Here is a 252,275-nt window from a genome sequence, read left to right on the forward strand (position 1 = left end):
CTGGAAAAATAGAGTAAAGGTGAAGTATCTTCTATTGTGAGTGGGTGAATAATTTTCTGGTTCAGCTGCAGTGAGGTTTTCCTGATCAAAGGAGAACAGCAATACGCATCTAATACAACAGCCAGAATACAGAGGGTGTTTCATTCACTAGCAGAGGGACAGCACTGGCTAGCAAGGACAATAGGAACCAAATACCCATCTCAAAGATTTGGCATAGCCAGTTTTTTAGGTGGTGTGGCTTCAATGACTTTGCAGAAGCTGGCATTGCGTGTGGGCTGCCAAGCAAACCTGGAGGTGCCTCCCGTCATCTGCTAGCCCCCCTGCAGGAGAAGCTTGTCGTTGCCAACTCCCTCTCTCTTGGTAGGAGCGACTCTCAGCAGAACGCTGTGCTTCTGGCTTTTTACTATCTGCCAGACAATACAGCAGCAACCAGGATCTCTCTGTCACCAGCTGGAAGCTGTTGTCTATCTAATTTTTTTATTCTAGTGCTCTTCCTCAAAATGTCTTTTACACAACTTGTGGGACTGTGTCGTTTTCAGTATGTATCTTTCCCTTTGATACAATCTGCTGCTGAAGGCTCACATTTCTCTGGGCTAACAATGGTAGGGGGTCTCTACCGTACTGTGATGATGAATCTGTAGGATGGTTTTCCTGGATACTGATGCTTTTTTTTTTTCTTCCTCCACATATTGAAAATATTTGGTCAAAGCTGATTCATATTCTGGAAAAGTATAACATGAACAAGAAATCTTTGGGCAATGTATTTTCATGTCTCCAGAGTATCCTTTTTTTTTCCGCCTTCTCCCTTTTTAGTTCAGTTCATGGCTATGCTGATGGATTAAATCCCTTCCTTCTTCACTCGTTTACACTCTTCCAGTCTCCTTTCAAATCTTGTTCTTAGACACACAAAGCCACTGTGGATACAGTAGACAGAGAACTATTCCTGTAATTTCCTCACTTATTAATCTGCCATGTGTCTGTATTTCCATAACTAAAAGCATCTTTTTAAAATAGCTTGGAAAAAAATCCACAATAAAACTTGAAAATATAGGTGAGAGACAAACATACATATTGATGTGATACAAAAACTGAATTGCAAACTGAGTTTAGGGAAACAACCATGAATAACTTTCTCTACTGTTTGTTCAGCTTTGTATATTTTTATAGTCTGATGATCATTTGAGATTAATTGCAGAGGATAGAATGATAATACGCTGTAAAGGAGAAAAGTAAGAGAGAAGCAAGAGGTCTAGACCAACCTTCAGAAAGAAACTAGCTGTACACTATTGTGTATTTGAGATCTTAGATAAATTGCCACAAACGTGTGAATAAGTGAACACATTGAAATTACTTTGGACTTTCTTACAACCACCTTTTTCTGCATTATGATTATTGCTACCCACTTGCTGGAACAAAAATAAAAATCAAATTATTTTGAGACAGCTACATCATGGTAATTTCTCCACAAGTGAATGAAATAACCATAATCCTTGTTTTCCTGAATGACAGCACTGTTGCACAGAGTACATAACCACTGCAGAGGACACACTGATATAATGGCTGTTTGCAAAGAAAAACCACTACTTAATGTCCTTCGGAGAAGTTTGTCTGCCACAGCTCCTGCCCCCAAATCTCAGATTCACTAGCTGCATGGACTAAAGACAAGTCACTTTGTTTTCTGTTTATAGAAGGAACACAACTGTATACACTTCACAGATGCATCATGAAGAGATGGCAATTTAAGCAGATGCGAAGCAGCATTATTTCAAGGCTTAGCAGTGTGATTACTAGCTAATAAAGTGCAATCAATTAAACCAGAAGAAGAGGCTGAATTGGGATGTCTTTGCTGGAAGTAATCTTGGAGACTGTAAATATAATAATTAGGATACCTTTGAAAGCTTTTAGATGCCCTTTTGGAGTACATTAGCTGGTAAATCTGACTAGTTACTCTAGTAACTGGCAATTGCTAGGGATAATTGAAAATGCACAAGGCTGCAATTTTTTTTTTCCAAAATATTCATGTGAATCGAGGTGGAATAAATCCTATTTATGAACATTTTGCAAAAAATGCAGACTATTTTCAAGCATCTTCAAGTCTTGCATGTCCTTATGCAGCCACTGACCGAGCATCTTTATCATTTCTGAGCAGCCCAGATGGCACACTGGGATTCAGAACCCAATCTAAATCCTTGGAAGACTCCACTTCATTTTGGCTTGTTTAGATTAATCACAAAACTGTTCTCTCTCGTTATGTTTTCCGAACCTAAGCAGTCCAAAGTTTGAGCAGGCTTTATATTTTGATTTCGTTTGTCTGTTGTTGGCATCCTAATATGAGAGACACCCTTCTTATCAGGGTAAGTGATATCATTAATGTTTCCAGCAATGATTGGAGAAGGATTTTTGAAATATCAGATATTCCTGATGGCAGCTGAGGAAATTCCATGTTTTTCATATTGTCACTGAAAACATATCCAAGTGTGTCTATTGTCCTGATAAGGGATTGCCTCTGGGACAACGGCTTGCTGCTTATCGTAGAACTGAATAGATTTGATGGATTCGGATGGAAGAAGACCACAAGTTTATTTTAGGGCCAACACACCTTATTAACTGCAATAAAATTATGTCTCTCTAGGGAATTACTGGTCTGTGATGAGGATAGGGTGTAATGCAAGTGAATGCAAACTTCACATTCAGGATTAGTATAAATTTTAAATGGTTTCCTAAGTATCTATGAACTGTATCATCCTAATGTAGAAATCATCTTTTTAGGACATTTCATATACTGGGGACACTTAAGTACTACATCTTTTCCACTTATTTCATACAGTTCTTCTATTCTTCATTAATAAATTAACATGCCTAAATAACTCTGTACTGCTTTTATTAGAATTAGTCTATAAACAGTTTCCCGATTCAACTAACCATCTAATTTTGTGTCCAGTTTTAACACCTTCATTGGGTCTCAGGTGAAAATTTGATCCTTCTGAATTTAATGATACAGCTTTCACTGGTAGTGATGCATGATCAAGCTTGGGCTCACGTGACTTATTTATTCAAGGTCAATGTTCTGGCATCATTAAAACCAATGCACAGAGTGTAATTTCTGTGCCACAACTGGAACACAATACATTTTGGGTAATATCATTCCTCTTTCAGTATGAGCAGATATTCTTAGTTTTCATTAATATGCCAGTAAGTTTAAAGGAAAAAGAAATAAATGAGCAGAATACTAAAGCAAAACAAAACACGCAGAATTAAAGTGTACATGCAAATGGAAGTATGTGATAGTGGCAGGAAGTGATTGCATCCTAAGTCCTCTGCCTTTTTTTTAGGTTTTGCGTTATTCTCTGAACTCTAAAATTATAGAGATGGAGCAGATAATTTTCATAAATCCAAAACAAACCCCAGCGTTATTAGGTTGAGCAGATATACCATGTGGAGTTTGTTACCATTTGCTAATTTTCAATTCATTTATTAAGATCAGCTGTCATTTTTTAATTTTCAGTAATCAGTGTCACTCTGTTATGAAAGCACCTCTGCAGTCTAGACAGTACATACTCATTTATGTGATAAATAATGGATAAACACTGAGTGTGCCATTAGCCGTTAATGCAGTGGATTGATTCCCTGCAGCACATACTCTCCATCCTTGTTTTAGCACTTATGCCACCTGTCTCTTGCACTTACTGTATGATGCTTCAATAACACGGATGGGGTTCCCTGATCATTCTTAATTTAGCTCATTTTTATCATCTCATAAGTAGGTTGGCACTGCTGTGACAGATGTGCAAATCAAAAGGTGCCTCACTACTACCTTTATGATTGCTGTCACTATTCAATGTTTTTAGCACAATACAGATTACTTGTGGATAACCAGATAGAATGAGTGGGCCTATTTTCTTCCCACAGATTTCCATTTTAACATATCACTACTGCTTAGGCCAAGTGGCTGGGACAAAGACGAGTTATTTCAAGTCTCTGTTCCCATTCCCTTCTAGCTGTAGGAACACGGATTCAAACTGAATTAAACCAAATAATAGACAAATTAGATATCGGTAAGTCATCAGAGCAGGTTGGCATTCAACCAAGATTTTGAAGGAACTCAAATGTGAAATTGCAGAACTGCTGGCCAAGTTGTCTCACAAATTATAGAAGCAGCCACTGTGCAAGACTGTTAATGAAACTTCCACCTACAAAAATGGCTCTAAAAGAGATCTAGGGAACAACAGACCAATAAATGACTCCATTCCCGATTAGATAGTAGAGTGTATCTTACAGAGTAAGATACTTGTTCACATGGATAAACATTCCCTGTTAGGAAGAAGTCAGCATGGCTTCTGTAAAAGGAAAGCCCACCCCAATCACCTGCTGAAGTTCTGTGAGGGCAGTCAATAAGCACATAGATAAAGGGTATTCATGGGACTTATTATTTTTGGTTTTCAAAAGAACTTTGACACAATTCCACACCAGTGGTAATGACAAAGGTAATTTTCCATGGGGATGGGGGAGATGTTCTTTTATGGACTGAAATCTGGTGAAAGGATTGGGCAAATGAAAGAGTTTGATCATCACTACTAAGGGTGGAGTGAGTCACCAGTGTTCAGTGATTTGAACATTCAACACCTTCATCAGTGACATGGAGTAGGATGTATGCAGTGAAATCTCCAGGACTTCTTTTTGGGAAGTGAAATGCAATGCTATTAGGAACACCAGAAACAATTTGCCAAGTTGCATGAGCAGGCAAGCAGGTGTCATACTAGCTTCAGTGCAGAATCCATGGAAAAATAATGTAAACTACTTGTTGGCACAATGTGAACCAAAAAGTTATAACTCAGGGGAGAGATCCTGGGGTTACCATTGACACTTCCTTGAAGTCATCAGTTCAATGTGGGCTAGCAGCTAGAAAAGCCAATAAAATGTTGTACATCATCAGGAGGGGTATTGAGAACAAGACAGGAAACACAGTGCCGATTTATAAGATGTCAGTGCACCCACAGTGTAGGTACTGTGCGCTGCTCCAGCCGCCACAGCTCAAGAAGACATGGTGGAATCAGAGAAGATATAGAGAAAGCAGATGAAATGGTTAAGGAGATAGAGCAGCTGACTCCTAAGAGACTAAAAAACCTTGGAATTTTCACTGAGGAAAAAAAGAGGGCTGAGGGATATATGTTCTAAATCATTAAAATGACATATTCTAAAACTAAGAGACCCTCAATGAAACCAGAACATTAGTTTAAAATGTATTCTTAAAGTACTACTTTACCAGGAGGTAGTAGATTACTGGAAAATGCTGCCTCCCCCAAAATTGTATCTCCTTCTGACACAGTTGGAGAGAGAATGTTTGGCTAAATGCCAAACTGCTCTGAAATGAGCGGCCATTTTTATTCTTACATTTTTGTGCAGCATTTGAGGCTAACCGAGGAAAGGAGGCATCTCACTTGCACACCTTTGTCACAGTTTTCAGTCAAAACCAGAAAAATACAGAAAAAAAGTATGCTGCTTCACACACACAATGCAAAGGTAGATCAGCAAAGTAGAGGTGCTGCAGAAGTCGAATGTATGTCCCACAAATAAAAAAGTCAAAGGCCCAGAGCAGGAGATAAAGTGCACAGGAGATGAGGAACACATGTTTTTTAGCCTCACTGAGGTCTATGGATGTTATAGCTATGAATATGTTTTCTGCATGACACAGCAGTGTGCCTCAGTATTGTCGATGCACAGTAGTTGCCTGATGTGAGTATTGTTATTCTATGTGCTTCAGATGTTTTTGACCCAGGACAGCGTGTGAAGTATGGCACAATGACAGATCAGGGCAAGAACATCCGTGACAGATGCATGATTACGTGTAAGTAGGTAGAAATTTGTTATTGCAATGCAGTTCTTTATGTACTAATCAGCAGTGTTTACATATAGATTTGTTACAGATACATGTATATGGTTTAGTGAAATAAAATTCTTCCACTGTAGATCCTAGCAGTCTAATTAATGATTGATTTGTTCCTTACATAGTGCCTTTGTGTTTACTGAATGATGTTCCGAAGATGCATCTTACTTTTGATAGCCCACTGCACTTCATCTTTTTATGGGTATTACAACTCAAGTCCTGATATCCTGTATTGCATGGTTTCCCGTTTCCTAGTGTTCAAAGTGTTCAAAGCCTGTGGCTGCAGGTGGATAGCAAATTATCATTTATCTGTTGGTCTGTAAGGGGATATGTAAATAACTTAAATACGAAAAACCTTTTTGTTTGATCTGAAACATTAGACTGTAGGAAAGATGGGTGAGGGAGAGCAGAGGAAAGGATGGACGCAAGCAATTGAAAGATGAACTCTTTTCTCCAAATAATCCAGGGGTTAAAGCAATCACCTTGTATATGAAAAAGCTTGGTTCAGTTCTTCTCAGTAGCAGAACAGACTAGGATCTGCAACTCCCACTTCTTACTCTCTCCAACGTGCTAGAGGATATGTTTGGGTGGGGAAGAGTTCTTTTAATTTTTTTTGGTGACTGCATATTTTGTATAAATAATAAAATATTCTCTATTTTGGAGATTAGTGTTCAGGTTTCATCTCTGAAGCAGGACTGAGGGCTTATTGTTTTATGCAAAGGAAAAAGTGTCGTCAGTAGAAAATTCAACTACCCTATAGCTTAGCCATTAAGGTAAGGTGCTCATGTAAAGATAGTGGGACAACTAGTTTGAATCTACTCTCTGTCTAATTAATGTATAGCCATGACTTTTTAGCCTTGTAGTTAGGTTTCTCTCTCAGGCAAAGAACTGAATTTGTGTTGCTCATATCTTGGGTAAGCATTTTAACCCTTAAGTTATTAACTAAAAAAGGGGGAAAAAAAGAGGCAAGGAAATTCTCCATTATTCCTGTTGCAGTTCTGTGAATACAGTCCTCCCCACTTTCCAAAAGCTCCTTGCAGTCAAAAGTATTCAAGTGTTTGAACAAATATTTGCCAATAATTTCAAGATTATTAAAAGTGCAATTTTCTGAATTCAATACTCCCTTTTTACTCACTTAATTCTACATAGGCACAGCTAACTAATTTTCCCCCTGGATGGGCACATGTGACTTTCCTGAGCACATGAAAGATTGTTAGCAGATAAAACAGTCTTTTAAAGGTAGCTCTACTGAGAGCACAGTAAAAGCTCATTTGTGTCTTAGTATGCCACAGACAAGAACAATACAATATGGCCAGAGCCTTCAGGAGGTCTCCAGCGCTTATAGTTGTAGTCCAAAGGAGGTAAGCATGTGAACCAGTCAGGTTAGTGTAAATGTGTAAGAGAAATTCAGGGATCCAATTTGATACATCTTTTGAGTTCCACATACTCTCAGAGAGTTTTTCCGGATTCAATTCCTTGCAGGGAAAATTGCTACTAGAAGGTATTTATTCAGGAAGAATTACTGCATCTTCTTCCCAAGTCCATTTGTCTTTTCTATGGACACAGTTGAAAATTAAAGGTTTTGAAAGGCTTTTAGTCAGAAAACTGCCTTTTTTTTTTTTTTTTTTTTTTTTTTTTTTGCCAGCATTTGCATCTTGCAGAACTATTAATATAAGAATATTAGATTTTAAAACTGAAATTAATGAGGAAGATTTCAAAGTGGTACCACTGGAACTAAACCAAACATTGGGATGAATGTTGTTATTGAAAATTAGGCAGTTACTGCTTGACAGAAGAACATAATTCACCAGCAGTATCAGAAAAATTCCCACTCTCTATGGATAAAGCTTGACTGGCAGGGCTTAAACAGAATTTCAGTAAGAATTAAAAAAACTTGCTAATGCCGTGGAGATACAAGGAAGCTACCTTTTTCTACCTATATTTCACACTACTTTTTTATGCAAAACAAAGGCTGCCTTGGTTGAAGATACAGGTCATGTTAGTCACACTGGTCACTTGCATTAAGCCATGTAAGCAAAGATTTGGTTCCCATTAATAATAATAATAATGTTCTTCCTTGGTTAAGAGGAGTCCCCAGACATGGCCAGTGGAACTGATACTTGACACTGCCTCCTCCCTTGGTAACAAAAGCCTCCCTGTCCAGAGAGAGTTTTCCTTCCCATGAAAATGTAGACTCAAATAACTGGAAAATATGCCCCCTCAGGGCTGTTGACAGTACCAAGAGCAAAATTTCTGCTTGTTCAGATGAGCCAGAAGGTTCCTGCTCTGGTTGCAGCAAAGATCTCCTGCAAGAGATGTTTCCTCACCAGCAGGTCAGGCCTGTGACCAGCTGGGTAGGTCTGCCCCAGCTGACACTCCTAATTTGTCAGCCATGGTCCTGAATGCCTGGCTGTGAGCGTGGCTGGAGCTGGCCCTGAGAGCGTGTCAGTGCCCAGAGAGCACCTGAGCACCACGCAGCCGTTCAATCGTCCCTTCCCCCCCAGCGCCGGGAAGGAGAAAATGAAGCAAAAGGCCCAGGAACCGAGATGAGGACAGAGAGGGAAGACTCACCCATTATGGTCACAGGCAAAAGACAAACTTACACTTAACAGACAGAATGGGACAGTGAGAAATGCCACCAGATCCAAAAAAAACACCTTCCCCCACCCTTCTTCCCAGATTCATCTCTACTGCCAATCTCTTTACCTCCTCCCCCCTAGTGGCTCAGGGGTGAGGGCCTGGGGGTTACAGTCAGTTTGTCTCTTCTTCCTCCTCAGGAGGAGGTGGGGAGAAACACTACACATTCTTCCCCTGCTCCATGTGGCTTCTTTCTCATGGGAGACAGTCCTCCATGAACTTTCTCCAGCATGTATCCTCCCAATGGGAGACAGCTGTTCTGATGCTCATCCAGTGTGGGTCACCCCCACGTGTTGCAGTCCTCCCAGTGCCGAACCACAACAGCGGGGGCTGCTTCTCCTCTCAGAGTCCTGGCCTTCTTTAGGCACAGATGCCTGTCCTGGTATGGGCTTCTCCACAGGCTTCAGGTCAGCCTCTGCTCCACTGTGGACCTCCATGGGTGGCAGGAGAGTGGCCCTGCCATCTCACCACGGGATACAGGGGTCTCTGCTGCAGTGGGCCTCTCCCGCTTCCTCCTCCTTCCATCCACTGACCTCAGTGTTCGCATAGGTGTTCTCTTTGCAACTTCTCCTTACAAGTCCCAATCCCCTCCCAGGTCCCTTCTTAAATACGTTATTGCAGAGGCACAGCCACCATTGATAACTGTTGGCCTTGGCCAGAGGTGGGTATGACTTGGAGCTGGGGGAGCTTTCATGAAGCTTCTCACAGGAGCCAGCACTGTAGCCCCCTCCCCTGCTACCAAAAACCCCACCACAGAAACCCAGCACAGAACACCTGGTGCTCCGCCTGCCAGGGGATGACAAACAGGCTTGTGCAGGCCGCCGGCCATCCGTCTGCAGGCTGCCTGGGCAGCAGCTGTGCAGAGAGAAAGCTGGTGGGGCTGGGAGCACACACTGGTCGTGTCTGCTCCAAGGGCCGCTCTGCTGCTGGGGTATGGGCACTGACTCCCCCAGAGCAGCTTCTCTTTCTGAGGAGTTTGGGCCTGGAGGTGTGCCTCGGAGTAAATCACAGGAGTTGAAATCCTGCTTGCAGCAAACCTGGAGAGGGACCGGTGTTCCCACTGCCCCTTCAACTTTCCTCCTCCTGTTCAGGGTGGAATGAAATGCAGGACCACACTGTGAGCCACGGCTTACAGGGCTCCTGCTTAACCCCAGAGCAATCTCACTGGGGGGAGACCAGGGAATGTATCTTTGCTGCATAGGTCATAAAGTATATTTAAATAATGTAATTCAGTTCATCACTGAATGTGCTTTTGCTTTAAAAGAGAACTCAGATGTGAAACAGTAAATGAAGTAGGCACATCTCTGTCTCTATAGATGCACAAACTGATTTGACTGTAGTATAAACAGCCAAAGAGATTAGAATGGAAGTCCATTCAGTTTAACCAACAAAAACTATTTCCTCAAAGGACTGTCAGAAAAGTATTCACTTTTATTTAATCTATTCATTTAGTGAGAGAAAGCTACATCTCATCTTCAAATTAAATTTATTTACCCACACATAAGGAAAAGAAGTGAGCCTGAGAGATGCCCTGAGATTTAAAATTAAGTAGATTTTGCTTTTGGTTCCATTAGATTCTTTCCTCCTTGAATTTCAAAGACTTTAATCAACTGAGTCATGCTACATAGGAAAATTACACAAAACAGGAGAATGATTGTTATGGTTGAACCTTGAAAAGAGCAGTAAGAGACCAGCTTAAAGTAATAGGTGTATCTTATTGTCAATCTTATAACACTGAGATACATTCAGCTATGATAGCCTACTTTTCTTGGCAGGTTTTCATATTGCATTCAGGAGAGCAAAGTTATTTCAGGCTGAACAACAGCAACAACTATTCATGTCCTTCAAACAACACATTCCATGTATCTTTACTGTCAACTGGTCTGATTCGTGTATATAAGTTATTACCCTGTCAGTTTATCGGACAGAACCCAGTCATATATCCTCTTACATCAGGTGAAAAGCACAACAGCCGTAAGAAGAAACTTGCACTGAATACCAAGATGCAGCTGATACCAGAAAAATGGGAGCAGTTGGCAAATGAAAGCAATGCAGTTGCTTCCTTCCCATGCCAGCCCATCAGTGCTGCAACTTAGTTTATCCCAGTGGACTCTCGGTGTCCTGGGGCCTTGGGTATTTGTTCTGGTTCCTTGCCTGTAATCCCACCTATGGAGTAAGATACTGGACTGAGACTGGGGGCCAGTTAAACTTAATGCTGATCCTACCACATTCGTCCCCAATGTTATGAGGAAAGTCCAAGGCAGTGATAGAAATCTCCTCTCTCTGAGATTCAAACATCATACTCCATCTTTCTCCCTGTGAAAGCCTAGCTCTACTGCCCCAGGAAAGAGCACTGGGAAATAATTTTTTATATGTGTATACATACATACATACATATATATATAAATATATATGTGGGAGGCAATTCCTGACAATGACAGCAATTTTTTGACATCCAACAGCTGATAAATAGAATCACGTTCTTGATTCCACTTGCCACCCTCTATACAAACCCCATCAAAACATGTGTGGTGGAAATGCACCAAAAAGGAAGACATTGCATCCACTCTGTAAGAAAGGTCACAGAAAGCATCAGGGAGGTCTGCTCCTCCTGTGTGCCAGCACAAAGTGACGTTATAAACTTTTAGCTTCAGCTTCCCATCTGTAGAAAAAGCCTATTTTCTTGCTTATACAGAAGGCTTGGGAGAATAATCTTTTTAGAGGCAGTCACACACTATAGCAAGAGTAGCCACAATAGAGACAGCCTCCACTGGCAAAATCTTTGGGGGAGCCTAGAGTTGACTTTTAACTGAACCCCACATTTTACCATGCATTACATATACATATATACAATACTTAGCATATGAAGCCCTTACAAGAAATAGCAGGCTTTTAAAATAGTCGATTAACTGATAAAAAAATATACTTCTGTCCTTAGAAAGATAAAAATACACGTTTCTGTTGAATAGTTAGAAAACCTACCTTTTTTTCTTAAAAATCCCCTTAGTAAGTGTCTGAGTTTATTCTGTGCCTTCTAAATATCTAAAGTCTTTTTTGAGAAGCAGTCTGAATCCCATTCTATCCCAACAGCCTAGCACACCCATGTTCAGTCAGCACTAGCTGACTCTGTGGGAACAATGACCACACAATAGTCTTGTCATCTGGAATATCCATTTAGCATCCATTTAACATCTTATTTTTGAAATATTTTATGTTTGGTCTTCATTGCTGTTTTCTTTAACCTAAGTCCTGTAAAACCTGAAGGCAAAAATATGCCTTAAAGTTTCACAGTGATCAAAGATTATCTGACTGATAGAACTGTGATATGTTAGACAATATCTTGTAGCCCCTAAAAAGCAAAAAAAAATCAATCACAGAACCTATGAAAACATTCTAACTACTCTTTCATAAAATGTTTAGCTGTTTTAAATGTTACAGAAGTCAGTATATCAGAGCCATAAATAAGAGTACAGCACAGCACACTAAAAGTCAGATTAATGTGTACCAATGCAAAATGTATTCCATCAAGCAGTACAGTCATTCATGTGGATAGCTTTAGTCAGTTTATTACCAACCTGATTGGATGCTCAGGATACTTATAACAGATTTAATTTGGTAATAATAAAGTGTTGCTTATGCTAATGGTGCTATCCAGATTAATAGCTTTTAAATCGTTAGTGCTATTTTATTGTCTATTCCTGACTAATGAACTAGTCTATATATGCACTGTACATTGAATGATGGAGACCAATAATTTAAGCAATATCATTACAGTGGTATCAATATAGGACATCCAAAAGGCTTTTTTCTTATACGTTACAAGGTAAGGTTGAAGTTTATGAAGAAGTGCTCTTGATGTTTAATGTGCGCAACAGAAACTGTAAATAGCTGACAGAACACTAGGAAATTGGTAATGTTTGAGTGCCACACCACTCCTCACTCAAACCATCTGTCAGGCACTTCTTCAGGAAAAAAAAAATCCACAATTTTTAGAAATGTTTGTTCTGAAAATGCAAATTAATATTTTTTAATTTATTTCCAGTCATGTAGATGGATCTGTTTCTTACACCATGTCTGCACAGAGATACAGTGCTTATTTAACTACTTCAGAAAAAGGTTGTGAAGGCTCAGGCAGCCCATCCAAGACAGGTTTGAAATCTCCATTTAGCTTTGCTAGAGGAGAAGGAGTGGAGTGGCTGAGGACACACAAAGTGTGACTTGACAAGTGTCTTCAGCTTGTGTCCAGCTCAGTTGCAGATGCTGAAAAAGCCAGTTTTGCCCTCGCCTCTCCTGGCCGCGCCCTCCAGCCCCCATTCCAAGCGCCTTGCTGGGGCCGCTGACAGTGCAGCTTGCACAAGTACTAATGCCAGCAGAGGAGAGGTGGTGGAACAACAGGGCTAGGGACATTGGGAAGGGGAAGCTCATCTCTCTCAGGGAGACCGTGGACTTGTATCACTTTAAGCAGCTTGTGAAACTTCACTGCAGAGCCCCAGCTCGACAAGCTGCTCAAATATGTGTCTAACTTGAGGCACACAGACTATCAGTAAGAAAGTATTGAAGCATATGCTTTAACTTAAAACACATTATTGATTCCTGAATTGAGATTATTTCCTTTTCAGTATTTCTTCTCTTCCCATCCACCATAACTTTTTTTTTTTTTTCACTCCCTGCCAATATGTACTTCATTTCCCTCTTTGCATATTGCCAGGTATCCCTCGACTTTCCGATTGTGCATCTTTCCATTCTCTTAGGCTGCTTCTGTCTCCGTGTGTAACACCGGGCCAGGGCATGGCTTTAGCTCTCTGCTTGTTAGCCCATTGCTCCGCAGTGAACGCCTTCCCTGACAGGGTTTTGGCTTGTGCCGAACAGCAGTCTGCCGACACACCTGGGCACAGCCGAGGGAATAGCACGGGCTCAGGGCTGTTCCTGCCAGGTAGTGTGTGTGCGTGATGCTGCTCTATTTTGAGAAGCCGTTAAAGATGCAAGGCAATAAAGACACAAGTCCTCAGGGACTGAGAAGGGGCCCCAGCCTGGTTCATTGACTCGCATCACTATAGCTTTGTTGTCTTCTGTGTTGTATGAGTCTGGTCGAAAAGTAGTAAGAACCAAATTAAAAAGTCCAAATACCTTTAAGTGAGTTTGGATTCAGATTCCCATACCAGCCTGTTCTGGCATCAGAGCCTATGGTATGGAGGGAAAATCTTCTTCTGCACCATTTCTAATAGCTGCACTGTCTCCCGTGGCCTTGGAGAGGCAGATAAGGGAAATAAAAAACTTGTAAGTACTGCACTGTCAGTCCGCTAGTCAGTCTGAGACAGTGTAATTAAAGATCCTAAACTGTAGATGAGTTTAGGTCACCAGCTACCTGATTTGTTGGCCTAAGTACTTCTTTAAGAAGAAAAAGGTTTTGTTCTTGATTGCACTAACAGCACTTCACTGAAACCAAAACAGATTTCTGTTTTCTATGGACTTGGATGTATTTTAGGCTTTCCACAAATGTTCTCCTTTAGTTGTGGTAGCTTAAATGGTACAGAGCATGCAGGCAATATCTTGTTATATTCAACTAACTGGGTAATGCCTATGCAGTCTCTGAAGTCCTGTTGGGATGATAATGGATGACTAGCATTGAAGAGGACTAACAAATCTGTCAGGCTGGTTTACTGTCAGCACAGCCACCTATTTTGATCTGTGTATTATCTCCTCTAATAGACTATTCTACTCTTATTTCTTTTAGTTTGTCTGAAGCAATATCTGACCTCATGGATTCGGTGATTTTCCCCGCTCCCCAACGTCTCCCACTTTCTTACTATATCTGCTAGAATACTTTTTACATTTTATTCTTTTGACCAAAATCCATGTTAATTTACACTTCAGGAACATTTGTTGCCTACATTAATTAGCTGTCTTTAGCCATATTTTGGTTTTTGCTCTGAAACCAAAGATGCAAGTTTGGTTCTTTTGAAAGAAAAACATTTCACCTAAGCCATTTAACAGACCTTTACACCTATCTAGGACAGAGAAAATATGATGAAAATATGGCCTTTAATTTATTATATGTCTGTGAGTGAGGCATCCATGCCCATTGCTCATAGCACACAGGGTTAGCTGCTGCCAACTTTTCCATAGTTTCAAAAATTTCTGTTGCAATACAATTACACTTAAACTAAAGATGCCACAGAACTTTTAGTATGTTTTTTTAGTAAATTCTACAATACAGGCACATTGAGCCAGGAACACTGATGGCCATGCTGTCAGCCCAGGAGTGAATCTCTATTTATACATATTGGTATCTACCAACTGACCTTCCCCAGGTGAACAGGCTTCTTGCCTGTTTTGGCTTCTTTCCAAAACATTGTTATTACACTGGCAATTTCAATTTTTAGCTTTAGAATAAAAATGCTTTTTAAACAGTCTGTCAATGTCCTTACTGACTGTCCTTATTTTTTCCCATGTCTAGTGATTCCTCATAATTGTACTGAGACAGCAACTAAAATTGTTAATGAACAACATTCAATGAATGCAACCTCTTTGAATCTAGTAGAGTCCACTCATGTGAAAAATCCAATAATTCTCAAAAAGTAAGAAAACAATGTACGTGCATACTAATAGTCACTGGAGATGGAAAAGCGTTTTATAAGTGTACTGATTTGGGCCAAATTGTACTTTTCCTCCTAGAGGTGTGTTAGAAATGTCACCGTCTGTGAGAAAGGATGAAGGGCACGGAACTGTAAAATCTGGGACACTTAAGCATTTGTTTAACTTTAAGCCCAAGAGAACGTCACTGAAATCACTAGCTTTATTCTTGCACTTAACAGTAAGTATACCTTTACACACCAGTTTGACTTCAGACTTGACTGTACTCTACCGGCTCTGTGCAATTTTACCCAGCTCCCATTGATGTATGAATCATTGTGCAGTCCTTAGTGGGTCTTAAGTGATATTAAATATTCCATTAGAGAAATGTTGTTTCCATTACAGTTTACAATTTTAACATTTAAAGACTATCATTAAAATATGTAGCTTCATAACATATTTTTTTCGTATATGTAGCAGATTGCTACTTACTGGCAATTGGTCATGTATTAATTTTTCAGAAACATGTTTCCTGAATATGACTAATGACTCACATCCTTTTCATATCTCTTTATTACAGATGAATGGTATATGGATTCTGAAATTCAAAACATATGCTGAACACCTAATTGGGCTGACAATGGCTCGAAAATATTAGAAGTTCAAAAAATCAGTTAATACAAAGTTTGCTGTCTGGGTGTTTCACATTTATAAACTTGTGGTATTCAGAAAATAGAGTTTATATTGATCTTTTAGCTATTAGAATTGGTTACATCATGACAAATCAGTATCCTGCTGGACATCTTTTAATGCATTTCTGTTTTCAAAGCAGAAAACATCATGCTCTGCAATGTCTCTTTCATTATGAAGAAGAAAAATAGTTCAAGGATGAACTGAAATTTTCATCGAATGCTTCTCCATATAATCTTTGAAACTGAAAATTGTGAAAAAGCCCTGAAGTAGTGACACATTTGCAGAAAGAGAGGCTATTTGTGACTGAAAAAAAAACTCGATGAATTGGTAGGAAGATAAGAGCTGCCACTACTGCAGCCAGATGAAAGCTCCATGCAATTTACTGTCCTCAAAGTGTGGCCAGTTACATGGCTTAAGGAAGGAACTTCCTCTTTTTGTCTCCTATATTTTTTCCAAGATATACCCACTTCTGCCAGTCAGCGAGTGGTTTAGGGACTGACCCCCTGAGCATCTGCATGCATATGGACCGTTGTTTTAATAGCCAATAATGGACTATCTCACAGCTAATGAGGAGAATTTTGTTTTGAAGACAGTCATACTTTGGCACCCACAGCATTCTTCTGCCCCAGGTCCACACTTTAACCACGTGCTGTGTCAAGAAGTGGTTCTTTTTGCTTGTTTTAAATCTGTTACACCTGGTAGTTTTCTTGGAGGGAGGGAATTAGGGACAGCACCCTCATATTTTTTATGCTTTGAGAATATCAAAGCGAGTGTTCACTTCTGGCTCACCGTCTTGTCATGATTAATAATTCAATAGCTACTACCAAAGGGACAGCCACTCTTCGTAATCCACAAAACCCTTCCTGCATGTGAGAGCCCCAGTGGGTGGCATGCGTGCCTCGGGAGTGGAAGGGCAGGGAGCTCGAGGAGCGGTTCTCAGCCAGGGAAAACCTGCTCCCAAAGGGCTGCCAGGGTGGCAGCCACCGCTGCCTCGCAGCCTGCCTGCTCGAGGACGTGGCCAGCCGAGCGGTCCCACAGGGAGCGCAGCGGGCAGAAAATGGCCAGAACCAGGTTTGGTATGTGCCACCCTAGGTCTGTACAGCTCGATAGCCTTTTTGTCCCTTTCGTTTCTGAATAACTCCCAATAATTGCTCTGTCTTGTCCACTGCTGAACGCTAAGCTGATAGTTTTGCAGAACTATCCGCAATGACTTCCAGACCTTCTTTTTCTCAGTGATAGCTAGTATGGACCCCGTGGCTGGGATGGCGAGTCTAGGGTTAGATCTCTCCCTGTTTGGTGGTTGCTGACAATTAATTTTTTTTCCCTTCTATCTCCTACATATGTGAAATCTTGAATGGTACAGTTTCAGGTATTACAGAGATTTTAACGTACTGCATGACAGGTTGGTTAAAACTGTGACAAAACTGGTAGAAATACTTCAAACTTTTATTATATATATTTTCAAACTGTAAAAATGTTAAGATGCTTATTCTAAACATATGATTTTATTTCTTTAATTCTCAGCTGAATTATTTTATTTCTTTATTTCTTTACTTTCTGGCTGAAGTTTTGATGAAATTCTTCATGAGAATTTTTGAGAACAATATTTCTTAGGAACAAGTAAGTCCGATACAGAAGTGTGATAAGCTTTAAAGACATATATTATCTGTTAATTTCAGTTAATCAAAATTTTAGATGATTTGACTATCTACTGTAATGTACTCGAGCAGAATTTAAATCAGATTCCAAAGTGAAAGGCTCCGATGAGCCCCAAAACCGAAAGTTTTTCAGATACCCAGTTCCACAGACTTTAATAAAAGCAGTCTTGTTAAAATTTATGATCCACTATTACAACAGCTGAAACAACATTGACATATGTTTCAACTTTTTTTGTTAGAAAAATGATGCATTACTATGCATGAATAACTCAGTGGCATGAGACACAGGTAAGCAGAGGACACTCTCTAGGTGTGTCAAACAAGTTATGACAACAACTATGTAAAGTTTCCTTTGAGCTTGTTCAACCGAATGATTAATTGAACAAAGTTCACTACCAAAGGTAACTACTATCTGTCAGTAAAGGAAGTTGTTCACTCATTTGTTAAAAAAGCCTACCTAATACCTAAACTGCAAATACTGTGCATGTCAGTATTGCCAACACATCCATGTGTTGTACTGATTATCCCCAAACCTAATCTTCTCTTACAGTTATGGAGATAATCCTTGATATTTATCCCACTTCTGGCAAAAGTGGTGATGTAGGGGTAACATTTACACTTGCTTTCAGACAGAGGACTTATTTTAATCTCAAATTACACTGCTTACACATGAATTAGATGCAACTAGCCTGGATTGCATTTGCTCATGTCCATCTTCATGACCTTCTGATTGCTGAGTTTACAAACTTTGATAAGCCAAAGACTAGTTTCTAATTCAAATCAGTAGTGTGAAGGCCTGGAAAGTTCAGGAATGGGAAAGAACTTAAGTCCAAGATGTATACAAAGTGGCTGAGGTCCTTCAGTAGGTGGCACACTTCCCTCTGAATCAGCTGTGAAGGAAGGTATTTGCAGGATGCTCAGGGCGCTGGCCTGTGGGAAGATTCCTGAGATGCAAAACCAGAAGGGCAACCAATGTGGTTAGGATGGTTCCCATGGCATGTGCCAGAAAAGTAAAAGAGATGGGATAATATGGCCAAATTCTAGGTAGCTTCAACTCAGTTACTGTCATTTTTCTTATCCAAAGTGCCCTTTGCCGTTTTGAGATGCCAAGATATTCTCCTGTACTCTGTTTTAAAGTTGTCACTACTCATTACTAAGAGTGGTCTGCCCCTCTGTCTCTTTCCAGCCTGTACATGAAATTCTGTACACATGAAGCACTTGAGGTTTCTTTGAATTGGAAGATGATGCAAAATTGAAAGTTGCCTATTGGAGAAGAATGCTAAACGAAAGGCTATCATATCAGGTCTAACGGGAACATAAATAGGTAAGATTTTAGAAAATTAAGTTGCTTAATTGTTCAGGTTATATATAACTCAGAAGTTGCTAAATCATGCTGTGTCTTTGGCAGGATCTTACTTCAGATGTTCATAGAAAAAGTGGAGCAAGGTGGGGGGAGAGAACCGAGTACAGTATTCAAAATACATAGGAGCTATTACTTTTTATGTAAAGAGAAATAACCAGTGCCTGATAACGTGGCCCACTTGTTAGCAAAGCAAAAGATTTTTTCAAAAATCCTAAAAGTAAGGGTCTTTCAAAAACTTAATTAGGTTGTGATATTTAAAAGGATGATCAAAGAGCATCTGGCTATAGCACTTACAGGGTTCGTCTATCTCACATGAGAAGTGCACGTAATCACTTGGCTGCATTTCTGGTCAGCATTGTAGATTTTCCTATTCAGCTTGCTGATTAGCTGTGAAAAAATGGAAATGAGTAAAAATAATCAAATTTTATTTTAAAATCTTTTCCCAGAATTCATGGGCTTTAAAAAATGTTCCCATGAAAGGGCGTAATTTCAGAAAATTCTGCCATCTTCATTTTTTCCCTCCTTCTAAGGTCAAGTGTTGACATGTTATTATCAAGCTGTTGATACACACAGTGTGTTAGTTCTGCATCTGGAAATACTTTATGTGGAAAAAATCACTTTTTTTTTTTTTTTTTTTTGAGGGAAAGCTCAGTATAGCAGAAAAATATTTTTCCTTCAGGAAATAGAGCCATTTGTTCATTACCAGGCAAGTAGTACTCCCCTTCCTTTGGGCCCTCTGCCAGAGTTATTTACACACAGTCTTGTTCAAGCTAACCAGCTTGGCTTCTTGCTCCTTCGTACCATTTGATACCGTATGAGCTTGAAGCTGTTGTGGATAAAGAAGTGCTTCACTGTGACTTCTTTGTGTTCTCTGAAGGAGTCACCAGCACACTCCCCTGTGATGAAAGATTACCCTTGTTTACGTAGGAGAGTAGAAAAACAAGCTACAGCAGCCTGGATTCAAGGAATGCACAGGGAGAGGTGTCGGGAGGGTGAACCGGCAATGTCTTCTTCTCTTCTCTCATAAGACGGCACTCGAGCAAAATGAAAGCAATGTGTACAAATGGGAAAGTGGGATGCTGTGGCTGGAGATACATTTTATGGTATTAAATGATCAAATGATAAGTGAAACTCATAGCTGCTAGTTATCTCTGAGAAGAAGGGCAGTAGAAGATAGGTATCTCTCAAAAATCCCCTCAGTTACCCAAATTAATACTGCTCTACACACTAATTTTGTGATGCCTTCGGCATCCAAAGCAAAGCAGGAGACAAATGCAGCCCTTTCAGGACTCTCGCCAAGTCTTCTGATCTAGCTTAGTCTCCCTTCTTCACCCTCCTCCCCAGCTCCAGAGCGGCTGGGGGTGCCACCTCAGGCTCTCTGGGAGTCCCCAAGGAGGGGCTGGTGGCAGGGACCCTCACCCTTGCTGGCCGTTCATCGCCCCAGCACCCAGCTCAGGGTCCCTCTCTCGGTCATGAGGGGAGAAGGAACAGGCCCTCCAAAGAGGAAGAGGACAGAAGAGGGAGTGCACCCTGCTTCCAGCATTGAAAAGCCAGCTCCAAGTATCTTGACATTTTACTAGTAAGTGCAAGGAGCACTGAGTGTAACCAGGGAGTTAGAAAAGGCAGTAGTGGGGGGGCAGAAGGGGAAGGGCAGCAAGAGGCATTGCAGTCCCAGCAGTTGGGAAGAGGAGTGAAGGAAAATGGAAGGCAGCTCCTACACAAATAAGTAAGATATATTTTAAACAACATTGATAGGAAACTATTAGTATCTGTTTATTTACAAGGAAAGCAATTCCCAGACAGTTTCCCATAGCTTTTCTCACTTAATCAAACCTTAAGAAAGAGGATGCTGAATAACAATATAACACCACTAATTGTAATTCACGTCCCTACCCTCCGAGATTTTCAGAAAATTGGATACATTTGGACCGTTTTGCTTTACACTACTCATACTGAAATCAAGAGGTAGTACCAATCCCTTTATGTAAAGGAATTTTCTCTTTTGGTGCGGCTCTATCTGTGACAACTGTGTGAAGAAATAGTAAAGAGGTTTTGGGTACAGGCTTAGGGACCAAGTAATTCCACCCCAAGAAAGAAAGAAAGAAAGGACAAATTGCTTTGAAATTGTTAGCTGTTTTAGGAATTGTTATTTCACATTTCTACTCAACTGTACTATTATAGAAAAATTATGTATTGCTTTCTATTATCTACTTTGGGAGCAGCACAGTTTACAAAACTGATGGATTCTGTATGTTCTGAGATCAAACCAAGATTTCAGAATAATTTATAGCATTTAATAAACTGTGAACATCATTGCTGAATATTATTCTGTATTGTGCTTGCTACTAGCGGCAGCTGTGATGGCCAAGATGCTTCCCAAGCAGCAAGAACGACTTTCTTTCTGATGAAACTGCAAAATCTGTACTTAAAAAACAGCTGTAAATCTCACACCTGAAAGCTCCCTTAGTTCTCTTCTCAGTTTAGTTGGAGTGATACTTTTATTAAATGCTGGATCTAAACATAAAGAAAAAAAATCTAGAGGGAAATGATGGGATGCTATGGCACAAGGAGATTATGATAATGTTGTCACAAGTAGGTGAGGAAAAGTGATTCAGATGTCTGCTGCCTCTCTGTGGAGTTACTGGCAGGAGTTTGTGAGGAGAACTACTCGGGCATCCCAGCCGCAGTCCCGTCGCGGGACTGTGCTCCTGCCTCATGCTCCCGGGGGAGGGCAAAGGGGCATTGGTCAGGGGTGAAGGTAAGTTTGTGCTCAGTTACACCTATGCCCTACGATGGTGCTCAAAGGGGGAGTGGGCTGAAGGAGCCATGCAAAGACCTCCCTGGCTCTTTGGCTGCCGGGGAGGGGAGGGAGGGGGGTCTCCTCCAAGCTAAGGACTCCTGCAGCTGCAAGTTGTGCAGCCCATCAAAACCGGCTCCCGGGCTCGAGCCAAACAATCGACGTACAGCAGTCGAGGTCTCTGAGCACTCGTGTAGCTTCAGTCTTCCCTGGGAACCCTAAGGTGCCCAGGAGCTGTAACTCCAGCACGCACCTTGTAGAGCCACAGCGAAGGAAGTGGCAGTGGCTCAGGTGCTGCAATACTAAGAGAAGGAGGATGTGGAAAAGGACACAAAGTAAAACTTACTGAGATAACCAAAACAATTGGAAAAAGACCCTTATTTTGAAAAGCATTATGGAGAAACATTTTTCTACTTTGCTTGGAGAATAACTGTCAATAAACACTTTCTTTTAAATTATTTTGAATACTGAACCTTGTTGCAGTAGCTTCTCTGGGCTGGTCTCTGTGACAATAAAAGTGAACTTCTGAAGTCTTGTGTGAGAGGCAGGAGAGAAGCAGACAATGCTCGGCAGACCGCAAGAAGTCAAATGTGCTGGTCAGGAGTCTGCAGCTTCCCAGAGGGGAGGATACTGGCAGCCGTCATTTGGGGGCAGAGGTAAACGCAGCCGCTGTGGAAAGCGGCAGGATGGGAAAACTTCAATTTAAAACAGATCCTAAGCACTCCTGTCTCCCACTGACTTATTCTGACACAGCATCAAATAAAGATCACAAGCTCAAGGTCAATACGTTTACTCAGACAGAATAATTCCAGTGAAACAATACTCAGTGTCAGGAATGACAGTATCACAGTGAAAACCATGAAAAAAAAAGACAGACACGCTCACAGACTTAGCAAGGAGCAAGCGACTCTGCTGTGGTTCAGCCCTCTTAGTACCAGACGTGCTGGCAGGAGCAAGTCTTTTATGTAACAGAAGTAGTCAGTCGTTGTAAAATTATGATCGTGTGAGATGCTTGTTGCATGATTTGAGGTGAGTCCCAAGAAATCTGGAGACTCTCCTGCACCTCCTGGACCGAGCACAAGGAAGCTCCATGAACCTGACTCGGAGGCCACCAAAGTCAACAGGGGCCAAGGACCGTATTAGGATGACAGGATATTTATTAATAGATTCTGTGCCCAGAGCACTGAATTGTTACTAGTCCCTAAAAAGCTGCAGGAATGACTTAAAATTCTTCACTAGTTAAACCATGAAATAATGCTTTTATTTGCTCCAGCACCTGCCGTAAGAACGACCGCTTTCTGGATTTATGTGTACACCCTTCCCTTTTAATCCATGACGTTTTTTGTTTTGTTTTGGCTTTTTTTTTTTTTTTTTGGGGGGGGGGGGGGGGGGGGGGGGATGTGAATCAAAGCAATAATCTCAGGTGCTGGTACGACTTCCCACGTCATGGTGACAGCGCTGCGAGCCGGCATCCCTTCCAGTCACCTCACGGCAGCCTCCGCATGCGGTCGCATGGCTTCCCCAGCAGAAAACTATTTTGCTCTGACGACGAAATGCAGACCCGCTTCCCCAGACCCAGCGCGGCAGCGAAGCCGAGCCCGGCGAAGCCAGCGGGGAGGGCCCGAACCGCGGGAACCACCCGAGGGCAACCTTCCGTGGCAAACCTAAGACAGACAAAGGCCGCTCCCGCACCCTCGCCCGGGTCGAGCGAACTCAAAGCCGAGCTTAGCAGCGGGACCTAGGGCCGGCTGTCGACGCCGGACACGGGCCGGGTTCCGTGACAGCCGCCGGCGGTGGGGCTGGCGGCCGCGGGAGAGCGCCGGGACGCTCCCGGGGAGCGCAGGCACCGCCTCGCCGGGAGGGTGTCCCGTGTGTCCCCCCCCGCGGCGCCCCTGCCCCCGGGGCGGGCCGGCTCCGGGGCCGACGGGGGCTGCTGAGGGAGACCGGCCCCTCCGCCGAGCCCGCCCCGCCACCGGACGTTGCGGACGCTCATTGGCTGCGGGCGGATCCGTCAGCGGCGGGGGGAAGCGGGGGCGTGAGCCCCGGGCGGCCGTTAGCCGGCGTGAGGTGTCTGCGCCGGCCGCTCCGCAGCTCCGGCCGGCACCGTCCGTTTGTCTGTCCTCCCGGTGGCGCGGGCCGCTCTCGGGGAAGGCGCTTCGCCGCGGCGCCGGGTGGGCGAGAGGCCGTTGAAATAAATGCGTGTAGTCTGTGGCAGAGCCCGGGGCGTCTGGCGTGCGTGCCGGGGGCGGCCTCCCTGCCCCCCGGGGCGGCGGCGAGCCCCGCCGTGCCGGTGCGCGGCGCGGCCCCTTCTAAAGGAGATCGGGGCCGCGGGCAGAGCCGTGCCCGGCTGCCGAGGCGCCTGCTGTGAAGCTGCTGGGGCCGGCAGCCGGGCCGGGGAGCCCCGGTGCTATATTGTTCTGCCTGACAGATAATGTGATCTCCAGCAGGCAAGAGCGAGGGGGCGGAGGGGCCGGGGGCGGGAGCGAGGAAGCGGCGGGAGGGGAGGAGGAGGATCCCGCGGCCGCGGAGGAAATTCTGGGGCCGGGAGGGCGCGCGGCGAGCCGGGACTGGCTCTCCTGGGAGTTCCCTCAGCGGGGGGGGGTGGGGGGGGGCGGGGAGCGGCGATCTCTCTCCGCCGGCGGGGAGAGGCCGCGGCTTCGCCCGCCGAAGCCCTGCCTCCGCCCTCCCCTCCCGGCGGCGCGGCGCACCTCTCCCCCGCCGCCGCCTCCCCGCACCCCCCCCCCCCCCCCACACCCCAACACCGAGAGGGGCGGGCAGCGCCCATCACCCCGCGGCCGGGCGCTGCCGGTCGCGCCTCGCTCGCTCCCCGCCGGCGCGCGGGGGGACCCGGTGACGTCACAGGCGGCGCGCTCCCCGGCGCTCGCTCCGCGCTCGCCGCCCCGTAACTTGTGTTCTGGGAAGTGGTGCCAGGAATAGCCCGGCGGAGCTGCCTGCAGCGCGCGGCGCTCCCGCGCCTCCCGGGCCGCACCGGCCCCGCCGCCGCTGGCAGCGTGATGGGGATGAGCCTTCCCCCCCCCCCAAAAAAAAAAAAGAGGGAGAGGAATGACCTGCCTTAAGAGAAATGCGTGAAACGGGCGCCCCTCGGCCGCTGGAATATCGCTGTCTGTCTTTATATATATAAAGAAGCACCGCCAGCCACCTCACTCCGGGCGAGCCCTTAGCCAAGGAGCGACACGAGCGCCCGGCGGGATCAGCAGCAGCAGCAGCAGCCGCCGCACCAAGGGCACCGGGAGGGCTTCCCCTCCTTCCTCCGCGGTGACTTTCCAGGTGAGCGGCAGCGGCTGCTGCGGGCAGCCCCCCTCCTCCCCGCCCGCCGCCCGCCCGCCGCCGGTCCCCTGTCACCGGCACCAGCTGACAGCCGCGCCGAGCCGCCGGCGGGGGGCGGCCGGCGGCGGGGCGGCGGGTCTCGGGCCGCGGCGGAGAGGGCGCCCGGCCGAGCGGTTGGGGGTGGGGGGGCCGCCGAGTGCCGCCCGAACAGCCGGCCCTGGGGTTGCAGGGGTAAATGGAGGGCGGGCGGCGGGAGGCGCGGGGGAGGGCGCCGGCGGGGCTGTAAAACCGCCAGACCGGTAAGTCACCTCTGTGGCGGCGGCTCCGGGCGCCGGCGGTCCCCGGGGCACCGCGGGCCGGCGGCCCTTCCTTCCCCCCGGCCCGGCCCGGCGCTCCGCTGAGCCGGCGCAGGAGGGGGCCGGGGCAGGGGACAGGCCTTTGTCGGTGACACGCCGTTAGGAAATGTGGGGAATACCCAGCTTGTAAGTGTATGCAGATGAGGAGCAGGCTGCCTTGCGTAATCCCCTCCTGTGGCGGGGAATGGGCATGGTCACCGCCGGGGAGAGGCGCCCGCGGGGGGGCCGCCCCGGCAGGGTTCTCTCCGCGGCCTCCGGCGCCCTGCGGCGGGGGGGGGGGGGGAAGCGGGGGAGGCACCCTGCAGGGAGGGCGCCCGGGGCCACCCGGCGCGGCGGGGAGGGCGCCGGGGTGTGTGTGTGTGGGGGGAGGTGGCTCCGGTTCTGGCAGCGCGTCCCCGCGGGGGGCGCCGGGGGGGTCGGCGCGCTCGTAGGGGGGGTGCGCGCGCGGGGGTACCCGCCGCTTTGCCGGGAGGGGGCCGGGGGGGGCGCGCGCGGGGTGCGGGCGCGCGCGCTGCGCCGCGGTGACTGTTCCCTGAAGTGGGTGGGACGTTGGCCCGTTCCGGGAATGTTCCATGACGTGTAAACGCCACAGGAAGGGGGTTAACGAAGGGCTCGGCCGGGGCCGCCGGGGCCGGGGCCCTCCTTCCCCCCGCTCCCTCCTGCCCCGCGCCGGCGGGGGTGCCGCGGGGGCGGCGCAGGCAGGGGCCGGCGGGGGCCCGGTCCCTTATGTAACGCGGGGTGCGTGTGCGGCCGGCGGCGATTATGTAAGCGGCACGTCCGCGCCTGTCGCATAGGATACCTCACGCCGGCACCGCGCGGCGCGGCGGGGACGCGGCGCGGCGGGTGGGGGGGGGGGTGGGGAAGCCCCGGTTCAGCCCGGGCGATGCCCCCGCTGCCCGCTCCGGGCGGCGCGGCCTTGCCCCCTGCGGGGGAGCGGGGCGGGCCCGCGGCAGGTGGTGCCCCGGAGGGCCCCGGCCGCGGGCGGGGGAGGCGGCGGGAGGCCGCGGCGCTGCAGCCCGCCTGCCCGGGGGCTCGGCCGGCCGGCGGCCAGCGCGCCTTGTCTCCGCGGGCAGGCGGCCGGGGCTCGCCCCGGGGCAACGATAAAAGTCCTCCGGGCTTCATTTCCCAGAAAGGGAGTTCACTGTTCTTATTATTAGTTGGCAGCGATGGTCAAACGTTATTCTGAGGTGTTTTTTTTTTATTTTCCTTCCCTGCGTGTGGTGGTTGCAGAAATGAAACATTAAAGGTATTTTTATGACAGTGATTCTTAAATTCCCTTTTAAATTAAACTAAGAGAAATACCAACGAGTTCCAGCAGAAATATTTCTCTAAATAATTTCCCGCCTTCCATTTTAAAATGAAGTAAACTTGAATATAAAACTTGTCTTTTTTTTTTTTACATGATTAAATAATACAGAAAACATTTTATGCCTACTTAGTCAAGGGTGGTTTTGTTTTGTTTTGTTTTTTTTTTTTTTTTTTTCCCTGCCTTCCCCCCTTCTAATAAATCTATACTGTGAATTACTGTGACAGAAGTAAATGAGGTGGTCGGGGTGGCAAAAGCAAAGTGTGAACGGGTCGGTCTGTGTTCCGCTCCCGGCAGCGGTACCTCTCTTGGCGTTTGTGCAGCTCCGAGCACAAGGGGGCTCCGGTCATCAGCAGGAGATCTGGGGACACCGGGTAATTACAGTAATTACTAAATTAAAAGAGCAACTGGTCTAACAAGGTACAAATTCAGTGGGCCCAGCTTTCGGGTTCTGTTGTTGTTGTTACTGTGAATTACCACTGACTACCAGAGGAATTTGATACTCAGGTTATGACGACGCAGTGCAGAATCCTCAGTATTTTGATAGTGAAAATGATACGCAGACATGCTAAAGAAGTGTGTCTGTTTTTAAAGATAGGAGAGTTTCTGCCTGTTAGGTTTGCAGCATGTGGACGTATTTAGATAGATGCACTGTAACCTGGGGTTACATTTATTTGCAGTTAGAGGTTAAATCTTTCCTTATCCTTCCAGTCAGGGGATACTCCTAAAGCTTCAGGTATGGATTATCTGAAACCTTCTTCACAATCTTTTTTTGCTTTGCCTCATTTTTCAAAAAAGGTGTTAATGTTGTAGGTTAGTCTGAGAGAGTTTTTTCCGTGTGAGTTTTGGAAAGTTACTACTATCATCTGTAAATGCAGTTAAGGTTACTGTGGTTTTCAGCTGTTCAAAGGCAGCAGTGATATGGTACAAAGTCAAGGTGTCATTACTTTCGTTGATAGAACAACCCAAATTTTTAATGTTGCATAGGCTATTGTGTTGCCATTATTTTCCAGTGGCTATTTGGCATAGCAGTTACATATGTCCTGGCTGAGGTGGCACGTTAAAACATTGCTGCTATGGATAAGAATAAAATTGAGCAGCACTTGTCCCAGAGCACAAAGATAGAGGACTTTTAATTGTGTATCTAAGTCCAATTGTGTGGCAACAGTGCAGAACACTTCTTTACAAAGGCAGATTTTTAGATTCTCAAGTGACTAGATTGCCTCATATGTGAGATCTGTTTACAAACCTTCTTGTTACTATGAAGACAAAACAGAGAGCCATATGCATTCATGTGGTCCTTGCTGAATAATGGTACATGTGTCTGCTTGAGTGTTTGGCAGTATATCATGTTTAGTTTATGTGGTGGCACCCTACAAGGCCATTCTTTTTTGACTTTTAACTATTTCTAATACCATTGGCTGGACTCAGTTACATGAGTAAACTTACGACACTGGTCAGCATGTTTGTAACTATGCTGGAAGTTTTTAAGGCTGGACATTTATTTTTCAGCGTTTTGCCAGACTTGTTTGTTTATTAATTCATTTATGTGCTTGTTTTAAAAAGAATTAAGGTGAATTATATTTAAACAAAAGTGAAAGTACTAAGTACCATGTTGCATGTCCCTCTCCTCATCCTTCACAAGCCATCAGCAGGGGCAGTAACTACTTTTGAAATTTAACTGTATCAGGTAAGGTGATGGGAATATAGGAGCTGGGTGCCTGGCAGAAGTGATTTACTTAGTGAAATACTGCAATACTTACCCATCAGAGAGAAAAATGCTTGTTGTTTAAGGGTATTGCTGTAGAGTATACAAGTCACATAACTGTGACTTACTGTATTATGAAATATGGCAAGCTGTCTTTCAAATTTGAGAGTAGTGGGGCTTTGTAATAAGCTGTCGTGGGTTATATTGGCAGTTATCCATCCAGCTCTGTAAGCAGAGCTCAACAAGTACTACTTCCATGTTAGTTCTCACTTGATTCTGCATAGGAATTCCAGGTAAATTGCCAGAGCTGAGTACTAACTTCCTCTGCCTGTCTTGGGTCCTAACATGTATCAGGCCCATCTGGTTCTTCACATCAATGGTCTTCACACAGGGTAAAGAGAGGAAAATGTTTTATCCATCTTATCTCAGTCATTGAGAAGAGGTGAACCTGACAGTGCGTGGTTTTAAATTATTGGTCCTCCTAGCAGGAGAAATGCGTAATTATTATTAGATCTGATGGGTTAAAGTCTTCAGCAAGAGTTAATTGCTAATACTCTTGGGAGCTCCACAGAAGTGTTGAGTGCAGAGGCTGCATACCTTTGTTATTTGAAAAAGGTCTGATAAGTTATGAGGAAACTACTTTAAAAATTCTTTTATTTAAAGAGGCAGTTTATTTTTTCTTAGCAGATTTCTTAAACATCTCTGAAGTAGTATGTTACAGATTGAAAGAACTATTTTAATTTAACTGCTTTTGGTGTTCCTTCAGTAGAGGAACTATCTAGCAGATCGCGGAGAAGTGAAGAAACAGCAAGGGGAAGCATAAGCTAGATGGAAAATGGAGAATAGTATTTTTCACATTTCAATCAGTAATTTTGGATGCCACATTTAATTAAAGTAGCAGAGGAGAATTAAAGTTTCAAGCTGGCTGTGCCATTTTAATAGGAAATAGCAGCTTTGTACAGTTTTGTTTCTCTTTTTGGAGCTTAAACAGTTTTATACGACTTTGTAACAACTGTTCTATTTCAGCAGGAAATACTAAAAAGCAATTCATTCGGGCCACGTTTTTCATTCTCAAGTGAGATAAGGATTTGTAAAAGTGCTGGTCGGACAACCTGAGAGCAAAAATCCATTTTAAATAGAAGTATTAGAAGTTTTTTCATGATAACCAACTAGTGAGCCCCGAGTTGGACCTTAAGAAATCATCGGTGAATTTAAATAATATGTTCATCTCTGGAAATACCTGATTGTTGTTGTTGTTTTTACTGAAATATCATGTGGGAGGCACCACATACCTCTTAGTTTAGCATTCTGAACTTTTGTTCATAAATTAAACAATTGACTTTGCCCCAACTACTTGTTTGATTTGTCCCCTCTCTCAAATTCTCTCTCTCTCTCAAAGCTATGAGCCTGGAAAAGGGGTGAGAGGGTATGGGTATGGGCAGGGGAAACAATCTGCTGAGGTGTTTCCAAATCCCCAATGTGAAATAATCAGAAGACGTACAAGTATCATATGCAACTTTGCCTGTCAAATTAAAAGTCTCTTGCCTTTTTTTTTTTTTTTTTTTTTTTTTTATTGTCTTGTGATTAATTTCTCACCATGTGGTGAGAAATGTGGTCTAAACATCAGAGTTTCTTCTTGCTCTGATAAAGTTCCATGGATTCTGGGCACTTATTTTCATTTGTCTTTCAGGCACATTTTGTACACCTGCAAAATGGTCACTCTGTTCTCTGTATGCCAGGGTAATAGCAGCAGAGCGTGGACCACATCTGTTTATGGTCACAACGTTGCTTGTGTTTCTGTATTTCCTTGTTCTGCCCTGGGCATGTCTATTTTACTGTTTCTTGAAACTGAATATTGCCTTTTAGTTTTCATAGTTTTATATATGAGTAAGCAAAAACCTACACAATGGTGTGGGGTTTTTTTTTGGTTGGTTGGTTGTTTTTTTTTTTTTTCCCCTCCTCTTTCTCTGGATGGAGGTCTCAAAGCATACCTACCAGAAATGGACCACTTAGATGGTAGTATTCTTAAAGTAATACATTGTACCAACGTGGATGTAATTATCTGATACAAATTTCCCTGCTACATGGTTACGATCTGACTAGTTTGTATAATGATTATATCCATTTTTCTGAGTTTGTTTATGCACGTTCTACCTCTGTCAGGGTAGACTTGGTCTCAACAGAAAAGTTCTAAAAATGACACAGAAACCATGAGTAATGTAATAATGAAGTTAGTAATGGGTTTATGGCCACTTCATGCACACATGGGTTTGTTTTGTTGCACCTCAATTTGTTTAGCAGGAAATTATTTTATTGTTTTGTTCTTGTGATTGACAGTTCTATCCTAATATGTTTACAGAGTCTGAAAAATGCAACTTCAGTACACAAGAAATTTTAGCCTGCACAGAAAAAATCGTAGAGAATATCTCCATTCTTAAAAATACAAGTTCACTTCATTGCAACTTAAGTAAATTGTAATAAGCTGCTGCAGCTCTGACTAAAATCTCTGACTTATGTAAGCTGCTAAAGTGTGAAAAAAAGGATATACAGTATTTTTGAAAGGCATGCTTTAATTGCTATTGTGTCATACAGGAGGAACTCAAGATTTGATTGCCACAGGAAGTTTCTTTTTTAGATAGCGGTTTATTGGAAATTCCATACAAAGAAAAGCAGTTAAATAATTTACATGTATAGTTTGGTTTGATAGAAAAGTGAAAACTAGAGGACCTAAAGGGAATTGAAATAACGTCAGGTGACATTTTAAAGGTAATGGAGTAAAGCAGGGTTTGACCCCCTTTGTAAGAAAACACTCATAAAAAAACAAAGCAAAAAAACCCCAGATTATTTTCTGTGATTTATGCTGAAGGTTTAGACTTTTTTGGGTACGGAGGTTAGTGTTGCTGCTGGACTGAGTGGGCTAACTTAATCCTCCCCACCTCCCCAGCACCTAAGTGGTGTGCCTGGAATTTTCCTCATCTGTGCTTGGTGATAGACTGTTAGAGCTTGGGTACACTCCTTATCAAGTGATTTATGAATATGAAGTAATACTGGATGTTTTCTAAGAAGCAATTTAAAAGCTGAAATAAATACCTAATTACACATAGTAGGATGTAATATAAGCTCAGAGAATTTAGCAGAGCAGAATGTTTAATTTTGTTGAAATAATATTATTTAATGAGCAGTTTTCCCATTGAGTAATATCTGCACTTAGGCAAAAAGGAGCTTTATGTTTAAAAAAGTCTAACAGGACAGGGTCAGGATTATCTGAATTAGTTTTATTAGGCAGTGTGTTTTTCTTGCATATTGTTTCTTTAGTTTAAATAAATGGCACAATCTCTGTATTTTTGGATTTTGTATTTGCGGTTTGCATTAAAACAAAATACTTGTAGTGTGTCAGGGAAGAAGAGCATGAAATAATAACTGGGGTTACCCTTCCTTGACAACAAGATGTGACACGACTTCGAGCAAAAGCTGTTTAGTTTAGACAAAAGTCAGTATTCAACAGAGACGTAAGTTGCTGGCATCTATTAACAGTCTTCATAGCTCAGTGTAGTTCGAGTGTAGTCTGTTCACAAAAATCCTAAAAGTATGTGGAGTTTCATATTCCTTGTTTTTCAAAGACAGCTAAAATAGTTCAGTTAGCTGGAAAATATATCTTCATTTGCTCTAACTGTTCTCAATTTATGTGGGGTTTGAAAGTGATTTTGTTCTACTGTACAAGCATTAGCAACGAAAAAGAGATGCTTTAGAGAGTAATGCAGGCCCCTGGTTAACTGACACCTGTGCGTGCTGGCAGTGTTTAACTGAGTCCTCTGTGACACCTGTGAACACTGATTCGTCTTGAGAGTTGGATTTCTAAACTATTTTGTTAACAGTGTAGAAGAGAGAATTGGTTACAGTTCATGGTCTTCTGCAACAATAGGGATAGACTAATTTTGACTTTTTTCCCATTTAAAATCAGTTATGTTTATGAACACAGTTTCTGAAGCTGCTTATGAAAGGTTTTTTTCCCTGCGTTTGTCTAAGACAAAATAGTTCTCTAGTGAAAAAGGTACTGATCTCTGGCTTCACATTCATAGACTCCTACAACCAAATTCTGTATCTTGTTTAAATCATTAGAAGCTTCTACACTTTGGTAAAGGTAGGATTTAACTATGAACTTTGAAACCATAAAGTTGGACGTCTCGATGCTGTGTGATATGATAGTCTAGTTTGATCACCAGGAGACATAGTGATACTAGGCTCTTAAAGAGATTTTGCCTTAAAATCTCTGCAAATTTATATGAATATCATTTCTTCCAATGTTCTCAGTAAAATTATGTCAAACAGAATTTGCAGCCTGTTTGATTATTTTGTGTTTGGTCCTACAATACTAGCAAAATTCCTCTAAAAGTTGGTGGATATTTCCATCGTGCTGATTGGCTAGAATCTCTGTTTTCTTAAGGCTTAAATAATGCATAAGCTACATGTATTTAATTTTACGAGGTCCAGTTGAATTTTGATACAGGCTTAGCAAGATGTTACTAATACATCTGAAGAAATTTGTGGTAAGTGTAAGCATAGGAGTCCTTTATATAACATGCTTGAGTAGGAAATGATGTTAGTGATGTTAGCGTGTTAGTGAAATACAAACTCCCAGGAAGGTGTTTCTTTTAGAGCTAGAGTGATGCCAAATATAGTGTCGCTACCTCTGCAGTAGGTTGGTATGGTGGCAAAACATTGTGATGGAGAGAGCAATAAAGTTCGTCTAGCAGGTTATCTGTCACATTTGATACGTGTCATATCTTTTTTAGCTTTTTAATCTCTCCTTTAGTAAATTACTAATTAAAAAAATACACAAATTGTACTCATGTTTGACCTACTTTATCACAGTGGGTGATGTTAATTATTGGTAAAAAATTTCAGAATCAGCTATGCATTAGTAAAATTACTACATAATTTGGAGTAATTAGTAGGGTAGTTTTGAGTCAGCTGTGTTTTTGTAAAGGAGTGAGGTTGGAAGTCAGAACTGATACGCAGTACTACGAAGGTTCCTATATCACCTTTCTTTGGTGTGATTTGTTATTGACAAGACTTTGGTCTGTGGAATGTCAGGAGACAAAAAGATGACATACAGTACCTTAATTTCCTCACTTTGTTTTTAGCTCAGCTCACTAATAGTTGAAAACTGTTACCATATAGCTGTTCAGTGATTCCATTAAATTACTTGGTGATCTCTTTGTGGACAAAGATTCATCACTCTGTGTGTTGCTCTTATGAACGGGCTTGGCAGAGAGGTGAGAAAGTAACAGACAAGGAAATGGAAGCATATCAGATCCTCCAAAACTTCTCCTTTGGAGCAAGGACAAGTTGTGATTATACAGCACCTTGGAAATGCTTGTTTTGTTTCTGAGTTGTACAGACTTCCACATCCAGAGTTGATAAACCTGAACCTTCCATGATGGGAGGTTGGCCCAGACACATTCACTTGTAAAAGCTAAGTATACATGGAGAAGAACCTCTGCTTTAGTTTTGGTCTGTGTCCTCTTACGTGACGCTTTCCAGTGGTGTGTCTGGGGTCTTTGTTTGTTTTTCTGTAGTAATGGCAAAGCAGCTTTCAGCAGACATGCCTTGACTTTCCTTCCCTTGCTCCCCAGATAACCCTCTGCATGGCAGGAAAGAGAAAGACACATGGGATGATGGAGTTCCTTTACGCTCACCTCTCCAAACCTTCAGTGCAGCGTATTTTCCACAAATGGAGTCACTATGAGAGAAGCCTTTTAATTTTCTTTCTCTTTCTCTCTCACAGACTTAGTAATTAAAGAAGAAAACAAGGATGCTAAATAAACATTTTTGGATGTATGCTGGTTTAGAATGAGGCCTAGAGGGGAAGATAAATAAGATGGAGAGGGGAGGTTTGAGTGTGACTGACAGTGGATTATAATTGCCTACAAGAAGTTATTTTTATCAGATCAAGTCTCCCTCTGATGTTAAGTCCTCAAGCTAAAGAGTTGTAGTACTACAGCCTTTAAAACCCCTGTCCAGTTGGAAGTTGTACAAGCATGTCTTGATGAGTAACTAAGATCTGATAGAAGGTACCATCTTGAATGCGGTGGTAGCATCCTCTAACTTACATTGTTTGACATCTCCATAGGTAATTTACACACAGAATGCAATGCCTCCTTATCTTTCTCAATGCTTGCAGGTTATTTCTCTTTACATTTGCTTATGCACTGTTTTGATTTAATTTAGTTTCAGTATCATTTGGTCCTGGTCAATAGTTCAACCCACTTAACTAGCAAGCAGGGGAATAAATGAAACCAATTTTGACAAACTCTGTCTCAGTCAAGTGGGTTGTCTAGCAAGCCAAGAGTGTAATAAATAGATTTTGTGGCTATTTACAGACTCTCAGAAAACAAGAGAGCTGTGCTTCCCAGTTTCATTACATAATTTAGACAGAGTCACATTCAGATGATTGGATTGCACCTGTGTTTTAATCTCAGCCAAAAATGCATTTTTTTCGCTCCTGCTTTGATGTATTCCCATAAAATTAAACAGATTCCACCAGAAAATTGAAGGGTTTTGCTATATTGTGTGAAGAAATATTTAAGTATGCATGTATGAGTATATACATATACGCTTATGTACATTTATGTGATTGTAGCTTTTGCCTTCAGTCATGTTCTGTCTCCTTCACAGTACAGTATACCTGGAATAACTTCAAGAGGGCCCATGGTTGCAGGTCTGGCTTGTTTGTCACTGAGAGGAAGATTTGTCCTAGATTCAATGTATGTTCAACTTCTGCTATTATTTAAATATCAAAAGAAAATATTTTAAATAACTAAACTTGTTTGCATTATTTATGTGTGAGTATTAGCATTTATTTCACAGGTGCGTATATAGATGCATATACACAGCTACATTTTGTTAAACAGGTAAAAAAATCATATCAGTTCTCTGTGATGAACTGCTGTGGCTTCACTTTGGTGCAACCGGTATCAGAATCTGCCCAGCTGATCTTTCTAAAGTGTTACTCACTGTTCCTGGTACATTGCTGATGCGATGATGCCAGCAGGGTCAGTAACTGAGCATGGCCCGTTTTATTGCCTGTGAGTGATTTAGCCAAGGTCCGTGTCTCGTTGGATCCTGAAGATGTTTGCCTTCTAAGTTGAAGCACTGTGAACTCCTTTTATATCCGCTTGTTCCTGAAGGACATAATCGTATCATTCTTTGTCTAGTCAGAAGGCTAAAGGATCATTTCTGAGGCCCTGTCACTGGTGGTGCATGACAGTCAGCTGGTGTGTGGTGTTCATTAACCCTCACTGCTCTGGTAGGATGCCCACGTCAGTGCCATGGCTGAACTAGTGGTGCCAGGTCTCATGGCTGTAGAAATGTGACCGCAAAGTCAATCCATGAACAGACTACCCGCATAAAAAGATGATGTAAATGAAAGATACCATAAAAACCACTTGAATCATGCCAACAGTTGTTACCTTGTTGCTTGAGTTTCTCTGGTGTCAAGCGAAAAACTGTCCTGCTCTCATCTCACAGTTTTCTAGTCAGTGCCCCACAGCTGAGAAGATGACACCAAACTGTGCTCGGCACAGCTTGTGTTACTGTGTGAACTGCCTCGTCTCTTGTGAATAAAACGAAAACTCTGTCATTTTGAATCAAATCCTGACTTCAATAAAAGTGTAGAATGGGAAGTTGTTACTGATTTTTTTCATGAGTCCAGGATTTTGCCATCAGCTGTAGACAGGACTTGTACTGCTGAAATAGCGCTCCTCGTGACTGTCTCAGCCTATAAATGGAAACTTTCAGCATGCGACGTTTGCTTTTCATTGGACATAGTAACGCTAGGTGAGAATATTAGAAAAACTGTCTACATGGAAACAGCCTCAGGATACTTCAGGCAGAGAAGATATAAACCAAAATGCACTCTCAACAGAAATGATTGTTACATTGCCAGATGGTATAAGGTAATTTGGAAAGAAAGAGTAAAGATATATTATCTACCCCAAGGTGCTTTCATTGTGATTTGAATATAAAATGCGTGAAGTCTTAGGTACAAGTGTTGGAACTGACAGTGGCTTAGAGCTGCGGTTTTAGCTTTTTTTTTGTTTGTTTTGTTTTGTAGTCATAACCCATCTGAGAAAGGAACTTGATCGGTTCCTAAGGGCATCATAGTTCCAGCAGAGTTTGAGAGCTTGAAGCCTGGACTGTAACTTACCAGTCCTGCATGCTTGTTTCCCCAGTGAAATCCCATTATTTGGGTTTGGAACTGCTTGTTAAGATGTGAGAAACTTGCATTTAATTTCAGTTTGTACATGATACCATTTTGTTGTTCGGTTTTTGTTTTTGTTTTTTTTTTTTTTTTTTAATGAGGTCTGATACCTTCTTGTTTCAAGTGGCATAATTTCAGAGATTTTTTTTTTTTTTTTTTTTGTCATGGTTCTGGTATGGTTCAGCATAAAAAAGAGACTAAACCCCCAATATTTACAATAGGTTTGCAAGGTTCTAGTGTGATGTTTCATTCCAGTGTATACCCCTAGTGTATGTATCTATCTAGTACTCCATCTGAAGCCCAATGACACTGAACTGAATTGGCTTGTTACTGATAACCGGGTTTCTCTTTGCACTTTCCCATTTTTAGATGTAATTTTGAAAGAATCTTTAGCCTGATGGGTTTATTAGAAGGGAGATGAGCTATTTTCTTAAATACTACAAAGAAAAACAGGAAGAGGAAAAAGCCCAAATCAACGAAAGCTTATGACATGATTTTAGAATGCATAACCTTGGGCAAAAAGGGCCAGTTATTGGAGTAGTTCTTGAGTAACCTAATTGTTTGATAAGGATCCTTGCCTGTTTAAGTTGTTGTTGGTTGTTGGAAACATTCCATTTCTAAATTTGTGCCTTACTGCATACCCTGAGGTATGTGTACAATTCACTGTAATTGCACAGTTTATTTTATTAATGAGAGCTATGATAATGTGTTGGCTCATGAATTCCCTCCAGTCCAGGTATGGTCTCCTAATCGCCTAGGGTTCTGTGTTTCCATCGTTTGTTCCGGCGATGGTGACGGAGAGCAAAAGCAAAGCCTTTACAAGCATGGTTTAAAGAACTCAGACCTTGCCCTAAAGCCTGTATTTGATGTGATATTACAACCAAAGGCTGGAAAGGTAGGATACCTTTTTAACACGCACATAATGAATAATAATAGAAGCGGCAGAAGTAAATTCTTACTACATAATCCCGAGCACCTGAGACTTTGCCAGCTGGAAGGAGAGGGACGCACACCTTAATTGGCCTTCCTAACCATAACAGAGCACCCCTTAGTACTTCTTTGATCTGGGAATCTCCTGCCTGCCTCTCTGCCCGAGTGGCTGGAAGACTCGCACTTCATTTGCTCTAAGGCACACAACAGTGAGCAAGCATCTGGCATGCAACAGCAGCTCCTATTTTTAATGAGCCTCAGGGGTAGCAGGCATACTAGGGTGCCCATTCCCACGTTCTGGAAACTATTTCTGTGTGCAGATACTAGACTCGTAGTACATGAGCAGGGATCAGCACTGGTGGAGGTGTCGTCTGTGGAGGAGTTGGGGAAATCCAGTTTACTGTGTCTGTAACTCTGGAGACAAAACTTTCCCGTAAAAAGCCATGGCAAAACACCACAACCTCAAACAAACTAGCACTTGCTCCTCAGCGCTGCCCAGCTTTACTGGTAGGCTGTAAACCTCTGACCCTGGGTTTGCAAGATCCGGGGAGCTCTCTGAGGACATCGTGGCAGCCCGGGTCACCCCAGCCTGCGGGACGGGGGGACGGTGAGTTGCAAGCTGCCTCCTTACTGTGGTGGCTGGTACGGTTTTCCAGTTTTCCACAGCTTCTGAAACTGCTCATTACAGCACTTGGCTCTTCTACAAGGGCTTTTCGTAGCTGTAGCCCCTGTGGCTTGCTGCAGCATGGTTTTCTGGTGGAACAGATGGTATATTACGTAGAAAGTTACTGTATTTTTGTATCACTGATTTTTATTTATTTATTTCCCTGTTTGTCTCCTTTTTTTTTTTTAACTTTGAAGTGGACATATAGCGTAAGTGCAGAACTTGGAATCAGTGTTGGATTTGCCTTTGATACATTAATCTTTGTGTATGTGTGCAGTATTTTACACTGAGTACTGTGTACTTTCTGAAGTTTTAGTGAATATATTTTTATCATTTGAATTGAAATTACTTCAAACTACTGTAAAGGAAAAAACCTATGAAAGAAGATCTTTGAAAGGAGAAGTAAATGTCTTAAACAAGCTCTGTACTCACTTGAGTACAGTTTTAAGTCAGTAGATGTGTTTTCTGTATCTAATCTTTGTTTTTTTAATTGATATCATCTGGTCAATTTGAGTGAAAATGCTATTCCCATAAGAAAAATATTTATTCTAAATATTATTGTTGCCTAGGATCTTGTTGAATTCACAAGATACAGAAGCAGTCAAGTTGATTTAATATTTTTAACATTTTCACAGTGTTTTCTCATTGTTTCCATGAAAGCAATTTCAATAAATATTTCAGCAATTGCTTTTGGTTTCTTGAAATTAGGTTACCTATTGTTGAAAACTGCAGGTTCTTAAACATGGGTTTCAGATCTGCTTTGTCTTGATTAGGCATCCAAAATAAAATACAAATACTTGAGCAAGCCCCAAAATAAGGGCTTGCCTTTTCCCAGGACTTAATGTGTTTTGTCCAAAGAATCTCTGTAAGTCATTACTTGTAAAAGATAGTTACAGTCACCGGGTTTTGGTTCCACTTAGCCATACCACTTTCATGTATTAATTTTTATTATTTATGTGTATATATATTATTATATATACACATATACACACATACACACATTTTATCTATATACACACGCATACAGGAATGTCTGTGTGTACACATGTATACACAGAAAACACACACATATATACTCCTGCACTATATGTCTACAGACACTCACACACCCCTGAAACGCATGGGATCATCCCATTTGAAACATAAAGTTTATGTTTTCCTCCTAAACCTGATCATTACCACATAATCGTAGTGGTGTTTTTCTCTTTGCAATGTAGCGTTTTCCCAGTAGCTTCTGAACGGGGAGGCTGCGCGTCCTCGTGTCTGGAGACCCCCTGAGGTACGTGGGAGGAGAGAGCAGCGCCGGTGGCAGGGTCCTCCAGGGCAGGAGAGCAGGGCACGGGGCAGCTGGGTGCAGCAGGGGAGAAGACAGGTGATGGGGGGACACTGCAGGAATTTCTGCTTGCTGCCCCTTTACTGGTGGCTGGATTGTGTCCTTCAGCGGTGGGCAGTCGCCCGTGCTGCATCCCGCCTACTGCCACGTTTAGGCTGGGTGCCAGGTTCACAGTGAGAAACAAGTCCCCTACTTCTGTTTTCTGCCACATGTATTTTGAAGATAAATAATTACCTGCTATCAGGTGTTTGGCAGCTTGGACCTTGTCATCTTTATTTGCTTTGTTTTCTTCATAAAAATGGCACATATATGTTAATTATCTGTTTATAGGATTGCTGGAAAGAATTCCCTTAGTGATTAGACAATTCAACAAAAAATTTCAAGATAATGGCTTTTCCACTTACACATGTCAAACGTTCCTTTAAGTGGAAATGAAAGAATTATAAAGACCTTGTACGTAGTTTATATTTCTGAGTGATACAATATAGTGGCTTTGTTCTAAGTATTACACAGATGGGTCATAAAAGGTAAAAGTATAACTGAGTTTGTGGGAATCTGTAAAGGCGTTAAATATTCTGTAGGTAGCCAACTTTAAGAGCTGTTTTTCATATGTATTTGTACTTACTGGAACCAACTTCTATTTCGGGGTGGGAAAGCACATGTTTTCATCAGCATACCAAGGGCACTGACAGTGAGGCCGGTTCACAGTTTGCATCTGTCCCTTTGCTTTAAGTTTCAAACTTCAAATGAAAAAACCAACACAATAGATACAGGTCTTTTTAAAATACTAGGGTCATATTTGGATGCAAAGTATACTGTTAAGAGCATATCGCACTTTCTCACCTCAAACCATGGTAGAGTTTAATACCATTTTTCAGCAAATGGAAACAGCAAGATGTAATTACCCAAAGAGAACATGTATGGGTCTGTGAAAACACTGCTGTTCCTTGTGTTCTCTGTTCTTTAACAGGCAGCGTATTGCAACAGGCAGCCATGTATGTATGAAAAATTATGACTCCAAGATACGGACTGGTGGTTCCCTAGTTTCATCTCCAATACTCTGAATTACTAGGGCTGAAAGGCTGGCTTCAGTTCCTGGTGTGACCACAGGGTGGTTATTGCAGAAACACGGCAAAAGTACTCCTCTTCAGCTAGTGATGGTAGTACGAGATGAGAATCTGGAAAAGCATTTTCCAAACTCCTTGTAACGTTTTTCATTGAGGTTTGTTGAATTAAGTGCCTCTACTTGAAAATCAGCTTCTTCAGTGGAGCGGCGCTACCCAGTCTGTCTCATTCAGTGTACAGAGGGAAAATCTAGTGTCCCGGACACCAGAGGTTGTTCCTGGAACATGCTTCTTGTGGAATGACTGTATTTATCACTGTATTTTGACATGTTGTTCAGAGACTAACAAAAACGGGTGGAGAATGTATCTCATGAGTGAGAGGGTACTGTAAGCCTGTGCATCCCCCTACCCCAGGGGAGGATCAGCTATCACCAAACCGCTTCCTAAGCTACGGGTAGTTGTTCAGACTGCCCTTTGAAACTTCCAGTGCTGGAGACTCTGAAACCTCCCAGATGGTCTCATGTGGATTCTTAATAATGCTTTCCATTAAAAAAGTCTTACTAATGTTTAGCTTAAGGTAGTAATGGTGGGTAGGACTGCAATCCAGGTTCTTCTAATGCTTGCCAGGTAAATATACAAATCATTTACTTCGGGTCAGATGGACAGCCTGCGAGACAATCAGTTACCAAATGCTGAACTCCCACATGTCACTACCCAGCTCCTGTGCCTTCGCCCTTCTCCTGAAGCTGGGACCTTATCTGCTTCAGAAGGGCAGGGGCAAAATTGAAAAGAAGCAGCTGTATTCACTTTGCTGGGTTGTCTGCCATATCTGACAAGGGAATCCTGTAGTTTTACATTCTAGTTGTGCCCCAAATGCATTCACAAAACAAGTTTTTCTCCATGGGATCCAAAAATATGTAAGGCTTGATTTCCAGATGCTTGTAGAAGTATGGGCTGTAGAGAGAGTTTAGTGCATTTCTATATTGTAGTAATATTCTTACACAAGCTGTACAAGAAAAACAAGAGCAGCACGGCTCCTGAGCAAATATTGTTTCTAGTCACATACGATACTTTGCAGCTGAGCTTGGTAACACGCTGCTTAGCTGTTTTGCTATGCAAGTGCAGGGAACGCTGTTAGCAATAAAGCCACTGCTGGTTTCTCCTCCAAAACCTCCCTTCTTGCAGTGCATTGGAAATGACTGAACTTTGGCCCTCAATCTGCTGACACCCTGAGGGAGTGTAAATGTAATGACGTCTTTGCTTGTTTCAGCTGCACAACAGGAAACGCTCATGGCCTCCCCTTCTTCCTGCTCTGAGAAAGTGCTGCCTTTTTTTTTTTTCTTTTTTTTTTTTTTTTTCTCTTCTCCCTTCCCTCCCTTCCCCTGCAGTTGAGCAGGCTGAGACCTAATTTCAGGTCTGGGCTCGGCAGCCAGCCGGTGCTCGCACAGGGCCCCCGTTGCTGCTGCCTCCTTGCCAGGGCAGCCAGTTGCCTCCCCGTTGCTCTGCTGTGGTGGTGATGCCAGAAATACGAGCATTTTAATTTTTTTTTTTTTATTATTTTTTTTTCTTCCCCTGGAGAAGTGACTGAGAAGAGAATACAGTTATGTGGCAATGGCTTGCTCCAGGGAGCATGTCACTGGATACAGCTCAACTGCAAAGACCAGGATGGTCAGGTGATGATTTGCCTTGGGGAGATCACATCACTTGCATAATATAGAAGACACACTGTCAGGTGGGCATTGAGGGATCCTGGAATATGGTCCCAATAGTGCTGAATAATTCTGAATATACAGGGCCTGAACAGATTTCTTTGCCTTGCCGGAATACAGAGGTTTGCTTCTTGCAGAGCATTGACAGGAAACCTGTTTAATCCTCTCCAGCTGCTCCTTTTACACTTTGTAACCAAAACAGGGATATGAATACGAATGGTTGTTTGAGAAACACAAGCGTTTTGCAGCTAACTCAGGGAGGAGGATTTCGTCTCATCAAAGTCAGCCAAAACATTAAAGCAATGCAGAGTTCTTGCGAATGAAATTGATTCAATATTCAGCTGTTATTTTTTAATGATTGGGGGGATGGGTCACTTTTAAAAATAAAATGCATAGGCACTAGGGAGTTTGCATATTGTGGCATGAGAAGAGGTACTGAATACTCTGGAGTACAGTATCCTGAATTTGAAAGATGTAATTAACTTTGAATGTAAACAGTGCTGGTGAAGTTGCTTATTCATTTGTTTAATGTTGTATAGGCATAATATTTGAGGAGCAACTTTTGACGGGGTTCTGGAATAAGCAAGTTTTGGCTTTTACCTCATTAATCTATTGCACTACCTAGCTAAATAACTGTTGTTTTTAGCGAGCTGGAGTTACATAACGTGAATCATGCCTGGTGAGATGCTTGCAAGCAGGGAAAAGCAAGATAAGCAAAGAAATAACGGCACTCAACCTTTTGTGGAATGGGATATGACTCGGTTTTGAAATGAAAGGCCGTGTGTTGGTACTCTCAGCCGTACGGAATTCGTTATGAGGATGTGTCTTGAAACAGTGTCTTGGGATGGGAATGTTTAACAGACAGAGGAGTGAATTTGCTCAGGCATGTGCTGTCCTTGGAGGGTTTTGTACATGTGCATGCCAAATTCTGCCCTCCCCCCTACCCCCTCTCTCTGGAAAAGCACTGTAGAATAATAAATTGGAAAAGTCTTTTAAATGGGGCTGATTTCACATGTAAAAGAAAATAACTTGATGAGCTGTGATTGCCCCTATAAAGTGTTATACAAATCTCTTTTCTTCTTTTAAATATGCCCCCATAGGGTCATTAGGCATGTATACAATACAATAGTCCTCTGTCTCAAGAGATTTTACAACCAGTTTATGGAAAGGGGAAGCAAGTGATTATATGAATGCATTAGAATAAAAGCAATTGATTTTAAGTTAAATCTTCCTTTAGTAATATTTCCTTGACAATTTTTTCTGCTGTTATTCAGTTTTGATCTTCAGTCATGCTGAGTTGTTAAGCCTGGGATGACCTTTTGCTTTAGTGGCATGGGTACAAATATTAAATAATAATGTTAGGAAATAAAGATGTGAGAATAACCGGTCTTTGGGAAAGGAGTGGGAATAATGACTTTTTAGGAAAGAAATGGTTTGGCGTTCCTGAATTCTTTTTCAAACTGTCCTGCTCCCTCTCATTTTGACCAAATGATTCTGCATTGTTCCTTCCTTTCATCTATAAATTAAATAGCTGTAAACTGTGGTGTAGGCTTATTAACTACTGTATTTTGAGATTTTACTGTTATTAACAAATATTCAAAAATGAGTGCTGATATTTACGGTCTTCTCATATATTACCATACGTGCATACGTACACAGTGTCTGATAATGTGTTAGTACGGACAACAGCTGAGATGTTATAATGAAAAACAGTTACATTTGTAAGCTGCTTCTGTAGCTAGCACCGTTGCTGATAATCTCTGCACTGAGAGAAGAAGATGAACAAGCACGGACGGAAACATGTATTTTCTCATGCAGGAGGCCATTCAGGTCATGGCCAAGGGATGGCGAAAAGGCACTATAAGGAAGTGGACCGTGCTGCTCTCTCATTATGTCCTTATTTTCCAAACAAATGCAGGATTTCTCTTGGACTGTCAGTACAACATCCTTCAGAAGGAACTTGCTCTTTTATGAAAACATACGAGAAATGTCAGTCTGCAGGAGAATTTTCATTTATTGTACGGAATTGATTTAGTTTTGTCTAGTCATGTGTTACTGTTGCAGCAGCAGAAGTTTAGAGCTGGGGATCTAAGTAGTGGCACATAAGGACATCAAGATCTTGTAGGTGGAGAAAGACCTTTTCCTGAATCTGCATGATGATGACCAAATATAGAGTTCACCAAATGCTTTCTATTCATATTGACTCCAATACTCTTTACTTTTGACTCTGTAGTGGGTTTTGGCTAATAGTTATGTCCTTTCTGCAACACCATGATTTTTCTTGATGCAGATGAATATTATGTAGGGCCGTCATATAAAATTGTTGAAATTTTTGTGCACACTATCAATAGTAGCAGCATGGGCGCAATTTTCCGATGTGGTTAATTAGGAGGGTTTGAGCGTCCTTTACTTGAATTTCCCTTACTCTTTTAGATGAGAAGTCCATGTGGTTTTGTTAAGAGCCAAGACTTGTAAGGCCAGGAATGTAGGAGGGACCACCGTGGGGCCCCACAGGAGTTTTCTCCCCACATTTCGGTAGAGTCTGAGATGAGCATAGCTGCCAAAGGGGGGTGGTTGTGGCTGCCTGCTGCCTTACAGTGTGGGGTGGGAGCCTGTGCCTGCGGGCCTTTGCTGGGGGGTGCCGAGGGGTGGGCTGAGGGCTGCTGGGGTGTGGGCCGCGGCGGCGCGGGCACGAGCCGGAGCCACGGCCAGCGGGCACTGCCAGGCTCGGCGCCCGGGAGGAGTAGGGGTGGTTCACCGACCGCCGTGGGAGCTGTGGGCTGGCCTTGATTTCTGGTGGAATTTCTGTTGAAATCAGTGTGATGTGAGTGAGCAGAGCAGGGTGAGTGCGTGGCTGCCACGTGAGAGACGGTAATTGCCACGTGTGGCAGTGATTCACGGGAAGGGAGGGGGTGTATCTGTGTGTGTGCAGGCAGTGGTTTGCTCAGGAGTAAACTCGGACATCCTGATGTCCTTGAATAGATCTTCAGAGGTTAATAGTCCTGGTCATAAGGCTCTGCAGAGCGGGATTTCTTGCCCTGCAAGTTGCTATACGCAGTTGTTCCATTTTCCCTGCTTTTGTTAAAAGCCTGTGTATCTTGCCTGTTCAAACCCTGAAATGTATTCATGTTATCAGGTCCTTCCCATATCGCAGCAAAACAAAATCATTGCCAACTCAGTTTCACCATTTTCGCCAGTTAAAAAGAGGTGAATTTTGATTTACACTATTTAATTTCATTAGATGCTCAGCATGAAAATGACTAGGTGCAAATTAAGAATAAAAAAGTAAAGGAGTTATGTTGTGCATTACATTTTTCATATTTAATGTTCTTTTTGTATTTCATTACCAGTCCATCTGCAAGAAGACTTCTCTTAGCAGATTGAATCATTTTTTCAAGAAAAAAAAAACAAATGCACAGTTAGGCTGATAAAAACAAAGTTTTAGTCTGAATAGATTAAGATGGGAGAGTTTTAATAAAATCTCATTGTTGCAGGCTTACTTTCTGTTAACTCTGGTTACACTATGTCTCTTAGTATGATCTCTGGAGCCATGCAATGCCCACAATTGCTCCAGGTCGTCTTGCTGAAACACAAACATTTTGTAGCCTCCCCAATGCTACAGTGTGGGTGAAATCAGCCCGTAGGTAATACTGAAATTTGTATAACACATAACCCGAGTGGGTACATGGTCTCAGCTCCTTGTCACAGGAATAGATTTTGGATCGTTTGCCTGATGCCTGTAGTTGTGCTTGTTGCAGTCCTTTTGCCCCACAACCTGTCCCATGAGAACGTGCTGCTGCTTTGGGAGAGATGATCACAAGCCAGTGATGGCTGCACTGTTTGTGGGGATGAGAAGCAAAAGCTTTTTTGCAGCTGTAGACAAGACCAGCTGTGGGGGTGGGTTGAATGCACCATCACTTTTACCGAGGTGAGTTCAACAGGGTAGTGGTGTTGCCATGGTACACGTTTCTTTAGAAGCACCGATACAACACACTTCTGTATTGTAGAGAATGCATTTCACCATCCAAGAATATGCATGCTGTCTTTCTTTACCTCAGCTGACCCTGACTTTGAGCCTTCCCAAACTTTGGGGACGTTTGTAGTGAGACTTTGTGAATGGAATTTGTAAGTGCGTTGTGAAAGATTTGGTTTATCTGCATGGAACATGCTTGCTTGAGCAGTTGCTTTCCACAGTGCAGCGCTTGTAGATTAAAGTCCTTTCTGTTGTGGTCGTGCCAGTTCGGTTCCTTGTGCAGCAAGTCAGTTTTGCTGGTGTACTGCAGTAAGGTGCCTGTTTGCATTAGTGAGAAAGGAAATTTTTCATTTCTGCTGATGTGTCATTCTTGTAGATTCAAAATGATAATGACAATTTTTTATAATCCTTTTTGAAAGACACTCTGAAAACTAGAATAACACTCCTGACTTCAATGTATATTTTATTTCACCTATAAAACTGCATTTAATTCATGCATTTACACTTGGAATTTGAATGCTTTGCATCAAAACTAGAAATGAGTGTCATATGCATGGAGTATACCTTTTAGTTTATTGTGGCATGTTTTACTGTCTGTGATGTGTGTGATCACACAAGCTCAACAGTACACAGCTGACTTGATGTATTTACTGTAATTCTGTACCTAAGGAAATATGGTCTATTGACTAGCAGGCTAGGTGGGGACTCATTGATTCAGTTCCTGGTTCTGCTACACAGTTTGAGTTTGGGGTAAGATTCACAACACCTTACACTGATTTTCATGTGAATTATGTTAATAAATATAAATTAGGCACAAAAATACCATAGCTGTGCAGTATTCTCTTTATGTCAATTCCACTTCCTTATCTTACAGAGATGTCCTGTAGACAGATGCTGTATTCTGCTATCGATCCATAGGGAGCCAGTAGAGGTTTTGTGCTAAAACTGACTGCAGGATTTGAACCTTAATTTTGTGTGTGTTTGTCTGTTTTTAAGTGACTGTTCTCAGAGCGATCAATATTTGCGCTATTTATTATGAGCACCTCTGCTCATAGTATTTATGGTAGTAAAGATCATTCAAGTCATCGCAGAACTCAGGCTACGCACTGCTTTGGAGCCCAGTTCTGTCTCCTTTACTTAAGAGCGAAAATTGCCCCACTAAGGTCCAGTTAAAGCATTAGAGAAGGGCAGCATGTGTAGACCTGGATCCGGATGAAAGGATAAACTTTCCTCCCAAGCAAACTGGTAACATTCAAAGTGGAAATTTGAAATGTAAGACATTGTATTGCAGTGAGTGTTAGAGTGAGTAGCAGCTTTGCAGAGTGGAGGGAAGAGATACTTCTGCTGTTGAGCAGGTGCATGTGGGCAGTGCAGAACCTGCCAGTCTTATGCTGGCTTTGTGCAACTTTGTGAAATTTGCATTATGAAGTACCTGGGCAATTCAGAGGGTAACTGCCTGAGCAAAGTCTTGCTTAAGATAGCTGTTGGGAACGCTACAAAACGTTTTGGGGTCTGTAGGGCACACCAGCACTTCCTAAACCAGCAGAGTGCCCTGAGGGATACTCTCAGCCTTGTCTGCACTAAACCTTTGGGAGGCATGAATCAGCTCGGTGCCACAGGCAGCCCCAAAGCCCCCTTGGTTTATGCCAGGTGGTGTCTGTCCCTCTGTGTCTGAAAAGAGTGTAGGTGCTCTGATCTCCCTCCTGATCTGGGATGTTGTGACAGAGCTATGTAAATGTCCGTGGGGGAATCCGAGGCGGTGGTGGGAGTGGTGAGGAGACCTGCGGATGGGGCTGATTTTACCCTGGACACGTAACCTTTACAACGTTCACTCATTAACAGCATGCACTTCTCACTAATGGATGTTTCTGAGAAAAGTGTTAATCATCACTGCTACAAGCACAGAGCTTGTAGTCTTTCACAACCGTACTCTGGTGGCTGAGGGCGGGCGATGCGGTGGGACCATGGTGCCCCACCACTCCCAGCTGCCCTAGTCACCGTGGTCAGGCTTGGACCTCACCAGCGAGAGAAGGCAGACCATGAACAGCCTTGCCTTCTCTCTCCCACAGGTTTTATTCCCTCTGTTTGCTAGTTTAAGACTTAAACAGGAAGAATTTAAGTAATTAAAGTGATTAAACTTATGCTTTTGATACTGCTTGTCTTGTTTTCCTCTGCATTGTCAGTGATGCTTGTGGTGTACTTGGGAGGTTGTTCTGCACGTTCACAGTCCTTTCTGCTTGTCCTGTCCTTTGTTGCTTGGATGCCTCCTACATGCAGCCAGGCCTGTCTTGGCCAGTTTGGCGAGCATATTGATGAGCAAATGAAAATGCTGTGGCAGGTGGAAAATGTAGCATACAGACCCAGTGAAAAGTGAAGCCCGTGAATGTCTGCCAGCTGTATCTGGTGTTTGATTAGCAAAACCCCTATGTGAAACTTTAATTTTGGGCAGATTCCTAAATCACAGTGAAATCACTGGGTCCTACATGTGCTCCGGAATTAAGTATATGCTTACATACTTTGTGAATAGAAGTGGCTTACTGAGCTGGAGCCAGCGTGAGGAATTTTGGGACTCCTGCTGTTATGCTTACAGTATTTTACAGGACAGTTTAAGGCTGTAGAACGACACCAACTGGATCCACAGAACAATCTGCTCCTGTTCCCGTGAACTCCAAATTATTTTCCTTCTCACATGCAAAGTTGTACCAAGAGCTGCATTTAAAAACCCATCTGTTGTCCATATTATATCAATAGGAAGAAAAATTTTAGACTTCTAAAATATTCTGGTTACGTGTTCCATTCTGTTGTCATCTGTTTTTCAACTACAAGTCGTTTCTTGTAGTTTCACTTACTTCTAGCTGCTCAAAGCTTTTCCCTTACACCAAAAATGAAACTCTGAGTTGCCTAAACTGCAAAAGTAGAAGCAGGATGCTACAAGCTGTAGTGGAAAGAAATGACTGCTTTACAAAATGAGATGCTTTTGATAGTATAAAATACATAAATTGATATAATAGCTTTTTCTTACCAAGTGTAGCAATAAGTAACAAATTACTTTAAAAATTGTTTTGTCATATTTTTCATTACACAGATAGTACATCTGAAGTATCATCAATGTCTATATGTGTTTTAATATAATTTGTGAAAGATGTGATTCATAACAAAATATATCCTTTTTTTTTTAATTTTTACAGAAAAATAAGATTATAATTCCAGTGCTGCTGATTATAATTCACCTGCTGCTTATCCTACTTTTGTGTGTTGCAGTGGCAGTAGCACAAGCATATTTCTTGGCAGATACACTGCTTTTCCACAGGGCAGCAGTGGAGTTCATCTGTCTTGTTTATTTTAGTTTTGTTGTTACATTTTGGTAAAACAGCCAGTTGTGACAGAACTAGAGAGACAATATCATGTTAGTTCAGGCTTGCAAGGTTTTCTTTGCAACTGTAATTAATGAGTACTCAGGGGTGTGTGTATGTGTATGTGTGTATTTACATCTGTTGCAGCTTCGTGGCTTTTCTCCCACCAGTAGCTTTTCAATGAAGGCTTCAGGATTTTTCAGATACTACACTGCCTCCTCCCTGGAAAACTCCATGGGGGACATTCAGGTGATGGAAGCTTTGTAGCCTTTTCCCAGTGAGATACAGATCACAGACTCAAACTGTCCATCTCATGATGGTTGGATAGCTAGGCCACAGACCTTATGAGAGGTTCATGAGAAATTCAGCGCTGGCACCTGTGTCTATTCCTCATCAATCCCCTGTAAGGATTCATGCTCAATATTAGAGCAGCATCTGTTACCAATTGACCAGTCTTGTTCAGTTGTTCCCCAGTATGAAGAACACAAAAGCCTTCACCACATGTGGTTAATTATCTGATAAACAGCTCATTTTACCAGCACTTCTGTTACCATTACCTATACCTAGACGTTTATCCCAGTCTCTCTCCAACAATTTAGTATTTCCAAAGATTCATTTGAATCTATCCCTTTGGAACCTGAAGGTCCCTGGTATGGCAGGAGCATTCCTTAACAGATTAGTGTGTAGGCCAAGAGGATCCCATAGATGTTCGTTCACAGATTCCCAGTTTTACAGATGCCTCTTTCTGAGATTAGGTAATGGAGGTGAATCACTCAGAGGAAAGTCCTGATATGGAAGGTTTCTCCCCATACAGAAAGATTTTGAGGACAAGATTTGGGCTAGGGATAACACCACAGAGAACAACTGACAAATTTCAAACTTCAGCAAGGGAATAACTAGCTCCTGAATTTAAATGCTTGGATCAGGTGGCAACACTGGTTTCCTGTTTATCAGGATGTTAAATAAGAGTAGTTCAGTTTTAGACAAGCAGTGGGTAAGACCGCTCTTGTGATGCTGCTGGAATGTGGGAGGAAGGTCTCAGGATAAAGCATTGGTTGAAACAGTGGATGAAAAGGACTTAAGGCAGACCACTAAAAAGAAGATATAATTAATACAGCCATGGAGTTCTTGTACAATAGTATGTTGTCCAGTATTTACCTGATACTTTCAAAGAAGCCTATAGGTGTCATGGACCTTGCTGTTACTGGATTTCAGTCTTAAACCTCTGTGGGTAAAGAACTGTAAAGCAGCAAGCATTTTCATTACTCTTTCTGGATGATATATATTTCTATAAAATAAGCTGTATGTGCAGTTTATTGGTTTGTCCCCTGAATGTAAAGGCTCTAAAGTTTGGAAGCATGGACGGGTTACTGTTTTTAAATGTATAATGGATACTGGGTATAGTATCTGTAGGAAGCAAACCGATGTCTGCCAGTAGTAGATTTTTGCGGTAATAATATGAGACTCGGAAGAGACTATCTGGGAGTGCCTGGTGTGGAGGGCTGTGGTGGGAGGCAGGGGGCCGTGGTGAGGACTGGGCACTTGGTCTGAAGCAGCTGCACACCCGGCAGCAAAGCTTAACTCCAGAAACAGCTCTAGCGGGGAAATCATCCAGTTGGTGCTTATATACGTCTTGACTAACAGCACCAAGATTCAAAATCAGGTCAAAAATGGAAGAGTGGTGGGACAGGAGGTCAGCAAAGAGTCACTGTGAGGCAATGGTACGTGTGTGTGTTTGAGAACCTTCCCACTCCCCTGGTTTTCTGTGCCTTCAGTAGTCTACCCACCAGATGCACTAGAAAATGCCTCCAGTTTTTCAGTATGCAGCAGAAATCATGAACCCCAGCTTCCTCTAAGTGCCTGTCTTTTGGATGCAGGCCCTGGCTGAGTTTGGGCTGCTGTGTACAAGGAGGCAAAGGGCTGGTCCTTGAACTGATGGCCAGGTTGCACTGGCTAGGTCACATCCACACCATCTCCTGATGTCAGACTTGTCTCATGAGGAGGTGGTTGGAGTGGTCCAAAACCATGCAGAATGCAAGCTATCAAGCAGTGTGCTGCACTGCTCAAACTTCATTCGTTTTCCTTTTTCATTTAGCCATATGGATGCACCTATAGTTGTGAACTTCATTCTTCAGCATAGTTTTGCATCTCCATACTTCTGTTTTGTCTGTTGATTCTGCATCTGCCTTATGAGTCAACATGGAAGGTTTTCCCTTAACGTGAACACTGACCTTCTCTCACTTGTCTCTTTAAGCACATGTTGGAATTGGAAGGAGCTTCTGTCAACTGAGCAATTCTAAGATTGTTACATCTTTGTTAAATGTCTTTAGAAGAATTATTAGGGGAAAACAGACACAGGCGTGACATTACACACAGTGTGTGATTGCAGGTTTGTTTGTTTTTTTTTTTTTTACGTAGGAAACAAGGCTACAAAATAGATCTTGGGAGGAAGGCAGAATTTATTCCTTTGAGAATACTTTCCGGATAGGAAGCTGTGTGAAAATGATAAAATGTTGGAATTGTGTGATATAAGTGATTTTTTATTATGGTGACTAGTATTTTCCCTGTGGTAACATCTAAAGGCTTCTATGAGGATGTAGGCTTCCTTGTCTTTACGTCTTCAGACACACTGAATTTACAATGTAAGTATCTGATAGATGAAGAGAGGAAAGAAATGTTATCGCAGGGATCAAAGACAGAGACAGATTGTGAGATGCCCTCCATGGTCAGATATGAAATCTGTGTCAGGCAAAAGCTCAGTCTATTTCTCAAGTCCCATGAGCTGGTAGCACTCCCAGCACCGTACATCGCTTAGCAGTGCAGAGGTCAGTCTTGCGATACTGTGTGAACCTTTAGCTCCATGTTAAACCTTCAGCAAACCTTTTTCTAGTGAAGCTTTTGACATATTCAAACTTTATTACATGTATCTTTGTGTTGTGATTCAGACCTGGATTTAATTTATTCTGAAGTTTAAAGGTCCCATCTGACATAAAGCACATTGATTTGGGGGAAGATTTACGGAATAATGTCAGATGCTGTTATTTTTAAAAGTGTTACTGACTTGCAAAAGTGAATTTCTTGTTTCTTTGTCTAGTAATGTATTCACAGCAATTGGAAGGAAGTTTTGGAATAAGGAGATTTCTACACTGGGGGAGTAGTATCCTGTGCTTTCGTTAGGTCATGTCAGGCCATTGTTTTGCTTTTCTTATCATAAAGATCTTGTGTCTTTATTCATGCTCAGCTGTGGACTTGAGTTTCCTGGAAGAGAGTGAAATAATTAAGAATTAATACTACAAAATCATCTGCTCTATGTTTGTAGCTATGTTTGTTTATTTGAAAACAGTTCTTATCTGTAGTTATGTATAGTGATAGGTAGTGTAGATACATACCAGTAATAAGTAATATCTTGTATCTGTGGTCCTCAGTATAGCTGAAAAGAAATACCATTATTCTCTATAACTGTGAGAAAACATAGACTAAGAGATTCAAGGTCACCCAGCAAATGGCTAGTAAAACTCGGGTCTCTTGTTCCCTGCTGGTTTTCACCCCTAACTGCCAGCTGATGTTCTCAGTGGCTTTGTCTCTGCTAGTGGATTACACAGTGGCAGGGTATGGGACAGGGCATGTTTAATTTATTGCTCTAGATGCAGCCGCTGGGGAGGACAGTTAGGTACACAGGGTGGTTTATCAGTAGAAGTCATTAAAGTAGGGTGATTAATGCAGTGCTAGAGAAGGGCACGTGGTGTGTTGTGCTTGCTCTTAAAATCTGTGAACTGCTACACAAGGTCATGCAGCCTGAATAGAGTCCTGGTGAGAGGAGTCTGGGGAGGAAGAAGGGCACTGCCAGCCAAAATTGAGAGTGTATATTGCTGTGCAGTTGTGTCAGGGGATGGAGGAACACCACCCTAATGACTTGCTAAGGGGATGGCCAAAGCCTCTCTGTCTTGCCTGGGAAATCTGGCTTGGTTCTGGTGTGACAGAGCTGAGACATTAATATAAGTAATGTGAATGTAAGTGATGTGAGCAATAGTTTCTGTGGTCATGCCCAGGGATGCATGTGCCTGCTTTGCAAATAAGCAGGATTTCTATCACTAGCAGTGAGGTGCCTTTCCCCAGAACTAAATTTATCATTAAACAGAAAAAGGCATGAGAAGGTGGGGCTTGTTAAGTCTCATATGCATGGGACTCTTGCTTTGAAATGTGTTATTCCATTTCCTCCAAGTCTTCCTTGGGGAAACACTTAATTTGGATTTCCTATGTAGTTTACTGTCAATTTTTCAGTTGTCGCTATCTGCCTCTAGATTATGGTCATAGTTTCTGTCTACTTTATTCTCCATCAATCACTGCTACTCTGCTTGCAGGCTGCACCATGACACGTAGGTTGCTCGCCAGGTAGATAGGAAGGCAGAGACCTTGGTAGATGCTGGGAGCAAAGCAGGGGTGCCGTGGGTGACCCCATAAAACATGATAGGTGTACAGCAGCCGGGAGATCTGGCTGCCTGCCAGGTTAGCACAGAAACTGCCTCCCGCACAGACCTCATTTTTCCAAGTACAGACCAACACGCTGTCATACAAACAAAAATAAAGAAATTGCATCTAGGGTATTGCAATTTTTCCAGGGGATGGCTCTGACAGAGAAGCTGGAGAAAAAAATCTTGACAGAGGTTATACTGAGGCTCTCTTTTGCACGTAAGTGGCAACACCAGAAAGAGATGAAGCTGCACAGGAGTATGAATAAATGTGCAGAATCTGAAACTCGCACTTCTGGCTCATCTATCACATACCATCCTTTTATAGTGTGAGATGAAATGTCCAGCACCAACTTTAAGCTGCCCGCAGTGGATATGCTGTTACCTTCTGTCTCAGTGCACGGCCGTAATCTCATCCTGAAAAATAAGATTTTACTTTCCACTTACCCTTCTGGAGACAGATTGTCAGAGCAACATGGTACTGCAAACTTATCCTGCTTAATGTCAGCTAATTAAATTCATTTTTGACTATAGTACTAAGTCAATTTAATTCTGTCTTTCAGAGCCTGCAGAGACAGTTGTGACTCTCAGATGGGTTTCTGTCTCTGATTAGTGATCAAATCTCTTTGTGCTTTTTTAGACTGACTATCTGTCTGTCTTTTTCTCTGTGTCTCTCACTTGTACCTGTGATGTTAGGAAGCGGAGTGTTTTTTCCAGTGCTTTCATAGCCCCAGAATCTACTGTTGCGTTTGACAACATAATCTGTTTACTAACTTTTGTTCTTTGAAGTGAAAGTTTCATTACTGTGGCTGGAATAGAAATAGAAATTACTATGAAATACTCTTGGTGTTAGATCTTGATTTTGGAGGTTGCTTTTCAAAAGTGTTGGTCTTTGGAGGGATGGGTATTTGAGTGAGCTTCTAATGGAGCTTGTATGCCAGCCTCCAGATGATCATCCACATCGCAGTCCAAGTGCAACAGCCTCCAGTAATGTTTACTGTCTGTCACTCTCAATGTATTTTGTGATCACTAACATTCATGAAAATGAGGGGCGGAATTAAAAAAAAAACATAAATTAGTCAAAAAAAGAGAAAGGTCAAAGCAAGCCATAGTGTGGAAAAGAACAATACACTTGATCAATTGCGTAGTGCTGGTGGAGTATATCATGCTGGAGACAATTACGAGTATTTTTTGACTTTAAATGGCCTCTGTGCAGGTTCTAAAAGTCAAAGAAAAAAATATTGTTTGTCTGGGTTTTTTCATGCATTATTTTTTGTATACCTCTGGCATGTCCCTCACTCCTTTTGTGCATCTTTGTTCCACTTAGTGCCTCTGATCTGCTGTTTCTAAGTCCCCTAACACTGTTGGACAGCAGATTGATGTGTGTCATTGCGGAACCTCCTGCTGCAGTTTACCCTGTTTGCAGCTGCATTTTCTTTCTCTCATTTTCTTCCCACCTCCCCTCCCACTTGTTGATGTGGTTTATTTGTGTTCAGACATTACAAGCACAGAACTGAATTGACATTGTCAGCAACGTTAATTCCCAGTTACTGAGAAACTGCTGTTCTTGTTCCTTCCAGAGCATAGCTGGAGTGTAGTGGGGAGACATGGTTTGAGAAGAAGCTTGTATTGTTGTCATGCACTATGCTTGTTCTGTATGGAGAAGAGGGCTTCACTCTGTGTGGATGTCAGTCTGACATATTTTACAGGCAGTTGATTCATCCATCCATTTTTTGTGTTGCATAGTGAAGTGTACAAGTGCTGTCATGTCTGTAATGTAGCTTCTGATGTCGGAGAGAACTAAATACCAGCTTTCTCACCTTTATTGAAATAATGCTCAAGTTCTGAAACAGAAAGACAGACGCCAGGAAAGTAAGGCTTGAGACTGTAATTTTTTTCTTAATTCTTTAAATTTATTGGAAGGAAAGGAGAGGAAAGTTTGTTCAGATCATTAATTAAATTTTTTCTTTTATTTAGAAATATATTTTTCTGAAAGGTCATTCACAGATACATATTTTTGAAATTAGAAGCTATTGTATTTTAAAATTCATAATAAAATATATGTATTTGGGGAGTTTTTTATGCTTAATGCTTAGACCTGGTTTTAGTAAACAATTCAGTGTCTGTATCTAATCAATCTAAGCATTTGGTTTAGATACTTTGTCCATTTTGTAAGTCCTTGTTCACTTTTCAAATGAGCAGATAGTGTTGTTTGAAGGTGGAGAAAGAATTGCCATAACCCTGCTAAGTCTTAGAGCACAGCAGTGGTTTTACAGGCACTTTATAAATACACGTGTTTGTAAGGCGTTTTCAGCTCTGTTGATGTGAATATGCTGTGTGTGTTAATATGAGTATAATGCAAAAGATTGCATATTTGCTTCTTCACTGCTGTACTTTGTTGTAAGAAAGGAGTTCTTTGGGGTGAGAGAGTAACTTATCTGTAGTTTAATATGTATAAATACAGTTTTAGGATTGTTATAAGAGCAATAGACTCAGTTTTGAGAAGTGATGGCACACTTATGTGCAAGTAAGTTGGTAGCAAAAATTACCTTTCGGCTTCCATTAATTTTTCTAATAGTGCCTGATGTTTGTATTTCCTTAAAACATTGCTTGTGAAAATGGAGGTCTTCATTGATGGCACTGCACTGGAAATTGCCACTGTCTTGCCATAGAAAATACAGTTTGGACAAGAACTGTGTGTATTTTCTTACAATTCTCTTTCTGTAGAGACTATATTGGTTTGGATGTTTAATTCCCAATCCTTCTCTCACTAAGACTTTAAGTACTGGATCCTCAGTGTATTCCTGTCAACGCTAGCTACTTCCATAATTGCCAGAACCACGTACTTAAATGCCTCCCATATAATTTCCATTTTCACATTTCAGTGAAGCTTCTTCACCTAGAAAGAATTTGCCTTTGCTTTAAAGAGGCTCTTCTAGGACTTGCTAAGTGCATTTTTGGGATGTTGGTGTTTCTTTCTCACCAAAGGAAAGGCACAATGAGGTCTCTGCCAGAAAGATCTTTGTGAAGGGTCTTGAAAGTTCACAAGTAGTCCAGTTGACCCTTAGCAGCTGCTTCTTAGTTCCTCCTGCTCTGTTAGAAGTGGTTTGTTTTGAGCAATTTGGCTTTGTTCTACTTGGTCTCTGAGATCCCTTCATCTCAACTGTGAGCAGGGAGGCAGTAAGCACCGAAAGTGGGGCATGACTTGTGGCCTTGAAAATCTGGATCATGGCTTTGACCTAGTGAAGGAATAATCTGAGCAAAAGTGAATCAAATGGAGAATTACAAACTAGTTTCCTACAGGACACTGAACAGCAGGAAGCCAATGGTAGCTGGTGATGGCTACCAACCAGAATTAGGTTTGAAGTGATTCACTGGAGATGAAAGACTACATTTCACTTGGTTCCATGTGTTGTGATATATTTCTGTTCATGATGTAGCTACTCTGTGGTCATTTTTTTCAATTCGTGTGGTGATTTAGGACTTTTGGTTTAGAGTGTTCATTTTCTAAGAGTACCGTTAAGAGGCAGAAAGGAAAAAAAAAAAAAAAAAAGGAAAAATGGTTAAATAAATTATTCACCTGAAAAGTTCTAGTAGTTTTTTAAAAGGTAAATGAAGTGATGCAATGTAAATGTTGAGGTGCAGTCATTAGAGACAGATTGATTAAATGACTCCAAATAAATCTGCAAGCAGAAGAAAAACAAGTTGCATGTCTTACTGTATTCTCCTGTTGAAGACAGCTGGCCATGTTTAGCAGCGTCCTTTTGGGGGGATGATGCTACAACTGATTTCTCTGGGAGTGAAGATTCTTTTAAGGCTTCAGTGGGTTGAGAAATAATTGCTTCTGGGTAAACCAGAATTATTAGGAAGCAAAACTTAAGCAGTTCAGTAGGATGGATTAAAAAGTCAGAAAAATGTCTGTTTTAGAGAAACTATAACATGAAGCCTGGATGTGAAGAGTTAGGGATGTATGTTCCTTAAAAAAAAAAATCTAAGTGTACTTTGTAAGTTAAAGCTGTCCACCAAATCTAGATGATGCTTTCTTATTCTTTTGTTACCCGTGCGTATCTGGGAATGCGGATACCTGGTCATCTGTTGGCATTTCTGAAAACAAGGGACGGGTGAGCCCTCGGCATGTGCTTTCTGGCCGAACTCCCCGGGCAGGCGAGTGTTTTTCACACGTTTGTGCCCCGTTAAGTCAGAGGCGGCTGCCAGTTTTGTGGCATTTCAGCCGTACGGCGAGGGCCTGCGGCCGGCCGGCTCGGCTCGCGCCAGGTGCCCGGGCCTGCCCGCCTTTGCCTGGCCCTCAGCTACCGGCAGCCCCAGGCTGGCTTCGCGGGCGTCAGGCCTCGGCGAGTGCCCCGCTGAACCGCCTGTTCCTTGAGCAGGCGGCGGGGGCTGTGAGGGAGCGGGAAGGAGCCGCTGCTGGGGTCACGGAGGGGAGGCGGCTGAGCGAGTGAGGTGGTGCCTCAGCCCCAAGCCAGCATCCTGCTTTTGGGCAGCCCGGGAACCCCTCCGGCCCCAGCGCTGAGCTGGAGGTGCTGCCTGCCTGCCGGGAGGGACGGGACGGGGCGGCGGGGCACGGCGGAGCACCGCGCCTTCCACCAGCCGGGGCTGCCTCTGCGTGCTGGTAGCCGTCCCTGCTCCGCCGCCATCCTCGCTGCTGCCGGATCCCGTGTTCTGGCTCAGCAACCCACCTTGGTGTCCGGCATTTAAGTACGTGTATACTGAAATACAGACGGCCACCACTCTGTGCCGACTCCGTTTGCCAACTTGTATTTATACTGTCTCAGAGCCGGCAAACATTAGATATTACATATTAGCATCATGCCTATGGGAAGTGCACCCTTTACCAATATTTTTTTTTTTTATTATTTTGGACCACGGAGTATGTTCTTCATAACTTAATATTTACACTTGTTATTGAAGACCAAATATAGAGTACAGGAGACACCGACTTGCTTAGGTAGCAGAAAATGCAGACATATATGGTGCTAGTGAACTCTGTAATCTTGTGGCTGGCCATTGAAGTGTAGTAAAGGCAAGAGCCAAGCCACTTTGGAGGTATGAAGAGTCAGAGAAGCATTAGAGTAATTTAAAAAATGTAAACTGTGGCTAAAATCTAAAAAGGTCATTTCTTTAAAATTCTTTGTTATTTACCAGACTTTCCTCCTAAAAACCTCACACCCTAGGATGAGATGCAGCTTGTAGAGCTGAAGGAAGATCAGCTTCTGTTTAGAGAGGCTTGGTTTAAAAAGATAGGACCCCAGCTTTATCTCTGATGTGACTTCTCATTGCTGTGGGTGTATCTGTATGCGTGGGTGTGTCTGGCTATATTTCTGAATATCCCATAAGTCACAGTATTCACATTTTCAAAATAAAGAGAACCCAATTAATCTGCCGTTTATATCAATAACTGTGTTTTATAGCTTTATCCACATCTTCATGCATCGCATGATGAGTCAATACAATTAACAAGCAAGAGTTTCTTAATTCTTGTTTCAGATGCTTATTTACAGGGATACACAGTCCAAGTGAGTTTTCTTTATTAATACTGCAGACTTTTAGGTTGCCTGAACCTACATTTGTTTCAGTGACTTGTGAATTTTACCATTAGTTTTAGTAAGAAAAAAACTTTTTCAGGTCTTAAATTGGAAAGTTTGTTTGCTGCCATGTGTCTTGCCATGGGAGACAATGATGCTAGTACAAGATCATTTACCATATCTGCATTAGTTACCTATAATATATATAAAAATATTTTAAAACAGACTTGCATATCCAGTGATTTAAAATGATCAAATGATTATATATAAGGTGATTGTAATCACCAATAGGAAATAAAAGCTTTCTTAAGACCCCCTGATCTCAAGAGAATAGTTCATGAGGGAGCTCCAATGTTGTGTCTTATTCTAAACCAGTGATTTTCAATGTTAAAAAAGGAAAAAAAGAAAGGTAGATCCAAACTGACAGTGCACCAGTGAAAGGAATTATGTACTTGTCAAGGACCTGACAAATGGGAAATCTGAAATTTTGTATCTGTCCACCAGACAGTTACAGCTTCTGCATTAACATTGAAAACTAGTTTTCGTTGTGTTGATAGCATGCCTGAAATCTGGTCTGGAGCAGCGAGCCAAAACAGTTTGGCTACAGCGGGACACACTTGCCATTGTGAACAACAAAATGTTTTCTATAAACCTGGGAAGAGGACAGACCCTCTTAACACAGAGGAGGAATATGTGAAAACACACAAATGTATTAGCAGAGCTTGTTGTAAACATCTGAATATGATGAACTTACTCTCTGGATTTGTTATGTTTTCAGGTGGGACCCTCTTCTGATATGTGATCTACAGCGAGCTACTTTGAATCGTACGATGACAATGTTATCACTGCCACATCTCTGGGAACAGGTTATTCATAAGTATACGGTATGTGAACGTCTGCATCTTACATTAACCATTGGTTTTTGGAACAACGCAGCAACAATAACATGAAGGTGCTAAAAGTTATTGAAGTAAATGTTAAGCCACATGTACAATCAATTACGGCGAGCCATTTTAGCAGATGTTCATCTGCTAGGTGTGGTCTGTATGCAGAATAGTGAGCTGTTTTAACTTGAAAATGTATTTATTTACAGAATTTGATAGAAACATTCTACCAATGTTACCTTTGGATGAAATTATACTGGTACAGTGGTGATACACAGATATACAGACTATTCTCTTCTGCAGGCAGGAGGGGGTCGTAGCAGTAGCGTGAAGGGTTCTGTACTTCAACTGTATTGCTGCACTTGAAGCAGTACTATTTTTGCATTTAGGGAAGGTCTTTAATTGCTTTTCTCTTTCATTCCATTTTCAATTTCTGCTCAATCTAAATTAGATTAATTTCACACACCAGTGAATCCATAAAGAAGTGTAAATTAACTCCATTTTACCAAACTCAGCCAGATGATGGCAGTTATTCCCTTGATGTTTAGCTTTACATCACCCACCCTCTTTGACCAAGATTTCAGTAGAAATTAAATCTATATATTAAGCCTTTTTTCCTCACCCTGTATAGGGAATTGGAGACTGAAACCAACATCTAGTGAAGGGAGGCTATTTAATTTATGGCCGACGAGGCCAAAAATGTAAGTTCACTGATAGCTAGCATGTTTTTCTTTTTTACTGTTCTGGCTTGAAATTGTTAATACACACTCAGGTCCTGTAAAACCATGAGCAAATTGGTATTATGAGAATGGTTACATCATTGTTTTATGTTCTGAAGCAGTTCATAGCACACCACATAACCGTTAGCATGAAGCATCTTCATCTGATTTATGGCTGCGATGCAACTCCCGTTGAAGCTGGTGGAAAAACATTTCTACACGCTGATAGGAGTTTGAATTACATTGCACATAACACCTGAGACTTTTGTTTCAGTAATGTTCCCTGCATGAAATTTTTTTTACTGATTGATTAGCCACTTTTTAGAGATTTAAGTATTAAAGATATAAGAATAAAACAGAATTACAAGGAAATGGATTGCCAGAATAACCTAGAAGAGAGCTCAGTTATTGAAAATGCTTGTCTAGCTTCAGAAGGTGTAAAGTGATGAGGAGGCATGACTGTTTGCTCTAAAAGTATATATCTAGGTTTGATGTGCTGTATTTTTATATATAATTTTGAAGACAGTGTTTATCAGAAATGTGAATGATTTGCTACTATATCGGTGGGGTGAGAGAAGGAAAGCAAAATAGAATTCTTACAGGGAGTGAGGAGAGAAAGGTCATGCTTCATCTATCAGTTTAGTGTGTTTTTGGGAGAGCAGTTCACAACTCGTGTGACTTGTGTTGCTGAATGGTGAAGAGGTTTCCAAATCTGGCTAGACTGCGGGTCAGTTGGAAGAGAATCTCCGGGAGGCAACATCTCCCACTGAAGTGAGAGAATGTTGATCCTGCTTGCGCCGTGGAAGGGCTCCTAGCACACCTGTGTAACCACCCTCTGTAATCTCTGCTGGCCAGATACCATTAACACGACCCTTTGCAGATTTTTTCTGTGCATTTTTTCAGATGCCTTCTCTATCATCCATATCTAAGCACATTTTCAGGAGGGATATAGGAATAATAATTTCTGTTACTCTTGTTTCTTTTGAGTTGATTCATTTTTAAATGCTCAGAATTTTTTGGTGGTATTTGTTTTTGTAAATAAGTTGTTTTGGTCTGTGTGGGAACATTGGTAATGGGAAGCTGGTTTGAAGTTGAGCTTCACGTTCCGCGGCAGCAGAGGTCTGGAAAGGACCCAGCAGGCCATCTGGTCTGCCTTCCTGCCGTCACAGGTATCTTGTCATGAAAAGCATGAATGTGTCTTGGTTGACATTTTCACTTTTTTTTGTGGAATGCTGCTCTTTGCCAATGGAAGGGACCTCTCAGAGAGCCGAGGGCAGGTGGCAGGGAGAGGTGGTTGGAGTGGTGACTGCTTGCAGATCTCCGTGTTCCCTGGGCACAAAGAGCAAGCAGCCGTCTCGCTGCCATGCTTTTAATGAGCTGCAGAGCAAGGGATGCCGTGTCTCGCAACTTGTGAGGTTTCTTCTGTTGTGTGGTAATAACCTTCATGGATTTTCCATCTACCCAAATCAAAATGAAATTTCCTTTGACTGGTAAATGCAGGAGCCAGAAGGAAGTGAAGGTTTTCGTGTTTGTTTTTCCTTTGCAAACATTTCAGGAAACTAATCTACAGGAGCACTGCTCATAAAAGATCGGCCTGCTGGAGGACGGGGCTCTGCTTATTACAGAAAAGCTTCTGAGACAGTCGCAGCTGAAAAGATTATACACTTCCACAGGAAATTAATTTTGATGTAATATAGTGAAAGAATGACAAAATGGAAGGGCATATATAACGTATTTGTGATTATTAAGTGGTAGAAAATAAAACCTGAGATCCAATAAAGTGCATGTAATTTAGATAGGGATACAAAATTCCCAATAGTTTTTTTAAAATTAGGCCCTCCATTTTCCTTTGCCCTTTCTTGGTGGTGTTATCTCTATGTGGAAAATTATTAACACCTTGTAAAATTATGTCAACTTTTGGGCATGCTAGACTATAAAGTGTTCCAAACAAGTTTCAGAGCAGTCCTATGGAGTCCAGTTAGGTTGCATTCTTCAGCAAAAGGTGCATACATGACACCGTACTGGGAATGAGAGGCAAAAGCTTCCCTCCTTTGCTTTGTCTTTCTCCCATGTGGACGTGCAGTGCTGACAGAGGAGGGAAGCTTTCCTTCCCCATCTGCTTGTGCCCCGTGCCGAGACACAGTGCCGGTGCTCGATGGTGGGTGGAAGCCGCAGCCCCGTCGCAGCCAGTGTCGCAGGTGTGGTCAGGCTGCAGAACCGCTGGGGACCGTTCAGGTTACACACGTGCTGAAGAGATCTGTTAGTACCAAGGCCCTTGCTGCTCGCCCAAGGCACGGGCAGGTAAGAAGTCCCTTCTTCCTCTCCTCCTTGGGGCCAGCGTAGGCGCTGTGGTGAGCCGGGCTCTCTCCTGGCCAGGTGCTTCACAGCAAAACGAGGGTTTCCTTTCAAAAGGGACAGTAATAACTTGCAACATTTTAATAATTTTTCCTATAAGATCTGGTTACCTGCAATTGGAAAGAAAAAGCAGGACTCTGGCAGATTTAACTTTATTAACCACCATAAATCCTTTCCCTTTTGACTCTAATCAGTCCCTGGAGTCCTTTTAATGCTCTTGACATTGCACTGGCCTTTCATCACAGCACAATATACATTTTCCTGTAACTAGAAAACTGACAGGGAGAGCCTTACGTAAACCCGAGGTAATGGATGCAGCAATGGGGACGTGCAACTGTCAGATGCTTGCTGACGGTGAAAGGAGAGGGAACTTATTCTGCCAGCACAGCTCTTCCCTTGGCGGAGGGCAGGAGAGGGGTCCTGAAGGTGCAGGCGCTCGCGGGGTCTGGCGTGTACCCACAGGCACCCAGGAACAGGGGACCAGCCGCTTCGCTCTGGCCCAGACAGACAGAGAGACAGCGGTGCTTTTGTGTCGTCTGCTGGCAAGCATGGGGATGCCGGAGGCCAAACCCTGCCTCAGAAAGCCCCGCGAGGAGCAGTGCCCGGGGCAGGCGGCTGCCAGAGCTCGCTAGCGGCCGGCAGGCTGGCCCAGCCCCGGGAGGTGCTGCCCGGGAGGAGGTCGCTTGCGGCACAGGGACTGGGCAGAGCTGCTCGGATGGAGGTGTGCTGGGTGAATGGACCTTTTCTGTGCCGGGGACAACGCTAAAAGGAAGGAGTGTTACCAGGTGGTCGAGGGGCAGCCACCTAAGCAACAAACGCCTTCTTCATAAAATAACTACCTGGGTTATTGCCTTTCTGTCCTGCCTGCGCACAAAATCCTCTGGAAAGCGAGAGGGGAATTCCCCGGTCGGTAGTCTGTCTGTCTCTCTGCTGTCCAGGAATTCATGGGATGGAGAAGGCATCCCAAGAATCTGCCCCCACGTGCAGGGAAGCTAAATTCCCTCTTGTTTATCCGTATACAGAAGTCAGCAAGTTTCTTCAGAAAATGCGTTAATTTTAAGCTTAATACTATGCAAATATTTAACTTTGGACGAAAAAACCTTAAGCTGGCTTCAGACCATGGACTGGCTTCCAGCTGTTTGTGCAGGTACAGATCCAATGTTTATGTACACCAATGGTTATTTGTTTATTTATTTATTTATGTGTTATGGTAATCTTTTTATAATGAACTTGGATATATGTGTACCCTGGTTTTGCTTTGAACATAAAAATCTATGTATTTGCAATGTGTGTACAGCCATTTTCAGAAGCTTTGGCAAAAAGCTCAGTTTTGCTGAAGATAGTCACTGTAGGCTGAATCTTTAGATGACACAGAATTGTACTGACTAATGTTTTCTCTAATTGAAGTGCCCAAAGCTGTGCTCACCATTCAAAGCTCACCAGCCCAGGTTATGAAAAAAGGTGTGGAAAGATCTGGTGCTTGCTGCAGGAGCTTTATACTGTAATTTGGTTGTCCGGACAAATGGGTACAAAAGAATATTCAGAAGGAGTGTCAAGAGTGTTAGCAATAAATATGTTAGCTAGGTTTCCAAAGTCTGCTTTAAATGCTACCTTGATATATAATACTTTGCTGTATCCACATATATTTCATATACATATGCTTTCTCCACCGCTTGTTTCAAGTGCTGCATGCCTGCAGTCTCTTATTAATAAAGGGAAAGTCCGAAGTCTTGTGGACCTTCTACACTGTGCTCAGCATGTGAGCTATTGACTTCACGAAGACGAGAATAGCTATGTCAAATGTGTTTCATTTGCATGTGGCAAGATAGAAAAAGAAAACTCTGTGTGAAGACAAGCAGAACAGAAAGACACCGAATGCCTTAAATACTAAGGGAGTTAATGCTATGCAGTGATTTTGCTTCTGTTATATGAAGTGTAAGAACAGTATGCTTCCTGGCGTACATCACCATCTAAACTGCAAAGCTTTCAGTTCCATGGCAACACGAAGAACCGGATTGTGCTGAAGGTGTATGTATTAATGCATTCAGAGTGAGGGGTTGGGAGTGAGCTGGGGAAAAATAAAACATGCCGAATGTTTCCCATTTATTTACATACAAAGTAAAGCCTTTGTTCTTAGAAAATCAGAACTGACATGAATACACCCCCCCCCCTTCCCCCCAGTTCTCTTCAATTCTTTTTTACATGTGGTTTTCTCAGGCAAAAAGCAAATGAAGAGGCTATTTTGTTGTGTTGGATTTTTTTTTTTTTTTTAATAAGACTGTAAGTGCAGCAGCACTTGAATGTTGTAAGAAGATGTTGTTAATTCCTGAGACTGCTGTATATCCCTGGAGAGAGACTTAGTGGGGAGGGGAGTATTTTTTCCAAGATGTACTACTTTACCGAACAGAGCGAAGCAGTGTTTGGGTTTTAAAATACTAATACTACTACTTATTATTATTATTATTACTACTGTTATTATTATTTTCCTTTATCTTTTTGATCTGCTCGCTTTTTGCCTTTCTCTACATCCACGTCTAGTTTCCCCCACCTCCCCTGGCTGAGGAGCAGGAAACAAGATTGAGCTCTGTTTCCTGACATCCAAAGAAATGTAAAAGTATGAGGAAACGGCATATTTTGTTTTGCTAGCCAACTCGGATTTGCAGACCCGCACTAGGAAGGCACCTGCTCCCAGACAGGGTCAAGAGTCACCCTCTGGAGCAACTGGGCAATCAGTCAGGGAATAACGGAGACCTGATCATTATGTGAATTATGTTTGATCTGCTCGGTCGGCTGTGTGAATGTAGGATGGGGGATTGTCACAAATGTGTTTTGCTCAGGGTGCAGAATTGCCTAAGGCTGGTCCTGCCAGCTGTGCTGATGAGTGGATGAATTGCAGATTTCCAAGATTTAAAGTCAGACTGGGTGGTGAGGAAACCTCCAGATGTTGGTATTTCTGAAACGAACAGCAGTGCTAATCTGGCATGGTAAATCTGACAGAAACTGGCAAGTTAAACTGGATTTACAGCTGCTTTGCATTGCTAAAACAGGCAAAGCAGCCAGAACATATCAGTGGATCTGGCCTATAGATTTCAGTGAGGTTTCTCTGTTTAACTGGGGAGAGAGTATAGCTCTGTAGTTGGAAGTTGGTCAACCGCTCTCCCTTTGCTGTGCCAGGAGGAATAAAATTTGTCTCTCTCTTATCTTTTTTTTTTTTTTTTTTCTTCCTACTAGCAACAGGAGTATTTTTTTTGTTAAAAACAAGGCTTATTTTCATTGAAGTGGGAAACTTGTCTTTGAGGTTCTATTTGGGAGAAGTTTGTCCCTGTTCAGGAGACGAGTGCAACATGGGAATAAATAGAATCGAAATTATTAAATGACCTTGTCTCAGCATTCTACAAAGGGGTAGATTTCACTCTCAAGGCAGCAGAACTGCAGAGTAAGAAGGTGTCATTTTTAAACAGACACTTTCTGAGGGAGAGAAGCACTGGTAAGCCAGAGCCATGTGCTAATACTGCATTTGACACTCTCCCAAATTTGTTGTTGTTGTTTCTAGTTTCTGCACAGTCCTCCAAAACAAAAAAATAGATGTAGCTCATTAAATACTAGCATATGCTTCCGAAGTTATGTGGCACCATCATTTTCCTGACTTTTGACCAAGGGGCTCTGCAACCCTGAATAAAGAGGATGAGTCACTTCAGCCAACCGTGAAGTAAGGGAGGTGAAGGATTTCTGTGTAGGTGTCCCGACCTGGCATAACCCTCCAAACAGGCTAGCTGCTGTTTGCAAGCACCTTCCCAGTGGAGCACCTCATTCAGCTTGGCAGGAAGGATGAAGAGAAAGCACCAAGAGGAACATCAAAGAAAGAAGAAAAGGAGGAGAGAAATCAAGGACAGGAAGAGTCAGGAAACAGCAAAGGCAGAAGGGCGAGCAGAAAAACAACAGGAGGCTGGGAAGAGCACAACACAGGAAAGAGATGATGCTCTGGTGCATATGAGGGAAAAGTTGTTTTTCAGATGTAATGTAGCCAAGAAAAAGAAAAAAAAGAGCAAGAAAATTAAAATACATGAAGTGGGAGAGGTTATCAGAGTGATGAGGGAGGAGGATTCAGACTGACATGAACAGAAAAAAATACAGAAGGCACAAGGATTAATTTCATACACTGGTCCAGCCAATTATAAATAGTAGCTACTATGTTTGTAGCATCAAGAGCTTATGACATTCTCCGTGTGGAGGTTTTGGGGGCTGGTGGGGAGCAGCAGGGCTACATTGGGAGGCTGCTACAGGCACCATATTGATGGTTGGAGACAGATCTCTTCTGTGCACCTTGGCTGGAAGCCTAAAGCAAGTATGAGTATTCCCAAGGAAAATTGCCCATCCTGCATTTGAAGACTGGCAGTCAGAAAAATGTGGGGTTTTCTCAGAAGGTATCTGAGGAAGGGCTGTTGCCATGCAGGCAGGGATAGGGCTCCCTCTAGATCCCTCTTCTTCCACTTGTTCAAGCTATCTAGGCTACCAGAAATAAACAGCTGAATGGAAATTTTAGTTCTGGCTGTGAAAAGAAGCTTTTGAATGAATTCTACATCAAATAATGAATGTCTTCTTTCCTCCTCCTCTCCACCTACCTTGTTCCTAAACATTAACATTTCATGTCACTTGAGCTAAGTTCAATGTCAGACTCACCAGATCCTGTTGAAAAATACACCCCTCTTTTGTGGCAAGCCGGAGAAGATGAGAGGCTTGTGGTGTTTTTCCTTCTCAGTCTTTGCTCCACTGGGAGAAGCAGCTAAGGCTGTGTGAAGCAGTTTCCTTCCCACTTGCCTAAACTTTGCTCCTAAAAATGCTTCTCCCTCAACAGCTTTGCTGCTTCTCTGAAGCAGGCATGGCTTGGCCCGCTTAGTGCCATTGTTTGCCAGGGGATGTTTTCTCAGATTGTGGTGATTTTTGTCATGATAGGAGGCTGAAGAAGAAGATTGCTGTGGAATAAGTCATGGGCACCGCTAGCTGTGCTATTTGAAAATTGTTACTTAGCATGAAAGGGAAGAAACAGGTAAGGAATGATGAGATTTAAACCCTGCCCAGGGCCCCAAACTTTCAAATCATTTCTGCCATTTCTGCTTCCTCTTTTTTAAAGGCTTGGGCTGTACTTGCGTCGTATTTTTAAACTTTCCTCCCGAACCACAAAGGTGGGAAATACCCTTTCTCTGGAAGTGGTTGTTTTGTAGGTAGCAGTGCCGGTATGTGTTCTCCCATGGTCCTTTCCCCCCACCCCAGCCTTCTCACCCACCTCCTCGCTGTCGCTGCCAGCAGCGGGGAGGCTGCAGCCTGCCGGGCCGGGCTGAAGCCGCGCACCCCTGCTCGCAACCAGAGTGGCCGTGCAACGCCTGAGGGCTGGCCTCCGGGCATCCGTCTGGCTTTCCTCCACAGAACCAGCTCCCAATTTTCTCAAGACATGTGAGAATGTAATTACTGAAATTTAGTGAAATTTGTTGTCCAGGAGAGAAGATACAAATGTCCGCAGAGGTGGAGAAATGTGCATTCACATAGTGGGTTTGTTGTACAAGAGGGGGCACGGTTCTCACTGGGCAGTCGTAGCTGAAATACTCTGTGGTATGTGGTAGTATTTACAATAAAGGTGAATGCTTTTATGGTAAAAGCATGGAGACCTGAGCTTACCTGAAGACCTCAGTAATTTTTCCTACTATAGAGAAAGCAAGTTGTGAAGAGGCACAAGAAGGAAATGCTGGTGAAAACAGACCTGTTGACAGTGAGCACAGTCTCGCTGCATTTGATGGAGTGGGTAGGGAAGTTCCTGTATCACACTGTAGTTATGCAGAGATGTGCTGATATTTGCTTATTTTGATCAGTGCTGCAAAACAAGTAAAAAATTGAATGTGACTGTGGGGTGCTGTAACACAAGGCCGAATCACCTGAAGACAAAGCCAATTTGAGGTGAAAATACGATGGCTGATATTTGTGTAACCCCAAATCTCCAACCCTGTACCTGAACTTACTTCTCAGATGTTGGATAAAAATCACCCTTGCCACAGATGCCGTGTGAGCAGGGCAGCCATTTCCGCACGACAGGAGGAGGTTTTTGCCCTTCCCTCACCTTGGTGTCCAGTCCATCAATTAGGAATCAGATTTAACCCTCACTGTGTGTTTCAGGTCCTGTGAGTCTAATTCTTTTCCAGCAGAAAACCAATTATTTTTGATAGACACACTAGTTGTTTGTTAATTTGTTTATAATCAGTTTCCCAAGAGGTTGCTTTGATGTGGGAGGAACTGAATTCTTTGGGTGCAAATGCTCGCTGCTGACTCTCTTCTTAGTCATTAAGAGATGTTTTTCACATTAAGGCGCCTTTACTTTTAAGAGAAAATGTCAAGCATCTTCTCATACCAGACATGAAAAGTGTGGTTGTCTAAACAGAAGCCATTTGCTGAGCTGCAGCACATGAGGGCAGGAACAGCCATGGGCAGGAACAGCCAAGAGCCGCCGAGGACTTTGTCAGCCTCTCGGGGAGAGGCCAAACAGCCCACCCGTCCCCTCTGGCTGATCTTGCTGCTGCAGCTGCCTGCACCAGCCCCCAGGACCTGAGACCCCACCAATGCTGGTTCCAGCTACCTATCTACATCCCTGCCAATAGGCCTCCACACTAGAAGATGTCACTGTTCTTTTCCAAACAGGATGTAGGGTTTTTTCTTTTTTCCAATTCCCTTGACACCTTTTTGTATTTTCCAACTGCAGCTCTAGGTTATTTTTGGAAACTGGGGAACCAGGAGCCATGAAATTTAGTGGAGTTAACTGCAGTAGGAGTAGGAAGCTCTTTCCCTTGGTGTGCCCGTTCTTCCCTCTCCTTTCTTCTCGTGACCTCCGTGGTCTGACCCCCATCACATGGCTTGTTCCAGGGCAAGCCGTAGCCGACGCTCTTTGTGCCCAGCAAGTGACTTCTTCCCGCGCGGAGGTGTGCCAGTTTGCAAGCTGTGCTCGCTGCTTCCTCCCTGCAGCGGTCATCATTTCTCTTCTGCTTTTCTGGGTCAGACAGTTGGCCAAAAAGTGGTAGGTGGTCGAGCAGAGTTTTGAGTTTTTAACCCTCCAAACAGCTAGCCTGTTTGGAGGGTTATGCCAGGTCGGCTATGAAATACTGGTAGCGCTTGGAAGGTTATGTGCCTTAGAGTAAATTGTATGCAGAGAAGAATGCGTTTCCTTTGTTATTTCTTCAGTGGGGCAGCCCCATCAAGGTGGTTGGCTTTTTCTTGAAATGTCAGCATGTTTTTACATCAGAAGTGTTACATGACAATTGTCAAACTTTGCAAGAAAAATACAATTTTTTGTGAAGACTGGGAAATAGCAGCTGAAACCTGATCTGGTGGGGAGACCAGGAGCCCCCATGCTATGGGGCATGGGGAAGGTGGTGGTGAGCCCGGACTCCCAAACGGTCTGAGCTCATCTGCACAGGTGCGATCCCTTCATATCTTGCATTTTAAATGCAAAAATGCAAGGAGAACTTTTCTATGAAGGAGCACCCAAGGACTCTCATTTTTCTGTGTAGGTTTTCTAAAATCACTAGCACACAGAAAGACATTGACTATACGGTAGGTCAGGGTGTCCTTTTGGTAACTGAGACAGTGTTTGGATAATTGAGGTGCCTGTGATTGCCCGTGAAAATTTGCTGATGTTTACACTGCTGTCAGGTATTGAAGTCCCACCATAATATTTATTGTGGGATCTTGCAATGGATTTTAAAATAGATCAATATCACAGCACAAAGTAGGAATTTTTCTAATTTTTTCTGCAGTTATGAAAATGCTTAAATAACAGTACAGTGCAGTAAATGTTAAACATTAAAAGCTTGTTTTTTGTGTACTGATAAGAGTAAATTGGTAGAGGAGGAAGTAACTTGAGTTTGGTTGGTAAAGCTGGTGGAAGTATGGTGGAAATCAAAGCAATCTTTGGAGGATCAGTTTGGGTCAGCGACATAACAAGAAGTGATAGAGGAGGATTCTACCCCTAAATTAAAAATAAAAGATGCAGATGATTCTATACAAGCAGCTGCACAACTGATGCAAAGAGTCAGCCAAATATAGAGAGAATTAAATCAACAGAACACGAAGTACTCTCTTAAACTACACAGAAAGGGGGGGGGTTTACTACTCTACTATGGCAGAGATCAATTAAACTGTGCAGAATGGTTATGCAAAATGTTTGCTGTAGGGAAATCACCATTTTCCGTAGATTCTAGGAAGGAGTGCTGGCACGCCGCCGGCAGTGATTTATTTTCACTCAGCCCCAGTGCTTGTGGCTGGCACTCAATGAAACCTTCCAGGGTAAATTATTTATTTAATTAAGAACGGCCACAGTTGCACTGAGAGACTGGCAGCACAGCAGCAGGAAGTCTGTTAGAGATTAAGTCTAACTTCTTACAGATAGGCTGCTTATGTATACTATAAATAATTAAAATCATAAATAAGTTGTATGCTGGCATTTTTGTTTAAGCTTATTAACAACAGCTCATAATATTGAATGCAGTGTATGTATCGCCATGCGTTGATTAGCTAACCCAGGGACTTGTGCAACAAGCTAAGACATCAGACTGTTGCTAACTGAACTTTTGAACTTTTCATAAGAAAAGGAGATGTCAGTAAGAGAAGAGTCAAATTTGTGAGTGTGTAAGCATGAGCAACCCAAAACCTTCCATTTCAGTAGACATTGCCATAAGAGCAAAGAGAGAAGTGCCCCTCTTCTTTTGCCAAATAAGCAAGATAATGATTTCTTCTTAGTTTAACATATTCCAGAGATAAGTTATAGCTGGTGATTTGAGGGAATCCCAGGAAGAGAGAAATTTAAATACAACTGATGAGAGAAACTGTTGTTTGAGGAGAAATCCCTGGAGAGTCTCTACAAGATTTCACATTGTTATCTGTGTTGTTTAACAAAAAAAAAAAAAAAAAAAAGGTGAAGCAATGTAATTTTGTAATTGCGCTTTTATCAATAAATACGAATTTTGAAGAATACATTCTGAGTTTGATCCTTGCTTTCTTTCCCTGATTGTTGAGTAATAAGAAAAAATCTTGTGAGAGGAAAAGAAGCCACCTCTTTCAGAGGAAACCACACATGGATTTCAGCTGCGTACTTTGGCATGAAGGAAAAAAATGGACAAACATTTTGAAAAAGTATCAAAACCCGACATTTTTGAAACATTGGACACACTTGGTTTTGGACGGGCCTAATAAACAAATCAACGCAGAGCTAAATTCACCTTCCGGGGGCAAGTTCCCCTTTCAGCGGGTGCTGGTGGAGGGGGTGAGCAGGCAGCGGAGCGGGGGCTCTCTCCTTTGCATGGGGTGGTTTAGGCTTTCCCCTCTCTTCCCCCTGCACTTCCTCCCTGGTGCTGCTGGCTGCCTGATGGTCCTTTCTGATGCTGTCGGCAGCAACGCCTGAAACACCCCTCAACTTTGAGAGGCTGGCTTTTCTCTCCACACCCTGGGCTCTCCAGTGCTGCTGAAACTTGGAGCGAGCTGGCAGTTGGGGTTTAAGGAAGGGGTTCCCACTGTCCTGGCTGTGGTTTCATATCCTGGAGGGGCTGCTCCTGCTACCTGTCCTCTTCAGCCGCCCTCCTGAGCCCACGCTGGGCTGGTTTGGGCAGCTGGACCCCCAGTGGGTGGCCAGGGGTTTCTGATGGGTTAGTGCCTTGGACTGGCTCCCCATGGGCACAGGCAAACTGGAGCTGGCAGGAGCACATGGCTGGGGTCGGGGGAGAGAAGCAAAGCGGCATCTCCCCTCCTTGGGTGGCAGCTCATCGTTGGACCGACCTCACCAAAGCATGAAACTGCATCCTCCATGTGCAGATCAGATCTCGTATGTGCAAGGTTGTTCACACTCGAGCGCTGTGTTACATCATCATGGTAATCAGGAACGGATACTGAGAAGGTGATGGTGAAGGACAGCGGTGTTTTCTGTGCTGCCGTTTTCCACACCCCACTTTTGTTGACTCCAAGTCACACTCTGTTTCCCTCTCCAGTTGGAGTTAGAAATGGGTACACATTCAGAATTGTCTTTTTATTGGCAGCACCTGTGAACAGTCAAAGATTGTGCAGATTTGCAGTCAAACTTCAAACTGAAATGAATGTGATTTCAGAATAGTTTGCAGTCATATTTTTTGCAAAGAAAGAAAAGGCTTTATAGTATCTCCTAGGTACTCCTAGTTACTGTGCACTGGAATCATAGAACCACAGAATGGTTTGAGTTGGAAGGCATGTGTAAAGATCATCTAGTTCGAACTCCCGTGCCAAAGGCAGGTTCACCTTCCACTAGACCAGGTTGCTCAGAGCCCCGTCCAACCTGGCCTTGGACACTTCCAGGGAGGGGGCAGCCACAGCTTCTTTGGGCAACCTGTGCCAGTGTCTCACCACCTTTGTTGCAAAAATTTCTTCCCTATCTTCAGTCTAAACCTACACTCATCCAGTTCAAAACCGTTGCCCCTTGTCCTGTCACTACAAATCTTGGTAAAAATTCTCTCTCCATCTTTCTTATAAATCCCCTTCATATATTGAAAGGCTACGATAAGGTGTTCCTGGAGCCTTCTCTTCTCCAGGCTGAACAACTCCAACTCTCTCAGCTTTTCTCCATAGCAGGGGTATTCCATCCCTCTGATCATTTTTGTCGCCCTCCTCTGGACCTGCTCCAACAGGTCCCTCTTTGTCTTGTGCTGGGGACCCCAGAACTGGATGCGGTATCCAGGTGGGGTCTCACAGGAGAATCACCTCCCTCAACGTGCTGGCCATGCTTCTTTTGATACAGCCCAGGATACAGTTGGCTTTCTGGGCTGCAAGCACACATTGCCAGCTCATACCCAATTTTTCATCTACTAATATCCCCAAGTCCTTCTCTGCAGGGCTGCTCTCAATCCATTCATCTCCCAGTCTGTACTGATACTGGTGCCCTGACCCAGGTGCAGGACCTTGCACTTGGCCTTGTTGAATTTCATGAGGTTCACATTGGCCCACTTCTCTCAAGACTGTCAAAGTCTCTCTGATGTCATCCCTTCCCTCGAGTATATCAGGGGCACCACTCAGCTTGGTATCATCCACAATCTTGCGGAGGGTGTACTCAAGCCCACTGTCATCAGTAAAGATGTTGAACAGTATCAGTCCCGGTAGGGACCACTGAGGGACACCGCTGGTACTGATCTCCATTTGGACATTGTGCTGTTGACTGCAAGCCTCGGGATGCAGCTATCCATCCAGTTCCATATCCATTGAACAGTCTATCCATTAAATCAGTATCTCTTCAATGTAGAGAGACAGGGATGTTGTGTGAGACTGTGTCAAAGACCTTACAGAAGTCAAGATAGACGACATTAGCTTCTCTTCCCTTATCCACCAGCTGTCACTGTAGAATAATGTATATAGAATAAACCCGTCATGATTTGATGGTTAACTTTAATTGGTCCCTTCAAGTCAAGTGGCATACATATGATGTGAACAGTTGCTGAGACTACTGTTATTTTTCATCACCATACTGTAAAAATACTTTTAAAGAATGTTGTTAAAGAATAGATCTCAAAGGTATTTTTAATTAATATTTTGGAATAGGAAAGTACACTTTCCTCAACTGTAAACACGCTAGGTATTTAACAGACCCAAACTGAGTACAGTGAAATGAAGAACCCTCAGATCCTTTCTCTGCAGCTGCAGAGGCTATTGCTATCAAATGCTAATTTCTTATTTCAACAAAACCTGGTTCCAGGTGTTCAGGCAACAGCTTTCCTTTGTTTTGTGGTTTGATTTACTCTAAAACTTTGGCATAAACCTTGTAATTTTCTGTTAAGTATGCTACCAAATGTAGCCAGTTTAGACGATATAATAGGTAGTGATAATTTGAAGTTTAAGTATACATATTTCCAAAAATAAAAATGTTGATTTTCATGCTAAATATCTAAAATGAGCACAACTCCCACCGCCACCATCCATTGTTAGATTTTGTCTTAGATTTCTTCAGATGTGTTAGCATGCAAAGGGAAGTAGCAGATTCCTGCTTCCAAACAGAGAAAAATCATTACGTAGTTTCAGAATCCTCTACTTCTATAATATTTTAATTTTGCTTTTCAATTATAATCAATATTAATGTTTTAATTAATATCAATGTTTTGCCAGTGCTAGCACTGGGAGAAACACCGTAAGAGATTGATGTACAGGCAGAATGAGAATAGCATGACTATTTTTATATTTCTGACATCAGTGTCCTGGTTTATCTAATGTTGTATGACACAATGACTACATGATCCATACTATTCCATCCTCAGTGAGCCAGACATCTTTTCTGATATTGTCCCTTGTTTCAGAAGTTGTAGAAACTTTTAAAACATAATTTGCTAGCTTGGGGTGTTCTCTTTACTGTCTGTTTGGAAAGCGAATAGTCTCTTTAATTTTCATAAACAATATTCCTATGCCACATTAATGTATATTCCTAATTGGATACTCATGAGTTATTAAGAGAGAATTCATCTGCTTCCTACTTCAAATACAGCATTTTTAGAACTATTGTGAAACTTTGTTACAACAGAACTTCTCTGCACTCTTTTATGCTTATGTAGATGGGTACATTTAGTTACCATGATGATTCCTATTCTGTCCTTTACCTGTTTCCATTATTTTTTCTCTATATTGAAAAAGAAGTACATTTTTACTACTGGGAACAGTAAAAGCCTCTCCTACCAGATCTTCATTTTTCCACATCTCCTTTTACCCCATAGATACCAACTTCATTGCCCATCTCTTACATTCCTACATCTGTACCTGTTCTGTACGAGGGTTTGCTGGGTTCCTTTATGTTTCAAAAAAGCAGGCTTTTGAAAAGTCTGTTGGTTTCCAGAAGTAGTTGCACAAATCAGCCTTGTGCTAGGTTTCCTATATGAGAACTGACAGAACTGACAGCTGGTTGTAAAAAAACAAAAAAAAAAAAAGAAGAAAAGGGAACTGTGCCAAATATTTCACTTTCCAAATGGAGCAAAATGCCTGTTTTATGTGAACAAAGGGTTCTGACTATTCCTTACTCAAACAACCCCTTGGTCTTTTAATGATGTAGCAATTTGGATTGCGTCCCCTTAATAAGTATTGACTGAGTGGTGTCCTTTTCCTGGGGGTGTGTGTGAAAGTAGTGCTAGCTGTAATGTTGTAGTAAGATGCGAGAGAAACCGGGCCCTAGGACCCTTCCAAAATGCCTGGCCACTGTGATTAACCCATTGTGCGTTTCAACAGGCAAATGGCACGTGGGAAGTTAACTTTCCAAGCCCAGCTGGATGTTGCAGGAGCAGCCTGGTGCTTCCCAAACATTTGAGCAGTTAGTGCTTCACAGCTCCTGCTCAGACACAGAAATAAGAGAGTGTATGCTGCGGCTTTCTTTTTCCCAGTCAAGGTATAAACAGACCTTTTGAGAATTATGAATGCAGCTCTAAAAGTTAGTCAATCTCACAGTATTTATGTTGAGCTTCAGATCCTTGTCTCTCTTCTACGTTTACTTTTCTTGATGTGGTGCTACGGACGTCTCTGTGGATTTAACTAAATGCGCAGAGGCAGCCAGCTCCAGTCAGCATCTGCCTCGTGCAGCTGGGCAAGGAGGAAGACGACAGAGCTTCAGCCCTGCTTTCCACGCAGCCTCCCCACCTCTCGTGTCCTTTGAGTGGCCAGTGGCCGCGGGTGTGACTCAGAGCAGATGCACCCGCTGGTGGAGTTGCCAAAGAGCTGTCCTGGCAGCCTGTGCTCGGCCGGCACCTCGGCTCCTCCCTTGGGGCCGGGGCTGGGGACACCACAGGCACGGCGTCTCCTGGGGCAGCTCTTCCTCAGCGGGGATTTCCCTCCAGCTGGGGGATCTCCTGGTTGGGATTTGGACACTGTTTCGTTTGCCTCACCCGTGACAGTAGAGGTGGTGTCCGGGGTATGCGTCGGTATCCCTGCCTCGCAGCTTTTACACCTTTGAGGATGCAGCAGTGCTCCAGGCACATTCCCCCCCAGCCAGGCAGCGGTGTGGTGGTGGGGCCGTGTACCTCAGCCATACCAGAAAAGGCCCTCATGGAGAGGGGGCTGGAAGGAGAGGGGAGGGGAACACAGCGTGTGGAGTGGGGTGCGTGCCCCTTTGACAGATGTTGGAGTGAAAGATGAGGCAAGCTCTCTGCACTCGCTCACGCTTGTGCGACAGCAAAAGGGAGGTCCCGGGCTGTGAGTTGTGAACCTGTCTGATCTAACTAACGTTACGTGCATTTCAGAATGGGTGGCAAAACATCGTCTATGGCTTAGAAGCTGTTTAAAGGCTCCTGACAGAATGGGGGATTATAATACTTGCCTCTGAACAGGTGAGGGGCTTCGTGTGTTTCACATGAAACACTGCAGGTTGTATTTTCCCATGGAATTTGCAAACTTGCCACAAAGTATATTTAGGTACTGCACAGGTTCTTGGTGACATCATATTGTACACTACATCCCTCCTATTTTTCATGACGCTTGTGTTATTTTTTGTAAGAGCTCCTACAATTGAGAGCAGTAGGGGATTTCAGTATTTTGACTCTCACATTTTCTGTAGGAACCAAATTGTTTTATTCCAGGGTGTTGCATTGAGAGGGCACCAGTGAAAGACCTAGGAATATCAGGAGGAGAAAAGAGAGACCAGTGCTAGGTGTCTGCAGCAAATTCGTTAAGATAATCAGCTAGAGGGCACCAATGAATATTTCTTCTTAGGGCTGTTAAATTAGGACATGTGGACTGCTAGCATATAGATGCTTGAGGGAAACGTGAGGGCTTTGCGCAACAGTTATGCTAAAAATAATTTTTGGTGCTATTTTTAACAATGTTATCACGCTATCAATGAAGAAAGTGAGGTAGAAGTTTGTGGACTGGAACATTTATTTTTTCTGCTTTACAGGGTAAACACTATAAATCCCTGTTTGTTTGGCTAGGTAATGCTTTCCAAAAGTATGTCAATGAAGTAGGCATCAGTCATAAAATACTTTCCTACATTTAGATTTTAAGTATGCAATAGAAAGTCATTAACTTTTGGACTCCTAAGCACCAAAATTATTTCTGAAAAGGGGGCTTGGATGTTAAAATCAGTTAATTGAAAAAATAAAGATTTTCATATTGCCAGAAATGCACAGTCAGTGTTTCGCCATCAGCAGGGTTAGTAGTCTCAGTTATCTCCCAGTAAGTTTGGTTGCTGTGAGGGCATGAGAAGGATCCTGAAACTGTTGAAGGGGGCAGGAGTATTGTGGGATTACCAGCTGATTGGTTAATTTAAAGGTTTATGTTTTTAACTTAGTATTAATGCCAAAAAGGAATCCAGTTGCACATAATCATAGAGTAATTTAGGCTAGAAGGGATCTCTGGGGGTCATCTTTCTAGCCCCTGCTCAGAGCAGGTGCGTGGTACATGGTTTTGCATGTTGTCAGGAACTTAGCTTTACTTGGTTTTGATTTGTGTGAGAAAAATTAACTATGCAGGTCTATTTTTTTTTTGAGCAGTAGAGAGGCAAATGTCAAAGAGGGGTGAAAATGAAGCCAAAAGTATTTTACAAAGAAGCTGATCCAGATAGCATTGAAGTATCACCAAAATATCCCACACCATTTCATGTATATTGATTTTGGTTTTTAGAACAAACATTGCTCTTGGGTAGCACAAGGAACTTAATTTGAGCATTTGTGAATTAATTTTAAATTGTTCTTTTCATTGCTGGCTAATATACAGAAGGGATTGGTAAATAGTAAGAGCAAAGGCTATACAGCATTTTATAGCCAGTTGTTCTGTTTAGACTTAATCCCTATAATGCAGTGTTAAAATTTACAAAACAGCCTGTAATTGCAGTAGCTTATTTAAACCAGCTATTTGTGGTTATGTCTGCTGAGGAAACTTAAACTTCAACGTTCCCCAGCCATCTAATAGCAGCAAATTGACTGCGGGTCTCTTGTAAGAATATCTAAATGTAGGCTGTTGAATAATCCCTTTGGGGGCCCTGTAACTATTTTTGTGCCTGGATATGCGTCATCAGTGGGTATTTTCTCTGGTGACTAGCTTACATCAGTAGGTCTCCTACCATACACTCTATCAGCAAGTGACTTATGATTGATGGGAGTCACGGCTGCTGTTTAGCTTTTATCTGTGACCTCAAATAATGGACAACAGGAATTTCCAGGCTGTTAAATTCCTTGAATGACCGAAGACACGGGATGGCTCTGCTGATAAACACAGGTATTACCCAGATACTGGGTTTTCACCGGGAGCTGAGGCGGGGAGGAAGGAGAGGGGGGTTCCTCGGCTGCAAGGCGGTGAATCCGGCTCCGACGCGCAGCTGAACCGAACGCTCCCCCGGACACCGGGGAAGTGGCCGCGCCAGGGGACTGCCGAGTGACCGCGGTGCTGTGACTAACTCTCCCGAGCTCTCCAGCCGCACATCTCCGCCGGTGGCAGTGGCGTCTCAATGTGTTTAATTGGCTGATCTTTAGGGCAGTTCGTCAGTCTGTTTTGTCCCGAGGAGACGTGCAGTTTGCAGCTCTGTGAAGGGAAGTGCTGTGGAATTTTCAGCTGCAGCCCGATTGTTTTCTTAACCCTTTTTGTTACTGCCCATGAGCAGTGAGCAGGCTTATTGGAGTGCTTAACCCAGGTGCTATCTGGGCTAAATCTGAAGGTGCAGTAGGCTACGTGGTTTTAAGGTTAAGTTGCACCTGCCACAGTGACCCACTGAGCATGTGGCTGTAGTTCATTTCCTGGTGTTTAGTACTTCATATTATGAAAATAACGACTGCAGATACTGAATTATTCCTTCTTTCTCCTTCCACTTTGCCTTTCTGCCAGAAGCTGATGTGTGAAATGGGGCTGCAAGACAGCTATGAGATTTTTTAAGTGTTACCTGTGATGAATTTAGCAGCTTGAGTCAGCCCTACGGCAAGGCACTTTGTCATTTCTTCTTCTTTCCCCCCTGTTCTTCCCGTCTCTCCCGGGCTCAGTCCCTTTGATACAGCTGTGATAGGAAACAGGAGATCAGCTTTATCTGAACTCGATCTCAGAAGTCTCTTGAGCCCTTCTCCTGGAAACCAGGGAGTAAAAATGACAGACATGGATGCTCTTGGTGTGATTGATGATTAAAAAAAAAAGTCCTTAATGCTGTTTATCGTGCGGCATTGTTTGGCTGAGGGAGGATAGCAGCTGGATCCAAATTCCTCCTCACCACTTCTTCCTGTTGGCAGGTGTCCCTCGGCATGGGCTGGCCTGGCAAACTCTCATGCGGGTCTTACTTATTTGAGTGCCTACTATTGTTTTTCACTCAGGTGACAGCAGATTGGATTTTGTGTAGGATTTTGAGACTTGAAAACTTTCAGAGGGAAAACAGGAGCTTCGTTTTAACTTGCCCATGTACCTCCTCCTCCGCATGTACTAGCCCAGAGGTCGTAGTTAATGAATGAAACCAGGCTTCCTGCAGGAGCCAGTTAACCCATGTCTGTGCATCTCCTGACACCGTGCTTACATAAAGCTGCCTTCGGTAGTGGTGCGTGTGCTGGCATAGTGTGGCTGCCCTCGCTCTGAGCCATACAGGTTATGTATACCTTTCCATTCCTGCAGACAGGTGCCTGATACAGCACACATGCTGGGTCTGAAGCTGGTTTCCTTATCTGCTCCCTGGCTAGTTGAGTGCTGCTTAAGAGCTGCATCCGACAGAAGTAGTAGGAAGAGAAGCGGCAATTAAAAAGAGGCTTGGAAGATCAGGGGAGAGGAGGGAATGAAAAGGTTTTCATTGAACTGTGATTTATGAGTATACTCTTCCTTTGTTTTTATAGCTTTTGGGGTTTTTTTTGCAGTCACTTCAATAAGACTTTGTGATTCATGACAAACTGGTTATATAATTCAAAATCTGTAAAAGGTTAAGCACAAAAAGCTTGATGAATCTTGAGTAATTTGCATTAAAATTCAGTGAATTTTCCTGGGGTACTGTCCTTAGAAAATGTAAAGCTTGCTAGCTGGTTAGTGTTGCTATATGTATTATTTGCCACAGCTTTCTAGGAATCATTATGCCCAGCTCCACGTTAATATCTTTCAACTAATATTGACCTCCTTTCCCCCTGTTTTTAGGGGGATTGTATTTTAGCGTAGTGATAGTGTTTTAGAGTAGCTTTCACTTACAGTGTTTGTGCGAAAGCTCAGCATCACCAACTTCCCAGAAAGACTCCGCAGGCCTTCAAAACATTTCAGAAAGAGTCGTTGTTTGCTAGGAAAAAGTGTTAGCAAGTTGCCTGCCATTTCCTGATGCTTGGCACTGGGGCTGTCTGCAAGGCGGAGGGATGAAGTGCAAACTGACATGTGGCACTGTCTGTAGGTACCTCCCTGCATGGTGTGACAGAGGTGTTGTGTTGGGGACAAACTAATTTAGGTGCTGACCCTGCAGTGAAGTCACGCCAGGGGGATGCCTGGGTCAGTATGCCTTCCCCCCTGCTGACTTCAGTGACTAAGCGCAGGCACCAAGTGCTGCTTGCACAGCTTGAATTGTAAAACGATGACCATGGTGGCTAAAGCCTTGTTTTTCCAAAAGAGCCTTTGCCTGTTCAATGGCCACCTTTAAGATCCTGTCAGTAGCCCTGGACAACAGCTAACCAGATATTTAATCTTGGTAGTTAAAATAATTAGGTGTTGTGAGCAAGGAATACTGCACATTCACTGGAAGTCAAAGCATCCACTGCTGCATCTTGTGATAACTCCAACAGTAAACCTCTCCCTCCTCCACCGAAGTGTGTTGGTGTTTCAGTGTGCAACTAGTTCCCAGGGGGCACGGGACTGTAATTACCATACCTGGGAGGCAAAAATGGAGACTGAATCTGACACGGGAATATCAGGGGCTTCATTCTGAAATTTTTTTAAAGATTAAATACAGTTAATTTCTCTCCTACCTGTTAAATCTATGATGGCAGACTCTGTACAGCTGCTGTAGTGTCGGGGTATTTGTTGAGGATCATAACAATGAATTGGTGTTTAATAGTTTTGTATCATTTTGACGAAGGACTCTCCATGCTTGAATACTCTTGAGAATAAAGAGGTGCCCTGGGATGGGAAGAACAGCAAAGGTATTACAAAGCTCACCTTGCCCATGGCCCTCCCATCTGACGGCACTGTTTTGTTTGAAGAGTGACTGTATAGAGCAGGCAGTGCTGCTCCGTCATTAACAAAATCATTAATGCAAGTAGAGGTATATTGCTACTGTGAGCCAGCTATACGTTATAAAAGTATTCTGAAATATGAGGCAAAGTAGTGATTTCACTACTTCAGGGCACCTTTTGATTGTGTTAGTTCAAAATCATCTTATGGTCATAAATAACTTGATCTCTCAAGGTCATCTTTGTGTTTCCATAAAGTCCCACTGAAATTGATGAACCAGTTCCTAGATACTAGGAAACTCCAATTCTGGACAGCTTGTGTGAGGAAGAAGGGCTTGGATAGTTTCATTGGTTTGTTTGGGGTTTTGTTTCTTCAGGTGCCATGGAAGAAATATGGGTTAGCCATCGCCTCATTTAGACATTATTTTGCTGCTGGGAAAAATAAGGAATTACTCATAAACATTGTTGATGATTGTAGTGAGTGGAGTAATAAAGAGCAAAGAGGAAGAAAAGCAATGCAGTGAAATAGTATAAGTAAAATACAGCATAAAGAAGAGTTGGAAAAGTGAAAAAAGGTATTGGTATTTGATTCTTGTGGTATTTCATTTTTCAAATCCAATTGGTAAGATAAATGTAGAGCCTTCCATCTTTTTTGATGTTACCATGTACAATAATGGGAATGAATGAGTCAGATAACACTTCAGCTCCTCCTGCATGCTCTGTGCCTGATGACCTTGGTCAGCTCAGTCCTTCCTGCAAGTAGCCAGTGACTTTCGTAAGACTGTTGGAGATCCAAGACCATGCTGCCACTCTGTTAGTAGATTTGTAAATGTTACCCTGGCATCAAGTTAGTTTGAAAGGAATCCACCCATTTGTTTGCACATGGGGAAGAGGAGAGAAGGGAGATATTGCAGGTGAAGCCTGTATACTGTGGCAGACAGGAAGGTACCTCCTTTACGTCAGTAGCCTGGCACCAACTCCTGTCAACTGTGGCAAAGTCTTTTTTTCGTCTCCTTTTTTGTGTCCTGTATATACACAGCACAGTAATTCCTGCAGGGATTTTTGCTCTTGGCAGTATTTCTCTTTAGTGCCACAAAGTGAGCATTTTTCCTGCAGGACCTCAAACAGCTCAACAAGTGGTGGTGTGCTGCCAGTGACTCAGCGCAGAGTCCTTGTCCATCTGCTTGCAGCCAGGAGCACTCCCTACCAGCCTCCTATTTTCAGATGCAAAGCTGTACATAACTCCTGAGATAGGAGTGGGGAAGGAACAAGACTATCCTGGGTTAAGAGGTCTCATGCCCCAAGGAGACAGCTAGAGAAGAAGCTCCCTTCCAACCTAGGTTAAAGTCTTCCCAAGGCAGATCCTGCCCTTCGCAAGGTGTTCAGATTGGCTTGGAAACTTGGTGTAAAGGAGGCAATAAAGAAATGCTGTGCAGTGACATCCCCAGGAGCCTTGGTAATGTCAGGACACCTGACAATACAGCAGAACTTCAAAAATATCACTGTCATGAAGGATTTACATGATACTGCAATAGCTAATAACGTGTGCAGTACAAGCCACTAATTCAAGATTGCTGTGGAGTTTGCCAAGTGTCTGTAGTTTCATGTCATGACTTTGTCCCTTTTCAGACAGGCCTTTAGCATTGAGAAGTTTTCCAGAAACTCATCCAGCCTTTCTTTTTCTCAAGCACAATTGCCAGTTGCTACCCTGCTAGTTAGAAATAATAGCAACTAAGTTAAAAAATTAGATTCCTTATCAGGTAGTCATTGTGTTTTCACAGATCTATTCCAACATGCTCAAGGACGGACTCTCTGCAGATTTCCTTCTCACACACTTATTATAGGCAGTGAAATGAATACACATTTGGGGATTGCTCTGCATGCTTTTTGTGAGCGTCTCTGTTCAGGGACAGAGGAGACACAAAGTCAGTCTATGAGGTCCTGACATCTGCTGTCCCTTGCTTGGGAAGTAGGATATCAATCTGCGGTGTGAAACTCCTTTCCCCCTCCAGGGAATTCCATTTCCACATACAAAGGCCAGCCAGAAACCTAATCAGGAAGTCTGTAATTTGGGAATGAGAAAGGAATAGGGTTATGACAACTAGGAGACACAAAACTCTTTAAACTCTTTCACTAATGTGCAGGGAGAAGTAATAGTAACCAGATTTTTGTAGTGTAACCAAATCACGAGGCATCACATTGAGTGAAGAGAACAGGAACCTCTGAGGTTGCTTTGCTAGTAGATCTCTGTTCTCTGTAAAGCTCAGGGCCATGTGTCGATGAAATACAGCCTGTCTTTAAATGCAAACAGTGGTGATTTTTCACCCTCTTGACTCTTGTCCAGGGGCTGAGGTCTCATTCCACCAGAAGCTTGCTCTGGTTACAGAGGGAGACAGGTTGCAAATCAGAAGATCAGTTGCTCTTTTTAGCTTAACATTTTCTACCCTGATTGCTATTAAATTAGATAGCATAGTGGTAAAAGCATCAAAGCCAAGATCATCTAGAAGGGAATAGCAGTCTCAAATTGGTGTAAAGGAGAAAAACGGTGCAAATGAGCAAAAGGAGTATTAGGTTAACTACCAGGAAAAATTCATTACGGTGAAGGTCTGTTCTCCTGATGGAAACCAGAAGAGCTGATGAGTTTGTGTAACTCAAAAGTGACCTGGACAAAACACTGTAGATTTTTCTTATTTGGGTACGAGATGATCTAATAGACTTCGGCCATTTCCTTTTTGATCTAATTTCTGGGATTTTATGATCACTTAAAAAAATGTCATTTTCTTGCCTGTCTCACTGCAAGCCTTATTCCTGAAAGTTTTTGGCACTTTTTACCACAAAGGGAGGCATTTGCAGAAATCCAACATGGTGGTATTTTGAAGACTCCAAAATGATTTTTCATGGCCATGTCTTGCCGTTCCCCGTTGCAGAATTCCCAGAATACTTGATGGGAGTTTTGCATTAAAATTGTATGGTATTTATATCTAGCTACTCTTTAGAGGCCCAAGTCATATCCATGCTGTATTCCCAGAGTAGCCTTCTTCCAGTTGTTTAAAGCTACAATTTGGCTTTACAGGAAATAATAATCATGCCTACCATACTGTAACTAAAATATTCAGACACATGAATCTTTTTCTTGACTTCCTATAAAAATGTCATTTGAAGCTTTATTTTGTTTGTTCTGGTTTGACTATAATATAAACAAGAATTTATTAAAGCGTTAGCTCCAAGTTGCTTTCTCTTTCTTGAGACTGGAAGATCTTACAAAAAATATTATTGAAACTGCAGGGCAAAAACACATATTAACAAAAAAATGAAAAATGAGTCTGTTTTCATATGGATTTTTTAAAAAGTACATCTTGTAGTTGAACTAAATGTACTGTTTCTTCCACTGCAGCCAGGAAGCCCTCATAGACTTTTGACAGCGCCGCCAAAAAATTAATGCTTCAGCTGTTTAAAAGATATCAAAAGCTGGTTTGACAATTGTAATCTCTTCCAGGAATTTCCTCTCCCATTTTCCCTCCCTATAAAAACTGATAACAAGATGCTTATATAGTAGAATCAGAAAGTCAGAGGTATGTTACAAAGCATTGTGCATTCCTTCCAGCCTCACGAGATGAAGCACAACATCTCCATGACGGGCTAGGAAATGCAGGCGCTCCATTGTGTGAGCAGCATTTGCTTCAAGGATTAACCGCTCGCCAAGATAACACAGATTTAAATGTTTCCTAAGCCATTTTTGAGTTTTTACATAACGTAGCAGCCAACAGGAGGGCTGTCGGAGATGTCGGGGTAGGAACTCAAATCATTGACCAAGGAAAGACAAAAACAAAGGAAGTAGAGAAATACGCTGCATGTGCCAGCACCAGTTGACACAGCAGAACTGAGGGCAAGGGGAAACAGCACCAGCCCTGCTTCTCTTGAATTTCTGTCATCACTTTTATACGCAACAAGATGTGACAAACTGAAATGAGACGCAGCTTGAACTTTTGTTCTGAAGCATATCAAAAAGGCACTGAAACACAGACTCAAAGGCCAGAATTGCTCCCTTTTCTGTAACAAATTCCCAGGACGGCTGTTAATACTACTTTGTCTTTTAAGGCTAATCTTTAATAGTGTTCACAGGTACGTAATATGAAATATATAGCATTACTGTGGCTGTGGTGAGGAGCGGTTTGTTCTTCTCTAATGATAGAAAAGAGATTCTGTGTTAGGAAGAGTGGGATAATTAGAGAGGTTGCCAATAAAAAAGCCACTGTGTTTGCAGAGAGTGCCCTTGCGTTCAGCAAATGCCAATTAGAGAAATGTCACTTTACATGTACAGTGGGTTATTATTGCAAACACTTGTACAATTATACGCTGGGTCAGAAGGGCAACTTACCTTCCCCTCACAGCCATTATTTTAAAGCAAACACAACTATCAGGCGCACAAATATCAGGCGTTGGTGAATGGGAACAGTAAAGTAATGACTGAAAATGCAGACTAAAGAGAAAAAGAGTCAATGTAACAAGCCTTGGCATTGTGGGAGGTAATTTTTACCATGTCTGCACTACATGGATTAGAAACATCATCTTTATATAAAGGAGAAGCAAACACTTGCTTCTACCCCTTAAATACAGTTAATATACTGTTATGTTGTTCTGATGCTTGGAAATGGGAAGAGTATATACATTTCTTTCAGTTAGCTTCTTTGATATTGAAATATTTGTAGTTCACATGCCTTTGCAAAGGAGTTTGTGTAGTTCCTTCTGTTGTGCTACCAATGGTCTAGTATCACCGTCTTCCTGATTGATATACCCCGCTCTCAGCTCTCGTGTGGCTCTGACTGACTTCAGGAAATTAAATAAAGGGCAGTTCTGCAAGTGACCTGATGCAAGGCACAGCCTTGGGTGTTTATTACTTGCAGCTGTTTGTAGGTGTTCCACTTGGTATTTTATTTTGCATGTTTTGCCTGAAGCTTCATTTGATTCAAGTTCAAAGAAGCAGAAGGCTCTGTGGATGCTGCGGCCATCTCGGGTGCGTACAGGATAGCTGCGCTATGTGTGGATGTGTGAGTTTTGCTCTAAGGCTGTCAGGTTTATCTTCCTTTCTAATGTGGTTGCCATCTGTGCTTGTGCTGACTTCTCTCCGGGTCATAAGAAAGAACACACTTCAGCAGGGACTGTGTTATCATCGGTGGCCTGAACCTTTGTACTCGCTTGACCTCATACCTCTAGGAAGCTCAGCCAGCAAACGTAGTGCAGAGCTTTGTGGCAGCACCCTCTGGGGCGCGTGGGCTGCCCGTTAGGTTGTTCTGCTTCCATATATGCCGAGGTATTTCCATTGACATGCTCTTCTCACAGGTTTGAAATCGCTGTGACTTTGAAGTACCGGCTTTCCCTAAAGAGGAAGCGCTGCACTTGCCCAAGGACCTGCTCAAACCCAGCGTCTGCTGGGGCAGGATGGGGTGGCAGAAGTTAAACGGAGAGCATTAGTTTGAAAAATTTTATGAGGTCACCATCCTTTTAAATTGGTTTACACAGATGTCTGTCGGGTTTGTTGCTTTGTCCTTGCTAAATAGTTACTGTTTATGGAAAAATGAATTGCTTTGCAGAAGGAGGTCCAAAAGCTCATGCTGTTGTTTCCCTCACTGGAGATCTTCATGTTATTATGGGCATACAAATATTTGGCCTGAAATGGAGATTAATTATGAAGCACGCAGTGAATAACTAACTGTTTGACTTGTTCCTAAGATCTGTAGTCACTGGGTTAGAAATGATTTCCCAAACTGCAAGAGATAAGGGAAGGTTATTCCTGATTTCACAATGTCCATATTGTTAGGGCTTTGTGCTGTGTGTACTCTGACATCAGCTGATACCTACGCAAGTCGGGTCCAGCTTCTCATCCAAACCACTTCCTGGGGTTTTCTCGGGTAATGGCAGTGATTCAGAAGACACCACAGTGCCTCAGAAAGCTGTTTCTTACATGTTGCATCCTGGCTGTGTGACTGGGAAGACTGGGTTCTTGGGAAAGAGTTTTGATCTTAAAAATACCCACTTTTTTTGTTTGTTCTGCATTCAGATTTAGATGTGCATTGCTTGGTTTGTGTCCTACTGACCTTTTTGTAGACTTGTGGTATGTATTGTGGAAGATGTAGGAATATGATGTACACATATGCATGAGGCAGGAGCCTGAGCCAGCCTCCAATCAGAGATGCTGATTTTGTGCATCCACAATTGTTCCTACCGGGAAAAAAAAAAAAAAAACCTAGAAATGATTAAAATTTTTTAAAGGAAATAAAATCCGAATAATGGTACTCTGCACTTTTGCAGGACTGTCTACTTAAGAAGCTGAGAGTGAGTTAGAAACATTGATGAAGCCTCTGTTCTGTAAGGTGGGTATGTGTTTTTATTACTATTTTGAAAAAGCATAGAAAATTAAAACCATTTTCCCAAGTCCAGACACATAGCTATTTAAGAGATGTGAATAAAGTCCAGAAGTTTTCTGCCATGACACGTGTTCTGATCAATACCTACAAATAAGGTCTTTTGCCCCGCTCTGGATGGAAGTGATGGGTTTTTGCATTCTGTTAGCATTTGAAGTGGCTTTTTAAAATTTCAATTTCTGACTAATGGAACAAATGACTCTCACAGATACTTTTGCTCTGCTGTCCTCTCGCTCTTATTGTATGGTGGCCTTAGATCACAGTTTGTGGAGATAACAATCTGTGATAGGGGAGTCAGTGGAAATCAAATGTGTCCACTGGATCCAGGCCAAACATATTCTGGTGTTTAGAAATATTCAATGTGTTTCATTACTTTTTTATTTTAGCATTTTGTCACGATCAGATGCACCAGCAGTCTTTTAATAAATCCCCTTCCACGTTGAGACTTGAAGCTCAGGTTCATGGACCCATGAGGGCTGGATAATTTGAATAAGTCTGAGAAGTGAAACTGAGCATCTGTAGGTACAGTGGCTACAGGCAGCAAAACTACTGAATCCTTGTAATTTTGACAGCCTTTGTCATGACAAGATAACTGCATGTGAACCTATCAGCTCCACTTGCCCTCTGCATGAGCAGCTCAGATGTGGACCCTCAGTGCTTCTGTGCGCCGGGCTGGTTGCCCACCCCTGCTCGAGCAGCCTGGCTCCTGGGGCACTTGTTTTGGGCAGCAGCCTGGAGAAACTCTCTCTTGGGTTCTTGGTTATTTGCAGCGGTTTCTTTTTTGGCTTTGGGAGATAAACCGAGCCAGTGGGCTTCTGCCTCCTGCTTCTCACCATCAGGATCCTGGACTTGCTGTGGCAAGGGATAAGTAAGGATTGGAATGTGCCTCTCTAAGGATCTGGGTTTTTATTTAAACCGGTGTTTGCATTTAAAAGCCTTTTTTGAATAAATTACTCTGACAGTAAGTACCAGAATAGATATTGATAAGATATGAATTTATGCATGCCAGCATTTATCTCTTTTGTGTCTATTCACAAATACATACTGAAAATTGACTCTAGCTCCATATGGCTCCCAATCTCTTCCCTCCCCCGGCTGTCAGCTTCTCCTTACCTGGATGAATAAAAGGGAGCAGAGCGCTGGGCCATGAGCTGAAGGTGGGTGTAGCAGAAGAATTATATTCAAAATGTTTTTCTCTGGGACATCACTGTGGCTCCTCAAGTGCCTCTCAGTTCAGATGCAAAACACATTAAAAATACGACGCAGTTTGATGCCAATCTTAGCTTCACACTCTGAAAAAGGAATGAAAATACCCAGAGGGTGAGTAACCTATGTGCATATTTGCTTTCTGGGTGATAGAAGCTGTGCAAAAGCTTTTATTGCTTTAGAAGCTTTTCAGTACACATTATGACTATTAATTAAAATTACTTATTTTTTAATCGGAAATTTACACTTGGTTGAATTAGAGGTGACAGGCCTGCTTGTAGTCTGCTCAGCAGGGCTATAAGAAAGTTGAGATACCTCCAACCTGAGACCATTTTCTGAACATTTATTTTGCTCAGTTCTGAAGCGTTTAAGTTCAAAATCAATGGTAAGATTTGTAATACATTGTTTGATCGAAATTATGCAAATCCACTGCTGTAGCATAAAATGCTGTAAGATCTTTGAGAGGGAAACCACCCGTTTCTTCTGCCGTGGGGCACCCGGAGGCGGAAGGTGCAGGTTTCCCGTGTCGCTGCAACGCGCGCGGTGGGACGGCGCAGCTTGCTGCCTCGCTGCCGGCACCGTGCTGCCAGAAAACCTGCTCCAGTAGCTTCAATGCTTTCATGGGAACGGATTCCTCAGAGTCTCCAAAATGGGAAAGTTATGAGCCAGTATTAGGTGCCGTGGCCATTAATGATTCCCGTATTACAGCGTTACCTTGGCTTCTGGGGTCGTGTGGGTGGGCAGCAAAGTGGTCGTCTTCTGTTGCTGAAGCTCTAGTCAGCTGGTAAGGGAGCTGAAATGGTCACAGCTGATTCGGAGGTTTTTTTGGAGATTCCTTTCTGATGCAGCCTTTAGAAACCAAACATGAGGCCACAGCTTTCTGTCTTGTTACAGTGTTAGGTTACATTGTCAAATTCAGAGCAGTTAGATCAAGTTTGAAAGATATCCAGGGGGATAAACAGAGAGCAGCAGCTAAGGAGGAACAGAAGACAAAACTGCTTGGAAGAACATTTAAGTGGCAGAAGGTTCTGAAGTACTTTACCTCCGCTCTAAACTGGGACAAACCCTTGACAACTCTTATACAGCAAGATATCTTATTTCAGAACATTTAAAATACTGCTTCAGTCTTATTTTGCATAAAGTTATTTTGATGGTGTGAAGGTATTCCAACTCATCTCGTATATCTTGTTAAATTATAATTCACTGGGTAGCGCAGCAATACTGTTCAACTGTTATTATTGAAGTATCTTGTTATATCACAAGGCCTATTACTTTTATTAATCTTAATTTAAACCAGGGACAAAATTTATATTTTTTTTATGGAACTTTTCACTTCTATAAAATCAGTATGTTTTTCTTTCAGGAAACCCTTTCAGTATGAAAAGTTTGGATGACTTACACAGTTTTACAAATTTTTTCAATTCTTATTATGCAGTTTCAATTTTTAAAATGAGTGAAACGTGCCTTCTTTTATTGTCTATAAACACCATAAATCCCTAGAAGTACATATTTATGGCTGCATAGGATTTCAGTACAGATAGGGCTGACTTTTAATTTCTGTGAGAATGTTTACAATTGAATGGTCTCAGGAATAAAAACACAGCTTTTTTACGCTTATGTTTTGTGACTATAAAACTTGTACACACTCTGAGCTGTGAACCAAAAGCTTCAGATTTAGCCAGCAGAGAGGAAGGAATTTGTCTGCTCTACAGCAAAAGGAAGTATTTGCAGTGTTATTGTAGTACATGGCCTTTTGCCATCTTTGATAAAGTATTTAAGGGTTGTGCACCCAAAGTCTGCTGCCCTCTTGACCCATCATCCATCACCGGCTGTAGATGAGGTAGATGAGACGCAGCTCCATAGGAGAGCCATTGTTTCAGCCCCGTGCAGCTCCTCCGAGAACGGAAGCTGCAGACAAAGCAGCTCCCTGTGATTTACCGCGCCGCTCAGCCTCCCGGCATTTTCTCTTTTACCTATACCTTTCCTGGCCCTGCTCTGTGCCCGCCGAGGTGGACAGACGCATGAGGAAGCTGTGGGATTGATCTGCTTTCCACTCAGCTTCACTGGGCGTGACGAGCGTCTGCGTTTTGTTTTTTTTTTTTTCCTGTATTAAAAAGGAAAACCAGAGACAATTATCATGGCACTGTGCCTTGGCGATACGTTTAAATTTTTTTTCCCTTTTGGCTATTCAACACTGTTGATGGATGATGCTTAAAACACTGAATTGCCCATCATTTTTCTAGTGTGCTGTGAATTGCCCAGTCTTTTTTTTACCCTCTCTGAAAGCAGTTCTGGTTACAGAGATGCCAGCATCCCCAGTAAGTATGCCAAGAATGTACAGTTATACTTTATACTGCTAAATTAACAGACAGGAATAGTCACACCAAACCAGATTCAGCTCCCAGATGGGAAAGTGTCTCCTCTAGCCCAAATTTTAATGACTCTTTTACATGAGAAAGTTTCACCAATATAGCACACAGTGTGATTTAAAACAAATGCTGTCGTCTCTCTATGTTGGCGACAGGTAACTTGCAGAAAATAGTGATGATTTCTTTGTTTTCAATGACCGATCAAGGGTTGGAAATGTCTGGACATTTAGATAGGTTAACTTTTCTCTTAGTATCTTAAACTATTTCAATTTAAAAATAGTATTTTTAGTTTATCAATTGTACTTTTCTGAGAACTGGTTTGAAGTGAATACCAGGGTCTGATTCTTAATCAGTTTGTTATATATGCAATTCTCTTAGCTTTGTGAATTTGGTTATAATTTACATTCCTGTAAGTGACAAGGGAATGAGTCCTAGATGACATAACAACAATATTAGAAGAGCTAACTTCAGTTGTTGCAGTATGTGGTGATGATAGTGTGAAATATTCCCAGACAGACATTTCTGTCTCCTGACCAGGAAAGGTCTGTTCATGAGATGATGAAATCTGTGATCTTTCATGATTTGCCTGTGCCAGATGGAATACTGTGGCAGATTTTGGCCCCCTGCAAATTTTAACAATGACTGTGTTATGATGAAACGAGGCAGAAGTTTTATGATTTGTTTAAAAGAAAGGTCTTCAACTTTTTACGCACACTTTACCTAAGAGATGCTGAAGTCCATAGCCTGAATTCTCCTTGGAACTGCTTTAGGTTCCTGCCATGAAGCCAAGTGAGATAATGCAAGTGGTAAAAGAAGATCAAAGGGGCATACACGCGTGTTTGGATAGAAATACACAGTTCTCTATGTTTCTACCAGACACTGTAAATACCATATCTCCCAGTCACTGTAAATACCATATCTCCCAGTCATTGCAGGTACTCAGACATTGGAGAGATACTTTAAGTGGGATTACTTTGTGCTGTTCTCCAGTTCACGGTATTTCTAGTTTTCAGTGCACTGTACTACTCTATTCCTGTTTATAAATCTTTTAAGTGTGCACATTAAAAAAGTAATTAAATTGTCATCATAATTTATAGTATGCCTGAAGTCAATCACCTAATTAAACGGAAAGAGCAGAGAGGTAGTAGGTTCATAAGCATTTATTAAGTACTACAGTATTAATTATGCAGGGCTTTTGAACCAAGCAAAAGAAGAAAGAATGGAAACACCAATCTAAAAAGGTTTTCCATTGCTGCCCTTCTCAATTTAATAATATGAGACACACCCCCGCTCCCAGTTGGCAGGACAACACTAATGCTTTCTTTTTGTTAATTTTTAATGGAATTATGATGGAAGTTTTTTTATGACAATCACTTGCAGCATTTTCCTGTAATATTTTTGAAAGAATAATATGTCCCCATGCAGGGGCCTATAAATACGTGAGTAGAATTGGAAGATACATTTAGAGTTATGGTGTGGGGTGGAGTGTGCAGGAACAGACGCTTGGCCGTCACTCCTCAGTGTCTCAGTCAGGGAGCAGAGTCCCAGGAGGGCTCAGGGGGCAGTGGAGGTGGGGGCTGAGCCCAAAAGAGGAGGCTCTGGGTGACACTGGAAGAGTCGGGTGTGGTATGGTGGGAATGGGTAGGGACACCATTCTCCCGAGGAATTTTGCTTTTTCTTTGCAACCTTTTTCTCACCTCTAGCTGTAAACCTGTGTCGCTTGGCTGGAGCTGGAAGTGGCGGGTACGAGCTGCTGGCTCGCCCCGCAGGGACCAGGGTCGGGAGGAGGCTCTGTACAAAGTGGCCAGCTGTGGGCTGGCACCAAGAAATGGAAGCCCATTATATTAGTGAACTTGTGAATCAGGGCTATCTTACCATCTCTGGTTTGCATTTTGCTGCATCAGATGAACTGCGTCAACGCAAGAAGGTGATGAGGATGTAGCAGAAGCCTTACATTTATAATTTCTTCTTTTTTCCTAGTCTGTTAAAAAATTAAAACCACTGATAACACACTGAAATAGACTTACCTGCTTCCCCTGTCGTTTCATTGCAGCCTCAGTGGCCTTTACAGAGGTGTCTGATCCTGCAGCCTGGGCCTCGAGCCCTGGCTGTGCTGAAGAAGCCCGTGGGCTTTAGGGGGGAGCGGGAGTGAGCAGGCAAACAGGCAGCTGCTGGGAGCAGTCCAGAGGTCTCTGATCTTGGACTGATTTGCCAGCCGGCTGTGAGCAGGACCTTGCTGGTGCTTGGGGATACAAATGTGGCCAGTAGGCAAACAAACAACGGTAATAAACCAGGATAAAGACCAGTAAGGGTTTTGAACAGAATTCAGTGTATGCTTCACTACTCGGTCGGTTGTTGATGTAAGGGCTAAACTGAAATCCTGGGAAAGGAACCTCTTTGCTTTTTTCCTACAAGAACTTGGGCAACAAAAGCCCCTCTCTCAGTTCACCAGAGGTGAGGCCTTTTAAAAGACCTCTAGATCAGCAGTCTTTTAAAAAAACAGATGACCAAAAAACCTTCCGTATAAATGGATAGGAAGGCATTAGAGACTTACCTACTTGTACTGTCATTATCAAATTGATGTAACATATTTGGAACCTAACAGCACAGGTATCAGTTTATCTTACAGTATATTAAATAGGAATTCACTGGAAATACATAATCACAACATAAGGGCAAAATCTAAAAGTTGGATATAACTTATCTGAAAACTGGAGAACCAGTTCAGTAGCTCTTTTTCTGGAAGAAACTGAGATTGTGTGATTGGAATATCAATCCCTGCTGAAGGCCATTTCTTTTCACAGTCTTTAATAAGCTGCACTGAAATGACAGAAAAAATGACAAAACAGAAAAGCTACACTGAACAATCAAGAAAATTTACTGTGCATAGGTTTTTCATTTATGCAGAAAACATTGAATCTATTTGGCCATGAGCACTGAAGTATTCTGTACCATCTTCTTGCGCTCAGGGATGCAGAGGATTGTATGCTAAGGCCTGATGCAGCAGTTTAGTTAGCAGCACCTTGTCTCCTTGTCCCACATACCTGCTGAGACATGGGCTTGTGTGCCTTGCTGGAGGGAGACCTGTGGTTACCACTCTTAATCTGTTTATTACTGTAATTACTGTTTCAAAAAGATATAATTGGGATTCCCTTTACAACAAAGACAATGTTTTACCTTATATGGAGCAAATAAAATTCTTGACAGCTCTTCATCTCAGAACTCATAATAACCCTAAAATAAGCACAGTCATTATGTTTCAGGTTAGCACTGCAGCAGCATTATATAAGGAATCTAACTTGACAGTTGTCTGGGGAAAAAAATTATATATATATTCATATATATATGTATATGTAAAAAAGGTAGTGGCCTAAACAAAGACTCAGATGACATAATACAGGTTGGGTTAGATAATTCATTTTATGGTCAATAAGCCTGTCTTCTGAGCTACCTACTAGAAAACGTAATGCTTGTCTGTTTGTATCAGACTTTACATCTACCTCTAATATAGAAATTGCTCGTGCTATGCTACTGTTAAGTGTGTTTTCAGCTTTCCATACTGGCAGTAGACAGAGGCAGTCCCGGCAGTGGTGTCCTCTCTTTGTTGAAACAGTGAAAAACTAGAAAGTCCAAACCTTTCTCATATTGATTCTGAAAACAAGTTGGATGAGTATTATGTTGCAGCTATTTGAAGCAACTGTGGAGTGAGCCATTTGAGTACCTTCTGCCATTTTTTTTAATCAAAACAGAGAATAAAAGTCCGCTCTTATCGTGTGAGAGCCCTTTCTTTACCACTTTCTTTAGGCATATATTTTCACTGGGAAAATTGGCTTGTTTTGTTACAGGCAAATAACTGATTTAAAGTTCTAGAATCTACTTCAGTACATGCACATTATGATACAATGATACACCAAATGAATATTGTATTTTAAATCCATAACTGGAAATATTTGTGAATCCTTAGGTGTTGAAAATGGCACAGGTGTTCTCTCGTGGATGGAGTACTTGACCACCCAAGTCTGTCTTTATGGGTTGCTCAGAAATCACTCAGACAGGTCTGTGTTAGACGCTGGCAGAGTTAGGACGGGTGGGTGTTTGGTAGCACATGCCTTGCATGCACAGTGTGTGACTCCAGGCAGCTCAGCTAAAGACTCTCTCTGTAAGTGTGAGGAGGCCACCAGCTTCTCCTGTGCTCCTAGACCTCTTTGGTGTTGGGAGCACAGGGGTGTCACAGTCATTCATATGTGTAAGGTGATGGCCGTTATTTAAAAATCAAAGTATGTGGTGCACTTGCTATGACTGCAGCCTGACCAGGCATATCAGAAGGAGCTTTTAAGTTCCTGCTACTGGAACTTAGAGTGTCCTTCAGAGCCTTCAGATGCTCTGTGTAAATGCTCAGGTAATCCTGGTGCTGGCATGGCTTCATTCCTGGCAATGCCTAATGGAGGTGACATATGCTTATATAAGGAGGTAACGCTCCTTGTTCAAGTTTGGGTGGAAGTTCCCTGGAATTACAGAGCACATCCTGAAGAACAGCAGTATTAAATTTCAGCTATCATCTCATTAATGTGTGTATTGATCCTGTATGTGTGATTTTCTCAAGGTGTTTCTTGGGAGAACAATATTAAATTTGAAAGAACAAATGCCACTATAAAGCATGGAGATGTGTGATGACATATTTATAACTTCAAACCTCAGAATAAATTCCTAACTAGACTTGGTGCAAACATTTCAAATCTTCTTCAGCCAACAAGATCAAGAGCCAAAAGGTAACCTCAATTCACAGGACTCTTCAGGAAGATGGAAAAACCCAAAGTCAAGATGAGAGTATTTGAGACAAGACAACTAGGTACATTGAGTCTGGAGAAAGTGTAAATCAGAGCTTTAACTGCATATATGCAAAAGGACTGGATGATTTACTGAAGAGAAATGTTATTGAAGAGAAATGGGGGAAAAATACTGTGGTTAAGCTGCATCAGGGAATACTTTGCTACACTGTTCAATATTGGAAAGGGGTTACTACTGCACAACATTTAGGTCAGTGGAGCAAACTGCCATGGGAGGGTGTGGAGTCAGTCATGGCTAGACTAGGTAAGTGTCTATTATAGATGAACTAGGATGACCCATTTAGAGGCGGCTTCCAACCCAAATGTGTCTGTGATTTTTTTCTCTTCGGGTACAACTCTTGTCAGATTGACTTGTTCTTCCATTTAGTATGTGAATTATTACAGCTCTATTGACAAAAAAGCCCTATGCACCAAGAACAGCATGTAAGGCTAGAATGATTACCAATTTTACTTTGCATGTTGTAGCAGATGTAAAATGCCAAATAATTATTACATAAACTCAATAGTGTGTTCATGTTTATGTTGAAATCTGTGTTGAAATTAAAATATCTTATAAATTTTTAGACTATACTTAAAATATTTTGCTTTCTTCCTTAGATTAAAACTTTTTTTTTCCCACAGAAATGTCTCCATATTTTAAAGATGGGAAACATATAAAATTGTAGAGAATAATATTACACAGGAGGTGAGATACACTCTGTGTCCCCATGACCACACAAACTATATCTCTCTTCCTACAAATGTTTGTCATAGTGCTAGTTCCCAGGGAAGGGTTTAGAGGATCTACAGATCAGTAAGCCAATGCAGATGTGTGTACATACATATGTGCATACCTATAGGTAATAGTGTGATAGTCTTACTCAATAGTTACTGTAGTCAGTGGAATCTTGAATTGATCCTAGGGCACGGAAGACATGTTTTCTCTATCTCAGGTTATGATTTCTTTCATGACTCTATATTGTTCAAAAGCAGGCTCTATTGTTAAGTAATTAAAATCAGTGCACGGGGAAAGATTCACTTTTATCAACAGAAGAAGCATAATGTATAGCTAACCACCCATATCAGGGAAAATAATTTCTCCTTGGGCTCAATCCAGGTTCCACTGACTTTTACGATACTTGGATCAAGGTTTCTAATCATTATGCTGTGATGATCTGCAAACCCTCTGGGGATTTTTTTTATCATTGCCAGGACTAGTTGTAATGAAATGATACGAAAAACACTGAAACGTAGGTGCTGAAACCTAGATCTGCAGTTCAAGTTAAGGCTTGTCAGAGTGAAAGAAAAGGAGTAGCCCCAGCAAAGGTAATTCTGACTCCATTTACTTACCCTCTTTAAATCCCATTTGAAACTACTGTAGGATTGGTGTATTAGTAAGCAATCCCTAAAGAAGTGGTGAGAAGTACTCTACCGTATCCTAAGGGCATGGTAGGTAGATCAGGTATAGTGAGACTGCCTGGAGCCTTTTCCTGGGGTCTCCTAATTCTGCTTGTCTCCTGTGAAGCAGTCCTGTTAGAAAAATAGCTTGTTTTCTTTGAGCACTTGCTCTTTTATCATTTAAGTGATTTCTGGTGGTCACAAAGGTTCTGGAACAGCACAATAATGGTTTGGGATATAAATGACTGAATTTTAATATATCTGTTGTAACCTCCTGAATGAGAATCGGTGGTATTCATCTCTGGAAACACTCAGGTGGGAATCTGAATACTCTTTGGAGATGTAGAATTCAGTAGGGATCTTTCTTGTCCTATTTTCTCTAACTTGCCACCTTCTTAGTCTTCGATTTTGTCTGACTTCCTGAATGATTACTATTGCTGTGCCTTTTATTACTCATGAGAAGTCATTAACTTGATTTCTTATGTTTCTTAGCAGTGGCATTGTTTTCCTGGCAGAAATATTTTTGCTGCCTAGCATGTTGACTGTGTTATCTGAAAGTGTTTTTAGGTCCCATGCACTTTCTTGGCTCCTTTCCTAGGGCAGCTTTTCCTCAGTTGGATTTTCTACAGCCAGTGTGGCCTCTCACCATTTTCCTGTTTTTATTAATTTTTGAGCAGAAGCCGTAACATAGAATCAAAGCTTGAGGTTTTAAGAGGACAAGTCTCAATGAAATTGCCACCTTGCAGTCCTTAGTCTTTTGCTTGCAGCTGCACTAAAGCTCTGCTGAACACAGCAGAGAGAGCAAATGTGGCTTAAAACCAGTTTTTCCCTTTGTCTGGTTCCTGGGGTAACGAGGCCTTAAAGGCACTCCGTGTTAATAGGAAACAACCTTAGAAACCAGGTTTAACTAATCCCTGCCAGTCTCTAAGTCAGCCATAAGGTCTCTTTATGTCATTTAGTGGTAGTGTATCCATGTGAGCTAGCACCTGACTTTTGGACACAGGCATGAATAAATTCAGTGGAGGTTCTGCTCATCTGCATTTCCATTTGTTTTTCAAAGGTCAACATTTTTCTTCTTTCAAATACACTGCTTTTTAGTGACCTTTCTGGGCATAGTAAATAAAGGTAGATTAGCGAGGGATTGGTTTAGTACACTGTTTCAGAGTCTTTATTTTATTCTGACTGTGTTGTCTTGGCCATCACAAAAGGATATCAGGGTGGTACTATGCCCATAACAACATTCACGAGTTCTGAAAATTTATGATAAAACCTCTGTGTTTCCCCTAAAGTAATGAGTCCTCTGTCAAGTACCGCATCATGGATAATTGTTACTTAGGGCTTTTAAGTTCAGTTTCTTCATCTAGTACTGTAGTGATACAGAAATCGAAACTTTCCATCTTGCCTTTTCTATAACTTCATTTATGCTGCGGATCTCAGAGAGTGGACAGGTGCTGCCTTTGCAAGGGTCTGCAGAGGTTGAAGATGACACTCTATCCATGGATCATCATTGTTTACTAGCTGGAAATTACTACTCCACCACTCGTTGAAAAACCAGTGGAAGTGCTCTGTTTCCTACACCAGGCAAATCCATCTGGGTTAACTTTGGTTGAAGGTCAGTGAAGAGCTTACACTCACTGAGGTAGGAAAATGTGAGCCTCCAGCTAGCAAAGAGCAAGTGGGGACAGGAGCACCTTCAGCTTCCACAACTAGAGGAAGAGGGCTTCTGTCATAGGTCTTAGCTAGCAGCAGTTTTCCTTTAAATGAGACATGCTGGGGTGGATTGGATAGCTTCAAGCTTTTGTGTTTTGTGTGTTCCTACATGATGCAGTGGAGAACTGGTTGAAATTCAAATGCAAAAGTAAGCCAGAACCTGACTTGTAACTGTACTTGCAGGAGTTTTCCACTGTCCTCCAAAACCTAGTCTTTTATCTCAGATTATTCTCCAAGCTGTTGATTACATTTTTCAGAGATGCAGTGTTCTTGGTGATGATTGTGTCAGGTCCATCAGTTGTTATTACCAGGTCCTCAATTTTCTTTTCAACCTCCTGCTGTTTCAATCCCAAACCTTCAAGCTTCCTGCCCATGGAAACCATTGTAGTCTGGTTTAGGCCCAAACTTCCAGAAATGTGTACTGCATGTCTGGTAAAGAAATTAGATAATATTGGGTGTCCAAGGACCACAGCTCTAGTACGTTGCCAAACCAAAGGCAGGTAAGCAGGTAAGCCCTTTTAACAGGCTGAAAACCATGTATGAATATGCTGCCAGGTCCCTCACTGATCTTAATTTCCTTGAGGGCATGTTAAAGTTACCTCCTGTTCTCTTATGAAAATCATAGACAAAAGTGTTAAAATCTTAAATCACTTGGGTGATTGTGACCAGTAGATCATACCATATAGCACACCTGGAAAATATCTTTTCACACAGCTCCTGAAAGCAGATCCACAAATTTCTTTTTAAATACATACTAAATCAGCTGTGATTTTCATGATCTTAGTGAATGGGGTTGTTCTCTTAAAGCTGCCCACCTAGTCAGAGGCACTTGGTTTGGCATAATTTTTCCCATGTTGCTCTACATCGTGGTCCCCCCTTCTCCACCCAGGGAGAAGGCTGTGCCTGCAGAAGGCAGTGGCACCAAGCTCGCTGTCTGCTTCCCCCTTCCTGTGGCTCCAGGGAAGGGTGCTCATCCCGGGCTGAGCCTCGCTGGCAGGGCCGGGTGGGTGAGTTTTCTCCTCCAAAATGGTGGTGGAGCAGCAGTTGGGGTCAGTAGTAGGTGTGCTGGGGACTTCCTTTGTGTGTGGAAATACCATAACCTTTCAGATCAGGGCATGCATGGTGAGACATTTTATCTCTGCATTTCTGCAAAAGTGAATGAGACAGTAGGATTCCCGTTAGTGGCAGAAGCCATTATTGAAGTCTTTGCAAAGGACTTCTCACTCTAGTTGAAGGAAGAACATGCTTCTTTTACATATTTTTGCTGTCATTGCTGTCTTGGCCAAAGGTGTAAAGAGGCTTGATCCTTGATTTGATCCCTGACTGACACAAAAGCTCTCACTATGGATACATTTAGGACAAACCTTTACTTTTACTGAAACACTTTTTGCTTGCTGGATGAGGGAAGAGGGACCTCGGGAAAAAAAGCTGTGCCAGCAGATAACATGATTTTATTGGTATGAGTGAAGACTGTGCTGGGAACACACTATCGGTACAGTTTGCTAGGACAGCTGTGCCAGCAGAGCTATCCTATTCTGGATACAGCCATGTCTTCTACTCCAGTTTGTCATGCATGATTTATCTTTCTGTCACCTCTTCAGGTCCCTAAGCACCTCTCAGCGTAAAAAGAAATTAAAACACAATACAGATGAGTCTGCTCTGTATTGGAGTCTTGACCTTTAATATATCAGGTTTTCTTATTGCAACTTTCCCAGCAAATAGGCTGCCCTACAAGAACTGATGTTGCTTTAGTGATCTGCAGAGGTCCCACCTCAGCCACGCTTCAGTTTTATTTGTTTTCACCTACAAACTCTCAAGCTGCCTGAAATGCCTTTGAAAGGAGATAAAGTGTTCAGATTGCCTGGGAGATCATAACCATGAGCTCCAGTGGTCCAATGAGGAAAAAAAATTACCATCAAAAATCAGAGAAAACAGCCTGGCAACCCAAGTGTCAGAAGAATTGTTTAATGTTTTGTCCTGTTATACCAGTTTAATTTTTATCAGACTTTGGGATTTGTTTTTTAACCCCTTGGTGCTCTCATTATATTTTCCTTCCTTTTTTAAAGAAAGTGTATGCATCTTGCCCTGTGCTTTTGTGGCAGCATTTCTCCTGAGCAACCTGGTTTGTCAGTCCAATGGCAGGTTCGCAGTCAGACTCCTTAGATCAATAAACCATCTTAGTTAGTTGTTGAGTATACCAGATTTGAATTTTAAAAATCCAGTCACACTTAAAATATCACAGAGGCCAAAACGTGATGTAAATTTTAAGAGGCATCTGAAGAATTGCTCTATATTTCAGTCATAACACTTTGCCAGCATTACCTTTTGACCAGATCACTGTTTGATTGGGTTTCAGTCTCATGTTTTTTCTCTGCAACTATTGAAGGTGTTGTGTTTTTTTTCCCCAAGAGACAGACAACTGTGTCTTTAAAGAAACAGAACAACTGTGTCAACAGATGGCAGAGAAAATGCTGTGTCTGAAATAGTGCTAGGAATAAACCGTGTTAAAAATAGGTAGTCTTGCCACAACTGTTTCTTTGGCCAATGTGGAAATCCTACTTTCCCATACTAGTGTGTTATCAAAACTATGCTAAAACCATGCTAGAAACACTGCCAAATTAGTCTATAAAAATCTTGCTAGAACAATAACTGCCTAATTGTAATACTCATGCTACTAAAGGAGAAAGGCTAAGGAAGCTGTGCTGCCACAGGAGAGCTCTTCACAATTCCTGTGGCTGACCCCTGGCCAGCAGCAGCTAAAACACAGCTCTTGCACTTGTGGGTATAAATTTTAATTATGTGACCCCCTCTCTCCATCCCCAACAGTACTAGGATAAGTAGGACACAAGAGGGTGTCATAATTTTGACCTTTCTTAGAAGTATTGTTTCACTCCTAGGTATGGAGAGAAATAATTTTCCTGTCCCATAAACTATCTGGGGAGAACCTACGACAGTTTTGCTAACAAGTTGGGGTTTTTTAAAAGGAAACTCTTGCCCTCTCCAAAATAGGAGTGCAAGCCAAACTATTCTTAAACATGCTCGTTACTAGCAGAATTACAGCTGCAGTTTAGACATTGCATTTCTGTTTTCCATCTGTTGTCTCACTTATTTTTGCTGTCTGTCTCCCTTCTTTCAATTGTCTCTTCTGTGTCTCAGTTTATCCAATTTTCAGGGCTGGCCAGCCATTTCAGCATTATCGCTGTCCTAATGGCTGTAAGGAGAGCAGAGGAGCTCTTTGCTAAATGATTTTATTTCCACAATGCCTCCGTGCTTTGTTTGGTTGGTTTTTGTTTGTGCTTGGTGCTCCATGTTGTGTCATCTGGGAAGAGGAGATGTTTGCATAATGTGTATTTTGCTGGAGTTGTTTAATTTCTGCAAGTATTTATATTCTGCAGCTCACAGTGCCTTCACGGCAGGGACAGATTGTAATCCCAGAGAACAAATCAGAGGGTTGATCCCACGCTGGCCATCTCCAGCAGCCTGGAGGATCTGGAGAACAGGTAGGGCCTGGCCCTCCCCTCCCCACACTTCCCCCCCAGCCCTCGGCTGGGGGACCCACTTGGGAGGAAGCAGCCTCGGGCAGCTGAGCATAATTGAGGGCAGCCCCACAGCATCCGTAATTGATTCCTGATCTCTGAGATGAAATGTAAAGGTAGGCAAGGCCTCTTCATCTGGAGAGAAGGGCAGAGTCAGACAAGCGGTGTGGTCTGCTGCTGAGCGTAAATTCCCTGTGACCGGTTACAGCCCTGCTGTTTGCAACAGGCTTTTCCTTTCCCACTTGTCTGCAGTCAAGGAATGCTCCTGGGGAATCTGTGCTTGCCTGGAAGTTGTCTCTGTTAGATTAATGTAGCAGACTAAAGGAAATTTAAAGGAAAAGAAAAGGTTTCAGACATCTGTAGAGGCTGCCCGGTTACTTCCGTGCATCAAGGAAGGAGCCACATTCCTTATCAAAGTGGTATGTTCATTGCCTCTATTTTCCTCATTCCATGGGAGAGAAATGGAAACAGAGGAGGTGAAACGCCTAGTATTTTCCACTCTTCTCCCAGTGGGTAAGAAAGCTCCCAGTTCACTATGTGAAAAGGCTCAGAGAGGCTCATCAGCAATTCTGGATGCATGGGATTTCTGATGGTAGCTTCTTACCTCATCTTTTCTGTGTTACCTTCTTCTACCTCTGCAGTTCTTTGCAATCCATAGGTAGTATGTATGTACATATGTATGTGTCCGTTCCAAAGACATGTCCCATGGCTTCTTTTGAATTTGTTTTCTCTTAACCAATCTATGAATGAATTCAAAATACTAGTATTTTACATGCATGAGTGACAGTTTGATTAACAGCTGAATTCTACCTTCCTTCAGCATGATGAGCTCTAAAGGAAATCGAGGGAAGTTTTGTGCAACATTCTCAGTCTGTGAAAAACCCACATTCAGAAGGATGCACACCATCTATTCACTTTAGACTTGAGCACATGCTTTGCTGAATTGGCTTTACTGATTAGAGATGGAATTAAGCATATGCTTAAGTGACTTGCTTAGCTGTGACTGAGGTTGCATAATTTGTCTGCTAGAGCTTTCCCACTGAATTCAGTGAGAGTAGACTCAGGCCACAGTGACAGAGGTGATGCAGCCAATTGGCAGGATATTCCAATTAAAACGTATTCCCTTTGTATTGTAAAATGAGGTTTTGCTTTCTCATTACTGCCAGATTCAAATTATGGTTGTGAATTGTGGTCAAGTCAATATGGTTTCATGGGACAAGTATAGAAAAATATTTTTGCTTTAGCTACAGGAATATATAGCTAAAAGCTGTCCTACAGTTGTATTCAGTCTAACTGCTTGCTATTGCACTGCCCATTTTTCAGACTGTTTCATTCTTGTGTTGGACACCAAAATCATTAGAAAACATTCACTGGCAGCATATCTTTAGAATGTGAAATAAAGAAACCAGACATTTGTGATGCACCAGTAATCTGTTATTATTTTTTTTAACTCCACTCCTTCACATATGCAAGAGTATAAAATAGAGGTTATTAAAATAAAAGTGATTTTTACAAAATCTTCATATTTATGCCCATTTGGGTTTTTTCTTTAACATACCAGCTTGTTTTCTTTTTCTGAAAGTCAGTGGTGATTGCAGAAGGTGAAAAATTGCAAACAAAACTAAGGAGAAGTGCAAGTTAACTGTGGAGCCAAAAGTGTGATTCAGGAGCTGAAAATATCTCTCCGCTTCATGCATCAAACTCAAACACTGCGCTTTAGCAACGCCCCCTGGATTAGAAGCGGAGTTTGAGGTCATTCCTCCCCCAGCCTGCCATGTATGGATAGGGCCCACGCTCATGACAAATTACTGACTTACTGAGCACACACCAAGAGTGGAGTGACATCAGTGCAGAGGGATCTTGCCCCACTGAGGAGGACCAAAGACTCCACTGCTGCTTTTCTCTTGTCTGTCTTTAGACCTGGAGGACCAGCATGGAGGTACTGGGAAGGAGGACATTTTAAACATTCCCTTTCTAGATGTGGCAATAACAAGGGATAGTGAGATAGAGCACTCATCTCCTTGTAAAGAAGTCACACAGCGTCCTGCAGAAGTGCTAACAAAGTATGTGGTCAGAGGTGTTTTGGTGGCCCATACAAATTTTTAAGACAAATGACCACCGCCAGTGATGATGCTTCATTGTGGCTGCCAACCTGAAACCACAGTAACATATCCTGTGCTGTACAAGCTGTCATTGCAAACCAGGAGCATAGTGTCAGAGACTGATCTCGGATTACCTGGTGTAAATCCAGAACACCTTGAAAGAAGTCTGTGCTTTGACTTCAAACCAGTCTCACTGAGGTCTTAGTTTTATTTTATAGCCAACATTGGCTTAGATTTGGAAGGTAACAACAACCAGAACTCTAAACAGACCCCAAGTCCTTAGATCATTTTCCCCGCTGTCAAATCTCTGTTGTTCCCAGGCATCACACTTCCAGTATCCTGCACACCTGACTAGTTGCCAACTTCTATGGGGCAAGTTAGCTTTCATTTACTGCTGAGATTGTCCGCTGCCATCACTCTGCCATGGACTTGAACTTGTGATGGTCTTTCTGTGGAGGTGGAGATAATTTTGACAGCTCAAGTGATTGTCATGGGCTTGTAGGACACCTGCCATGTTGCAGCCTGCCTCCTTGGTGGTCACGAGTGGCTCTGCCTTGGTTTCTTCATTGTGTGCCCATCCGTATTGTTTTTTCCCAACGCATAGATGTCATAGCAGGGTAGCCATTCAAAGAGGGAAGGAAAGCCAAGGCACCCGGTGTAGGAGGTTCCTCGTGGTGATTTTGGTGAAGCCTGTGTGGATTGCATAGAGCATGAGCTTTACCTGGAATACTATCTTGGGCTCTGTTGAGACCTGATGTTTTTGCTTTCTCTGCCCACTCTCAGAGGATCACCAGATGTACTTGCATCTTGCTGCCAGCTGCCTGCAGAAACAGCCTGCTTCTGGCAACAGCAGTCTAGGCAAATGGGTTGAGCAATGTGTGTATATGGACACTGTGTCAATTGTCAGCCTGACCATTGTCTAAAAGCATCAGACCTGGTTAGTGAGGGCACTGATCTCAGCTGACAGTGTCTAAACTGTTATTTGCAGTGAGGTTATGGACCTATACTTAGGGAGATGTGCTTTTGCTAATTTAGCTCCCGGCTGAAGTGAAAAAAAGTAACCCAAAATCATAGTTCCAGCAGTGGCAGCAAAATAAGATCCTGCGCAGACTGGGCTCTGGGGATAGAGGAGATAATGTAGGGAGGATCCAAAGAAGGAATTATGTGCTTGATTTTAATAAAGTGAATCACCTATGTGAAAAGTAAACAAATAAAGTTCATAGGTGATGTTCCAAAACTCATTTGGCATGATACATCTTTTAGGTAAATTTTGTTCTGATTGCTAACTTTCTGCAGAGCCTGAGAGACAATAAAACCAGCTCCACTAACACACGCATGTTAATAAATATGGCTATTTTAATTTATATAATATGTATACATGCACACATATGCATGTATACATACATATATTTATGCATATACACACATGTATGCATGCATATAAATTCATGAATGTGTAAATTTCAACAAATTAAAATCTTTAAAAGATTTCTTGGTGCTCTTTGCATCCAGCTCTGCAACATGGTGCTATGATGCAGGATACCAAAATGAAGAAAAGCTATCAATAAACAAAATTTAAATGGGCTATCACACTCCTGTTCAGAAAAATGTGGAAAACGAAAAAGCATATATACTGAAAAATAGATTAGGCTTCAAATGTTTTTCTGTTTTAGTAATGAAGACGAAAATGTTTACAGCATAGAGACATTTAATTCAAAAAATAAATTATATCCCTTTAACTTCGGAGGTATTTCAAGATTTGATGTATTAATTTCATCAAACTGCTTGTAGCAAAACATACTTCTGCAGTATTGAGAGCTGCTAGAATGACCTGGAATTAAGAGGGCAAAGGTAGAGACACTAAGTATTTTAGTTCATCTATTCTCAGATGATTTGTGTGAACACATTAAGAACACCCGTGAAGTAATGGGAATCATTTTCTTCTACTTTTTCCAAATTCAATTGCATACCATATGACTGCATTTGATCAGGACATGCACATCATTTCTCAGATGATTGTGTTCTGCCATTGATCATATGAAGTCAATTTAAAGTATGACATTGCTTTTACCTTCCTCAAGTAGGAAGACATTTCTGCTTCTAGTCTTAGCTGCTGTAGCTATCAAATTGTGTGTATAATAAATTGTGCTTTGTTTAGAGAGTGATAACTGTAAAATATTGCCCTTTCAGAGAAAAAGTACTGAGATTGAGATTGATGCCTGGAGCTTAATGCATCATAGCTGCAATCAAGCAAATTTTAGACTTCTTACTTCTTCCATTACAGACCATAATTCACAAAGTTCCCTGGACTTTATGTGTTTGAAAAGGAGAAAGGGGGCAAAGAGGGCATTAGAAAATCCACAGATTGGGTTCACAGTCTCTACATACTACAGTACGGAAGCTTGCATGGACAGTTAATTGTATTTAGTAAGAAAACATCTATAAATGGGGATTTGAACCCATGGAGAAGAAGTGGGAGATTTGCATATAGCCTCACTGCTTTGAATTACTAGCCATGAATTCAAGCTCTTGGGTGGTGTGCTGCAGAAGTGCACACATTTTTCTACCTGTGTTGCCTGGCTCTTCTTTGGTACAAATTGTCCATATAATCCTGGAACCTGGCTGCAAATTAAATGGCACCTGGCTTTCTTATAGACCTGGTCAAACTGAGGCTTTAGGTAAATTCCCAAACCATGGTAAGGTGCAGTCTGTGCTGGAATGCTATCTGCTGCAAGCCAGTTAAGGAGTAACATGCGCATGGCTTTATTTGTCCTTTGCATTCTTGAGGCAATTTCACTCATTTATTGTGATATTTCAGAACCTTTGAATAATTAGCAGTAAAAAAAATATTACCCAGTTGCTTTCCGTAAACTTTAGTTTTTGATTAAAATACACATGAGATTTCTGATATTTTTTACCTTGTAAAGTGCACAGGAATCTCCCTGTCACTCCCCTAACCCCAACTGACCTTACAGTGTCAGTGTAACAGATATATAAGAAGTAATATGAGACAAAGTCCTTCTTGTTAATCGATGAAACGAATTAATCTTTACGGTCAGATGATGCTGATGCCTATTGCTACATTTTTGTTTCCATGACTGAAGGTGTAGTTTTACAATTACTAAATGATTATGGGAGCTGCCAAGGGAGAAGCTAGCAGCCTTTCAAAAGCAGATGGTGTAAGAGTCATTATCAGAGCGCTTCTGCCTGTGTGTTTCCAGGTCCCATGTAAAAGGCTAATCCCTGAGTGTCTGAGATACAAAGTTCAAATTGAAAAAAACTCTTCCAAGCAGTAAGACACACCATGCTTCTCATACGCTCGTTTCCCTTCTGATGTGCTTGTTTAATCTTAGTCGCCGTGGCTGTCAAACAACGGCAGCAGATTAGGAGAGTCATGACCAGATACGACCAAGCACTAGCAAATGCTCAGCAGTCGTAGCTGCGTTGCTGTCTGTCTTTGGTGGGCAGTCGTTAAAGGCACACTCGTTTACGTTTGCTGCCAAAGAACCAAGGATTGCACAAATTTTTACTAATCCAGTGATAAAAACAAATTAAAAGTTCCTGGTTTTAGTATCACGACGATGCCTCTGGGAGCCTTAATTGGGCAGTAAAATCCTGTTTGATGACACATGCATTATCTGGGATTGTTAGAGGTTCTGCAGGTTGGCTGTTTGTTCAGACTGTGTCCTGTTTTGATCAGACTGTGGCTGTTTGATCAGAGTGTGTCAGTGCTGCTGTAAAATGGCAGGTTAGTAGGGAGATGCAGTAGCACTGCCTAGACAAAATCTTACTGTCCTTAACCAGATATTGCTCTGGATAATATTTTGCCTAACTGTATGTAACAATTATGCTTCTTAAAGACTCAGAAACTGATCCAGCCTTCACTGAAATCAGGGGGAGTTTTCCACACTTGGATTGGATGCTAAGATATCCTTTGAGGAATGCTGTGGAAGACAGTGAGGTTACCACAGTGAGAAGGAAGACACTGATTCCCATCAGTTAAGAGCTAAAAAAGAAGTGAGGGAAAAGGGAATGACAGTGTTCCTCATGGATTTCAATTTAAATACTCTTTATGAAGCTGGAGCAGCAACAATGTGACTGTGTTTTATAAATGGCAACTTTCACTTATGGAGTCATTCTCTTTTCATGAAAGTCTCCTCTGCTCCTGCCAGGGTGCTATAGAGAGGATTTAGTATAAATGAGAATAAAGACCTTTGTCTTTAGGTTGTGGATTAGATAAACCAATTTGCAATGCACATTAATTAAAAACAACTGTGTGCAAGTGTAGCCACAATCACTAAAGCCAGTTAGGCCTGTGAAAGCACATGGTGACCTGCTTGGGGGCTGGAAGGTATCCATGCTACACCATTCAGAGGACACTACAGTCCAGAGCACGCCTAGGTCCTGCTGAAGGAGGGGAGAGTAAAGACTTATGACTGCTTTATTGCTTTGCTTTGTTTTTTTGACTAGAACTTTTCTCAGGCCAATTGGAAAAGTAGCAAGTGAAATACTGCCCCTACTAAAAACAGAGTTTTGCCCTTGAGACCAGCTGTGCCAAGGCTTCACCCACAGATTAAAACCATATTGGGCCCTGCCTGTTCAAAGGTTCGAAAGTGGTTCCTGGCTCCACATCCAGATAATTTCCTAGAAAGCTGTACATTGATGTGATAAAGCATCAGGGTCTGGAGCCAGAGCATATGTTATTTTATATACTCAGATGCCTGTATAGACCACTGTTGACATTGCCGGCCGGTAACACATTATCATTTGCTATTTGTTTTTGTTGCTGATAGCAAACATTACAAGGGGGGGGGAAAAGCGTAAGCATATGCCTTTTACTGCTAACCTGTTTCAGTCCTGCTTTACCCTTCAGCTTTTGGCACCCCATTTCCACCCGCTGACATCCACACCCTGCTACCAGTGGAAGTGCCATATGTCGCCCACCTCACGGTGGAGAGGCCTTGCCCTGCGTATAGAGCAGCGTGGGCAGCTGTTGCACTCGCTGGAGGCAGAGGGAGGTTTGCTGTTGGCTTCGGTGCCAGTGTGGTCAGGCCATGGGCACAGATCTGCAAGTCCAGTGTGCTATGTTTGAGATTTTCCTGTCCCAAGTCCTCTGGCGTGCTCCTTTGCCAGGGCATTTCTAAGCCCTTGGTACCTTCTCCTGCTGCAATGACCTGACTGCCCCGAGACGGTGACCAGACCGGGCCCAACATCATGGCCAGGGCAGAGAGCAGGAGGAGGGATGACACAAGCTGCACATCTCGTTGGGACTCTGTGCTCCCCTGGCATGCTGCCCTGTCCAGGAAGCTCATCCACCCAGGGATCGCCCATCCCTGTCACGTCAGCTGGGGTGGCATCTCACATGTGGGCATTCAAGGACGCAGGGAAGCCTGAAAGAAAGTGCCCTGGGCAAAATGCACGCTGTGGCTGGCTGTGTGTTCAGGCCAGTCTTCAACAAAATCAGAATAGCAGGCCTGTTGGATCACTAGGAGATTACTGAAGGTTTGTTGTCTCAGTATTGAGGTAGGCATTGCAGTCAGCTCTATTATGTGCAAAGTAGATACGAGTCTCCAGTTCCTGGTGCATCATCTGTATGCCCTGATTAAGGGTAGCCTCCATGTATTCAATAAACCCCTCCCTGCAGGTGTAAATAGGGCAGCCTGCAGCTGTCTAACGCGTCTAACACATTAACAAACACATCTCCTGCTGCTCTGTGCCATGGATGCACAGACGTACACTTCTGCATACATGCCTACAGAAGGTCTTTTGTACCTTTTTGTGGTCTTTTCCAGCATACCATCACATGTAAAGAGAGATGTAAGATTTCTGAGTGATTTTCATGGTGTACACTAGTAACTTATTTTCTAAAGCAGACTAGCATCATATGGAAAGGGAATTTTTAGAGGTGATCTCACTTTTAAAGCACAGTGCTAGACAGGAAAGAAACAGAAAGACAATTGCACTGCTCTGATCTAATAACAGGAAAGTATTTGCATTTAATTAAAAAATATGTGCTCCTAAATTCTGATTTGAGCAAGATCTTTTCAAAATCAGGCAGAAATTAGGCAGAAAACCTGGAACTGCAAGCCCTAAAGGTAAATAGACTACAAAGGCACTTCCATGCTTTGTGTGTTTACACTGCTTGTTGTATGCATTGTGTTTGAAAATACATCATTGTATGAACCTTTTGGTCTTGTATGTCTATTGTTTCTACCTCGGAATATATTAGTTGACATGTATTCTAGCCCACAGCAAGCTGGAAACCACAGGACAGCTGCTGGTTGCTGGTGCCACATTGCTCTGAGGCAAAAAGACCTGATTAGCAAGAAGGACTGTGACTGAATATCTGAAGTTCTACGTGTATTGATGTAGCCAATGCCATAATGTCAACTAGGTCATAAAGTCAAACAGCGGGCTGGCCACAATCCTTAAAAGCCTTTCATGTTTGTTTTCCAGATAGGTGGAGGAGAGAGTCAACAGCCATATTTGCTGGAGCAGTGAACCAAATTGCCTTGACTGGAACCATTACTCACTTGCACCTTTGATGGCAGCAGCCAGGTAAGAGAGCAAAGAATGGATGGGTTTGAGTGAACTGAGGGAGCAGACCCGAGTTAATAGTTTTTCATTCTCAGAAGGTTTCACGTGGAAGTCATTCACATTTAAATACTGATTACATGTTCTTTTGTTATAACTGAATTCAGCTCTTGCTGAAATTAGAGGCATTTCTCTTTTGGGTCAGGTTTTGGTTTTGTTCATTTGGAAGTATTGTCTTTGCTTTGTCCACATACGTGGTTTGCCACTTTCCCTTCTCTATCCAGTTCTTGCATCAGGCTTCCAGAGAGCACACTTTTTGAACCAAATAGAAAAATGTACTTCTAAAATACACAAAGAAATGGTGGGTGGGGTTTTGACATCTGAAACATGTGGGGTTTTTTATTTTTAAAGTGTCCTAAAGTATAAATTGTTGATTTCTGCTTGACCATCTTGCTGTTTCAAGTGCTCCACTGACAACACTGTTCAAGGTTTATTTTTTTCTCTGGGTCTCGAACACTTGAGCACATAACTGCAGTTATGAAAGTACAGACATTGTAGTATAATGACACCCAAGCTAGCTTAAAGTTAGTGGATCCCCAATAGCAGTCTTACTATGTCATCAGATAGTTCAGAAGCCAGTTTACCTTGTCAAGAAAAGGTCCATTTTCAGCTACTCATTGCAGCTCCATGTATATTTGAGTTGGTAGTCACAGGTTGAACAGGTTTCACATTGAGTTTGTCTCAAAATCTGTGCCTGCGAGCAGTACAGACAGAGTTACTTTTGTTGCTGTAGGAGATCTGAGGCACAGAGAAGCTCCTCTTCTCCAGTCTTCTCTGTGGGGGCACATCCTTGATGGTCAGAGAACTGTTAGCCCTCAGAATTTAATGAGACCGGCTTGAAATAGTGAAAAGTGAAGAAAAAGTTTGATCCTTCTCACTGGCCTTCTTTTTTTTTTTTTTTTTTTTTTTTTTAATCTAAATTAACCAATATTTATCTGCCACCATAGGAGCTAGGCATATAAGGGAGACACCAGAGATTCTCATGTGATACCATGACTACAGGGAAGGTGTTCAAAGAAAACACAGAACATATTTTGAGATGAAACCCTCAGGCTTTTCAGAACTGTGTAAATGGTGTTTGACCCGTGTTTCATTCTCTATATGAATTGAAGGAAAGAATGGAGGGGTTTAAATTGAGGTGGGCTATTCCTTGAACTTTTGCTCAAAGCTGGAACTAGTCCCAAATATTCTGCAGTTCAGGGTGGTGCTATATGGGAAATCCATCCCCAAGTCCCTGCAGTGGAAGTTGTGTGTATCTGCATCATGCTCTTTCCCCGCTGCAGTCTCTGAGAGCTAACTGAGATTTTTCCGTGCAGCCTGGGATCACCAGGCTGGGTGCGAGGGGTGCAAACTCATGGCTGGCAGCAGGGGTGTTACCAACTAACGTGTCGGCAAAAAAGAAGGCATCATCCCTGCCAGAGGTCCAGTGGAATTTGTGTTGAAAGTTCAGCAGGAAAATCAAACTGTCCTCATGCACCCCTGAGCTCTGTTGCCAGTTTGGGAAGCATTAACAGCGTGTGAAGTTTATAAGCAGGAGTAATGGAATACTCCTGCAGTACAGAAACCTAACCATGTCCTGACTCACCAGGCAGGATTTAAGTGGAAAACTGAGAACTTTGGTACACAATAGCATGGCAGCCATTCTCTGAAATGGGGTTTTGGCATAATTTTTTTAGGTTTCATTAGCGTATAACTTAATGGTACTTCTGTGCATTGGGCCCTTATTGGTGTGGTGCTCCTGTACGCTGAGAATGCTCCCTGATAATGTGTCAGCCGAGTAATGGCATGCTTTGCTTTTTTGTTTGGAACAATTGAATTTTAGACTAGATGCTCTCAATTAATGTAGTTCAGACCAATGATATTGTAACGATGATAATATGTACCACTACCTTGTGTGCTAAGGATAATAAGGCAAGCACTAAATATTGATATTTACTGATAGTAAATTCGCTGTGTGAGCTAATAAAAGGTTCCCATTAAGAAACTGAACCCTATTACTGCCTACTTTGCCGGTGAAAGCTTGCAGTCTGATTCCACCACTAGATATGGGGTGATAGGAAGGCACATTTTCTCTGAAGGCTGGAGCGTGCAATGCTGCCAAACCAGCCGTCCCAGGCGCCCTGCAGGGAACGATTCTTGCAGCAAAGCGGGATTGCACAAGCTGTGGTGTGGAGGACTAGCTGCTTTATTTTGGCTCTGAGAATCCTTCAAAGATACTGGTCCAGATTCTCTATTGCCTGAAACCTTCTGCTATTTATACGTGGGTAAAGTGAATGCCGAGTGAGCATATAATGCCACTACCCTAGTGCTAAAGGAGCTGTTATCCACTTTGCCCAAATATAAATGACTATGCAAAGGGTGAAGCAAGTTCAAGGTCTCTCTTTTTGTTACGACGCTGTCCCTAGATCCTGCTGCTCATTGCTGACGGTGTGAACAGGAGGTGGCTGTGTCTTCCTGGCAGTTTGAGCTCAAGGTGTGCAAACTCGGGGGGAAGCGAGAGCTGTCATTTCTTGTCCCGCTGTTAGTCAGAGAGAGTTCAAACGGGCTGCTTCTTCCACGACCCGGAGGCTGCCGAGCAGGGTGGCGGGACAACACATGCCGGTGCCTGTCTTCCCCCAGCCTGGGCTGGGAGGGAGGAGGGAGGCTGCACAACATCCAGAGAAGGCAGAAACGGGCGCTGCCCCTCCCAGGCTCCCAGTGCCCGGGCACGGAACTGCTGCCGGCGGCGCCCATCGCCGCCGTGCCGGGGCGGCAGCGGCCAGAGCTGCGGCACCCCTTCGGCTTTTGGGGTGGGGGGGGTGGGGGGGGCAGGTTGGGGTGTGCGCTTGTGGTGCGGTATTTATCCTGTGTTCAGAGCCCCCCCCCCGCCCCAAAAATAAAAATCAGGGCTTGTTGAGTGAAATCTAACAACTTAGCTTCATGTTTTCCCCGCACACAAGACGTGCTTTGTGCATCTCCTGGGCAGCCACAGGTGGCTATAGGATAGCCGGCAGCGTGTTAACGTGCCGTGTATCAGAAGGCCATGCTCCTTGGAATCCTCTGGTGCTGCACAATGCCGCTTTCAAAATAGAACAGAGACAGATAAGGGTATCGTGAAGGAGAAATTCGGCATTGCATATTATAAAACTGAATCCTTAAAAAGCCTGGATACTTTTGGCAGTATTTTATATCTTGTAAATAGAAGCCATATATATTCATGCGTATTTTAAGTAGAATATAGCGTACTGCAGTTTATGCTATCTGAGCAAATACCTCGGTAGAGTGATTTAAAAACAGATCTTTTTTTTTCGTAGCTGGCACTGCACCAGTGAAATAGCAGTGCTGGCCTATGTTCGGCCTTGCGGGCCAGGACCTGCCAGTGGTCAGCGTGGCTGCTGAGGGCAGTAGAGATGCTCGGGACCTGGCCTAGCACAGCATGAGGTCATCAGCGTGAGGTCATCAGCGGCTGGCTCCTCCTCAGCAGAGTTGCAAGCAGGCTCTGTGCTGCAGAGCACGCTGCTGTGGAAGAGACCCATTTAAAAAACAAGAAATGTAAATTTGTTTGAATTACAGGCAGCAGGAAGGATTCTTTCTGTGTAATACCCAGATAAAGCCCTGTTTATGTGGCTGTATCACTTCCACAGGTAACCTGCCTTTTGTTAGGGGTAGGATACGATAACAGCATCAACACTGAACCACACTTGATGGGATTCATTTTATGTAACTTCCAATACATATATATAGCTATTTACATCTGTATTTCCCTCTGTCTAAAAATATCCTAAGGTTACATGTTCAAGGCTTACAGCTTCAATGAAGACATAGAATGAACACTTGCAATTTTAAATCTGCCAGTGACAGAGTTGCAGAATTATTGTAATGTGCAATGCTGTTGTGGTGCTAAATTAAATATTTCAAAATAGGAACGAGAAACTCCAGCATTTGTCAGTCTTTAAAAGTAATCCTGTGAACCTTGCTGTGTGTTGCTGCACTCTTATCAAAAATTCAAAGAATTTACATATTTTAAAAATTACATAATGTCCATGTGAGCGGAGTCTCTTACTCACTGACGCTTCGCTAAAAAGTTCTGGGACTGCAAAGTTTCAGCCAGCTGGGAATCTCAGATCCATGCTAGCAGTTATCTCCAGATGGCTGCACTCTTACTTTGTACCAAGCCTTCTAGCATCTCAGTGGTTGCATGTTTGGAATGATGATGTATACTGTTCCACTTGTTTTTGCCAGAAAATGTACAGGGCATTGTATGATCAGCTTTGACACATGTATAGCTCAAAAAAGAAGTGAGAGAGTGTGGGGAGAGAAAAGGGGAGAGGAAAGGAGTAGGACAGGAGAAGAAAAGAGTAAGAAAATGAAGCAAGAAGAGTTTATGTCAGTGTAATGAATTCAGTCTGACTGGCAAATACAATTTGACTGGAAGTTGTGAATTTCATTGAATTTGATCCAAGAAAGACACAGCTGAGCAATCTGCAGGAAGCAATCTTTTCCTAGAAGTATGCAGCTCCAAACTGTACAAATTCTTCCACTGGTCATAAAATGTCTGTGTGCCACTGAACCTGTGTAATCAGATACTTTTGAAGAGAAAGTAGTGTATTGAGACAGTCAACTAAATAAGAAAAATCATCACTGAATGTACAGTTTTGAGGGATGAAAACCTATATAATTTGAAATTGGCCAATGAAGCCCTAGTGATAAGGAGAGTTAAGTATTTCTGGTGCAGCTGTTTCCTGACATTTCTGCAAAATGTTGTGGAAAAATTAATGAAGGTTCGTTCAGTAATGGTTTCAAGCTTGGCTAGTGGAAAATATGACAGTATTTCCATCGTCAATTAAGAACAAGCAAGGCTTTTTTTTTCCGCAGGGGAAGTGGTATGCAGTTTGTACTGCACAGGAAACTGTAGACTTGAGAGCAGCTGTGTGATAGTAACAGGTATGCAGAGAATATGGAGAAGAGCCTGGGCCCTCTTCTCTTATCACATGTGTTTCAGTGTAGTAGAACTATCTCTGTTATATACTGGAAAAGACAGCTTATGCCATCCAGCACATGGGGAATTCCTTCGAGTGTCCGACTGAAAATAAATGCCCTTCAGTAACAAAGCTTGTATTAATAAGGTTTTCACTGCGATTGTATTTTATTACTGTGATGTCCCAAAAGAGGGTGGAGAGACACAGGATTTTTTAAACTAATCTCTGAAATCCATGTTGCTTGCCGTTTGATCTCGGTGTGTATGATTTTCACAGCCATGCGGCACGCCTTGGTGAGCACGTGTGGTTGCTGCGCTCCCTGGGCGTGGAGCAGCGGTAGTCCTGCTGTAACTGGGTAGCCACTTCGTGGCTAGGGGTGGAGGTGGGCTGGTCAGCCTCCTGTGCTGTACGGACATAGGCTGTGCCTGTGTGCCAGCTTGGTATCGTACGTGTGTACATAGTGTCGTGGAGAGCGGGGAAAGCATGCGGTTTAGAAACACGAGCATGGCCAGGGGGTGCATTCCGGCGGCAGATCAGCATAGCTGAAGGTCACTGTAGCAGCTGAGCAGTGGCCTTTGTCCACTCCTTCACCTCCTGGCCTGCAGCGCCTGGCCGGCAGCCAGCTGCTGACAGCCCCCTCAGTGGCACCACGGGGCTCCCGCGCCGGCCGCAGCTCCGCTGTGCCTGAGCTCCTCCACCTCGGGTTGGCCTGGGGGATGCTGGATCCCCTCTGCTGTTGGATAGGCTGTATGGGGCAGAAGGCACTCGGGAAAGAGGCAGCATCTGCTCTTGAGAGTAAGTGGTGAAGAGCTGTCCCACGAAGTCAGTAGAATTAACTTTTTTACTCACAGGGATGTACGTTTCATTTTGTGTGAAAAATGCTTTAGTGCGGAAATATTGTAAATCACTGCAAATGTTCAGGTGAACGATTTAGGTGCTCAGTACCTTTCTGGACTGTGAGGGGTTGTACAAGCCTGCCCACTCTAACAGCTTTTTTCTTCCTCTGACTTTCTGAGGTACTTTGAGCCCTGCCATAAATATGATTTCTAGCCTGTTTACACCATACTATGATTCATGCTAAAGTGGTTGATAGAAAGAAGATGCATTATAATGAATGGTTTATGCTTTTCTAACATCACTCTGTAAAGGAGAATCTTACTCACTGTTCCTGCAAATTTAGAAGACCCTTAGGAAGCTCACTAAAAGTGTTTGTCTTACTCTCTGTGATGTTAGCTGTGGAGAGTGTAGTTCTTATTGATGGGTTTAAGCCACTGTAAAAAAATTAATAACAATAGAGCTAAATCCATGATTTGTGACCATTCACATAATCACATAAAAGTCAGCCCCAAGTTCTCTCTCCCTGGTGCAGTCTACTATGAGGAGCTTCCTTTAAGACTCTCCCAAGCCTGCAGTCCCTAGTGCAGGTAAACCTGTTGCTGAAGTCAGTGACAGCTTTAGCAGTATCAGAGCATTAGGGACAGCTTATATGTAAGAGCCTGTAATTAATCTTGATTTGGGACATTAAAAGTTTAATCCTTCAAGCATCCCATCTGTAGCCACGTGTGTACTGCCGCTGCAGTCAGTATACTGTCGTGCCTGTGGAGGGACCGCTTGTGTGCTGCTGGGTATGCATGGGAGCAAGGGAAAGATGAGGGCTCTGCTCTTGCAGTTTATCTGATGTGGGAAATCTGAGGGCACTGGGTCAGACATGAGCTGCTTTTAAACTTCTCAGCATGAGGGCTGTGCCTACAGCTGCTTAGGAATTTCCCATAAAAACAATTTGTCAATTGAAAGCGGAATTTCCACAAGAACAAGTTTTCCACTGGAAAATCTCCATATTGCTATTTTTTTGTTTTGTTTTGTTTTGTTTTTTTCCCATGGAAATCTCTGAATGAAATACTTCCCTTTAAGTCACTTTACTCCATGAAGAAGATCTTCAGTTAGCTGTACTGAGCTAAAATGGTTTCAGTTGCCATTAAGTTGCATCTGCCTAGTACTCCCTCTTGTCTCATGGCAAATGGCAGTGCAAAAACTATATGCTTAAGAATTTCCTGTGAGCAGGTCACCTTGACAGTCCTCCATGTCCCGTGCTGTATTGTAGTCATCCTTGTGAAAAAGTCTACTAGCTACTGAAAAAACAACATCATAGCGAAACAGATTCTAAAATAGAGGCCCCAAACCCTGGGAAACCAGAGGAGCCTTGGCTGCCTGTGAGCTTATATATCTGCTATACAAACTCAGTTTCCCAAATTTTTGTGTATTTTTTATTTGTTATTTAAAACGTCTGTGGGGGTTGTAAAACTCTTGGATTCCATTGAGATTAATGGGGAATAAAAAGTAAGTACCTTTAAGTGACTGTAAAATTGGCTAAGTCACAGGATCAAAGTGAAGGACTCCCATGCATGTCTTGCTTTATCGCCTGCCCTGGCTGTCCCCTGGGGAGGCAGCTGGAAAGCGGCTGAGACGTTGCAGTAGGTGACTGGACACCTGGTGCTGAGCATGTGGGAAGGGAGAGGAATGCTGCTGACATCAAGGTGTTCATTGTATCACACAGTGACCTCTTATGGATGAACGTTAAAAAAGAATGAGTGCGCCTGCCACTTTTACTTTTTAAAGTAACAGTTTCAAGAGTTCACCAAGATTTGTAGGAGATGGTGTGTTCACCTTATAGTACCGTGTCTCCAGACTTTTACAAATCTTTGTCTTGCTATCCCTCATCGGTTCTTCATCCCGTTCTCATTTAGACATGCAGCCAGTTCTACTTAAAGCACTAAACCTGTGGTCGTGTTGCGTGGTGACCCGCTGGCAGATTTGATGATCAGGGCTGGTGGCATGCACAGAGCACTAGCCTCTGCTGTCCCTGGGGGCAGCGTCCCCCAGGAGGAAATGGGCTGTACCAGAAGGCACGCTGCATGACAGCCACTGCACCAGAGGAAGCTCACTATCTACATGAGGCTGACGCAGATTTCTTCACCTCGTGCACACAGGAAGCAGCATGGCAGATGTCTGACTCTCCTTCAGGCAGCCTCCTCTGTGCTTTTCAGAAAGACACGGGAATTGTGGTTAAATATTACAGTCTAACCTTTTACTTACTTGCTCACAGACCGAACAGGAGCTAAGTATCTTTAAACCACTAGCTCCATTTTAAGTATCTTTTTCTGTGGGACAAAGGGCAGTTGACTCTCAATCATGTTATTTCTTTCAAATTAATGACTCAGAATGAAAATCCCAGGCTACCCTTACCTGCAGCAGAGCACGCTGCCACTGCATCTAATGAAGCAGATAAGTGTGAAAGTCTTCCTCTGCCCCTTGTTCTGCCCCTCTCACTGGATTCTCTCTATTTCTCTCTTACACTGTGTCTGGTTTGTTTTGGCCGTTATAATTTTTACTGTGTAGCCTGAATCAGATTTCTGAACACTGACTGTTGGATCTGAACCTTCTCACTTCTGGGAGCATGGGAGCAACACCTTACGAAGAACTCGCCTGGCTGTGAAATCAGGAGGGCTTTTTGAGAGCTGCCTTAGTCATTAATCCTGCCACCATCCCCAGTCTCACCAGAGGGTACTGGGAGCCCCTGGGCCCCAAACCCTTCTGCTTCCCCACTGCTCAGCTGCCCTGGTGGTGCTGCGGATGAAGAGATGACAGATCTGAATTGAAAGAAGAGAGGGTACATAAGGACTGGTCATCTATTCTTTATTTAAATATGTCAAAAATTACCTTTAGAAGATACCAATATAACTCACTGGCATCCAGTGGAAAGGCAAATAGTCTTTCCATGCTAACAGCCAAGATTTAATTGTAAGTGAAAAGCTGAACACAGTTTCAAAAATGACACAATGTGACACTGCCATTTCCACCTGTGTACTGTCCTACGGTGATAAAAATAAAGCCCGCCTCAATTTTAATCGCCTATACTAAAAGAGGTGGTGTCTTCCAGTTATAATTGAAACTGGAGATTTCATTCACCTGTTATAACTTAAAGGCTAAGTGAAGGAGGGATCATAGCAATTATTCAGACCATTTGGCAAGAAAAAAATTAGCAAAACACACATTGGTGACAATCAGTTGTATTTTACAGTTTCATCGCAAAAGCTATGAATGGCCTCAGTTCTAAATTTAAGATAGGCAGAAATTGTTCTGTTTAGCATGTCCTAAAATTATCCAGCACAGAAATACTTTGGGGAAGTGTAAAAATTAATTCTCAATTTTTCAAAAGGCAGCTTAAAGGGGAAGGAATGCTGATGTGGAAGTATGAAATAAATGCCATCTTGGTGACAATTTTACCAAATGTAGGGAAGAATCATACACTTCATGTCCTTGTTGTAGGATTCTTGGAGAAAATACTCCCACTCAGATAGAAACTCACTGTAAACAGCTCTCTTGCTGTTGGAGTTTGATGTACTTTGAGGATGCAGTGGCTCTTAGAAGGAGCAGAGTGCGTTGTGCAATAACGTGACCTTATGTTGCATAGACACTTCCAGTTTTGGAATGTGAAATGTCTGAAACTGGGAGTGGGTGGACAAGAGGTGGAGCCAGGCAGGAGCCTGGGTGGCTGCGTTTCTGAGAAACTCTCTTCTGCTGGTGAGTGCTGCTAATTTGCCAAGCGTATGGCTAAAGCCCTGAATAGTGCCGAGCCGAACCACTAAGCGACATCGAGTCGCAAACGGACATGGAGCTATAGGGTGATATTTTGGAAGTAAAACATGTAAGACTTAGTCAAAAACAAGGCTGAATTCTTTCAGACTCGAAACCACAGCCTCCCAAAATGCGTCAGAGTCTCTTGATGCTGCAGCGAGGTCAGCTTCCCTTCCCCCCCCACCTGTGAGTCAGGACAACTCTATTAAAGGAAGCTTTTATTGGAAGCTGTCAATAGAGAGGTAGACAACATGCATATAGTAAGGACGCAGTGGGAAAGAGTTTGGATCCTGTGCCTGCATAAATGGTCACCAACAGGGAGAAGACCATTTTTCTGGAGAACACCATTTTTCTGGAGAACAGAGGGATACTGAGGAAAGAATAGTATTTGAGTCAGAGGTAGGTTCGCCTGATTTCACCTTCTCTCTAATTAAAACTAGGATTCAGAGTCCACTCAAGCTGGCATTGTATCCATTTCTCAAGGGGGACAAAGGCTAAGTCTCTTGTGGGCTCTGTGCCCTCAGTGCTTGTCCACAGTTCCTTCTGTATCTACTTTTGCTGAAAATCACAGAAAAAGAATATTAGAGCAGCTCAGTTCACTGCAGAGAGAAAAAAAAAACAAGGAGGAAACGTAAAGTATTGGACGGGTGGGAATTTCAGTGGTGTGATCTTGATTTTCAGGAAACGCAGACACTTTTTGAAATAGAAACTTTCTGTAGGGTAGTCACTCACTTTCCTTTGCTATAAATCCAGACCTGCTCATGGGTGGATCAACGCTACTGGGACTTAAAAATGTCAGTGAACTGCTGTCCCGTTTATATTAGTGCTCCTTTAACTTTTTCCTTGTTCTTTATTATTGTTGTTATTACCTGGACTGCTCTAGCAGAGCGTTAGCATAGATTAAATTCCTGTAACAAGCAGCATTTTAACAACTGGGACCTGTGGTTTTAGATATACTCTTCTTTTAATGCCGGCAAGTGATCTGTGCTTCCTGAACTGCTACCAGAGAAGAAAGATCTTGAAGCAGCTTTGTGATTAAAAAGATACTCCTAGAACTAATTTATAGTGTCGGTACTTTTATTGTTCCTATGTGAGATTGCTAGCAGAAGGAAAGAGATCCTGGAAACCAGCTGTAGTTATTTAATTCATGACCTGCCAGGAAATAAGGTTTTGGTTTCCAATCCTGATGACCACCTTGGGTGAAAAGCAGAGCATGGTTCTTGCTGAGCAAAGAGCTGACCTACCCGCGCCCTCAGCACCCTGGGTAGCACTGCATTTGAGTGATTTTCCTGAGAGCATCCCATGTGGAGTTTTCCACTATATTGAAGGCTTATTTTGTACTGGTTTGATCCACTTGCCATTTCACTGGTGGAACATTTCTGTTAACTTTCCCACAAGCTGATCCAATCTGTACAAAAAGGGGAGGGAAAAAAAGTTACTCTTCTTTGCACCTTTAATTTTCATGTCAATGTTAAGATTTGGATTTGAATCCATGGGTGGTACGTTTTATAAGCAACCTCAGCAATGCCTTGTTCCAAGAGGTGTAAGTAACCTTTTCTTTAAAAAATTAAAAACAACTTGATGCACTTGTGGTGTCCCTCTGACTGCCAGTCATTCATAATCAAACTCTCGTGCAAATGGCCCTCTTTATGCAGATATGTCTGAGCTCGTATGCAGATGTATTCATGTGTGGGGTTTGAGTTGGGGAAAATAAGTTGCTCTTGCTAGACTTGCTGAGGCAGGTATCTGCCTGAAGTTAGATTTATGTTCTCCATTCAGAAAGTGTTCAGTCTAAAGATGGTTGCGAAGGAAGAAGAAACAGGAATACATGTTCTTAAAGAGTAAAGCAAGGCAATGGTTTATCCAAGCTGTATGATAAGGGAAGGAGTGAACGGACAGATAAAAGCAGCGTGAGCTCCAACAGGGGCGCAGAACTGCACCTGGGGGCCACTGCCACAGGCAAATGGAGCTCCTGGATGTCTTGGCAGGACTAGCTGCCACGTTCCCCTTTAGTGTGATTCAGCAAATAGTTTCCCCATCAGACAAGATGGAAGTATGCTTCCTCTGCCATCCGCCTGCTCGCCTGGCATCCAACCTGCTCTGAGCAGCCAGCAGGAAGCATGGCTGCCTTTGACCTCTGCTGGCCTTTTTCTGGCCTTCCTCTGCCCTTTGCACTTTCTGGCAAGGTCCCGGTGCAGTCAGGCTGCAGCATAGCAACGTAACTGCCAGCGTCTTTCAGATGTCATGTGAAACTACAATTTGATTCACATCAGTTCTGTTCTTGCTACTTTTTTTTTGCTAAGCAGGTTTATATAGAATATAAAGTCCAAATCCTTTCTTAAGATTAGATTTGACATTCTTGAGCAGATCAAGGAGAAAAATTAATTGTTACCCTGAAGAAGGCTATGAAGAGAAATATCAGACTGATAGCTTCTTTGCTTCTAAAGTTCTGATCAGAACTCAGAGGCTGAATTTTGGATCAAACATCCATAGCGGTTTTGCGATCAAATACTCCCAGCTTGTGGAGATGCTCACAGCAGCTCCTTCAGCTTGCTCTAATGAACCCGCTGCTCTTTGTTGGTGCTAGCAGAGCAATTAGGCTTCCTGCTAGAAGAGCGGTGTTTGTTACGCAGTTGCAACCAAGTGATTGGGCTTATTTTACGCAAGCAGACCTCACTGATCCACAATTAAAATGGTATTTTCATCTCACACTTAGAGGTTGAGAAAAAGCTTTTGAAGATCTTAGTTGCTCTGATGAGCTTGGTAGAGGAACAAAAACAAACAAGGGACTTTTGTTACAGTGGTTGGGTCATGACTGAGACAGTTGGCTACTTCATTATAGCAAACACGTAGGTGGCCTTTCTCATGTTTTGAGATCCAAGAGAGGAGCTGTGACTTGACTAACACCTTTGAGGGGAGAAGAGTCAATCCTTTGCAGAAGCAGGGTCACGTCAGCTGTGCCGCATGCAGCACGGGCTGGCAGTGAGCCCTTTCTTCTCAGCTGCTTTGAAGTTACAGGCTCTGTCTTTCTGGCAGAATCAGATCCGAGTAGTGAGATCACCCTGGGTTCAGGCAACTTACAATCTGTCTAATTTTTTGCACCTGTTCAATTGTGATATTTATAGCTCATTTTTACCTGTCCTTTCTCTTTGGTATAATAGTTACCAACCTTCATTGCTGGTACTGCTTCAACTCTGAGGGAAACGCTGGATGTAATTTGAAGGATGATTAGGGTGAGATCTGCTCTTGAAACCCGAGTTGAGTTAATGATGAAACCTGAGTTTTGTTAATAATACATTGTAATTATTACTGCTGGCAGAGCAGATATCTCCTATTTCTCATCTTTTAGCGTGAGGATCCTAGTTACAGTGATCTGTTTGACTTCTCAGCCATTCCGCCCCTTGCTCGGCTCTGCAAAAGGAAAGTGTCCCGGCTCTTCCACCAGATTTCTGCTTGAGCTTTCCCAGGTAGAGCAGTGCCCTCGCAGATGTCGGTGTGTTACACAAGCAGAGAGGCTGAGAGGAGGATACGTGGTCAACAGATGAAGCAGCAGAACGTTAATAATACAAGACACCTAATTGGACCTGCCCTTTTGCCCAGCAGCGAGGACATATGTCAGCGTGCAGCAGGAGCCAGGCCCGTGGCAACCTGTTTCCATTTCCTACAGGTCTTCATGAGGAAAAAACTGCATTATGAGCTGAGCCACTTGCCTGCTGTAATTGCCAATAAAGCATTAATCCTAACCTTTCATAGACTGCATCTATTGCTCGCACCTCAGAGATGCCGGGCCAGATTGGAGAGGTGACATAAATCATGGTGCACGTTACACATTGGCGAGTGGGAGGGGAGTGCACGCTGGTGAAAGTGACACCGCGCCGGGGCGGGAGGGAGAAGGCTGCGGCAGGAAGAGCGACCTGCGGCAGGATGTAGGAAGATGTGAGATAGCACAGCCCCTCGTTACTTCACACCGTCTCTTCTTACTGTCTCCCGTGGCTCCCATTGCAGCCTCGCCTCCTAGCCTGTGCTGGCACCCGCTGCTTCTGTTCGCCCGCGGTGGGGTGCCCCCACCCAGAGTGTGAAATCAGTGGTGCTGTCGCCAACTGTAGACTTTCGTTTTGTGGAAAGAGCCATCGTGGAACCACTGTCCCACACGAGGTGCAGGCAACCACCGCGTCCCGTCTCCCACCCCACCTGTGCCACATGCTTGTGGAGGTGCAATTTTTTGTACCCTTGAACCCCCCATGGATGGGCTTTGTACCGGTCCAGCTGGCTGTGCCACCGCACAGCAAGCCCACCAGCTGAAAAGTTGCCGTTTCCTTCCCTCCAACTCTTCTTGAGTCAGCCCCTTTCTTGGTTTTAAATTTAATCTGTGCCCGGTTAAACCTGTCTCTTGTGGGGGCACTGAAAGCCCAGAGGCCCCCGTGGGCGTAGGGGGGCCGAGGTGGCACCGTGCCATTGCGGCCCTCCCAGGACGGTGCGGCAGCACCGCCGGTGCCCCCAGCCCGCGGGCAGCCGGGGGGCAGCTGCCGGGCTCTGCCCGCTGCGTGTGACTGGCCCTGGCGTGCAGAACTTCAGGGAAAAGGCACTAATCTATTCTATGCAGTTTTGGAAAATACCATGTAATAGCAAATATTTTCTTAAATATACAGTGAAGGTAATTTTTCATTTTGCTAATATGGTTTCCTGCTGGTTTTTTAATTTCATCTTTTCTTCGTATGATTTTCTTTAAATAGGTGAAATCTTAAAAAGATAGGAAATGTACTACTATTACTTAAACAGAATTTCTGCTCCAGATCTGCATGGGGGAATAGGCTGAAGCTCTGATCACTATGTTTTTGGCTTTATAACTTAAGAACCCCACAGTGGTTTAGGGTATGTGGTCCTGACTCCTATTAGCTATATGTAAATGTACTGCCAGAGTATGTTCTTCAGTATTTAAACCTACTAATAGTTATTTTTACATTCATATTTCCTCTAATATAATAACATTTAGTCTTCATTCTGGAAGAAAATTAAATTGTCCGAAGAATAATATCATCAGCTGATTTGTCTTGCATCGCAATGTTTATCTATTCTAGCAAAAAAATCAGTGACTATTAAATTTACTACCAGGGTATAGGATAACAAAGAATGGTTGCATCAATGGTTGCATCAATGGGAATTAATCACAGCATATCAAGAAAAGAGCATGCTCTCAGTTTCCCACTGGATTTAATGTTAAAAATATAATCTTATTAGCTTCAATTACTTTTTTAAAAATTTTAAAACCAGAAAAAAAAAATTATAATGCCAGAGTAATCATTTTCACTGAATCTTGCATGTGAAATTGGCAATATCTTACAGTGGACTTTTTTTCCTGCTGTAAATGAGAGAAAAAGTCTGGTATAAACCTGTGTGTTTTTGTTTAACCCCAGCCCCAGAATGGTTGATGTGAGGTATTTGGAGCCACACAGGAAGGCTGCATAATAATGGAACAAACTTCTGTAAGCATCAGCCAAATGAGTCATGATATTAAATAGAAAAACCATAATTGTAGAAAAGATCATTTCCTTGCGCAGCTCATGCAGAGCACTAGAAAGTCGACATGTGTATTACATCCAGTAGTAATATTGCAGTAATATACTTTAAACGGTTGCAGACATTCTTAAGAGAGTCCATGGGACCTGGCTTGCCTTCCCTTTGGATTAGGGGGTGCAAAACTCACACCGTGCAGAAGCACAAATTTGCCCTGGAAAGACATGTTGCTGAACCTCTCTGAACATCTATGCTGAACATACCGGTGGCTCGTCCTGTTGCAGTTAAACCCATGGAAGTTTCAGGACTCCTGACACAGTAAGGTGGGATGAGCAGTGAGCTCCATGTGGGGTTGGCGTGGCACCACGAGCAAGGCTGGCAAGTGCCAGTGGTGCGGAGGTGAGCCAGGACGCGGCGTGAATCCTCCTGTTCCTGGGTGTGAGACAACCCCTTGGCTGCAGCCTAGTGGAACAGACAGACAGACAGATAGATAGATAGTTGGATGGATAGATAGAGAGAGAGAGAGAGAGAGAGATAGCATGTTTCTGAGCACCGATCTCCACTCACTGCAGTGTGTGTGCCAGCTGACATACACAGGTACAGCGACAGCACTTTAAAGTCGCTCATCATTAATTCCTGTAAGTACAGGTGTTTGTGATTCAGGAATTCAGATGCGCTATCGGAAGCGCTTCTCATTGCTCATAAGATGCTAAACTGTATCACTTGGCCAGAGAGTTGTTTATACTTGTGCCACTTTATTAGGCAGCATAGGAGTGCCTTAAATGGGAGTAAGTTATATTTACGCCCTTCCTAAAAGCTCCTTTGTACAGGTAAAGTGATATAAACTGGGCTCAGAGTAGATGAGACTTGCAGAATAGGGCTGTAGAAGTGTAACCGCCTCTCATCAGTCTTTAGTCCTATGGGTCTGCTTCTGGCAGGGCAGATCCTTCTCTCGAGATCGGTTCTGGCTCAGGCAGCCAAGCTGGCATAGAACATGTCCCTCTTCCTTCAGCTCTCAGTCGCATTTCTGGTGCCCAGAAAAGTTTGCTGGTACAGCTCTGTTTTTGCTTCTGAATCTATTTCCTAGTCTGATGGGCTTTATTAGGATATCTTCATAGCAAACTCTCATCTATTCATTAGGGGATGTCAGGATGCAAAACCCACATGGAAGATCTACTTCATCTTTTCGTATTTAATCTTTTTGTAATCTCAGTGAAAAAGGGACAATTTCAAAATCTGAATTTTCCCCCCCCTCATGTTCTCAAGTTTCTCAAGTTATGTTTAGAAACAGGAAGCTGTTTTGCATAAAGGTAAGATTGTGTTTTTAACAAGAAAAGTTGGTGTTAGACCATCTAAATATACCCACACAGTCATACTCAGTGGGTAGTCGTGGCTATTTTTAGGCTTTATTTTTGCCTCTCTTTATTTATTTTTTTTTTTTTTTTAGTGACACCTCCACTGTACCTTCAGCTCGTAGTGAGGCACCGCTTCCTGCACCGGTATGAAACTTGCAATTACAGGAGGAGTCAATCTTGTCAGGTGTCATTTATCAGGCGTTGCAGAGGGCTGGTTTCAGGGAAGGAAGAACAAAGCTTAATAAAAAGAGAGAGAGGGAGAAGCATTCTCTTAATAATTTGCCCTTTGGAAGAACAGACCCTTATCTGATCACCCACGCTCATCTGGCTGCTGACGCTGTACTTGCTTCATTAGTACAAGCTATTTTTACACCTTTTGTGTCTTTTGAGGAACCGAGTGGGCCTGCTGGCTTGTAGTGATTCACCATCTCCAGGCGAACAGGGTGTCCTCAAATCCTGCGAGGAGGGGAGGAAGAGAGAAGTAGGGGGAAGAGTTCAATTGAATAAGCAAGTTGATTAATTGTCTTAGGTGGTCTGAGTGCTAAAACATGACACTTCAGTCTTAAGGAAAATATCCTACTTGTTTTTGGTTTGCAGTGCAGTTTTTCAGATTGTTAGGAGCTATACCAAGGAACATTTAGTAATCAATTAGTTTACCTTAGCAAACATGAAGCCCTATATGCTTGTGTGAATACTCTGTGTGTTTGTTTCCCTGTTTGTAAAGGAGATGTTGGGGGCTGGACAAAGGCATGTTTGGGGGTTGAACTTGATTAAAGGACCCTTCCAACCCAAATCATTCTATGATTGTTGGTAATGCTTTCTTTTGTTTGTAGTGTGTAAGTGTCATTAGTGTATCACAAGCACCCAAGAGACTTTTGGGCCAGATTGTTAGCTGATTTCACTTCCACTTCCGACAATGGAAAGAAAACTAAACTGGTGGAATGTGCCAAGCATGATGCAGGAGGAAGAGAACCCTGTATGAAGTTATCTGGGGTTTTCTAGATCTGAGCAGTGGTTGCTTTCCCCTTGATAGACCATCAGCCCTGAAAATGTCCTCTTAGAGCTTGTTGAGCTCTCACCTGGTGGCTGAAATTAAGATTTTTGTTGTCCTTACTTCGACTTTTCCTGGGTAGGAATGATTTGGCATCCAGTTGTGCCACTTATTAAGTACAGGATAATGGTTTCGTATTGCAGGTTTCCTTGGAGTAGTTTCAAAAGTTGGTGTGATATGGGATACATGTATAAAACTTTAAATTGCTGTTTGTACTAGGAATGCCCTGTAGTATTGCACCCTGGTCTAACCTCATCTGTTATAAAGTCATCATGAAACGCGAGCAGTGTCTTTCCCAATAACTGTTTTGGGTGTTATTGTGTTTCACTTGTTGAGAATCTGTAACTGAGCTGTCAGCTTGGCTTGTCCCTCAAATATCAACATAGCCCTGTGGAATAACAGAGTTTTTCTATGTGGATTCAGGCATTTTGGTAGACCTTCGTCTTTTCAGAGCCATTTGCTCAGGAGAGTGATGCTCATTAATAAACACAGTTGATTTGTGTTTTGTAGAAAGCTAACTGCAAAGAGTGAAATTTCATGTATACCTACAAAATGTGGCAGGAAGCATATGCATATTTTACTGAATTCTTTAAGAGGTGTTCTGATGCAATTGAATATTATACATACTGACTTCCAGTGCTTCATGCAATAAAAAGAAGGAAGTACTGTAAAATGTGGCCAGAGTAATTTTAAATAAGGGTGGGGGTTTTTTTGCTTTTTTTCCCCTGCTAGGCATCCTCAGGGTTGTAGAGAAAACAGCATCCTTAAATGTGCAGTCTAATTAATGTATCTTACATTACCACTCTAGTGGTCAGAATCTTTAGGTAATGCTAAGTGGCTAGATTTGCTACAGCAAAATGCCTGTAGTCACCAGCCAAAACAAAACACTTTGACTGCAGAAGAGTGACTGTTGTGACATCTGTGTGATATATAGGATTTGGGGTCTTATAGCTGATCTCAGCTGAACTTTAACAAAGTATTCAGAATGATTGAAATAAAACTGCCATGAAGGCTCGGACTACTTTGGGTGCAAAAAGTTGAAAAAAAAATGGTAAGAACATGCTACTGATGTTTAGCAGGCATCTGTTTTTGTTTTGACATGTGGTGACCACAGGGCTTAGTAAACAATGACAGGTTTTAAAATAAGCTTGTATAATAGTTGGTGTGAGTGAAAAACAAATGCAAGCTCAGATACTATAAATGTCTTCCTATGTAATTCTTCCAGGGGTGAGGGCGTCCATCAGAGGCAGTGCATTTGCTCATTCAAGAATGTATTTGAAAGACACTGATATTTTCATAGGAAACGCAAGTGGCTTCTTCTGACAGTGTGAAAGGAGGCATAGCTGTTCACAAAATCTGGTGTGGTTGCATAATTATAATTGCGTAACTTTTAAACTAAAAAAGCCTCACTTCCCAGAAAATTCAGCAATATTTTCCCTCTAAGATGAAAATGCTAGGCAAAGGCCTGATATTTGCCTAATATTTCCATTTGGCAACAAAATAATATTTACTTCGTACCTAAAAATGATGCAATATTTACACAAATTTTGATTTTTTTTTTTCCTTGGGAAAACTTGGGGAAAAGCTGTGTAGTATCTTAGCAGGGACTTAACCAGCACAGGTCTGTTCTCCCCAGCGGCTGCCCAAGGTTGCAGTTCTTGTGTGAAAACGGAGAGGCATTTCAGCCTTTACATGTCATTTCAGTTAGGAAAATTGCTATATCTGACAACTTAAGCAGTTTGACCTCTCCAGTGACACTTTCTTACCCTCCTTACTGTAGATGATGTTTCATAAATCTGGAGATAACCATGAGCCACGTCCACACAGGAATCTTGCTCTTTGCATATACTTTATCTTTCACAAGTTCTTCTAAATTCATAGTTTAGTTAATCTGACCTTTATAAGGTAAGAAATTTCCCTTTGTGATTGACACATTTCTTTGTGTTGAATTTGGAATAAATTCTTTAATTTCAGTAATTTTCACCAGATCTTGCAAATGCAAAACTTTCATTGCAATCCCAATGGCATCACATGGTGTCATGGGTTAGTGTCTGAGATTTCATATTTCACAGCGTTTATGTATTTAGCCTCCTAGGGGCTACATAATGCCTATTTGTTTACATGATAATAGTTCAGGGCCAACAGCAGAGCCAAAACTCCATTTCTTTTCTACACTACAGTCTGGAAAAAAAAAAAAAAGTAATCCTACAAATAGTGATCAGAAACTAATTCACACTTATTTTTTGGCATGGTATCCTTATGTTCAATTGCTGTGGCTCAGAAGAAACTGACACAGAGTTGAGTTTCTGGTGATAAAGAGAGCAGCCCACGAATTAAGAACTCATTTGTATCTTAGCACTGCTTTGGATACTACTACACATTGTTAATGTGTATTTACTAAATACTGTTTACTTCCTACTTAACTCACCCTTGAGAGAAATTAATTCTTCTGTAGGTTAGAACTAATGAAATTAGGCATCATATAAACATAAATTCAGCCATGAAAAAAGTGTTTAAAGAGGACTTTACTGGTGGGCATCTCTTTCTGACTGTTCTCTGCACAGGAGCTGCTCTCACTCTCGTAAGTCACTGCACACTATGATTCAAAAGAAAAAGAGGGTGTCACGAAACAACTGATATATTTGTTGACCTCTGAAATTTTAATAACACTAGAAGTGCAGTCTGTCAGATCTGCCATTGCTCTGCCATCACATTTTAAGGTCCACGTGGGAAATTATTGTTATTTTACTCATCTGTTTTCATTTTTTAACTTGTTCCCCAAGGAAATAAGTAGCAGTGTGAAAAGATTAGCAGTTTACATAGTTCACTTCTTTAGTTTCATATCTGAATAATCCCAATCCTTTGCTTTTGTATAGAGATAGATTCAGGATGTCCACATTGGAAGACAGTCAGTGAGAACAGGTAGATTTTGTATTATCTGACATGCTTAAGCACCTCTGACAGACTCTTATGTGCACAGCAAGGTTAGGCAGCCAGAAACAAAATATTTACCTGATCCTTTAAAAGCAGTGGGAACAGAGAGATCAATTAGCTGCTAATTGACTGGCAAGATTGTTTGTCCTGTTGGCTGTTTTGGCATCTCTTTGATAGCAGGTTTTTGTTTAATTCAAGGAGAAGAACTGTGATTTGTTTGCAAATTTCTACCTATAAAGGAAGTGTTTAAGATTAATTTGGCTCCTGTGTGGGTTTTTTCCCCTCTCTCTCTTTTTTTTTTTTTTTTTTTTTTTTTAATATAGTCATCCTGTGGAAATAAGTCTGTGTTCACTTGGACTTTGGCAACATGAAACCTTTTTTTTATACATTTTTTCCATCTGGTAGTAATGTGTACATTGTGTATGATGCTGAAACAGGAAATAGTGATGTACTTTAAGTGAGCAATCCTTGTCATTATAGTGAAAAGGTCAGTGTTAAAGCATTTCTGTTATAGACTTCTTCTATGGCTTCTTAAAATACACTCAACTTGAATTTAAGTTTTTTGGGGGTGCTATTTTTCTATAGAGAGTGGCAATTTAAAATTATATTTGAGACACTTAACATAGCAAAAACTGAGTGTTTTGCTGCAGCTGTGCTCTAAGCATTTATGATGCAAGCCAGCATCTCTTAAAGAAAATCGCCCATGTTTTCCTACTACTGTGTAATTGAACATTTATTGCAATATACCTTATGAATTTCTTTGTAGACATCTTAGAGGTGTTGGATTAATTCATTTTCACCTTGTAACAAATAACCTCAGATATTTAGTATGGAGGATGTAAGAGCCTAAACCTAAGTCTTGTCTGATTTTGTTTGTTTTTATGGGGAATAAATCAGGAATTATGTCCTTGGATTTGCGACTCATTGATTCAGATTCATACCAGCAAAATGTAGAGCAGAATTTGGCTCCTACTTTTACTTGCTGTTGGAATAATTTGTCTCCTTTTAGTCACCCTGAGTCAAACCTCATATCTGTTCAAAGCTCCTTGAAGTCAAATGAGACACTCTTGTTTCATACCTGATTTTTCTGTAAGGTCGCCACAGAAGATTTAGAGTGTGCCTGACCTCTGGCTTGGTAGGATCACATTCAGAGGAGGGAAGGAGAGTCTTGTTCTTCTTCACAGCAGGTACTCATTGACATTTATATTAAATGACAGAGACAGATATAAGTTCCTACAGTTAAGGTTAACAGGTGTTAGGATACAACAGATTTTATTATTTATTTATTTTCTTAGTTGGCTTCAGCGTGCTTTTAAGCAAACAGATTCCAGTTATTTTCTTCAACATACTTAGATAATGGTCTCAGGTAATAGTTTGAATTATCTGAATTAACAAGATCAAGGTGAGTTTGGTAAAGCATTAAAATGAATGAAATAATCAATACTACTACAGTTAAGTAAAATGTGCTGTTATATGCCATCTCTCAGTGCTTGAGATTCTAGAATATTTCTCAAAATATGAGCCAGATTTAGTGCAAGCACCGAAATCATAATTGCACAAATCAGGATACCAGGTTTTATACCACTTCAAGTTTTACATGCACAGATTCTGTCCCTTGAAACCAGCAACTACCAGGAACACAAACGTGTGTTCATAGAAACCCAAGAGTAAAAGCCTGAAGTTGGTGTTTGGTCACAGCAAGCTTGCAGTCTACCCTTGATGCATCTGTAACTGGATCCTCTCAGTCAGTCCTCTCAGCTCCTGGCTTCCTGGGGAATCCGTGCGAGCACAAGTGTTTACCCAACATAGCGATGGAGAACAGATCCTGCCCTGTAGCTTCTCCTCAAGTAAGCTTAGTACAGTTTGATCATTTAACAGTAAATTCACAGTGTACTTACTATGTGTACTTGCTGAGCGGTATTTGGGTTTGTGTCACCTAGTACTTTTAAATAACATTTTAAAAAAATACATTGTAATGATTAATTCAGTTGCCCAATTGAAAAAAAAGAAACGTGTGCTACTCTAAATGTTTCAGGGTATTTTCAAAACTGTGATTCTCTGGATGATTTTGGAGAATGGCAGTGCATTCAATAAAGCACTGAAGTCCAGAGGGCAGGCAGAACATCTAGGGTGGAATTAAACAAATAAATTAGAGTAGTGTCTTCAAATGTGAAGAGGTAACAACAGCAATTACAATATAGAAGGCAGTATATTAAAATAAATATACCTGACCTGTTTTAAAAGGGCTGCCTTCTTGGAATTGTGTGTGTAAAAGGGTGTCTTACCACTCCTGCCAAACTGCAGCAAAAGCATAGGCATCCTTGCATTCCCCAGTAATTCAAGACTTTGCCAAGTGCCAATGGTTGACATAGGAGTTTACAGTAATTCCTGGAGGTGTTCAAATAGACAGGTAGAAGGCCAGCTGCAAAACCAGAGTCAGATGGGACCCCTAACCAGGGGCTGTTGGAAATGCAAAGAGAATCTCTCTAGTCATGAATGGAAAAAAAATTTACAAAACTGGGAAGTTTAAGAACTTTTCCTTATCTTTTTAGTAAGTGCAGTTCAAAGACCTCAAGTGTGGTGTCAATTAGTATAAAAAAGATTGCAGTTGGTCATCTTTTTTTTCGTTTGTATAAAATGCCAAAAATATATACCCCAAGGACTGCATTCCTTTTGTTATGTTGCTACATAAGATCCTATATGAATAAATATATAGCCTTGCAAAGAAGGATGAACAAATACTTATTTATCTTCATGCCAGTTAAATCCTTTAGTTCAGAGATGCACACTGAATGCTGGTCAAGAGCTATTCAGGCTTAGCCCACCTACAACTTTGCCTAGGTAGAATAAACTGTAAATCCATGTTTTATTAGGGTTCCAAATCTGGGGGTTTGTTTTTTGTTTGGGGTTTTTTTGTTGTTGTTTTTTGTTTTTTCACTGGGATGTCAACACCAAACAGTTCTTTGGGGAATATCATTAGCAGGGCAGAGGGAAATGTCGAGTAGGACAGCAAGCCAAAGGTGTGCTGTCTTTCTTCCCAAATGGCCAAGGCAATTTTCTTCCCAGCTGCAGGTGGGGAAGAGCTCAGAGGTGGCCTCTCTTTCTTGTGAGGCTGCTTGGCTGCTGGGCTTATCCCAGACATGAACTAGACTTGCCTAATAAGGGTCTTGGCAGAGGTCTGTGCATGAGTGTAAGGATTTCATAGGAGCCACTGCAGCTTGTCTGTGCTAATGCTCGCCCTATAGAATACGAATTCTTCAGGGGCCAGTTACTGTGGTTTTAGGCCGGCTTTGTGCTGGCAGAGCTGGACAGAAAAGATTTAAAACAGGGCTGGATCTGACCCTTAGTCCTTACGCTAGAGTCAATATTTATTCTGTATGGTGCACTCAGGATTTAGCCTGGAAGACATAAGCTTCCAATTTGTTCACTTGCAAGAGCTGTAATATGAGCTACAAATTGAGAAGTAGTAAAAGTTGTATTTTGCCAAATTTTATTTTAAAGCTGTTGAGTGTAACCATTTTAATGGTCTGAAAAAAAGAGGGAAAGAAAAAAAAAGGAAGGAAGGAATAATCTTGGATCTCTGCAGTCAAGCAGATATACATTCCCTGCATGCAGCTCACAAAGGCACCTTAGCAAAAGGAGCAACAGGATAATGCTCCTTTCTAGAAAGTTTTAAAGGTCTTGATTTAGTAGGTGCATCTGACATAAATACAGCTCCTGGTTTCCCAGTAATCTTCTCATGCTCAGGGTTTTCACAGAAGTAAAATGTCCTGGTTAGAAGCGGGCAGATAGTGCAGTTAGTGTGGCTGGGGGAGCTGGCTCCCGGGCCACATTCCTACCAGGAAACCTGGTTTGGCCCCCGGCCAGGCAGGACTTTGCAGCTCCTGTAAAATGTTGTGCTCAGCGCAAGTCCCGTACGGCTTCTGATCCGTGTAGGTGGCCTCCTCTTAGTCACTCCTGTGGAACTGAACCATGCCAAAGGTATTAAAGAAAACGTGCATTTTTATCATCCTTAGTTCCTTAGCTTGAAATATGCAGTACTTGAAATATAGGGAGTTTCTGTCTATTGAATAGTATATGTTTGATGAAGAGCAATATTGAAAAGTATATTTACAGTGTTTTCTAAAGGAGAAACATTAATCAATTGAATAATAGAAGTCAGTTGTTGGCTTAAGCTAGGCTGCGGATGCAGGCAGATGAGATAGAGTCTTGACTGGAAAAAATAGACAGAAAGAAAACTAGCTTTGCAGTGTCTTAGATTTCTCCAGTTAGACCAGTGCTCCATTAGGGAGGGGGGAAAAAAAAACGGCAAAAAAAACTAATCAGAAAGAAATAATATTAAAGCCATCTTTGACACAGGATGGATGGCAGCTCAAACCAAACCAGAAATTATGATGTTGGTTCTGGAAAGGGATTTATTTTCCCCAGGAGAGTGACTCTGACCAAACTTAAGCCATCAATAATCCCTGTAATTAGTCTATACCTGTTTCATAGTGTAGGTTGAAAAATTATATAGAACGTTCTGAAAATAGCAGGACTACAGAATGGCTTGAACTCCTTAACAGAGGTCTTGGTCCAGAACAGAAAATTGTTGGAAGTATATTAGCATCATCTTCTACTCAAGTAAAACCATTGCTGTCATGTTGCTGCGACTGGCAAATTTCTTCTCTAAAGGTGCTCTCAGTAAACGTAGTATAGGACAGAAAGGATACTCCCATCTTCTAGAAATTTCTTCACCATTTGCAAAATTACCTAATAAGGAGAAAAGTATTTTTCTTTGAAGATGGCTAACTTTGTGCTCTCTCAGTGAGGAACATTCCCTCTCGTCCCTGTTTCTGCTTCTTAAGCTGCATATTTTCCTTTACATCTGTGCTCATATACTGGCATCATTACTGACCTGCAATTCATTTTAGCTCAGCTGCTGAAAATGGTTTGCCACTTACCTGCCATTTCCTCATAAGGCACTGCAGAGCTGCTGTGTAGTAACTATTCCTGAAATCCTCACGTGCGAGGATTTTTTTTTTTTCCATTTGTAGTGACAGTTTTTATTTGAGGAAGCAGATTAAGAAAAATTTAAAAAGCTTTACTTGGATTACTTTTTTTCTATTAAAGAATCAGGCAAGAGAGTTATTTAAGAAGCCATTAGTGCATCAAAGCTGAATGACATTATGACCTAAAATATTCTGGTTTGTATTTGATAGCTTGCTATTATTTTGAACTATAGGGGATGTCTCTACAGTTACAATTTAAAAATATGTTAGCCATATTTGACTAAACCAACAATCCATTAGCTATTGCTGTCTTATCTACTGATATGTGATTTGTACTATTAAATAAATAATTGATAATGGGTGGCACAGTAGTGATTCCACTTACATCAAGTCATGGGGCTTTACTAATGTCTATTTGTTCTTTGAAAGTGTTACCAATTACAAAGAATTAAAAATTAATTTTCATCTTCTTATGATTTTTTCTTTTAAAACTTACTATTTTATCATTTGTTGGGTTTATTCCGTGAAGAAAACGAGTGCTCTGTTTTTCTGACAGTTTCTAATTGGGGATCATTATAGTAGCCTATATCCCATACTCTGAAGCTAATACTCCAGCAACTTCTAAAGATCTGTTCTTTAGAGATGCCATGATTTTTGTCCTAAATAAAAAACATAAAGAAAAGTCATAATTGTTGCTTTTGTTACCACAATTGAAAAAAATGTCTTTTTTAATGAAACAAAAGCCGAAATCTGTTTTCAAGGTAAGATTTTTTGAAAACTGGAAGAGTCTTCCTTTGATAGGAGAAATGCTCTTTAGGACACTGAGACCATGTTCAGACTCCCTCTTCTCTGTGCCCGTCTTTTTGGCAACACAAAGAATAGCCTGCAGTCTAGTGACAGTCAGACAGGTGGCAAATCATGGCAGTCATAGAAGCCTTTTAACCATATATTTGGTCTGTAGGTTCCTTCTTTGAGATGGCAGCCGTATATTCTTAAACAGTATCCCACTGGTGTTAACTGATTTGGAAACCTTCTCACGTTTTGCTAGGTTTTCTTGCAATTTAGTGGTGACACCCTGACCAGGATTTTGATCTGGTCCCAGAAACATTTAATGAAGGCCTGGAGTCTAAAAGTATTAGCTGGAGAGAGGCATTGAAAGGGTATTTGTCAATCGGATTCAGGGATAATCCAGGTTTAACAAAGGCGGAAGAGTGAAGAGGGGCACTAGCAGCTCTCTTTTTACTGATTCAAGAAGGTGAGAGTGCATTAGTTTAGTCTTGTAGTTATTTCTCTACACACTAGAAACCTAAGTACTTTAAAAAGACTCAGGTTCATATTCTTCAAAATGTGGTTGCTCAGAGCTCTAAGACACAACCGAAAATTTTTCCAGTGGATTGATAAATGAAATCTTCAGGCCTCTACTGTAAAGAATAGAAAACTTTCTTCGGTACCTATACTTAATATCAGGAATTTCTTATGACTGTATTTTTTTTTTTTCTACAGGAAATTTGAAGACAGTCATGCCTATTAGAAGCCTAGAGGATGCAGGTAATTGTTTTATACTGAAAAAAAAAATGAATATATTCCCATTACCTGTGTATTTTCCTGCACTTTGTTAATGTTTCTTCAAGCCAAATTCAGTTTTTCCACTGTCAGAATGAAAAACATTCCAGTATCTCCAATACTGCTTTTTTTACCCTTTTCCTTCCTATTGTAAAATCATGACTGTCTTTATAATTCTTGCTGTTTCGTCCAGAAATTGTCCTGTGTTTAAATAATATAGAAGCAGGAAGCCCACATTGTTCTTCAAATTAAAATGCTGTACTTGTCTATGAAAATCATACCTCCAAGCTTTTCTTCTTTATAATAGAACTGTGGAAACCTATTGCATTTAAGCGTAAAAAGTGCGTGTATAGCTGGATGGAAATGTTTCAACACTGAAATCTAAAATACTAAAGTCACATAAACACAGTCATAGCTCATTTCTCTAATACATGTTTTACCTCTAGCAAGACATTCTCACTAAAATTTAATGTAGTGATTGAAAGATGGAAATGTGGAAAGGCACCATTAATGCTGTGACTGGAATGTTTATTTGATGGCTCTTTTTTGACTGTTTAAGAGTAGTTTAGGGTGATCAACACCTTGTAAAACTAGGTAGATGATCTAAGGTAAGAAGTACCTCACTAGCTATCTTAAAATTGGGTATTTACTCCAAGGTAGTCATCTGGGATTTCTGCCTAGCTGAGAGTGAGAAATGGGCATCTCCATAGTGAATGGCCATGTGCATAGACATCCCCTGTGTCTGAAGCACCCATCACAATATGGAAAGATTTCTCCTCTGGAAGTACTGATCACCCTCCTCTGATGTTAGAGGAGGACCAGGTGACTAAAGTGCATGTCTGACCTGTAGGGGAGTAATACTGGGTAAGGTAATTCCCACCCACCGTGTTAGGACTCTATTTTCAGCAGTGATTTGCTGAAAGAGCTTTGAAAGTAGGTGGTGGACTTTCTGAGAATCCAGCCTTTAAACTATCCCCAGAAAGCCTTCCAAAGCTGCTGTTTAACTTGGAAAGCGTAGATCTCTGTTTTCTATTTCTAGGTCTTTTATTGAGTAGTGATTATGCTTGTGTGCAATCTCTGGAGCCAGTCTTTACTGTGTCTGCTCGAAAAGGGAGTTTTGTGAAATGAAGTTACCTTTGCTTAAGTCCTCCAATACTTTTCATGTAAGGATCAATAAAAGTGCAACTGATTGTGTCAATGTAATTTAGCATGGCTGTATTAATTGGTGTGTGGGATTTCTTTGTTTTTTATTTTTCTGTACAGATAGAAGCGTCACCATGGAAGAGATGAAGAGAACTTTGCTCTAGTAGATCACAAATATCTCTGGGTCATTCTGCATCTCAGTATTTAATAACAATGGAAAATGTCCAAATGCTATAACAAGTCTTTGCAAATGTATAATAAACTGTTTAGGAAAGATCCTGCCATGAACAGAACTGTATAATACTCACATTAGTGTACAGACACAAATCTAATGCCTATAGACTACTGCGTGGAAAGTTCCAAAGAGAAAGAAAAGTCTGTGAACTTGCAACAGCCCTGGAAAAATGGGAGCAACAAAACTTTAAAAAGCACAGCTTTGGACACACTCCATGTGTCTGCACAGCTTTCAAGTGAACTAGCACTTAAGACCTTGTGTAACAAAATGGACTCTGGGGATACAGCTATAGGGCAAAAAGCTACCTCAAGGTCTGGAGAAACTACTAAAGTACCAAGTAGATGGAGGCAAGAACATTCAGCTGTTATTAAGATGAGCACTTTTGGAAATCAAGAAGTACAGAGGCAACCACAAATAGATCACGAGCAAATAGGAAACACAGCATCAGCACAACTTTTTAGTTCTGGGAAACTGGTATCATCGAACGAAGCTGCACAGCAAGTCACAGAGAAGCAATATCCACAGCATCGTCCAAGTCCTTACGCATGTCAACATTCACTTTCTTTCCCACAGCATTCATTGCCACAAGGCTTCTTGCACAACATAAAGCCACATCAGAGCTTGGAAGGCCCTCCGTGGCAGTTTCCTAGCCACTTGCAATCAGTTGCCTCAGAGGACTTGTTTCCTTTTCATATGCATAGCCATAGTGGAGGTTTCTCCAGGAAGAAGATTTCAAGTTTGAACCCTGCATACAGCCAATATTCACAGAAATCTTTAGAACAATCAGAAGATGCTCACAAAAAGGAGCACAAACCCAAAAAGCCTGGCAAGTACATTTGTCCTTACTGTAATCGGGCTTGTGCCAAACCTAGTGTACTTAAAAAGCATATTAGGTCTCATACTGGGGAGCGACCATACCCATGTGTTCCTTGTGGTTTCTCCTTCAAGACGAAGAGCAACCTTTACAAGCACAGGAAGTCACATGCCCATGCAATTAAAGCAGGGTTGGTACCTTTCACAGAGTCAGCAGTCTCTAAGTTGGACCTAGATGCCAGTTACATTGATGTGGAAGCCGAAATACATTCAGATGGCGAGCAGAGCACGGACACTGATGAGGAGACCCCACTCCTAGTGGAAGGGTCTGACAAACTGAGCCCTGTTCCACAGCTCCCCTTGGACATTACTAGCAGAAGCAGTTTTCACTCCTCCATGGAAGAGTCCTTGGTGGGGCCAATGAAAGTGCCCATTTTGATTATCCCTAAAAGTGGAATTCAATTACCCAGTGAGAGTTCACCATATATTGGCTCTGATATGTTGCAAAACCCATCCTTCAGTACCAAGTCTGATGACTCTCATACAGTTAAACAGCGACTTGCACTAAGACTGTCAGAGAAAAAGGGGCAAGATTCTGAGCAGTCATTAAACCTCCTGAGCCCACACAGTAAAGGAAGCACTGACTCTGGTTATTTTTCCCGCTCAGAAAGTGCTGAGCAGCAAATTAGCCCACCAAATACTAATGCAAAGTCTTACGAAGAGATCATCTTTGGAAAGTTCTATAGGATTAATCAAAGGACAGCACTAACAGTAGCCACAACAAATCAGGAACACAATTTAATGGGTAGAAAGGGCAAAGGAGAGCCATTACCTCTTTTAAATAACAGATTAGATATCAAGATGCTTGAGGAACATATTTCTCAGCTGACTCCAAATAAAGAAGAACTCATTGACTCCAGTAATTTGAGCACTATTAAATCTACACAAGTCTATCCAGGCAGCAATACAGAATCCAGACAATCCCAGACCACCACATCACCCATCAAAAGTGAATCCAGCCTGTACCAAGCCAGTCAGCAGGGTGACATGCCCATCCTTCTAGAACCCCCAGTAGATTCCTCTCCTCTTATAAGAAGTAACTCCATGCCAACCTCTTCTGCAAACAACCTAAGTATTCCCCCATCTCTGAGAGGAAGCCATTCGTTTGATGAGAAGATGACTGGCTCAGATGATGTATTTTACCCTGGGACAGTGGGAATATCCCACCAAAGGATGTTGAGAAGACAGGCTGCCTTTGAACTGCCCTCTGTGCAGGAGGGGCACTCAGAATCAGACTATCATGGAAGACCAGGGAAAAATATCATTATTGCTTCCAGCAGACAGACAGCAGGTGACAAAGGATCATTACTAAAAGAGAAGAAAGGCGACAAGACCTTTTATGACTATGATGCCAGTGGAAAGCACTACAGAAAGTGGGAAGAATTTGAAGCTCAGAAGCAGAACTATAGGGATTCGCCATCCTTAGGTGGGATGAGCAAGGGGGGAGAGTACTTTGTTGATCCATTTGGACAGCCTCAGGCAGTGCCATCCATGCTTGGAACAACTTTTGAAAACAGAAAGCGCAGAAAAGAGGAGAGTGTTGGAGATGAGGAAGACAGTCCCATGCTTTGCAGCAGTACAACTGGCACCACTGGGGGAATTCAGCCTTTGGACTTTGATCCCAAATCCCAAATTCAGGAAGTGCCAAGGAGTGGATTTGCCCTTCAAGGCCTGGACAATGCTGCCCATTGCCATGCTGAGCGTTTTGAAATCTGCAGGCCTTACTTGCAGTCTGGAAGCCCAGCAGCTTCTCTGGAAGACTCATCCTTAACTGCAGAGCAAGAAAAGACTGCAGAATCACTGGCTAGAAAGCCCCCTGGAAATGTCATCTCTGTTATTCAGCACACAAATTCACTGAGCAGGCCAAACTCATTTGAAAGATCTGAATCTACAGAACATATTGCATGCCAGCAGGAAAAGATCTATTCACCATCTGAAACATGTGAGAGTGAGATTTGTGAGTCCCCAATGAGCCCAGACCGAGCTCCACAAATGGAAAATGCTGACACCAGTAAGCTGTCTCCATCCCAGCAGCCTCAGCCGTATCATATGCAGCCCAGGTTGGTTCGCCAGCACAACATACAGGTACCTGAAATTCGCGTCACAGAGGAGCCAGATAAGCCTGAGAAAGATAAAGAAGTGCAGAGCAAAGAGCAGGAGAGACCCGCTGAAGAATTCCAGTGGCCCCAGAGAAGTGAAACCCTTTCTCAACTTCCAGCCGAAAAGTTGCCACCCAAAAAGAAGCGTTTACGACTGGCTGACATGGAACACTCCTCTGGAGAATCCAGCTTTGAGTCCACAGGTACAAGCCTTTCTCGCAGCCCTAGCCAAGAAAGTAATTTGTCTCACAGTTCTAGTTTTTCAATGTCCTTTGAAAGAGAAGAGAATATGAAGTTCATCACGCCTCCCAAACAAGATGAGTTTGGAAAACAGTCTGAGTTTTTAACAGTTCCAGCTGGTGCTTACTCACTTTCTGTCCCTGGGCATCACCATCAGAGGGAAATGAGACGCTGCTCATCTGAACAGATGCCCTGTCCTCATGCTGCTGAAATCCCAGAGATCCGGAGTAAATCCTTTGATTACGGGAACCTGTCTCATGCCTCTTCGGCTGGGACACCTACTACGGCACTGTCTCCATCCCGAGAAAGGAAGAAATGCTTCTTGGTTCGCCAGGCTTCCTTCAGTGGTTTTCCAGAGATTTCTCAGACTGATCAGGGCACAGAACAAAGTATAAAGCAGGAGCAGATGGAACATGCACAGGCTGGTCTGCGCTCCTCCCAGCTTGCCTGGCATCACTCTCCGTCCTCTGTTCTTCAGCCCATTCAGGTAGATGATTCTGGAAAACAGGCTATTGGCTCCTGTGCTCAGCTTAGTAATAGCTCATCCCATCTTGCCCAGCAACAGGCTCTTCTTGCAGACAGCCCAGAAATGTTAAGGACTCCCTTGATCCAACAAGCACCTTATATTCCTAACAAACATCCGTCAGAGCAGCAGCAGCAGCTATTTGCACATCAGGAAAAAGTCCCATTTCCCCCTGTTCATAGCACCTTGTTTCAGTTCCCCTATCCAGCTGTCTGCATGGTTCACTTACCACCATCTCAGCAGCCTGTCCTGTGGCAGTCATGCACAGAACCTCTACACTTCCAGCATCATTTTGTACAACAGCTGCAGAAATCTTATGTCAAACAGCCTTTCCAAACAGATGTTCCTCCAAGTTACCACCTGGAACATGCACCAGAGCTTATTGGAAAGAAACCAGCTGATTATGTGCATGCTAAAGAGCAAGCATACCAGCATTACTCAGGAACATCTGGACAGTATTCAAAAAATACTCTTGCTAAGTACCAGTCAGACCACAGCATTAAACCAACAGATACCTCCTCTGAGCAGCATCTTCAGACAGATTTTGACTCCCCAAGTGATGGAGCTGTACAGTCTTTGCCAGGAACAGTCGTTCCCGTCAGGATTCAAACCCATGTGCCATCTTACGGTAGTGTCATGTACACAAGCATTTCCCAGATCCTTGGACAGAGCAACAGTCCAGCAATTGTAATTTGTAAAGTTGATGAGACTGTTTCTCAAAGAACATTGGCAACTAATGCAACCATGCAAGGAATTGGGTTTAACATAGCTCAGATGTTGGGTCAGCATGGAGGGCTAGAAAAATATCCTTTGTGGAAAGTGCCACAGACACTACCACTTGGACTGGAGCCACCAATTCCCCTGTGTTTGCCTTCCAGTTCTGACATGGCTTCTACCTTGGGGGGAAGCAAACGAATGCTTTCACCTGCCAGCAGCTTGGAGCTCTTCATGGAGACCAAGCAGCAGAAACGAGTCAAAGAAGAAAAGATGTATGGGCAGATAGTGGAGGAGCTGAGTGCAGTTGAGTTAACTAACTCAGATATAAAGAAAGATTTTCCAAGAATGCAGAAGCCTCAACTAGTAAGGCAGAGCTGTGCTACCGAGCCAAAAGAAAGTCTGCCATCCATGTCAACCTCTTCATCATTGTCATCCTCATCATCTCAAGATTTCCCACCTGTCAGCATGCCAACAGCTGATGCTTTCCCACTGAGCAGGGAGAAACTTTCCCGTTTTGATTCCACGTCACCAGGGCAGAAGTCCAGTGGCCCTTCTGAAGGAAGAGACTCGCCAGAAGAACTGGATGTGGATGAAACAGCCTCGGATATGAGCATGAGTCCACAGAGGTCCTCATTGCCACCAGGAGAAATTCAGCCAGAAGACCAGCTGAAGCATCAAAAATTGCCTCTTGGGATGTTAGTCCAGATGACATCCAATACCAGTGGAAAAGTCACAGGTTCAACCATTCTCCTGACAGACGTAGCAGATTTTCAGCAGATCCTTCAGTTCCCAAGTCTGCGCACTACTACTACCGTGAGCTGGTGTTTCTTAAACTATGCGAAACCCAATTACATTCAGCAACCAACCCTCAAATCTTCTGTTTATGCTTCATGGTGTATAAGTTCATGCAACCCAAACCCATCTGGGCTAAGTACAAAGACCACTTTAGCACTTTTAAGGTCCAAGCAAAAAAACACCACAGAAATCTACACTCTGGCTGCTATGCATAGACCCGGAGCTGGTAAACTGACATCATCAAGTGCATGGAAGCAGTTTGCTCAGGTAAATAAGAGGTTTTAATAAAATCAATTTGTATATCTTTATCTGAGAAAGTATTAGTAAGCTATGAAATGTAAGTTAATGATTTAAAAAAAAAAAAAAAAAAGATTCCCCACTGGGAAATCAGAAATTGGCATCTTCCCATGACAACTTTTTAGCTTCAATTTACCCTTCTGCAAGCTCTGCTACTTCTGCTGTCTCTGTCTCCGTTTTCAAAATCAGATGTAAAAAGTGAGGCTTTTAAAGCCCTCCCCTCATGTGTGCCAGAGCCTGATACATTATCTCCTTTTATTTTGTCCTTTGGTTTTGCCATGTCCTGATTCAAACAATATCAGACATGTGCATGCATAAGTAAAGATTAAGTTAAAATTGACTAAGGTTCTTCAGATCTATTTAATGTCTTTTACATACTGACTCTTCCTCATGGACTAAGCATTAGATAATGATGCCAGGGAAAATTCTGTAATGGCAATAAATTACCTTCTAAGGCCTTTCCGTCTCTATTTTCCATTATTTTTTTTTTTCTGAGGAAAGATATGGTGCTGTCTTTTCTGTCAAGACTCTTGTAAAAATTTGTCCATGCTGCCCCCTTCTCTTATACTCCATCAAATTAAATGAGACAAATTAATTCATCTTATAGAGTTGCACCAAAATTAGAGTTTGGCTTTGACCTGGAATGTTAAAAGTACTTGAAATGAAGTGTGCGTTTATTGTGTGCTCCAGCAGTAACACCCTTCCTTGACTTTGTTCTGCAGATGAAACACGAGCCATTCTTCTTGTTTGGCAGCAAGCTTGAAAAGAAAGTAGTGGGGAATATTATAAAAGAAAGAGTAAAAGGAGACGTTCATGGAGATAAAGACATTACATCCAAACAAACTGAGCCGATACGAATTAAAATCTTTGAAGGAGGGTAAGAAAATGCAACTGGAAATTTCAAGCTCAGCCTGTCATTTTAAAGAGATTTGGAAATGAATATGAATGAATTAGGATGTGAACAGTCTCCTGTATTCCTGCCATGTCTTGTAGCTCCCAAGCCTCTTCTTTTTTATGTATGTCAAGTCTTAAAACAAACTGCAGCGCACCTGTATACTTACTCTTGGCTCTACTTTGCTATTAGGACAGTTATATTTTCTTTCTGTGTGAGAACACTCATTTGAATTTGTTACTTTCATTCCTTAGGTCATAAAGAAATGGATAAATGGTTAACATTTTGATATTTTCTTTACCATTTCTTTGTATTTAATGGCTTCCATAAAGGTATCTTTCAATTTTTAGACTGTGTGTGCCTCCACTCACTTTATCTGGGCATACTTACTCTTATTATTGTAATTTTTTATTATTTACTGAAGTTGGATTTTGGAAATAAAATGTAAGGTGACAATGAAATCTATGGTAACTAAGTCTAATCCATAGACCTGTTCTGTATGGCTGATAAAATAATGTTTAATTTTACCATGGCCATTTATCACTCAAGTGATAACAGAAACAAATAACAGGGAGGGAAAAAGAAGACCTGAAAGCTCTTTAACATTGTTTTGAGGCTTATGAAGCTTGTTATAAAAAGCAAATGAAATGGACAGTTGTTTTCCTCTGCTGTATACTCTAAAATGGAAGATACTGTTTAATTTCTCTTACAGAATTCTGACGCGATGCAATTAATTTGCCTGTTGTTAGTAGTGAATAGTCAGGTGGCTGAACAAGATGCGTTTCTCAGTCTTACCAAAGTCAGATGGCCTCACAGCACTGTTTTATTGGGGTAACTAAACAGGTCAGGATGGAGTTGTGAGAAGTTCATACATCCATTGCCTTCTCTCATTAGTTTGTACCCTTTGAAATCCCAGTTGTCCTTCATTAACATTATGTGTTTTGGCTCCGCTTGAATAGTCTCCACGAAATGAACGTTGGCATTTCTGTGTCGTCTGCAACACTGAAGGAGTATAGCCTACATCTTGCCTGAAAGACTGAAAATGTTATTTTGGGGATTGTTATAGGTATGCCGGCCCAGACACCCTGATCTTGGCTGTTCTCTGTAGATGTACATTGTCCTAGTACCCAAGCCACTAGGCTGGCTACACAAGAGTGACCCAAATTCAGGGGTGAGCCCAAGTTTACAAGAAATTTAAAGAGCTGTTGCTTCAACTCACACTCACTTTGAAGTATAAAATTTGCCTGCTTCTCACTATGTATCATTTCTGAATTTGGATCACCCAGCTGAAGATAGTCTGCACTGATGTAAGATGTGTGATGAGAGGTCAGAAGAGTAGAAGTGTGTTAAAAAAAACAACTTAAAGGAGGATTCAGATGAGTGTGAGCTGCAGCAGATCACTCATAAAATCCCTCTACCATCTAATACCTTTTTCAATAAACTTTGTATGTTACTTACACCATCTAAAGTTTCCTTCTGCACCAATAAGGTCAATGAAACTAATTGTGTAAACTCACATAATTCACGTTACCTATTAATGTCTCCTGGTATTATGTTTAGATTTCCTTTGAGTAAAACAAAACATAAGAAACCTTGATGTGCACATTGATTTCTAGAGTAGGGGCAACAAATAATCTGTACAATAGACTGGGACTTGCGCAATAGGAATGTATAATCTGCAAAGCTACAGTGAATGAGATGATGTTAATGGGTCCACTCTTTCCCTGTACATCATAATTTGATTGTACATTTTATAGGAATTATTTGTGGAAGGGTAGTTTAATTCTTTTCATTACTTCAGCTGTTTTTCAGATGGATTGAATATTCTTTAGTTATTATAACCACATCTTTCATTGTTTTCTGTCCTGACTATTGAATTTGTCCTTCTCTTCAGGTTTTTGTTTATGACTTTTGAAAGCTAGTTTTTAACATGGGTTGATTTCTTTGCTTGCTTGCTCTTGGCTGTTTGTAGGCCTGCTCTGTTCTCCTCTATTCTGCTCTCTCATCAGGCTCATCTTTGTATCATCTCAGCACGTGCAAGTAGTGCACTGAACTATGCAGCAAATGTCTGTCATCTTTGTTTCAAATTTTCTCCCCTGGACAGACAAGCGTGCGTGGTGATATCTTGTTTCAGCAGGATATTTTCATTTTGGTTTTCATTTGTCTTGGGGACCAGATTTGCTTAGGCTTCTTGATTGCTTTTTTTTTGTAAATACAAAGAAGGCAATTCAGAATCCATAGTTGAGAAGGATCTGCGGTTGTCAGTTTTCGGTTTGCAGGAAGGCCTGTGCTCTGGGCAGGGAGGTGCAGTTGTGCAGCTGCCGTGTGCTGGCGGAGTGGAGCACTCGTATGGCCTGTGGGCAAAAAGCAAATAGACGGGGCTGGGGATGAACAAGGAGCTGAAGGAACAGAATGAATGGAGTTCAGGCGAAAAGTAGATGTCACAGCACATCACCACCTCACTGCACCAAAGCCCGTCAAGAGCAGTTTGTAAGCATTGCAGCAGAGGGGATTTTGAAGGAAGAAGCTAACAACTGTATTATGACCTCTGGCAGGTGGCTTGATTCAGATGAAATGATCTGAATCACAAAATCTGTTTTCCATCATTTGTGACTTCAGAACCCTGGTGGGATATGAAGCAGTGTTCCTCAAAGAAAAGCAGCAATTTGAAGTTCAGTGTTTGCTGCAGTACAGTTAGTTAGTTACTAACGGCGTGAAGTGAAGAGAAGGGAGGGAGAGGGCAAACATGCCTGCTCATCTGACATCTGACTTAATGACATTATCAGCTCACAGCAAGAATTCACAGTTTGCTTGTGTTTGCTCTTTTATAGCTATCAGTAATAGAATCTAATTGAAAATCCTCAATAAAATAACATTTTGGATATAAATTATAGGACTCTGAGGCCTGATAATGTGTTTTAACTCTAGAGTCCCATTCAAATCAAGCTCAGAGCAGCAGTGACCATAGTTCTTATGAAAGTTGTGTAATGGGAAGAGAGAAATTACTGAAAGCTTTGAAAGAGACATGACATAATAGAAAGTTCTAATATTCCTGAGGGCTAGAAAGATAATCACCATAGGCTCAGTCTTCTGGTGTTTCAATTTTTGGACCAAGCCTTCTTTAAATGTCAAATTTGTGCATGTCATTTCTCTTACAGTCGTTATGGTGAAGCACGCTTAGAGAGAGTCAAGGTCAGTTATGGCCAAGAACTGTCCACATGAATGGTGAAGAGACAGATCTTGTCTAATTGTCTTTGTGCCCAATGGGATCTGACAGGTGACAGAAGCCGGTGGAATGAGGTCAGGCAGGGGAACAGCAGAGATGGAGCAGCAGAAAAGCACATGTTATAACACAGCATTTATCTTACCAATATGGTAGAATCCATCCCAGCAAAATCAGACTGTAAGGAGAGATGAAAAGAAGATAAAATGGCAGTCTTTCAAACAATAATGGACATTTTTTCTGTCTGTGGGAGAAAGCCTGGAGGTAGTTGATGAAGCAGTGGATAGAGAGATGACTAAGTGTCATTAGCATGTATATATGAAGGAGAACCTGGGAAATGGGGCAGACAGAAAAGCAGAACTCCGGAAATGTTATACAAAAAAACCTACTAGAGAGATGGCTAAATAGTAAGTGGCATTAGAATATGCCAGTTTTGCCTGTAGTGCCAGGCACAATGAAGGAAAAGGGAGAGGGCCAACTTCATTGGAAAGAAGATGAAAAAAAATTAATTTAGGCGTCCACATTTGAAAGAGGAGCTGATGTGTTTAACAGATAACAAGATGGACATGAGAACAGGACAATGTTTTATGTATTTCTAAGATATTGGCTTCAGTATTTATATTGCCAGTGATATAGCTGAACATATGGAAGAAGTGTTCATCTAAGGAAAGCACACTTGAAAATTGTTTCAGCTTTGTAACCGAAAAATTGCCACTTGCTTCTTGTAGAGTTATCATCACATTAACAGAATCTTTCACACAGTCCCTTATTTATTTAAAGAGCTGACTGTCAGCACCAACGATATTTTGTGGGCTGCACATCCACAGGGTGACTGTAAGTACTTTGTGCCGCTTAGGGAGAGGGCACTGGAGGACAGAGGGCAGAAAAAATATTATTTCTCAGTTCTTGCAATTCTGGATTTTACTTTGGATGAATGAAGCTGAAATTCTGCCCCTAGGGAATGCCCAGTGCTCTTCAAACCTCAAAACAGCCTGAGCAGATCCCTTGAGCACTTTTAGATTTCAGTATCAACAATTTATCATGAGAGTAAAGGCGATGAACAGCTTTACATAGATTTGCATATCTTATTTATTATCTGACTACACACTATGTGATCAGCAAAAATAGCATGGAACACTTATGCCTGTGCTAAGAAAAATTCCTTTAACAGCATTCTGCTAAGTATTCAGGTTGGAAGTTTCCCATTTTACTTCTAAAGCAGCACATACCTGAGTGAACTCAACTTGGTGTCCCTTAGGGGGGGATCCATCTTCAGGAACTTCAGGCATCTGTAGTGTAAATGTGTGCATCCTTGCTAGTCCTCTGCATTCCCTTTATGCTCAGTGGGGAGACATGGGCATTTCCAGGATATGATTTATCTGATCCCAAGGGATAAATACACTAAAATAGTTAAATGAGTTGCAAAACAATGCTGTTTTCAGTGGTGGTAGATGCCTGTGCTGTACAAGACTACAGTTAGTTGAAATAACTCCATCCTGCAGACTTATATTTGGAGTTGCACTGTGTCTATAGGAATGGTATGTAATCTGTTTCCTTACAAGGCGTTTATACTACTCTCATACTGCACCTCATATTTTTAACAATATGAGGTCTCCTATTGTTAAGAGACATTGGGAGCAGTGCATTCTCAGAAAGGCAAATACTTTGTGAGTTCCAGACTGAAAATTCAGTAGTTCCTATGGACCATTGTGGATTTCTTGTGATATATGCAGGATCGGGATCAGGTGCATAGAGGTGATGTTTATGCAGGTATGTGACCTCGAGTCTGTATGATTTAAATGCTTGCTCTCTTTCAACAGGTATAAATCAAATGAGGATTATGTATATGTCAGAGGTCGTGGCCGAGGAAAGTACATTTGTGAAGAATGTGGAATTCGCTGCAAAAAGCCAAGCATGCTCAAAAAACATATCCGCACTCATACTGATGTCCGGCCTTATGTATGCAAGTTGTGCAATTTTGCCTTCAAAACTAAAGGTACTTGACCCTTTTTGCTGAACTCTTGCCACTTACCAAACAAATCTTGAGCTATTTTGCCATCTGGGATCCAAGCACCCTTTGCAATCAAGAGAATTTTCTTCAGAATAGAATTACTGTGCTTATGTATACAGGACTTCATGAGAGAGGCTTTTATCTTCTGTTTAATTGATCCAGGGATTTTGTGAGACTCCAGGACTCCTTGGATAGCTTCATTAAGAGCTATAGGCTCTTGGCTGGTCCATCTGTCTGCAGAGAAAAATGTAGTAGCATAAGAACCGCCCTTACAAATAATACTTTCTGCCAAAATTGTTACATGGTGCAAATTTTAATTGCAGCAATACTTAAATGCTACCAGGAGAGTACACTTGTTATGACATAATGTAGAAGCAAAGCATCAGCTGCTGAGGAAAACATGCCTTCACGGGCTTTACAGTGGGTCAGTTTCAAGTTTATAAATAATGTATGTCTCCCAGATGGGCCACTCCATCCACTGAGGCATTAATTATGAATAGAGATCTGATAGCTTGTGTTCACATGTATTTATCAGCACAGAAAAAAGCTTCCATTTGTCACCCTGAGGCCACAGATAATGATATTCTTTGGAATTCAGATTTGTGTTGCAACTATCTCCTTAAAAGAAAAAAAATTCTTTTCTTTGGTAGTATTTCTTTGTAGCACAGCCCAAATGAGCCCTATATTCTCAGTTTCTTAGCTTCTCTTTGGCAGACAAGGGAAATGGATTCTGGTCCCAGTGCGGTGAACTTACATGAAGGGGGAGAGAGGAGGCTGAAGGAAATTTCTCGCAAGATCCCAGTGCAGCTTCATGGCTGTTTTGAGGATTGAGAGTTGTAATAGTTTCCATGACTCCAGCACTTCTTCCTCTGCCAAAGATGGGAATAGCTGATGGATGGTAGTAGACCCATCAACCTAATTTAAGATGAGAACTTTCATGGGGGTGTAGAGACAAAGACAAGGAGCTGCTCATTTGTAGTCCCAGTAGACCATCTGGTGGGCTGTTCTCGGATCACTGTTTACATTTGACATTGTTGGAGGAACGGGTCTTGAGGAGGGACTTGAAGGAGGATTGTGGTTTTGCAGCTGTGTTCAGGGAGAACATTCCAGGCAGAAGAGACGGCATGGAAAGAAATGTGAAATTGCTTGCTGAGGCTGGCATTTCTGGCAGAGAAGAAGAAACAGTGAGGAGGTGGTATGCTATTGCACAAGAAGGGCATGAGTAGTAAGGGACTAAGTTAGCCTTCGAAGTACAAGACGTGTTTAACTGGTATATTACTGCTTATGAGCAGTTGTCAGCCTCATAACTATTGTTGCTATTTTGCTGAGAACAGTAGAGAACAGACCTTCAGAGGTACTTAGGTTTTTAGTGCACACCCTGAGCTTTTAGCCACCTAGAGGCATCAGTGGCCAAGGTGGATTTTTCATGCAGTGCACAGGCACAGTAAGAAACTCTTGTTGAGAAGTGAATTATTTGAACTAGCTGGGACTGAAAGTCAGAGAAGAGCCTGGCTTGTGATCTTATCACACCTCCACTATCCAACAGTGGTGCAGCATTCTTGCCCCCAGGTTGCGTGTACCACATGCACCATCTGGAGACGCTGGTTGCGGTCCTAAAAGCAGCATAGGTACATTCACTTGACCTAAGAAGCAGCATGTCTTGGTATTGGGTTGGGTTTGCTTGTGCCATCCTTCCCTCTTTGGGTGTTGCAAATGTGACTGAAATGGATTAGAGCGATATTCTTGCTTCTCTAGATTGTGCTTTGTGCTCAAGATTCTTTGCCATGAAACGTCTCTTGGGGCCAGTCTCAACCCAGTTTTCTTATCTGTGAAAAAACAGACCAAGACAGGCACTCCAGAAAGTCAGTAGTCTTGTGTTAGATTGCTCCCTCAGGGGAATGAGAAGTCTGATTTCAAATCCCTGCTGTGTCTGGTTCAGATCTGTACTCCAAAGCAGGGAGCTGAGCCTGGATTTCCCACATCCCAGGTGAACACTGTAAGTACAGCTCCTCTCAGTTCAGAGATTGCAGCTAGACAGTAAACTTGCACAGAGAAGTCTCCCATAAATTTCTTTTTTGTGGGGTACTTCTTCAAAATGCTTTGAATACACAAAGTTTGGAACCTCCATGTGAAGTAAATGGGAGAGCCCTTAGCTGGGAAGTGCCACTGTGAATGTAGGAGTCTGAGCCCTGAATGACTGGTGTGCATTGGACTTACTTTGATGTCCAGGCCATCTGTATGTATCATGGACACTTAGCCCAGGGACAGACAACATCCAAAAGTGATTTTTTTAGCTTGCTGGGTTACCTAAATGTCATGTGGAAAATTGGAGAGATGCCTATGTACATCTGAGGCCCTAAGTTTAAGTTTATTTGAAAATTTATTTTATTTTTGAAGATGTGAAAACCCACTCTCATTAAAACAGACTCTGAGGGCAATGGGCTGAATGAGTCAGCCCACTCTGTTGTGGAGTTCTTTAAACTCAAAACCCCCATCTGCAGGATAACAGAGTTAAGATACACCAAAACCTGACTTGAAGAGTGATCTTTGCTGTTGTCTGTTAATTAGATTAATCTCTGATCCATAGGAAATCTGACAAAACATATGAAGTCTAAAGCACACATGAAAAAATGCCTGGAGCTTGGAGTATCAATGACATCCGTAGATGATGCTGAAACTGAAGAAGCAGGTATGTCAGAATGATTGAATTTAGCTGGAATGGCCTCTGGAGTATGCAAATGACTCATTGCACTTCAGCACAGTGGCTGGCATGGGAAAATATATTAAAAGTATTTGGGGCATTCTTTAATTAAGAGGCATCTTTTTAATAAACAGGAAGTATAAAAAATAAATCCAATCCATTTGTCTGAGTTACATTTTTTTATTAAGATACATGAGAAGGATCTAGAAATAAAAGTATGACCTGTTGTAATCTGTCTCATACAAAGTTCCCAGTCTTTTCAATTTAGATGTGAGAGATGGCGACATTTAGCGAAGTTGTAAGGTGAGATAGGGTGAATTTTCTTTTTATACTTCCTTTCAAGTATAGATTATGAAGGTATTATTATGAAAAGTGATGGTTTGAGACTATGAAGGTGGTCGTCCCAGATGAAGAGCGTGCAGTGATGGCAGTGGGTGTGCTGGGTGGGGAGTGAATGTGGCGGAAGGTGTAAGAGGTGGGGTGTGCGCTCACCATCTTGACTTGCCGTGGCTGTTTCAGAAAACATGGAGGACATGCAGCAGGAGTCAGAGAAGAGTAGCAGCCTGGCAGGCCTGTCAGCAGAGCACCAGTTTTCTGACGCGGAGGAGTCAGATGGCGAGGATGGCGATGACAATGATGATGACGATGAAGATGAGGATGATTTTGATGATACTCAGGGAGACTCGACACCAAAAACCAGATCAAGAAGCACCAGCCCACAGCCCCCTCGGTTCTCCTCCCTGTCGGTGAACTCAGCTGGGGCGTCGCAGGGGGCTTCCCCCGAGGGCTCCCTTTCTGTGGGACACTCCTCCCTCATCAGTTACTTGGTCACCTTACCTAGCATTCAGGTTACTCAGCTTATAACACCAAGCGACTCCTGTGAGGACTCACAGATGACAGAATATCAGAGGTTCTTCCAGAGTAAGAGTACTGATTCAGAGCCCGATAAAGACAGGTTGGACATACCTAGCTGCATGGATGAGGATTACGTGCTTTCGTTAGACCCCAGTTCATCTCCGAGGGACCTCTCACCTTCCAGTCGACAGTCGTCACCCGGCTACGATTCTTCACCCTATAGAGATAACTCACCAAAGAGGTATTTAATGCCAAAAGGGGATTTGTCACCCAGAAGGCATCTGTCACCCCGAAGAGATATTTCACCCATGAGGCACCTTTCCCCACGAAAGGAGGCTGTGCTGAGGAGAGAGCTATCACCCAGACGGGATGTGTCACCGAGACGCCACCTATCACCAAGGAGACCAATGTCACCAGGGAAAGATGCGTCTGTTCGAAGAGATTTGTCTCCTAGGCGAGAGAGGAGATATATGGCCTCCGTTAGAGCAGCGTCTCCCCGGAGGGGCTTATACCATAATCCAGCATTGTCCATGGGTCAATATTTACAGTCTGAATCTATTCCAGTGGGGCATTCAGTAAGTATGAAAGAATACTTTTCATTCTTGTTGTCAAAAACGTTGTTCTTCCTTACTTAATTTGTGCATAGTATTTTAAAAAACGTTGCAGCTTTGTAGAAGAAGAAAGCATAAGCTTTGAGCCTTGGTGGAAGTCCTGGAACAATTGCAAGAAAGTTGGAATAGACAGGAACCAAGTTGAGATGTTAATTCAGTTAGATGCAAGAGAGTTAACCTAAGGGTCAAATCTTCACTTGGTACAAGCCTGAGCAACTCCATTAACTTAAATGAAATTAGTCTGGCTTACATTAACTGCCTGCATCTTTATTATATTGATTATACATATATATAATATTATATCATATTATTTTAAAACAGCACAGGAAGCTTAGATGGTGTGTGGGGCTTGTTTCTGCACCGTAAAACCTTTTACCTCCCAGACTGCCAGATGGGATCAAGCCCAGATCAGAGCTTAAGGCCCTGATACTGCAGTGAGGTGCCCATCACTGCAGTATTGTTTAATGGAATAAAAACACTAAAATAAATGGAACCTTTTGGAATAGCAGGGTGCCCATCGAAACCACGATCTGTGCCTGGAGTTTAAAGGATATTACCGTGTCACAGGAGCAGGCAGCTGCCTGCCCTGCAGAAAGCGCCATCACAACTGGCTGTTTCGGCAGTGACACAACTGTCTGGGTGGAAATGGAAATATGCAAAACTTGCACAGCTGCTGTCTGTGCTGTTCCCTTTCAGAAAAACAGCTCTCAGAAGCTGCCGACTTGGCACTTTTGACTGGCCCTAGCATTCACAAAGCACTCTCTCCGCAAATAGATTCGGTCTTTAGCATTAAGGAACGGCCTCAGTATGTATGCATTTATTTATTGAGTATGCTTCCCTCTCCATGTTTGATGCTGGTGCTGCCCTCTCACTGCCTGCCTTATCAGCCCCTACGTGTGGGTTCAACCCGGGCGATCTGCAACAGGCTCACTCTGCCGCGAGGCTCCTGCCTCCCTGCCCTCCTCCCAGCAGGGCTCTCCTCCCCGCTGCCCCATTGCTGGTCTTCTCAGCACTTTGTGTAGTCCTTGTGGTGCTTCTTTATAGAGGAGAAAAATTGAACCCTGGGCTCATAAAATCAGCATTTCCAGAGTTCGGGGGTGAATTTCTCTGTGGAGCCAGGCTGATGTGTTACCTGTGCCTGAGAATGGAGAAAGAGATGCAGCTGGGCAAAGGTGGCTGGAGCAGAGATGGACCAAACAGAGCCAAGATGTTGCCACCCTGGCAGATCCAGAAAAGCTCTTCAGGGGGATAAGGGAAACCTGCAATGTGAGCAGCCATCTGTGTAGGAGAAAGCAACACGGGTATTTCTCCCACATCTTAGCCCTGGCTCCATGGCCTGGTAAGTTGTTGGAGAGAGCAGTGGAGAGGGGTGGCTGACTAAGCGGCGCTTGAGGAAGGGCATGCTGACACCCTGCTGCACTCATGGGGGCGATCACTGTGTAGCTGAGAGGATACAAATACCACCGGCAGTTCTACCGACAAAGTAAGGAAGCACAACATGAGGATGAAGAGCCACCAGTTTGACAGTCATGATGTCTTAATATCAAATGGAAGGGATTATATGAGACGCTACAGCTGACATTGTGCAGGGAGCCCCAGTCCCTAATGTTCCACATGAGAAACTTCCACTGGCATCCTGTAGTAGAGATTTTGGATGTGTGATGATGCTGGCAAAAGGGCATGTATCAGTCACCCTTGGACACCTGACAGTTCTTGCTGTAATGTTTGCCTTGTGTGTTCTGCATACCTTCCAGCAAGGCATTTAGCACATTGTAAGGGCTCTTTTAGCACTCTTAGCTCCTTCTTTTGGAAAGTCCACCATGCCAGATGGGCTTTTAACACTTACCTTATTTTTGAGGTAGGATTAGGCAGGTGGCAGTGAAAAACCCAATATAAAAGATCATTTGTCCTACAGAAAGCATCCTACCTCGGTGGCATGTTGAGTGTTTTGAGAGAGAAGCCCAGACCTCAGTACAGTCACTGGAACTTGAATACAGGTATCACTGGAAGGGGAGCCCAGCCAAATTTAAATGAGGAAATGACAAGTGGGGATGATTGCCCATCTCAACAAACAGCTGCAGGGAAGGAAAGATGGATTCCTCATCTCTTGATGCCTTTCTGGAAAACATACAATAAATACTGCCATAAGTTTGACATAGCCAAACAGTAGTTGAGTTTAGGTGAAACACAAGTTATTATACTCAGTGTGCGGGAAGGCAAATAACACCTGAACTTGCTATTAATGAAAGCTCTCAGAGAAGAAAAACGAATAAAGGGTTCACTTTCAGAGAAGTGAAATCCAGCAAATCAGAACAGGATTAGCAACTGCATCAGTGATGCGCATGCCAGTTTACAACCCTGCTTCCTCTTCCACAGCTGCATTGGATTCAGAGTGGTTTTGTGCTTCTGGTGCCTGCAGTTCCCAGAAGAGGACAGTTTTCTTTCTTCTCTGTTGAAATGGATGTATCTGCTCTAGTCTCTTTGGCCAGTGCTGGTCTAGTTCCCCTTCATGTTGCTTCCCCTTGAATGTTCATGCGCTTTGGTGGTCTTGTGCAAAGAGCTTGTAAAGTGCTCTGGCATTGAAAGCACCACATAGAAAGCAATTGAAATTATTTCTTTAGGAAGTGGAAAAGAGTGTGGGGAAAGTAGCTATTTTTGTAGATTGTACAAAAATACAGAAAAATATACTTTTTTACTTTGGCTGTTAATAACAGGATACACTCTTGCAACAGGATACTCTCCAAAGTAGCCTAAGGCTCTGGTTGATGCTGGTGCACGTTTGACTTTGGCAAGTTAAATTTGCCTCTTTAAATTCAAAGGCAGATCCCCATTTCTCTCTAAATACATTCAAGATCTTCTCTTCTGTCAATGCCAGAGGTTTCTTTCCTTTCTGAGGAGGGTGGTGCCACTATTGAAAGGTTCTCACTCTTCTCCCCAGTCATTTTATGCCAGTCCCGAGAGAAAGAGGAGAGGTGGTAAGGCTGCTTCTGTTCATCCTGAGTCCATCTCTGTTAGCATTTTAGTTTGGATCAGGCATATGTCTCTGCTGTCACATTTATTGTGCTTTGACTCACATTGCAGACCAGTCTTGGAGTAAGTGACCTGGATTGTTTTCAGATGAAATTAAACTGAAAAAACGTGCTCCAAGAGTGCAGCAGGTGCACTCAAACTGCGTGGGCATTCAAGTGAGTGAGAAGAGACCACACAGGGTTAGTCCAAAGCAACCTTCCCCGGCAACCCCACTACACTGATACTGTGAACACAGGATCTGGCACCAACTGCTTCACTCTGTTCCTGCTTGTCCCTACTCCTAGTGCACCCCTCCACTTCCTAGTGTGGACTAGAGCTTTTGCTTCTTCTTCTTCCAGTCCCAGGTCTAGACACCATGAGACTGTGAAGATGTCTCGCTGTGATTGCTACAAACTTGTCCCTAGCAACTGTTTTAGCTTTTAGGAGCTAGTAGGTTTTGCTTTTGTTGCTGTTTTGTGGCACCTCTCATTCATTTTGAAGTCTGAAGCCTGTCTCTATATATTCAGAATGGCTGAAGGGAGTTAGGCACTTCTATATCCACTTGAAAGTCGATAGGACTTAAGATCCTTTCATCACCTCAGACATATGGATATTAAATCCCTTCCCAATCACTCAATAATTTATCATCTTGAGTGAAATGCATTATGGTACAGAGAGCCAGCATGAAACTTCTGAAATCCAGGTAAACTGTAAATAGGTCCACTGGTGGGTGTGGGCTGCTATGGTGCATTCTCAGTAGGACTGCAAATTGAGATGATCCTGAAACTGAAGTCCACACAGATTTATAGTCACTTATATTAAGCATCATGTCTTTTCGAAAGCACACTGGTAATATGCTCTGTTGCTGAATTTCACAGCTGAGTTCAACATCTTCTGGTTTTTAACTTTAAAAAGCCTTAAGTACATTATGATATGGTAATCAAAGAGATTGTTTTCCACCTGCCAACTTTTTGCATTGGAGGATGATCGCATTTCAAAACGCAGCACCCTTCACAGACATCCTCTTAATCCCCCACAGCCTGTTCTGGGTGATATATAAGATTCAGGGTAAACCCTACCTCATTCCTGAGGCATTCTGGGGTACCTGTAAAGCTGGATATGGCTTTCCCCAGGGGTGTGGTGTGACATTGTAGCTTTATGACCAGGTCAGAGAGTTTAGTGAAAAGCTCCTACAGAATACTGTGGCTTGGGAAATAATATGTCACCTGGAGTTGGAGGGAAATACGCTAAACTGCAACACATGAGAATTAACAGGAAACAAACTGGATTCCCATCACCTGACAAAGAGAGGAGCTCATCTCACTCTGCTGGCAGCAACCCATTCTGACAGCATTGCAAAAAGATACTGTGACTTTCTGCACTGTGCTCAGTGATGGGATCCAATACTCACCCTGTCAACAGAATAAAATCATCGGATTTTCAAGACATTTGTTAAAAGAAGACAGCCCCTCTAATATTCAGTCTTTCCTTGTAAATATGTATATGTGTGTCTGCTTGTAGGTATGGAAATGCTAGGTATTGGTAAAGGAAATAGAAGCAGGCTAAGAAGTGTGAACAGCTATTAATGCCTGTAACCATTTATGTTGGCCATTTCCAAACTGACCTGCCAGAGCTAGAGAAGGATAATCCCGTATGTGCTCAGCCAGGCTTGGAAGGCATCCAGTGGACATGCACACACTGTCACTGTCTATGTAAAAATTAGGCATGCGAGACATACGTTGGATGGTACTGCTGATTCTGAAGCATGTAGCAGTTTCTATCATGTTAGCCACCTCTGTCCGACAAGGACAGACTTTTGCTCTATTCCCTTTCGAAACTGTGGCAGGTACAACAGGAAGCCAGTGTCTTTCTCAATTGGAGATCTGTGTGTGACTAGGTTTGTTCTTCGATGAGTTTTACTCCTTTTTTTTGGTTGCTTTTACTCTGTTTCCCTTAGCCCAGGTTCACATCAGATTCAATAGTGATCAATGTCATGGTTTAGGAAACAGCCAAGAGGACAGTGTAACTGAGAAATGGGTTGACAAATCAAAGATGGAATAAAAAAGGGGGAAAGCAGCTGTACAGAGGTGAGGTTAGCGATAGGAAGGACTGACAGGGTAGGTGAACTATGTCTTGTGGCTTGGCAACTGCAGTTTATTCTGTAATTTTTTCCCCATTCAGCAGTGTAACGTGCTGTCACTGTGCTTTCTTATGACAGTTTCTCTTTTATGAGACTCAAGTGTCTTGCTTTCTGAATAGGAAAATTCCCAGCATAGATTAGTCTCTGAATAATGTCTCTTAAGTTTGAGTCTGATGATTATGGGTCACCCTTCTTGTCTCGATGTTGATTTATATTGAATGGGACAAAGCATCTGAGCGCAGTGAGATGGAGCCCCTGGGTAGCACAGAAACTGAATCTTTAATTGCCCCCCTAAACCAGTTCCCCAGGATGGGATCAAGAGGTTGCTTAATGCCTTGAGAGCTAGGATTTCCCAGCAGTGAAGTTCTGCCACTTTAGTGCATTGGCATTTAGCAGCGCAGTCCTTGGGCTGCCACACCAAGACTGTGGTAGCAGTACAGCTCTGGGGCAATTGATAGGTGTTTAGTCAATTTGCAGAGCAGAGATGAGCATTTCCATTCATTTAATTTCCTATGGGAGTCCCCAAGAGTTGTGTGGCCAAATCCCACACACAATTATGAAAATGTCATCCTGCTCTTCTGTCATCATTATTTCTCTGGTCAGCAGTAAATGGTACTTAATCATCAGATGGAAAACAAATTTTAAAAGTTAAGAATGAAAAAAAGAGAAACCCAAAAGCCCAGGGCATATTTAATACTGAGTGGAGATGGAACTATTCATTCTTCCAAGGCAGGAGCTAATGGAAAGGCACTGAAAATGTCAATATTGCGAGATTGGTTTTTATTAGCTGTTACAAAATCCCTCATTCTTCTCAATCCCATTACGAGTGGGTGAGTCTCCCTGTGACAGAATCATCACTTGCACTCACAGCCACTGACTGTGTTTTTGTTATTATTTGTTGTTTACACTACAGATAGGCCAGAGTGGTGCTCCATTGTCTTAATGACTATAAAAATTTGGGTCTCCATTGCACAGAGGCACTTGAGCTTCCATGGAAATACCCGTCCCCGTGCATCAAGGATTGGGTAAAGCTCACAGGGAGCAAGTGCCTTCTCTGGGGCATCCAGAGCAGGATCTTTCAACAGGCAGAAATACATATATGCAGTCAGATTTTTCCCATACTGCCGAGCAGTGGTGGCGAGCAGGGAGTGCTCGGATGTGTATTTCTCTGCAACAAAGTCTTGACACCCAGTGTGGACTGCCAATACCATCACAGTTTGCACCGTTTGCCAAAAGAGAGGGTAAAATTTCTCCTGGGGAATGAAACTCTATCTACCCCAAATTCTCTCCACAGTTTCAGTTGAATATAAAACTCTTTGCTTCCTGACCTAAATTGCTGCATTGTGTTGCTGAAGACTCTTAAATAGCTGCTGCCTTTCACCTCAGAGGCATGAGCCCTGTAGGGCTGAGCTAAGCAAAACCTCCTCTGTTGTTTGGATAAGTAATTAGTGGAGTTTTCCAAATGTTTTGGGATCCATCTGGATGAAAGGTGCTTCGTGAATGGGAGGTTGTGTTAGACAGGAAAGCAGATAGGTGGTTTGGCAGCCAGACAAGAATTTTGCTAGTAGCAGCACTGACATTTCTTTTGTTTTGTTTTGTTTTGTTTTGTTTTTTTCTGGTTACAGAGAAGGGGGTTGTCTCAGGGGCCTTACTTCAATGTGTATGGAGAAAAAGGAGGTATGGAGCACCGTGGGTCTAGCCCGTTCCCCGAAGGTCCGAGCGACTATGTCTTCAGTCATCTTCCACTACACTCCCAGCAACAGATCCGAGCACCCATCCCCATGATGCCTATCGGGGGGATCCAGATGGTCCATTCAGTACCGGCGGCCCTTTCAGGTTTACATTCTCCGTCCACTCTGGCCCTGCAGAAGGAGGGCTCTGAGGAGCAGCAAAGAGGAACTGCGGAAATCCTTACGAAAGAAACGTATAGTATTTCTAAGCACCACGAGAAACGTACCTCTCCGCACAGCTTGCACCCCACCGCTCCCCCCAGCGCGCCCTCCTCTCCGTTGCTGTTGCTGACACAGAGCACGTCGGAGGACAGTGTCGTAGCTACCGAGAGGGAGCAGGAGGAGAACATACAGACTTGTACAAAAGCCATAGCCTCTCTGCGAATCGCCACAGAAGAAGCCGTTCTGCACGGGGCGGAGCAGCTGCAGAGGCCTTCTGAGCCTCACCAGAAACCCTTAGAAAGTGCACATTTTAGCATTAAACACTTTAGTGGATCTGAGCCGGGCCAGACCTGTGCCTCAGCCACCCATCCTGACTTGCACGGTGGTGAACAGGACAGTTTTGGTACATCACAGACTGCGTTAGGCCATCCCACCTTTTACAGCAAGAGCTTTGTGGACGTCCGGCAGTTGGGCTTTCACAGCAGGAGCGACCCCCCATCAAGCACACAGGAAAGAAAAGATCCGTCATCTGAGAAGAGCAAGCCACATTGATCTGAGATGCATGGAGACTTTCACCCATACATTTACCCCACTTTTTTTTTTTTTTTCTAGAGATAGAAGTATTCAACTTTACAGCATGCCTGTTCTAAGTTACAGTAGTTTGCTATTATATATACTTTTGTTATATCAAAAGAATTAGATAAAAATAACAAGTCAACATGAGCCTGACCAAAACTAAATTTGAAATTCTTATTGGGTCTGGTACTTTTAAATTGTACAGATGTTTGTGCCTTTTCTTTACTTTGCTTATATTCTTATAAGCATTTTTTTAGCAGTAATTTGTACATATTTTAGAATTTGTGTATCTGCTTTGTAATAAATGTAATTTCTTTCCTTTTTTGGACACTTGGATCTAAATGATGTAAAGCAAAACAGCATCAATATATGTGAGGTTGCACTAAAACATATTTTTATATGATTAAAACTGAACAGCTTTTATGTACAGCTCTGATTCTGTAATACTAATATTTATTTACTTTGTTTCATAAATTGTAAATTTTTTTCTTAATGTTGTGGATTGCTTTTCTATGTGAAGCATGGGATTTACTGTTGCGTAATTAGAACAAAATGTATATTGTAAAACAAGATATTTAAACTAGAGTATCTTATCTTATTCTGCACTTATGCATTAGTTAAAAAAAAAAAAAAAAAAAGATAAAGGATGTATCAGTCAGTTCTTAACTCTTGTAATTTTTTTTTGTCTCTTGTTTGCCGGATTGACTATAACTTAAGTGCTGATTGTGATTTTAAACTGATAGTACCGTAAAGCATTAAAGTAAAACAATGTGCTATTGTGAGTTTTTTCAAAGCTTTATAAAACAGTTATAAATATATTAAAAGTATTTGGTCTTACGTGAACACGTTGATCTATATACTCCTTTAAAAAGCTAGAGGAAAGCATTCCGCCCCACGGAACCGTGCGGGCGCGTCCCCGGGGCCGCCTGTGCGGCGCACGGGGACCGGCGAGGCGTGTGCGGGGCCGCCCGGGCGCGGGGCCGGGGCGCCGGGGGCAGAGCCGGGCGGCGGCGGGGCGAGGCCCCTACGGCCGCCCGGGGCTGGGCGAGCAGCCGGCCCCGCCGAGCCCCGTCGGTCCCCTGCTCGCCAGGGCTGACCCTGGGGCGCAGGTGTCGGGCAGAGGTTGCCCCGGCGTGTCAGAGCGGGGCGTGGAGCGGGAGGAAAAGGTGTTTCCGTGCCCTTGCACAGCACGGCCGGTCGCTCCCTGCTGCGGTGCCCGGGTCAGCTTCAGGGGCGGCTCCAGTCCCGTCCCGTCCCGTCCCGTCCCGTCCCGCGGGCGGAGGAGCGTGGTCCTGCCGGCGAGGCAGCGAGCACCGCCACCCCGGCCTCTTCAAGGAGCGGGATTCACGGGCACGAAGGGCGCAGTCTTCCAGAGCAGGGGCTCCATCTGGGTGAGGTTTGCTCCAGAAGAAAGTCAGGAGGAGCCCGGGCTTGTGTTTGAACACGTGTGGTGGGTTACCACTACCACCAGCAGCATGCGCGCGGGCACACACACACATGCTCAAACACACGCACGCACACACACAGATGAAAGAAACCAACGACCTGGATTATACTTTGTGCTATTTAGTGGATTATAAATATGTGAAAGCAAGTTTGTATATTGACTTACAATACATTTAAGGAGTGTTCTTTAAAAAGAAATAAATATACAGTTACATGCTTGAGGTGTCTAGTTTTCATGTGTTCTTTAATTTTCCAAGTTGACTGGCATCCCAGGATAGCTCCAGAACCTTGTATTCCCAAGAACTACTTTCCCCTTAAGAATGTGAAGGGCAGTGAAAAATGTGGATCATCTTTTGGCTTCCTCAGATATTATCAAACTAAAGCAGTTTATTTCTCCAATAATACCATGTGAGGGCAGAACCACAGCTGGATACAGTGTCGTAATTCTAGCATGACGGCATGTGACGAGCGTCATGCCATAACGGACGGTGACCGCATCTAACCATTAAAGGTTAGTTTCTCACAGCCATTGCAGTGCTCCTACCTTTATTGCAGAACATTATGGTAACCTTGCCAAGATAAGCGCGTGCCAGAAAACTGGCTCATCTCAGACTGGAGAGAAGAGAAACAGTATATGTAGTTGGAGGCGAGCAGCTTGTTGGATCATGCTTCCATAAAAAACAAGCAGAAGTCAATTATACATTTTAAATAAACAAGCCTTATCTGATAAAAACCTCTCTCTCCTCCTCCTTGGCTGCATGGCTGTGTTGAGAACAAATGCTCTGCACAATGATCAGCTAATCAGGTAATCACAGATATTTTATTAAAAGGCAACCCCCCATGGTAAATGCTCTATTAGCACTGCCTTTATAAGCAACCCCCTTACTGTGGGAGTTACTGCTGGCTTGTTTGATTATTTTAATTAATTTGCAGCTGCAATTTACCATCCAGATTTTCAGCCTTGGGGCATTTCTTTTTTTTTATTAATCAGTGAGCAAGTATCACTGAAATCACATGTGATATTTTTGGGTTCCAATGGAGCAACCCTAAAGAGGTTTCAGGTACTTATAATCTTAATTGTATTTTTTAAATGAGTTAATGTTTATCCTGTGCTTTGAAAAAACCATATCCTCATACAAGGCCTAGGTATCGATGCCGACCACTTTCCATGCTTTGGAAGTGGTGTGGAGGAGGAAGACAAACACGTCCCACAAAATTTTCCCAGGCATGAGCAATTTTTGGAACCGACATAGCGGGTGCACCAACCAGGATGGGGAGGGGAGGTGGAGGGAGCAGAGAACTTCGTGAGCGCTCTGCCTGCTCCCCCCGGTGCCACCCGCTCCGAGCCGGTGGTGTGGGGGCCTGTGTGTGCTGACAGCCCCTCTGAGGTTGATGGGGAGGGGGTTCCTCCTAAATGCTTGCTGTGGTACATGCACATAGACCTGATGGGACCAAGAAGAGGAACTCTGAGGTCTCTGGTGTAAAAGTTCTGTGTTTTTAAAAGGGATGAAGAGATTTAACAGGGCCCTCTAGAACACTGCAGAGCCGAATGAGGATTTTTATATGCAGCGTGCTATAGAATTTCTAAGTCAGGAATATAATTACCTATTATATTGTTCAAGGAGGTTATAATTTTCTATGAAGATCCATATGTCTCTGCTGTAAAGCACAAGGGAAATACAGATGCTCTGGCAAGCTCTCTTTATTCCCTTCTTGCGGAATACTGTCACCAGAGTCACTTCAGGATTTATTTGCGTCAGCAAAACAGAGAGCATATTGGTCTCATATAACTGCCTGCACAATCCGCTTATGAAGCTTTAGATTCTGACTCAGGGTAGTAACTCCATCGCATGTTAAATACCTTTATGTGGACTTCCCTGCTGCAGGACATATTGCCAGCAGTGGAGAAGAATTAGCACCAATAAAGGACATCATTAGCTATAACAGACCCAAATGGAGTCAAGCAACCTAAGTACAAAAATTTTGATCCAAAAATGCTGCAGTCAGATCCTGTTTAACCCTGGCAGAACTTAGATTTAAAAGATGCCTTCTTGTTTGAGGCTGTTGTCCTGGTTGGGGCTGGCCTAGAGCTCCCGTTGGTCTGGCAGCGGGAGGAGCTGCAGCACCCTGAGACCCCAGGGGCTCCCCAGGGCCCAGTGCCCTCACCTGTGTGCGGGGGCGGGGGGAGCACAGCTGGAGGGCTGGGCCCCGATTGGTCGATATCCCCTGTCATGTGACATTGCGCTCACTATATAAAGGCAGGAGAGGGCTGGGAGGGGCCCTCACTTGTGAGACTGTTGCTGTGGTGCATTTGTGTTGGGGATCGCCGGCCCGGAACAGGCGGGTGGTGAGCAGCTGTATGGTACGCTACCTGTTGATAGTGCTATCGCCGTATTATTCTGTTACTAAACTGTTTTTATCTCAACCTGTGAGTCTCCTTTTGCCCCTCCTATTCCCTCCCCGTTCCCAAGTGGAGGGAGCGTGGGTGAGGGACTGTGGGGCGTTTAGTTGCCCACCAGGCTCAAACCACCGCAGCTGTTTCTTGGTTTTGGGCATGAGCTGAACTTCTCTCCTCAGAACTGCTTCGTGCCTCTTCCCCTCCCAAACTGTCCTGGATACCAGAAACTACGCGTTTCTCAGACTAGATCCTCCAAGGGCCCTGCCCTACTGAGTGGGTCTTTGAAAATATCTGATACATGATGACATGTGCCTCCCTATTGAATTATACTTCTGGCAAGTGCTGTCACCTCTTACAGATTAGCCTAATGACTTGAACCCCCTTCCTGGATGTCTAAAAATACCCTAAAATCTGTGCTCAAACTAGCTAGATCAACATCTCCAGTCTCCTAGGAGAGTGCCCTAAGTACCCCATGAGGAGTAGAAGAGTCTTTTCTTTCATGCTGAAGTTCTGCTACTGCGAAGCAAAAAATATGAGATTCATTAGATCATTGAGACTGTAGTCTATTATTCCCAAGAAGAAAAGCTGGTTGGATGTGCCCTGCTCAGTAGGGAGAGAGCCATCAGGAAGGCCAGTGAGTAGAGTAGTGTGACAGAGACTTTGAAAGGCAAGGACTGAGCTCAAGCAGCTCCTTGCCTGCAGCCTTCTAGACAGCTCAGAGAGCCTGGTTTCAAACATACTTCCTACTTAGCATCCAGCTCTTTTCTGGGGTGGCTGACTTTCTCATATTCAGTGGAGGGGGGTCAGGTGACAGACTTAAAAGTTTGGGGCTTCAGGGTGAGGATCAATACCCAGAAGTTAGGTGTTGCAATGCCTGAATCTTTTATTTGGTTTTGCCCTAAATAGCTCAGGGAGAACAAGCGTTATTGAGTTATTCCATTGCACAGTGGAACAAGTCAATGGGAGTTATCCTTTTAAGTCATTTAGTTACCCCTGAAAATCCTGATCAATATTCTCTAAAGAATGTCTTTAAAGTAAATCCAGGATATTCAATGCAAAAGCTGCACGACACATCATACATTTTAGTTTAGCCACAATTTTGGGTTTGGTATGTTTTTTTTTTCAGTTAAATTGACCGCATGAAAAAAATCAACAGTCTATGTACTAATTGAGTTTATTACTGTGACGATGTCCCTGTGCCCTTTTCTCATACACAGATTACATATACTAAACACAGACCCTGAACATATGCTTACTGTAGGCTCAATTTAAGATGAAAGTGCTGGATAGTTTGACTTGTTTTGCAATTATTCTTGGGGGCTTTCCATATGCTACATCTGTCACGTGTGTTTGCGCTATCTTTAATATGCCTGCTTTTAATTGGATTCGGTACCACTGATGGCACCATGAATGTGGGAAACAGCTTTCACTGTGAAGCACTTGGCTTTTGCCCCTACATGATGCCTGCATGAGCTATGATTTGTTGTGTGTACGTAAGTCTTTTCCAAATGATTTTACTTGGTGAGGCAAACTGTGTTTAAGAGTTTCTTTAATTTGTGAGTATAGAGGTGCCCTGTACATACAGTTCATATGGGGAGGGCTTTATTAGGCATGTGATTGAAGGTAAGCAAAAGAGAAATGTCTCTGTCTTTTTATGCAAGATAATCTTGAGCTGAACCACTGATGGCAGAGCTGGATTAAACTCATCCCTGGGAGCAGACCCCTGCAAGGACCATGAACCGCTGGAAGCCCCTTAAAGGATGAAACGGCTGGCTCTCCGTGCTGGCAACAGGCTGCACGTGGTGCCTTGGTGTCCTTCTCCCTACAGCTTTAAGAAACAGGGATGGCCTCCTATTGTGCTGTGCATTGCTGTATGTTGTAAAATCATCTCCTATAGGCAAGCTCCTTGCCCAACCCGCATCAAGCTAGCTCCAGTGGTGCCGGTGCACCTCTGCTGTAGAGCAGCCAGGGGACTCTGGGAGCCTAACGCCTGTGAGGTCTGTTCAAGCATACAAATAGCCTGCAAAATCTTGACTGCTTGCGGGCTGGACTGCAGGCTGCTGGGAGCAGCGGTAGAAGAAAAGAACAGTTTTTTGAAAAACAGTAAAAATTTCTGCTCTAGTGAGTTTCCCTGCTTTTTCTGCATTGTATGAATATTCATTCTGAAGCTGGCATGATGAGGGGAGCTCGATCAGCAGCAGGCTTAATCAAAACCAAAACCAATATTACTACATAAACTGCCTTTTCACATTTTTTCCTGATGAGTGACATGTCTTAACTGACAGGAGTATTGCTAAGCAAAGCAGCCAGGATGAATATGCATGGCGGCGCACAGCCCCATGAACGCCCAGCAAGGTGGAGAAAGCCAGTGGAGGCAGATCCGGCTCCATGCTGGAGAACAGCACTTCCTTTCCCACTCCCCTGCCAAAAAATAAGAGGCTGACACCATGCCATAGAAACTAATGGAGTTTCCACATTCATTTTAACAGCAGGAGATGCAGTCTCCAAAGGCTTGTTTCCATGAGGTGATGAGAAATTTCACTGCTAAAGTTACAGGGATGTCAGAGTACCTGGCATTCTGCCGTCTCAACTTTTCTCATTCCCATCTGCTCCTAGAGAAGTGAAGGTCTTTGCTTGGTTCAGCTGTGCTCTGCCAGGACAGGGGGGGCTGTGGGTGGCAGCTCCAGGCCATGGAAGGAGCTGGTCCCTAAATGTCCTTGATGTTGGTGTAAATGTCGTGAATCCTCTAGGCGTGTATTAGCATTGGCTCTCCAAGCAATGGCATTGTGTAGTCTGCAAGGCAAATGAAGGCTTGGGAGAGGACCTGTGTGCTTATTCTTCTTAAATATATATATACTCATAATCACCAAAAGGTTACTTCAAAAGAGTGACTGTTTGAAAAGCCAGGTTTTCTGAAGAGCTGGACTCTTTGACTGAGACACTTAGATGGAACAGTCAGAGTTTTCAAAGGAGCAAAGCACTTGTTCTCGGCAGAAACTGCTGGATTCTGGGCGCATGTGAAAATCTGGCCCTTAAAAACTTCTTAATGACTAACTCGATGTCTGGCACTTCAGTTTCACTTGTTATTTCTCACTGTCTTTCTTCCCTCTGCAACATCCATATTTAGTCAGAAAGAAAGAAGGAAAAAAATAAATGAATGAAACAACAAGCAACAACAAGCAAACATCCATGGCTGAAATAGCCTATTCCTTTTTACTGCCAGGAAAAATGAAAATGATAAAGCGGAGGCTTTGACCAGTTTTGTGACAAAGTTTTTCCTCTCTGCTTCAGATTTCTTGATGACATTTTAACTCATGGGACTGGCACAGAGAGACATGTTGGACTCATAACTTTCAGAGGTTTTCTTTGGACACATAGTAGAGAAGGGGGCTTTTAACTTAAAAAAAAAAAAAAGGCAAAGGCATGGTGTACTGCAGGGAGCAGTCTTTCTCTGGCAGAAGATGAGCTAAATAGTCTAATAGGTTTTTTCCATCTGTATTTCCTCTGGCCCTACTGTGAGCAGAAGGGATTCAGATCCCGCTGATCTCAGGGCGGGGGGTGAAGGGGCCTGGGTGATACTATAAACTGAGCCTTGCCGCCTGCTCCATCTATTAACACGGGCAGTGGGAAGCAGCCGAGGGAGACGACACCCCTGTGGTGTTGCCCCTGCTCTGCCGGATCCCGTGAAACGTTTTTGCTGGCTCTCTGCAGAGCTGGATCCCTGCCAGGCTGCGAGAGCAAAGGCTCAGCCGCTGTCTAGAGCATTGCCCTGCGCTAACCCGCTGGATTTCCATGCAGAAATCCAAGTGAGAGTTAATGCTGCTTTAAGCAGCCTAAACTTTGGCTGGGCTTGCTCTCTAGCTGCCGCGGCGCAGCCGTGAGCTGCCTCGGCCACTGCCAGGAAAGCCACTGGTGGGGCAGAGCTGGCAGGGGGGCTCAGCCTGGCAGGGCAGGGGGGCTGGCGGGGGGCTCCAGGGTGGCCTTTCCTGAGGGATGCTCTGCTCGAGGTTTCTCTGGTCGGTCAGTGTCCCGTGAGCTCCGGAAAAGTCCTTGGAAATTCTGTATCCTGGAGCTTGCAAAGTTTCCTGGCTCCTGTAGTCTGATTTTCCAGGAAAGGGGACAAGCTAAACCCTCCAACGGTTTGGTTTGCTGTTTTTCTTAAAATTAAAGTATTGAAAATAATGCCGGTGGTGTCAAGTGTTACCCCTCCCTGGGGGAATGCGAGACAGGAGCCAAAAATATGTTGTCACGCTGAGCATTATCTGTGAATTTAATTAAATTAAAAAGGACACTGAAGAAGAAAGCCTCTGACTGTTTTAAACAGGTAGGATAGAGTCTCTTCCTCCCCTCTCAAGTTTGGCCAGTTAGTTTCAGAAACATCAGCAGTGACGATGATTTAGTCATCTGTATTCTGCGGGTTTTAATGGGATGCCAGCTCCTGATTTTATACACAAGTTTCTTGATAGACTGCCTATTTCAGCAGAAATTACTGTTGTCAGCTCGGTGTTCGGGGTGTTAAAATCATCAATGTCACAGTGTTCTAAATAGGTGATGCAAAATGTGACATCCAAAGAGAGGAGCTCAGAGGGTGTAACATTTTCCAAAAATTTGCCATCAGTCAAATGCTACAGGATCTGCAGTGGAATGAAGGCTGGGGTGGGGGGAGGAGAGGAAACCTTTCTGTGTTATAACGAATAAAATGCTACAATGGAGTTTTGAAGGTGCAAATCAGGCTATAACAAAACATGAGTGTGCATGCTTTCAACACCAAAATGACTTACTGGGTGCTAATTAAATCTCACTGCAAATGGGATTTCATTTTTATTTTTTGATGGAAAAAGTGGTTTTATTACATTTACTTGGCTGACAGCCAGGAATACAGCTCAATACGAATCAAGCAAAGTTAAAGGCCTTCTGCAGCAACATATGGCTTGTTTGGGAAGTATGAGTCATAAATGGAACCAGATGCAAAAGAAAAAATGGTTATAAGAAGGTAGCAACTATCTTCAGGCAGATGCCGATACTGTTATTTCTGATGTTTCCACCTCATTGTGAAAAATTTACACGTGCATACTAGTGAACACTTTTTTCCAGCACGGACTGTCTGTTTCAAAGCCCTTCAGTGGCATAGGCTCACTCTCTCTGTTCATATAGCTAGTTCATGCCTTACCCAAACTATCTACTTGCGACTTATGAAAACATGATTCCCAGTGCTGCTTGTTTCCCTCTTGGTTTTAGGGGCTTTCTTACCATATACAGGGTTGGCCTTTAGTTTGTTCTTGAAGTCCTATGTAAATATAGGCTAATAGAAGTATGTCCTTGCCTAGGAATAAACCCTAGGGATGCTTCATAACCCCACCCAGCACGTATCTGAGAGGAAGGCATGCATGCATATGCCTGTACACACACAGGCCAACCCAAGTGCCAAGAAAATGACAACCGAGATGGGGAGGGGAGCCATCAGGGCCCATCTTCTGCCAAGAGCATCGACTGCCTGTAGCGAGGCAATGGGTAAACAGGAGAGGACCAGAGCGGTGAAGTGCAGGGGCTGTGGGCAGACTGGGGGCATTTCGGCACCATTAATAGGGTCCCCGGCTCTTTGCCTGATGACTGCTGGCATTGCTGCATGTCAAGGGCTCTCTGCAACCACATGAAGAGCTACATGCCTGTGCACTCATTACTGTGTTTTGCATCCACAGCATAGATATACTTTTAGCACAGAGGCCCATAAATTTGTAAGAGTTTGACTCTTGAGCCCTAGATACCATTTTCTTTTTGCCAGAGTCTCATGTCTGTATTCCACTCTGTTCTTGTTGTTGTTCTCCTTCAGCCCTTCACTCCCTGTTTGTCACGTGAGATGTAAAGAACTGTCAGAATTTAAGTCAGCCAGATCTCCTTCCTTCCCATGTAAAATCCCCTCTTACTTCAGGTAAGACAGATCCTCTGTGGCTCCTTGCTGGGCAAAGCCTAACTAGCCTTAGTCTGAAAGGAAATAATATCTTACACACTGAAGTCCTGTAGAGGAAAATGGTCACGTACCCTTGAACAGTGATACAATCTACCCAGTGCAAGTAGTGCAGGCCCAAACACCAGTTGATGGGGTAGGCTATAAAACAACCTCCTTCACCCAGTGGTGGACACCAGGTGATGAGCAAACAGTGACCACTGCACTGGAACATGGTGCCCTGTGGCACATGTCTCCCAGCCTCAGCTCTCCCTGCACCCCACTGCCAAGGTTCCTCCAGTGTAGGTCTGCTTGCACAGCCCAAGGCTGTCCTGTGGCTCTGCCTTGCCGTATCTTCTTACAGATGGAGCCCTGCTTAGTGGTGGGCAAGGTCCTTGGAGAACTTGTGAGGCATCTGCTTTGTGCTGTTCCCTCTTCCATCAGGATGTACAAGAGCTTCCCAGAGCCTTGTTCACATCCCCCACCTGGAAGACTCAGTGCTTAAACCACAGCTTGAACCACTGCCCTTTTCTTGGCAGGCTTTTTTTATACTTAGAAAAAGGCTATTGTATCAACTAAGTGGTTATCTGATTCCACAGCATCTCACCTTGTTTGATCTGCAGAGCTTAGTAAATCATCTGCTTCTCTCAGTGGAAATGTATCTGGAGTCAGTGCGTGTGGCTATAGCCAGACCAAAATGTCCAGCAAAGTCATATCAGCTCCAGCCTTTCTCAATGCCTTTTAAGCTACTGCCCAGCTACGAGCTACTCTGACATATGAGCAGCCTGGCTGAGCTGAAGAGGGGGGAACCAGCTCAGCTCATAACTTGGGTGTATGCTTACTCCCTCATTACCTTAGTGAAAAGTCAAACTACAGGCAAACATTACCTCCCAGGGTTTGCATTACAGCACACGTGCAATCCTTTGCACTTTAGGAATTCAGATTGGGTGTCTGAGTTGGAAATGTTGTTTCCTTCTTTTTCGCATGGTTTCTGCTGGTGTCTGGGATCTTAATGATAGAGGAGAGTTGGCTGTCAGTAATTTTGAAAGTGACACCAGGGACTGAAGCTAAGGAAAGAGTTGCTATTAAAGCTGTTGCTCTGTATCCACAGAAATCCTCTGGGAAGGTAGAAGGAAGCTCATGAGACTGCATGACATCTGGGATGAGCAAGAATCTGTCACCTTGGTGGGGAACCTAGTGCTCAGTTGGATGATGAGGCAGGTTGTGTAAGCTGAATGGATAAAAATTCATATCTGCACTAAAACCAACCCTATAACAAACGATGCTACTTAAAAGCAGCTAGATTTTGCAATTCTTGCTCATCCTGATGACATCAGTGGGATTACTTAAGTGAGCGCATGTTTATTAACATGAATAAGGGCTGTGCTATGTAGCATTAAATGCACCCCAGTTGGGCTGGGGGGTTGGGGAGTTCATGTTCATGACTAATGCTTGGTGCTTGCTAAGAAGAGCTGGGAGTGCCAGCAAAGGAGCTTCCAGTTCCTGGGGGGGAAGGCTTTACTTTCTGTGCATTAATTGTACTTGCCTTGCTCGTTGTTAAGGAAAAACTGAGCTCTCCAGCATACCTTCCAAAGACTTCCTACCTCAGGAAGAGCTGTGGGAGGTTTTGTGTGCAAGTGCTCCATAAGAAGAAAAGACCAGGAGGATGGAAAAACTGTGTCTCTATAACAAACTCCCACAGAGAAATTTCAGGGGGGTTGGTCCTACAAAACTGGAGGTATGTGCTTAACTTTACACACCCAGAGAGGCCCCATTGACTAAATATACTTAAAATCATTGTATGGTCTGTGCCTTAACTTGTAAGCTCTTTTAGTCACAGGTTTTGTCTGCCTCTTTGGCCAAGATTTTGTTTCAGACAGTGCATCCTTCCAAGCACAACACTTGTGGCAGTGTAATGGGTAACCCTATTTCTATAGCACAGGAAACCCAGCAGTTGTTTCCATGCTCCCAGCTTAGATAACCCTCTACCATATGCTGGAGGCCAAATTTCCTTGCAGAGCATGCTTTCTGGCCCTGGGGGAGATGTGAGCCTGTCCCTAGTACATGGGGAGGGCTTGAGAGAGCTCCACTCCTGCACAGCCCTCAAGAACACCTCATCTCTGCTGGTGTAGATCCTATAACAGAACTATCATGATTTAATTCAACGGAGGATTTGGCTTTTACTTTTGCATGGTTTTGATGAGCAGCTGGCTGTAAAAATCTTCCTGGAGCTGAGTTTTGCTTTGACTTTTTGAGTTTTCCAGGTGGCTACAAGCAATATTAACAGCTACCAAAACCAGAGCTGTACTTTTGTGGACCAAATATATTTGTCATTAGACTATACATGGCTTCAACAAACCATACACAGTTGTATTTAAAAATCTATTTGTTTCCACATCACTGAATATAACATTGTGGTGATGGTTGTTATTATAACCCTTGGTGCTGCAAACTCACAGTGTCACAGCAAGATTACATTTTTTAAACATTTTCCTATTGTCCCAGTGGTACAGTTTTTTGTGGTTGTCCTTCATCACTAGCCTAGTGACAGTTTACTGACAGCTGACAATAAGGTACAAGGAAAAACTGCAAGCTTTGGAGCGTTTGTTCCTATCAGCACAGAAATCTGGAGGCCATTCAGGGAAGTCTGGACTCCAGGCTACAAATGCCCAGGCCAGAGGAAGGGTCTGAAAAGAGGGCAAAGCTCACAGTTTCCCAAGAGCTAGGGATGGGACACTGATCTTTTTAAAGTGCAAACTGACAACCAGAAGAGGGGTAGATAGCAATAAAAATAAAAAAAAAAAAATCAGCGAGAAACCCTTAGAAATGCTGGAAGGATCTCTTCTTATACCAGGTTCTATTTGCTATTACATGACCTTTTTATGATGTGCCCATTCAGATATCAGTCTCTCAGAGGAACAATGAAATTACAGCAGGTCTATGTGTGAGTTCAAATATCCAAACCTGTGAAGAGATACTCTAACAAAGAGCTGTATGAGAGGAGCTGGCTGCTGCTGATAATGGGGCCAGGTAATATATTGTAAAACCAACTTCTAACTTGTAGTGAAGTGTTTTTTGTAAGTTTTGGGTTATCGAACATTCCTGATAGACAGAGAAGTCAACTGCTCAAAAGCAAGCAAACATCCAAGACTTTGCTTAGAGTATTTCATTTAAGACTCTAACTCATGAGGGGAAGAACTCAAATTTCAAGTATAGAATATGTGGAACAGGACTAAATTAGAAAATTCTGCCTTTATTTTTCTGTATTCTGAGTGAGAAGATACATTGATTTAGAACAATATCCTAAACTACCAGTGTCATGGGTAACAGATATAAGTCACTGCTCTCCTATTAAGTACTCCTTGATATCGTGAGAGGATAGGTTGCTTCCATGGTACTGACCATTCATTTTGCTGGATTCCTCTCTGCACTGTACTTGTGGGACATTAATATCCAGTGCACTCTAGTGTGCCAAGTCAGGTATATTAGTCAAGACTTACAAGAGAATAAGTACTGTAATATTTTGTTATGCTGGAGGCAGCTAGTGTCTAGAGCAGGTGTGATGATTTGGGGAATCTAAGAACAGTTTATGGGTTATAGAGCTGGTACATTTGTGTGATATGGAAAACTCCATTTTATCAGAAGGTTGATCTTTGTGTTGCTACTACCTTTCACCCTCTCATTTGGACTAACGTTCCTAGGAGGACCTGGCACAGGGCTCATGATGATAATTAGCGATAGCATTGCAATGCACTCGTTCTGAGCAACAAGCTCTCTCTTGTCAGGTCAAACTGGTTCATCGGTGCATAACTTAGTTTGGCAATGCTGTCACCTGGTGAGGTACTGTCGTCATCAGATGGAGTGAATCAGAAACTGATCTGACAGAGGCTGGAGAATGTACCCTCTTGAATCACTTTAAAGCTCGATCAGCTTAAACAGCTGAGGAACAGCCTGCAGGAGGAAATCCTTAAGACAGGGAAATCCCAGCACTATTGAATGCACATGAATTACCAAGGACACCCAAGAGGGTGGATGAGCCAAGGGGCTAGAGGCAAAAGCTGCTCAGTGAGGATGTTTGTTCTTAGAATTCAATTAAAGCTTGAAAAAAAAGGTAAAGAAAAACTCAGAACAACTACGCACATGTATCTAATCCTTTTCACATGTTTGGTTAGATACTGCATTTGTTTTCTTGAAGAATTAATACATAAACCAGAAGGTTTGCTTCCCTCCGAAAGCTCTGGGAAAGAGAAACTCTGGGAGCTCTGTCTGGACCCTTGGAATTGGTAGTTTTCTTGTGGGTCTCGCTCCACAGGAGACAGTACTAGGTGAGGGATCTACCCCTCAGGAATTTGTTTACTGAACCGCAAGACAGGTAGAACGTCTGGACTCTTGCTCGCCCCAATGGCTCAAGACACGCAAGGATTCAGTGTTGCAACAGAGTCAATCTATTGTGTAGCTGACAAGGTGCACTCAGCCAGATGTTGCAACAGCATCTCCAGACACAGCGAGACTGATATGCATGCTAGATATACTCAACTTAAAACAATTATGAGAAGCTACCAATCTCCTCTGGGGTGCAAGATCCTTGTCATCCTAGGAAATCCTCTTCCAAGGGACTAGATCTCACCTAACCCTTTCAGCCTTCAGAGAGTGAAGGAGCACAAGTGTGAGTGCACGAGAGAAAGCACAGTTTTAGCATGGATTTGCAGGATAAATAGACTCTGGGCAGCTGTTAGGTATTGATCTAGATTTTGTCTTTCAGAGCAAAGGCAGTGAGAAGAGGGTGGAAGGAGGTGCCAGGGGTATGTGTAATGCACCGATGAATCCCTGCAGTAGCCCAGTGGAAGGAGCCCCTGGTCTGACGGCAGCCCATCCTTGCAAGCTTGTCAAGGGCAACTTTATGTTGAATAAACATGACGGAAAGGAGGATGTAAAACTGGTCTGTGATATTTTTGAAGACTTTCGAAAAGTGCTATATTTGATCAGTAAACCCATGGAAATTGGCAATGAAACAGAAACTTGAGATGAGTGGATCAGTTTGGTGCAGTGAGAGAAAAAAAGGTCATGAGAGGACTTCCATAAGGTTGAGGATGTTTGTAACAGAACATCCCAAAAGCTTAGTGAAGACCACTCAGACACTTGAGGCAATTGTACCCTAATACACTGGGCAAAGAAGGAAGACATGAGACACTCCAAAATGAGAATGATAATTTAAGGATGAAGATGCACAGGAATATGGGTGCCAACTCACACATGACATGACTGTAATGAGAAGAGTCATGCAGGGCAATGCTAGAGAATAAGGGACCCAAAATTAAGCCTTAGTCTCAGGTGCAGAAGGTGATGTGAAGTTATGCAGCTGTTCAGATCTGGGGAAATTATAGAAATTTGGAAAATGGACTTCAGAAGTTTGAGCAATAATCTCTGGATAGCTGGGACAATGTATTTTTTTGCTGTTATGTCATAAATGCCAGAAAAGATGACTTTTTCATGAACACGTCAAGCAAATAATTTGTAGGCAAATCATTTGCTGTGGTAAAGTGGCCCTGCCTCAGAAGGTAGAAGATGTAATAAATTTTGAATTACAATAGTGTTCTAGCAAAGAGTGGAGAGAAAAAAAAAAAAAAAAGAAAAAATCAGCCATCAGCTAAGTCTGGTTTTGAAGTCCAGGTCTACAGGTGAATTTTAAATTTTAGCTATCAGAGGTCTCACAGGTTATGGATTCTTGCCTGTTCGTGCAGTACTTCTGATCCATGCAAACATTTTATTTTATAAAAGGGAACTATGACAAACCCAAAAGAAAAAGTGAGCCAGTAGATTTCATAAATGATCATTTATAAGAAAGATGCAAAGTTCAAAGAGATGAAAATGTCTTCCTTCAAAATAGGAAGTGGCCTAACATCACCCTGTCCTTCAGCTTCCATCAGCATCCTGGTTAAAAAATCCCCAGTGACAGCAAACTCAATGCAGTCACTTAGTGATTTCTCGTCACATAAAGAACTGGATAAAATGCAGGCAGACTAAAGAGCATTGGCACAGGAGAGGTGATGTTTGTGTTACAGAAAAGGATCCGTGTAAGACAAGAGCAGCCCTTGTGTAGCCGTATCTCATGGGATCATCAATGGATCATGTTTTTTCTTTGTTTTGTTTTAGTTTTGATGTGTGTAAGCCTTTGCTTGAGGCAGAAGCAGGCAATCAATATTTGCTGTCAGCAGCCAACTACTTTACAAAATGGTTGGAAGTTTCTCCAGGAAAGAGGCAAGAGACTCTCAGAGTAATAGAATTCTTGACCAAATCTGATAAAGTCACCTACAGAGATGGTTTTGAACCTACAGTCATTCAGTGAGTTTACAAGGGATTGTCAGTCCACCCACCTCATCATCCCAGAGGATGGGGGAAGAGTTCATTGAGGCTTGGCTGTCTTCACAGTGAAGCACCATGCCTCTGGGACTGGGCATATCCCACTTCTTCTCATTAGTTACAAGGATCTCGTGATTGTTTCCTCCCCATTAAGGGAAACTGGTCTTTGCACTTTCTTTGTGAATAAAACAGTCAATGCCCAATAAACACTCGACTTGTGCCAGCCAGTCATCCTAATGGAAGTACTCTGCATGGCCCAAACTACTAACTGCTCAGGTCAAAGCAGGGCCCAGGATGGTAGCAGTCAGGTTGATGATAAAGCCTGCTCAGTAGGTGTGCTGTTCAAAGTGATGCATTTCCTTGAGTGCAGTGCCCTGAGGTCACTTCTCTAGGAGGAAAAGATTTTCCCCAGCCACATAAATACCCCCTGAAATAAAAGTACATGATGTTCCCAGATCAACAGTGCAGCCTACTGGCCATTTCACTCTAATTAGCTTATCAAGTCTACAGGAAAATTCAGTCTTCATCAGGAACCAGATCAGGTCCTCACAGACATGTTTGGATTACATACATCATGTCTTTACCAGCAGAGTCACAATACCCACCAAGGGTGGCTTAAATACGTTTGACTTGGGGCAGATCCCGTATCTCTTCATGGAGAATTTGCAGTTACTATAGCAAAATAAGTCATTTAAGCTGCCTTAGTTATTTCTTGGAATTTCCTTTGATTTATTCATGGTTGGAGAATTTGCAATTCAGAGTTTTGGCAGCTTGTCAACAGTTGCGTTGTTGAAGGGAGAGATGCATTCCACAACATTTAAATAGGCTGGGATTGTCTTGTCGGATGTGTTTCTAACATCTGACCAAATTCCTTATGCCTATAGTTATCTTAACAAAATTTTCTTGCAATTATTTCCACTTTCTAGGCCTTACTCTTACTTGAAGTTTTTTCTTACAACTTGGATTAAAAAAAAAGTAATTTATATTGTAATTGGTATGAATACAGGAGTATATGTGACAGGTTGTAGAAAAAAATGATAATTCTTAGTATGCAAACAATAAAATTACTCTCTGACATATTCATTATCTCTTGTTGTGTCTTGGGCTCAGCACACCTTCTCTAGGTAAAATATTGTTCTCTTGTAGTCCATCAACAGTGTATTTATCAAATATTTGCATAATCATAAAAAAATAATGTGAAACACAGTGTTATTTTCAATTGAAATTATCACATTCCTGACATTTGTCTCAGGTTAAACATAGCTGCTCATCCTGATCAGAAAACATACATCAAAAACGTTTCAGCAGTGCTTATATTCATAACTCTCCCCGCTCCATTAATCTAGAATTTCATTACATTGCTTATCATTAATTGTTGTGTAAATAAGAATGTGAATGTCTCCGTTCCTTTGCTTGCTTATTGAAATATAATTTCACCTTGATTTATTTTTTGGAAGAAAAAAAAAAGAACCTAACAAGAGTATTTTGAGAGATTAGGAAGAAACTTGGTTAAGACAGCATCCTAAATATCTTAAAACACCCCTTGCAAAAGCATGTTTTCCCAAACTAGGAGGGCTCTGACCCAGCCAAGCACTTAGCTGCATATTTAACTTTAAGCACTTGCCTAAGAGGCTCACTGAGCTAGCTTCTCCCTCAGCTGAAGTGTGCAGGATGGATCTGAGGCAGTAGCAGGCAACATTTTTTGAGTCAGGAAGGCTTAACACACCGTGGTGGTGGAGGAGGAGAAATGTAGGAGGAATCTGAACTGATTTCAACTCATCAGCCTCACAGAAATGAGGAATGAAGTCTGAAATTGTGCCGCTCCTTTCCCCTCCTAATGAAAGAGAGACCAGCCAGTTGCTCAAGAGTTTGCCTCGCTTGCCGAGAGCACACTCTGCTCCCGCCTCAGCCAGCCCCCATCTCCTCTTGTCCTGTGTTGAGCACAGGCACAGGCGGTCCAGTTTATTTATTCATAATATATATTCTTTCCAATAATTTATCCATTTATTAAAGGATATTTTTTCCCTGTGTAGGCACACAGAAATAGAAATAGGGAGGCAACCTTTGGCCTTGAAAATGTATGGAGACAAAATAGGCAGTTGGTATCATTGGAAATCACCCTGTAATTACAATCTGAGACACTTATTATGATTGGGCTTTGGCTTGCAGGAGCTAGCATAATCCCTCAGGCTGAAAGATAAAGGTCTGCTGACGTTAAATGAGGGTTGCAAATTAATGTAATGAATGACTTTTAATAATAACCTTTTGGAGGTGGCTCGGTGTTGTTAGCAATAAGTCCTGACGAGGATTTGCTGTATGGGCCTGAAAGACCAGGGCAGGCACCATCACGGAAAGTAAGTGGGAGTGGGGGTGTCCGTGTTTTTTCAGAAAATCTCCATATTCTGTGTGTGGCTGCAGTCAGTCCCTTCACTAGTCATAACTTCAAGAAGGTCAGAACTTCACAACTTTATCTCCAGAGATGTGAACAGAGTGACTTTAACTGTTGTGATGTTGTAAGGTCAGGCCTTATTAAGACATATTTCTGAATCCTGAGGGTGATCCTGTCATCTCTTCACAGCCAGGGATAAAGCCATGATGGTCAGCAGCTGTGACTATTCTTCAGGGCCAAATGTAGGAACCATATCTCCTTTAAGGGTCTTCTTCAGAAGGGGTGTCTTCCTCTGCTTGAATCCCAAAAGGCTGCAAAGGTAAAATGATGACAGAAAACAAAGAAAACAGTATCAGAGAGCAAAAAAGAGGGAAGAGTATGGAAAGGCAGAAAATAGTCTCTTCTGGGTGTGCTCAGGGCCACTTTTAATAATTTGGCACTTGGTTTAAATTTAAATATTCCTGAGGCAGTCTGAACAAGAAGTGGCTGGATGCCTTCCTATGCAACGTGAGCGCAGTGTTTGTGGCTGCAGTAGTGGGGGAAGGAAAAGAATAGCCCAGACTGAAGTAGTGGATGGAAAAACCCTCAGACATCCTCATTGCACTGATTAGTATCTTGAGTCATTGCCTTTGAGGGAGGTGAGAGTTTCCTCAGTAAAGCAGAGTTAGATGAGTTCCTTTAATGAGGTTAGATACCAGAGGCATTTCGCAGTACCATGGAGTTCCCTGGGGGGAAAAAAAAAAAGAAAAAAAAAAAAATCTTTTCACTGATGAAAGTCAAGGTCTAACTGGGGATCACCAGTGTTAAAACACTAGGCTCTGAGAGCTACTGAAGCTGTCCTACCTATGGCAGCTGGAAGTGGCGGCTGGTGATGGGAAGAGCAGCGACACTGCGTCGCTGCTTGGCTCCCCAGCAGATCTGCCTCTAGACCCTTTCCTGCCCCTTGGGCTCAGGGCCTGCCACCGCAGAGAGGTCCCTGTCCCCGCACCAGCTGCCAGGCAGCCAGCGGCGAAGCCTCTGTGATGGCCAGCTGGCCGAGGCTCGGGCGGTAACGCTAATGCAATGTGAAACCTCCCCCAGACAGCAAGGCGGGCGGGCAGAGGGGAATGAGGACACGGGCAAGCAAAAAGAAAAAAAAAAAAGGAAAGAGATCAGACTGTCTCTTTATCTCCTCTCAACAGACATTTGTTACACAATTCGTGTCTTTCTGCTGCTTTATATAGCACGCGTTAAGTTTTCCTGCTTCCTGCGTGCACAGGTCGGGACAGGGCGTTGAGACGAAGTATGCATCTGCTGTGCTCGAGGAGTTAAAGTCGCTGAAGGAAAGGTTAAGGTCTAACCTATGTGAGCCTCATGACTGCTGATCTCTGCCCTGTGGCTAATGTAAAAACCCCCAAATCTGGCAGTTCTAGTTTGGAAGCCGCTTGTTCCCTGGGTTGGGTCCCAGGGGCCTTTGTGAGTTTCAACACCAGAGACCTGGCGGGTTGCTCTGAATAACACAATCAGAGCTAAGAAAGCAGAGCTGTCACCTTTGCAGTTAAACCTGCTGAACACCTTCGGATACCAACTGGGCAAACAGGTTGTTGTCAGCTTCAGGTGGCCAACACGGAGGGCTGACCTGTGATTTAAAGCATTGTTTGTCAAGCTGCCTCACTGAAAATCTGTTACCTTTTTAAAATAATCAACAAAAGCAATGGAGGAGGGAAAGATCAGAGATACCACTTTGCATAGAGTGACCTGACAGTACTGAGGTTGCATTTTGCTTTTTGATTTTTTTCTTTAATTCTGTCCCAAGAATTTGTAACTCTCAATAATTTTTTCTAATAGTTTGGGCTGAGTTTAGGAGCTTGAGAGTCTCTTCATTACCACCTTTTCCTTCTTGAAAGTGCCAGACTGTTTTTTGCACAAAAGACATATTAATAGACTGAGAGGAGTTGTAGTGATAATAAAACCAAAATGAGTTGCAGCTATCACCCTGTTGCAGGGGAGCAGTGAATCCATTCCCCAAATCTGTTTTACCCAAACCAACAGGGCTCTTAGGAGCCCCTCTCCTGCTCCTGCTCCTGCCTGGAGCAGAGCTCAAACCAGTAGCAAGATGTCCCAGTGGTAACTGATCTGGGTGAAGCTGCAAAGCAACTTAGCCAAAGGGCCCTAGCCAAAGAGCTGAGATCCAAATTTAGTTTTGGACCTTTTGGGAGCACAGGGTGAAGTGTCTGGTTTCAGGGTTCTTACTAGCTGTAAAGCTCAGGTGAAGTTCAAATCTACAACAAAGTTTTTGATAACAGGAGCAGAAGCTGGTCCTGGGGTAGCAAGTATGGAGGCACCTCAACTTCCAGTAAAAACACCCTTAAGCTGTTTCAACATTTTTTTGGTGAAGTGAACATTTCTCTGGTCTCTTTAATGCATGTATCGCCCCTACTACCTTTCAAGATAACAGCTATGAATGCCTCCTTTGTTATAAGATGCACGCTGCCCTGTGTGTGTGGGAGGTGGGTGTTACGATAGGCATCATATGGCAGTATTCTGGTATTTTAATAAATGAGCTTCTGCTGGAGGTGACATTACTTGAGTGTAAAACCAGGCATATCTGTCTCCTTAGTAAGATACAGGGTATTTTGTGGGGGTGTGAAGTAATTTTCTTTGAATAATTGAATTAAGTAATTACGAGTTATATAAATGTATAAGGCTCCAATTGCCCATAGTATCTGTGTACCATTCACAGAACTCAATGCAATATTTTCTTCTGATTACATGAACATTCTATTCTGAATATGCCAAACAGTCTTCCTCTCTCCTTTTTTATAGTTCCCTGAGAACTACTTCTGTAACACCCAAGAGTTGTGAAGAACAACCAGAGACCTCCTACAGGGAACAATCTGCCACCCGAAGAGCTGTGCATTTAACTGATTTTTTTTGGCTCAAAAGCCAACTCACGCCCTCATTCTAGGACCAAAAAAAAAACTTAAAAATTTGAAAAATTTGGTTTCTTGGTGAGGCAAAACTCTCAGAACATCTAGTGTGTTCAAAAGATTTTGATTTGGGTCCTTGCAGACCAAAGAAGTAAATGTTAGATTCACAAAAGCTGCTGTGGGAGGATATATTACCCAGTAGCCTGGAGCATGCATCAAGCCTTAGGAGAACTAGTTCAGTTTCCATCTCTGAAGAAATCTGAGAGCATGTGCCACACAGGACAATGCTTGTACTAATCGCCTGCAAGGTGACTGTGCTCATGCAAGGCTTGGAGCATTGCTCCTTCGTCTCTCCTGATGAGACATCCACTCTGTGTGTGGCATTTTACATTCACTGCAACATGCTCTAGGAGCCAAACATCCTCTTCCCAGACCTGTGAATCATTTTCACATTTGTCTTCTCCTTCAGTGCCCATTAAAAGTATTTTATTCCAAGTAGACTGGCTTTAAATGGAGTATTTAAGGAGACGCAGCTAAATTTAGAGTAACCGGACAGGAATATGTAGGACACTCATCTGCAAGGTAGAAGAGCTAGATTCAGATCTGCCTCTAATGGATGCACCAGAGCTTTGAGTGGGCAGCCAGTGCTCCCCAGTATGGGGTCTGAGCCCCTAAGCACCTGTGTGCCTCAGGCAGCTCCTTGCAAGCCCTCCTCTCAAAGATGCTGCGAGCAAGAGTGAGAACGATGACTGGGGGGCTGGAGCTCTCGTCTGGGAAGTGCAGGGCTGCAGTGGTGTGTGCAGGGCTGAAGCATGATGTCCTTGTACTCCCCGGACTTTCAGTCACCAGAATAACCGTGAGGTATGAATTTGACAGCACAGAGCACCTGGTCAAAACAGTCCATGATGATGGACGTGTGTGTCTGAGGTGGGAGCTGGGATGCCACCACACCTTTCTCTTTCCTGCTGTTTCTTCCAAAGGCTTACTACAGGATCGTATCTGGGTTAAGCAAAGCTGGCTACTTTTGTTTGAGGGGTCTTCAGATGAGCTCTGGGAAACGGGACAAGAATAGTATTCAGGTTTATTGAGAAAAGTGAAGAATTGCCAGACATTAGCACGTTGATGATGGGAAGCCCTATACTCTTCCTGTCTTCTGTTCCTCAGATGTGCACAATAAGTGCAGTAAGCAGGAAGTTCAGGTTTGCAATACCAAGCTGTATATCAATCAATAGTTACTGCTTTCTGGACTGTAGAAATAATAAAGATTTAGCTTTAACTACTCTATTTTTTTTTCATCCTCAAGTTCTCTTTTTAACATTCTTTTCATTTTGCTGCTCTTTGTCTAAAAGCATTGAATTTTTCGAAGATCCCCTGGAAATTTCCAAGACATAGAGTTTTGCTTTGGCCTTCGGTGATTGCACTTGTAGCAATGTTTAGATTTTTATTTCAGTTGTACCTCTGAGTCACAGAACTGCATTTCTTCTTTCATCTTTTCTTCCCTTTTTTTTTTTTTTTTTTTTTTTTTTTTTTTCAGAATAACAGAAAAATGTTTCATTTCTCTCCTGCTAAAAATGCTTTGTCAACCTTAAGAACTGGAATCTTAAAAATTAACGGAGCTGTTTCATTGTCTCTACTAGGAAGATTATATTCATTGGGTTTGTTTATGATTTTGAAGTAAGAAAGTTCTGATTTGCAATGCTGTTTGCTCGTGGCTTTGTCTTCTGGCAAAATGTTTTAAAATCATAATGTCCCTGGTGCTGGCTGTCTGAGAACAGTGCAATTTCATCCCTTCAGGTGGCTCTGCTGAAACCAAATGTCACTTGACTGCCTTATAAAGTTAGTGAAATGTGGAATAAACCAGTCAGTAGCCTGGGGAAGTACCCCTTTCTGGGTGGCTTTGTGTTCCTTGGCAATTTTATATGCCTGCATACATTATCCTTGTAAGTGTGATCTGATGTGTAGGTGGTCCCTATTTCTGACACATTACATTTATCTGAATCTCTGGAGCAGCTTAAAAAGTCAAGCCTTTTTTACAGTCAGAATATTACCATGAATATGATGTATTCTGAGGACTGCATTCTGCATCTCGAGCATTCAGTTAATCAGAGCTGCAACTCCAGCTGGCCATATTTTGCCAGTGAAATAAAATGGAGCTATATAGGGAGAACACGTGAAGGCATGCAGTAAATTTTTATGAGTCTGAGGATGGAATGACCACATTGCTCAAGACTCACCAACAGAGAGCTATGAAGGGCTTAAGCAAATAAGCAGCAATTAAAACTTTATAGTGTTTCACATTGTCATGTGTTTGTGTTCTATGTGTAATTTTCAGCTCTTGTTTACGCCTGCATTGGTAAAACTGAGGACGGCACGTGTTGCCATATGGTCACCCAAGAGGTACAATTTAATTTAGCTTGTTCCCAGGTCTTCCGTGAAGTTTCTCAGAGTTTTTTCACACTGTTTTCGAACCCAGGCTGGTATGCAGCCGGGAGGGAGCTGTGCAGGGAACTGCCTTCTTCCTTCTGTGCTGCACAGTGGGCTGCCCCGTGCCGAGTGGTGACAGTGCCCTAGTATATAGCTCCTCATAGGAACAGTAGGTACCATGGAAACTGAAATGTACTAGTGGTGCTTATCACTGTATAACAAGCAATGAAATACAGGCATTTAAAATGGCCACAGAGCACATTCACTAGACGTCTCCTTGAACCAAAACTAGGATTAAACATACTCAAGATTTTTGCCCGATTCTAGCCTTCCTTGGCTTCAGTCTGCTTCCAGGTGTTTTTTTTTTTATGTTTTCTTTTTCTACCCCTGGTACAGGTGGTCTCTCTGGTTCTCCTCATACCCTGGCCAGGGCCATAGAGGATCGGGATAGGAGAAGGTGACAGCTCAGTACAGCAGGGAGGAAGAGGGATGGAAAATCACCTCAGTAAGGATAAGAGAGCAGAAAGTAGGACAAGACAGAGTTAAATAGCTGGGACTGCAGGATCAGATTAAAAATACAGTAAATGGTCTTGAGACATTTCTTCTCCTGAACCTCCAGCTGACAAAACCTGAATGACTCAGCCCTGTTCACATGATGAGAAAATCTTCCACTTTGAAAAGTCAGGCCTCTGCCATTAATGCTAAACATCCCCCTCCCTGTTTCTGGCCTTAACACGTTCACCAGTGTAACCCTGGAGTCCTGCAAGATGTTACCTCAGAGATAAGCCTGTCCCCAGGGAATCATAGAAAACAGGGATGGAAAGCACCTCAAGAGATAATCCAACCCCTGTTGTTCCCCCAGGCAGAGGAAGGCAGATTACATATACAGGCTGGGTGGGGGGGTGCAGGGGTAGGGTTTATTTGCTGGAAAGCTGTTAAGTACCATGTTGGGAGAACAGTGAGGTAATGAGAATGGCGTTGCATGCACACAGTATTGGAAACCGCCAGGTAGAAATGAGGTGTTTTGTGGTGACAGTGGAGAGGCAATAATACAAGGTAATAACTATGCTCTAAGTTTTCTCATGCAAATAGTGTAGGGCCAAGTGGACATCCTGACTGACTGTGATGATCATTACACATCCGTATCTGCTGTGGGGTTGGGGTAAGGACTAGGAGGGCTGCAGCAGGGCTGTAGCAGTGAACATGCTGTGCTGTTAGTGTAATCGCAGTATTGAGCAATGCTGCCCTTCCTAATGACAGCACTGATGGGTTCAGCTTGATTGCTTTGTAGGGTCAATAACTTGCAGTAATCAGCTTAGTAGTTGAGCAAGGTAAGAAGCAAACTGGCCTCTTCAAGAAGTCTATCTGAGACATCAAAAGTGGTGTGATTCCGAGGAGCTGAAAGTATTTTCAGACACAGGATTCCAAGTTCCTGCTCTGTGAATTGTAAAAGTTAAGATGTCAGTGCTGTTTCTTCATCTATATAAATGTAGAGTAATGGGGAAATGAGGAAGACTAATGGGAAACCTGAAACATAACTGGGTAAGGTACAGAGTTAGGGTATATAGTGTCTGGCTGCTGAAGGCTAGAGTTGGAGAGCCAAGAAGGAAAGTCACCAGGGTCAATGAAGAGCTCACCACTCAGTTGGAATGGAAAAGTCACAAGGGTACCCCTCAAAGAAGAGCTTCATCATTTATCCCAATAAAATTCTGCCAGATGATAAAATTAAAAAAAATAATGTTTCTGCAGAATGCAAACAAAAGAGGTTGTAAGACACAGAACAGCAGCATTGTTTGCCATTGGACAGTGGTGGGGGCGGTAAAATTTAGTCCTTCCATGCCACCTAGTGTGGGAAGCTAAGCAGTTCTCTGGCTCCTGACAACTAAACTGGGACCTGCGCAGCCTGTGAGACTGGACTCTGCAAGCAAGGGTGATTAAGCAGGAAATTAAGTGGAGGTCTGAAGCCTGCCACTATATGAACCATCTTACCAGTGCAGATAAAAACCTGCCTCCAGCACCATGGCAGTCGTTGACGCTTGTTGCTGGCTGTGTTTCCAATGTGGCACACTAAAAGGTCTTAGAGAAGTGTGTGGCCTGTTTTTATATATTTTAACTGAAAAAGAATAAAGTTACCTAACTTGCATCTGTCAATACACTGGCAGAAAAAGATAGCATGGGATATTTGCATTCTTACACTTAGTAACATGGTTTGGGTCTTCATTTCTGGGAAATAAAAGTGGACTGTGGCTAAATGGATATAGTGTTTAGTTGGTTGGTTGTTGCTGGGTTTTTTTGACGGGATGGGAGAAATTTCTGTTTTGTGGCTGATTCATGTAAGGTGAAAAAATAAGCTATGGTAGTTGCTCCAAAACACACCAATAGATAAAAAGGGCCCAAAGTTGTGGTGTGCTGTCTAATTGCTAAACATACATATGCTTCAGCTGAGTGGTTAGGAATACTTTTCTTTAGCATCAATTACTGCTGTAACTAGCTAAACCAGGGACTTTTGACCTTACTTTGAAACATTTAGTGTTAGTTTGTCTTTGACACTGAAGTGCAGATTAGGTGGGAGAGAATTCTGATAGCCCTTTGTATTCCCAGAAAATCTATACCATCTCATTAGACTTGTTCAAAACTGCTTCTTAACAGATTGCAGTGTCAGTCCAGGATGTTACCAATCCCAGAATAACCAGATAGCTATATATATTTCACCCAGAACACCCATGGACAAGGACACCTGCATGCTGTCAGATTGTCCTATGCATAAAATATGAACTGTGTTTATAAGCAACTTTTGAGAGTCATAATTGCTAGCCTTGATATATAAAGAATAAACAATCTCAGCAAAATTTAAAAATCAGACACCCTGAATACTGTGCTGGACAGCCTTCCTCAAACATCGAAAGAGGCAATTCGTGTTTAATTTCTGACAATAAATATCTCATTTATTTTCCTTTGCTTTCTAAATTTTCTTCTACCACTTTGTTTATTCCCTCTAGAAATCTGCTGTTTGCATTGTCCAGCTACTGCCATCCTTTTGGGGCTGATACACAGTATTGCCTTCAAACAGAAACAATGCATGCTTGTATCAGGCTTAAAAGCAGACCTGTGCCCTTCCTCCACCCTGCCTGCTGATAGACACCCTCACCTGTGTACAGGCTTCTGTACTCCCACACGCCTTTATCGTGGTGCAAGTAAGGTTTTATGTGATGTGTAAACAAGGAAATCCCTAGAAGCAAAAGAACACTTCAAAAGTTTGGCTTGCATGATGGCAAAATGATGACATGTAACTACAGCTCTAATAAAGGCCGTATGTCTGCGTTGTGTGTTGAGAAATGGGTGAAACACAGCACAAGGGAGGAAGAGATGGAATGTCATCATATGCTTTCCATTTGCACCCACGTATAAAAAAATGAGTGTTTCTACTCTTTCCAAGGCAATGTGATGTATGTGTCTGGTTCCATTATTAAAAAGAGATTAAAATGATTTAAAATATGTTTCAGTATTAAAAAAAAAAAAAAGTGGATGTTGGCCATTTTGAGTCATCAGCCAAACTCTTGGCCTTCCTGTTTTTTCCTCTGCTTGGAACTCCCATGTATTTCTAGTTAACAGAACCCCCCAAAGATGACTGATGTTTAAATATTTAAACTCCTCCTTTTTCGACATTTTTCTAGTCTAATTATTGATCCCACAATGTTTAGTATCCAGGAAGCAATCCCAAGTTCCTGAAATGAAAACCATCTTCCAAAAGCCAGGCTTTTAAAAGATGAGTCAGTGTCTGGCACTTGAGCATTTTTTGGCACTTAGCTTAAAAGTAAGAGGTTTTGAGGAGAATCTCTGTGTGTGAGAAAGTAAAAAAAAAAAAAAAAAAAAAAAAAAAAAGAATACTTGGCATGCAGCCTGTCAACTTTCAGAGAAGAGTGCAATAAAATCACAGTGTCCTGGGTGAAAGTAGGGGCAATCTTGTATTTGGTGTTTAACTCCTTCCTGAACAGTCTGTAATTTCTCAAAGTCCATTCTGTATTTCTGTACAGCCGGAAGGGCACAAACGGAACAAAATAGCCCAAAGGGCTGTATTTCTCCCTCTTTGGGAATGCATCTTTTCCCTGCTGGAACTGTTGGGGTCTACCAGGGCTTTGGTTTGCTCAGGGGGGATTGCAGAGGCCAGGATCTCTGCTTCCTCACTAGATCCTGGTCCCTCTTCCTCACTCCTTCGGGATTGTTGTCCCTGCAGCAAATGCCAGATTGCTGGAAGATATTTCATAACTGATTCACTGGGGACTTGCCCTGTCTTTTTGTCCCGTTAGGCAAGACCTGGAGCAAGGAAAGAGAGGGTAGGCATTTGACCATGTCAGCTAAAGTGGTCTTAACATCTGTCTGTAGATTATAACATTTTCCTTATTGTTTTTATCATGTTCCTCCTGAAAACTCTAGTCCAGTTTCAGGAAGCTCGGCTCGTTCAGGTCAGCAAAGATTAACAAAAAATAGAGAGGGAACAGAAAAGGCAGGCATTGACAAACATACTTCCCTGTACCGAACAGTCCCAACAAAAATGAGCATGCTACCAGCAACTCTTGGAGAGGGAAGACCTGTAGGTCATACGCGTACAGTACCCATAGCAGAGAGGGCAGCGCTGCAAATTCCTGGGTCTCTTGCCAGGCCCATAGCACACTTGCATGCTCCATGGTGTCTGCCAAGAGAAGGCTCACGCTGCATGACTGATTTCCAACTCACTACGCGGGAGTAAATGGGGAATGATTCCAGTGAATCAAGAGAATTGTGGTTGATAATCATGCTGTTTTTTAACGTTTTTACACTTTTAATCATGCTATTCTAAACTTGTAACTTCCCATCTTCAGCTAATCATGCTTGTCCCTGTGCAGTGGTCTGCAGTGGCTAAGCATGATTTGATTTGTTTCAGGCTTTATAATTAAATCTATAACACCTTTATTGCAGTGTTTATGGAAGATGATGATGAGGAACCTCTTACAATTTCATTCTAGGTATCTCCTTGATAAACTGCAAACTGATAAGGACAGGGGCTACGTACATGCTTGGACACTTGAACAGATGAAACCATGTAGCAGGAGACAGGTTGGTAGAGTTCCCTTAGACTCAGGCGACCTTTTGCAAGCAGAAAGTATAACTGACCAAACTGGAATGGGTTATCAATAGCATCACCTACTGTTACATGACGCTCTCATCAGTAACTCCTAACCTGTCACACTCTGCCTATTCCCAATGCCAAGTAAAACCCCCCACAAAAATCAGTGAAGTTACAAAATTTTGGAGAAGAATAATTCTGTACACCTGCTCATTACAGACTTTTCAAATTCAAGCAAGTGCTTTGAAAACTGCAGCTGCAGGGAGCAGGTCGGAGCCTCTCAGTGCCGGTGGCTGATCACACCGCGGCTGCAGAGAGCAGTTGGGGAAGGCCTCGCCTGTAGTCGAGCAAAAGAGCTGAGCTTTCCTTGCTAAGACAGCTTCCCACTGTGTCGTGCCAAGGAGGGTGGGACGCAGAACCCCGAGCGTTTGCCCTTTGCCCCCGTATTCCCCTGCTGCAGTCAGCCTGGGCAGTAGGACAGGAGGGAGCCGTGTGATTTGAGTTGAGAGGAAAGGGGCAGATAAGGACACGGAGAGTAATGAAATGAGTAGCTGGAGTCAGGGGAAGTGGGAAGCTGACCTAAGGAGGGAGGAATGTCATTGGGGACGTCCGGGTGGGGACATGAAAGCTTGGCAAAGAAACCGGGAGGGGAAGCCAGGGAGGGAGGGTGTGGAAAGGCTGAGATTAGATGGGGACAAGAGAGAAAGTCTTGTTGTGGGGCTGGGCTTGTCTCCAATTTGAGAAGAGGACTGGGTCCAGAAACCCAGTGAGTGGACCATGGCACTGGTGAGGGAAGGAGTTAGGAAACAGAATGCAGGAGGAAAAAGTTGGAGGGCACTGGGCTGAAGGGGTTGTGTTGAGATGGAAAAGAGCCAGAAGAGCATGAACCCACCCAAGCATGCTCCAGCCTCCAGAGCTGGAACGGAACCTGCAAATACCTTGCAGACCTGCTCTTCAAGACAAGATGCAAGACCATGATTTCAGCTTCTTTCACATTTGAGAATTTGGCTGAATTGGAGTAGGATAACTTTGATAGGTAGGGTGAAAAGTGAAGTCAGGAAGGTGAGCTATGATATGTACGCCTGAACAAATCCTTGTAATTTTTTTTCTGCTTTGACATGATGTATTTTTAAGTAAGAATCACAGTTTGTGGCTGAAGAATTTGTCATCAATTCCTTACTTTGCCATGTAGTGAGTCCACTAGGTCATAAATTTCAGCAAATACTGGAGTAGACTAGTTTTAGAATAGTATCATAAAAAATATCACATAATGAAAGAAATAAATATAAACATGTTCTCTTGTTTTATCTTTTCAATTTTTACTGTTCTTAAAGAATTCAAAAATTGTAGCAGAGATGTTTCTATTAAGGTAATTTCTAACAGCTGGCACAGATGAAAACAGCTAATCAAGACATGCTTCAATATTTCCATGCATTTCAGGCTGACGAAATGCGGTAGCTCCTGTGATTCTTAAAACCTTTTGTGAGGGAAAGTAAGAAAAGGTGATTAAAGGCTGTTTTACCATGAGTATGTTTAGCTGTATAATGTAGTATATGATCTTAGTAATCGTGTGGAAGCAAATATATCTCCTCAGTTTCTAGTTAATTTGCAGAAAGAAGAGAGTTTAGGTGGAGGAATGGTGTGACACAATTAACATTGATAGTAAGAAGTTTGCATGTATTGGCAAAACTAAAACCATTTTACTACAGAACACTTTTTACACTTTTTCAAATAGTCATGATGCAGTTTCAGTGAAGTCAAAAAATAATCACGGGCCAATTAATTATTTCCCCTTGATTTTATTTCAGGAGTGTAACTAAGTACAGTCTTTGGGAGAGATAAGTAGGATAGCACTTTTTAGTCTGATTGATTGTTAGATTTTTTTTTTTTTCAGTTTGGTGTTAGTGTAAATTCTTCACTGGAATCAAGTACGACCAACACTGCACATCATTCCCCTGCTGAGGTTGGGTTGGTGCACTCAGCCTTCCTTGCAGTTATGTGACAAATACATGAAAAGTGCTGTCTCTTAGAATGGGATGTATGAGCATTTTGCTTCTGTCACGTGGGGTGAAGCCCTGCACAGTCACCCCCTGAGCAGCTCCGTTCCCTGCACTGAGGGAAGAGGAAGGTGTATGTGTCCCATGCAATGCAGCACTAATCCGTGGTATTTCAGCTGGCTTCAAAACTGAAAGCAATGTAGATGTGCCTGGACCATGCTAACACAACTGTATTGGTTGGTGGGACTCCAGTAAGATCTTTGGTACTGACTTACCTGGAAATTGCTTCAGTATTTGTAACATTACCCAGTGCAGAGAAATTGAAAATATGATGGGATCTGTTAATCGAATCTACCTTGAAATGCAAGCACGTGAGGGGACTCAGCATGGTCAGCACCTGGTGAGAGTGCACAGAATACTGATACACTTGCTCCTTTCTGATGGTCCATTACAGATAGCCTTTAGAATATAGCATATAGCCTTGATTCTTTTTCATTTCTCCTTTTTTTATTTTTTTTTAGTACAATGTGATGTTGCTAAAAACTATTTAACGAAAATAAAATCTTTTCCAGAACAAGTATCGCATGAACAGCCCAGCTTTCCTTTCTGCTCTTCTGCTTTTCATATTTTTACCACATGTATTAGCAGTACAGCTTTCAAGGTTCTCATCCAGCAAAGTATTTGAGCAGGTGCTTAATTTTAAGCATATGCTTAAATGTTTTTCTCTCTTAAACCCTTATTCTTGGCTTCCACCAAGATCGCTGAAAAGGGTGATAAATGTATGGAAGTTTCTGTGATGTAGAAAACTGTCTATTAGTAACTCCAGAGAAACCACCAAGTGATTCCACATGGACCACCAAAACGTCTTCAGAGTCTAATGATTTTCATTTGCACTGTCAGTCCAGGGTAGACTCAAGATGAAAAGTTATGTAATATTTTTCCAGCTCCCCGAGCTATTCAATCCTCCCTCCATCATTTGTTTAATACATTCCTCATATGTTGCTCTGGTCTCCTGACACCCAGGCTGTTCCTGGGAACAGCTGAATTCCCATATGAGGGAAAACACATTTCCATATGTTTTTAGTATTTCAAAAGTGTTATTTTATTTAATAGTTTTAAAATATTTAAGCCCCCCCTTCCACCACCATCCCCCTTTTCCCCTTCCCCCTGGCTTTGGCATGCTTTTACTGGGTGTACCAAGAGACTGCAGAGAAAAAACAAGAAAAACTACAATAGTACAGAAAAGAATGCTTTTCATATGAGTTCAAGGTGACATATAGTCAAGAAATACATGAGAAATAAACTGAACTTAGTCTCCTCTCAGTTTTATTAAGACCTCTTCACCTCTCTGTCTCTTTTCAAAACTACTTTTACTGTTCTAGTTTTAAGAGCTAAAAAAATATACAGAACCTGATTCTCCTCTTGCATCAATTCTAGATTGTTAATGTCAGGTTTATATTACTCCATTAGCTGCAGGACTCCATTAAAATGTCGGCACTACATCAAGAAGGAGAACCATGTCCACATTATCTGAAAAATTTTGTCCTAATAGTGTTTTGGAGACTCTTAATTTGTAGATTAGAGTTATCTCTTTAACATAGGAGTGTTAATCCTATGTAAAACTGTAGTGGGAACAGAAGACAATGGGATAAATTCTTTAATTATATGGAGAAAATATGAGAAGAAATGAAGGTAAACTCCTGAAGGCAGTTTGTGTTCTTAGTCATACCTTGCTGAGGGCTCTGAAATTGCAGAGGACAAAGATTACCCTAGGGAGCTCTAAAAAATAAAGTTTACAGGGTGAAATACTGGCACAGAAAGAGCCAGGGGGAGTTTTCTTGCCTTTCACTTGGGAGGATTTTACACAAAGTATAGATGTTATGGTCATGTGTCATCTGAAGAGTAATGTTTTTGCCCACCCCAGTCAGGAGAAATGACTGCAGACTAGTAACTGGCTTGTAGATCCCTGGAAGGCCAGTGTTGCTCAGCAGCCTCAGCGTTCCATAGCTGTGAAACTTCATGGTATAGGAGACAGCAAGTAATCCAGCAAGCATTGTGGGGAACAAAAGTAACACAGACCATTGAAATAAATGATCTTTTTAATAGAAACAACATTAAATAGCATGGTGTTCACTAACTTATGCTCTTTGGGATTTTAGTGTTTTGCATATCCAGGGAATACAGTGTGGTGACCCCCAGCATCTATGGTTTCCAAAAAGAGTAGAAAACTCCACAAATTAGAGAAAATGTGACAGAGTCAGAACTCTGCTTTGCATTTTTCCTCCCCTTCTGCTCCTATCTATGTCACCAAGCGTTTTCTGCTAACGTTTCTCCCTTATCCTACGCGGTGCCAGAACCTGAATGAGTCACTGCTAGAGAAGGGTTTGTTGGATGGCAAAGGCAAAGAAGCGGTGTAACTAATGGTTTCAAAACAATAGGGAATGCTTGAATGTCCAAAAAAGGAAGCACTAAACTTTTGCCATGCTAGCCTGTCACTGGCTTACTGTCAACTTATTAGGCAGCATCCCGAGCAATGACGAAGTAATGTATTTGAAAATACATTTGGGACTTGTTTGCAAGGATCAGAATGTTTGCACTCGTTGTGAGATTTCCCCTTCTTTTGCATAGGGTTATTGTGCTAAAAGTATTGGTAGTTAAGATTGCTGATTACCCCTGGCCAGGGATCAGCAGTTTCTTTTGGTGAGTATTTATGAGGTTTTGAAATTTGGTTTTGGTCCACATGTGGTGCAATGAAAATGGGAATTTTAGAGTCTTTTAGCATTAGCAAACATTAAAGAATCAGGAGAGAGAAAATAGACAAAAGATGAACCTGGCATTAACATGGTATATGGGAAAGCAACAGCTGCTCCTGCTAAGGTGAAAACCTTATAAATAACACTTTCATCTTTTCTGCATTCTTCTATGATAGGCTATAGGAAACCTTTTTGATTAACAAAACATTCTAGGTTTGGCAGAATGGCAGTTCTGGAAATAAAAAATATCACTGAAAATATTTAGATTAGCTTTACTGAGAACCCAAGAGCCAGTTTTACCTTAAGAGATTATACCTGGAGGCATGGAAATTGAAGAGATCTGCAAATCCTAATCGTGCATTGCCTTTAGAGGAAGCAGCCTCTAAATTACATTGGTTTAACAATATACAGTTCCATGAGAAAGTGTTAGTGGTACCTACATATTACTCTTGGAAACATGAACAATATCCTAAGACTGTGCCTGAAATGACAAATGTGGACCTAGTGTCTACATAACGTCTTTCATTACCAAATTGGTATTTTTTTCCTCTGAACAGTCATGTGTTTTTTTAAAAAAAGCCATAGGCTCATCATAGTCAATAGCTATTACAAAAAGTTTCATATGTTGCAGAACAAAAGGGAAGCAGGTCAAATTGAAAAACATACTTTGAGGGTTTGATACCAGATCCTGCTTTCCCTTTTCAGGTGAGACTTCCACTACTGTGGCCACACCTAAAATTTATAAATCGTTCCAAAAAGTTACAATGTTATAATGTTGAATGTTATAATTCAAAAATTTCAGTTGACATTTGGAATAAATTACCAAGAAAGGAAATTGAAGCAAGGATCATAAATAAGCTTGAGTCACCTAGGTTTATTTCTAGATAAAAGATGAGGTGAGGGTTATGGTAAAAAGCAAGGAAGTGTAATTAAAATTTAAGTGAAAGAAGGGTAGACATAGCAAGATAGCTGGACTTTTCCCTGTTCTTAAACTGTTTTGTGCTTTAATCGCAACCTAGAAACAACTTAGGACTCACTCAAGATCATAAAAAGCCTTTCCTATATGACTTAATTCTACAAATCCTGTAGTTTTGCACCATATCCTCTAACTGCAAGCAGTTGTGGTACCAATACTGGGTCAGCAAGATACCGTATCTGGAGAAAAAACAATATATTCAGGAATTTTAAGAAACATTACAGGTATAGCGATCCAAAAGTGGCCCAAACAATGGGATTGTTTCTGCATCCTTTGCATCCTTTGCATCCTTTTCACCCTGATCCTGTCCCGAGGCGGTGGGGTCAGTGTCAAACTGCATCTGGAAGCTTCAGTGCTAGCGCAGCACTGCACTGTCAGTGGGGGAATGGGGCTGGCCACCCCAAGTACATTGCTCTGCTTCTGTTGTGGACTCAGTTGGCATCAGTTCAGGGCTCTATATACTGCGTATTATTGTGCTGTGTAGACTTGAATAGCCCTATGGGACTTTGTCTGCTGGTTTAATTTAAAGCGAAACTTGGATTGTCAATGCATCCCAGAGGTGCAACTCTTAGTGTCTTCTGGCATTCACTTCTGGTCCTGGAAGACAGAAGTATTTCTGGCCCCAGTTATAGAGAACAGTATTAAAAATTGGCTTTGCTGCATACAAGGAGACTTAGCTGTTGAAACAGGCTTTTGGAAAAGCCTCTTTGTGCTTGTGTGTAAGTGTAGGGTTTCTATGGCAGGAAAAGGCCAGAAGGGTAATCCTGTGGCTCTCATCTTCAGGCTTCTCATGTCGGAAGCACGCAAGAAGGAGGCAGTGGCTGTCACCATGGCTCTGTGGCATTTGGGACAGAGAGGCTGGTGCAGATGAGGATGTGCCTAGCTGACAGAGATTGCCAAGCCCCCTTTCTTTCCCAAGGTGGCTGCACATCTGGAAAGGTCTAACAACAGTGTAAAGATACTTATTCCTTCTCCTTGGCTCTGAGTGACACTCAGAGAAGTGTGTCACATCATCTCTAGTTTAGATAATTTTATAAGCTTATATAATTTATTAATCGAACTTTTACTCAGTGCTTTAAAGGTCATAATAACTGTCAGAGAGTTTTTTTGCTGTTATATCCTGTGTGTTACTACCATCATAAATCCGTTCTACACACAAGCCCCTTAATTCGACCAGGGTGGCATTTTTAACTCAAATTAGTGGACTCACAAGGGAACATTAGCTACAGTTTATTAGCTCAGCTCCCCAGCTGCTAATCCAATCTCTCTGCATGTCAAGCCAGTTGCTGTGTGTAGTACAGGTGTTATTTCACAGTGTGCTCTCACTCCATCCAGGCTAGCCCGGAAGGCATTAACTGCAAGGCAAATGGCTTGATTCTGAAATGAAGATATGGTCATGGCAGCAGAGGCAACAGAATCACCAGCAGATAGTTGCAAGTGATAGGATTAAGATGCTACCTTCTGTGTAAAGTATTCAACCAAAATTATCCTTTCACAAACAGGAGATGCTCAGGGGATAGCCTTCTCCAAAGGTTTGAGATATTTTGCTTCAGTCACTTCTGAATCACCCCTTTATGGGTTTATACAGTTGTGTTTAAAAATCTCTTAAACACCACACCAATCTACCTGTGTTTTTGTTGTCTCCAAAATGCACGTGCATTACACTAGCAGTAGTCCCACTGGGGACAGACCCACCTGCCTGCTAGATCTTCTGCACAGCTAGAGAGCAGATGTGGAGTGTTCTTTCTTTAAATGACTATTTAAGGTACATCAATATAAATGAAACTGTTATTAGGTCTTTTATGACATTAATGTATATCCTGGACACTTATTTTAATGACCAGCATTGTGTAATAGGTTTCCCTGGCTTAATAAAATGTCTCATCATACCCAAGAGCCTGGATAGATGACTTGCAAGCAACCAAGTTACCACAGGTCTGAGCTTTCAGCTTATATTGTCTGAAGATATACACTTTGTTCATTTTGGTCTCTCCCAGCTCCCTGTAATGAAGGACAAGCAAAAGCAATTTGTGTACATCTAGTTTTGAAAACAATTTTGATAGCAAGATGGAAATTTTATAGTAATGCAATTACGGGGTTTGAGTCCTTTTACTCTAGCATAGACAGATGATGGGAGTGACTATGTGGGTAACAGAAGTTTCACTAGTCCCAGCTCTCAAAGGCTAAGAGTCTGTTTGTGCCACAAAATTCAGATAAGCAAGCTGATCTGTGAATTTTATAGCGTTCAGGTCTTCCTTGTTTATTCCCTTTGAAAGTCAAGTAGGCAACTTCTAGCTTGATGTTCCTAAAGGCCACATTCAGATATCCTAAATTCTACCAGCAGGCTTGCTGATCCTAGGTTTCTCCTGTTATGGTGCTTGTGTGGTTTCTTTGACACATACCTGTGTGGTTCTTGGCCTCCTCCACAGAACGGAGATATATAATTAGGTGGTATTTAATTCATCCTGGAATGGGTTTGAGAGTGGTGACATTGGGAAGGAGTAGAGAGTCTTTATTGTAGTGTAAATTCCCCTCAGTTCACTCTCTTGTATTTAGGTATCATTTTCTGCCCTGAAATTTAAAGGCACAGTCCTGAAAACCAGGGTAAATATTCCCAGTAGAGAGCAAAAAGAAAGACTTGTTGACTGGTGGCTCTATGGAAGTTGAAATAATAGGTAACATTCTGACTGCCCTGACACAGTGTATGTCTTTGCTTAGGTTGCAGGATCAGGATTTCACCTGTTCTCTGTAAGTTGCTTGTGGTCAATGTAAGGGTTCTTAATCCAAGTTCTGTTCTGGAGAAATGAGCAATATGGTGTTTTATGTGTGGAAAATCAAACAGGTTGATGGTCATAGCATAATGAGTTCCCCAGATTTTTCATCAAGAAAGATTTTTCCCAATTACATGCTTTAACTAAACACCATAAAAATCCTTGAAATGGAGTATGGTTTCAATATAGGTAGGTATGCAAAGATTAAGTAAAACTAGTTTTTCATCAGAGTATGCAGTGCAGTGCAGAGAAGGGCATTGCTGGGTCAGAAGGCCATGAGCTGAGTAGCAAGATGTCTTGTGTCCACCTACTGAGGAATTTGTATTGTCTCCCTTGAGGAAAATTAATCACAAGTTTGTGCTTAAATATGAAGATTTAATGAACAGTGCATCGGACAGAGGCCTATCACCATACATGGATCTACAAGGAGCCTGCAAACGTGTCACCAGCTGATACCTTACATAAACTTGCTCCAGCATCAACCCTGTGAGCATCAGCAACAGTCACCTCAGCCTGGCCTTGGGTCCAGTGCCTAGCCCAGCTCTGCTGCCCAAAGGTGGCCCCTTTGCACTCCAATTCCAGGACCGGTACAAGACAATGCTTCAGCTGTTTCTTATCTCAGCACCAAGGGAAACCTCACTCCCCCACGTGAAGTCATTCTATCTCTGACATTCTTGCTTCCAGCCAGTTTAACCCATTCTGCAGTTGGGCCTTCTTCCCCTCCATGCCAAATGATACCTTGGTCACAAATTACTACTGCTGAGCAGTTACAGTTTGAATTTCCCCTTCACCTGTTTTTAATAAGACCATAGAATCTCGGGCCAAGAAGCCTGACAGAGGATACTTACATATAGCTGTTGCTAGAGGAACTTTCTTTCCAAGTCTACAACAGGTGATTCATATCCTGAAGCATGAGAGAATGTCAGCTCCCATTTTGACATGTAAGTTGTATGTGAAAAAGGAAGAAAAAGGAAGAAGTACATGAACGCTTCAGAGTTCCAAAGTATTTTATTTTCCCTCCTAGTAATTATTGAGAAATGCAGGATATGTTATTTTCCTTTGACCCATATCTTGCCATCAGATTCCTGAATATCTGAGTATATCTCATTGAAGATGAGCTATATTCAGAGTGCTGCCCAGACTGGGTTAAAAGAGCCGAGTACCTAGAAGCTGATCCAAAGAATACAATCAGCTCAGCCAGATTTTCAGAAATGCCAAGATGTTTAACAGATGTATAATTTTTCAGAGTTAAGCTTTTTTGAGCTACAGTCTATTGCTGAGGTATGAGAGGTTGATCGCTTGTTTCTGTCATTGTGAACCCCAGTCTGAGGTGCATTTAATTGAAAAAAGTCAGTTATGGGCACTAGAAAATCAAGCCCTTGGTCACTGGTTACTCCCAACTACTTGGCAAAAGCATCACATCCATGTTTACCGATGCCAGAGTTCATTTTTAGAGGCATTTGGATGCCAAATGGTGTTTTCTAAAAAATCTTTTGATCTGTAAATGCCTAAAGTATCTTAAAAGTCTGGTCCCCCGTGACTATATAATTATATTAGAGAATATAAATTTGGTGTTTGAATGACCTGAGTTAGATGTTTTAAACACATACTTCCCCTCTAGATGAGTTTTCCATGTTGAACTTTATTTCAGATAATTGCAGGTGTAGACAGAAATATTGGAGTTGTTCCTAAGAAGAAGGAAAAGATTCTGGGTATGGGAAAGCATTTCAGACTGAAAGGGCCTGACTATAGGATTTCAAAGGTCTTTGGAGCAAGGCCTAGATCAGGGTTTTCATTTATCTGGGTTGATTTTAAAGGACATGTGAATCTTCCTGCAAGAGGATTCTGTAACAAACCATTTTAACTAGAGAAGATCTTTGTGGAATTGATTGCTACTTTTGACTTCATTTTCCAGATACTGCAGCCATGCTACATAACTGGAAGCAATTACTAGAAAGGTACAGAAGATAAATCTGGCAAGTTTTCTCTACATATATCAGAACTGTTCTTACGTTAATTGTCTGAATAGAGAGTGGGAGTTCTGTGTCTTTTGGAAGCATTGAGGTTTTTTCCCCCAAGTGGAAAGCAAGGTCAGAAAACAGCAACTGCCTCTTCTCCTTGCCTTGCACTCTTTTCCTGCACTGATTTGGGAATTTGAATACTGTCTCCTGGCTGCATTTGTAAATCTGTACTAAAGTAAAGCATTTACATTTGAGTTTTTGCCCAATGAATCATTTCACTAGCTCTCCTCAAAATCCTGGACTAGCTCAGTGTGAGAAAAGCTTGAAAGTATTTTCACTGTTGGGGCAGGGTTGAGGAAAAGGGGTGAAAATGTGCTTTATGTGCCTGCTCAAAAATGTTAAAGCCAGTCATTGGGGTGGTAAGTTCAGCTAGGCTCCTTTCTAAAATCTGCTAGATTTCAGATAGCAGGTCTTACTCCTTATTCTAGTAAAGCTTCACAGTGGTGGTCTTCAACTGTTTAAACCCAACATAAATACAATTTTCTGCTTAAAGATTTACCTCTCTGCCTCTGTGAAGCTGATTTAGGGGAATAAGAAGCAAAGAAAGATGAGAACTGCTGATTTGTACTTACCAAGTTATTCAGGATCTTTTGTATCTGAAATGAACTATCCTGAGTTACCTATTTTTCCATTGAGTGCTTCATGCTGTCACTATATAAATCAAATGCTCACAATAAAGAGGAACTGGTTGCCACATGACAAGCAGCATTGAAAACAAAAGGTTTCCTTTCTTCATTAAATATTTTGAAATCTTAAGTGATCTTGTTACTAGCAAGGGTAACAAACTGCTTGGGAAAGAAAAACGGCTAATATGATTCAAGAGGGTCTGACTGAGATTTTTCTTCAGACAAGCTTTGACCTTGGAAAGAGGCAGAATACCTTCCTCTTTGCTGAGTGCTCACAACTGCAATGACTGTGAAAGTGTTTTTTTTTTTTTTTTGTTTTTTTTTTTTCTCTCAAGCCCATCTGCAGCTCCATGAGGAGGTTTCTTAAAGCCATTGTCCAAGCTCTGATGCTTGTGGGGTCTTTGGGGCCAGTGCACTCCCACAGCAAGCTGCCAAGTGTGACTGGTCTCCACCCTGGCAGATCCTGCAGTTTCAGGCTCTCCACACATTCTTGTCCTTTCTGCCCATAGTGAAGTGATGGAGAGATTTCCGTGGAAAAACCTGGGTTCCTGGCAGGGTAGACTTAGGACATCTCTGCTCTGCTCCACCATCCTGAGCAGAACTGCTCTGGCTTCACTGCTAGTGCTGCCCCCTTGGTCATCAAATCTGCCTGTAAAACTCATTCCTCAGCACTGGCACAGTTCTGGTTCCATGTGTAAAGAGTATTTTTTTTAAGCATTTCTCCAGTCGATGAAGACAGATCTCTCCATAGTGTCTTTGTTTCCGCTCCCTACACAGATCTCCTGTAGATATAACATATGCTCATAAAACCAGCTGGAAGTGGGACACGTAAACAGCAGTCACTCAGCAGTGGCTGCTCATGCCAGCTTCAGTGGAACAAAGTGTGAGGATTAAATTTATATTCTCCTGCTTCCCTACAGAAAATAACCCTGCTCTTGGCACCGGTTCCTCAGCTTGTGTAAAAAGTCAGAGAAGCCACACCAGTTTGCACTAGCTGAAGGTCTTTATCTACCTCTGAATGTTTAAAAATCTCTCCTTCTTGGGGAGAAGGGGATGGGGGGAAAGAAAGAGCACTTAGCTATACCAGGACAGCCTGTTCTGGGCTGGTGAGAATGCCAACACTCAGTATTAGTGGTTATGTTACTTTTCCTACCGCAGGTGTTAATCTTGGCATTGGCAAGAGCTAGCAGAACAGTATTGGGCTCCTGCAATGCAATGACGTTTCTTTAAATGGTCTGTTTACTTAGGTTGACAAATGACAAACTGGTAAATCTGGAAACAGGCTTTCCATTGATCCACAAAACAGCTATAGCAAGGAATGAGGAAGAGCAGACCTCTCCACTAATCTCCTTTCCCAGTTCCCTCCAGCCAACTACTCACCTCTAAAAGGGTCTCTCCTGTGGGCCATTAAACTGGCTTTTCATCTGGCAATGCCTCTCTTGCATAGGCTGTGTCCGCAATGATCAGTTGAGCTCATTTTAAAGCTCTCTCAAAATCCATCAAGAACTTGACACTTGGTCTATCACTACTTACCTGGCTTGGATTGGACACTGATTTTTTTAACAAAAAATCATCCATCCTCCTCTTTCTTTAGTGAAAGAAATATTGTGGAAATGTCTTATCATACCACAGACACATCAGCTTCTTTTTCTGGTCCAGTTACTCCTAGCACAGGAACAAGACATTTTTCCCTCACCATGCTTAACATACCTGCAAACAAACAGAAAAGGCAAAAAATACCTTTATTTTGGGAACATGGATACTTTAGGACTTAAATAATATGTAATTTGGATCACTTTGTTGTGCAAATTGGACCTGTGGAAGAGAACACCAGTTTGAATCAGCTTCACAGAGACTTTCTGTGAAAAGAAATAAAATGAGCTCATTTACATGTTTGTCACCTTTGGGAAGTTTTCTGGCAGTTTTAGGATGTGCTAAGGTGAATAGCACATTTTTAATGTAGGCATGTTATTTAAACACTTAGCATCAAGTTCCAGGGATTCTTTACCATTGTGTACTGCAGCCAGCATGTTGGGGTGCTGAAGAATAAAGATGCCTTTGAATTCTATACATTTATTGTTATTATTTTGAGTATGGCAATAGAGGTGTGCATATATGGTTGTGTAGAGTCGGTTATATTCATAGAACTTTAGCTGTTAGATTAGGTTAGAGTTCTTGTATCCCAATCTGTCCTTTTACACAGCATGATGCAAAAATTGCTGAAGTCTGTGGCTTTGGGTTAGGCTTACAGATAATAACTGTGACACCTAGACTCATCTAGTGGCTACTTTTAAGTTCCTGCAATACTTTTTAAGAAGTGAAAAACATTTGAAGAAAATCAAATTTCTAATGGAAACATGAAATCCCTTTGGATAGTCTAACTGTAAAGAAACAGGGAAAATACATTAAATACGTTTTAAACCAACAGTTTTTAATTAACTACAATAATAATAGATTTAGGTCTGCTTGAGTTAGTATTGGTTTTAGTCAACCAGCCAAGCGGTACCAATTCCAGTCAGAAAATCAAAACGAAGATGACCTCAGATCTGCAAGCTAGAATTACTTTAGAGCAAGGTTTTTTCCTTCTATTACACCAATAAATAGCACTCTTTTATTTTGTTCTTCTTCAGGTAATTCAATTAATGTACAGAATACAAAGAATTTCTAAATTTTATTTCCTTTTCAAGGCTTCCTGCAAACTTTTAAAGTTCTCCATAAAGTTTTCACTCTTGGTGACAGAGGAGAGAAAAATGTTATGCAGATTGCTGTGTTTTTTGTTTTTATTTTTGTTTTTTTTTTTTTTTTTTTCCTGTTCCTTGGAAGTATTGGTAGAGAAGGACAGTGTGATAGTTTATATTTGTGTGGAACAAATTCTTTGTCTTCTGTCATAAAGAGTTCACTGATGCCAGGACTGAGGTGAGGACTTTATAGATGAAAGCATCATTGGTAATGTGAATGTAATTGCCAGTTCTGTAGCAATCATCATGTGTCCATAAACTGCACAATATTTGTGGCTTCAATGTAGCTGAGATTTTCTTGATTTATTTCTTCCTTCCCTCTTTGGGATCCTCATTCATTCTGCAAGCTATTCGTGCTTGCAGAAGCACGAAGTATTCTCCCTTACCAGCACTGAAAGTACATAATTTTTTTATTTAATGCATCTTTTCAGAGATGTTTCTGTAGAGTCTTACTAAGATTATCTAGCATATCTGTGAATCTTTCAGAAAATCATCAAATTAGAAGTTTTTAATTGGTGCAAGGAAGATTTCTTCATCTCTTTGACCAGTTTTCTATGAACAAATGGATTTGTTTTTCTGTATTATAAAATACAAAGTCCAGTCTCAGAAAAAGCTACTCAGGCTGTTCTGCCTGTTAAAACAAGAGAGAGTTAATCTCGGAGTGGATTTAACAATTGTTTGACTCTCCTGTATCAGATGATGGGGGATGGATTACAGGGAATGGGTGTCAAGATCATTTGATTTTCATGTGCCCTTACAGTTCAATGGCAGTTGAGTCTGCTTATCTGAGGGTAAAACTGGAACCAAAGACTTTTAAATGAATAACTGCTTCAATGTGTCATAAAATGGATACAACATGGATTTTTCTCAAATAAATCATCCTGTAGAACTTAAACACAGACAGCAAAGTCCAGTTTAGCAGCCAGGAACCCCATTCCATACTATAACTGAATAAAGAATATACTGAAAATATTATTTATATAGAGAAATCATAATTTACATAGAGGCAAAATTACACCATCAAGTTTTTAGCATATAGTTCTGTGGGAATCAAAGAAGTGTGCTCCCCAGAAAATGGATGGCAGGCTGTACTTCATGGGGAAGTGTTCCAGGGACTGGGCTATCATAAAAATAGGCATTGCCCCAGGCTCGATGGGGAAACTTGTATGGCACTTTCTGCCCCTTGCCCCTGCTTCCACCCACCCTGCACCTGTAGTCTTTGCTAAAAATGTAAGTTACTCTTCCTTAGCTGATTTACTCTCCTTTATGATCTGAAAGCACTCTTTGAGCCTGGAGCAGGTGTGGAAACTTAGAACAGCAGATGTAGAATTTTGTGCTTCCAAAGGAATTGGCATTGGTGCAACGAGCATGTTTGATACTTGCTTGTCCCTTGCAAATCACCTAGACTTTTTATCTAAATTAAACCATATGATCCTTAGGAACTGTGAAGTGAACGCCTCGAAGGTGGTTTTCTGTTCAGCATCATATAAGAAAAGATGGGAGAATTGAATGGGAGAGAATCAAAATTCAGAGTGACAAGGGACAGACCCATTCATTCCCAGTGTCAGATGAAGAAACATACATCTAATGGGTTGATCTGCCTTGCTAAAATATATCTTATTTTCAAAAGGTCTAAAACTCTCTGTGACTTACCTAGATATGAGTCTCTATTACAGTTCCAGTGTTGGTTCTGGTCTGCCTGTTTTCCAGAAACTTGTGTTGCTTTTACCGAACTGTGTGACTTCCTTTAGTGGTACCTGTGTTTGGGCAGTCATTTCTCTTACCTGGGAAAATGTCTCAGCTAATGCTACATGTACAATCTTTGGTTTAGCAGCTGATTTACAATACTGTCTCTCCCTCCATTTAGATCTCTCAAGTGCACATCTGGGTTTATCTAGCAGCCTGCTAGCTCATTCCACAGCTCCTCAGAAAGGGAAACACTGCACAAAATCTATTTTTCAACAGGTAAGTGGAAGCAAAACAAGCTGCCCACAATCACACTTCAGGATGATGTGGAAGGGAACATAGTCCCCTCCCAGAAGAGAGCAGAGCCCACCTCTGAGAGAAGGGGGAAGAGTAATGTTTACCTCAATCCTTAGATGAATGTGGATGGAAGCTGTCATGTCATCACTGTGCAGGGTGGTACATCAAGCTTTCGATGTCTCAATGACTGCAACTAAACTCTGGGTTTTACAGCTAATTCCACTTACTCCTTTGTTTATCATCATGTTAGCTATTCAGGCCTTTTCTTCCTCATGTTACACAGGCACCAGTTATCATTTCCTGCTCTCTCTTCAAGCAGGTCTTTTGAATGAATGTTGCCAACTTTCCTTTGGTGTCCAGTATATTTATCAAATGTGTTAAAAGACAAGTCCAGCAGAGAAAAGGAATGAGACACTCCAAATTAAATGATAAAATGATGCTGCCAAACTAGTTTTTGAATACAGCTCAAAGTACAACCTGCAAAAGAATTAGTTCAGGTACCAGCAGCCCGGAGTGCAGTGTTTTGCATTGGTTGGATTTTGTACTATGTGCTACTATTAGACAAATACTGTAACAAATCAAGGAACAATTTTCTGCCAGAAAATTGTGAAGTCTAAAGACATGCAGTGACTTCTTCAGACATAAGATTTCTTTTTGTTGTATCTTTCCATACGTTTGTGTGTATGTGAGTATATGTGCATGTGCTTTACGCTTTTAATGTTAGGCTTTGGGGGCAAAATATATGCTGATGTTGACACATACAGTGGGACTGGGGACTAAATAAAGGGGATGGGAAAATGAAGTGTAATGGACTGAAAGCACAGGGCTGGGAACTCAAAATGGTAGAAGAGAAGAGGGATTGAAGGGAATCTGTAAATAATGAAATAATACATATTCTTAGTTTTGTTGTTCCTATTCACAGTATGTATATATGAAACGCAACTGGCACAAAAACACACAGGAAGGGCATTTGAAACTCCCTGCACCATTAAAGAAACAAGGTGTAGCACTGGTGGGGAGCTGCAGGCAGTGTCCCAGCTGTGGCTGTCATACTGCAGTTGGGATGAACATGCTCCCCTTGCAGGGGAAGCAGCTTGGGGTCAAGGAATGGCATCCAGGTCCTTACGCCCACTGTTATTGTATTGTCCAAATGGGACATGGAGCAAAATGCAAAATGCTTTTTATGCACTGAGCATAAACTGCTCTGTGTGCCTCCTCCCCTGGCTTTCTCCCCCCTGGCATCCAGAAGCACTCAGGACTGGAGCATGTGGCTGAAGGGCTGTGCTGTTGGGCCAGTGCTCAAGATACCTCATGGGAAGAGGAACAGGATCTGATTGCCATCAGATGGCCTTCGGGAGAGCTGGTGCTTTAAATGAGTTTATTCATAGTTAAACATTTCACTTGAGTTACTCAAGAGAACTTGTTTGTTAGAGGCAGGTGGTGACTAATCATCTCTTAGCCCACCTTTACCACATTCAAAAGTTGTCAGACAGCTGACAAGTAGAAAAACCTCTTAGTAACTCTTTTATTATAACAAGCTGACATAGGAGGCACCGACCCCCGCTGCTGTTGGATCAAAATGGGAAAAATAGGGCTTCCAAGTTCCTTTTTCTTATCCTTGGAGCTTCATTACTTAGGTAATGGCAAAAATATGTTCCTCACATGGTGAAACTAATACATGTATAATTCTGCTTCCCCACACAGAAATTAATCATAACTTCCAAATTCAGAACTTAAATTTTTTTAACTTGTTTTTGCTGTTGTGGCTGAGGTTAGAGATTTAGAGGGTCGTCATTCATGGACCCATGAAGTGCCTTATGTACTGTCTGTCAGCAGAACAAGTAAGCCAAACTCCAGTATTATGGGTCAAATTGCAAGTAGGGAGGGATGGCTAGGTGTCAGCATATTCTTCAGCCTGGAGCAGATGTTGAGGTTCCCTATACTCCATAGCTGCCAGGCAATGAGTAGGGCAGCTCTGAGACCGCTGGGATATAGCCTGGGGGGGGTGACACAGCCATTTTCTTTGTCCTCAAGGTGAGGAGAGGCCAGAAGGCAGAGTAAAGCTGCTTTCATATCCATTCTGTTGGGACTGGGACTAACGGTAGCTTCGGTGAGCCTAGAGAACCAACTTAAAATGTGGCAGATGCTTCTTTTTAACCCAGGGAAAAAAAAAAAAAAAAAGTATTAGCAGTGCAATGAGAAAAAATATCCTGCAGCTGGAATAGAGAACACTGTCAGGATGAAAGGAAGCTAGGTATCCTTTGAGATGGCAGATGTACTACCAAATATTTATTTCTTTTAAATATTTTCTTAAGTCTTTAAAGTAAAGTAGTAGCTTCTATTGTTTCCTTTGGCAGCTTATTCTAGCCATGAGTTTCTCTGTGTAATGAAATTCCACCTACAGTAAATCTTTTGAGTGCCTGGTTGTTCCTGAGGTTTAACTCCTCCAAGTCTGGATCTCTGCTCATCTGCCTGCCCTGCACTGAGCTAATTCCAACTCATTATGAGATTGAAATCAACAGTTCTGTATTGGATATCCTGGGCTGTCAGTCGGATGAACTAGGTGACCCAGCCAGCTCTACTTTTCTATTATTCCCTTATTTATCCACCTAATTTGGTCACTGGAAATCTCAGTCTTTCTTCCTGCCTAAGAATTCATTATTTTGATCTGGAGAATCACTCTTTGTGAATTCAGTGTACTTATTTGTCACAGCTAGAATCTGTGCAGTTGGAGCCCTGGAAGACTCCAACCATACCAGCTGGCCTACTGTCCTGGTCAGTGATCTTCAGACCGGGCTGTTCTGGCCATGTGCCTTCATTTGGTGAGAGAACAGCACTGTGGTGCCCGTATGCATGGAAAATATTCATCACAACTGGGAAAAGGCACAAGGGCCTGGAGCAGGCTGTTGTCCTTTCCAGGGTGACTCCTCTGACTTCCTTGCTATCAGAGGCCAGCTAGTGTCTGGTGACTTATTCTTCAGGTCAGTCACAAGTTCTGAGCAGTTGGTCCCCATTTCATGTTGTCTACAGGTTTGGAGCCATAGCTGCAATAACCCCAAGCCGTGCTCTAGTTATTCCTCCTTGACTGCACCAAACCTGCACCAAGCAAGAAGCAACTGTTTGACATTATGTGTCTACCCAAGCAACACAGAGCAGTCAGAGCCAAACACCAGCAGAGAGATGATGAGTCCAGTAAAAACATAACCAACTGAGGGATACTGGAAGCCAACAGACCCTCCCTGCCAGCCTTGGTCAAATAACAACCACACAGCCACAGTTCAACCCCAGAGAGCTTCTTCTTGGGACTCCTGGCTGCCAGCCTCATGGGAAGCAAGAGAGCTTCCTCTGCATCTTAAAGTCTTTTCCACATTTCAGACTTTTCTGATTTAAGAATACTTATCAGCTATTTGGTAAATTTATATTATTTCTGGAAATAGAAAAAAATGCTAATTTATCAAGCAAAGAAGGGCACACGGTCTCCTGAACAAACTCCCCAGCCTCAAGCTGGTGCCACTATGCTTGAAGTGACAGAATTTTCTGTGTGATGCTGAATCCATGTCTGCTCCAGGCAGAAATAGCCCAAAAGGTTAAAAGTAATGATTCTGAAGTCACCAGCTGCAATCATCTGAATCACATATGCCTGTATGTCTTGTAGGCATTTTACCTTTGTGAAATCAAACATAATTCCAAGCAGACAAATTCAGTTCAAATAGTTGGCTTGCCTGAATAAAGCCTATGGGAACATACCAAAGAGTTTCTAATTTTCTACTTAATACATTAGAGTATTTCTGATTACCCAGTGCTGTTTTTATTCCTCTAACAGTGCTGTGTTTTAATGATCACTTTTACACCATATTCTGAATGTGACTTCAGTAGCCCAAACAACAGGCTGAGCTCCTTCTTTTTTTCTCTGGCTTCAGGAAAAGAAATAGGAGAATGGTTTTCAGGAGCCATTGTCATGTTGCAGATTTCAGAGTATCTCCTCTCTTTACATACAGAATTACTTTCTTAATTATTTCTCACTATTTCATGGTAAATACTGTCTTGATATTTATTTAGAAGCTTGACACTTCATCCAAGAGAGAGATGAAATCCACATTAAGTAAACTGAAGGGTAGAAGACGAAATTAGTGCAGAACTGAGGTGACTCAGTGTCCATGCTAAAGTCAGAAATGAGAAACAAACTGGAGCTTAAGGGGAGCATTTTATCATATGGAGAAAGCATCTTTTGAGAGCATAGTGTTTTCATCTATTAATTCTTAACTTGCATTTCACCAGCAGGAACTGCTGAGCTTTTATTAACCAACATCCCTCTGATTCATTTAAACTGCTCTTCAGAATTCCTCCTCTATTGCAATTGACTATAAAAGTAAAAGAGAGCTACTCTCATGGACCAAAAAAGTATGTGTGGATTCTGGTACCTGTGCCAAAGCTTTGGTCTGTATCTGCAAGTAGTGGAAGGCATTTATTTCACTAAGAGTCAGATGCTTCAATGCCTTTGAGAATCAGAGCTTTATTGGGGAGTTATGTAAGCTTACTACTTTTTATTATCCTTGCCTTTTATGATCCATTTAATTCAGATGGTAAACATGTTGTGGAAGGAAGCAACCTTACTGTTTAAACATTCTGACTCCTTAATAGAAGAACAGTTTCCCTAAATAAATAATTAGTCCAGGTCACTGCATATGGTACTGCCTTGCTGACTGGCTGAAAGGGAGAGGCTAGAAATGACAGAGAAGAGGCTGTGTGTATAATTTTTCTTTCCTACAATAGACTAGGAAACAGACACCAACTCATTTATATTGACAGAATCTGAATATTGGCTTATTTTATGTGTACAAGAACTTCTCCTTCTGTGTGATATCCTAGTCTTTCCCTTAGGAGCTGTGAACATTACATAACTATTGAGCAAGAGTCTACACACGATGTTAAATTTCCAAAACTTGCAAGGAGGAATGTGTCACCTGTCAGAGAGATGTCATTTTGGCTGACTGTTGAGTGCTTTGAAATAGGCTCTACTCCCCTTTGCGCATATTCACTGTGAAATGGTTTAACAGGATGAAGTTATTTATTTCAGTTGACAAAGCTTTTCAAGTAAATGAAAAAAAAAAATTCTCTCCAGTAGATTTATTAAGCCACAATTAAATTATGGCTATACACGAGACCTGAGCTGTATCTACCTGGGAGCATCTAACACTGTGTACCCAGGCACCAACAGGCTGTGGTTTGATATGGGTCTATCCTACTGCAGGCCAAGTCAATTCTGTAAGTCTTCTGCCTAAAGAGTTTGTTTTGTGTTCAGTATTTCAGCTTGCACAGTTATCATACAAAATTTTGTGCCAGAATGATGCACCCTCAGTAGTAAACATAGTTGTTCTCCTGACTTTTCCCCTCTTCTCCCTTAATTTAAATGACTGTTTTTATTGTGGCTTTACATAACTAATGTTCCATAGTGGGTCTCCCCTTTACAGATCATGATTAGTCGGAAAATTATTTCTCTATTTTACAGGCAGAAAAATGAAGCACAGAAGGTGACTGAGTTCTAGACTCTGGATCTCTGTACATCTTCATCCTGTTCTTGACTTCATTCCATCACCGAATTGAAGCCATGGGTGACAACATATTTCTTTGCATGGAAACTGGAAAAGAATTATTATGACACAGTGTTGAGCAGTTTTGGAACCCTATTGACATGGAAAACTGATCTGAGTTTGGGAGATGGATGAGTTTTCTTTGGGATTCACTGTCACCATTAATTGACAGTGACACACAAACAGCATCTTCCAAACAAAACATTAAGGGTTAAAAATATGTGAAGCAGAAGATTATACTAATATGTAAAACTCTGTATCTTTCCCCTTACCTAACCTCAACCTTTTTTTTTGTAAACATCTATAAATGCTTCTCGGTCCTGCTCCTGTTGGGTGCTCCATTGTTTTGCATCCCTCTGACATGCTTGTACAGTTGTCATGTACAGGACCCTGCCATGGCTTGGTACCTGAGAGAAGCAACAGTAAGTGGGGCAATCTCCCAGGATCCGCTGCTGGTCAAATGGTAGGTTATAGGTAGAGTATTTTATTCAGTTCAAGATGTTCACCATTTAAAAAATGTTGTAGACATATTGTAGAGAGCTGAAAAATGATATGGCGCTGGAAGACCAAGCCTGGATTCCAGTAGTAAAGGAACTTGCCCACTTGTACTGCTGACCTACCTGTTACATCTAGATCTCCAAATGCAGACTGCACAAAGATAACTTACTACATGCTTTCATCTGGACTAGTGAGATGAGTTGCAAAGATGTGGCTAGATTTGTGTGAGCTTGTGCTGTTACCTCCATGAAGCCTGCATGCCATGCAGGTGACCATAATGGTCATTGGTTAGGGGTCTCTGCACTGTGCCCTTTTGCATGGTGTAAATATTTCTTCAGACTCATCAATATATTGAAGAGAAGGATGGGAGATTATCTTAATAACACACTGTAGTTACTTACATCCAGACAGTATATGTCAAAGGGTAGATGTTTTCAGTGTTTTGTTAAACATACGTAGCAGTGTGGAAAGAGGTAGCATAAATGTGGCTTAGATCCATGAGAGGGCTCTGGAGACAGAAACATTTAGTCTTGAAATAAGATATGTGTCCCATCAGTGGAGAAGATTAGATCTTTGGATGGTTTAGCAAGGCAGGTGAGGAGTTTGCCACCTATTACAATAATCTTTAAAGTATTTTTTATTTTAGGAAGACAGCTCAGTCCATCAATGGGAAAACCTTTTACAGCCTGGTTATGCTCGGGTCAGATGATCACCATAACATGGGCTGTCATTTCTAGTATGAAGAAAACCCCAGAAAATTAACCTTGTGCAGTTCAAATGCCTTATTGTTTCTGAAGTCCATAAACCATTAAGTATGTATTGACAAGTCTTGCTCTGGATTTACCGATTGTCAGTAACTGAAACTGAGCAAGCTCAGTATATACATGCGTATGTGTGCATGCGTATATACATATATATGTTTATATCCATGCTTGTCTATAGCATGTTATAAGAAGGAGCTAATCTCATCTACTTATCTTATTTGAAGAAGTACTGATGTACCAGACACACAAATCTCCATAACTGGTATTTGTCTGGCAAATTTTAAAAGCAGACATGCAAAAGTGCAAAATACATAAATCATCTCTGACAAGTCCAAAGGAAGACTGCTAAATTTTTTTTAAAATACTTTACAAGCTCAAAGGTCATGTAAAGGTTATGTTAAGCCAGTTAACATAAGTTCTCAAGCATCGTGGGAGTCTCGTTCATAAATTAATGTGACCCAGAAAAAGACTTTGATCAAATAAACATGCTAGCTAAAAGAAATACATACATGTTTTGTTTAATACAATTCAAATTAAAGAAGAAATATTTTAGCTAACTATATCTTTTCTGACCTATATCAGTGAATCAGTACAAAGGTTGGGAAGAATAAACCAGTTTTTACCCTATATGGAACACGTTATGCTTCAATAGTTTCCTTAGTGCTCCCTCCAGCACCCCTGTTGGTTTTATTTTCCATCCACATTCCCTTAGTAATTCTTTTGGTCTATATTTACTGCATTTTGCTCAGTAACAAAGTCCCTGACCATATTCACACCAGATAATATTGTTAGTTCTGTTATGTTGCAGAGGTTTTGAATTTGCAGTGTATATAATTTTTTTTCCTGACCAGAAAAGAAGCAATAATCACCTAATCAATCAGTAGTGACTATTAACATATGGATTTTGCTGTCCTTATACATCATGTGAACAGTCTCTTACTGACTTGACTTTTGTGAATCTTATTGTTGTTCCAGAAACAGCAGAAAATTTTGAAATATACAGAACTGTAAGTGCCTTGAGCCCTCCACCTTTGAAGCTGACATTTGTTTGAACTTAATATTTCTTATTTACTGTGGAATTGAAGGAATTGTAGCTACAAAAATTATTTCAAAAACCAGCAGGATATTTCTGCGTTATTCTCTGCTCAGAATTTGCAATGACATCATCGCCTAGAATATACTCATAAAAAAAAAAAAGTAAAAAAATTCTAAGCCCAAGATTACTCCTTTTGAAAGATGAAGAAAATGCCAGAAGCATAATAGCTGATGTTTTAAACCTCTCTCTGGACTACAGCATCCATGTCACTGGATCACACGCAGACAGTCCAATAAAAAAAAAAAGTCTGTGTTTATGTTGGCAGGAATCCTGATCACTGTCAAGGGAAACAGTCTTAAAAAAAATGTTTTAGATGAAAATTCCCAAAAGACTGCCTCTCAGTTTTGACATCACTATGGATTCAGAAACGAAGTCATTAAAAAAATAACTCAGGTATCACAAAGACTCATACGGTAATGCCAGATATTTTAGTACTCCATAAAGATTCTTGCTTTGTGCTGAGTTGTACTGCAGCTTTCTGTCTAGAGACAAGAGCTGTGTATCCTGCACAGGGAAAGGACATGTGGTTTTATGAGAAGATGCAAAGTACAGAGCAATGGGGGATGAGATACAGGCTCTTTCTTCATCCCGTGCTTTGTTTCCCATGATTTTGCAGGAACTCCCTGGAGGGATACATGGTTAATGCCCTGTGGGACATTGCAGGACAGCTCAGGAGAAAAGTTCCTTATAGGTAGGTAGATGAGGATTTTTTTCCTCCCAATCTCAGATATTACAAAAGTGTATTACACAAAGAATAAAAAAAAAAAAAAAAACCAAACAAACAACCAAACAAACAAACAAAAAAAAACAAAACCTGGAGATAGGTAATAGAAGGGCTGGACAGGAAGAAGGGAGATCAGCAGGATACTTGGATTTGGCATGATGACGTCCAAAGGCCCATCTGGCATCTATACAGAGGAGAGAAAGAAGATGTCTGGTAATCAGGGTTTTGAGGTATACTCAGAGAGTAGGAAGGAGGTTCTGAGTAGACAAATGGAACACATCAAAATCACTTATGGATGGGAAAAAGTTGTGGCCAGAGACTTGTCTATCAGGACAAGCTTTAACAAAACAGTCTTCATGATGCAAAGTCTGTTTGCTGTCAGAGAAGAAGAGGAAAAAACCAGCAAAAAGCCCAGTCTCAATATTGCTGCTGTTTGGTCGTTTTTTTTTTTTTTTTTCACATTTTGATATGTAATGCATAAATCAATGAAGCCATGGCCATGTACCCAGAGTAAGACTACAGCTCTTAAACACAGGACCATTAAACTTCCGTCACCACTTTTTCCAAACCTGTCTTCCCCAGGGATGGTTGCTGGGTGGGAGACCAGCAGAATCTCCGCACTTCTTTTCTCCCATCATCAGTGGCTCAGTGATCCATCGAGACCGAGGAATGTCTGATGTCATAAATATCGGCCTGATCCTGTAATCATTAGTCATGCTGAAATACATCTCACTTCACCAGTAGCATCTTCTCATCAGCAAGGCATGAAACACATGATGTTTGCTCTGTGAATTTGTGCAGTGTACTACTACCACTGACAGACTCCTGCAGCCAAGTATGGAAGGATTTTTTTCCAGAATTTTAAATGTATATTTTAATACCAGATTCTCTAATTCATTATCCAATCTCTCCTGTTGCACATAATGTTAGAAAAAGAGAAGTACACATGTCCAAAATAGAGTAAGAAAGCAGTGTTAGGGATTTCTCATGAAAAATGACCTTGCCTGTTATGAAACTAAACTGCAGTAGGTTAGCCACTAAACCTTAATCTAAGTAAAAAAATTACTTTCATGACTTGGACTTAATCTGTGATAAACCTAATTTACTGATGGCGTGCACTGGTACCTTACAATTCAAATATTTTTTTTTAAGGCTTGATGAAGCTCCAGTTTGGAAAGCCAAGGGGGAAAATATTATATTCATGACTTAATATAATAAGAGACTAAAGTTTTCTCATATGTATTTTATCTTCTTTATATGAGGAAAGGTGGAAAATATTCTCTGTGGGGAAAATGGAATCCCACAGCTGCTAGGTCTTGGGACTTTATCCTTCTCCCTTTCCCCTCCTGTAAGCTCTTTAGCTGATTTATTGGAAACACTAAGACGATCCTGCATGTAGAGCATCCTAGTGCCCTAGGAGAGTGCCAGTACAGCAGCCTATATGACTCTGCTTTTATCACACAGAAAAAGCAGCTCTGAAAGCTAAACAGTTGTTAAAAAACAGATTTCTTTTGCTTTTTTAAAAAACCTTTTCCTTGCTATCTGCAAGTTTCTTCTTGATTTCAGTTTGTATCACATTTGAAAATGGACTATGTTACTATGCAATGCCACAACTTTGTACTTCTTTTCTAGACTCGTTGACATCTCCCAACAAGACAGTATGTTACTTGATAGAGAAATAGGAGGAAAATTGAGTTGCTGAAGGAATTTGTTAGAGAGTTTTAAAACACTTCCTTCTTTGTTTTTCCATTTTATCAGTCTACTCTGTTTTTTTATACCCAAATTGTCTTTTGCCTTTTTTTTGGCCATTTTCCTATTGTCTGATCTATTTTGAGCATTGCCCTAACACCTGGTTTGGATCCAGATCAGGCATGGGTACGGAGTGGAATTTCTGTGGGTGTTTTTTCAGCAGGTTCAGGCTACTTTCATGAGGACAAATAATGCTCAGAATGAAGAGAGTGCTATACCAAAGCACTAAGATGAATAACCAGACTGTTTTGATGAATGAGTTCATAGCAGATACAATTTTATGTCATGTGGCCATAGTGTTTTTAACCTGCTATTAAAGTCCCAAACCAGGTTCTCTTTTATTATTGAACTACAACTACTGTAGAAAAAGCTTTTTTTTCTCTTTCCTTTTTTCAACTTTTCACATATACAGTCTTTTCTGATGATTGTGCCCACATTTATGTGTGTCTTCAACACTGAAAATGGATTCATTCATTTGAACTAATTACAGAAAAAGTAAAGAAAGACAATATATATATTCTAACATATTTGACATGGATTTTTTTTCCTCCAGTTCTCCTTTTAAGAGCAGAATCAGAAGTGGCAGAAATCTTAGAGAAGGGTTATCTTTGTGAAATTTCCAATGACTTTTTCTCTTTTTTCAAGAAATGAAAGATGCAGAAAGATTGGATAATCTTTCAGATGTTTGGATGGTTGCTTGAATCAAATCCAACCCCCAAACCTTTCAAGGCTTCTTTGCTGCAAATGCATATTGACAAACAGACAGCCAAATACCACAGAAATAGTCTCTTGTAATGGATGTTATTGAATTATGCTACCAGAAGAGTGCTGAAACAGAGGGCCGCAATAGTTATTATAATCAGGCTGAAATTTATAATCTGTTTTGTAATCAAAATTACTCTATAGGCAAAGCCTAATCCTTCATTCTGGTGTCAACCCCTACTAGTATTGAACTTCTACTCTTACATATACAAGAAAAGTGATAGTTTTTATAGGACTTCAAACTTTTAGAGCTCTTGTTTAATAACTTAAAACCCTTTCTTCTTGCTTCTATAGGACTCTTAATTTCTTTTCCACTGACCTATATGTTTTCCTTTCTCCTCTTCAGTCTCTCTTCTGAAAAAGCCTGGGGTGTTAGGGCTGAGCAGTGTAATTCTTGGACACCTTCCTCCCAGCATGCTCTGCGTTCTCCAGCTCCAGAGCAGGCATTGCTCTGTCTGGTCATGGTACCCCTTCATGTATTCTTGGACACAAACTTTGTAAGTCATAGCTAGATTTGTGGACTCAGATTCTGCTTTAGTCATACAGCCATGTCACAAGGTTAGGCTTGTCTGGATAGTTGAGTAATCTGTTTTGGAGATGGAGTAATATCAAATGGAAAAAGGATGAAAGTTTAATATAAGAGATAACATTAACCTTCTATTAACAGACCCCACACTACACAAAACACATCTACAGGATGTGACAAGATGACATCTTGTTCCTTCTTTTCACACAGTCTGGTCAAAACATATTTTAAGAGAGACCAGTAAAGAAAATGTAGAAGTTCTAATCACAGCACGGTCAAGCACATTAATTTTGGCAATGGAAGGGTTCCTTAATGCCTGATTCTTCCCAAACCATCCTCTGCCACGCCAAATGGTTGAGAAGTATTGCTTCCCAAGTTCCAAAATAAACTGTTCTTCACCTTGAGAGAAAAATTGGGATTTTATCTGAGAATGAATTTTGTCAAAATAGAGAGTTATTCTGCCCTTTCTTAGCCAGACTTGTGTATTTAGAGGACTCTCAGCAAGTGAACCTTCCAGTTGGTGTGTTTAATAAAACTGTCTTCAGGACACTGTTTTTACTTTGTGTGATCAGAGTCTGCTTGAAGGAAGTGAAAATTGTTCATCCCACACTTAAGAACTCATGTAAAAAATACAGTGTATTTCCTATTGAACAAAATTCCTTCAGAAATCCAAATTGTTATGGTGATCACAGTAGTAAACTGAGATGTCATATCTTCTCTACATCCTCTGAATAAGCTGGTTTCTGAGGTTTTCTGGAGATATTTTTTGCAAGAGTACCTTCTTATGAGATTTTATGGGGAAGGGTAAAATCAGAACTAAAGGTGAGATGAACTATTCAAAATCATACTGAAGTAAAGTCCACAAGACTAGATTCCTAATACTTTGTCCTGAATATCAACTCATTAAAAGATTCATACACTTCAGACACATTCCTACAACATATATGCCCAATTTTTTTCTGCTCCCATCTCTTTCAGGAGGGGGATGGAAAAGCTATTTTGATAACTGGTAATTATCAATATGAAATAAACTTCCAAAATAGCATAAGGATTCTGTGCTTGCGATAAGGCATGATTCTTTAAGTGAAATGAAAAACTCTATAATTACACACAGAGAAACCAATATATTTTTTTTTCAATTTGCTTGAAAAATCATCTTGCAAAAGGGTCTTAATTTTTCAAGTTCCATGACCACAGCTGAAACACATAAACCGAAAAGTAGGGCTATAAAAACATAAATCTTCATAGAAATCATAGATTTAACATGCCATTATTGCTGCTCCTTGGCAAATGATGCAGTCATTTTCCATTCATTTAGAATTCAGTCAAGTAGGATCAATTCAAGCTTTGCTTGTCTGTATCCTGTGATGTAATGCCATCTAATGAAGCTGCAAAGCATAAAATCTGACTTCAGCCAGCAAGACCATTATAATGCTCTTCCGTTTTGACCTTTAAATAAGAGTGTAAGGTAATGAGCGCTGCCTGTAACTAGCACTTGTGGCAACATGTTGAGTACAAAGACAGATGATGGGTCTGTTGCTATGAATCATCTAGATAATGTTATCTAAGCAAATAATTTATTTCAAATAAGAAAACTTAATTAGAGAAACACCAAGACTATGAAGTCAAGCACACAAAATTTAGGAAATGGTCGAACTGAGATGGACCATTCCACTTCAGTTCAACTCTCTTAATATCTGCCATGTTACAGTTACATAAGAAGGTAGTCATATGTTCAGATATGATTTTTCCACAGATGTATTCAGCAATGGTGACTTAGTAAGTAGCTGTTTCTTCTGCCTCTGTTGTAGTATGTGTGTAGCTCATGAAGTCACAGTCTGAATGCAGGACTATACATTTCCTCGTAGATCTTCTGCTAGGCTTGCTTAAGAAAATTAGTACTTCAGAAAGACTGATCAATCCTCTCTCTCACTGTATATGCACACAGTCACACATGCACACAGGTAAATGAATGTATTTGTAAGATGCATGTTGTGATCATCACACCTTTGTAAGGCCTATGCAAGACAGAGGTGTCAATCTCCTTGTGCAGTTCCCATGGTAATCTCCTAGCCACAGAAGTTGGGAAACCCTGGGAGAAGAGGCCCATCCACTCCGTGCAGCTTTGGAGCCCATCACGCTCAGTCCCCTTCAGGCTGCCTCCCACAGACTGCAGCTGGTGCGTGAGAGCTGATATTATGACCAAATTTGGGCAGATTTCCAGACGCACTGATGTCTTCTTTACATATTTGGTGCTACGGCAGGACAGTACTCCAAAATTCTAGACTGCACAATATGGCTGAGCGTAATCTTTATTAAAAAAAAAAAAAAAGAGCATAAATAAAACAAGTGAGTATGTCTCCAAAGTGTGATTCAAACGTCAAATGTTCCTTGTGACAACTGGGGGGATAGAATAGGTAGAAGCTGTTACCTCTGTATTTCAAGTGAAGAAATCAAGGCATAGACTGAATAATTCTGCCAAAATCTCTACAGAGATCCAAGGCCAAATGGGAATTAGCAGTTTTCATCTCTCATTTCTGTGCTTATTCTTCTTAACCCTGCTGCTCTTCATTATCCACATATTGCATTGTATTGTTCAGCACCAATACTCAGCCTTGACAGAGAGCTTAAGAGAGTCACTTTGCAGTCAGCTGGAATCAGCCAGGCACAAATAATTGCCTTGTGAACACATGTCATTTTCTTGTCCCATTCAGTTCAGCACTGTGAGTCAGAGCATCTGCACAGTGACCTGCTGTGTATATTGTGCACCAGGTCAAAATGCTACATCACCATTGTTTGTGGTTTTCTGCAGCTCCGTTTACAAGTGTGCTTTAACTTCATCCATTGGATATTCAAAGAAATTAAAAAATACTTTAGCAAAAAATGCATTTTCAATAAAAGTGAAATAATTTTGTTATGCAAGTATTTTCCCTTGCAATAAAATGGAAGTAACAACCACCTCAGATCAACCCAAGAATGAAAGCTTCAGCAGTAATCCAAACATCACTTCAAGAGGAAAATCCCAATTTGAAGTGAAGGGCATAACTTTCATTGCATTTGATAGACAGAATTCTACCACTGGCATCTACATTTATACAAGGAATCCGTTGGAAAGCTTGCCTGGAGCAGGGGAAAGGGAATGGGAAATTGTGGCAGGTGAATAAGAGAAATTGCTTGAGAACAGTTTGTTTTGTTCCAGCTCAAAACTCATTACTCATGGCAGTGACTGTTCAAGACCCACTTTAACTGCTCATTGCATAAATTCTGGTCATGTCGACTTACTTGACGATCTAGGCTGCCAGTCTAACTTATTGCAGATGAGGCAATAGAAAATACATTTTACTTTCCTTTCTCTGATTCAACACTGTACATTTACATCTCCAGCAAGACTGAAGAATCACCTGTTATTTACATTTCACGTGCTTTTGACAGGTGTTATAATCCAGATGCATTTTCTAAGCATCCTTGGGTCTGCATTATGTTTTCTCAGGGCAACTTTCACTTCCTTTTGTTTTTTACAATCCTTAGTGAGAGACACCCATCAATAATCTCATGGAAAAGACTCAAGGGATTACATTGCTAAACAATTTTTCATATGCATTTGCCTCCTGGAATAAACATCTTAAAACACAAAACTATCTTTCTGAAGCACTGTGCCAGTAGACTAAGACGACTGCTCCTATCATTAACATTTTTTAAAATCTGCAGTAACTCCAGTGAATTCAGAAGAGGTACTTTTCAGTGAGTGTAGAAAGAATCAGAGTCAATGAATGCAAGCTTTAGACCATCATAGCAACCCAGCTACGAGATATAATCTCTTTTTGTTCTCTTTTTTTTTTTTTTTTTTTTTTTCAGCAAAGTCATCTGCAAATCTACTGCTAATGGGGGTGAAGGTTTAGATTATGTGGGCTGTTGTTTATTGAGAAGAGCCTTTTCAGAAGTATATGCTTTGCATCAAATAGTAAGAAGGCTCCTCTGCTCTCCTTAAAAGGCTCACTGTTAACAGGTCTTGCTTGAAAAAAAGAAAGCTGGCACTTTCTTAGCTGGGATTTCACACTCTGAAAGTTACACAATGAGTTCTGGTATCCAGAGGTACTCTTTGATACATTCAGAGACCTTCAGGAAGGGGAAGCTCCCAGCAACCAAGTTTCCATTGGCAATGGCAGTTTTTTGGGGGTAACCTTTGCCTAATTCTTTTTGCATTCTATTGCAGTGAGCTGGCTCAATCAGAAATTTTTTTTGAGGGAAATTGCAGTGGCACTTGGTTGTTAAGCATTGTTCTATCACCTTTATAGGTCCTATACGGCTTCTGCAACTGGGTCGTTTTGTTCTGTTATTGTTGGCTAATCACTAATTTTGGTATTACTCTTTACCAGTCTCTTAATTTATGTGAAGAAAGGAGAGAGATGGGGATTCATTATCTTGGAAGTGTTAGAATTTTCCTAATGAAAATTCGAATCAATTCCTCTAAATAGATTTTGATATCTTTCCAATCTCAATCACTAAAAAAAAAAAAAAAACTCCAAACCCAACGAATCACGTGCCATTAATTATCAAATCCATTTTCCTCAAACCACACATCATAAATCGTATCTCAGATTATGATGTACCAGACCAAGTGTGTGGACAGGTAAAGATCTACTGTCATATTTTGTAAGTTTGAAGGAACTGATCAAGTGTGTTTTTCTGGGTCTTTAGGCCTGGTCCTTTTCACTGTTTCTGCTTCATCTTCATTCCTGTAGAGAGAAATTTACTCTAGAGAGCTTACTCTTGTGGCAAGCCATTATTTTAAATAGTTGGCCAAAAAGAGTGGATTTTCCAGCTAGCAGTAAGGTCTGTGGGCTTGCAGGTACCTGTCTCCATGTCAGAGTGCCTGAGGGTCCGGCATTTCTGGCTGTCATGGTAACACAGACCCTAGAAATTCCCTTTTGTTTCCCATCAGGTCCTTGTAGAGTACATAATGCAGATGACTTCCATTAGTGTCTTGTTAGAAGGAGATCTTTAAAAGTGAGGTCAAATAAATGTTCTATGCACAAACAATTCACAAGTGGCTTTGTAGTAAAGTGACCGTTAAAAGTGAAAATAACTAAAAGTGTTCCAAATAGATAAAAATCAATTTACATTATGTGTGAGCTTGCCAATCAGAAAAGGTCCAAGACTTAATTATTTGGCAACTTTCAATTCCATTTTTCAATCTATGTACAGACTTTTTAGCAGAGTGTGCATTTTCTTTTTCTTTTTTTTTTTTTTTTTTTAAACATACTTATGTAACCATAAAACCAAAACTGTTCAAAACTGTAATGTTGATGTCCAAAATGTGTTAGGCATTAGTTCAAGAACTTGGAACAAAATTAGTTGCAAATCTTTCTCCCCATTTTTGCAATCAATTTGCAAATTAGATATTTGGCTCAGATTGAGACAGTGAGATTCTGTATTGTTTATTCTATTAAATTTGATTAATGTTTTTCAAGCAGCTGGAAATTTTCAAGTGAAAAGAATTGTAGGAAAGTAATACAATGTGGAAGTATGATACAAACCCAAATATTTATTAATAGCATTTTAGTATTTAAATAATTAGAAAATACCTGAAGAATCAAATTATTGTAGGCTTCTAATTCCTCAGTCTATTATTTTTCAGTTGAAAGAAGATGACCCCTATGCCACTCTTAAAAGCTGATCCAAACTCCTCTGTAGTCAGGGGAAGGACATCACAAGCTTTCACCAATACTGGATCAATTCCTAAAAGCTTTTAGTTGGTAAAATATTGAATGCTAAATTCCTTTTCTTGTTCCTTGGACCTTTTTTGTCACTACGACGTTTTCAGAATAAACTTTTATTACCTTTTGTCGTAGTTTGAACACCTTTCAACAGGGTCTAAAATCCATCATGGCATCCACTATAAACCAGCATCTGTGGTAGCACTGAACTAAATGGAAGCTGAAATGATTAACTAGAAAGTTTCTGTATCTTCCTCGACCTTAATTTAAGGATAAATTCTGTGTAGATTTCTGGGATTTTTGTCTGAGTACTAGACCTATTGAATCAGCCATATTCTGTGGCAAATAATTTCTAGAAACAACCTCCCCTTATTTTTATTATCCAATTAATGTTAATCAGTAGAATGTGAAGGAGATGGGCAGTGCAGACAAAACAACATTGGTTACCAGATAAAATTTCATCCTTAAATCACTTGAAGATTTCTATGTCTAGAGGTAGTGCATATGACTACTAATAATTTAAACAGGTGATTTCTTAAAATGGAAGATTTTCTTATCAAAAAGGGCATGGAGTCCTATGTTTATTGATTCTTTAGACATTTACATTGGAGAGAAAATGTTGACAAAATACAAGCCAAATTATTATATGATATGATGTGATATATGATATTTTGTGGCATTGTGATACCTCACAGTCAGTTAAGATTGTGACTCAGAAACTGATGTTTCTGTGAATATTAAAGTCTGGCATCCAGAAATTCCAGAGTTATGTAAAGTAATCATACATGTAAATTTAATATATGAATGGCATGACAAATTCCTTTGTTTTAGAATTCCTTTTTAATGCAATGACTTAGACTGAAGATCCCACTCTCGGTCAGAGACATTTTCAACCCGTACACATTTTAGAACAGAAGTTCTAGGACTGTATATTGAAGAAAAAGGTCCTGTAGTTTCATTATTTAAAATGCGTACTATTATGTAACACATGAAAACATGTCATTTTATAAAAGCATCATCAAATAAAATAAACTTCAAGTTGTTCTTTCCATAAGTAAGTCTGGTTTTCTCATTATGCACTGCTTAGCATGTAAGTTATGGCTCTCTAAAGTGGCTCAGATTCTCTAGGCCTAAATAACATCCAAACAGTTTAAACCTCAATCCCAAGGGAAAGGACACAGAACAAAACCTCTGTTCGTGTAGGGACCGTGGCACTGCAATCCAAGCTGAGCCTCCCGAGCTGGCAATGGTGCAGAAGACGAAGGGCAGCGGAGGGACACAGACATTTCTGTATTAGACCGTGTCTAAGGACTGTGGCAGTGTGGTCCAAGGAAGGTGTTAAAACTACTCGGAAAACCTCAGGCAGGGACTCTGTGATCTCAGAGTACATGCCTCTCCGGTATGCCCTGTAGCCAGGAGGGCAGGAGGAGTGTATGGTGCCCTTACGTCCCCCAGAGCCTCCTCCCCACTGGCGCCAGGCGGCTGCAAGAGCCTGTACTGGACAGGGAAGGGATTTCCAGTTGTGTGAACAGATCAGGGTACATGGGCTCCTCTTGGGCTGCCCCGCCACCTCTCTGGACTTCTTTTTTACCCCTGTAGCCAGGGTTTTGCACTGGGGCTAGTGAACAGGTCCCCAGCACACAGCAAGCTCTGCTCTGACGTGTCCCTGCTGCGCCAGGCGTAGCTGGAGCTCCACAGGCTCTAGTGGGTTCAGCACCGCAAAGGGGCTGGCACCGGGCAGCCTCTCACCCCAAAGTGCACCATCGCTGCTGAGCGACAGCCTGCAGAAAGATCTCCCTGGCCAAGACGGTGACTGCAGTACACCCTGACTCATCAGGACTATCAGGTCTTAAAGGTTATTCTACCCAAGGAGTTGTGCGGGCTATTTGTATAAACATCTGCGTTTTATTGCTGGAAACCTACCGAAAGTTTTGTTTCTACTCCACTGGAGCAGTTGTGCTGCAGGCTATGAGCACTCCAGGTAAAGATATAAGCATGTCCTTCATCCTTCCACATTTTCTACTTCTAACAGCATTGTTGGGGGCCTGCCCCATTCATGTTACCTTTCATATTGTGGTGAGACAAAGGACTATTTCTCTCTATAGCTAAGATAATAACATTTTTAGAATTTCTTTTTTCACTTTTGTTTCTGCAATCTTTTCCCCTAAGAAGGAAAAAAAATTACACTTGATTATGTGTGCTAAACCTAACAATAAAAATTATACACTAACATTTCTCTCAAGTACCTACCATTATAATGATTATTAGAGTTGTAGAGCAGAGCATCACCAGTATTCAGTATTTTTGTGACTTTCGGAGACTTACTTCTCATGCTCTGCAGTTTTTCACCATATGTTTGTGCACCATGCTTAATGTTGTCTGGAACAATGAAGAATAGTGCAGTATGATAATAATGCTAAGTCCTCTCCCAGAGCAAACTCACATTAGTTTTAAAAGAAACTTCAGTCATTTAGGGACTGCAGGATTAGGCTAACAATATGTAATGGGCTTTGTTCCAAAGTCTATCCTGATATCATCAGCATTTCTAGTTCACAGATGAGGATACAAATAAATAGAAGAGAATTATTTTCCAGGGCCATTAAGAATGCTAGGCAAGAGACAAAAAATATAGCTGTGGGAAAATAAGGTGATTATTTATCAAAGTATATTTTAACACATTTTCTCAGCTTTTATGCTACTGCTAATGAGCATGAAGTTATACAAATTACTTACAAATGTCTCTTTGAAAGCTGTTTCACTTGACTTCAGTAATACATTGTTTACCAAATATTTTCCTCATCTTAAGGCAGTAGGTGGGGTTAATTTGTTATTTGTTATAATGGTGCTCATCTTTGCTTATGATTAAAAATATAACAGTAATTAATTTCAGTTCATTGAAACACAAGCATTACAGAAGGTATTCTGGAATAATGTAAATATTGTATTAAGTGTATGAAATTTCTATCCAATACCTGGTAGACATTTTGAAGGGTGCTGTATAAATGAAATTACATTTCATTTATAGAAGCACAAACAATGTGCAAGGAATTGTCAGTGTGTTCTCATAATGCAAATGACTCTGACATTTTTGTGTGGGATGCAGAAGGAATTAATCAAATTTTACAACCCAGTCAGGATATGTGAATGCTGGGTAAATATATGCTGTGGAAGTGGTGGTATAACATCATTGCCAGTGACAGCTTGCGTCATGGAAACCAAAATCTGAATAGGAACAGCAATTTCTCTTCTTGCTTTCAGATGGCATCAAAGGTCCTTGGGAAATTTGTTTTCATTATTGCATTCTTCACCGATGGCAGCAGGAAAAACATTTTTAGTCTGGAAAAAACAAATCAACTTTTTTTTTGAAGTAGGGAATATCCATAAGTTTTTTTTAATTTAAAACTTCTTCAACATATGCTTTGTATTCTGATGTAGTAGAGACTTCAAAATCATTACATCAGGCTTTTTTCATGTTTTTGTTACAGTGCTGCCACACAGCCCTCCCTCCTTGTTACTTTAGAGGATTTTTCTGGTATCTAACTGCAGCTGAGGCTTCAGCGCCAACACCAAGTATGAGGTAAAGCCTTAACTGGGACTCTTAATGACAATTGTAGACTGTGAAAGGCTATCACAAGATTTTCTTGTGTCCTATGGCTCATGTAAATGTAAAACAGAATACCAGAATGGCTGAGGTGGGAAGGGACCTCTGGAGATCATTAGTTCAACCTACCTGCTCAGAGCATAGTCAGCTGGAGCAGGGAGCTCAGGGCTGTGTCCAGTCGTTTTTGAGTATCTGCAAGGCTGGAGATGTCATAACCTCCCTGGGCAACATCTTCTCATCTTCTGTCAGCTACACAGTAAAAAAAAAGCTTTTTTTATGTTTCAGTGGAATTTTCTGTATTTTAACTTGTGCCCAAAAACGGTCACATGGTGACACTATTTGCAGCTGCAAGAAGTCTTTCAAAGTGCATGGCTGAATCAAGCAAAGCCACTGCACATCCTAGCAGGTTAGAAGAGGTATTACCCAAAGAAATGAATGCACAGGCAGGTATGCTCAGCGTTAAATTTTTAAGTGAGGGAGACATCCAGATAGACGATCAAACCTGGCTTAAAGCACAGCCAGAAAAGCAGCCACTTTCCACCTGCTCCTGATCATAAGGTCGGAAGTCTCAACTCAGCTGACCCTTGCAAGGTCGTATGCTGCCTGGACAGCTCAGCAAACCTTTACTCATGCAGAATTAATGATCAGGGTATGAAACTACAAGGTGCAACAGTTATTTGAGCACTAACCCACTCATACTTCTGCTTTGATTGCTTGGCTGGCCAGACAGCTGTCTGGATGTGCTCCCTGACAGGGATAACTGGTGTAGTGAGTGCCCTAGAGAGACAGGTACAGCATATTCAAATGCCAGATCAGCTCTGAAACGCAACCTACAACTGAGTGCCTGCAGGCTTCCTTCAGCTATCTGTGATCACTGTGCCAACCTCCTCTTGATCAAACCACATGAGAACTGACATTACTTCCTGTATAACAAATTAATATGGCCTTGAAAAGACAAAAACTATAGACGTCTATTTGTGGGTAGTACAGTTCAGTTGTGGCTGAAACAACTTTTGTCCACTTCTGTGGACCTCTCTTCAGCAAGACTAACATCTTTTGGTCTGAGGAACGCCACAGTGTGCATTCTCAGGTCCTGAGCAGTGAGGTGGCCGCTTTCTTTGATAGCAAATGAAAAAGAAAACATAATGTTGTCCAAATACTTGGCCCTAGCAATTATGAGATTTTTATCAAGACATGCTGAAATATGGAGGGGAACTTCTCAGTAAGCTTATCAGTGGCTGGAGATTTATTTCTTTTCAACATTTTGGCCAGAAAGGAAGTGAACCCTGGCTGGTACTGGTTGTTCTCACTGTACACAATAAGCAAACCTCACTGAATTCTCTGTACATCAGTCTTTATCAGGCCTGCAGGCAAGAGTTTTAAACATACAATGTTCATGGGGCACTCAGTTCATAAGTGAAAGCCTGAGCGTTATCTCAGCTCCCTGACAATCATTGCATTGGGATTAATTTCCAGGGCAAGGCCTGGAGGGATAGAGGTGGAACAGGTGCAGCAGAGGAATAAGAAAGCATGGACCAGACTGCTGACAGCAGCAGCAGTGAACATCTCTGTCCCTCCTCATCCACCTCTATCCTCGTCTCTGCATGATGAATCTAAATCAGTGTTTATGAGTGGAGTGTGCAGCCCATGGCAATGTGATCTGACTGAGACTTAGGAGGCCTGGGGGTGAGGTGGGTGCTTGGAAGCTCAGTATGATCAAGGCTTGGGGATCTTTGCACTGCCCAGGGTCAGACATTCAGAGGCTCTGGTGGTAATGGGCAAAAGCTAAGGAAATGCAAGATGACAGGTGGAGCCTCTCTCCCTCTATGTGTTTCACCTGTTCTCAATGAGGCCTGCAAATATGTCCTCTCTTTCTCTAAAGAGGCAACTGAAAAAGATTTTTAGTTGGCTTTCTAGTGTTTTCCTGCACAAAGATGAAGGCATTATATTCCTGATTTGCCCTTGTCTAAAATTTTTACATTATATCTTTTATTAACTCTAAAAACACAGTATAGAAGAATGCAGTAGGGTTTAGAAGCCTAAGTCCCATAGCAGGATTTGGTCCTTCAAATCAGCTAGATGCTATTATATATTATATCTTGAGCCTTCCTTTCCATTCTCCAACTGAGTTTATTTCTCTTTCATGTGAAATGGATAATCAGAATGAAACAAATATATCTCCTTCCTGTGTATTTTGCTCATTTTCTGCAAGTTGGGTCCCTCAGTGTTTGAAAATTCTCTTCAGGGATGGAGTTTTTTAAGGACATATGTTGAATACGTAGTAAGCCTACATACATCCCTAGTGTGAATTGTTAGGCAGTAAGGAGAAAGACTTATTATGAAGAGGCTTAAAGTTATAATTATTGCCATTTGTAGAAAGAGGACTTATGCAAGTGTTTAAATTGACCAAGCAATTAGTTTTTATGCTAAAGTTTTTATTTATTCCTATTCCCTTCTCACAAATATTTGTTGGAAACTGGTAGTTTCATTTCACTCCAGTAAGCACCAGATTCCTTTGGAGGAAAGATTGGCTCTAGGCAGATGCTCTGTTTAGCCAACTTCTTTTCTTTGGAGGGAAAAGAAAAAGATGTCAACACAAACATAAGCCTGTGATTGATGAGATGTTTTAGGGCAGCAGGGAATATTTCCAATTTTAATTTGTTATGCCCTTAATGATGAAGAAACTAAAGAGATCCTGAAAGCTTATTTAACTTACTTAAATATACTTATTTGTTGGCCTCATAAAGGCTAGACTTTTGCCAAGAATTAATTTTTTTTTTCTTCTATTGAATTAGGGATTTTTTAAAATTCTAACTTAGTTTTTGAAAGGCATTATTTGCATTGGTGCACAGCTGTGCCAGCCTGGCATTATGAATAAGATTAAGTGTGTGGTAATGAGTCCTGGAATATAGTACATTTTTTTTTATTTGACCAGTCAGTCTAGCACAAAATTGACAATTCTTGTGGGCAATGTCAACAGTGAGACCAAGAACTCAGTAGTGCCAGTGACCAACATCTGGTCTATTTTCTTAGAAAATCAGGATTGATTTTCTAAGAATAACTGAGCACTGTAACCAATGGGTATTGATTATTTCAGGGAATGGCTCTCTCCTATTAGACTGGTTTCCTTGCCATTAATCGAAGACATTCATTAGGAAAAAGGATTTGAATCTTGAACAATTTCACAGGAAGGGACGTGTGTTTATCACTCATGTCAGTTCAGAATTGCATAGATAAATTTATAACATTCAGTCATATAAGAAACAAACTTTCTTTTAAAACTTACATGGGTAGAGAAGGAAAAAAAGAAAGGGTTTTATATCATCACAATATTATTCTTTCTCATCTAGACAAGCCAGTGAAGTCTTCCTGAGAAGACCTTCCCAATTCTGAATAAACAGCCTCCTTTTCCAAGCATTAGACTGATTTACTTGATCCTTCCTTAGGAACATATTATTTTTAAGAGTTTTGCCCATTTGGTTTGCTAAACAAATACAACTGTAAAATTAATGTTATTTTGCCTGCCCTTGTGTGTTTAAGGCCTCATTCAAAATGAAATCATTTGGAAGGATCAGAAAATATTCCTCTACTGTATTTCCTGTCTGGGTTTTGATTTTCTCTAAGTTCTCTTTTTAATGTTGTAATAATTCTTATGATACAACAGCTTTCATTTGAAAGAAGGAAAAAAAAGTTTTCTTTGCTCTGCACATCTAGTAGATGCTCTTGATTTTCTCATTTTTAACTCATTTATAGAACTATAAAGTTTCTTATGCTTCATGGCAGGAGACGGTGTCATAAGAGGGCACATAAAAGATACTGCCTTGGCTCATAACAGTTACATGAAGGAAGAGGGATGAGGCGGGATCATGTTACCAGGCAGCACCTACGACAGGTAGAGCTCTCAGTATGTACTGTAGCTCTTTCAAACACTGTGGCCAAGTGGCCTTTCAGCTTCTGAGCCTGTCATCCAAACACAGCTTCTCTGAAAAGGAACAAGGTTCATCTCGAGCCCAAAGATTCCAAAACAGATGGATTGTCTAAGTCTGAAAATGCCCAATGTGTGAGACATAACAAGTCACACTCTACTTCCAGTCAAGCTCTGGATCATTGCATTTTACTTCCAGATTGTTACCTAGAGTCTCTCTGGCTAAGAGGAGAGTAATTTCATCATCACCACATGTGGTGTCATTGGGAATTTGATTTCCTGTTTCACCACCATCACCTTGCAGTCTCAAATTAGAAAGAATTTTTTTTATATTTTAGTGTCTTTTGTAATACAGAGTTCCACCTTTCTTTTACAGAGAGGTGTTCAGAAAATGTGTCAGCAAATTGCAAGAGTGCTGTCTGCAGGCGGGGTTTCAGTAAGCCCCCTTGATACATATGGAACTCTCCCTAGACACTTCTCTGCAGCCAAAGATTTAAATATTCAAATAAATATTTAATGACTCGATGGTTTTCTTCTAAACTGGTGTGAATTTTCCTTTACACGCCAGGGGGACCTAACAGAAGAGCCAAGTGTCTTGAATCATGATAACCACGTTGCCAGTAAATGGCAAGCTGTATGCTTTGATTGGCAAAGACACTAAGGAACATACCAGCTGTGAATTATTTCTTCTCCCTGAGTAAGGGGGCTTGCAGGACAATTAAAAATAACGCCATATAATCTTGGTCTGAGAATGATAAGGAAGTTGGGGGAAATACTAAATAGAGCTGAGAAAATTCCAGAAAAAGCTCCCCCATGTTGTTCAAAACCATGCATAGTTAGCATCTATAGTCAAACTACAGACTGGTCTACACACCTTTGAGGAAGAGGGAGTGGATGAACCTGAATGAGGACAAAGACTCAGAAAAACCTACATCTATTCTCCTGACATAGCCAATAATAGATTTTCTAAAGAAGAGTATGTAAGTGAGGGAAAGCTGTGAATAAGCATTCTTAGTAAACTATGGAAAATCTTAGTTAAGAGATGGCAGTTGGAGATGGAAGGATCTTGTTCATCCATCTAATTCAGAGTTATCACTTCAGGAGGGCTCCCTGTCATGGTTTTAGCTCAGAGGGCAACTGAGCACCACGCAGCTGTTCACTCACTCCTTCCTCCCTTCAGCGCTGGGAAGGAGAAAATGAAGAAAAATAATCTGGAATCAAGATAAGGACAGGGAGGGGCAACTCGTACATTATGGTCACAGGCAAAAGACAGACTTGTTAGGGGAAGAAAAAAAAAAAAAAGAACATCACTTTAATTCAAACACTAACAAAACCAACACTTAACAGACGAAGTGGAACAGTGAGAAGCACCACCACATCCCCAAAACACCTTCCTCCACCCCTCCCTTCTTCATGGGTTCAGCTGTGCTCCTGATTTTTCTACTTTCTCCCCGCAGTAGTGCTGGGGTCAGGGAGTTGGAGTTACAGTCAGTTCACTGCTTCTTCCTCCCTGGGAGGAGGGGGGAACTCCTTGCATTCTTCCTTTGTTCCATGTAGCTCCCCTCTCACTGGACACAGTCCTCCATGACCTTTCTCTGGCATGAGTCCTCCTCATGGGATGCAGCTGTTCCCATGCTGCTCCAGCATGGGTCACCCCACCTGTTGCAGTCCTCCCAGTGCTGAACTACAACAGCGGATGCTGCTTCTTCCCTTGGAGTCCTGACTTCCTTTAAGAACAGATGCCTGCTTCAGCATGGGCTCCTCCACAGGCTGCAGGTCAGCCTCTGCTCCACTGCGGACCTCCATGGGTGATGGGGGGGCGTCTCTGCCATCTCACCACAGGATACAGGAGGGCTCTGTTCTGGTGCACCTCCCCCCCTTCCTTCTCCATTCTTCTACTGACTTCGGTGTTCACACAGGTGTCCTCTTGTAACTCCTCCTCACAACTCCCAACCCTCTCCCAGGTCCCTTCTTAAATAAATTTTTGCAGAGGCACAAACATCATCACTAATTGGCTCAGCCATGGCCAGAGGCAGGTCTGACTTGGAGCCAGGGGAGCTTTGGGAAGTTTCTCACAGGAGCCACTGCTGTAGCCCCCTTCCCTGCTACTAAAAGTCCTACCACTCACATAAACCTAGCACACACCCTCATATTTTCTAGTGACTCATCCAGTCTCACTTAAATTCATATCTATGAGGCTATTGCTTTCTCTTGCTTTTTAGGAGTCATGAACATGGAAAGTGGGAATCCAGGCTTAACTGCTAAGAAGTTGAAGTTTATTGCATTAGAATGCATGACTCAGCTCCATGCAGACTGCTCCCTAATCATTTCTCATTTAAAAATGAGAGGTTTTTTCACCTGCTTCTCAAATGTTATCACTCTTGATGCCTCGTACTTTAAGTACTCCATAGAGTATGCCTAAATTATATGTTTTCTGATTAGCTGTTATGGCAAAAGTTTCCTTCAGCACCCAATTAGCTGCAGGACACCTATGAGGCAGCGTCAGTTACAGACTTTGATGGACACAGACTTTATAGAAGTTATGCTTAACACTGTGGCTGGAATGGCAGCATGTACAGATTGCATGTAGATCTTTATGTATGTAATGCTAAATGACTGGCGTTGTCCTGTGTACTTCGTAGCCCCAAACAAAAATCTATTAGATAAATAGAGAAGACCATTAAACTATTCCTCTCCTGATGCCTCCCCTGGCCAGACACAACGAGGGGCTGAGAGATGCACTGCCCTGTGCACTGCTCCTGGCCAGCTGTTGGCTGGGTGATGCCATCTGCGTATCGAAGCACAAGCTGAAGGAAGGGAGTATCCCAGAAAAACACATGATGTATTTTCCTCTTGCTGGCAAGAGAGTGTACTGCCTTACACATAAACCACGAGAAAGACTGTTAAAACAGAAAAAAAAAAAAAAAACCCAAACAAACCAAACCCCACATATTTTTCAGGTCAGGCTACCATGTAAACCTTAACAGAATTTCTTGTGGGTATTTACATTTCAGGCTTTCTGGTAAAGTAGGACAAACTTTACAGATTGCCAGAACTAGATGATGCTGGTGTCATGAGTTCTAAAGAATCTCAAACATAAAATTGCTAAACTATTATCTGTGGCAATAACACAGAGTTTAACCCTTCAGCAATTCAAAGAAATGAAAGCTGACAAAGGTAACTTCACTGAAAGAATGGTCTTGGAAAATGCAGAACAGAGAGTCTGATTTTTCATTATGGGAAACCAGTAAAATTACTAATATAGAGTAGAATAAATAGATACTGGATAATACATTACAGGAAGGAACAGGCAATATGGATGCTATCAAAGGTAGTTACGCCTCACAGAGGAGTTAGAGTCCTTTGTAAGTAATGTATATAGATCCATGTAGTATATATGGACTTCCTACAAGCTTTCATCAAGATCATTAGCCAGAGGTCTTAAAAAGCCTAAAAACATGTAAAATCCCCTCCAACAAGGTAAGAAGCCCCTTTGGGGTAAAGAACTGCTAAAAGATAAAGAATGAATACTGCATTACTGCAGGCTGTACTGTTAAATATACCTGATTTGTGAGGAAAGTAGAGAGGTGGTGAAGTCTGAAGGTCATTTGGGATACTCAACTGGAAAGATGACAATAAGAAGCTAGAGTGTAATATCACAGTATTGGGTGGCAGGTGAATAAAATGATAGATTAAATGAAATGTAATGTACTACACAGGGGAAAATGACAAATCCAGTCAATGGGCTCAAATTCAGCTACAAGCAATCGCTTCAGACATGGCTTGGGTTTTATACTTTTTCCCAAAGTACCTGCAGATAGCCTCTATTGGCCAGATAAAATACTAAGCTGGACGAATTTTCAGTCTGAACCCATGTGGCATTTTGCTGTGATTAGAAATTTCAATTGAAAAATTGGGAAGAGTTGTAGACTTCATGAATCCACTTTAAATGTTTTCTGCTTTCTTATCCTCTCTGTGATGATCTTTTTTATCTTAAAATGTTTTGACCATTAGTACTGTAGTATTGACAGAAGACAGACTTACAGGACAATACATACAAATAGAGTCACACTGTGCAAGCAAAAAAACAGAGGAAACTCGGATGACATTGCAAAGGTGATAGGGTTCAGGAACTTAAGCATGTGTAAATACTTGAATGCTTCCATTTTAAGAAGGACATAAAAAGTCGTGTTTTAAATCACTCGATGGTTCATTTTTGACCCTGTGAGACACAGATAAAACATTATGTTTTGGACAAGAAATGAATTTTAATACTAGCCTGGTTAAATCTAGCATATATTATTATATTCTATTTATGTAAATGTCACAGAAAGTTTTAACCTTTTATCTTTGTTTTGTTTTGTTTTGTTTTGTTTTGTTTTGATTTTTCCTCCCAGTACTCCTAAGTGTTCCTGTACAGATGCTGTATTGCACTTGCATTTGTTATGTTCCCTTGGTGCTTTAAGAGGTTCCTTTCTGTGCTGTTTTCAGAAGGATCAAGCTTCTCTGGAGAACAAAAGTGAAAAGCATCATCATCAGTGCCTTGTTCAGGGCCTTTCAATCTGATGCTGTCAAGTTGTCATACACCTAAAGCTGTCTGGCAGTGCCTTTATGCACCAGCACTGACAGTGGAAGCAGCAGGGGCGTGGGAGGGATTGGCTGTTTGAGGACCATGTCCTCACTTAGGACTGTTCTCTATAAATATCCTAGCTGACCCTTTCCCTCTACTGTGGTCCATGCATAGTTTTGGATGGAAAAGCGGCATCAAGGAGTGATACCCACCCTCAGAAACAGAGAGTATTCTGCTTTCCGTAGACTACCCTCTGCATATGAAGAGCTGCAATGGAACAGATACTGTTCACTGTGCTGTGCCCTCTTGGCCAGACAGTACCATGAAATGAGGGTCATCTTTTCTCTTGTTTCTTGACTTCTATTTCTCCTGCTTGCTCTTCCCCTAGACACTGTCATTAGTTCTATACTGGAATGTGCTGCACATGTTTGAAAAGCATTATCTTGCATAAATCGTAAGATCAAGGGTTGCAAACATTTTGTAATCCTTGTGTGGCAATGAGTGGAACCTGGTCTATTGCTGAAACAGAACCTCTGGAAAGGGAGGAAGAATAAATCAGAAAATTGTTTCTGTCTGGTGAAGTAGAAAAAACCTATGGAAAGAATTCCCCTTCATAAACTGTAGATTGCACTTATAGTTTATTGAGCCCAGAACAAAGATTTGATATCTACTTCCTCTCTATTACAGCTCGTGAACTCACAACTGGAATTTGCTTTTTATAAAAGAATAAAAGTAGAAGTAGAAAAAAAAAAAAGGTGCAGTGAGCCAGCCCATAAACCAGTATTGGCCTCTAAAATGATATTATAATTGGAATTTTTAAAGCCATGTAGAAACATTATTGTGCTGAAATATCTGAAATAAGATATTTTCAACGCGAAGGTTAAACAAAAGTAAACATCAGTATATAGCATAGGAAATTACAAATTGAAACTCTCAGTTTAAAAGGGATTATAGCTAATGTAAAATAGGCCTTTCACTTAACACTGCTCTTCTACTTTGGCAACTATGCACAAAGAGACAGTTGAACAGTTGCATTACTTGTGGCTATAAAATGCTGTGAACAAATTGAAGTTACAGAACAAATATGCTGAGAAAATGAACTTTGTGAGGAGTCCTCTTACACCACTTAGGACTGCTCCTGTCCCAACAATGGTGATATAAAAATGAAAACCAGAACAAACTCCCTAAAAAGGGCAAAAACTGAATTCCAAGGCCACAGAAATCTGTGACTCTCGGTTTACCTTCAGTTCATCCAGTCTGGGGTCTGGGCCATTTTTTCTGAGAGAGGAAGGAATAACACACAGAGCCTGCAGGTCCATACAGATAAATACCAAAAGGACTGCAGCTTTCCCAGGCTGGAGTTCAGCACCGTTCCCACCCTACCTTGCCCTACAAAGTGACCAGGAGAATCAAGGGAGGAAGAGGAGTAAGACAACCAAAATCAAGGCAGGACTAACAGAGGGGTAGAAATGGAGACATTGGCACTCCTGCAGCGGTGTTGGTTGTCCCTTGTAGGTGTATATCAGGTCACAGGAGCCTGTGGGGCTAATTCTGACCTAATCTGATGTCATATGGCACTGCTGTTACCCTGCAATCGGTTGTGATGTGCTGCAAGATCAGAGTGAGACCCTGAGTTAGTTGTTTAAGCTTTGAGAAAGTTTACTAAAAGGATTTATGGACACTAAGAGAAGATGCTGTGCAGTGACAAACTTTCTAGCCTGCAGCTGCATCAGCTATGATTAAAAGCAAAGAGTTCAGATTGTCCCAGGGTAAATACATTGCTTTGTAAGCATTCACAGCTTAATTCTTCAGAATTTATTACAGGGCTGGGAAAGAAGCAGCATGTGAGATAAATGGAGTGACAAAAAGATGCATGGGAAGAACCTGTGATTATTAACTGAAACAATTCAGCATAGTTTTTAATTCCACCACTATGCTGATTTATGCCAATAGAAGCTGGGGTTGTTTGTTTACTTGTCTTAATTGCATTTAAAAAGTAACATATCCATTTCTAATCCTCATGTTTGCAGAGAAGTACTTGAAAACATAAGTGCATCTAATTGTTTGAAGAAGGAGAATGCAATTATAAGAGAACCTAATGGCATTATTATTTAATCTTGTGGTATTTAAAGAAAATTATTCCTATTTTTTTCAGACTATTTTGAGAATTTGATAGAGTTTTGTATAATGGTAGTTTCCCCTGTGTCTTTGTGCATCTTTCAATCAATGCTAAAAGACAGTAAGCATTACTTAAGGTAAGAAATCTTCAGTGCAAATTAGGCAAGTTTGATGGTAGCAGATGTAGAGAATGTAGTAACTGAATTACCCCCTGCTTATCTGGAGAAATTGGTTGATTATATCCTGTACAAAGATTCCTAAACATTTTTTACTCTGGAATTTACAAATATATTTTCTCAGAATTTCATACCAAAATAGTTGAAACCTCCTTTGACTGAATGACCAGAAAGAACTGAAACCCATGACCACATCAATATTAATTATAAACTTTTTACTCTCTCAGGAGGATTTTTTTCCTGATCAGTTTAACATTGTAGTGTGTGCTGGTTTGGTCATACTGGAGATTGAATTCTCTGTCCACCAGCCAAATACAGAACAAGAAGCAGCATGTACAATCTACCAAGCCTTTCCTTACTTTGCTTGCCTTTACTGGTGATCTGCCAATGTTCACCGAGTTATCAGCTTTGCTGCTGAGCCAGCCTATAGCAAATGCCTGTTTTCTAGAGATGTTTTTCCTGGGATTCAACAAAAAAAGAGGCAATTATTTTCTCATGCTTTCCAAACAGTGCAAACCTGGGAGTGGGTGAACTCAATGGCTTGGAGGAATGAAGAGCTCAGATGGGAGATGGGAAGCACATCATCTTTGTGCTGCACCTTTGAGTGACCTTGCTGTGTGTTTTTCGTAGTGTTCTTGCTTGCATTGGTCAGGGGATGAAAAAGACTAAATCCTTTCTGATACCTAGATGCCTGTCTTCTTCACAGACCAGTCTACTTGGTATGCTAAAAAGCCCCAGACACCATGTAATGTAGAAAAACACTCAGTGAAGTAACCAAGATTGTTGCACATGAGCGATAAACATCACAAAGACATCTAAATCTTCTTCTCTGCCTAATATTCTTAAAGGATACCAAAAAGAGTCAAAACTGACACTGAGGTAGCTGTAGGCCTCTTCTATTTACAGCCAGGTGCTCCAGAGCTGGGGGAGCTTGCAGCTACAACTGATCAGTCATTTCTGCTGCAGCTATTTATCATCCAGTCCCTCCACATAGATATATTTTTTTCTTCTTTTTTCTTGAGGATGTCCCAGTTTTGTTGATCCCAACAGTTATCCAACAGCAGGTAGCATCCAGGGTGTTGACTTTCCCCTCACAACACAGAGGAGTAGTTCCTCAAAAATGGCCTGCAAGCCAAATAGTATTTTGGGGGTGATAAGCTTGAAGAGTGGCTTGCAGGTCACGCTACCACAGGAGCCGGGTGATCCCTGCCCTGGGAACCCAGTGCTATGGGGAAGTTGGATGCAGGAAGAGGTTTTGCAGGTGTGTTGGGGTTAAATTTTGCATGTACAACATATAAGTTAGTCTTTCTGTAGATACTAGGTGAGACAAAGTTCATGCATGCAAAGAGCCATATGAAACCCTATAAAATATTTAAGATCATTCAGAAGTCTGCCTGAGGGGGCAGTAAGAGGTAGAGGCCGCTCTTAGAATGCCTACTTCAGCCTTACTTGCCCACTCAAAGGACGGTAAAACTATTTTTAATTCAGTCATACACTGTAGCCTCCAACATCCTCAGTTGTTGGACCTCTGTGCTGGATGAGTTCAGAAAAAACTTATGCTGTTGCTTTGAGTTATTAGATCTTTTCCTGAGAATTCTCAATTCAGTAGATTTTCCTGTATTAAGCAGAAAAAATCCTAGAAATTCTTGCAGAATGGGAAAAATGTTTTGTCCTTGGTACTGCTTGTAGTCAGGTGGCACTGTTCAGGCACAGAGGGGCTCCTCTGAATGCACTGAAGAGCAGGCTTGAAACAAGTGTGGAATGAAAAGTGATTTCTGACAAAAAATAAAACTTTGTTTTGGCCACTATTTCTTTTTGAAAACATAAATAAATAAATAGAGAAAAGGAAAACATCTGTTAGTGTCTGTATATACATGTTTTTTTGCATATATGATTTTTTGTTTTAAAAAAAAAAAAAAAGATGCTGAAGAATTAAAAATATATAATTTGTGAACATATCACATTTGAAAATTTTCCAACATTTTCTCTTACTTTTCTGGAATTTTGTTGCCTTATAGCTTATGCACCAATTTATCTGCATCTTTACCTGAATTTGAAGCCAGTTATACCAGACAGAAATTTAACACTTGGCATGCGTCAGATTTCATAGGAACACCTTTGGTCATGAGTCTGGGGTTCTTTAGTGTCACTGGTGAATTTTAGTAGTGTTTGCCTTTCCCTGCTTCCTCTCTGCCATGTTTTTCTGTGAACTGCTCCGTACGGTAGTTGGACTGAGTTTATTGAGCCAAGCATGTGTGGCAGCACTATTCACGAAAAGGAAGCAGCTCAAAGAAAGGTAAAACTTCTACTTTTGTATTTCTGACACTGCTGTGGCTGCAAGAGCATGACGAGGACAGGCACGGCTGCAGTTGCAACCAGCAGCATGGCTTCTGGTGGCAAAGATTTCCACCTGGCTTACCGTGACTTACTCTGCGGCTGCTTATCGCTGATTGTTCCTCTATATTTCTAGATGGAATTTTCTCTAATTGTTCAGTACCCTGGGCCTGACTTAGCTTATTTTTAATCATCCGCCCATCCCTGCGCACTCCCGACTCTCCTGAAGCCCTGGGCCTGTGCAGCAGGACGGTACTGCCGCGGCCTTGCGGCCTTCCCACGCGGGCCTTTGTGCCCACAGCTGCACCTGCCACTGGGCCGCCGGCTAATAATAGTGCCCCATTAGCTGGAGTTATCTCTAAACTGCCGCAGAAAAAAATCAGATAGCAAAAATCTCATCACTGCTGAGGGTCACAGAGGAAGCCTGGGGCCGAGATAAAGAGTGTGAGGCTCTTCAGGTGCCAGTGGGGCGCTTTGAAAGCACTATGTCCTTTCTGCCCATGTGCCTACCTCCGAGCGCTGGTGTGCTCCGAGTGCTCTCCGGGAGATCCACGGGCAGTTTGAGGACAAAATGACAGTTGGATTTATGAACTCACAGAAACTGAGCTTTGCCTAATGCTGCTGTCAGGAGGAAGGTCTTGTTTCAGCAGCATAGCGACCGCAAGATAAAAAGGGCCAGGAATGAGAGGGAAAGGCGAGATGGTGTCTTGCTCTGTAATGCAGTTTCCTGGTGGGGGAAATGCTTTGCATCCTGTGGTGCTCTAGAAAGACTCCCACTGAACAGAGTGAACTGGGCTCACAGGACTCAGGATTTATTAGTGTTCTGTTGCCCTCATAATGCTTTGATGCCTGTCTCATGTTGGGCTCCGTTTGGTCTCAATGCAGAGCACAGGAGTTCTCCCAAATCCCCAGTAAGGACACACATGGTGTCCATATGTCGGGCTACAGGATGAATGCTCAACCCCCTTCTCCTCCCTCAGTCCCTGCTTTCCAGGGGAAGGATGGCTCAGATGAGTGTCCTGGCAGGTCCCTTCCTTGGGGGTCAGGCCAGGTGGCAAGCCCCTCGCTGAGCAGTAAATACAAATTCTCCTACCAGAACCACGCTCAAGCCTGGACCTCTTGTTATAAATCTGGTGCTTTTCCAGCAGAGCGACCCAGAGGGCCATTTGCCTCGTGCACAGGAGTCACCCACCACCCATCCTGGGGACAGTCTCGTGGGCCAGACTTGGGATGGCTTTTACCCTGGAGTTTCATGTTTGCAGGAGACCAAATGACATAATTTAAGGCTATCCTTTGCCTTGATTTTTAGCTTTGGCTCATTCCTGAATCTTAACTATAAATTTGCTTTTGGTTTAAGCTATCTGACGGTTTCTTGAAATTGATAGATTTATCATGGCAAGGGGTGACAGTCAATTTACATTTCGGTAAGTATGCCTGCACATGTTTTTTTGTCCTCCCAGACAAAGAAGGGCAAGATGTGCTGTTTGTTCACTCTCATGCAGTGACTAACCAGCTGTAACTCCCTTTTCCTCACTCAAGACCTTGAAATCTGTTTTCATGTAAAATTCCACTACCATAAACTTGTAAGCAATATTCCTTCTACCGACAAAAGAATGGTAAATCGAGTATGATGGAGATTTTATTTTCCCTTTTTTTATTTTCCCCCCCACATGTTATAACACATCTACTGAAAAAAGTACAGATACGTTTTAAACACCACATATGTATTAGCCAATGGTCTTGTAAGTTGATGTTCTTGACTTTTAAAAATTATAATTTCACTTGCATATAGAAATCATTCAGCTATAAAGGCTACACATAGAATTGCCTCATTCATCCACTTTAAAATAATTTATTCTTATGACTAAAATAATTGCAAAGACAAGCAATCATTGATCATTTTTTATATAGGTAGTTGCACCCTGCTTCATAGGCACAACAAGAAGACATCAGTAGCGTGTCACACTCAATAAATCAGTGCATTTAGGTCTCAGGCACATGGTTCTGTTACAGAAATTCAATGTGCATCAGCTGAGTGAGGACTGGCAGCAGCTAGCTTGATTCTTAACTTGTGGCAAGTATAAGGTAAAACAAGTTAGAGAGAAAATGATGTGGATGAAGAACCTTCACCTTGGCAGTCCCGATGACTCAAGAGGACTGGACAAACTTTTAAAATGGCAATAACTTGATTGTATGTCTGAGCCCCAGGATTTATGGAAAGGGAAAGCTGAGTGCTTGAGAAAAGATGCCAAACTCCGTGGATGTGAGAGGCTAGCCAAGGAAATTACATGTGGTGAAACATCAGTCCCATGGTTTTAAGCTTCTGCTACCACTACAGTGAGAATATATGTCACATAACAACCTGAATTTAAAAGTTATTTCTGGGCAGCCTAAATGGATCCTGATAAACTTGAAAAGTGAAAAACCCATAGGGGTTGTTTATGCATTTTTGTTACAATATGTGAGCAAGGCCTGGAGAACGACTGCACTAATGCTTTACTGAAAGGACAGCCATGCTAGAAAACAAAAAAATACATAAGAAGGCTATGCACAATACTAGGCCCAGGCTGAGCCCTCCATCTGGGGAGAGAAGGAAAGAGGGCTCTGTTTAGCCTGAGTGAAATTGGTGTTCCTCAACCTCCTTCAGTAGTGTGGCTTAATAAATAAATCACAAGTGTATGGCAAAAGAGTTAAAGCAAACTGGTCCTGTTTTAGCTGATATAAAGAAACCTGTTTCTGTGAGAGCTTTCTATCTTACATGTGAGTGTTGGATCAGTGGACCTTATCCATTCCAAACTGGACAAATGAAGTTGTGCAAAACAAACAACCTTTGTTTTCTGAACTCAGGCACTTAGTCATCAGTAATTATTTAGAATGGGTAAATGAGCCAAAACACTTCATAAAGCAGGTTTTTTTTTTTTTTTTTTTTTTTTGTTCCTCAGCTATTGCATCTGCTGCTTTTCCACAACCACCTTAATATTAAAATGCTTCTCTTGGCATTGTGCCAGCCATGAGAGAAGCAAGCTGGTTGAAAGTAGCCACATGCCAATCACAATCATAGGGCTGCTCTACACACATTGAAATGTCTGGTTTACGGGAATAAACCACCACAGCTCCTATCATCAGGCAGCCAAAACCTTGTGATTTGTATGCGCCAAGACAATTCAAGGTTTGTGCACATAGAAACCCTGTTAGGCAGAGATTGAGATCTAAGGAGGAAGGACTGTCTGCCAAAGGGAGAAATTTTTTTCCTGTGGTATGAAAAATAACAAAAATCGAGCCATTTAATTAAATGCCTAAATGTGGAACTGGGTTGATCCATTTACTTGCAAATATCCTGGAAAACTATCTGTTAGTTCTGTATCCTGGACTTTGGGACAATTGTGGCTAGTGTTTTGCTTTTGTGATGGATTGTGTATGCAGCAGTTTAGAAAAAAAACGGAAGAGAAGAAACGCATGGCCTGGTTTTCAGACCTGGCTGGGATGTGAGTGTATGCATTGGGATATTCCTGCCTCCACATGTGGTATCAATATGCATTGTTACTCACATCCTTCCCATCCCACTGCCTGCTGAGTACCTGCTGAAATGGCTGCTTAAACAAGGAGCACCTCAGCAGCTTCTGCGCCTGCATGTCCAATTGTTTGAGAAGCCAATCCTTGTCATCCCTGGCTAATGTCAACACTTTGAGTAAAACTTCTTCATGTTAACATAATCCCCGAAGCTTCTTTCTCGCATTCTTTTTTCATCCTCACTGAAACAAAACACTGAAGTGTCTTTTGCAGCATTTTCAATAATGGATGGATTTTTTTTAACTGGGAAGTAAAAGGCCTGTCAATTTTAGCTGGCAGAGTCAAAGGAGGTACAGGCTGCCATGTTCAAGATAACAGCTCACATAGGCAGCTGCACAAAGGTTAAGGAATGAAATACCTGAAGCTCTGGCACAAATTTAACTCAGTCCATAAAGGCACCAGTCAGAAGACCTGGTTCCTGGTGCAAATAGCTCCCATAAACCTACACTGGATGTTAATCTGAGTAAAATAATAATGAAAAAGGAAAATGGAACCAGAAAGGTTCTCAGGAGAGTGCCTAATTTTCTTCCCTGCTTCAAGGCATACTTACTTATGTCAAAATCAACCCTGAAATACATATGCCTAACCCAGAGGTTTGCAACCCACTTCTAAAAGGGACCAGGATTCAGAGGTTTTGGTGGCAATGGTGTCTGTAACTGCTTCTCCAGTGCATGCATTGCCTGCAGATGGCAGGTTACTGCTGACCGGCTGCACCACAGTGCTGTTCCAGTGCTGGGATGACCAAGAACTGGGAGCTGTTGATGTTGTATCTATCTCTGCTTTAAATCTACGGCAGAGGCTTTGGTAAGTGAAGGGCTGGGGGCTGTTGCTGCAGAGGGGGGAGGCTGGCGACTGGGGTGATTAATGATTGTGTGCAAGTGTGATGGGTGCAGGGTCTTTTTTTGGGAGAATGAAGCTATTTGGTGGATGAGGCAGTTGTTATGGGCAAAGGGTTTACAGCTGACAAATTGGGGCAGGGGGAGAACAAGATAAGCCATGGAGATAGGGTTCTGATATGAATTCATTGTGGGATCGCCTTCCTCCTCATGCAGTGTACTGTGTTAGTAAAAATAGTTACATGAAATTAAAGAGGATCACAGAGCAGGAGGTTGTCTCTGTGTGTCAGCTGATATTGCTGTTGGTGTTGATGGTGGCACCCACATGAGTAGGTTTAGGAAGCCCAGGTTCAGGCTGTTCTTAGACACCTCCAGTGATTGAGGGTCTTCTCTGTCGTGAAAGTCTTCCAGTGCTTCACTAGGACATATCCTTCACTTTTGCCTTGTTCAGGAGGCAAGTTATAGACTATCCTTACACTCCAATTGATGTCCAGCCTGATTGCAGTGAGAGGATCTCTTTGCTTAAATGTAGGAAACATCATATATATGATCTGGTAAGAGAATATGGTCAGAAGATTGCTTATTTGCTGACCAGAGCATGCATTAGTTTGGGTGAGAACAACAGGCAAAGTGAAAAAGACTCATCTTTGGGAGACATTCAAAATCAATGAGAATAAAAGAGCGGGATGCATTAAAGTCAGCTGGCTGTTACCCAGCAACAGTTTCTGACACACTCTCAAGGACAGGCTGCCTATTCTGAGCTTTTTCGGGTTGATCTTTTCTGCAACAAAATGTCCCTTGGGCTTTTCTCTCAGTTCTGCCCAGCCACCTCAGAATTACCACAACAGACTCACTTCACCATGCCTCTAGCTGAAGCTTGTACAAAGTTCTGGAGGTGTGCAGTGTGAGTCATGAACTTTTCTTTGAAAACATGGTGAGGTACATCCACAGTGTAATCCTTAGAGTCACCTACTATGAACTGGCAGACTTGACCCCAGCTTCTATTCCACCTAATGTAGCTAAAATAAGTGTAAGTAAGTTTCTCATCTCTGGTAAGAGCTGCCACCTAACCAGACCAGGGGGGTGGGAGCTGGTTTGGATGACCATTTTAAGGCCCAGTCTGCCTAAATAGATCCTGCTAACCTGAAAGAAACGTTAGTCAGACTGATTAAAATCTTGTTCCACTGTTATCTCCGTCTCTAGGCTACACCAAAGAAATGGTGAAGAAACCATCCATGGTTGAGGTCCAGCTAGGCTGCTAGAGCTGCATCCCCTTGAGCTGCCTACCCTGCAGAGCTCAGCCTGGGCCTGTCCCACACTGATTTGTTGCAAACACACATAAACCTCCTCTGAAGCTCTTGGAATTGCACTCTGCATGGGAAACCACAGTATTTCAGCCCCTGTCTTCCAGTGCCCCTGCAAAGCTTTGTAAGTGCTGGTTTCCCATGCTTGCCATACTTTTTGAGCACCCTCACTGTCCTGAACTGTTGATTGCAGCCCTATGATCTGGGTAGTGTTGTCAGCGTCTGCATAATGCCCAGATCACCCTGTACCTTGGGCAATTCTAGAAAATGACCACGTGTGAGCAATGAGATATTTGCAGCCAGACTGAGAGGCACACTAGCACGTCTGCTTTCCAGGGAAGTGATCACTGGTTGTAGGGAGCACAGAGAAATGGGGGGGAACTCATGCTGGCTTGTGCCTTGTGCAGAGCTGTGCTTGGGCAAGTTCATCAAGAGGTGACTATGCCGTGACTCTGAACTTGTGCAACACTGACGCCACAAGTGTTTTGGAGAAGTGATGTTATCATGTCTCTCACACTAGGCTTGTGTCCCACCAGGTACACCAAGTCCTGACTGTTCCAGGGCCTCCCTTCCCACTGTTCCTTCTTCCCACGGCCAGGGCAGCCACGTCTATGGGCTCTCTCCAAAAAAAGTGGGTGATGCTAAAATACGTCATGTCCTTCCCTGCCTTCCCCACCCATCCACCCCAGACCACACCCCTCCCCTTAACTTGGTGCCAGTTTGGTGCTGGTGAAGGTGTGTGGTAAGACGGACATGCAAGTGAGACTCCTGGGACAAGCACAGATGAGGGAATTCAAACTGTTTCAGAACTTTTTCCCTGAAGATCTTGCCAGAATTGCAGACAAGACAATTTCAACATGGTGCCATTTTCCAATAGAGCAGCTTTTTGGTCAGTCTTGACCCATGACAGAGAGGTCTTGGGGGCAGCTGTACAGCTGAGCATGTAGCCAAGCGGTTCTGCACCTTGCTCAAGTTGACCTGGTAATATGTGCCACAGGGAAGAAGTATGTGGAGCAGAGGACCCAGTTGACAGCAGATCTGTCCCTATGCTGCTGAGGGAAAAAGTGGTAGGGAGGTATGGGTCTGTGTGCCACTGTCAACAGAGAGCTGGTGGGTTTATTTCCCTCCCTGAATTTCTGAGTCACAGGATGGCAGCCCAGCAGATCAAATCATTTACCCAGTACTAAAATAAGCTAACGTGCAAGCCTGAAATGGTGAGCTGGCTCTGTTTGTTCAGCTGACAACAGTGTAGCAGTTGCTAATTCCATTGCATCCCCTCAGAGTGAAAAAGGAGAAAATGTAGCAACCAGCAAGAAAAAAATCCAGACTCTGTATTGCTTTTTCCACTAAATATGCCCAAATGCAGGCAGACAGCTCTCTCCCCTCACTTCCCTGAGCACAGAGTGTTTGATTTATCCGGTGATGTAACAGATTGCTAAATAATAGACAAACCTGATATGAACTCTTCTACTTATCTGTGTGCCTGTGCTTGCATGTGGGAGAATCTTGTTGCATTTTTCACTTGATTTTAACAGCTTTACAACTAGCAATATGCCACTGCCCTCTGCTGGAAAAGCACAAGCAGTCATGCCAGGTGAGTGGAAAAGAAAACCAGAGTGGAATTTTGTAAATGTGTAATATCATTGCATTTAATGCACTTGGAACTGGGGCCCTGTGAAATGCAGCATGACAGGGACACGGGGGGCCTTCCACCTGTCCGGCAGAGCAGGATGTACGCCCCTACCATGGCCCTCTTCTTCCCTTGATTTAGTGGGCTCCCAAGATTGCAAAAATCTGGCAGTGGAAGGAAACACAAGACCAGAGTTATTAACATTCGCTCTTTCTCCTACACTTCACATATGGAATACAATTGGGATTTTAGAGAACTCTTTTCCATTTAAAGTTATGTTTTTTGAGGACCCTTTCTGGAATATTCTGGATACAAAGTGCCCAGTTTAGGCTACCTGGTACATGCTAAAGATTCAATCTGGCATTTATTTTGTAGGGTAGGTTATTTAACACACCTTGAGAAAATCATGTCATCCAAATTGCTGTCAGATGGCTGTGGTTATACAATCCATATGGACATCACCACAACATGCACTCACCATGAATACTGAAGCTGGGCTTAATCTAAGACCAATAGCAGCACTGGATTTGAGTGAGCAAACGTATCTAAAGAAGGGGTATCTTTCCAGAAAAGGTTTCTATGAGGTTTATTTAGCTATTTCTGGTGTGGTGCTCAAACCTTATCAGGCTGATTTCTCATCATGAGGGGCATTAGGTTCTTCCTGAACTACAGAGATGTTATTGCTAGGTTAGTCTCCAAGCATGGAAATACTGGAGTTGCTGCCTTGAAGAACCATAGCAGATCTTCATCTTAAAGCTGCAGGGTCAAAAAATATTAGTTTTAATTGACAGGCGCACATACAGACAAGGTGGTGTGTTCCACCTCCTCCAGTGGCCTGTTTCCATCACGGGCCAGGGTGACATTTCCAAGGGAAGAGGCAAAAAATCATGTGGAAAATGTAAGAAGATGCAGAACAGGCCTTTCCCTTTCAGTTTCCCTTTCTCTTCTTTCTTTTCCCCTTTCCCTAGCACTGCAGCAAACGATTGTCCTGAAGATGGGAGTGCCATGATGGGGCCAGGAGATCTGAGAATTAAATGGGCCATGTAACCAAAGACAGGTTAAGCGGAGTGTGAAGGGGAAAGCCTCCTTAGATTAGCAGCTGCTGGAGCACTGGGCATAAAACAGCTGCTCCACAGACTGGTTTGCATGATTGGTTTCCCTGACATTAACTTCTGAGCCCTTTGTCTAATTCGCTGACCCATATATGGTTTTACATCTTTATATATAGTAAATGCATAACAACTTTTTATAATGGCTCCATGAATAACACACTGCTGCCCTGTAACTTGGTAGCTGTCCCTGT

General features: G+C 42.1%; 2 protein-coding genes across 5 annotated transcripts; one reads left to right on the plus strand and one right to left on the minus strand.

Annotated features, from left to right (window-relative positions):
- Positions 1-22,844: 22,844 nt before the first annotated feature.
- On the minus strand, positions 22,845-28,019 carry LOC122153753 (translation initiation factor IF-2-like). The gene is made up of 3 exons (XM_042796145.1): positions 28,005-28,019; positions 24,679-25,421; positions 22,845-23,789 (listed from the first exon to the last, which is right to left on the minus strand). Exons 1-3 carry the CDS (start codon positions 28,017-28,019, stop codon positions 23,270-23,272), a joined length of 1,278 nt encoding a protein of 425 aa, XP_042652079.1. The 3' UTR covers positions 22,845-23,269.
- HIVEP2 (HIVEP zinc finger 2) lies at positions 24,809-166,307 on the plus strand. Of its 4 annotated transcripts, XM_042796249.1 has the most exons (11): positions 24,809-24,893; positions 60,343-60,448; positions 88,956-89,017; positions 112,672-112,773; positions 139,751-139,795; positions 141,074-146,702; positions 147,455-147,609; positions 152,668-152,843; positions 155,446-155,547; positions 156,079-156,989; positions 163,800-166,307. In XM_042796249.1, the coding sequence occupies exons 6-11, from the start codon at positions 141,285-141,287 to the stop codon at positions 164,616-164,618; spliced, it is 7,581 nt and encodes a 2,526-aa protein (XP_042652183.1). In that variant the 5' UTR covers positions 24,809-24,893; positions 60,343-60,448; positions 88,956-89,017; positions 112,672-112,773; positions 139,751-139,795; positions 141,074-141,284; the 3' UTR covers positions 164,619-166,307. The 4 variants fall into 4 exon arrangements, with proteins under 4 accessions (XP_042652183.1, XP_032839062.2, XP_032839063.2 ...); XM_032983171.2 differs by lacking the exons at positions 24,809-24,893; positions 60,343-60,448 and adding an exon at positions 79,664-79,755; XM_032983172.2 differs by lacking the exons at positions 24,809-24,893; positions 60,343-60,448; positions 88,956-89,017 and adding an exon at positions 90,188-90,225.
- The last annotated feature ends 85,968 nt before the right edge of the window (positions 166,308-252,275 follow it).

Source organism: Tyto alba, unplaced genomic scaffold (assembly GCF_018691265.1).
Source record: "Tyto alba isolate M040663 unplaced genomic scaffold, T.alba_DEE_v4.0 Super-Scaffold_22, whole genome shotgun sequence".
Lineage (NCBI taxonomy): Eukaryota > Metazoa > Chordata > Aves > Strigiformes > Tytonidae > Tyto > Tyto alba.

Bases quoted from the DNA above. Each gene is read 5' to 3' on its own strand.
- LOC122153753 (XM_042796145.1), bottom strand. The intron at 23,790-24,678 runs GGCAGGTCATTC...TTTATTTCAACG, and splicing joins GTTTCACGCATTTCTCTTAA to GCCTCTCGCCCACCCGGCGC.
- HIVEP2 (XM_042796249.1), top strand. From the start codon at position 141,285: ATGCCTATAGACTACTGCGTGGAAAGTTCCAAAGAGAAAGAAAAGTCT. The intron at 147,610-152,667 runs GTAAGAAAATGC...CTCTTTCAACAG, and splicing joins ATTAAAATCTTTGAAGGAGG to GTATAAATCAAATGAGGATT. The intron at 156,990-163,799 runs GTAAGTATGAAA...TTCTGGTTACAG, and splicing joins CTATTCCAGTGGGGCATTCA to AGAAGGGGGTTGTCTCAGGG.